Here is a 248,565-nt window from a genome sequence, read left to right on the forward strand (position 1 = left end):
ATGGCGTGTATTTCACACGTTCGTTGGGCAACCCCAAGAGGAAGGTATGATGCGCACGGCGACAAGTTTTCCCTCGAAAGAAACCAAGGTTTATCGAACCGGGAGGAGCCAAGAAGCACGTTGAAGGTTGATGGCGGCGGGATGTAGTGCGGCGCAACACCGGGGATTCGGCGCCAACGTGGAACACACAACACAACCAAAGTACTTTGCCCCAACGAAATGAGTGAGGTTGTCAATCTCACCGGCTTGCTGTAACAAAGGATTAAGCTGTATTGTGTGGAAGATGATTGTTTACGAGAAAACGATAGAACAAGTATTGCGATGGGTGTATTTCAGTAAAGAGAATTGGACCGGGGTCCACAGTTCACTAGAGGTGTCTCTCCCATAAGACGAACAGCATGTTGGGTGAACAAATTACAGTTGGGCAATTAACAAATAAAGAGAGCATGACAATGCACATACATATCATGATGAGTATAGTGAGATTTAATTGGGCATTACGACAAAGTACATAGACCGCCATCCAAGCGCATCTATGCCTAAAAAGTCCACCTTCGAGGTTATCATCCGAACCCCTTCCGAGTATTAAGTTGCAAAGCAACAGACAATTACATTAAGTATGGTGCGTAATGTAATCAACAACTACATCCTTAGACATAGCATCAATGTTTTATCCCTAGTGGCAACAGCACAACACAACCTTAGAACTTTACATCATCCTTGTCCCGGTGTCAATGCGGGCATGAACCCACTATCGAGCATAAGTACTCCCTCTTGGAGTTACAAGCATCTACTTGGCCAGAGCATCTACTAGTAACGGAGAGCATGCAAGATCATAAACAACACATAAGCATAACTTTGATAATCAACATAACAAGTATTCTCTATTCATCGGATCCCAACAAACGCAACATATATAATTACAGATAGATGATCTTGATCATGTTAGGCAGCTCACAAGATCCGACAATGATAGCACAATGGGGAGAAGACAACCATCTAGCTACTGCTATGGACCCATAGTCCAGGGGTAGACTACTCACACATCACACCGGAGGCGACCATGGCGGCGTAGAGTCCTCCGGGAGATGATTCCCCTCTCCGGCAGGGTGCCGGAGCGATCTCTGGATCCCCGAGATGGGATCGGTGTTGGCGGCGTCTCTGGAAGGTTTTCCGTATCGTGGTTCTCGGTACTGGGGGTTTCGTCACGGAGGCTATTTGTAGGCGGAAGGGCAGGTCAAGAGGCGGCACGGGGGGCCCACACCATAGGCCGGCGCGGCCAGGGGTGGGGCCGCGCCGCCCTAGGGTTTGGCCACCCCGTGGCCCCTCTTCGTCTCTCCTTCGGACTTCTGGAAGCTTCGTGGAAAAATTGGCCCCTGGGCTTTGATTTCGTCCAATTCTGAGAATATTTCCTTACTAGGATTTCTGAAACCAAAAACAGCGACGACAAGCGGCACTTAGGCATCTTGTTAATAGGTTAGTTCCGAGAAAATGCACGAATATGACATAACCTGTGCATAAAACATGGAGATAACATCAATATTGTGGCATGGAACATAAGAAATTATCGATACGTCGGAGACGTATCAGCATCCCCAAGCTTAGTTCTGCTCGTCCCGAGCGGGTAAAGCGATAACACGAGATAATTTACGGAGTGACATGCCATCATAATCTTGATCATACTATTTGTAAAGCATATGTAGTGAATGCAGCGATCAAAACAATGTATATGACATGAGTAAACAAGTGAATCATAAAGCAAAGACTTTTCATGAATAGCACTTCAAGACAAGCATCAATTAGTCTTGCATAAGAGTTAACTCATAAAGCAATAATTCAAAGTAAAGGCATTGAAGCAACACAAAAGAAGATTAAGTTTCAGCGATTGCTTTCAACTTGTAACATGTATATCTCATGGATATTGTCAACATAGAGTAATATAATAAGTGCAATAAGCAAGTATGTAGGAATCAATGCACAGTTCACACAAGTGTTTGCTTCTTGAGGTGGAGAGAAATAGGTGAACTGACTCAACATTGAAAGTAAAAGAATGGTCCTCCATAGAGGAAAAGCATCGATTGCTATATTTGTGCTAGAGCTTTGATTTTGAAAACATGAAACAATTTTGTCAACGGTAGTAATAAAGCATATGCATCATGTAAATTATATCTTATAAGTTGCAAGCCTCATGCATAGTGTACTAATAGTGCCCGCACCTTGTCCTAATTAGCTTGGACTAGATCATCACAATGCATTGTTTTTACCAAGTGTCACAAAGGGTACCTCTATGCCGCTTTGTACAAAGGTCTAAGGAGAAAGCTCGCATTGGATTTCTCGCTATTGATTATTCTTCAACTTAGACATCCATACCGGGACAACATAGACAACAGGATAATGGACTCCTCTTTTATGCATAAGCATATAACAACAATTAATAATTTTCTCATTTGAGATTGAGGATATATGTCCAAAACTGAAACTTCCACCATGGATCATGGCTTTAGTTAGCGGCCCAATGTTCTTCTCTAACATATGCATGCTTAACCATAAGGTGGTAGATCTCTCTTACTTGAGACAAGACGGACATGCATAGCAACTCACATGAAATTCAACAATGAATAGTTGATGGCGTCCCCGGTGAACATGGTTATCGCACAACAAGCAACTTAATAAGAGATAAAGTGCATAATTACATATTCAATACCACAATAGTTTTTAAACTATTTGTCCCATGAGCTATATATTGCAAAGGTGAATGATGGAATTTTAAAGGTAGCACTCAAGCAATTTACTTTGGAATGGCGGAAAATACCATGTAGTAGGTAGGTATGGTGGACACAAATGGCATAGTGGTTGGCTCAAGTATTTTGGATGCATGAGAAGTATTCCCTCTCGATACAAGGTTTAGGCTAGCAAGGCTTATTTGAAACAAACACAAGGATGAACCGGTGCAGCAAAACTCACATAAAAGACATATTGAAAACATTATAAGACTCTACACCGTCTTCCTTGTTGTTCAAACTCAATACTAGAAATTATCTAGACCTTAGAGAAACCAAATATGCAAACCAAACTTTAGCATGCTCTATGTATTTCTTCATTAATGGGTGCAAAGCATATGATGCAAGAGCTTAAACATGAGCACAACAATTGCCAAGTATCACATTACCCAAGACATTTATAGCAATTACTACATGTATCATTTTCCAATTCCAACCATATAACAATTTAACGAAGGAGAAACTTCGCCATGAATACTATGAGTAGAAACCAAGGACATACTTGTCCATATGCTACAGCGGAGCGTGTCTCTCTCCCATAAAGTGAATGCTAGGATCCATTTTATTCAAACAAAACAAAAAACAAAAACAAACCGACGCTCCAAGAAAAAGCACATAAGATGTGATGGAATAAAAATATAGTTTCGGGGAGGAACCTGATAATGTTGTCGATGAAGAAGGGGATGCCTTGGGCATCCCCAAGCTTAGACGCTTGAGTCTTCTTGATATATGCAGGGGTGAACCACCGGGGCATCCCCAAGCTTAAACTTTCACTCTCCTTGATCATGTTGCATCATACTCCTCTCTTGATCCTTGAAAACTTCCTCCACACCAAACTCGAAACAACTCATTAGAGGGTTAGTGCACAATATAAATTGACATATTCAGAGGTGACACAATCATTCTTAACACTTCTGGACATTGCATAATGCTACTGGACATTAGTGGATCAAAGAAATTCATCCAACATAGCAAAAGAGGCAATGCGAAATAAAAGGCAGAATCTGTCAAAACAGAACAGTTCGTATTGACGAATTTTAAAATGGCACCAGACTTGCTCAGATGAAAATGCTCAAATTGAATGAAAGTTGCGTACATATCTGAGGATCATGCACGTAAATTGGCTTAATTTTCTGAGCTACCTACAGGGAGGTGGACCCAGATTCGTGACAGCAAAGAAATCTGGAACTGTGCAGTAATCCAAATCTAGTACTTACTTTTCTATCAACGGCTTAACTTGGCACAACAAAACACAAAACTAAGATAAGGAGAGGTTGCTACAGTAGTAAACAACTTCCAAGACACAAAATAAAAACAAAGTACTGTAGGTAAAAACATGGGTTGTCTCCCATAAGCGCTTTTCTTTAACGCCTTTCAGCTAGGCGCAGAAAGTGTGTATCAAGTATTATCAAGAGACGAAGTGTCAACATCATAATTTGTTCTCATAATAGAATCAAAAGGTACCTTCATTCTCTTTCTAGGGAAGTGTTCCATACCTTTCTTGAGAGGAAATTGATATTTTATATTACCTTCCTTCATATCAATGATAGCACCAACGGTTCGAAGAAAAGGTCTTCCCAATATAATGGGACAAGATGCATTGCATTCAATATCCAAGACAACAAAATCAACGGGGACAAGGTTATTGTTAACGGTAATGCGAACATTATCAACCTTACCCAAAGGTTTCTTTGTAGAATGATCAGCAAGATTAACATCCAAATAACAATTTTTCAGCGGTGGCAAGTCAAGCATATTATAAATTTTCTTAGGCATAACGAAATACTTGCACCAAGATCACATAAAGCATTACAATCAAAATCTTTAACCTTCATCTTAATGATGGGCTCCCAACCATCCTCTAGCCTTTTAGGAATAGAGGCTTCACGCTCTAGTTTCTCTTCTCTAGCTTTTATGAGAGCATTTGTAATATGATGCGTGAAAGCCAAATTTATAGCACTAGCATTAGGACTTTTAGCAAGTTTTTGCAAGAACTTTATAACTTCAGAGATGTGGCAATCATCAAAATTCAAACCATTATAATCTAAAGCAATGGGATCATCATCCCCAATGTTGGAAAAAATTTCAGCGAGCTTTATCACAGGCAGTTTCAAGCGAGTTTTAGCGATTTCGAGCGGTTTTCGCGCTTTGCATTAGAAGTGGAAACATTGCTAACACCAATTCTTTTATTAGTATGAGTAGGAGGTGCAGCAACATGTGTAGCATTAGCATTACTAGTGGTGGTAATAGTCCAAACTTTAGCTACATTCTTCTCTTTAGCTAGTTTTTCATTTTCTTCTCTATCCCACCTAGCACCAGTTCAGCCATTAATCTTATATTCTCATTAATTCTAACTTGAATGGCATTTGCTGTAGTAACAATTTTATTATGATGATTCTCATTAGGCAAAACTTTTGATTTCAAAAGATCAACATCAATGACAAGACTATCGACTTTAGAAGCAAGTATATCAATTTTCCCAAGCTTTTCTTCAACAGATTTGTTAAAAGCAGTTTGTGTAGTAATAAATTCTTTAAGCATGGCTTCAAGTCCAGGGGTGAATTCCTATTATTGTTGTAAGAATTCCATAAGAATTACCATAGCCGTTGCCATTATTATAAGGATATGGCCTATAGTTGTTACTAGAATTGTTAGGTAAGCATTGTTGTTGAAATTATTATTTTTAATGAAGTTTACATCAACATGTTCTTCTTGTGCAACCAATGAAGCTAATGGAACATTATTAGGATCAATATTAGTCCTATCATTCACAAGCATAGACATAATAGCATCAATCTTATCACTCAAGGAAGAGGTTTCTTCGACAGAATTTACCTTCTTACCTTGTGGAGCTCTTTCCGTGTGCCATTCAGAGTAATTGATCATCATATTATCAAGAAGCTTTGTTGCTTCACCAAGAGTGATGGACATAAAGGTACCTCCAGCAGCTGAATCCAATAAATTCCGTGAAGAAAAATTTAGTCCTGCATAGAAGGTTTGGATAATCATCCAAGTAGTCAGTCCATGGGTTGGGCAATTTTTAACCAGAGATTTCATTCTTTCCCAAGCTTGAGCAACATGTTCAGTATCTAATTGTTTAAAATTCATTATGCTACTCCTCAAAGATATAATTTTAGCGAGGATAATATCTACCAATAAAAGCATCCTTGCATTTAGTCCATGAATCAATACTATTCTTAGGCGAGATAGCAACCAATCTTTAGCTCTTCCTCTTAATGAGAAAGGGAACAATTTTAATTTTATAATGTCACCATCTACATCCTTATACTTTTGCATTTCACATAATTCAACAAAATTATTAGGATGGGTGATACGTCTCCAACGTATCTATAATTTCTGATGTTCCATGCTTGTTTTATGACAATACCAACATGTTTTGTTCACACTTTATATCATTTTTATGCGTTTTCCGGAACTAACCTATTGACGAGATGCCGAGAGGCCAGTTCTTTGTTTTTCTGTTGTTTTTGGTTTCAGAAATCCTAGTAAGGAAATATTTTCGGAATCGGACGAAATCAATTCCGGGGATCTTATAATTTCGCGAAGCTTCAGAGCACGGAGAAAGGCCGAGGAGGGGGTGCCGGGGGGCCCCACACCCTAGGGCGGCGCGGCCCAAGGGGGCACGCCCCCTATGGTTTGGGCAGCCCAGGCCCCCTCGACTCCGATTCTTCGCCTATTTAAGCCATCGTGACCTAAAACTTCGACACCGATTGACGAAACTCCAGAAAGACTCCAGGGACGCCGCCACATCGCGAAACTCCAATTCGGGGGACAGAAGTCTCTGTTCCGGCACCCTGCCGGAGCGGGAAGTGCCCCGGAAGGCTTCTCCATCGACACCTGCCATCTCCACCGCCATCTTCATCACCGCTGCTGCTCCCATGAGGAGGGAGTAGTTCTCCATCGAGGCTCGGGGCTGTACCGGTAGCTATGTGGTTCATCTCTCTCCCATGTACCTCAATACAATGATCTCATGAGCTGCTTTACATGATTGAGATTCATATGAGTTTGTATCACAATTTATCTATGTGCTACTCTAGCAAAGTTATTAAAGTAGTTCTATTCCTCTTGCACGTGTGTAAAGGTGACAGTGTGTGCACCGTGGTAGTACTTGGTTTATGCTATGATCATGATCTCTTGTAGATTGCGAAGTTAACTCTTGCGATGATAATATTGATGTGATCTAGTCCTGCTACATATGCATGAAGGTGACGGTGTGCATGCTATGCTAGTACTTGGTTTAGTCTGTTGATCTATCTTACACTAAAGGTTACTAAAATATGAGCATTATTGTGGAGCTTGTTAACTCCGGCATTGAGGGTTCGTGTAATCCTACGCAATGTGTTCATCATCCAACAAAAGTGTAGAGTATGCATTTATCTATTACATTATGTGATCAATGTTGAGAGTGTCCACTAGTGAAAGTGTAATCCCTAGGCCTTGTTCCTAAATACTGCTATCGCTGCTTGTTTCTTTGTTTCTTGTGTTATTACTTGCAATACTACCACCATCAACTACACGCCCGACAAGCTATTTTTACGCACCGTTGCTCTTGCTCATACTTATTCATACCACACTGTATTTCACTATCTCTTCGCCGAACTAGTGCACCTATTTGGTGTGTTGGGGACACAAGAGACTTCTTGCTTTGTGGTTGCAGGGTTGCATGAGAGGGATATCTTTGACCTCTTCCTCCCTGAGTTCGATAAACCTTGGGTGATCCACTTAAGGGAAACTTGCTGCTGTTCAACAAACCTCTGCTCTTGGAGGCCCAACACTGTCTACAGGAAATGAGGGGGAACGTAGACATCAAGCACTTTTAAGCGCCGTTCTTGCAGTGAGGAAAGGTAAAAGGTACTCACACTCAGGACCTCGGCTACCAAGCTATTTTCCGCCATTGTAAGTACTCGAAGCTATTTCCTTTAGATCTGCAATTGCAACTTTTTGTTTCTTGTTTACACTAGCTAGGCATAATGGAAAACAACAAAAAAATTGGTGAGCTTTTTAATCTTTTTCCTGATTTAGAATTGTTTGATGCGAAAATTAAAAAACCTATGGAACCTTATTTGCATGTTAGTAGCGATGTTATTAGTATGAATGCAATTACTGCTAATGCTATGGAGAAGTCTAAGCTTGGGGAAGCTAGTTTTTGTGATCTTTTTAGCTTCCCATCTTTAGGGAGAAAATTTGTTACGATAATGCTTTATCTCCCATATGCGATAACTCTAATGATGCTTCTGATATTTTGAATCCACCTGCTGAAAGTATTCCGTATAAAATACCTATGAAAATTATTGAACGTGTTATGGACAATCACAATAAAGGGGATGGAACTGTCCATCCTAGAGCTCATTCTTGTTTTTGCACGAATTATGCGGGTTATTCAAGTGTGCAGGTATCTCTATGGATGAAGTGAAGAAGAAGCTATTCTCCGTTTATTTGTAGTAAAGCGGCGCATTGGTATAAATTGTTGGAGAATAGGCATTCTCTTGGTTGGGAGGAAATTGCATCTCTCTTTTATTCTAAATTTTATCCTCCTCATGAAGTGCATATTGATAGGAATTATATTTATAACTTTTATCCTCGTGATGGAGAGAGTATTTCTCAAGCGTGGGGAGATTGAAGTCACTAATGCTCAAATGTCCCATTCATGAGCTCCCGTAATGTTATTGTTAATAATTTTTATGCGAGGCTTTCAGGACAACACAAGGACTATCTGGATGCGTGTTCGGATGGATCTTTCACAAGCAAGGAGGTTGAAGCTAGGTGGGACCTTCTTGATCGGATTGAGGACAACGCTGAAGGATGGGAGAACGACAAAGGTAAAGAGTCAGGTATAAATTATGATTATGAATGCATTGAAGCTTTTATGGATACCGATAAATTTCGAAATATGAGTGCTACTTATGGTCTTGACTCTCAAGTTGCTGCAAATCTTTATAAAGCCTTTGCTTCTCATTTTGAATTGCCAAGGAAGAATTTTGATAAGTATCATGAACCTTTTAAAGAGGCTTGCATGAAGAATGAAATTGTTGTTAATTATTGCCATAAGCATGCTCAAACTCCTAAGAGTGCTATTTCCTATAAGCATGTTAATTTTTGTGGGATACATAGACCTTGTGGAATTAATCAAATCAAAGATGAATATTGTATCCATCATGCTAATAAAAAAACTAGAAAGTGGTTTAGGGCTCTAGATGATCTTGGTAAAAAAGTTTGCGCCCTCTATCCTTTTATTTGTGAAGTTTGCCATGAAGTGGGTCATTTTAATTTTCAATGCTCCTCCAATGATAATTTGAACCCAATGAGTGCTGCAAATTTGTATTGTGATGATGAAATTACTCCTAATCAGCATGATGAACTTACTCTATTCTTGGGGTGTGAAGAAGCGAGAAAAATCTCTTTGTTACATATGAGTGATCTTGATATTGATGATGTCTTGCATGGGTGTTTTTCTTATTGCATTGATAATAGCCATACAAATACTTACATACAAAATATTTTAGAAGATGACACCTTGCCAAAATATGATAGGACATTGTGTGTTTTCAACTAATTAATGAAAAGGAGGGGTCCTCCCAAGTTTCTTCTATTGTTTCTGAAAGTAAATCAGGTTATGCGGACAAGCCACCCTTCAAGCCTCTCACTCCTGAAGAAGGGAACGAGGAAAAGGAGAAGGAGAAGAAGAAGAAGGGAACGAAGAAGAAGAAGAAGAATAAGGGGAATAAAAAGAAAGAGTAGACATATCCCGCGTATATGAGATAATGATAGGTAAATAAGTATGTTGCTCCTGATGATTATTGTGATAATGAATCTGAATACGATGATCTTCCTATGCCCTTTACATACATTAGCAATCATGATTTGAATGAGCACACTACTTTTGATATTGCAAATCTAGGAAATTAATTCTGAAAATGATGATGATAATAATTGCCATAGTGTCATGCTATCCATGCTTCCTCCCATAATGATATAGAAAGCTCTAAGCTTGGGAAGAGGTGTTTGAAAATCCTTTAGCTACTGGTCATTATGTTCTTGATACATCTCCTTCCAATAACAATGATGGTATGGATACGGATAAACCAATTGTGAAAGATAACTATTTTATTTCCTATGATGATAATGTGCCTCCGATCTCGATTATTACAAAGGATGCTATGATATAGGTTCTAACTATCCTTATGAAACTTGTCATAGTCATGATTGGGTTACCAAAAACAATTCCCTTAATATGCAACTTGTTTACCATGTTCAAATTCTTGATAATAATCTTGCTCCAATTACTATTAATGAGAATAACTCTTCTTATGCTAAATTTAATGATACTTCTATGCATATGAACCATGATAAGAATGTTTTAAGTGATGGGTATATTGTGGATTTCATCAATGATGCTACTGAAAGTTATTATGAGAGAGGGAAATATGGTCGTATGCATCTTAATAATATTAAGTTTCCCCTCTTTATGTTGAGAATCTTGAAGTTACTCGTGTTTTATCCTCTTATGCTTGTCACTTTGTTCTTCATGAATTCATTTGTGTACAAGATTCCTCTTCATAGGAAGCATGTTAGACTTAAATGCGTTTTGAATTTGCCTTTTGATGCTCTCTTTTGCTTCAAATATTATTTCTTGCGAGTGCATCATTAAAAGCTGAGCCCATCTTAATGACTATAAAGAAAAGAACTTCTTGGGAGATAACCCATGTGTTATTTTGCTACAGTACTTTGTTTTTATTTTGTGTCTTGGAAGTTGTTTACTACTGTAGCAACCTCTACTTATCTTAGTTTTGTGTTTTGTTGTGCCAAGTAAAGCCTCTAATCAAAGGTTGATACTAGATTTGGATTTCTGCGCAGAAACAGATTTCTATCTGTCACGAATCTGGGCTGTTTTCTCTGTAGAAAAATCAGAAAAATATGCCAATTTACGTGCGTTCCTCAGATATGTACGCAACTTTTATTAGTTTTGAGTTTTCTGATCTGAGCAACGGAAGTATTTATTAGAAATTCGTCTTTTCGGACTGTTCTGTTTTGACAGATTCTGCCTTTTATTTCGCATTGCTTCTTTCGCTGTGTTGGGTGCATTTCTTTGTTCCATTACCTTCCAGTAGCTTTGAGCAATGTCCAGAAGTGTTAAGAATGATTGTGTCACCTCTGAACATGTGAGTTTTTGATTATGTACTAACCCCTCTAATGAAGTTTATGAGAAGTTTGGTGTGAAGGAAGTTTTCAAGGGTCAAGAGAGGAGGATGATATACTATGATCAAGAAGAGTGAGCAGCTCTAAGCTTGGGGATGCCCCGGTGGTTCACCCCTGCATATTCTAAGAAGACTCAAGCGTCTAAGCTTGGGGATGCCCAAGGCATCCCCTTCTTCATCGACAACATTATCAGGTTTCTCCCCTGAAACTATATTTTTATTCCGTCACATCTTATGCACTTTACTTGGAGCGTCTGTATGTTTCTTGTTTTTGTTTTTGTTTGAATAAATGCTTGTGTGGGAGAGAGACACGCTCCGCTGGTTCGTATGAACACATGTGTTCTTAGCTTTTAATTTTCATGGCGAAGGTTGAAAGCTGCTTCGTTAATTATTATATGGTTGGAAACGGAAAATGCTACATGTAGTAATTGGTATGATGTCTTGAATAACTTGATACTTGGCAATTGTTGTACTCTTGTTTAAGCTCTTGCATCATAAACCTTGCACCCATTAGTGAAGAAATACATAGAGCTTGTTAAAATTTGGTTTGCATGAGTGGTTTCTCTAGAGTCTAGATATTTTCTAGTAAGATGTTTGAACAACAAGGAAGACGATGTATAGTTTTATAATGCTTGTAATATGTCTTTTATCTGAGTTTTGCTGTACTAGTTCGTGCTTGTGTTTGCTTCAAACAACCTTGCTAGCCTAAACCTTGTATCGAGAGGGAATACTTCTCATACATCCAAATTCTTGAGCCAAACAACACTATGCCATTTGTGTCCACCATACCTACCTACTACATGGTATTTCCCGCCATTCCAAAGTAAATTGCTTGAGTGCTACCTTTAAAATTCCACCATTCACCTTTGCAATATATAGCTCATGGGACAAATAGCTTAAAAACTATTGTGGTATTGAATATGTACTTATGCACTTTATCTCTTATTAAGTTGCTTGTTGTGCGATAACCATGTTCACTGGGGGCGCCATCAACTACTCTTTGTTGAATTTCATGTGAGTTGCTATGCATGTTCGTCTTGTCTGAAGTAAGAAGCGATCTACCACCTTATGGTTAAGCATGCATATTGTTAGAGAAGAACATTGGGCCGCTAACTAAAGCCATGATCCATGGTGAAAGTTTCAGTTTTGGACATATATCCTCAATCTCAAATGAGAAAATTATTAATTGTTGTTACATGCTTATGCATAAAAGAGGAGTCCATTATCATTGTCTATGTTGTCCCGGTATGGATGTCTAAGTTGAGAATAATCAATAGCGAGAAATCAATGCGAGCTTTCTCCTTAGACCTTTGTACGAGGGCGGCATAGAGTACCCCTTTGTGACACTTGGTTAAAACATGTGCATTGTGATGATCCGGTAGTCCAAGCTAATTAGGACAAGGTGCGGGCACTATTAGTATACTATGCATGAGGCTTGCAACTTGTAAGATATAATTTACATGATACATATGCTTTATTACTACCGTTGACAAAATTGTTTCATGTTTTCAAAATAAAAGCTCTAGCACAAATATAGCAATCGATGCTTTCCTCTTTGAAGGACCATTCTTTTACTTTTATTGTTGAGTCAGTTCACCTATCTCTCTCCACCTCAAGAAGCAAACATTTGTGTGAACTGTGCATTGATTCTTATATACTTGCTTATTGCATTTGTTATATTGCTTTGCATTGACAACTATCCCTGAGATATACATGTTACAAGTTGAAAGCAACCGGAAACTTAATCTTCCATAGTGTTGCTTCAATACCTTTACTAAGAATTTATTGCTTTATGAGTAACTCTTATGCAAGACTAATTGATGCTTGTCTTGAAAGTACTATTCATGAAAAGTCTTTGCTATATGATTCAATTGTTTACTCATTGCATTTACATTGTTTCGAATCGCTGCATTCATCTCATAAGCTTTACAATGGTATGATTAAGATTATGATGGTAGCATGTCACCTCAGAAATTATCTTTTATCGTTTACCTACTCGAGGACGAGTAGGAACTAAGCTTGGGGATGCTGATACGTCTCCAACGTATCTCTAATTTCCGATGTTCCATGCTTGTTTTATGACAATACCAACATGTTTTGTTCACACTTTATATCATTTTTATGCGTTTTCGGAACTAACCTATTGACGAGATGCCGAGAGGCCAGTTCTGTTTTGTTATTTTTGGTTTCAGAAATCCTAGTAAGGAAATATTTTCGGAATCGGACGAAATCAATTCCGAGGATCTTATAATTTCGCGAAGCTTCGAGCACAGGAGAAAGGCCAGAGGGGTGCCAGGGGGGCCCCACACCCTAGGGCGGCGCGGCCCAAGGGGGGGGGGGCGCGCCCCCCTATGGTTTGGGCAGCCCAGGCCCCCTCCGACTCCGAATCTTCGCCTATTTAAGCCATCGTGACCTAAAACTTCGACAGATTGACGAAACTCCGGAAAGACTCCGGGGACGCCGCCACATCGCGAAACTCCAATTCGGGAGGGGACGAAGTCTCTGTTCCGGCACCTGCCGGACGGGGAAGTGCCCCCCGGAAGGCTTCTCCATCGACACCGCTGCCATCTCCACCGCCATCTTCATCACCGCTGCTGCTCCCATGAGGAGGGAGTAGTTCTCCATCGAGGCTCGGGGCTGTACCGGTAGCTATGTGGTTCATCTCTCTCCCATGTACCTCAATACAATGATCTCATGAGCTGCTTTACATGATTGAGATTCATATGAGTTTGTATCACAATTTATCTATGTGCTACTCTAGCAAAGTTATTAAAGTAGTTCTATTCCTCCTGCACGTGTGTAAAGGTGACAGTGTGTGCACCGTGTTAGTACTTAGTTTATGCTATGATCATGATCTCTTGTAGATTGCGAAGTTAACTATTGCTATAATAATATTGATGTGATCTATTCCTCCTACATATGCATGAAGGTGACAGTGTGCATGCTATGCTAGTACTTGGTTTAGTCTGTTGATCTATCTTACACTAAAGGTTACTAAAATATGAGCATTATTGTGGAGCTTGTTAACTCCGGCATTGAGGGTTCGTGTAATCCTACGCAATGTGTTCATCATCCAACAAAAGTGTAGAGTATGCATTTATCTATTCTGTTATGTGATCAATGTTGAGAGTGTCCACTAGTGAAAGTGTAATCCCTAGGCCTTGTTCCTAAATACTGCTATCGCTGCTTGTTTACTGTTTTACTGTGTTATTACTGCTGCAATACTACCACCATCAACTACACGCCAGCAAGCTATTTTCTAGCACCGTTGCTACTGCTCATACTTATTCATACCACCTGTATTTCACTATCTCTTCGCCGAACTAGTGCACCTATTTGGTGTGTTGGGGACACAAGAGACTTCTTGCTTTGTGGTTGCAGGGTTGCATGAGAGGGATATCTTTGACCTCTTCCTCCCTGAGTTCGATAAACCTTGGGTGATCCACTTAAGGGAAAACTTGCTGCTGTTCTACAAACCTCTGCTCTTGGAGGCCCAACACTGTCTACAGGAAAGGAGGGGGAACGTAGACATCAATGGGCAGCAGCATCATCAGAACTAACACCAGAAAATTGCTCTCGCATAACAAGATTCAGTAAAGCAGGTTTAATTTCAAAGAATTCTGCTGTAGTAGCAGGTGGAGCAATAGGTGTGCATAAGAAATCATTATTATTTGTGGTTGTGAAGTCACACAACTTAGTATTTTCAGCGTTGGCCATTTTAGCAACAGTAAATAAAGCAAACTAGATAAAGTAAATGCAAGTAAACTAATTTTTTTGTGTTTTTGATATAGCAAACAAGATAGCAAATAAAGTAAAACTAGCAACTAATTTTTTTGTATTTTGATTTAGTGCAGCAAACAAAGTAGTAAATAAAACTAAGCAAGACAAAAACAAAGTAAAGAGATTGAGAAGTGGAGACGCCCCTTGCAGCGTGTCTTGATCTCCCCGGCAACGGCGCCAGAAAATATGCTTGATGGCGTGTATTTCACACGTTCGTTGGGCAACCCCAAGAGGAAGGTATGATGCGCACAGCAGCAAGTTTTCCCTCAGAAAGAAACCAAGGTTTATCGAACCAGGAGGAGCCAAGAAGCACGTTGAAGGTTGATGGCGGCGGGATGTAGTGCGGCGCAACACCAGGGATTCCGGCGCCAACGTGGAACACTGCACAACACAACCAAAGTACTTTGCCCCAGCGAAAGCAGTGAGGTTGTCAATCTCACCGGCTTGCTGTAACAAAGGATTAACCGTATTGTGTGGAAGATGATTATTTGCGAGAAAACGATAGAACAAGTATTGCGTGGGTGTATTTGATAAAGAGAATTGGACCGGGGTCCACAGTTCACTAGAGGTGTCTCTCCCATAAGACGAACAGCATGTTGGGTGAACAAATTACAGTTAGGCAATTGACAAATAAAGAGAGCATGACAATGCACATACATATCATGATGAGTATAGTGAGATTTAATTGGGCATTACGACAAAGTACATAGACCGCCATCCAAGCTGCATCTATGCCTAAAAAGTCCACCTTCGGGTTATCATCCGAACCCCTTCCGGTATTAAGTTGCAAAGCAACAGAGACAATTGCATTAAGTATGGTGCGTAATGTAATCAACAACTACATCCTTAGACATAGCATCAATGTTTTATCCCTAGTGGCAACAGCACAACACAACCTTAGAACTTTTACATCCTTTGTCCCGGTGTCAATGCGGGCATGAACCCACTATCGAGCATAAGTACTCCCTCTTGGAGTTACAAGCATCTACTTGGCCAGAGCATCTACTAGTAACGGAGAGCATGCAAGATCATAAACAACACATAAGCATAACTTTGATAATCAACATAACAAGTATTCTCTATTCATGGATCCCAACAAACGCAACATATAGAATTACGGATAGATGATCTTGATCATGTTAGGCAGCTCACAAGATCCGACAATGATAGCACAATGGGGAGAAGACAACCATCTAGCTACTGCTATGGACCCATAGTCCGGGGGTAGACTACTCACACATCACACCGGAGGCGACCATGGCGGCGTAGAGTCCTCGGGAGATGATTCCCCTCTCCCGGAGTGCGGAGACGATCTCTGGATCCCCGAGATGGGATCGGCGTTGGCGGCGTCTCGGAAGGTTTTCCGTATCGTGGTTCTCGATGCTGAGGGTTTCGTCACGGAGGCTATTTGTAGGCGGAAGGGCAGGTCAAGAGGCGGCACGGGGGCCCACACCATAGTGGCGCGGCCGGGGGTGGGGCCGCGCCGCCTAGGGTTTGGCCACCCCGTGGCCCCTCTTCGTCTCTCCTTCGGACTTACTGGAAGCTTCGTGGAAAAATAGGCCCCACAGGCTTTGATTTCGTCCAATTCGAGAATATTTCCTTACTAGGATTTACGAAACCAAAAACAGCAAAAAACGAGCAAGCGGCACTTCGGCATCTTGTTAATAGGTTAGTTCCGAGAAAATGCACGAATATGACATAAAGTGTGCATAAAACATGTAGATAACATCAATAATGTGGCATGGAACATAAGAAATTATCGATACGTCGGAGACGTATCGGTGACCTCCGGGAAGTCCTCGTATGCATCCCTCCTTTTTTGCACACACGGCGACATTCATGGTGAAGTTAGGATCGATATTTTTTTGCGGGTACTCGTGTTTTCGGTTATTGGTGATGAGAAACTAGAAAGTGCGGATGAAAAAGAGGATGGACATGGTACAAAATAGAAGTGCATAAAGAGCGGGAGGAGTGCCATGCCAAGGGAAAATGAGTGCATAATATGTCGGATGCGATTAAGGCTGTACCAGCACCGGATCCCATCAGCACTCCGAAGTTAAGCGTGTTTTGAAGTAGAGTAGTACCAGGATGGGTGACTTCACTCAAGTCCTCGTGTTGCATCCCTCCTTTTTTGCGTTACGCGGCTATTATCTATGGTGAAGTTAGGACGATATCTTTTGCGCGTAATCGGTTTCGACTCACGGTGATGGGAAACGGGTGTGCTGAGCAAAAGAGGATGGACATGGTACAAAATAGAGCGGATAAAGATGGAGGAGCAAGCATAAGGGAAAATGATGGCATAATATGTCGGATGCGATCATACCAAAGCACTTAAAGCACCGGATCCTATTAGAACTCCGAAGTTAAGCGTGTTTGGGTGAGAGTAGTACTAGGATGGGTGACCTCCTGGGGAAGTCCTCGTGTTGCATCCCTCCTTTTTGCGCTACGCTTACATTCATGGTGTAGTTAGGACTTATATTTTTTTGCGGGCACTCATGCTCGGCTATTGGTGATGGGAAACGGGTGGTGTTGATGAAAAAGAGGATGGACATGAAGCAAAAATAGAGCGTATAAAGAGCGGGAGGAGTGCATAAGAGAAAATGAGTGCATAACATGTCGGATGCGATCATACTCAAAGCACGAGCACCGGATCCCATCTTAACTCTGAAGTTAATCGTGCTTGGAAGTAGAGTAGTACTAGGATGTGGTGACCTCCAGTCCCTCGTGTTGCATCCCTCCTTTTTTATAGCGTCACGCCGCTTACATTCATGGTGAAGTTAGGATTATATTTTTTGGCGGGCACTCATGCTTGGCACATTGGTGATGGGAAACGGTGGTATTTGATGAAAAAGAGGATGGACATGGAAGCAAAATAGAGCGTGACAAAGAGCGGGAGGAGTAAGTATAAGAGAAAATGAGTGCACAACATGTCGGATGCGATCATAACAAAGACTAAAGCACCGGATCCCATCGAACTCCGAAGTTAATCGTATGCTTTAAGTAGAGTAGTACTAGGATGGGTGACCTCCTGGGAAGTCCTCGTGCTGTATCCCTCCTTTTAGAGGCCACGCCACGATATTCATGGCGGTAAGTTAGGGATTCTATATTTTTTAAGGGCACTCGTGTCTTCGCTATTGGTGACAAACGCAAAGTAATGCGGATGAAAAGAGTGATGGACATGGCACAAAATAGAGCGTATAAAGAGCGTGAGGAGCAAGCATAAGGGGAAAATGAGTGCATAAATGCATGTTCGATGCGATCATACCAGCACTAAAGCACCGGATCCCATCAACTCCGAAGTTAAGCGTGCTTGGGCGTAGTAGTACTAGGATGGGTGACCTCCTGGAAGTTCTCCTCGTGGTTGATCCATCCTCTTTGTGCCACGCCGTGCTTACATTCATGGTGAAGTTAGGATGATATTTTTTTGCGGGCTCTCGCAGCTCCGGCTATTATGATGGGAAACGGTGGTATGATGAAAAGAGGATGGACATGGTACAAAATAGAGCGTATTAAAGAGCTGGAGGAGCAAGCATAAGGGAAAATGAGTGCATAACATGTCGGATGCGATCATACAGCACTAAAGCAATCGGATCCCATCGAACTCCGAAGCGCGTGCTTGGGCGAGAGTAGTACTAGTATGGGTGACCTCCTGGGAAGTCCTCGTGTTGCATCCCTCCTTTTTTACGCCACGCCGCTTACATTCATGGTGAAGTTAGGACGATATTTTTGGCGGGCAATCGTGCTCTCGCTGGCTATTGGCGATGGGAAACGGTGGTGCGGATGAAAAGAGTGGGATAGATATGGTACAAAATAGAAGCAAGACAAAGAGCCGGAGGAGCAAGCATAAGGGAAAATGAGTGCATAACATGTTTGATGCAAGTATCATACCAAGACTAAAAAGCAATCGGATCCCATCGAACTCGAAGTTAAGCGTGCTTGAAGTAGAGTAGTACTAGGATGGGTGACCTCACTGGGAAGTCCTCATGCTGTATCCCTCCTTTTATGTCGCCATACATTCATGGGTGTAGAAGTTAGGACTATATTTTTTGCATGCACTCGTGTTCGGCTGCTGGTGATGAGAAACGGTGCAGCGGAGGAAAAAGAGGATGGACATGGTACAAAATAGAGCGGATAAAGAGCGTGGGAGGAGCAAGCACAAGGGAAAATGAGTGTACAATATATCGGATGCGATCATACCAAGACTAAAGCGACCGGATCCCATCAGAACTCTGAAGTTAAGTTGCTTAAGTAGAGTAGTACTAGGATGGGTGACCCTCCTGGGAAGTCCCTCGTAAGGCATCCCTCCTTTTTTGCGCCACGCAAGCGATATTCATGGCAGAAGTTAGGACGATATTTTTTTGGCGGGCACTCGTGTTCGTCTATTGGTGATGGGAAACGCAGGTGCTGATGAAAAAGAGGATGGACATGGTACCAAATAGAAGCGGTAGACAGAGCGGGAGGAGCAAGCATAAGGGAAAATGAGTGCATAATACGTCGGATGCGATCATACCAAGACTAAAGCACCGGATCCCACCAATCTTCGAAGTTAAGCGTGCTTTAGAGTAGAGAATAGGATGGTGGACCTCCGTGGAAGTCCTCGTGTTGCATCCCTCCTTTTTTGCGCTAATGCCGCGGCGACATTCATGGTGAAGTTAGGACTTATATTTTTTTATGGCACTCGTGTTCTATCATTACGATGGGAAACGGTGCAGTTGATAGGAAAAAGAGTGATGGACATGGTACAAAATAGAGCAGATAAAGAGCTGGAGGAGCAAGCATAAGGGAAAATGAGTGGCATAATATGCCTGATGTGATCAGCGGCCAAAGCACTAAAGCACCGAATCCGCTTAGAACTCCGAAGTTAAGCGTGCTTGAAGCGAGAGTAGTACTAGGATGGGTGACCTCCTCGAAATCCTCGTGGTTGCATCCCTCCTTTTTTATGTCATCATACGATATATCTATGGTGAAGTTAGATCTATATTTTTTTGCGGGCACTCGTGCTCGGCTATTGGTGATAAAACGGTGAAAAGGATGGAAAAAGAGGATGGACATGGTACAAAGCATAGAGTGCATAAAGAGCGGGAGGAGCAAGCATAAGAGAAAATGAGTGCATAACATGTCGGATGCGATCATACCAAAGACTCAGCACCGGATCCCATCGTAACTCTGAAGTTAAGTCGGTTGGCTTAGAGTAGTACTAGGATGTAAGGTGACTTCACAGGAAGTCCCCTTGTTGCATCCCTCCTTTTGCGCCACGCGGCGACATATCATGGCGAAGTTAGGATCTATATTTTTTGCGGGCACTCGTGCTCGACTATTGGTGATGGGAAACGGTGGTGCGGATGAAAAAGAGGAAGGACATGGTACAAAATAGAAGCAGACAAAGAGCGGGAGGAGCAAGCATATGTGGAAAATGGAGTGCATAATATGTCGGATGCGATCATATCAAGACTAAAGCACCGGATCCCATCGAACTCCGAAGTTAAGCGTATTAAGTAGAGTAGTAATTAGGATGGGTGACCTGCTGGGAAGTCTCCTCGTGTTGTATCCCTCCTTTTTAGCGCTAATGCTGCCGCATATTCATGGTGAAGTTAGGACGATATTTTAAGGGCACTGCAATTTCATCAGCTGGTGATAAAACGGTAAAGGATGAAAAAGAGGATGGACATGGTACAAAATAGAGCGTATAAAAGAGCCGGAGGAGCAAGCATATGAAATATATTAAGAAATGGATGCGATCATACCTAGCACTAAAGCACCGATCCTATTAGAACTCCGGTTGTTGCCATGCAGAGGTACTTTAGGATGGGTGACCTCCTGGAAGTCCTCGTTGTATCCCTCTTATACACGCTTGCTATCTATGAAGTTAGGACGATATTTTATGCGGGCACTCGCACTCGGCTACGGTGATGGGAAACGGTGGTGCGGATGAAAAAGAGGATGGACATGGTACAAAATAGAAGCGAGATAAAGAGCGGGAGGAGCAAGCATAAGAGAAAATGAGTACATAATATGCCTGATGTGATTATACCAAAGCACTAAAGCAATCGGATCCCATAAGAACTCTGAAGTTAATCGTGTTTGGGCGAGAGTAGTACTAGGATGGGTGACCTCCTGGGAAGTCCTCGTGTTGCATCCCTCCTTTAAGCGCCACGCTTACATTCATGGTGAAGTTAGGACGATATTTTTTTATGACACTCGTGCCTGGCTATTGGTGATGGGAAACGGTGGTGCGGATGTGAAAAAGAGGAAGGACATGGTACAAAATAGAAGCGAGCTAAAGAGCCGGAGGAGCAAGCAGACAGGGAAAATGAGTGCATAACATGTTTCCGATGCGATCATACCAGCACTAAAGCACCGATCCCATCGAATTCCGAAGTTAAGCGTGCTTTGGCTGAAGTAGAGTAGTATCAGGATGGGTGACCTCTGGGAAGTCTCTCGTGTTAGATCCCTCCTTTTTGCGCAAGCCACGCGCGGTTATCTATGGTGTAGTTAGGACGATGGTTTTTTGCTGCACTCGTGGTTCGGGCTATTGGTGATGAGAAACTATGGTGCGCGATGAAAAAGAGGATGGACATGGTACAAAATAGAGCGGATAAAGAGCGTGGGAGGAGCAAGCATAAGGGAAAATGGGAGCGCATTAAATATATCGGATGTGATCATACCAAAGACTAAAGCACCTGATCCCATCGTAACTCCGAAGTTAAGCGTGCTTGGGAAGTAGAGAGTAGCACTAGGATGTAAGACCTCCTGGGAAGTCCTCGTGCTGTATCCCTCCTTTTTGCGCTGACGCGGCGACATATCTATGGTGAAGTTAGGACGATATTTTTTTGCGGGCACTCGTACTCGACTATTGGTGATGGGAAACGGTGGAAAGATGAAAAAGAGGATGGACATGGTACCAAATAGAGCGAGATAAAGAGCCGAGGGAGCAAGTATAATGGAAAATGAGTGTGCACAATATGTTCGGATGCGATCATACCAGCACTGTACAATCGGATCCCATCAGAACTCCGAAGTTAAGCGTGTTTGGGCGAGAGTAGTACTAGGATGGGTGACCTCCTGGGAAGTCCTCGTGTTGCATCCCTCCTTTTGATGCGTCAATGCCAAGCGACATTCATGGTAGAAGTTAGGACGAGTATTTTTTTGCTGCACTCGGGCTCGCCGGACTATTGGTGATGGGGAACGCAGTGGGTGCTGGGAGTGAAAAAGAGGATGGACATGGTACAAAAATAGATGCGGATAAAGAGCGGGAGGAGCAAGCATAATGGAAAATGAGTGCATAACATGTCTGGAGGCAGATCATACCAGTACCAAAGAAATCGGATCCTATTAGAACTCTGAAGTTAAGCTTGCCGAAGTAGAGTAGTAATTAGATGGGTGACCTCTTGGGAAGTCCCCGTGTTGCATCCCTCCTTTTGCGTCATCGCGGCATGACATTCATGGTGTAGTTAGGACGAGCATTTTTTATGGGCACTGCAGCTCGGCTATTGGTGATGGGAAACGGTGGTGCGGATGAAAAAGAGGATGGACATGGTACAAAATAGAGCAGTATAAAGAGCGGGAGGAGCAAGCATAAGAGAAAATGAGTGCATAAATATGTCGGATGTGATCATATCAAGCACTAAAGCACCGGATCCCATCGAACTCCGAAGTTAATCGTGCTTGGGCGAGAGTAGTACTAGGATGGGTGACCTCCTGGGAAGTCCTCGTGCTGCATCCCTCCTTTTTGTGTCACGCCGCGACATATCTTATGGTGATGTTAGGACGATATTTTTTATGGGTACTCGTGGTTCGGGCTATTGGTGATGGGAAACGGTGCAGCGGATGAAAAAGAGGATGGATATGGTACAAAAATAGAGCAGCGAGATAAAGAGCGGGAGGAGCAAGCATATGGGAAAATGAGTGTACAACATGACTTATGCGATCATGGTCAGCATCTAAAGCACCGGATCCCATCGAACTCTGAAGTTAAGCGCGTTTTTTACAGAGTAATACTAGGATGGGTGACCTCTGGGAAGTCCTCGTGTTGCATCCCTCCTTTTAGCGCCACGCGTATATTCATGTTGAAGTTAGGACGATATTTTTTTGCGGGCAATCGTGCTCGGCTATTGGTGATGGGAAACGGTGGTGCTGGCGGGGAAAAAGAGGATGGACATGGAAGCAAAAATAGAAGCAGACAAAGAGCGGGAGGAGCAAGCATAAGAGGAAATGAGTGCATAAATATGTCGGATGCGATCATACCAGCATCAGTTAACCGGATCCCATCAGAACTCCGAAGTTAAGTTGCCATGGTAGTAGTACTAGGGATGGGTGACCTCCTCAGAAGCCCTCGCGTTGCATCCCTCCTTTTTTGCGCCACGCGGCGTATATCTGGCGGTGGAAGTTAGGATCATATTTTTTTGCGGGCACTCGTGTCTTCGCTATTGGCGATGGGAAACGGTGGAAAGTGGATGAAAAAGAGGATGGACGTATACAAAATAGAGCGGGTATTAAAGAGCGTGGGAGGAGCAAGTATATGGAAAATGAGGGCGATAACATGCTCCGATGTGATCATACCAAAGATCTTTCAAAGCAATCGATCCCATCGTAATTCGAAGTTAAGCATGCTTGGGCGAGTAGTAGTATTAGGATGGGTGACCTCCTGGGAAGTCCTCGTGTTGCATCCCTCCTTTTTTACGCCACGCGGCGATATTCATGGTGTAGTTAGGATTTATATTTTTTACGGGCAATTTCGTGCTCTCGCTTATTGGTGATGGGAAACGGTGGTGCGTATGGATAAGAGGATGGATATGGTGTACAAAAGAGAGTGACATAAAGAGCGTGGAGGAGTGCTATATAAGTGGGAAAATGAGTGCATGACATGTCGGATGCTGATCATACCAGTGATTAAAGCACCGGATCCCATCGAACTGGGAACGTTAAGCTTGCATGGGCTAGAGTAGTACTAGGATGGGTGACCTCAAAGTCCTCGTGGTTGCATCCCTCCCTTTTTTGTGGCACGCGCGACATTCATGGTGAAGTTAGGACTTATATTTTTTTGCGGGCACTCGTGTTCACTATTGGTGATAGGAAACGGAAGTTGGAGGAAAAGAGGATGGATGATATACAAAAATAGAAGCGTGTATAAAGAGCTTGGAGGAGTAAGCATATGGGAAAATGAGGCATAATATGTCGGATGTGATCATACCAGCACATTAAAGCACCTGATCCCATCGAACTCCGAAGTTAAGTTTGCTTGGGTAGAGTAGTACTAGGATGGGTGACCTCCGAAGTCCTCGTGTTGCATCCCTCCTTTTTTGCGTCACGCCGCGACATTCATGGTGAAGTTAGGACGATATTTTTTGGCGGGCACTCGTGCTCGGCTATTGGTGATGAGAAACGGTAAAAGTGCGGATGTGAAAGAGGATGGACATGGTACAAAATAGAGCAGCATAAAGATGTGGAGGGAGCAAGCATATGGGAAAATGAGTGCATAATATATCGGATGTGATCATACCAAGACTTGAAGCAATCGATCCCATCAGAACTCCAAGTTAAGCGTGCTTAAGTAGAGTAGTACTAGGATGGGTGACCTCACAGGAAATCCTCGTGTTGTATCCCTCCTTTTGATAGCGTCACGCTTATTCATCTGGCGGTGTAGAAGTTAGGATCTATATTTTTTTGCTGCACTCGTGCTCAGCTATTGGTGATGGGAAACGGTGGTGCTGATGAAAAAGAGGATGGACATGGTACCAAATAGAGCGTATAAAGAGCGGGAGGAGCAAGCGTAAGGTGAAAATGAGTGCACAACATGTCGGATGTGATCATACCAAAGATTTTCGAAGCACCGGATTCCATCAATCTCCGAAGCTAAGCTTTGTTTGGGCGAGAGTAGTACTAGGATGGGTGACCTTCCTGGGAAGTCCTCGTGGTTGCATCCCTCCTTTTTTGCGTCACAATGGGCGATATCTGGTGGTGAAGTTAGGACGATATATTTTATGGGTACTGCGTGCTCGCTTATTGGTGATGGGGAAACGGTGGTGCTGATGAAAAAGAGGATGGACATGGTACAAAAATAGAAGCAGCATAAAGAGCGGAGGGAGCAAGTATATGGAAAAAATGAGTGCATGACATATGTCGGATGTGTGATCATACCAGCACTAAAGCACCGGATCCCATCGAATTCCGAAGTTAAGTTGCCGGGCGAAGTAGAGTAGTACTAGGATGGGTGACCTCCTGGGAAGTCCTCGTGTTGCATCCCTCTTTTTTGCGCCACGCATGCGATATCTATGGTGAAGTTAGGGACGAGACAGCGGGCACTCGTGCTCGGTTATTGGTGATGGGAAACGGTGGTGCTGGGATGAAGGAAAGAGGATGGACATGGAAGCAAAATAGAGAGAGACAAAGAGCGGGAGGAGCAAGCATATGGAAAATGAGTGCATGACATGTTTGATATGAATATACTAGCATTTTAAAGCAATCGGATCCTATCAGAACTCGAAGTTAAGTTGCATGGAATAGAGTAGCACTAGGATGGGTGACCTCTTGGGAAGCCCTCGTGAGCTGCATCCCTCCTTTTTTGCGCCACGCGTACATATCATGGCGGGGGCGGTTAGGACGAGTATTTTTTTAAGTGGGGCACTCGTGTTCGACTATTGGTGATGGGAAACGGTAAAATGGATGAAAAAGAGGAAGTGGCTATGGTACAAACAGAGCAGCGAGATAAAGATGAGTGAGCAAGCATCAGTGGAAAATGAGTGTATAACATGTTTGATGCGATCATACCAAGATTATAAGCACCGGATCCCATCGTAACTCCGAAGTTAAGTCGTAAGCTACGTAGAGTAGTGCTAGGATGGGTGATCTTCTCGGAAGTCCTCGTGTTGCATCCCTCCTTTTTTACGCCACGCGGTTATCTCATGGTGAAGTTAGGATTTGTATATTTTTTTATGGGCACTCGTGCTCGGGTTATTGCGGAGGAGAAACGTGTGGTGCGGATGGAAAGAGGATGGACATGGTACAAAATAGAAGCAGATAAAGAGCGCGGGAGGGAGCAAGCATAAGGGAAAATGAGTGCATAACATATCGGATGTGATCATATCAAAGACTAAAGCACCGGATCCCATCGAACCTGAAGTTAAGCGTGCTTTAGCGTAGAGAAGTATTAGGATGGGTGACCTCACAGGAAGTCCTCGTGTTGCATCCCTCCTTTATGCGTCACGCCACGACATTCATGGTGAAGTTAGGATGAGAGTTTTTTATGCACTAAGCTCGGGCTATTGGTGATGGGAAACGGTGGTGCGGATGAAAAAGAGGATGGACATGGTACCAAATAGGAGCGTATAAAGAGCGGGAGGAGCAAGTATAAGGAAAATGAGTATAACATGTCGGATGTGATCATACCAAAGCATTCAAAGCACCGGATCCCATCGAACTCCGAAGTTAAGTTGTGCTTAAGTAGAGTAGTACTAGGATGGGTGACCTCCCTGGGAAGTCCTTCGTGGTTGCATCCCTCCTTTTTTGCGCTACGCCGCTTACATTCATGGTGAAGTTAGGACTATATTTTTTTATGGCACTCGTGCTCTTAATTATTGCAGTGATGGGAAACGGCAGCGAGGATGAAAAAGAGGATGGACATGGAACAAAAGAGCAAAGATAAAGAGCGGGAGGAGCAAGCATATGGGAAAATGAGTGTATAATATGTCGGATGCGATCATACTCGGGGCACTAAAGCACCGGATCCTATTAGAACTCCTGAAGTTAAGCGTGTTTGAAGTAGAGTAGTACTAGGATGGGTAACCTTCCTGGGAAGTCCTCGTGTTGCATCCCTCCTTTTTTGCGTCACGCCATTACATTCATGGTGAAGCTAGGACGATATTTTTTTAAGTGCACTCGTGAGTTTCAAGACAGGATGGGAAACGGCATGCCGGATGAAAAAGAGGATGGAACATGGTACAAAATAGAAGCGGTATTAAAGAGCGGGAGGAGCAAGTATAAGAGAAAATGAGTGCATAACATGCTTCCGGATGCGATCATACCAGCACCTGAAGCACCAGATCCCATCGTGAACTCCTGGTTAATCAAGCTACGAGAGTAGTACTAGGATGGGTGACCTCCTGGGAAGTCCTCGTTTAGCATCCTCCTCCTTTTTTGTGTCACGCGGCAATATATCATGGCGGTGGGGTTAGGGACGACATTTTTTTGGCGGGCACTCGTGCTCGACCATTGGTGATGGGAAACGGGTGGTGTGGATGAAAAAGAGGGGATGGTTACATGGTACAAAAATGTAGTTATATTAAAAAGATGGCGAGCAAAGATAGCGTGAAATGAGTGCATAACATGCTCGGATGCGATCATACCAAAGATCTGGAAGCATCCTGATCCCATCGTAATTCCAAAGTTAAGTTGCTTAATGAGAGTAGTAATAGGATGGGTGACTCTCCTGGGAAGTCCTCGTGTTGCATCCCTCCTTTTTTCAAGCACACGCACGACATTCACAGTGAAGTTAGGATGATATTTTTTTCATAGTACTCGTGTTCACTATTATGATGGGAAACGATGCAGCGGATGAAAAAGAGGATGGACGGGTACAAAATAGAAGCAGTATAAAGAGCGGGAGGAGCAAGCATATGGGGAATGAGTGCATAACATGTTTGACAAGTATCACACTAAAGCACTAAAGCACCGGATCCCATCGTAACTCCGAAGTTAAGCGTAAGCTTGGGCGAGAGTAGTACTAGGATGGGTGACCTCCTGGGAAGTCCTCGTGTTGCATCCCCCTTTTTTGTTTTCAATGCTTAATATCTATGGTGTAGTTAGGACTATATTTTTTGGCGGCACTCGTGTTCTCAAGCACTATTGGTGATGGGAAACGGTAAAGCGGATGGAAAAAGAGGATGGACATGGTACAAAATAGAAGCGGACAAAGATGGAGGAGCAAGTATATGGAAAAATTGAGCGGTGCATGACATGTTCGATGTGATCATACCAAGATCAAAGCACCGGATCCCATCGGGAACTCTGAAGTTAAGCGTTGCTTTAGCGTAGAGTAGTAATTAGATGGGTGACTTCCAAAGTCCTCGTGTTGCATCCCTCCTTTTTATACAACACGTGGCTTACATCTATGGTGAAGTTAGGACGATATTTTTTTATGGCACTCGTGGCCTTGGCTATTGGTGATAGGAAACGGTAGCGGATGAAAAAGAGTGATGGATATGGTACAAAATAGAAGCGTATTAAAGAGCTGGAGGAGCAAGTATATGGGAAACATGAGTGCATGATATGTTTGATGGTGATCATACCAAAGCACTAAAGCAATCGATCCCATCGAACTCTGAAGTTAAGCGTGCATGAAGTAGAGTAGTAACAGGATGGCAGACCTCTGAAGTCCTCGTGGTTGCATCCCTCCTTTTACGCTTTCACGCGCTTACATTCATGGTGAAGTTAGGACGATATTTTTTTATGGCACTCGTGCTTGGCTCATCATTGGTATGCAAAACGGTGGCGCGGATGAAAAAGAGGATGGACATGGTACAAAATAGAGTTGCGAGATAAAGAGCTGGGAGGAGCAAGCATAAGGGAAAATGAGTGCACAACATGCTCTGATAAGCGATCGTTACTTCAAAGACTAAAGCACCGGATCCCATCGTGAACTCCGAAGTTAAGCTTGCTTAGCTAGGAGTAGTACTAGGATGGGTGACCTCCTGGGAAGTCCTCGTGTTGCATCCCTCCTTTTATGCGCGCCACGCCGCGACATTCATGGTGAAGTTAGGACGAGTTTTATGCGGAAATTTCGTGCTCGGCTATTGGTGATGGGGAAACGGTGGTGCGGATGAAAAAGAGGATGGATGAAGGGTACAAAATAGAAGCGATAAAGAGGCGGGAGTGAGCAAGCATAAGGGAAAATGAGTGCATAACATGTCGGATGCGATCATACCAAGCATTGTGTTAATCAGGATCCCCATCAACTCTGAAGTTAAGCGCAGCTTTGGGCGATTATAGTACCAGGGGATGGGTGACCTCACTGGAAGTCCTCGTGTTGCATCCCTCCTTTTGCGTCTGGCCGCTTACATTCATGGTGAAGTTAGGACCGAGAAGTTTTCAGCGCACGTGCTCTGGCTATTGGTGATAAACCGTGCAGCGGATGTGAAAAAAGAGGATGGACATGGTACAAAATAGAAGCGTATAAAGAGCCGGGAGGAGTAAGTATATGGGAAAATGAGTGTACAACATGTCGGATGCGATCATACCAGCACTAAAGCACTCGATCCCATCGTAATTCCGAAGTTAAGAGTGCTTGGCTTAGAGTAGTACTAGGATGGGTGACCTCTGAGAAGTCCTTGTGTTGCATCCCTCCTTTTTTGCATCACGGCGACATTCATGGTGAAGTTAGGACGATATTTTTTGCGGGCACTGCGTGCTCGACTATTGGTGATAGGAAACGGTGGTCGTGTTGCATCCCTCCTTTTTGGTGATGGTGAAACGGTGGTGCTCGGCTATATGGGAAAAGAGGATGGACATGGTACAAAATAGAAGCGAGACAAAAGAGCGCGGGAGGAGCAAGCATAAGGGAAAATGAGTGCATAACATGTCGGATGCGATCATACCGGCACTAAAGCACCGGATCCCATCGAACTCCGAAGTTAAGCGTGCTTGGGCGAGAGTAGTACTAGGATGGGTGACCTCACAGGAAGTCCTCGTGTTGCATCCCTCCTTTTTAGCGCCACGCTGCGACATTCATGGTGAAGTTAGGGACGACATTTTTTTACAAAACTCGTGCTCGGCTATTGGTGATGGGAAACGGGTGGTGCGCGACAGGAGGATGGACATGGTACAAAAATAGAGCAGATAAAAGAGTCGGAGTGGAGCAAGCATAAGGGAAAATGAGTGCACAATATGTCGTAGATGCGATCATACCAGCACTAAAGCAATCGGATCCCACGTAGTAACTCCGAAGTTAAGAGTGCTTGGGCCAGAGTAGTACTAGGATGGGTGACCTCCTGGGAAGTCCTCGTGTTGCATCCCTCCTTTTTTACGCCACGCGGCGACATATCTGGTGGTGAAGTTAGGACGATATTTTTTTGGCGGGCACTCGTGGCTTAATTATTGGTGATGGGAAACGGTGGATTACGGATGAAAAAGAGGATGGTGTGGTACAAAATAGAGCGGAGACAAAAGCGAGAGGAGCAAGCATAAGGGAAAATGAGTGCATACCATGTCGGATGCGATCATGGTGCTGATGAAAAAGAGGATGGACATGGTACAAAATAGATGCAGATAAAGAGCGGGAGGAGCAAGTATAAGGGAAAATGAGTGTAGCAATATGTCGGATGGTGATCATACAAAGACTAAAGCACCGGATCCCATCGAACTCTGAAGTTAAGCGTTATTAGCGAGAGTAGTACTAGGATGGGTGACCTCCGGGAAGTCCCTCGTGTTGCATCCCTCCTTTTTTGCGTCCCGCGGAGACTTTCTTGGTGATGTTTTGACGTTATTTTTTTGGTGGGATTCGTGCTCGGCTATTGGTGATGGGAAACGGTGGTGCGGATGAAAAAGAGGATGGACATGGTACAAAATAGAGCAGACAAAGAGCGGGGAGTGAGCAAGCTATAAGAGAAAATGAGTGCATACAACATGTCGGATGCGATCATACTAAAGCACTAAAGCACCGGATCCCATCAGAATCCTGGTTAATCGTGTTTGGGCGAGATTAGTACTAGGATGGGTGACCTCCTCGGGAAGTCCTCGTGGTTGCATCCCTCCTTTTTAAGGTCACGCGGCGACATTCATGGTGGAATTTAGGACGATATTTTTTTGCGGGCACTTCCTGCTCAAGCTATTGGTGATGGGAAACAGTAAGCGTTGATGAAAAAGCAGGATGGACATGGTACAAAATATAGGAGCAGACAAAGAGCGGAGAGTGGGAGCAAGCATAAGGTGAAAATGAGTGCATAACATGTCGGATGCGATTTTGTTACCAGCACTCAAAGCCAACCGGATCCCATCAGAACTCCGGTTAAGCGCGCTTGGGCGAGAGTAGCACCAGGATGTGGTGACCTCCTGGGAAGTCCTCGTGTTGCATCCTCCTTTTTTGCGCTACGCGGCGACTATTCAAGGCGGTGAAGTTAGGACGATATTTTTTTGCGGGCACTCGTGCTCGCTTCTATTGGTGATGGGGAAACGGTGGTGCGGATGAAAAGAGGATGGACATGGTGGCCAAAATAGAGCAGACAAAGAGCGGGAGGAGCAAGCATAAGGGAAAATGAGTGCATAACATGTCGGATGGTGATCATACCAGCACCTGTAAAGCACCGGATCCCATCAGAACTCGAAGTTAAGCGTGCTTTAAGCGTAGAGTAGTACTAGGATGGGTGTGAAGGAGATATGCTCCTAGAGGCAATAATAAAGTGGTTATTAGTTTATATCTTTATGTTTATGATAAATGTTTATATATCATGCTAGAATTGTATTAACCGAAACATTAGTACATGTGTGATATGTAGACAAACAAGAAGTCCCTAGTGATGCCTCTTAAACTAGCTTGTTGATTAATGGATGATTAGTTTCATAATCAATGAACATTGATGTTATTAATAACAAGGTTATGTCATTGTGTGAATGGATGTAATGGACACACCCAATTGTTGCAATAGCATAAGATCTCGCTATTAAGTTATTTGCTATAAGCTTTCGATACATAGTTACTCTTGAAGTCCTTGTGACCATGAGATCATGTAAATCACTTATACCGTGGAAGGTACTTTGATTACACCAAACACTGCCACTGCGTAAATGGGTGAAGCTATAAAGGTGGGGATTAAGCATCCCAAAGTATGAGTTGAGGCATATGGACTCAACAGTGGGATTTATCCATCCTGGCTGACGGATAGATATACTCTGGGCCCTCTCGGTGGAATGTCGGCTCAATGTCTTGCAAGCATACAAGTGAATGAGTTCATACAGAGACCATGATACCATCGGCATTACGAGGTAAAGAGTACTTGTCAGAGACGAGGTTGAACAAGGTATAGAGCATACCGAAGATCAAACCTCTGACAAGTAAAATATCGCGTGACAAAGGGAATTGGTATTGTATGTGAATGGTTCATTCGATCACCAGTTAACAAGTCATCGTTTAACATGTGGGAGCCATTATGGATCTCCAGAGATCCCGGCTATTGGTTATTGGTCGGAGTAAGTACTCAACCATGTCCGCATAGTTCACGAACCGAGGGTGACACACTTAAAGTTGGATGTTGAAATGGTAGAACTTGAATAGTGGAATGAGTTCTAATATTTGAGTTCGGAGTTCCTGATGAGATCCTGGACATCACGAGGAGTTCCTTAATGGTCCCAGAATCAAGATTCATATATAGGAAGTCATATTCCAAGTTTGGAAATGATCCAAGTAGACGTGCATTTATGGCAGGTTCTAGAAGGTTCGTAGAAAAGTCCCAAGAATGACAGCTTTGAAAGTGCGGAGTCCCTAAGAGACCTCCACTTGCATGACCAGCCAACCCTAAAGGGAGGAGTCCAAGGTGTGACTCCCTCAGGGTGGCCGGGCCAGCCTCCACTCTGTGGGAAAGGCAGGAGTCCCACCTTGGGTAGGAGACTCCCTCCTTGAGTAGGTTTCCTGCCAAGCATATGGGAGGTTTTAGTGTTGGAATCTTATTCAAGACTTGGACTAGGAACTCTTGGGGCTTCCTAATTTATGCATAATGAGGTGGCATAGAGAGGGGGCTGACCACTTCTGGGTTTTCCTCATGCCTTGGCCGCACTCCTTCAGAGGGCCGGCGCCTCAAACCCCTCTCTCCCCAAACCCTATGTCTCTCTCCTCCAGCCATATCCCGCATCGCTTAAGCTGTCGTCACTGGGATTTTCTTCCACCATTGCACCGACACCAGCATGACGCCCGCCGTGCTGTCGGATTCAAGAGGAGCTATTATCGCTTCACGGGTTCGGCTGGAACGGGGAGGTGGACGTGCATTGTCACTGCAACAACCGAACGGTGTGACCGAGTAGGCAATGGATAGGTGCTGCCTGTTCGGTATGCCGTGGAACCGGACGTGATCAAGATTCTTCTACGCGCTGTTGCAAGCGTGCAAGTGATCGCTCATAACTGCAGCAACAAGAGCCTCCTCTTGTAGGCTTTGGAATCTTCTTCAAGGGTGAGACTCATACTCCCTCACAAGCATACCGCCTTCTAGATTGCATCTTGGCTTGGATTGCGTGTTCATGCGGTAGAGAAAATTTTTGTTTTCTATGCAACGTTATCTCTACAAAGTGGTATCAGAAAGCTGCGTGTCTTTGCATAGATGGTTGTACCGAGTAGAAATTTATAATGGTTTTGTGGCGTTGATGCTTTCTTGTTATCTTTAGTTTGAGTACTTTGCATCTTTTTAAGCGGTATAGTGGGATGAAGCATGCTTTGACTAATCCCTTTTACATGACCGCGTTCATGAGACTTGTTCTCGCTCAACATTGTAACTTGTATTGCATACAGAGGCTTCCTTTATGGTGTTCCTGCCTCTCCTACTATAGTGAAGACTTCAATTTACTTCTTCTATTGACAACACTAGTATCACCTAAGTTGTGGTTCATGTCTGTGAGGTAGATTAGATCTTTACTCGTAAAACCCTCAAACCAATGCAAAAATATTGCAAACCAAATTAGAGACGTTCTAACTTGTTTTTGCAGTAGGTTCGGTGATGATATGGCCATAATGGATGATGAATATGTAAGGAGATGCATCATTATTGTATTGTGCGCAAATCACAGCCTTATGGTTGTCTTTAAATTTCATGTTGAGTAGTATTTCAAAGTAGTTGGTAATAGTTGCTACATGAGGTGAACAAACCATGAAGACGGGCGCTATGAACTCTTTGACGCTTACGCTCGACGATGATGGAGATCATGCGCCTCAAGATGATGGAGATCATGGTGTCCGTGCTTTGGAGATGAAAGACTCAAAGGCGCTAAAGACAAAAAAGTGGCCTATAATCATACTCACATATGAATCCGCATGTGATGTTAATCCTTCTTATGCATCTTATTTTGCTTAGATCGCATGACGTGTAAGCATTATAAGATGATCCCTCACATTAATATCAAGATAATAAAGTGTTCTCCCCTCGTATGCACCGCTGTAAACAAATGTCACGTTTAAGCAAAGCATCCGTCGTGATGATCGGATGTCGATAGATTCAACGTTCACCACTACAACGGTGTGGGGCTATGTTACGCATTACACGCGTGGAATACTTGGGTTTGACTTGATTTAGCCTAGCTCATATGTACGTGACATATGGCTCTCGGGACAACGGGAAACCGAAGGTTGAACACGAGTCATATGGATAGATATGACTTCATTATGTTGATGTTCACCATTAGCTACATCATCTCGGCCGGATGGATCGGTGTTTCTGGTGTAGTGGATTTGGATCGTGTACCACTTGTTAACAACTATGAGGGATGTTGTATTAAGTGGGAGTTCATTAGGTAATTAGATTAAAACATGAACTAATTATTTAATACATAAACATAGTCTGAGTAGTATTTTGAAAATTAATTTTTGTAGTATTAACTGCATCCGCTACATTACTATGCTTGGGTCTTGTAATTGAGATAGAAATACTTGTTAAAATCTGATAAGAAACTTTACTTGGATTGGTACCGTATTGTTAAAAAGAATCAAGAATTGATTAAGTCCTATTGCAAACTTTTTAGTAAAGAACCTCATTTTGTTGATTCAATCAAGCTATGGTTTCAAATAGTACCTTGCAAAGTTATCTTGTCTCCGCTTTAAACTTGAAGTTCAAATTTGTTCTGAAAGTAAGTAAGGAGCTGAAAATTTAGGTTTTCTTAGAAATACACTTCAAGGTATGAGATATATGAGATATCTAAGACCTTATTGCAAGATGATATAATATTATATGGTGAGACTACATAAACTCATAAGTTTTATGGGAATGTATGAAGTGCTAGTGACGGCACTTTTGCCAAAGCGCCACAATCCTCCAACTTATTGGAAGCAAGCACTAATGATATTCGGTGATATCCATGAAGTTATCATCCTTAGTATGTAATCACCGTTAAGCTAAGACTACGTCGTATCAAGCATCACGTGAATGATCGTGGGTGTGATAGATTCTCACGTGGTGACATACAAGGCCTGGTGCAAGCCGGATTTGCACATGCGATTCGCTCGAAGGTTAAAACTTTATGATGAGCCTAGGCATGTAAGCCGTATACATGGTCTCGTGTAAAGTCATCATGATACAATGGATAAAATTTATGAGTGAAATTGTTCATCATATTACAAGGTTACTAATAGTGAAACCGGAACGACTTATCATAGAATGATGATCAACTTTCAAAATAAGAACCTCAAGGTTATTGGTATTTGACCAACAAACCTAGCAAGTTAATGATGTTGAAGTATTTTCTGAACAATGAGGAAAGCTAAAAGAGAAACTGCGAAAAGATATTTTGGCAAAAGAAAAGAAAAAAGACTAGAAAGTCTAGCCTCGTGTGTATATAAATAATATACATGTTATGGTTGTATCTCCTAGTTAAGTCACACTACAGTGAAATTCTTCGGTATTAGTAACATATTAGTTGGTATGAAAGGTGTCATACAAAACAACGCAATACTAAGAATACAAATGGCCTAACTATGGATCGAGCAAGTGAATATGATAGAATGCATCGCCTAAACAAAATAAAGTGTTATTGTGTTCGTCGTTGGTATTCTATTCTAGCCCTTAGAATTTGGAGTAATAAAGAATCTTAATAATTGTTATTTTGCTCTGGTCACAAAGAAAATGTCAATGAGTTGTTCATGAATTATGACATTACTCCCATGTACTATGGATAAGTTATTATAAATCTTAATGCAAGTGGAACACATACACATACAACCTGATCGCTAAAATGCCATAAGGCAAATGGATTTGAATTCCACTTCAGTTTGTGGAACCCGCCATTTGGGTCATGTTAGAAAGAAACGCATTTAGATGAACTCATGCAAATGGATTTTTGGAGTCACTTGATTTTTTGAATCATTTGGACGCTTGCAAATCTTTTCTAAAGAGAAATGATTAAAATACCGCTCATAGGGCTGCGTAAAAGTTGAATCGGCAACTAACTTAGGTGGAAAAATACATGATGATGTATGTGGTTCAATTGGGCATAGTTGTGGTGGCGGGAGATTCTTCGTACTTCATGAAAACTTTCAACAATGAATTGAGTATATATATGTGGATATATTCAATAAGGAATAGTTTGAAACATTTGAATGGATTCAAACAAATTTCAGCATTGAAGTAGAAAATTCATCGTGAATAGAAAAGTCAAATATCTATGATTGGACTGGGCATGGCAGAAATATTTTGAATTACGAGTTTTAGCGAACATCTAAGAGAGTTATGAAATTGTTCTACAAACTCACATTTCTTGGAGTATCATAATGATGATATAGTATCCCAGATATGTATCTCCAAACCTTGTTGGATTGTAATGATGATAAAATATTATGACGCCACTTATATTTTTGTGGATTATGCTTTAGTGACTACCGCTTTTACACCTCGCATAGAGGATCATCATGATCCGTTGAAATTGACACCATACGAGTTATGGCATAGGTATAAAAACCTTAATGAGTCCTTTCTTTAAATTTATCTAAGAGTTTTCGAACCAAAAATCGGATAATGTCTTTGTTATTATCCTAGAGTTTTAATTGGGAATTCTTCCCATGAGACAAAGACAAAAGTGTTTGTCAATATTTTCTAATTTCCGAGAAATTGTTTCTAGTGAAGTTATTGAGTGGGAGGACAAGATATGTAATTAGATAAGGTTTATGAATCTCTGTAGTATAATGACTTAGTGAGGTTTAGCTATAACGTGAATTGGCTCTTCCCCGAAGCTGCCACAACGATCATAGCTCCCATGACTACAAAGTGTTTTGCGCCTAATGGAGATCGAAGTACATATTGAACCTTGTAGCGGTATGGTTTACTTTGTGACTCAAATAAGTGATTTATGAAACAAAGGATTGATTTTGAAACAAATGATAAACCAACTACAAATCAGAAAAGAAGTTATGATGTGGCCTCTGACTCTGCTTAAATGCGGCTATTCGCCATGAAATCCAAGATAGATGAATACCTTTTTTGAAAGTAAAAAGGATCTATAAAATTGATGGACTTGGATGAAATATCCTTGAAGAAGTTCAACTTGCTCTAAAAGTTGTTTACTTAACAAAGTTCAAAAGAGTTGACTACGTTTACAAGATTAGATCTTCCAGTAGCAAATGCTTTAAAGTCTATATGGATTATTCTAGTAATCACTACATATTTCCTTTATGCGAAATATAGTTAGTAGGATGGCAAAAATACATTACTTATCAGAAGTATGTATTAAAGGTGTATACAAGATACAACCAAGAGTTTTGCTGGTCTGTGGATAATACCAGATAGGTATACAAAACTTCAATTGATGAAGTAAGTATCACGGAGTTGGAATCTTCACCAGATGAAATAGTCAAAGAGTTATTGATTTCATCGTAAACGATAGAAGAGGCTTGCATTTGCAAATAGAAATTAAGTGGAGCGCTTACCAGACATATTTATAATACTTTATGTAGATGACATATAATTGGTTATAAATGATGTAATTATATACTTGATTAAAAGGTTTCATTGAGAAATTAACTTCAATGAAAGAGGATGTATGGATCGAAACAAATTTTGTGAAGTCAAGCATCTATGAAGATAGATTTGAAACACATAATAAGTTTAAGTCAAAGTACATAGAATGGATATTGAAGTAGTTCAATATAGAAATATTAAGAAACAATGTTTTATCATGTGAAGTTTTAACAAGATTTGAGTGTATCTCGACACTCAAGATGAGTAAAAACACATGAGTGATTTTAGATCATGAATAATATGTAACATAATCAGATATCTTGTGCTTTAAAATGTTATGAGTATATACCTGGAATGATTCATTACAGATGATCAGCGGGGACTGACAAAAGAAGAATATCCTTGAGTACTTTAGAAGAACTAAAAGGATATATATATATATATATTTTTGTATGAAGTGATGATAAACAAATCGCATTGTGAAGGTGTTACAAAATCGATATTGGTTTTGTCACATATGAAAATAAAATTTCAAATCGTCAAAATTAGACTAAGTATTGTTTTAAAAGGTAGCACAAATGAGTCAGGAAGTTGTCTATGCTAGATTTAGAAGAGTTCTAAATATTCGTGATCTTATTCTTTAACAAAAGAAGGCAAGTAGTATGTCATTGTTTTGACAATGACAAAGTGATGTTAAGTCAAGAGGTTCTTTTGAGAGCTTGGTAGTAGTTCCTACGTAGTCAGAACTTTGAAGCCATATTGTGTGACAATATTAGTGATGACACTATTGCATCAGACCATGAATTAAGGTTCCGGCCATTTAAGACCAAACATATTTAATGCCCACTCATTTGGAAATGAGTGATGCGTTAAGCACGCAAATGAATTAAAAATGGTACATAATGCTTTCAAGCATGTCAGATCCGTTGACTAAAACTCTCCTATGAGCAGCATACATGCGATAAAGCACCATATGTCAAGGTGTTATATCTTTTACAAAATGTAAACTAGATTATTGACTCTAGTGCAAGTGGGAGACTGAAGGAGATATGTTCTAGGAGGCAATAATAAAGTGGTTATTATTTATATCTTTATGTTTATGATAAATGTTTATATATCATGCTAGAATTAGTATTAACCTAAAACATTAGTACATGTGTGATATGTAGACAAACAAAGAAGTCCTAGTATGCTTCCTCTTAAACTAGCTTGTTGATTAATGGATGATTAGCTTTCATAATCATGAACATTGGATGTTATTAATAACAAGGTTAATGTCATTGTGTGAATGATGTAATGGACACACCCAATTAAGCGTAGCATAAGATCTTCGTCATTAAGTTATTTGCTATAAGCTTTTCGGATACATAGTTACCTTCAGTCCCTTACACCATGAGATCATGCTAAATCACTTTATACCCGGAAAGGTACTTTGATTTTACACCAAACACTCACCTGCCAGAATGTGGTGGCTATAAAGGTGGGATTAAGTATCCGCAGCAGTGAGTTGAGGCATATGGATCAACAGCAGGATTTGTCCATCCCGGCATGACGGATAGATATACTCAAATGGGGCCCTCCTCGGTGGAATGTCGTCTAATATCTTGCAAGCATATGAATGAGTTCATAAGAGACCATGCATACCACGGCATTTATAAAGAGTACTTTGTCAGCGAGACCGAGGTTGAACACAGGTATAGAGTGATACACGAAGCATCAAAACCCTATCGGACAAGTAAAATATCGCGTGGACAAAGTGGGAATTGGTATTGTATGTGAATGGTTCATTCGATCACTAAAGTCATCGTTGAATATGTGGGAGCCATTATGGATCTCCGGTATCCCGCTATTGGTTATTGGTCGGAGTAAGTACTCAACCATGTCCGGGGATAGTCTCACTTCGAACCGTAGGGGTGAGTTACACTTTAAAGTTGGATGTTGGAAATGGTAGAACTTGAATATGGAATGGAGTTCGAATATTTGTTCGAGTCCTGGATGAGATCCCTGACATCACGCAGGAGTTCCTAATGGTCCGGAGAATAAGATTCATATATAAGGAAGTGCATATTCCCAAGTTTGGAAATGATCCCAAGTGCATTTATGGCAAGGTGTTCTAGAAGGTCTCTAGAAAAGTCCTAAGAATGGCACTTTGGAAAGTGGAGTCCCGAAGAGACTCCACTTGCATGACCAGCCAACTCCTAAAAGGAGGAGTCCAAGGTGGACTCCCTAGGGTGGCTTTCAAGCACAGCCCAGACTAAGGAAAGGTGGGAGTCTTCTCACCTGGGTAGGACTCCTCCTTGAGTAGGTTTCCCACATAAGGGAGGTTTTAAGTGTTGGGGTCTTATTCAAGACTTGACTAGAACTCTTGGGCTTCCACTGCAGGATATAATGAGGGCAGCATAGAGAGGGGCTGACCACTTCAAGCCTCCGCGCTCGGCCGCACCCCCAGAGGGCCGGCGCCCAAACCCCCTCTCTCTCCCAAACCCTAGCGGTCCTTCTCTCCTCCACCATATCCCGCAGACGCTTGCCGAAGCTCCGCCCGGATTTCTCTCCACCACCACCGGCCACCACGCCCGTCGTGGCCGCCCTCGGATTCAAGAAGGAGCGACACACTGGGCCTGCCCGCCTGGAACGGGAGGTGGACGCTGCCTTCATCAACAACCCAATGCGGTGACCGAGCAAGTACCGGATGCTGCCCTGGTCAGGAAGCGCCGGAACCGGGATCACGTGATCAAGATCTTCTACGCCGCTTGCAAGCGGCAAGTGATCGCTCATATCGTAGCAACAATGCGAGCCTCCTCTTGTAGGCTCGTGGGAATCTCTTCAAGGGTGAGACTCCGGGACCCCCTCGCTGCTACACGTCTTCTAGATTGCATCTTGGCTCTTGGATTGCGTGGTTCGCCGTAGGAAAATCTCTGGTTTTCTATGCAAACGTTATCCTGCTGGTAGTGACCTCCTGGAAGTCCTCGTGTTGCATCCCTCCTTTTTTTTGCGCCACGCCACTACATTCATGGTGAAGTTAGGACGATATTTTTTTGCGGGCACTCGTGCTCGCTTATTGGTGATGGGAAACGGTGGTGCGGATGAAAAGAGAGATGGACATGGTACAAAATAGAAGCGAGATAAAGAGCGGGAGGAGCAAGCATAAGGGAAAATGAGTGCATAACATGTTCGGATGTGCGATCATACTCAAAGCACTAAAGCACCTGGGATCCCCACTCGCACTCACGAAGTAATGCGTGCTTGGCTTAGAGTAGTACTAGGATGGGTGACCTCCTCGGAAGTCCTCGTGTTGCATCCCTCCTTTTTTGCGTCACGCGGGCGACATTCATGGTGAAGTTAGGACGATATTTTTTGCGGGCACTCGTGCTCGGCTATTGGTGATGGGAAACGGTGGTGTTGATGTGAAAAAGAGGATGGACATGGTACAATAGAGAGCAGGACATACAAGAGCCGGGAGGAGTGCCATATAAGTGGAAAATGAGTATGAGGAAGCAAACATGTCGGATGCGATCATGCCGGTCAGCATTCTAAAGCACCGGATCCCACTTTAACTCCGGTTAAGCGTGCTTGGGCGAGAGAGCAGTACTAGGATGGGGCACTTCCTGAAGTCCTCGTGTTTGGGCATCTGCCTCCTTTTTTGCGCGCTCACGCTGCGTATTATCTACATGGTGGTTAGGATCGATATTTTTTTGCGGGCACTGTGGTTCTACTGTCATTGGTGGATGGGGAAACGGGTGGTGCAGTGGATGAAAAAGAGGGGATGGACATGGTACAAAATAGAGCAGATAAAGAGCGGGAGGAGCAAGTACATAAGGGAAATCGAACCAGTGCATAACATGTCGGATGCGATCATACTCAAAGATCTAAAGCACCGGATCTCCACTCTAACTGGTTGTTGCTTAAGTGCAGAGTAGTACTTAGGATGGGTGGACCGATGGCGTGTATTTCCACACGTTGCTGGTTGGGCAACCCTAAGAGGAAGGTAATGATGCGCACAGCAGCAAGTTTTCCTCGTGAAAGAAACCAAGGTTTATCGAACTGTGAGGAGCCAAGAAGCACGTTGAAGGTTGATGGCAAGTGGATGTAGTGCGGGCGCAACACCAGGATTCCAAGGCCAACGTGGAACCTCGTGCACAACACAAATCAAAGTACTTTGCCCCAACGCAAAACAAGGTTGAGTTGTTGTCACAATCTCACCTGTGCTTGCTGTAGAAACAAAGGATTAACTGTATTGTGTGGAAGATGATTGTTTGGTGCAGAAACGAAGAGGAACAAGTATTGCAAGAGATTGTATTTCGGTGAAGAGTGAAATTGGACCGGGGTCACACGGTTCACTAGAGGTGTCTCTCCCATAAGATTTAACAGCATGTTGGGTGAACAAATTACGATGCTTGGGCAATTAACAAATAAAGAGAGTATGACAATGGCACATACATATCATGATGAGTATAGTGAGATTTAATTGGGCATTACGACAAAGTACAGAGACCGCCATCCAACTGCATCTATGCTCAAAAAGTCCACCTTTCAAAGTTATCATCCTAACTCCCTTCCAGTATTAAGTTGCAAAGTAACAGACAATTGCATTAAGTGATGGTGCGTAATGTAATCAACAACTACATCCTTAGACATAGCATCAATAAGTTTTATCCCTAGTGGCTTGTGACAAAGCACAACACAACCTTAGAACTTTCACATCACTTGTCACCTGTGTCAATGCGGGCATGAACCCACCATCGAGTGCCTCAGTACTCCCTCTTGGAGTTCTGACAAGCATCTACTTTTAGCCAGTAGCATCTACTAGTAACGTGAGAGCATGCAAGATCATAAACAACACATACAAGCATAACTTTGATAATCAACATGTCAACAAGTATTCTCTATTCATCGGATCCCAACAAACGCAACATATATAATTAACGAGATAGAGTGATCTTGATCATGTTAGGCAGCTCATGCAAGATCCGACATAATGATAGCACAATGGGGAGAAGACAACCATCTAGCTCTGCTATGGACCCATAGTCCAGTGGGTAGACTACTCCCACACATCACAACCGGAGGCGCACAATGAAGCAGGCGTAGAGTCCTCCAGAGATGATCTCCTCCAAGCAGGTGTGCCGGAGGCGATCTCCTGGATCCCCCGAGATGGGATCGGTGTTGGCGAGCGTTCTCTGGAAGGTTTTCCGTATCGTGGTTCTCAGATGCACTGGGGTTTCGTCACGTGGAGGGCTATTTGTAGGCGGAAGAGGGCAGGTCAAGAAGCGGGCATCGGGGCTCACACCATAAAATGGCCGCGCGCGGCCGAGGTGGGTGCCGCGCCGCCTAGGGTTTGGCCACACCCGTGGCCAGCCTCTTTCGTCTCCTCCTTCGGACTTCCTGGAAGCTTCGTGGAAAAAATTTGGCCCCTGGGCTTTGATTCTCGTCCAATTCTCGAGAATAATTTCCTTACTAGGATTTCAGAAACCAAAAACAGCAGAAACTTGACAATCAGCACTTCTTATCTTGTTAATAGGTTAGTTCCGAGAAAATGCCAACGAATATGACATAAAGATGTGCATAAAACATGTAGATAACATCAATAATGTGGCATGGAACATAAGAAATTATCAAGTCACGCTTCGAGACGATCTTGAGCATCCCCAAGCTTAGTTCTACTGCTTTCGTCTCCAGTGTCGGTAAATAACGAGCAAACACGGATAATTTACGGAGTGACATGCCACTCATAATCTTGATCATACTATTTTGTAAAGCATATGTAGTGGAATGCTAAAACGATCAAAACAATGTATATGACATGAGTAAACAAGTGAATCCATAAAGCAAAGACTTTTCATGAATAGCACTTCAAGACAAGCATCAATTAGTCTTGCATAAGAGAGTTAACTCATAAAGCAATAATTCAAAGTAAAGGCATTGAAGCAACACAAAAAAGAAGATTAAGTTTCTAAGTATTTGCTTTCAACTTGTAACATGTATATCTCATGGATATTGTCAACATAGAGTAATATAATAAGTGCAATAAGCAAGTATGTAGGAATCAATGCACAAATACACAAGTGTTTAGCAGCTTCTGAGGTAGGAGAGAAATAGGTGAACTGACTCAACATTGAAAGTAAAAGAATGGTCCTCCCAGTAGAGGAAAAAGCATCGATTGCTATATTTGTGCTAGAGCTTTGATTTTGAAAAACACTGAAACAATTTTGTCAACGGTAGTATTATCAAAGCATATGCATCATGTAAACTATATCCTTTGATAAGTTGCAAGCCTCATGCATAGTGTACTCAATAGTGCCCGCAGACCTTGTATCCTAAATGATAAGCTTGGACTACCAGATCATCACAATGCATTGTTTTTACCAAGTGTCACAAGGGGTACCTCTACTACGCGTACTGCAGAAAGCGTCTAAGGAGAAAGCTCGCATTGGATTTCTCGCTATTGATTATTCTTCAACTTAGACATCCATACCTGTGGGACAACATAGACATACAGATAATGGACTCCTCTTTTATGCATAAGGCATATACTAACAACATGTTAATAATTTTCTCATTTGAGATTGAGGATATATGTCCAAAATCGCAAACTTCCACCATGGATCATGGCTTTAGTTAAGCGGTCTAATGTTCTTCTCTAACATATGCATGCTTAACCATAAGGTGCGTAGATCTCTCTTACTTCGTACAAGACGGACATGCATAAAGCAACTCACATGAAATTCAACAATGAATAGTTGATGGGCGTCCCCATGAACATGGTTATCGCCATATTTAACAAGCAAACTTAATAAGAGATAAAGTGCATAATTACATATTCAATACCATGCAATAGTTTTCAAACTATTTTGTCCCATGAGCTATATATTGCAAAAATGGTGGGAATGATGGAATTTTAAAGCGTGCACGCACTCAAGCAATTTACTTTGGAATGAAGCTAATAAATACTCATGTAGTAGGTAGGTATGGTGGACAACAAATGGCATTATTTAGTAAGGTTGGCTCAAGTATTTTGGATGCATTTAGAAGTATTACTCCTTCGATACAAGGTTTAGAAGCTAGCAAGGCTTATTTGAAACGAAACATTTAAGGATGAACCGGTGCAGCTTAAAACTCACATAACAAGACCATATTGAAAACATTCAGAAGTATTCTCATGTACAACTGTCTTCCTTGTTGTTCAAACCTTCAATACTAGAAATTATCTAGACCTTAGAGAAACCAAATAATGCAAACCAAAACTTTAGTGCATGCTCTCATGTATTTCTTCATTCAATAGGGTGCAAAGCATATGATGCAAGAGCTTAAACATGAGTATCAACAATTGCCAAGTATCAAGTCCATTACCCAAGACATTTATAGCAATTACTACATGTATCATTTTTCCAATTCCTAACCATATAACAATTCTAACGAAGGAGAAACTTCGCCATGAATACTTATGAGTAGGAAACCACAAGGACATACTTGTCCATATGCTACAGCGGAGCGTGTCTCTCTCCCATAAAGTGAATGCTAGGATCCATTTTAGATTCAAACAAAAACAAAAAACAAAAACAAACCGACGCTCCAAGAAAAGCACATACAGATGTGATGGAATAAAAATATAGTTTCAGGGGAGTGAAGACCTGATAATGTTGTTTGATGAAAGAAGGATGCCTTTGGGCATCTGACCCAAGTCTTAGACGCTTGAGTCTCTTTTTGATATATAGGTAAGAACCACCTGCAGGCATCCCCAAGCTTCTAGAGCTTTCTTACCTCCTTAGACTCATGCTGTGCATCCATACTCCTCTATCTTGATCCTTGAAAAACTTCCTCCACACCAAACTCGAAACAACCTCATTAGAGGGTTAGTGCATTTCAATATAAATTGGACATATTCAGAGGTGACACAATCATTCTTAACACTTCTGGACATTGCATAATGCTACATGGACATTAGTGGATCAAAGAAATTCATCCAAACATAGCAAAAGAGGCAATGCGAAATAAAAGGCAGAGATCTACGCTTTCAAAACAGAACAGTTCGTATTGACGAATTTTTAAAATGGCAACCTCAGACTCTGCTCAGATGAAAATGCTCAAATTGAATGAAAGTTGGCAAGTACATATCTGAGGATCATGCACGTAAGCATTGGCTTAATTTTCTGGAGGCTACCTACAGGGAGGGTGGACCCAGATTCGTGACAGCAAAGAAATCTGGAACTGTGCAGTAATCCAAATCTAGTACTTACTTTTCTATCAACGGCTTAATCTTGGCACAACAAAACACAAAACTTAAGATAAGGGAGAGCTGTTGCTACAGTAGTAAACAACTTCCAAGACACAAAAAATAAAAACAAAGTACTGTAGGTAAAAACATGGGTTGTCTCCCATAAGCGCTTTTCTTGCTAACGACTCAGCTAGGCGAGAAAGTGTGTATCAGAAGTATTATCAAGAGACGGCTATGTCAACACATCATAATTTGTTCTCAATAATAGAACTGCAAAAGGTACCCCTTCATTCTCTTTTCTAGGGAAGTGTTCCATACCTTTTCTTTGAGAGGAAATTGATATTTTATATTACCTTCCTTCATATCAATGATAGCACCAACAATTCGAAGAAAAGGTTCCTTCCTAATATAATGGGACAAGATGCATTGCATTCAATATCCAAGACAAACAAAATCAACGGGGGACAAGGTTATTGTTAACGGTAGAAAATGCGAACATTATCAACCTTACCCAAAGGTTTCTTTGTAGAATGACTCAAGCTAAGATTAACATCCAAATAACAATTCTTTTCAAATGCGGTGGCAAGTCAAGCATATTATAAATTTTCTTAGGCATATACAAAATACTTGGCAACCAAGACTCACATAAAAGCCCATTACAATCAAAATCTTTAACCTTCTATTCTTAATGATGGGCTCCCAACCATCCTCTAGCCTTTTAGGAAATAGAGGCTTCACGCTCTAGTTTCTCTTCTCTAGCTTTTTATGAGAGCATTTTGTAATATGATGCGTGCAAGCCAAATTTATAACACTAGCATTAGGACTTTTAGCAAGTTTTTGCAAGAACTTTATAACTTCAGAGATGTGGCAATCATCAAAATTCAAACCATTATAATCTAAAGCAATGGGACTACTATCCCCAATGTTGCTGAAAAATTTCAAGCAGCTTTATCACAGCAAGTGGCTTTCAGCGATTTTAGCAAAATTTGCAGCGTTTTTCGCTACTTGCATTAGAAGTGGAAACATTGCTAACACCAATTCTTTTATTAGTATGAGTAGGAGGTGCAGCAACATGTGTAGCATTAGCATTACTAGTGGTGGTAATAGTCCAAACTTAGTAGCTTACATTCTTCTCTTTAGCTGTTAGTTTTTCATTTTCTTCTCTTATCCCACCTAGCACGCAGCTTCAGCCATTAATCTTATATTCTCATTAATTCTAACTTGAATGGCATTTGCTGTAGTAACAATTTTATTATGATGATTCTCATTAGGCAAAACTTTTGATTTCAAAAGATCAAACATCAATGCTAAACAAGACTATCGACTTTAGAAGCAAGTATATCAATTTTCCCAAGCTTTTCTTCAATGTGACTTGTTAAAGAGCAGTTTTGTGTAGTAATAAATTCTTTAAGCATGGCTTCAAAGTCCAGGGGGTGAATTCCTATATTATTGTTGTAAGAATTCCTATAAGAATTACCAGTAGCCGTTGCCATTATTATAAGGATATGGCCTATAGTTGTTACTAGAATTGTTCCTAAGAAGCATTGTTGTTGAAATTATTATTTTTAATGAAGTTTACATCAACATGTTCTTCTTAGGTGCAACCAATGAAGCTAATGGAACATTATTAGGATCAATATTAGTCCTATCATCTCACCAAGCATAGACATAATAGCATCAATCTTATCACTCAAGGAAGAGGTTTCTTCTACGTGACAAATTTCACACTTCTTACCTTGTGGAGCTCTCTTTTCCGTGTGCTGCATCTCAGAGTAATTGATCATCAGTATTATCAAGAAGCTTTGTTGCTTCACCAAGAGTGATGTGACATAAAGGTACCTCAGCAGCCTGAATCCAATAAATCTCCGTGAAGAAAAATTTAGTCCACACTTGCATAGAAGGTTTTGATAATCATCCAAGTAGTCGGTACCCATGGGTTGGGCAATTTTTAACCGAGAGATTTCATTCTTTTCCCAAGCTTGAGCAACATGTTCAGTATCTAATTGTTTAAAATTCATTATGCTACTCCTCAAAGATATAATTTACTAGCAGGGATAATATCTACCAATAAAAGGCATCCTTGCATTTAGTCCATGAATCAATACTATTCTTTAGGCAATGAGATAGCAACCAATCTTTAGCCTTCTTCCTCTTAATGAGAAAGGGAACAATTTTAATTTTATAATGTCACCATCTACATCCTTATACTTTTGCATTTCTACATAATTCAACAAAATTATTAGGATGGGTGATACGTCTCCAACGTATCTATAATTTCGATGTTCCATGCTTGTTTTATGACAATACCAACATGTTTTGTTCACACTTTATATCATTTTTATGCGTTTCCCGGAACTAACCTATTGACGAGATGCCGAGAGGCCAGTTGCTGTTTTCTGTTGTTTTTGGTTTCAGAAATCCTAGTAAGGAAATATTTTCGGAATCGGACGTAAATCAATTCCTGGGATCTTATAATTTCGCGAAGCTTCCAAGAGCACTGAGAAAGGCCGCAGGGGGTGCCGGGGGGCCCCACACCCTAGGGCGGCGCTGCCCAAGGGGGCACGCCTATGGTTTGGGCAGCCCAGGCCCCCTCCGACTCCGATTCTTCGCCTATTTAAGCCATCGTGACCTAAAACTTCGACACCGATTGACGAAACTTGAGAAAGACTCAGGACGCCGCCACATCGCGAAACTCCAATTCGGGGACTGAAGTCTCTGCTCCGGCACTCTGCTCTGAGCGGGGAAGTGCCCCGGAAGGCTTCTCCATCGACACCGCTGCCATCTCCACCGCCATCTTCATCACCGCTGTCGGCTCCCATGAGGAGGAGTAGTTCTCCATCGAGGCTCGGGGCTGTACCGGTAGCTATGTGGTTCATCTCTCTCCCATGTACCTCAATACAATGATCTCATGAGCTGCTTTACATGATTGAGATTCATATGAGTTTGTATCACAATTTATCTATGTGCTACTCTAGCAAAGTTATTAAAGTAGTTCTATTCCTCCCTGACGTGTGTAAAGGTGACTGATGTGTGCACCGTGTTAGTACTTGGTTTATGCTATGATCATGATCTCTTGTAGATTGCGAAGTTAACTATTGCTATGATAATATTGATGTGATCTATTCCTCCTACATATGCATGAAGGTGACAGTGTGCATGCTATGCTAGTACTTGGTTTAGTCTCATGATCTATCTTACACTAAAAGGTTACTAAAATATGAGCATTATTGTGGAGCTTGTTAACTCCCAAGACATTGAGGGTTCGTGTAATCCTACGCAATGTGTTCATCATCCAACAAAAGTGTAGAGTATGCATTTATCTATTCTGTTATGTGATCAATGTTGAGAGTGTCCACTAGTGAAAGTGTAATCCCTAGGCCTTGTTCCTAAATATCGCTTATCGCTGCTTGTTTACTTGTTTCTTTGTGTTATTATCAACTGCAATACTACCACCATCAACTACACGCCAGCAAGCTATTTTAAGCGGCACCGTTGCTACTGCTCATACTTATTCATACCACCTGTATTTCACTATCTCTTCGCCGAACTAGTGCACCTATTTGGTGTGTTGGGGACACAAGAGACTTCTTGCTTTGTGGTTGGTTGCATGAGAGGGATATCTTTGACCTCTTCCTCCCTGAGTTCGATAAACCTTGGGTGATCCACTTAAGGGAAAACTGTCAGTCTGTTCTACAAACCTCTGCTCTTGGAGGCCCAACACTGTCTACAGGAAATGAGGGGAACGTAGACATCAAGCACTTTTTCTCGGCGCTCGTTGTCAGGAGGAAAGGTAAAAGGTACTCACACTCCGACCTCGGCTACCAAGCTATTTTCCGCCATTGTAAGTACTCGAAGCTATTTCCTTTAGATCCTGCAATTGCAACTTTTTGTTTCTTGTTTACACTAGCTAGGCATAATGGAAAACAACAAAAAAATTTGTTATCTTTTTTATCTTTTTCCAGATTTAGAATTGTTTGATGCTAAAATTAAAAACCTATGGAACCTTATTTGCATGTTAGTAGCGATGTTATTAGTATGAATGCAATTATTTGCTAATGCTATGGAGAAGTCTAAGCTTGGGGAAGCTAGTTTTGTGGATCTTTTTAGCTTCCCATCTTTAGGGGAGAAAATTTGTTCGATAATGCTTTATCTCCCATATGCGATAACTCTAATGATGCTTCGATATTTTGAATCCACCTGCTGAAAGTATTCCGTGATAAAATACCTATGAAAATTATTGAACGTGTTATGGACAATCACAATAAAGGGGATGAACTGTCCATCCTAGAGATCATTTACTGCTTTTGCAACGAATTATATGGTTATTCAAGTGTGCAGGTATCTCTATGGATGAAGTGAAGAAGAAGCTATTCTCCGCTTTATTGTCTGGTTAAAGCGGCGCATTGGTATAAATTGTTGGAGAATAGGCATTCTCTTGGTTGGGAGGAAATTGCATCTCTCTTTTATTCTAAATTTTATCCTCCTCATGAAGTGCATATTGATAGGAATTATATTTATAACTTTTATCCTCGTGATGGAGAGAGTATTTCTCAAGCGTGGGGGAGATTGAAGTCACTAATGCTCAAATGTCCCATTCATGAGCTCACCGTAATGTTATTGTTAATAATTTTTATGCGAGGCTTTCAGGACAACACAAGGACTATCTGGATGCGTGTTCGGATGGATCTTTCACAAGCAAGGAGGTTGAAGCTAGGTGGGACCTTCTTGATCGGATTGAGGACAACGCTGAAGGATGGGAGAACGACAAAGGTAAAGAGTCGTGTATAAATTATGATTATGAATGCATTGAAGCTTTTATGGATACCGATAAATTTCGAAATATGAGTGCTACTTATGGTCTTGACTCTCAAGTTGCTGCAAATCTTTATAAAGCCTTTGCTTCTCATTTTGAATTGCCAAGGAAGAATTTTGATAAGTATCATGAACCTTTTAAAGAGGCTTGCATGAAGAATGAAATTGTTGTTAATTATTGCCATAAGCATGCTCAAACTCCTAAGAGTGCTATTTCCTATAAGCATGTTAATTTTTGTGGGATACATAGACCTTGTGGAATTAATCAAATCAAAGATGAATATTGTATCCATCATGCTAATAAAAAAACTAGAAAGTGGTTTAGGGCTCTAGATGATCTTGGTAAAAAAGTTTGCGCCCTCTATCCTTTTATTTGTGAAGTTTGCCATGAAGTGGGTCATTTTAATTTTCAATGCTCCTCCAATGATAATTTGAACCCAATGAGTGCTGCAAATTTGTATTGTGATGATGAAATTACTCCTAATCAGCATGATGAACTTACTCTATTCTTGGGGTGTGAAGAACTGTCGAGAAAAATCTCTTTGTTACATATGAGTGATCTTGATATTGATGATGTCTTGCATGGGTGTTTTTCTTATTGCATTGATAATAGCCATACAAATACTTACATACAAAATATTTTAGAAGATGACACCTTGCCAAAATATGATAGGACCGCTGTGTGTTTTCAACTAATTAATGAAAAGGAGGGGTCCTCCCAAGTTTCTTCTATTGTTTCTGAAAGTAAATCAGGTTATGCGGACAAGCCACCCTTCAAGCCTCTCACTCCTGAAGAAGGGAACGAGGAAAAGGAGAAGGAGAAGAAGAAGAAGGGAACGAAGAAGAAGAAGAAGAATAAGGGGAATAAAAAGAAAGAGGTAACAGCATATCCCCGCGTATATGAGATAATGATAGGTAACCGTAAGTATGTTGCTCCTGATGATTATTGTGATAATGAATCTGAATACGATGATCTTCCTATGCCCTTTACATACATTAGCAATCATGATTTGAATGAGCACACTACTTTTGATATTGCAAATCTCTGGGAAATTAATTCTGAAAATGATGATGATAATAATTGCCATAGTGTCGATTAAGCTATCCATGCTTCCTCCCATAATGATATAGAAAGCTCTAAGCTTGGGGAAGAGGTGTTTGAAAATCCTTTAGCTACTGGTCATTATGTTCTTGATACATCTCCTTCCAATAACAATGATGGTATGGATAACGGATAAACCGAATCGTGAAAGATAACTATTTTATTTCCTATGATGATAATGTGCCTCCGATCTCTCGATGATTATTACTAAAGGATGCTATGATATAGGTTCTAACTATCCTTATGAAACTTGTCATAGTCATGATTGGGTTACCAAAAACAATTCCCTTAATATGCAACTTGTTTACCATGTTCAAATTCTTGATAATAATCTTGCTCCAATTACTATTAATGAGAATAACTCTTCTTATGCTAAATTTAATGATACTTCTATGCATATGAACCATGATAAGAATGTTTTAAGTGATGGGTATATTGTGGATTTCATCAATGATGCTACTGAAAGTTATTATGAGAGAGGGAAATATGGTCGTATGCATCTTAATAATATTAAGTTTCCCCTCTTTATGTTGAGAATCTTGAAGTTACTCGTGTTTTATCCTCTTATGCTTGTCACTTTGTTCTTCATGAATTCATTTGTGTACAAGATTCCTCTTCATAGGAAGCATGTTAGACTTAAATGCGCTTTTTGAATTTGCCTTTTGATGCTCTCTTTTGCTTCAAATATTATTTTCATGAAAGTGCATCATTAAAATCTGCTGAGCCCATCTTAATGACTATAAAGAAAAGAACTTCTTGGGAGATAACCCATGTGTTATTTTGCTACAGTACTTTGTTTTTATTTTGTGTCTTGGAAGTTGTTTACTACTGTAGCAACCTCTACTTATCTTAGTTTTGTGTTTTGTTGTGCCAAGTAAAGCCTCTAATCAAAGGTTGATACTAGATTTGGATTTCTGCGCAGGAACAGATTTCTATCTGTCACGAATCTGGGCTGTTTTCTCTGTAGAAAAATCAGAAAAAATATGCCAATTTACGTGCGCTGCTCCTCAGATATGTACGCAACTTTTATTAGTTTTGAGTTTTCTGATCTGAGCAACGGAAGTATTTATTAGAAATTCGTCTTTTCGGACTGTTCTGTTTTGACAGATTCTGCCTTTTATTTCGCATTGCTTCTTTCGCTGTGTTGGGTGCATTTCTTTGTTCCATTACCTTCCAGTAGCTTTGAGCAATGTCCAGAAGTGTTAAGAATGATTGTGTCACCTCTGAACATGTGAGTTTTTGATTATGTACTAACCCCTCTAATGAAGTTTATGAGAAGTTTGGTGTGAAGGAAGTTTTCAAGGGTCAAGAGAGGAGGATGATATACTATGATCAAGAAGAGTGAACGCTCTAAGCTTGGGGATGCCCCGGTGGTTCACCCCTGCATATTCTAAGAAGACTCAAGCTGTTTAAGCTTGGGGATGCCCAAGGCATCCCCTTCTTCATCGACAACATTATCAGGTTTCTCCCCTGAAACTATATTTTTATTCCGTCACATCTTATGCACTTTACTTGGAGCGTCTGTATGTTTCTTGTTTTTGTTTTTGTTTGAATAAATGCTTGTGTGGGAGAGAGACACGCTCCGCTGGTTCGTATGAACACATGTGTTCTTAGCTTTTAATTTTCATGGCGAAGGTTGAAACTGCTTCGTTAATTATTATATGGTTGGAAACGGAAAATGCTACATGTAGTAATTGGTATGATGTCTTGAATAACTTGATACTTGGCAATTGTTGTATCTTGTTTAAGCTCTTGCATCATAAACCTTGCACCCATTAGTGAAGAAATACATAGAGCTTGTTAAAATTTGGTTTGCATGAGTGGTTTCTCTAGAGTCTAGATATTTTCTAGTAAGATGTTTGAACAACAAGGAAGACGATGTATAGTTTTATAATGCTTGTAATATGTCTTTTATCTGAGTTTTGCTGTACTAGTTCGTGCTTGTGTTTGCTTCAAACAACCTTGCTAGCCTAAACCTTGTATCGAGAGGGAATACTTTCATACATCCAAATTCTTGAGCCAAACAACACTATGCCATTTGTGTCCACCATACCTACCTACTACATGGTATTTCCCGCCATTCCAAAGTAAATTGTTTGAGTGCTACCTTTAAAATTCCACCATTCACCTTTTGCAATATATAGCTCATGGGACAAATAGCTTAAAAACTATTGTGGTATTGAATATGTACTTATGCACTTTATCTCTTATTAAGTTGCTTGTTGTGCGATAACCATGTTCACTGGGGACGCCATCAACTACTCTTTGTTGAATTTCATGTGAGTTGCTATGCATGTTCGCCTTGTCTGAAGTAAGAGCGATCTACCACCCTATGGTTAAGCATGCATATTGTTAGAGAAGAACATTGGGCCGCTAACTAAAGCCATGATCCATGGTGAAAGTTTCAGTTTTGGACATATATCCTCAATCTCAAATGAGAAAATTATTAATTGTTGTTACATGCTTATGCATAAAAGAGGAGTCCATTATCTCTGTTGTCTATGTTGTCCCGGTATGGATGTCTAAGTTGAGAATAATCAATAGCGAGAAATCCAATGCGAGCTTTCTCCTTAGACCTTTGTACAAAGCGGCATAGAGGTACCCCTTTGTGACACTTGGTTAAAACATGTGCATTGTGATGATCCGGTAGTCCAAGCTAATTAGGACAAGGTGCGGGCACTATTAGTATACTATGCATGAGGCTTGCAACTTGTAAGATATAATTTACATGATACATATGCTTTATTACTACCGTTGACAAAATTGTTTCATGTTTTCAAAATAAAAGCTCTAGCACAAATATAGCAATCGATGCTTTCCTCTTTGAAGGACCATTCTTTTACTTTTATTGTTGAGTCAGTTCACCTATCTCTCTCCACCTCAAGAAGCAAACATTTGTGTGAACTGTGCATTGATTCTTATATACTTGCTTATTGCATTTGTTATATTGCTTTGCATTGACAACTATCCCTGAGATATACATGTTACAAGTTGAAAGCAAATCACTGAAACTTAATCTTCCATAGTGTTGCTTCAATACCTTTACTAAGAATTTATTGCTTTATGAGTAACTCTTATGCAAGACTAATTGATGCTTGTCTTGAAAGTACTATTCATGAAAAGTCTTTGCTATATGATTCAATTGTTTACTCATTGCATTTACATTGTTTCTAATCGCTGCATTCATCTCATAAGCTTTACAATGGTATGATTAAGATTATGATGGTAGCATGTCACCTCGTAAATTATCTTTTATCGTTTACCTACTCGAGGACGAGTAGGGAACTAAGCTTGGGGATGCCGATAACGTCTCCAACGTATCTATAATTTCCGATGTTCCATGCTTGTTTTATGACAATACCAACATGTTTTGTTCACACTTTATATCATTTTTATGCGTTTTTAGAACTAACCTATTGACGAGATGCCGAGAGGCCGCTTCTTTTTTTCGTTATTTTTGGTTTCAGAAATCCTAGTAAGGGAAATATTTTCGGAATCGGACGAAATCAATTCCGGGATCTTATAATTTCGCTAAGCTTCCGTGAGCAGGAGAAAGGCCGTAGGGTGCCCGGGGGCCCCACACCCTAGGCGCGGCGCGGTCTAAGGGGGGCGCGCCCCCTATGGTTTGGGCAGCCTGTGCCCCTCCGACTCCGATTCTTCGCCTATTTAAGCCATCGTGACCTAAAACTTCGACACCGATTGACGAAACTCCGTAAAGACTCCCGGGGACGCCGCCACATCGCGAAACTCCAATTCGGGGGACAGAGTCTCTGTTCCGGCACCCCGCCGGAGCGGGGAAGTGCCCGGAAGGCTTCTCCATCGACACCGCTGCCATCTCCACCGCCATCTTCATCACCGCTGCTGCTCCCATGAGGAGGGAGTAGTTCTCCATCGAGGCTCTGGGGCTGTACCGGTAGCTATGTGGTTCATCTCTCTCCCATGTACCCTCAATACAATGATCTCATGAGCTGCTTTACATGATTGAGATTCATATGAGTTTGTATCACAATTTATCTATGTGCTACTCTAGCAAAGTTATTAAAGTAGTTCTATTCCTCCCGCACGTGTGTAAAGGTGACAGTGTGTGCAACTGTGGTTAGTACTTAGTTTATGCTATGATCATGATCTCTTGTAGATTGCGAAGTTAACTATTGCTATAATAATATTGATGTGATCTATTCCCTCCTACATATGCATGAAGGTGACAAACAGGTGCAATGCTATGCTAGTACTTGGTTTAGTCTCGTTGATCTATCTTACACTAAAGGTTACTAAAATATGAGCATTATTGTGGAGCTTGTTAACCCTAAGCATTGAGGGTTCGTGTAATCCTACGCAATGTGTTCATCATCCAACAAAAGTGTAGAGTATGCATTTATCTATTCGTTATGTGATCAATGTTGAGAGTGTCCACTAGTGAAAGTGTAATCCCTAGGCCTTGTTCCTAAAGATCGCTATCGCTCGCTTGCTTGTTTATCGTTTTCTATCAGAAAGTTATTACCATGCAATACTACCACCATCAACTACACGCCAAAGAAGCTATTTTCTAGCACCGTTGCTACCGTCATACTTATTCATACCACCCGTATTTCACTATCTCTTCGTAGAACTAGTGCACCTATTTGGTGTGTTGGGGACACAAGAGACTTCTTGCTTTGTGGTTGCAGGGGTTGCATGAGAGGGATATCTTTGACCTCTTCCTCCCCGAGTTCGATAAACCTTGGGTGATCCACTTAAGGGAAAACTTGTCATTGCTGTTCTACAAACCTCTGCTCTTGGAGGCCCAACACTGTCTACGGGAAAGGAGGGGGAACGTAGACATCAATGGGCAGCAGACATCATCGTAACTAACACTGTAAATTGCTCTCGCATAACAAGATTCAAGAAAGCAGTGTTTAATTTCAAAGAATTCTGCTTTGTAGTAGCAGGTGGAGCAATAGGTGTGCATAAGAAATCATTATTATTTGTGGTTGTGAAGTCACACAACTTAGTATTTTCAGCGTTGGCCATTTTAGCAACAGTAAATAAAGCAAACTAGATAAAGTAGATGCAAGTAAACTAATTTTTTGTGTTTTTGATATAGCAAACAAGATAGCAAATAAAGTAAAACTAGCAACTAATTTTTTTGTATTTTGATTTAGTGCAGCAAACAAAGTAGTAAATAAAACTAAGCAAGACAAAAACAAAGTAAAGAGATTGAGAAGTGGAGACGCCCCTTGCAGCGTGTCTTGATCTCCCCGGCAACGGCGCCGTAAAATATGCTTGATGGCGTGTATTTCACACGTTCGTTGGGCAACCCCAAGAGGAAGGTATGATGCGCACAGCAGCAAGTTTTCCCTCGTAAAGAAACCAAGGTTTATCGAACCAGGAGGAGCCAAGAAGCACGCTTGAAGGTTGATGGCGGCGGGATGTGAGTGCGGCGCAACACCAGGGATTCCGGCGCCAACGTGGAACCTTGCACAACACAACCAGTACTTTGCCCCAACGAAATGCTGAGGTTGTCAATCTCACCGGCTTGCTGTAACAAAGGATTAACCGTATTGTGTGGAAGATGATTATTTGCAGAAAACAGAGAACAAGTATTGCAAGAGATTGTATTTCAAAGAAGAGAATTGGACCGTCCACAGCTCACTAGAGGTGTCTCTCCCATAAGACGAACAGCATGTTGGGTGAACAAATTATGCTTAGGCAATTGACAATAAAGAGAGCATGACAATGCACATACATATCATGATGAGTATAGTGAGATTTAATTGGGCATTACGACAAAGTACATAGACCGCCATCCAATCGCATCTATGCCTAAAAAGTCCACCTTCAAAGTTATCATCCGAACCCCTTCCGGTATTAAGTTGCAAAGCAACAGACAATTGCATTAAGTATGGTGCGTAATGTAATCAACAACTACATCCTTAGACATAGCATCAATGTTTTATCCCTAGTGGCAACAAAGACAACACAACCTTAGAACTTTCTGCCACGGTCCCTGTGTGTCAATGCAGCATGAACCCACTATCGAGCATAAGTACTCCCTCTTGGAGTTACAAGCATCTACTTGGCCAGAGCATCTACTAGTAACGGAGAGCATGCAAGATCATAAACAACACATAAGCATAACTTTGATAATCAACATAACAAGTATTCTCTATTCATCGGATCCCAACAAACGCAACATATAGAATTACGTATAGATGATCTTGATCATGTTAGGCAGCTCACAAGATCCGACAATGATAGCACAATGGGGAGAAGACAACCATCTAGCTACCGCTATGGACCCATAGTCCAGTGGGTAGACTACTCACACATCACACCGGAGGCGACCATGGCGGCGTAGGAGTCCTCCAGAGATGATTCCCCTCTCCGGCAGGTGCCGGAGGCGATCTCCTGGATCCCCCGAGATGGGATCGGCGTTGGCGGCGTCTGAAGGTTTTCCGTATCGTGGTTCTCGCATCGGGGTTTCGTCACGGAGGCTATTTGTAGGCGGAAGGGCAGGTCAAGAGGCGGCACGGGGGCCCACACCATGAGGCCGGCGCTGCCAGGGTGGGGCCGCGCCGCCTAGGGTTTGGCCACCCCGTGGCCCCTCTTCGTCCTCTCCTTCGGACTTCGGAAGCTTCGTGGAAAAATAGGCCCCCGGGCTTTGATTTCGTCCAATTCCGAGAATATTTCCTTACTAGGATTTCTCAAACCAAAAACAGCAAAAAACAGAATCGGCACTTCTAAGATCTTGTTAATAGGTTAGTTCCAGAAAATGCACGAATATGACATAAAGTGTGCATAAAACATGTAGATAACATCAATAATGTGGCATGGAACATAAGAAATTATCGATACGTCGGAGACGTATCAGTGACCTCCTGGGAAGTCCTCGTGTTGCATCCCTCCTTTTTGCGTCACGCGGCGACATTCATGGTGAATTTACGACGATATTTTTTTGCGGGCACTCGTGCTCGGCTATTGGTGATGGGAAACGGTGGTGCGGATGAAAAAGAGGATGGACATGGTACAAAATAGAGCAGACAAAGAGCGGGAGGAGCAAGCATAAGGGAAAATGAGTGCATAACATGTCGGATGCGATCATACCAAAGCACTAAAGCACCGGATCCCATCGGAACTCAAGTTAAGCATGCTTGGGCGAGAGTAGTACTAGGATGGGTGACCTCCTGGGAAGTCCTCGTGTTGCATCCCTCCTTTTTGCGCTACGCGGCGACATTCATGGTGAAGTTAGGACGATATTTTTTGCGGGTCACTCGTGTTCGACTATTGGTGATGGGAAACGGTGGTGCGGATGAAAAAGAGGATGGACATGGTACAAAATAGAAGCGTATAAAGAGCGGGAGGAGCAAGCATAAGGGAAAATGAGTGCATAACATGTTCGGATGCGATCATACCAAAGCACTAAAGCACCGGATCCCATCGTAACTCCGGGTTAAGCTTGCTTGGGCGAGAGTAGTACTAGGATGGGTGACCTCCTGGGAAGTCCTCGTGTTGCATCCCTCCTTTTTTGCGTCACGGCGACAATCATGGTGAAGTTAGGACGATATTTTTTTGCGGGCACTCGTGCTCTGGCTATTGGTGATGGGAAACGGTGGTGCGGATGAAAAAGAGGATGGACATGGTACAAAATAGAGCGAGATAAAGAGCGGGAGGAGCAAGCATAAGGGAAAATGAGTGCATAACATGTAGGATGCGATCATACAAGCACTAAAGCACCGGATCCCATCAACTCCGGTTAAGCGTGCTTGGGCGAGAGTAGTACTAGGATGGGTGACTCACAGGAAGTCCTCGTGTTGCATCCCTCCTTTTTTGCGTCACGCGGCGACATTCATGGTGAAGATAGGAAGATATTTTTTTGCGGGCACTCGTGCTTGGCTATTGGTGATGGGGAAACGGTGGTGCTGATGAAAAAGAGGATGGACATGGTACAAAATAGAGCGAGACAAAGAGCGGGAGGAGCAAGCATAAGGGAAAATGAGTGCATAACATGTCGGATGCGATCATACCACACTAAAGCACCGGATCCCAACGAACTCCGGGTTAAGCGTGCTTGGGCGAGAGTAGTACTAGGATGGGTGACCTCCTGGGAAGTCCTCGTGTTGCATCCCTCCTTTTTTGCGTCACGCGGCGACATTCATGGTGAAGTTAGGACGATATTTTTTTGCGACACTCGTGCTCGGCTATTGGTGATGGGAAACGGTGGTGCAGATGAAAAAGAGGATGGACATGGTACAAAATAGGGCAGACAAAGAGCGGGAGGAGCAAGCATAAGGGAAAATGAGTGCATAACATGTTGGATGCGATCATACCAGCACTAAAGCACCGGATCCCATTAGAACTCCGGGTTAAGCGTGCTTGGGCGAGAGTAGTACTAGGATGGGTGACCTCCTGGGAAGTCCTCGTGTTGATCCCTCCTTTTTTGCGTCACGCGGCGACATTCATGGTGAAGTTAGGACGATATTTTTTTGCGGGCACTCGTGCTCGGCTATTGGTGATGGTAAACGGTGGTGCGGATGAAAAAGAGGATGGACATGGTACAAAATAGAGCAGACAAAGAGCGGGAGGAGCAAGCATAAGGAAAATGAGTGCATAATATGTCGGATGCGATCATACCAAAGACTAAAGCACCGAATCCCATTAAACCCGGGTTAAGCGTGCTTGGGCGAGAGTAGTACTAGGATGGGTGACCTCTTGGGAAGTCCTCGTGTTGCATCCCTCCTTTTTTGCGTCACGCGGCGACATTCATGGTGAAGTTAGGATGATATTTTTTTGCGGGCACTCGTGCTCGGCCATTGGTGATGGGAAACGGTGGTGCGGATGAAAAAGAGGATGGACATGGTACAAAATAGAGCAGACAAAGAGCGGAGGAGCAAGCATAAGGGGAAATGAGTGCATAACATGTCGGATGCGATCATTCCAAAGCAATAAAGCAACCGGATCCCATCAGAACTGCCAAGTTAAGTGTGCTTGGGCGAGAGTAGTACTAGGATGGGTGACCTCCGGGAAGTCCTCATGTTGCATCCTCCTTTTTAGCGCCACGCGGCGACATTCATGGTGAAGTTAGGACGATATTTTTTTGCGGGCACTCGTGCTCGGCTATTGGTGATGGTAAACGGTGGTGCGGATGAAAAAGAGGATGGACATGGTACAAAATAGAGCAGACAAAGAGCGGGAGGAGCAAGCATAAGGGAAAATGAGTGCATAACATGTCGGATGCGATCATACCAAAGACTAAAGCACCGAATCCCATCGTAACTCCGGTTAAGCGTGCTTGGGCGAGAGTAGTACTAGGATGGGTGACCTCGTGGGAAGTCCTCGTGTTGCATCCCTCCTTTTGCGTCACGCGGCGACATTCATGGTGAAGTTAGGACGATATTTTTTTGCGGGCACTCGTGCTCGGCTATTGGTGATGGGAAACGGTGGTGCGGATGAAAAAAGAGGATGGACATGGTACAAAATAGAGCGTACAAAGAGCGGGAGGAGCAAGCATAAGGGAAAATGAGTGCATAACATGTCGGATGCGATCATTCCAGCAATAAAGCACCGGATCCCATCAGAACTCCGAAGTTAAGTGTGCTTGGGCGAGAGTAGTACTAGGATGGGTGACCTCCTGGGAAGTCCTCATGTTGCATCCCTCCTTTTTTGCGTCACGCGGCGACATTCATGGTGAAGTTAGGACGATATTTTTTTGCGGGCACTCGTGCTCGACTATTGGTGATGGGAAACGGTGGTGCGGATGAAAAAGAGGATGGACATGGTACAAAATAGAGCAGACAAAGAGCGGGAGGAGCAAGCATAAGGGAAAATGAGTGCATAACATGTCGGATGCGATCATACCAAAGCACTAAAGCACCGAATCCCATCGAACTCCGAAGTTAAGCGTGCTTGGGCGACAGTAGTACTAGGATGGGTGACCTCCTGGGAAGTCCTCGTGTTGCATCCCTCCTTTTTTGCATCACGCGACGACATTCATGGTGAAGTTAGGACGATATTTTTTTTGCAGGCACTCGTGCTCGGCTATTGGTGATGGGAAACGGTGGTGCGGATGAAAAAGAGGATGGACATGGTACAAAATAGAGCAGACAAAGAGCGGGAGGAGCAAGCATAAGGGAAAATGAGTGCATAACATGTCGGATGCGATCATTCCAGCAATAAAGCACCGGATCCCATCAGAACTCCGAAGTTAAGTGTGCTTGGGCGAGAGTAGTACTAGGATGGGTGACCTCCTGGGAAGTCCTCGTGTTGCATCCCTCCTTTTTTGCGTCACGCGGCGACATTCATGGTGAAGTTAGGACGATATTTTTTGCGGGCACTCGTGCTCGACTATTGGTGATGGGAAACGGTGGTGCGGATGAAAAAGAGGATGGACATGGTACAAAAATAGAGCAGATAAAGAGCGGGAGGAGCAAGCATAAGGGAAAATGAGTGCATAACATGTCGGATGCGATCATACCAGCACTAAAGCACCGGATCCCATCGTAACTCCGGGTTAAGCTTGCTTGGGCGAGAGTAGTACTAGGATGGGTGACCTCCTGGGAAGTCCTCGTGTTGCATCCCTCCTTTTTTGCGTCACGCGACGACATTCATGGTGAAGTTAGGACGATATTTTTTTGCGGGCACTCGTGCTCGGCTATTGGTGATAGGAAACGGTGGTGCGGATGAAAAAGAGGATGGACATGGTACAAAGTAGAGCAGACAAAGAGCGGGAGGAGCAAGCATAAGAGAAAATGCGTACATAACATGTCGGATGCGATCATACCAAAGCACAAAGCACCGGATCCCATCGTAACTCCGGTTGCGTGCTTGGGCGAGAGTAGTACTAGGATGGGTGACCTCCTGGAAGTCCTCGTGTTGCATCCTCCTTTTCGCGTCACGCGTCGACATTCATGGTGAAGTTAGGACGATATTTTTTTGCGGGCACTCGTGCTCGGCTATTGGTGATGGGAAACGGTGGTGCGGATGAAAAAGAGGATGGACATGGTACAAAATAGAGCAGACAAAGAGCGGGAGGAGCAAGCATAAGGGAAAATGAGTGCATAACATGTCGGATGCGATCATACCAAAGACTAAAGCACCGGATCCCATCGTAACTCAGGTTAAGCGTGCTTGGGCGAGAGTAGTACTAGGATGGGTGACCTCCTGGGAAGTCCTCGTGTTGCATCCCTCCTTTTTTGCGTCACGCGGCGACATTCATGGTGAAGTTAGGACGATATTTTTTTGCGGGCACTGCGTGCTCGACTATCGGTGATGGGAAACGGTGGTGCGGATGAAAAAGAGGATGGACATGGTACAAAATAGAGCAGCATAAAGAGCGGGAGGAGCAAGCGTAAGGGAAAATGAGTGCATAACATGTCGGATGCGATCATACCAAAGATTAAAGCACCGGATCCCATCGTAATCGTTAAGCGTGCTTGGGCGAGAGTAGTACTAGGATGGGTGACCTCCGGGAAGTCCTCGTGTTGCATCCCTCCTTTTGCGTCACGCGGCGACATTCATGGTGAAGTTAGGACGATATATTTTTGCGGCACTCGTGCTCGACTATTGGTGATGGGAAACGGTGGTGCGGATGAAAAAGAGGATGGACATGGTACAAAATAGAGCAGATAAAGAGCGGGAGGAGCAAGCATAAGGGAAAATGAGTGCATAACATGTCGGATGCGATCATACCAAAGACTAAAGCACCGGATCCCATCAACTCCGGTTAAGCGTGCTTGGGCGAGAGTAGTACTAGGATGCGTGACCTCCTGGGAAGTCCTCGGGGTGAATGCCTCCTTGTTAGCGTCACGCGGCGACATTCATGGTGAAGTTAGGACCGTATTTTTTTGCTGGCACTCGTGCTCGGCTATTGGTGATGGGAAACGGTGGTGCTGATGAAAAAGAGGATGGACATGGTACAAAATAGAGCAGATAAAGAGCGGGAGGAGCAAGCATAAGGGAAAATGAGTGCATAACATGTCGGATGCGATCATACCAGACTAAAGCACCGAATCCCATCGAACTCCGTGTTAAGCGTGCTTGGGCGAGAGTAGTACTAGGATGGGTGACCTCTTGGGAAGTCCTCGTGTTGCATCCCTCCTTTTTGCCACGCGGCGACATTCATGGTGAAGTTAGGACGATATTTTTTGCGGCACTCGTGCTCGGCTATTGGTGATGGGAAATGGTGGTGCGGATGAAAAAGAGGATGGACATGGTACAAAATAGAGCAGATAAAGAGCGGGAGGAGCAAGCATAAGGGAAAATGAGTGCATAACATGTCGGATGCGATCATTCCAGCAATAAAGCACCGGATCCCATCGTAACCTGGTTAAGCGTGCTTGGGCGAGAGTAGTACTAGGATGGGTGACCTCCTCGGGAAGTCCTCGTGTTGCATCCTCCTTTTGCGTCACGCCGCGACATTCTATGGTGAAGTTAGGACGATATTTTTGCGGGCACTCGTGGTTTCGACTATTGGTGATGGGAAACGGTGGTGCGGATGAAAAAGAGGATGGACATGGTACAAAATAGAGCGGACAAAGAGCGGGAGGAGCAAGCATAAGGGAAAATGAGTGCATAACATGTCGGATGCGATCATACCAAAGCACTAAAGCACCGGATCCCATCAGAACTCGGTTAAGCTTTGCTTGGGCGAGAGTAGTACTAGGATGGGTGACTCTCGGGAAGTCCTCGTGTTGCATCCCTCCTTTTTTGCGTCACGCGGCGACATTCATGGTGAAGTTAGGACGATATTTTTTTGCGGGCACTCGTGCTCGGCTATTGGTGATGGGAAACGGTGGTGCGGATGAAAAAGAGGATGGACATGGTACAAAGTAGAGCAGACAAAGAGCGGGAGGAGCAAGCATAAGAGAAAATGAGTGCGTAACATGTCGGATGCGATCATACCAAAGACTAAAGCACCGGATCCCATCGTAACCTGGTTAAGCGTGCTTGGGCGAGAGTAGTACTAGGATGGGTGACCTCCTGGAAGTCCTCGCGGTTGCATCCCTCCTTTTTGCGCCACGCGCGACATTCATGGTGAAGTTAGGACGATATTTTTTTGCGGGCACTCGTGCTCGGCTATTGGTGATGGGAAACGGTGGTGCGGATGAAAAAGAGGATGGACATGGTACAAAATAGAGCAGACAAAGAGCGGGAGGAGCAAGCATAAGGGAAAATGAGTGCATAACATGTCGGATGCGATCATACCAAAGACTAAAGCACCGGATCCCATCGAACTCCGGTTAAGCGTGCTTGGGCGAGAGTAGTACTAGGATGGGTGACCTCCTGGGAAGTCCTCGTGTTGCATCCCTCCTTTTGCGCCACGCGGCGACATTCATGGTGAAGTTAGGACGATATTTTTTGCGGGCACTCGTGTTCCTCGGCTATTGGTGATGGGAAACGGTGGTGTTGATGAAAAAGAGGATGAACATGGTACAAAATAGAGCAGATAAAGAGCGGGAGGAGCAACCATAAGGGAAAATGAGTGCATAACATGTCGGATGCGATCATACCAAAGACTAAAGCACCGGATCCCATCGTAACTCCGGTTAAGCTTGCTTGGGCGAGAGTAGTACTAGGATGGGTGACCTCCTCGGGAAGTCCCTCGTGTTGCATCCTCCTTTTTTGCGCCACGCGACGACATTCATGGTGAAGTTAGGACGATATTTTTTTGCGGGCACTCGTGCTCGGCTATTGGTGATAGGAAACGGTGGTGCGGATGAAAAAGAGGATGGACATGGTACAAAGTAGAGCAGACAAAGAGCGGGAGGAGCAAGCCTAAGAGAAAATGCGTACATAACATGTCGGATGCGATCATACCAAAGACACAAAGCACCGGATCCCATCGTAACTCCGGTTAAGCGTGCTTGGGCGAGAGTAGTACTAGGATGGGTGACCTCCTGGGAAGTCCTCGTGTTGCATCCCTCCTTTTTTGCGTCACGCGGCGACATTCATGGTGAAGTTAGACGATATTTTTTGCGGCACTCGTGCTTTCGGCTATTGGTGATGGGAAACGGTGGTGCGGATGAAAAAGAGGATGGACATGGTACAAAATAGAGCAGATAAAGAGCGGGAGGAGCAAGCATAAGGGGAAAATGAGTGCATAACATGTCGGATGCGATCATACCAAAGACTAAAGCAATCGATCCCATCGTAACCTGGTTGTTGCTTGGGCGAGAGTAGTACTAGGATGGGTGACCTCCTGGGAAGTCCTCGTGTTGCATCCCTCCTTTTTTGCGTCACGCGGCGACATTCATGGTGAAGTTAGGACGATATTTTTTTGCGGGCACTCGTGCTCGGCTATTGGTGATGGGAAACGGTGGTGCGGATGAAAAAGAGGATGGACATGGTACAAAATAGAGCAGATAAAGAGCTGGGAGGAGCAAGCGTAAGGGAAAATGAGTGCATAACATGTCTGATGCGATCATACCAAAGACTAAAGCAATCGGATCCCATCGAACTCCGTTAAGCGTGCTTGGGCGAGAGTAGTACTAGGATGGGTGACCTCCCGGGAAGTCCTCGTGTTGCATCCCTCCTTTTTTGCGTCACGCGGCGACATTCATGGTGAAGTTAGGACGATATATTTTTGCGGCACTCGTGCTCGACTATTGGTGATGGGAAACGGTGGTGCTGGATGAAAAAGAGGATGGACATGGTACAAAATAGAGCAGATAAAGAGCGGGAGGAGCAAGCATAAGGGAAAATGAGTGCATAACATGTTCGGATGCGATCATACCAGCACTAAAGCACCGGATCCCATCGTAACTCGAGAAGTTAAGCGTGCTTGGGCGAGTAGTACTAGGATGGGTGACCTCCTGGGAAGTCCTCGTGTTGCATCCCTCCTTTTTGCGTCACGCGCGACATTCATGGTGAAGTTAGGACGATTTTTTTGCGGCACTCGTGCTCTGGGCTATTGGTGATGGGAAACGGTGGTGCGGATGAAAAGAGGATGGACATGGTACAAAATAGAGCAGATAAAGAGCGGGAGGAGCAAGCATAAGGGAAAATGAGTGCATAACATGATCGGATGCGATCATACTGAAGACTAAAGCACCGAATCCCATCGTAACTCCGGTTAAGCGTGCTTAAGTAGAGTAGTACTAGGATGGGTGACCTCTTGGGAAGTCCTCGTGTTGCATCCTCCTTTTGCGTCACGCGGCGACATTCATGGTGAAGTTAGGACGATATTTTTTTGCGGCACTGTGCTCGGCTATTGGTGATGGGAAATGGTGGTGCGGATGAAAAAGAGGATGGACATGGTACAAAATAGAGCGCATAAAGAGCGGGAGGAGCAAGCATAAGGGAAAATGAGTGCATAACATGCTCGGATGCGATCATTCCAAAGAATAAAGCACCGGATCCCATCGTAACTCCGGTTAAGCGTGCTTGGCGAAGAGAGTAGTACTAGGATGGGTGACCTCCGGGAAGTCCTCGTGTTGCATCCTCCTTTTGCGTCACGCGGCGACATTCATGGTGAAGTTAGGACGATATTTTTTTGCGGGCACTCGTGCTCGACTATTGGTGATGGGAAACGGTGGTGCGGATGAAAAAGAGGATGGACATGGTACAAAATAGAGCGCATAAAGAGCGGGAGGAGCAAGCATAAGGGAAAATGAGTGCATAACATGTTTGGGATGCGATCATACCAAAGACTAAAGCACCGGATCCCATCGTAACTCAAGTTAAGCTTGCTTGGGCGAGAGTAGTACTAGGATGGGTGACCTCCGGGAAGTCCTCGTGTTGCATCCCTCCTTTTTGCGCCACGCGGCGACATTCATGGTGAAGTTAGGACGATATTTTTTTGCGGCACTCGTGGTTTCGGCTATTGGTGATGGGAAACGGTGGTGCGGATGAAAAGAGAGGATGGACATGGTACAAAGTAGAGCAGATAAAGAGCGGGAGGAGCAAGCATAAGAGAAAATGAGTGCGTAACATGTCGGATGCGATCATACCAAAGACTAAAGCACCGGATCCCATCGAACTCCGGTTAAGCGTGCTTGGGCGAGAGTAGTACTAGGATGGGTGACCTCCGGGAAGTCCTCGTGTTGCATCCCTCCTTTTTTGCGTCACGCTATACATTCATGGTGAAGTTAGGACGATATTTTTTTTAGCGGCACTCGTGCTCGGCTATTGGTGATGGGAAACGGTGGTGCGGATGAAAAAGAGGATGGACATGGTACAAAATAGAGCAAGATAAAGAGCGGGAGGAGCAAGCATAAGGGAAAATGAGTGCATAACATGTCGGATGCGATCATACCAAGACTAAAGCAATCGGATCCCATCGTAACTCCGAAGTTAAGCGTGCTTGGGCGAGAGTAGTACTAGGATGGGTGACCTCCTGGAAGTCCCTCGTGTTGCATCCCTCCTTTTTTGCGCCACGCGCGACATTCATGGTGAAGTTAGGACGATATTTTTTTGCGGCACTGTGCTCGGCTATTGGTGATGGGAAACGGTGGTGCGGATGAAAAAGAGGATGAACATGGTACAAAATAGAGCAGATAAAGAGCGGAGGAGCAAGCATAAGGGAAAATGAGTGCATAACATGTCGGATGCGATCATACCAAAGACTAAAGCACCGGATCCCATCGTAACTCAAGTTAAGCGTGTTTGAAGTAGAGTAGTACTAGGATGGGTGACCTCCTCGGGAAGTCCTTGTGTTGCATCCCTCCTTTTTGCATCACGCGGCGACATTCATGGTGAAGTTAGGACGATATTTTTTTGCGGGCACTCGTGCTCGACTATTGGTGATGGGAAACGGTGGTGCGGATGAAAAGAGGATGGACATGGTACAAAATAGAGAGATAAAGAGCGGAGGAGCAAGCATAAGGGAAAATGAGTGCATAACATGTCGGATGCGATCATACCAAAGACTAAAGCACCGATCCCATCGTAACTCCAAAGTTAAGCGTGCTTGGGCGAGAGTAGTACTAGGATGGGTGACCTCCTGAGAAGTCCTCGTGTTGCATCCCTCCTTTTTTGCGCCACGCGCGACATTCATGGTGAAGTTAGGACGATATTTTTTGCGGCACTGTGCTCGGCTATTGGTGATGGGAAACGATGGTGCGCGGATGAAAAAGAGGATGGACATGGTACAAAATAGAGCAGTACAAAGAGCGGGAGGAGCAAGCATAAGGGAAAATGAGTGCATAACATGTCTGGATGCGATCATACCAAAGACTAAAAGCACCGGATCCCATCAACTCCGGTTAAGCGTGCTTGGGCGAGAGTAGTACTAGGAAGGGTGACCTCCGGGGAAGTCCTCGTGTTGCATCCCTCCTTTTTGCGTCACGCGGCGACATTCATGGTGAAGTTAGGACGATATTTTTTTGCGGCACTCGTGCTCGACTATTGGTGATGGGAAATGGTGGTGCGGATGAAAAAGAGGATGGACATGGTACAAAATAGAGCAGACAAAGAGCGGGAGGAGCAAGCATAAGGGAAAATGAGTGCATAACATGTTTGATGCGATCATACCAAAGACTAAAAGCACCGATCCCATCGTAACTCCGAAGTTAAGCTTGCTTGGGCGAGAGTAGTACTAGGATGGGTGACCTCCCGGGAAGTCCCTCGTGTTGCATCCCTCCTTTTTTGCGTCACGCGGCGACATTCATGGTGAAGTTAGGACGATATTTTTTTGCGGGCACTCGTGCTCGGCTATTGGTGATGGGAAACGGTGGTGCGGATGAAAAAGAGGATGGACATGGTACAAAATAGAGCGGAGATAAAGAGCGTGGAGAGGACCAAGCATAAGGGAAAATGAGTGCATAACATGTGGGATGCGATCATACAAGCACTAAAGCACCGGATCCCATCGTAACTCCGGTTAAGCGTGCTTGGGCGAGTAGTACTAGGATGGGTGACCTCCGGGAAGTCCTCGTGTTGCATCCCTCCTTTTTGCGTCACGCGCGACATTCATGGTGAAGTTAGGACGATATTTTTTTGCGGGCACTGTGCTTGGCTATTGGTATGGGAAACGGTGGTGCGGATGAAAAAGAGGATGGACATGGTACAAAATAGAGCGCATAAAGAGCGGGAGGAGCAAGCATAAGGGAAAATGAGTGCATAACATGTCGGATGCGATCATACCAAAGCACTAAAGCACCTGATCCCATCGGAACTCCGGTTAAGCGTGCTTGGGCAGAGTAGTACTAGGATGGGTGACCTCCCAAGTCCTCGTGTTGCATCCCTCCTTTTTTGCGTCACGCGGCGACATTCATGGTGAAGTTAGGACGATATTTTTTTTTGCGGGCACTCGTGCTCGGCTATTGGTGATGGGAAACGGTGGTGCGGATGAAAAAGAGGATGGACATGGTACAAAATAGAGCAGACAAAGAGCGGGAGGAGCAAGCATAAGGGAAAATGAGTGCATAACATGTCGGATGCGATCATACCAAAGACTAAAGCACCGGATCCCATCGTAACTCCGGTTAAGCGTGCAGGCGAGTAGTACTAGGATGGGTGACCTCTGGGAAGTCCTTGTGTTGCATCCCTCCTTTGCATCACGCGGCGACATTCATGGTGAAGTTAGGACGATATTTTTTTGCGGGCACTCGTGCTCGATCATTGGTGATGGGAAACGGTGGTGCGGATGAAAAAGAGGATGGACATGGTACAAAATAGAGCAGATAAAGAGCGGGAGGAGCAAGCATAAGGGAAAATGAGTGCATAACATGTCGGATGCGATCATACCAGCACTAAAGCACCGGATCCCATCGTAACTCCGAAGTTAAGCGTGAATGGGCAGAGTAGTACTAGGATGGGTGACCTCCTGGGAAGTCCTCGTGTTGCATCCTCCTTTTGCGTCACGCGGCGACATTCATGGTGAAGTTAGGACGATATTTTTTTGCGGCACTCGTGCTCGGCTATTGGTGATGGGAAACGATGGTGCGGATGAAAAAGAGGATGGACATGGTACAATATAGAGCGTATAAAGAGCGGGAGGAGCAAGCATAAGGGAAAATGAGTGCATAACATGTCGGATGCGATCATACCAAAGACTAAAGCACCGGATCCCATCAACTCTCCGTTAAGCGTGCTTGGGCGAGAGTAGTACTAGGATGGGTGACCTCCTGGGAAGTCCTCGTGTTGCATCCCCCCTTTTTTGCGTCACGCGGCGACATTCATGGTGAAGTTAGGACGATATTTTTTTGCGGGCACTCGTGCTCGACTATTGGTGATGGGAAATGGTGGTGCGGATGAAAAAGAGGATGGACATGGTACAAAATAGAGCAGACAAAGAGCGGGAGGAGCAAGCATAAGGGAAAATGAGTGCATAACATGTCGGATGCCATCATACCAGCACTAAAGCACCGGATCCCATCAGAACTCCGAAGTTAAGCTTGCTTGGGCGAGAGTAGTACTAGGATGGGTGACCTCCTGGGAAGTCCTCGTGTTGCATCCCTCCTTTTTTGCGTCATGCGGCGACATTCATGGTGAAGTTAGGACGATATTTTTTTGCGGGCACTCGTGCTCGGTTATTGGTGATGGGAAACGGTGGTGCGGATGAAAAAGAGGATGGACATGGTACAAAATAGAGCAGACAAAGAGCGGGAGGAGCAAGCATAAGGGAAAATGAGTGCATAACATGTGGGATGCGATCATACAAGCACTAAAGCACCGGATCCCATCAGAACTCCGAAGTTAAGCGTGCTTGGGCGAGAGTAGTACTAGGATGGGTGACCTCCTGGGAAGTCCTCGTGTTGCATCCCTCCTTTTTTGCGTCACGCGGCGACATTCATGGTGAAGTTAGGACGATATTTTTTTGCGGGCACTCGTGCTTGGCTATTGGTGATGGGAAACGGTGGTGCGGATGAAAAAGAGGATGGACATGGTACAAAATAGAGCAGACAAAGAGCGGGAGGAGCAAGCATAAGGGAAAATGAGTGCATAACATGTCGGATGCGATCATACCAGCACTAAAGCACCGGATCCCATCGAACTCAAGTTAAGCGTGCTTGGGCGAGAGTAGTACTAGGATGGGTGACCTCTGGAAGTCCTCGTGTTGCACCCCTCCTTTTTTGCGCCACGCGGCGACATTCATGGTGAAGTTAGGACGATATTTTTTTTGCGCACTCGTGTCTCGGCTATTGGTGATGGGAAACGGTGGTGCGGATGAAAAAGAGGATGGACATGGTACAAAATAGAGCGCATAAAGAGCGGGAGGAGCAAGCATAAGGGAAAATGAGTGCATAACATGTCGGATGCGATCATACCAGCACTAAAGCACCGGATCCCATCGAACTCCGGTTAAGCGTGCTTGGGCGAGAGTAGTACTAGGATGGGTGACCTCTCTGGAAGTCCTCGTGTTGCATCCCTCCTTTTTTGCGCCACGCCGCGACATTCATGGTGAAGTTAGGACGAAATTTTTTGCGGGCACTCGTGCTCGCTATTGGTGATGGGAAACGGTGGTGCGGATGAAAAAGAGGATGGACATGGTACAAAATAGAGCAGATAAAGAGCGGGAGGAGCAAGCATAAGGGAAAATGAGTGCATAACTTGTCGATGCGATCATACCAGCACTAAAGCACCGGATCCCATCAACTCCGGTTAAGCGTGCTTGAAGGCGAGAGTAGTACTAGGATGGGTGACCTCTGGGAAGTCCTCGTGTTGCATCCTCCTTTTTTGCGCCACGCGCGCTATGCATATCTGGCGGTGAAGTTAGGGATTTATATTTTTTTATGCGGGCACTGGTGTTTCGCTATTGGTGATGGGAAACGGTGGTGCGGATGAAAAGAGGATGGACATGGTACAAAATAGAGCGAGATAAAGAGCGGGAGGAGCAAGCATAAGGGAAAATGAGTGCATAACATGTCGGATGCGATCATAACAGCAATAAAGCACCGGATCCCATCAGAACTCCGGTTAAGCGTGCTTGGGCGAGAGTAGTACTAGGATGGGTGACCTCCCTGGAAGTCCTCGTGTTGCATCCCTCCTTTTTGCGCCACGCGACATTCATGGTGAAGTTAGGACGATATTTTTTTAGGCACTCGTGTTCGAAGCTATTGGTGATGGGAAACGGTGGTGCGGATGAAAAAGAGGATGGACATGGTACAAAATAGAGCAGATAAAGAGCGGGAGGAGCAAGCATAAGGGAAAATGAGTGCATAACATGTCGGATGCGATCATACCGGCACTAAAGCACCGGATCCCATCGTAACTCCGGTTAAGCGTGCTTGGGCGAGAGTAGTACTAGGATGGGTGACCTCCTGGAAGTCCTCGTGTTGCATCCTCCTTTTTGCGTCACGCGGCGACATTCATGGTGAAGTTAGACGATATTTTTTTGCGGGCACTCGTGCTCGGCTATTGGTGATGGGAAACGGTGGTGGGGATGTAAAGTAGGAGCGACATGCGACCCAAAAGAGCAGACAAAGAGCGGGGGGAGCAAGCAGAAGGGAAAATGAGTGCATAACATGTCGGATGCGATCATACCAGCACTAAAGCACCGGATCCCATCGTAACCCGAAGTTAAGCGTGCTTGGGCGAGAGTAGTACTAGGATGGGTGACCTCCTGGAAGTCCTCGTGTTGCATCCCTCCTTTTTTGCGTCACGCGGCGACATTCATGGTGAAGTTAGGACGATATTTTTTTGCGGGCACTCATGCTCGGCTATTGGTGATGGGAAACGGTGGTGCGGATGAAAAAGAGGATGGACATGGTACAAAATAGAGCAGACAAAGAGCGGGAGGAGCAAGCATAAGGGAAAATGAGTGCATAACATGTCGGATGCGATCATACCAGCACTAAAGCACCGGATCCCATCGAACTCCGGTTAAGCGTGCTTGGGCGAGAGTAGTACTAGGATGGGTGACCTCCTGGGAAGTCCTCGTGTTGCATCCCTCCTTTTTTGCGTCACGCGGCGACATTCATGGTGAAGTTAGGACGATATTTTTTTGCGGGCACTCGTGCTCGACTGTTGGTGATGGGAAACGGTGGTGTGGATGAAAAAGAGGATGGACATGGTACAAAATAGAGCAGACAAAGAGCGGGAGGAGCAAGCATAAGGGAAAATGAGTGCATAACATGTCGGAAGCGATCATACCAGCACTAAAGCACCGATCCCATCGTAACTCTGAAGTTAAGCGTGCTTGGGCGAGAGTAGTACTAGGATGGGTGACCTCCTTGGAAGTCCTCGTGTTGCATCCCTCCTTTTTTGCGTCACGCGGCGACATTCATGGTGAAGTTAGGACGATATTTTTTTGCGGGCACTCGTGCTCGGCTATTGGTTATGGGAAACGGTGGTGCGGATGAAAAAGAGGATGGACATGGTACAAAATAGAGCAGACAAAGAGCGGGAGGAGCAAGCATAAGAGAAAATGAGTGCATAACATGTCGGATGCGATCATACCAGCACTAAAGCACCGGATCCCATCAGAACTCCGAAGTTAAGCGTGCTTGGGCGAGTTGTACTAGGATGGGTGACCTCCTGGGAAGTCCTCGTGTTGCATCCTCCTTTTTTGCGTCACGCGGCGACATTCATGGTGAAGTTAGGACGATATTTTTTTGCGGGCACTCGTGCTCGGCTATTGGTGATGGGAAACGGTGGTGCGGATGAAAAAGAGGATGGACATGGTACAAAATAGAGCAGACAAAGAGCGGGAGGAGCAAGCATAAGGGAAAATGAGTGCATAACATGTCGGAAGCTATAAAACAAGAAATAAATCAACTCAACCCATCATAACTCCGAAGTTAAGGGTGCTTGGGTAATAATAGTCCTAGGATGGGTGACCTCCTGGGAAGTCCTCGTGTTGCATCCTCCTTTTTGGCGTCACGCGGCGACATTCATGGTGAAGTTGGGACGATATTTTTTGCGGGCACTCGTGCTCGGCTATTGGTGATGGGAAACGGTGGTGCGAGATGAAAAAGAGGATGGACATGGTACAAAATAGAGCAGATAAAGAGCGGAGGAGCAAGCATAAGGGAAAATGAGTGCATAACATGTCGGATGCGATCATACCAAAGCACTAAAGCACCGGATCCCATCGTAACTCCGGTTAAGCGTGCTTGGGCGAGAGTAGTACTAGGATGGGTGACCTCCTGGAAGTCCTCGTGTTGCATCCCTCCTTTTTGCGCCACGCGGCGACATTCATGGTGAAGTTAGGTCGATACTTTTTTGCGGGGTCTGTGGCTCGGCTATTGGTGATGGGAAACGGTGGTGCGGATGAAAAAGAGGATGGACATGGTACAAAATAGAGCAGACAAAGAGCGGGAGGAGCAAGCATAAGGGAAAATGAGTGCATAACATGTCGGATGCGATCATACCAAAGACTAAAGCACCGGATCCCATCAACTCCGAAGTTAAGCGTGCTTGGCGAGAGTAGTACTAGGATGGGTGACCTCCGGGAAGTCCTCGTGTTGCATCCTCCTTTTTGCGTCACGCGGCGACATTCATGGTGAAGTTAGGACGATATTTTTTTGCGGGCACTCGTGCTCGGCTATTGGTGATGGGAAACGGTGGTGCGGATGAAAAAGAGGATGGACATGGTACAAAATAGAGCGCATAAAGAGCGGGAGGAGCAAGCATAAGGGAAAATGAGTGCATAACATGTCGGATGCGATCATACCAGCACTAAAGCACCGGATCCCATCGAACTCCGGTTAAGCGTGCTTGGGCGAGAGTAGTACTAGGATGGGTGACCTCCGGGAAGTCCTCGTGTTGCATCCCTCCTTTTTTGCGCCACGCGGCGACATTCATGGTGAAGTTAGGACGATATTTTTTTGCGGCACTCGTGCTCGGCTATTGGTGATGGGAAACGGTGGTGCGGATGAAAAAGAGGATGGCCATGGTCCAAAATAGAGCAGACAAAGAGCGGGAGGAGCAAGCCTATGGGAAAATGAGTGCATAACATGTCGGATGCGATCATACCAGCACTAAAGCTCCGGCTCCCATCTAACTCCGAAGTTAAGCGTGCTTGGGCGAGAGTAGTGATACGTCTCCGACGTATCGATAATTTCTTATGTTCCATGCCGCATTATTGATGTTATCTACATGTTTTATGCACACTTTATGTCATATTCGTGCATTTTCTGGAACTAACCTATTAACAAGATGCCTAAGTGCCGATTCTTTGTTTTCTGTTTTTGGTTTCTCAAATCCTAGTAAGGAAATATTCTCGGAATTGACGAAATCAAAGCCCGTGGGCCTATTTTCTCACGAAGCTTCCCGGAAGTCCGAAGGAGACGATTTAAGAGGGGCCACGGAGGCCACACCATAGGCGGCGCGGCCCCCTTGGCGCGCCGGCACGTGGTGTGGGGCCCCGTGCCGCCTCTTGACCTGCTCCTTCCGCCTATAAAAAGTCTCCGTGACGAAACCCCCGCACCGAGAGCCACGATACGGAAAACCTTCCGGGAGACGCCGCCGCCGCCGATCCCATCTCGGGATCCAGAGATCGCCTCGAGCACCTCACGAGAGGGGAATCATCTCCTGGAGGACTCTACGCCGCCATGGTCGCCTCCGGTGTGATGTGTGAGTAGTCTACCCCCTGGACTATGGGTCCATAGCAGTAGCTAGATGGTTGTCTTCTCCCATTGTGCTATCATTGTCGGATCTTGTGAGCTGCCTAACATGATCAAGATCATCTATCCGTAATTCTATATGTTGCGTTTGTTGGGATCCGATGAATAGAGAATACTTGTTATGTTGATTATCAAAGTTATGCTTATGTGTTGTTTATGATCTTGCATGCTCTCTCCGTTACTAGTAGATGCTCGCCAAGTAGATGCTTGTAACTCCAAGAGGGAGTACTTATGCTCGATAGTGGGTTCATGCCTCGCATTGACACCGGGACAAGTGATGCAAAGTTCTAAGGTTGTGTTGTGCCGTTGCCACTAGGGATAAAACATTAGTGCTATGTTCAAGGATGTAGTCACTAGTTACATTACGCACCATACTTAATGCAATTGTCTCGTTGTTAGCAACTTAATACCTGAGGGGGTTCGGATGATAACTCAAGGTGGACTTTTTAGGCATAGATGCAAATGAATGACGGTCATGTACTTTGTCGTAATGCCCAATTAAATCTCACTATACTCATCATGATATGTATGTGCATTGTCATGCTCTCTTTATTTGTCAATTGCCCAACTGTAATTTGTTCACCCAACATGCTGTTCGTCTTATGGGAGAGACACCTCTAGTGAACTGTGGACCCCGGTCCAATTCTCTTACCGAAATACAATCTAATACTTGTTCCCATCAAGTTTTCCGTAAACAATCATCTTCCACACAATACGGTTAATCCTTTGTTACAGCAAGCCGGTGAGATTGACAACCTCACTGTTTCGTTGGGGCAAAGTACTTTGGTTGTGTTGTGCAGGTTCCACGTTGGCGCCGGAATCACTGGTGTTGCGCCGCACTACATCCCGCCGCCATCAACCTTCAACGTGCTTCTTGGCTCCTCCTGGTTCGATAAACCTTGGTTTCTTTCTGAGGGAAAACTTGCTGCTGTGCGCATCATACCTTCCTCTTGGGGTTGCCCAACGAACGTGTGAAATACACGCCATCAAGTAGTACTAGGATGGGTGACCTCCTGGGAAGTCCTCGTGTTGCATCCCTCCTTTTTTGCGTCACGCGGCGACATTCATGGTGAAGTTAGGACGATATTTTTTTGCGGGCACTCGTGCTCGGCTATTGGTGATGGGAAACGGTGGTGCAGATGAAAAAGAGGATGGACATGGTACAAAATAGAGCAGACAAAGAGCGGGAGGAGCAAGCATAAGGGAAAATGAGTGCATAACATGTCGGATGCGATCATACCAGCACTAAAGCACCGGATCCCATCAGAACTCCGAAGTTAAGCGTGCTTGGGCGAGAGTAGTACTAGGATGGGTGACCTCCTGGGAAGTCCTCGTGTTGCATCCCTCCTTTTTTGCGTCACGCGGCGACATTCATGGTGAAGTTAGGACGATATTTTTTTGCGGGCACTCGTGCTCGGCTATTGGTGATGGGAAACGGTGGTGCGGATGAAAAAGAGGATGGACATGGTACAAAATAGAGCAGACAAAGAGCGGGAGGAGCAAGCATAAGGGAAAATGAGTGCATAACATGTCGGATGCGATCATACCAGCACTAAAGCACCGGATCCCATCAGAACTCCAGAGTTAAGCGTGCTTGGGCGAGAGTAGTACTAGGATGGGTGACCTCCTGGGAAGTCCTCGTGTTGCATCCCTCCTTTTTTGCGTCACGCGGCGACATTCATGGTGAAGTTAGGATGATATTTTTTGCGGCACTCGTGCTCGGCTATTTGTGATGGGAAACGGTTGTTCGTATGAAAAAGAGGATGGACATGGTACAAAATAGAGCGGACAAGAGCGGGAGGAGCAAGCATAAGGGAAAATGAGTGCATAACATGTCGGATGCGATCATACCTAAGACTAAAGCACCGGATCCCATCGAACTCCGGTTAAGCGTGCTTGGGCGAGAGTAGTACTAGGATGGGTGACCTCCTGAGGAAGTCCTCGTGTTGCTTCCCACATTTTTGCGTCACGCGGCGACATTCATGGTGAAGTTAGGACGATATTTTTTGCGGGCACTCGTGCTCGGCTATTGGTGATGGGAAACGGTGGTGCGGATGAAAAAGAGGATGGACATGGTACAAAATAGAGCAGACAAAGAGCGGGAGGAGCAAGCATAAGGTAAAATGAGTGCATAACATGTCGGATGCGATCATACCAGCATCAGAACTCCGAAGTTAAGCGTGCTTGGGCGAGAGTAGTACTAGGATGGGTGACCTCCTGGGAAGTCCTCGTGTTGCATCCCTCCTTTTTTGCGTCACGCGGCGACATTCATGGTGAAGTTAGGACGATATTTTTTTGCGGGCACTCGTGCTCGGCTATTGGTGATGGGAAACGGTGGTGCGGATGAAAAAGAGGATGGACATGGTACAAAATAGAGCAGACAAAGAGCGGGAAAAGCAAGCATAAGGGAAAATGAGTGCATAACATGTCGGATGCGATCATACCAGCACTAAAGCACCGGATCCCATCAGAACTCCGAAGTTAAGCGTGCTTGGGCGAGAGTAGTACTAGGATGGGTGACCTCCTGGGAAGTCCTCGTGTTGCATCCCTCCTTTTTTGCGTCACGCGGCGAATATCATTGTGAAGTTTGGTTGATATTTTTTTGCGGGCACTCGTGCTCGGCTATTGGTGATGGGAAACGGTGGTGCGGATGAAAAAGAGGATGGACATGGTACAAAATAGAGCAGACAAAGAGCGGGAAAAGCAAGCATAAGGGAAAATGAGTGCATAACATGTCGGATGCGATCATACCAGCACTAAAGCACTGGATCCCATCAGAACTCCGAAGTTAAGCGTGCTTGGGCGAGAGTAGTACTAGGATGGGTGACCTCCTTGGAAGTCCTCGTGTTGCATCCCTCCTTTTTTGCGTCACGCGGCGACATTCATGGTGAAGTTAGGACGATATTTTTTTGCGGGCACTCGTGCTCGGCTATTGGTGATGGGAAACGGTGGTGCAGATGAAAAAGAGGATGGACATGGTACAAAATAGAGCAGACAAAGAGCGGGAAAAGCAAGCATAAGGGAAAATGAGTGCATAACATGTCGGATGCGATCATACTCAAAGACTAAAGCACCGGATCCCATCGAACTCCGAAGTTAAGCGTGCTTGGGCGAGAGTAGTACTAGGATGGGTGACCTCACAGGAAGTCCTCGTGTTGCATCCCTCCTTTTTTGCGTCACGCGGCGACATTCATGGTGAAGTTAGGACGATATTTTTTGCGGGCACTCGTGCTCGCTATTGGTGATGGGAAACGGTGGTGCGGATGAAAAAGAGGATGGACATGGTACAAAATAGAAGCGTATAAAGAGCGGGAGGAGCAAGCATAAGGGAAAATGAGTGCATAACATGTTGGATGCGATCATACCAAAGACTAAAGCACCGGATCCCATCGAACTCCGGTTAAGCGTGCTTGGGCGAGAGTAGTACTAGGATGGGTGACCTCCTGGAAGTCCTCGTGTTGCATCCCTCCTTTTTTGCGCCACGCGGCGACATTCATGGTGAAGTTAGGACGATATTTTTTGCGGGCACTCGTGCTCGGCTATTGGTGATGGGAAACAGTGGTGCGGATGAAGAAGAGGATGGACATGGTACAAAATAGAGCGAGACAAAGAGCGGGAAAAGCAAGCATAAGGGAAAATGAGTGCATAACATGTCGGATGCGATCATACCAAAGCACTAAAGCACCGGATCCCATCGAACTCGAAGTTAAGCGTGCTTGGGCGAGAGTAGTACTAGGATGGGTGACCTCCTGGGAAGTCCTCGTGGTGCATCCCTCCTTTATTGCGTGCCGCGGCGAGTCCCATGGTGAAGTTAGGACGATATTTTTTTGCGGGCACTCGTGCTCGGCTATTGGTGATGGGAAACGGTGGTGCGGATGAAAAAGAGGATGGACATGGTACAAAATAGAGCAGACAAAGAGCGGGAGGAGCAAGCATAAGGGAAAATGAGTGCATAACATGTCGGATGCGATCATACCTGCACTAAAGCACCGGATCCCATCAGAACTCGGTTAAGCGTGCTTGGGCGAGAGTAGTACTAGGATGGGTGACCTCACTGGAAGTCCTCGTGTTGCATCCTCCTTTTTGCGTCACGCGGCGACATTCATGGTGAAGTTAGGACGATATTTTTGCGGGCACTCGTGCTCGCTATTGGTGATGGGAAACGGTGGTGCGGATGAAAAAGAGGATGGACATGGTACAAAATAGAGCAAGACAAAGAGCGGGAGGAGCAAGCATAAGGGAAAATGAGTGCATAACATGTCGGATGCGATCATACCGGCACTAAAGCACCGGATCCCATCGTAACTCCGAAGTTAAGCGTGCTTGGGCGAGAGTAGTACTAGGATGGGTGACCTCTGGGAAGTCCTCGTGTTGCATCCCTCCTTTTTTGCGTCACGCGACGACATTCATGGTGAAGTTAGGATGATATTTTTTGCGGGCACTCGTGCTCGGCTATTGGTGATGGGAAACGGTGGTGCGGATGAAAAAGAGGATGGACATGGTACAAAATAGAGCGGACAAAGAGCGGGAGGAGCAAGCATAAGGGAAAATGAGTGCATAACATGTCGGATGCGATCATACCAAAGATTAAAGCACCGGATCCCCATCGAACTCCGGTTAAGCGTGCTTGGGCGAGAGTAGTACTAGGATGGGTGACCTCCGGGAAGTCCTCGTGTTGCATCCCTCCTTTTTTGCGCCACGCGGCGACATTCATGGTGAAGTTAGGACGATATTTTTTGCGGGCACTCGTGCTCGGCTATTGGTGATGGGAAACGGTGGTGCGGATGAAAAAGAGGATGGACATGGTACAAAATAGAGCAGACAAAGAGCGGGAAAAGCAAGCATAAGGGAAAATGAGTGCATAACATGTCGGATGCGATCATACTCAAAGACTAAAGCAACCGGATCCCATCGAACTCCGGTTAAGCGTGCTTGGGCGAGTAGTACTAGGATGGGTGACCTCCTGGAAGTCCTCGTGTTGCATCCCTCCTTTTTTGCGTCACGCGGCGACATTCATGGTGAAGTTAGGACGATATTTTTTTGCGGGCACTCGTGCTCGGCTATTGGTGATGGGAAACGGTGGTGCGGATGAAAAAGAGGATGGACATGGTACAAAATAGAGCAGACAAAGAGCGGGAAAAGAAAGCATAAGGGAAAATGAGTGCATAACATGTCGGATGCGATCATACCGGCACTAAAGCACCGGATCCCATCGTAACTCCGAAGTTAAGCGTGCTTGGGCGAGAGTAGTACTAGGATGGGTGACCTCTGGGACGTCCTCGTGTTGCATCCCTCCTTTTTTGCGTCACGCGGCGACATTCATGGTGAAGTTAGGATGATATTTTTTGCGGGTACTCGTGCTCGGCTATTGGTGATGGAAACGGTGGTGCGGATGAAAAAGAGGATGGACATGGTACAAAATAGAGCAGACAAAGAGCGGGAAAAGCAAGCATAAGGGAAAATGAGTGCATAACATGTCGGATGCGATCATACCAAGCACTAAAGCACTGATCCCATCAACTCCGGTTAAGCGTGCTTGGGCGAGAGTAGTACTAGGATGGGTGACCTCCTGGGAAGTCCTCGTGTTGCATCCCTCCTTTTTTGCGTCACGCGGCGACATTCATGGTGAAGTTAGGACGATATTTTTTGCGGGCACTCGTGCTCGGCTATTGGTGATGGGAAACGGTGGTGCAGATGAAAAAGAGGATGGACATGGTACAAAATAGAGCAGACAAAGAGCGGGAAAAGCAAGCATAAGGGAAAATGAGTGCATAACATGTCGGATGCGATCATACCAGCACTAAAGCACCGGATCCCATCATAACTCCGAAGTTAAGCGTGCTTGGGCGAGAGTAGTACTAGGATGGGTGACCTCCTGGGAAGTCCTCGTGTTGCATCCTCCTTTTTGCGTCACGCGGCGACATTCATGGTGAAGTTAGGACGATATTTTTTTGCGGGCACTCGTGCTCGGCTATTGGTGATGGGAAACGGTGGTGCAGATGAAAAAGAGGATGGACATGGTACAAAATAGAGCAGACAAAGAGCGGGAGGAGCAAGCATAAGGGAAAATGAGTGCATAACATGTCGGATGCGATCATACCAAGACTAAAGCACCGGATCCCATCGAACTCCGAAGTTAAGCGTGCTTGGGCGAGTAGTACTTGTATGGGTTACCTCCTGGAAGTCCTCGTGTTGCATCCCTCCTTTTTTGCGTCACGCGGCGACATTCATGGTGAAGTTAGGACGATATTTTTTTGCGGGCACTCGTGCTCGGCTATTGGTGATGGGAAACGGTGGTGCGGATGAAAAAGAGGATGGACATGGTACAAAATAGAGCAGACAAAGAGCGGGAAAAGCAAGCATAAGGGAAAATGAGTGCATAACATGTCGGATGCGATCATACCAGCACTAAAGCACCGGATCCCATCAGAACTCCGAAGTTAAGCGTGCTTGGGCGAGAGTAGTACTAGGATGGGTGACCTCACAGGAAGTCCTCGTGTTGCTTCCCTTCTTTTTGCGTCACGCGGCGACATTCATGGTGAAGTTAGGACGATATTTTTTTGCGGGCACTCGTGCTCGGCTATTGGTGATGGGAAACGGTGGTGCGGATGAAAAAGAGGATGGACATGGTACAAAATAGAGCAGACAAAGAGCTGGAAAAGCAACCATAAGGGAAAATGAGTGCATAACATGTCGGATGCGATCATACCGGCACTAAAGCACCGGATCCCATCGAACTCCGAAGTTAAGCGTGCTTGGGCGAGTAGTACTAGGATGGGTGACCTCCTCGGGAAGTCCGCCTGTAGCATCCCTCCTTTTTTGCGTCACGCGGCGACATTCATGGTGAAGTTAGGAGTTTATTTTTTGCGGGAACTCGTGCTCGGCTATTGGTGATGGGAAACGGTGGTGCGGATGAAAAAGAGGATGGACATGGTACAAAATAGAGCAGACAAAGAGCGGGAGGAGCAAGCATAAGGGAAAATGAGTGCATAACATGTCGGATGCGATCATACCAGAACTAAAGCACCGGATCCCATCAGAACTCCGAAGTTAAGCGTGCTTGGGCGAGAGTAGTACTAGGATGGGTGACCTCTTGGGAAGTCCTCGTGTTGCATCCCTCCTTTTTTGCGTCACGCGGCGACATTCATGGTGAAGTTAGGATGATATTTTTTTGCGGGCACTCGTGCTCGGCTATTGGTGATGGGAAACGGTGGTGCGGATGAAAAAGAGGATGGACATGGTACAAAATAGAGCAGACAAAGAGCGGGAGGAGCAAGCATAAGGGAAAATGAGTGCATAACATGTCGGATGCGATCATACCGGCCACTAAAGCACCGGATCCCATCGGAACTCCGAAGTTAAGCGTGCTTGGGCGAGTAGTACTAGGATGGGTGACCTCCTGGAAGTCCTCGTGTTGCATCCCTCCTTTTTGCGTCACGCGGCGACATTCATGGTGAAGTTAGGACGATATTTTTTGCGGGCACTGCGTGCTCGGCTATTGGTGATGGGAAACGGTGGTGCGGATGAAAAAGAGGATGGACATGGTACAAAATAGAGCGGACAAAGAGCGGGAAAAGCAAGCATAAGGGAAAATGAGTGCATAACATGTCGGATGCGATCATACCGGCACTAAAGCACCGGATCCCATCGTAACTCCGAAGTTAAGCGTGGTTGGGAGAGAGTAGTACTAGGATGGGTGACCTCGTGGGAAGTCCTCGTGTTGCATCCCTCCTTTTTTGCGTCACGCGGCGACATTCATGGTGAAGTTAGGACGATATTTTTTTGCGGGCACTCGTGCTCGGCTATTGGTGATGGGAAACGGTGGTGCGGATGAAAAAGAGGATGGACATGGTACAAAATAGAGCAGACAAAGAGCGGGAAAAGCAAGCATAAGGGAAAATGAGTGCATAACATGTCGGATGCGATCATACCAGCACTAAAGCACCGGATCCCATCAGAACTCCGAAGTTAAGCGTGCTTGGGCGAGAGTAGTACTAGGATGGGTGACCTCCTGGGAAGTCCTCGTGTTGCATCCCTCCTTTTTGCGTCACGCGGCGACATTCATGGTGAAGTTAGGATGATATTTTTTTGCGGGCACTCGTGCTCGGCTATTGGTGATGGGAAACGGTGGTGCGGATGAAAAAGAGGATGGACATGGTACAAAATAGAGCAGACAAAGAGCGGGAAAAGCAAGCATAAGGGAAAATGAGTGCATAACATGTCGGATGCGATCATACCAGCACTAAAGCACCGCAACCCATCAGTACTCCGAAGTTAAGCGAGCTTTTGCGAGAGAAGTCCGAGGCAGGGTGTCCACCGTGGAAGTCCTCGTGTTGCATCCCTCCTTTTTTGCGTCACGCGGCGACATTCATGGTGAAGTTAGGACGATATTTTTTTGCGGGCACTCGTGCTCGGCTATTGGTGATGGGAAACGGTGGTGCGAGATGAAAAAGAGGATGGACATGGTACAAAATAGAGCGGACAAAGAGAGCGGGAAAAGCAAGCATAAGGGAAAATGAGTGCATAACATGTCGGATGCGATCATACCGCACTAAAGCACCGGATCCCATCGTAACTCCAAGTTAAGCGTGCTTGGGCGAGAGTAGTACTAGGATGGGTGACCTCCTGGGAAGTCCTCGTGTTGCATCCCTCCTTTTTTGCGTCACGCGGCGACATTCATGGTGAAGTTAGGACGATATTTTTTTGCGGGCACTCGTGCTCGGCTATTGGTGATGGGAAACGGTGGTGCAGATGAAAAAGAGGATGGACATGGTACAAAATAGAGCAAACAAAGAGCGGGAGGAGCAAGCATAAGGGAAAATGAGTGCATAACATGTCGGATGCGATCATACCAGCACTAAAGCACTGGATCCCATCTGAACTCCGAAGTTAAGCGTGCTTGGGCGAGAGTAGTACTAGGATGGGTGACCTCCTGGGAAGTCCTCGTGTTGCATCCCTCCTTTTTTGCGTCACGCGGCGACATTCATGGTGAAGTTAGGACGATATTTTTTTTTGCGGGCACTCGTGCTCGGCTATTGGTGATGGGAAACGGTGGTGCGGATGAAAAAGAGGATGGACATGGTACAAAATAGAGCAGACAAAGAGCGGGAGGAGCAAGCATAAGAGAAAATGAGTGCATAACATGTCGGATGCGATCATACCAGCACTAAAGCACCGGATCCCATCAACTCCGTAGTTAAGCGTGCTTGGGCGTGATTAGTACTAGGATGGGTTACCTCCCTGGTAGTCCTCGTGTTGCATCCCTCCTTTTTTGCGTCACGCGGCGACATTCATGGTGAAGTTAGGACGATATTTTTTTGCGGGCACTCGTGCTCGGCTATTGGTGATGGGAAACGGTGGTGCGGATGAAAAAGAGGATGGACATGGTACAAAATAGAGCGGACAAAGAGCGGGAGGAGCAAGCATAAGGGAAAATGAGTGCATAACATGTCGGATGCGATCATACCACGCACTAAAGCACCGGATCCCATCGAACTCGGGTTAAGCGTGCTTGGGCGAGAGTAGTACTAGGATGGGTGACCTCTTGGGAAGTCCTCGTGTTGCATCCCTCCTTTTTGCGTCACGCGGCGACATTCATGGTGAAGTTAGGACGATATTTTTTTGCGGGCACTCGTGCTCGGCTATTGGTGATGGGAAACGGTGGTGCAGATGAAAAAGAGGATGGACATGGTACAAAATAGAGCAGACAAAGAGCGGGATGAGCAAGCATAAGGGAAAATGAGTGCATAACATGTCGGATGCGATCATACCAGCACTAAAGCACCGGATCCCATCGAACTCCGGTTAAGCGTGCTTGGGCGAGAGTAGTACTAGGATGGGTGACCTCCTGGGAAGTCCTCGTGTTGCATCCCTCCTTTTTTGCGTCACGCGGCGACATTCATGGTGAACTTAGGATGATATTTTTTTGCGGGCACTCGTGCTCGGCTATTGGTGATGGGAAACGGTGGTGCGGATGAAAAAAAGGATGGACATGGTACAAAATAGAGCAGACAAAGAGCGGGAAAAGCAAGCATAAGGGAAAATGAGTGCATAACATGTCGGATGCGATCATACCAGCACTAAAGCACCGGATCCCATCAGAACTCCGAAGTTAAGCGTGCTTGGGCGAGAGTAGTACTAGGATGGGTGACCTCCTGGGAAGTCCTCGTGTTGCATCCCTCCTTTTTTGCGTCACGCGGCGACATTCATGGTGAAGGTAGGACGATATTTTTTTGCGGGCACTCGTGCTCGGCTATTGGTGATGGGAAACGGTGGTGCAGATGAAAAAGAGGATGGACATGGTACAAAATAGAGCAGACAAAGAGCGGGAAAAGCAAGCATAAGGGAAAATGAGTGCATAACATGTCGGATGCGATCATACCGAGACTAAAGCACCGGATCCCATAATAACTCCGAAGTTAAGCGTGCTTGGGCGAGAGTAGTACTAGGATGGGTGACCTCCTGGGAAGTCCTCGTGTTGCATCCCTCCTTTTTTGCGTCACGCGGCGACATTCATGGTGAAGTTAGGATGATATTTTTTTGCGGGCACTCGTGCTCGGCTATTGGTGATGGGAAACGGTGGTGCGGATGAAAAAGAGGATGGACATGGTACAAAATAGAGCAGACAAAGAGCGGGAAAAGCAAGCATAAGGGAAAATGAGTGCATAACAAGTCGGATGCGATCATACCAGCACTAAAGCACTGGATCCCATCAGAACTCCGAAGTTAAGCGTGCTTGGGCGAGTAGTACTAGGATGGGTGACCTCCTGGGAAGTCCTCGTTTTGCATCCCTCCTTATTTGCGTCACGCGGAGACATTCATGGTGAAGTTAGGACGATATTTTTTTGCGGGCACTCGTGCTCGGCTATTGGTGATGGGAAACGGTGGTGCGAGATGAAAAGAGGATGGACATGGTACAAAATAGAGCGGACAAGAGCGGGAAAAGCAAACATAAGGGAAAATGAGTGCATAACATGTCGGATGCGATCATACCAAAGACTAAAGCACCGGATCCCATCGAACTCCGAAGTTAAGCGTGCTTGGGCGAGTAGTACTAGGATGGGTGACCTCCTGGGAAGTCCTCGTGTTGCATCCCTCCTTTTTTGCGTCACGCGGCGACATTCTTGGTGAAGTTAGGACGATATTTTTTGCGGGCACTCGTGCTCGGCTATTGGTGATGGGAAACGGTGGTGCAGATGAAAAAGAGGATGGACATGGTACAAAATAGAGCAGACAAAGAGCGGGAAAAGCAAGCATAAGGGAAAATGAGTGCATAACATGTCGGATGCGATCATACCAGCACTAAAGCACCGGATCCCATCAGAACTCCGAAGTTAAGCGTGCTTGGGCGAGAGTAGTACTAGGATGGGTGACCTCACTGGAAGTCCTCGTGTTGCATCCCTCCTTTTGCGTCACGCCGACATTCATGGTGAAGTTAGGACGATATTTTTTGCGGGCACTCGGGCTCTGCTATTGGTGATGGGAAACGGTGGTGCGGATGAAAAAGAGGATGGACATGGTACAAAATAGAAGCGGACAAAGAGCGGGAGGAGCAAGCATAAGAGAAAATGAGTGCATAACATGTCGGATGCGATCATACCAAAGACTAAAGCACTGGATCCCATCGAACTCCGAAGTTAAGCGTGCTTGGGCGAGAGTAGTACTAGGATGGGTGACCTCTCGGGAAGTCCTCGTGTTGCATCCCTCCTTTTTGCGTCACGCCGCGACATTCATGGTGAAGTTAGGACGATATTTTTTTGCGGGCACTCGTGCTCGGCTATTGGTGATGGGAAACGGTGGTGCGGATGAAAAGAGGATGGACATGGTACAAAATAGAGCGGACAAAGAGCGGGAGGAGCAAGCATAAGGGAAAATGAGTGCATAACATGTCGGATGCGATCATACCAAAGCACTAAAGCACCGGATCCCATCAACTCCGAAGTTAAGCGTGCTTGGGCGAGAGTAGTACTAGGATGGGTGACCTCTTGGGAAGTCCTCGTGTTGCATCCCTCCTTTTTTGCGTCACGCGGCGACATTCATGGTGAAGTTAGGACGATATTTTTTTGCGGGCACTCGTGCTCGGCTATTGGTGATGGGAAACGGTGCGGATGAAAAAGAGGATGGACATGGTACAAAATAGAGCAGCACAAAGAGCGGGATGAGCAAGCATAAGGGAAAATGAGTGCATAACATGTCGGATGCGATCATACCAAGCACTAAAGCACCGGATCCCATCGTAACTCCGAGTTAAGCGTGCTTGGGCGAGAGTAGTACTAGGATGGGTGACCTCCTGGGAAGTCCTCGTGTTGCATCCTCCTTTTTGCGTCACGCGGCGACATTCATGGTGAAGTTAGGATGATATTTTTTTGCGGGCACTCGTGCTCGGCTATTGGTGATGGGAAACGGTGGTGCGGATGAAAAAGAGGATGGACATGGTACAAAATAGAGCAGACAAAGAGCGGGAAAAGCAAGCATAAGGGAAAATGAGTGCATAACATGTCGGATGCGATCATACCAGCACTAAAGCACCGGATCCCATCAGAACTCCGAAGTTAAGCGTGCTTGGGCGAGAGTAGTACTAGGATGGGTGACCTCCTGGGAAGTCCTCGTGTTGCATCCCTCCTTTTTTGCGTCACGCGGCGACATTCATGGTGAAGGTATGACGATAAAATTGTGCGGGCACTCGTGCTCGGCTATTGGTGATGGGAAACGGTGGTGCGGATGAAAAAGAGGATGGACATGGTACAAAATAGAGCAGACAAAGAGCGGGAAAAGCAAGCATAAGGGAAAATGAGTGCATAACATGTCGGATGCGATCATACCAGCACTAAAGCACTGGATCCCATCAGAACTCCGAAGTTAAGCGTGCTTGAAGGCGAGTAGTACTAGGATGGGTGACCTCACGGGAAGACCTCGTGTTGAATCCCGCATTTTTTGCGACACGCGGCGACATTCATGGTGAAGTTAGGATGATATTTTTTTGCGGGCACTCGTGCTCGGCTATTGGTGATGGGAAACGGTGGTGCGGATGAAAAAGAGGATGGACATGGTACAAAATAGAGCAGACAAAGAGCGGGAAAAGCAAGCATAAGGGAAAATGAGTGCATAACATGTCGGATGCGATCATACCAGCACTAAAGCACCGGATCCCATCAGTTCGGGGAAGTTAAGCGTGCTTGGGCGAGAGTAGTACTAGGATGGGTGACCTCCTGGGAAGTCCTCGTGTTGCATCCCTCCTTTTTGCGTCACGCGGCGACATTCATGGTGAAGTTAGGACGATATTTTTTGCGGGCACTCGTGCTCGGCTATTGGTGATGGGAAACGGTGGTGCGGATGAAAAAGAGGATGGACATGGTACAAAATAGAGCAGACAAAGAGCGGGAAAAACAAGCATAAGGGAAAATGAGTGCATAACATGTCGGATGCGATCATACCAGCACTAAAGCACCGGATCCCATCGAACTCCGGTTAAGCGTGCTTGGGCGAGAGTAGTACTAGGATGGGTGACCTCCTAGGAAGTCCTCGTGTTGCATCCCTCCTTTTTGCGTCACGCGGCGACATTCATGGTGAAGTTAGGACGATATTTTTTTGCGGGCACTCGTGCTCGGCTATTGGTGATGGGAAACGGTGGTGCGGATGAAAAAGAGGATGGACATGGTACAAAATAGAGCAGACAAAGAGCGGGAAAAGCAAGCATAAGGGAAAATGAGTGCATAACATGTCGGATGCGATCATAACAGCACAAAAGCACAGGATCCCATCAGAACTCCGAAGTTAAGCGTGCTTGGGCGAGAGTAGTACTAGGATGGGTGACCTCCTGGGAAGTCCTCGTGTTGCATCCCTCCTTTTTTGCGTCACGCGGCGACATTCATGGTGAAGTTAGGACGATATTTTTTTGCGGGCACTCGTGCTCGGCTATTGGTGATGGGAAACGGTGGTGCGGATGAAAAAGAGGATGGACATGGTACAAAATAGAGCAGACAAAGAGCGGGAGGAGCAAGCATAAGGGAAAATGAGTGCATAACATGTCGGATGCGATCATACCAAAGACTAAAGCACCGGATCCCATCGGAACTCCGAAGTTAAGCGTGCTTGGGCGAGAGTAGTACTAGGATGGGTGACCTCTGGGAAGTCCTCGTGTTGCATCCCTCCTTTTTTGCGTCACGCGGCGACATTCATGGTGAAGTTAGGACGATATTTTTTGCGGGCACTCGTGCTCGGCTATTGGTGATGGGAAACGGTGGTGCGGATGAAAAAGAGGATGGACATGGTACAAAATAGAGAGCAGACAAAGAGCGGGAGGAGCAAGCATAAGGGAAAATGAGTGCATAACATGTCGGATGCGATCATACCAGCACTAAAGCACCGGATCCCATCAGAACTCCGAAGTTAAGCGTGCTTGGGCGAGAGTAGTACTAGGATGGGTGACCTCCTGGGAAGTCCTCGTGTTGCATCCCTCCTTTTTTGCGTCACGCGGCGACATTCATGGTGAAGTTAGGACGATATTTTTTTGCGGGCACTCGTGCTCGGCTATTGGTGATGGGAAACGGTGGTGCGGATGAAAAAGAGGATGGACATGGTACAAAATAGAGCAGACAAAGAGCGGGATGAGCAAGCATAAGGGAAAATGAGTGCATAACATGTCGGATGCGATCATACCGGCACTAAAGCACCGGATCCCATCGAACTCCGGTTAAGCGTGCTTGGGCGAGTAGTACTAGGATGGTTGACCTCCTGGGAAGTCCTCGTGTTGCATCCCTCCTTTTTTGCGTCACGCGGCGACATTCATGGTGAAGTTAGGACGATATTTTTTGCGGGCACTCGTGCTCGGCTATTGGTGATGGGAAACGGTGGTGCGGATGAAAAAGAGGATGGACATGGTACAAAATAGAAGCGGACAAAGAGCGGGAAAGCAAGCATAAGGGAAAATGAGTGCATAACATGTCGGATGCGATCATACCAAAGCACTAAAGCACCGGATCCCATCGAACTCCGAAGTTAAGCGTGCTTGGGCGAGAGTAGTACTAGGATGGGTGACCTCCACAGGAAGTCCTCGTGTTGCATCCCTCCTTTTTTGCGTCACGCGGCGACATTCATGGTGAAGTTAGGACGATATTTTTTGCGGGCACTCGTGCTCGGCTATTGGTGATGGGAAACGGTGGTGCGGATGAAAAGAGGATGGACATGGTACAAAATAGAGCAGACAAAGAGCGGGAAAAGCAAGCATAAGGGAAAATGAGTGCATAACATGTCGGATGCGATCATACCAGCACTAAAGCACCGGATCCCATCAGAACTCCGAAGTTAAGCGTGCTTGGGCGAGAGTAGTACTAGGATGGGTGACCTCCTGGGAAGTCCTCGTGTTGCATCCCTCCTTTTTTGCGTCACGCGGCGACATTCATGGTGAAGTTAGGATGATATTTTTTGCGGGCACTCGTGCTCGGCTATTGGTGATGGGAAACGGTGGTGCGGATGAAAAAGAGGATGGACATGGTACAAAATAGAGCAGACAAAGAGCGGGAGGAGCAAGCATAAGGGAAAATGAGTGCATAACATGCTCGGATGCGATCATACCAAAGCACTAAAGCACCGGATCCCATCTGAACTCCGAAGTTAAGCGTGCTTGGGCGAGAGTAGTACTAGGATGGGTGACCTCTGGGAAGTCCTCGTGTTGCATCCCTCCTTTTTGCGTCACGCGGCGACATTAAGGGTGAAGTTAGGACGATATTTTTTGCGGGCACTCGTGCTCGGCTATTGGTGATGGGAAACGGTGGTGCGGATGAAAAAGAGGATGGACATGGTACAAAATAGAGCGGACAAAGAGCGGGAACAGCAAGCATAAGGGAAAATGAGTGCATAACATGTCGGATGCGATCATACCGGCCACTAAAGCACCGATCCCATCGTAACTCCGGTTAAGCGTGCTTGGCGAGAGTAGTACTAGGATGGGTGACCTCTGGGAAGTCCTCGTGTTGCATCCCTCCTTTTGCGTCACGCGGCGACATTCATGGTGAAGTTAGGACGATATTTTTTGCGGGCACTCGTGCTCGGCTATTGGTGATGGGAAACGGTGGTGCGAGATGAAAAAGAGGATGGACATGGTACAAAATAGAGCGGACAAAGAGCGGGAGGAGCAAGCATAAGGGAAAATGAGTGCATAACATGTCGGATGCGATCATACCAAAGCACTAAAGCACCGGATCCCATCGAACTCCGAAGTTAAGCGTGCTTGGGCGAGAGTAGTACTAGGATGGGTGACCTCTGGGAAGTCCTCGTGTTGCATCCCTCCTTTTGCGTCACGCGGCGACATTCATGGTGAAGTTAGGACGATATTTTTGCGGGCACTCGTGCTCGGCTATTGGTGATGGGAAACGGTGGTGCGGATGAAAAAGAGGATGGACATGGTACAAAATAGAAGCGAGACAAAGAGCGGGAGGAGCAAGCATAAGGGAAAATGAGTGCATAACATGTCGGATGCGATCATACCGGCACTAAAGCACCGGATCCCATCGAACTCACGAAGTTAAGCGTGCTTGGGCGAGAGTAGTACTAGGATGGGTGACCTCTGGGAAGTCCTCGTGTTGCATCCCTCCTTTTGCGTCACGCGGCGACATTCATGGTGAAGTTAGGGACGATATTTTTTTGCGGGCACTCGTGCTCGGCTATTGGTGATGGGAAATGGTGGTGCGGATGAAAAAGAGGATGGACATGGTACAAAATAGAGCAGACAAAGAGCGGGAGGAGCAAGCATAAGGGAAAATGAGTGCATAACATGTCGGATGCGATCATACCAGCACTAAAGCACCGGATCCCATCGTAACTCCGAAGTTAAGCGTGCTTGGGCGAGAGTAGTACTAGGATGGGTGACCTCTGAGGAAGTCCTCGTGTTGCATCCCTCCTTTTTGCGTCACGCGGCGACATTCATGGTGAAGTTAGGACGATATTTTTTGCGGGCAGTCGTGCTCGGCTATTGGTGATGGGAAACGGTGGTGCGGATGAAAAAGAGGATGGACATGGTACAAAATAGAAGCAGACAAAGAGCGGGAGGAGCAAGCATAAGGGAAAATGAGTGCATAACATGTCGGATGCGATCATACCAAAGCACTAAAGCACCGGATCCCATCGAACTCCGAAGTTAAGCGTGCTTGGGCGAGTAGTACTAGGATGGGTGACCTCTGAGAAGTCCTCGTGTTGCATCCCTCCTTTTTGCGTCACGCGGCGACATTCATGGTGAAGTTAGGACGATATTTTTTTGCGGGCACTCGTGCTCGGCTATTGGTGATGGGAAACGGTGGTGCGGATGACAAAGAGGATGGACATGGTACAAAATAGAGCAGACAAAGAGCGGGAGGAGCAAGCATAAGGGAAAATGAGTGCATTACGTGTCGGATGCGATCATACCAAAGACTAAAGCACCGGATCCCATCGTAACTCGAAGTTAAGCGTGCTTGGGCGAGAGTAGTACTAGGATGGGTGACCTCACAGGAAGTCCTCGTGTTGCATCCCTCCTTTTTTGCGTCACGCGGCGACATTCATGGTGAAGTTAGGACGATATTTTTTTGCGGGCACTCGTGCTCGGCTATTGGTGATGGGAAACGGTGGTGCAGATGAAAAAGAGGATGGACATGGTACAAAATAGAGCAGACAAAAAGCGGGAGGAGCAAGCATAAGGGAAAATGAGTGCATAACATGTCGGATGCGATCATACCAGCACTAAAGCACCGGATCCCATCAGAACTCCGAAGTTAAGCGTGCTTGGGCGAGAGTAGTACTAGGATGGGTGACCTCCTGGGAAGTCCTCGTGTTGCATCCCTCCATTTTTGCGTCACGCGGCGACATTCATGGTGAAGTTAGGACGATATTTTTTTGCGGGCACTCGTGCTCGGCTATTGGTGATGGGAAACGGTGGTGCAGATGAAAAAGAGGATGGACATGGTACAAAATAGAGCAGACAAAGAGCGGGAAAAGCAAGCATAAGGGAAAATGAGTGCATAACATGTTGGATGCGATCATACCAGCACTAAAGCACCGGATCCCATCAGAACTCCGAAGTTAAGCGTGCTTGGGCGAGTAGTACTAGGATGGGTGACCTCCTGGAAGTCCTCGTGTTGCATCCCTCCTTTTTTGCGTCACGCGAACGGCGACATTCATGGTGAAGTTAGGACGATATTTTTTGCGGGCACTCGTGCTCGGCTATTGGTGATGGGAAACGGTGGTGCGGATGAAAAAGAGGATGGACATGGTACAAAATAGAGCAGACAAAGAGCGGGAGGAGCAAGCATAAGGGAAAATGAGTGCATAACATGTCGGATGCGATCATACCAGCACTAAAGCACCGGATCCCATCAGAACTCCGAAGTTAAGCGTGCTTGGGCGAGAGTAGTACTAGGATGGGTGACCTCCTGGGAAGTCCTCGTGTTGCATCCCTCCTTTTTGCGTCACGCGGCGACATTCATGGTGAAGTTAGGACGATATTTTTTGCGGGCACTCGTGCTCGGCTATTGGTGATGGGAAACGGTGGTGCGAGATGAAAAAGAGGATGGACATGGTACAAAATAGAAGCAGATAAAGAGCGGGAAAAGCAAGCATAAGGGAAAATGAGTGCATAACATGTTGGATGCGATCATACCAGCACTAAAGCACCGATCCCATCGAACTCCGAAGTTAAGCGTGGTTGGGCGAGTAGTACTAGGATGGGTGACCTCCTGGGAAGTCCTCGTGTTGCATCCCTCCTTTTTTGCGTCACGCGGCGACATTCATGGTGAAGTTAGGACGATATTTTTTTGCGGGCACTCGTGCTCGGCTATTGGTGATGGGAAACGGTGGTGCGGATGAAAAAGAGGATGGACATGGTACAAAATAGAGCAGACAAAGAGCGGGAGGAGCAAGCATAAGGGAAAATGAGTGCATAACATGTCGGATGCGATCATACCAAAGACTAAAGCACCGGATCCCATCGTAACTCCGAAGTTAAGCGTGCTTGGGCGAGAGTAGTACTAGGATGGGTGACCTCCTGAGAAGTCCTCGTGTTGCATCCCTCCTTTTGCGTCACGCGGCGACATTCATGGTGAAGTTAGGACGATATTTTTTGCGGGCACTCGTGCTCGGCTATTGGTGATGGGAAACGGTGGTGCGGATGAAAAAGAGGATGGACATGGTACAAAATAGAGCACAAAAGAGCGGGAGGAGCAAGCATAAGAGAAAATGAGTTCATAACATGTCGGATGCGATCATACCGGCACTAAAGCACCGGATCCCATCGAACTCCGGTTAAGCGTGCTTGGGTGAGAGTAGTACTAGGATGGGTGACCTCCTGGGAAGTCCTCGTGTTGCATCCCTCCTCTTTTGCGTCACGCGGCGACATTCATGGTGAAGTTAGGACGATATTTTTTTGCGGGCACTCGTGCTCGGCTATTGGTGATGGGAAACGGTGGTGCGGATGAAAAAGAGGATGGACATGGTACAAAATAGAGCAGACAAAGAGCGGGAGGAGCAAGCATAAGGGAAAATGAGTGCATAACATGTCGGATGCGATCATACCAGCACTAAAGCACCGGATCCCATCAGAACTCTGAAGTTAAGCGTGCTTGGGCGAGAGTAGTACTAGGATGGGTGACCTCCTGGGAAGTCCTCGTGTTGCATCCCTCCTTTTTTGCGTCACGCGGCGACATTCATGGTGAAGTTAGGACGATATTTTTTGCGGGCACTCGTGCTCGGCTATTGGTGATGGGAAACGGTGGTGCGGATGAAAAGAGGATGGACATGGTACAAAATAGAGCAGAACAAAGAGCGGGAGGAGCAAGCATAAGGGAAAATGAGTGCATAACATGTCGGATGCGATCATACCAAAGACTAAAGCACCGGATCCCATCGTAACTCCGAAGTTAAGCGTGCTTGGGCGAGTGTAGTACTAGGATGGGTGACCTCCTGGGAAGTCCTCGTGTTGCATCCCTCCTTTTTGCGTCACGCGGCGACATTCATGGTGAAGTTAGGATGATATTTTTTTGCGGGCACTCGTGCTCGGCTATTGGTGATGGGAAACGGTGGTGCAGATGAAAAAGAGGATGGACATGGTACAAAATAGATCGGACAAGCAGCGGGAGGAGCAAGCATTAGGGACAATGAGTGCATAACATGTCGGATGCGATCATACCGGCACTAAAGCACCGATCCCATCGTAACTCCGAAGTTAAGCGTGCTTGGGCGAGAGTAGTACTAGGATGGGTGACCTCCTGGGAAGTCCTCGTGTTGCATCCCTCCTTTTTTGCGTCACGCGGCGACATTCATGGTGAAGTTAGGACGATATTAGTTAGGACGATATTTTTTTGCGGGCACTCGTGCTCGGCTATTGGTGATGGGAAACGGTGGTGCGGATGAAAAAGAGGATGGACATGGTACAAAATAGAGCAGACAAAGAGCGGGAGGCGCAAGCATAAGGGAAAATGAGTGCATAACATGTCGGATGCGATCATACCAGCACTAAAGCACCGGATCCCATCAGAACTCCGAAGTTAAGCGTGCTTGGGCGAGTAGAGTAGTACTAGGATGGGTGACCTCCTGGAAGTCCTCGTGTTGCATCCCTCCTTTTTTGCGTCACGCGGCGACATTCATGGTGAAGTTAGGACGATATTTTTTTGCGGGCACTCGTGCTCGGCTATTGGTGATGGGAAACGGTGGTGCGGATGAAAAAGAGGATGGACATGGTACAAAATAGAGCAGACAAAGAGCGGGAGGAGCAAGCATAAGGAAAATGAGTGCATAACATGTCGGATGCGATCATACCGGCCACTAAAGCAATCGGATCCCATCGAACTCGAAGTTAAGCGTGCTTGGGCGAGAGTAGTACTAGGATGGGTGACCTCCGGGGACGTCCTCGAGTTGCATCCCTCCTATGTTGCGTCACGCGGCGACATTCATGGTGAAGTTAGGACGATAATTTTTTGCGGGCACTCGTGCTCGGCTATTGGTGATGGGAAACGGTGGTGCGGATGAAAAGTGGATGGACATGGTACAACATAGAGCAGACAAAGAGCGGGAGGAGCAAGCATAAGAGAAAATGAGTGCATAACATGTCGGATGCGATCATACCAGCACTAAAGCACGGGATCCCATCAGAACTCCGAAGTTAAGCGTGCTTGGGCGAGAGTAGTACTAGGATGGGTGACCTCCTGGGAAGTCCTCGTGTTGCATCCCTCCTTTTTTGCGTCAAGCGGCAACATTCATGGTGAAGTTAGGACCATATTTTTTTCGGGCACTCGTGCTCGGCTATTGGTGATGGGAAACGGTGGTGCGGATGAAAAAGAGGATGGACATGGTACAAAATAGAGCAGACAAAGAGCGGGAGGAGCAAGCATAAGGGAAAATGAGTGCATAACATGTCGGATGCGATCATACCAAAGACTAAAGCACCGGATCCCATCGAACTCCCGAAGTTATGCGTGCTTGGGCGAGAGTAGTACTAGGATGGGTGACCTCCTGGGAAGTCCTCGTGTTGCATCCCTCCTTTTGTGAGTCACGCTGCTACATGCATGGTGTGTTGTTGACGAGATTTTTTTTCGGGCACTCGTGCTCGGCTATTGGTGATGGGAAACGGTGGTGCGGATGAAAAAGAGGATGGACATGGTACAAAATAGAGCGGACAAAAGAGCGGGAGGAGCAAGCATAAGGGAAAATGAGTGCATAACATGTCGGATGCGATCATACCGGCACTAAAGCACCGGATCCCATCGAACTCCGAAGTTAAGCGTGCTTGGGCGAGAGTAGTACTAGGATGGGTGACCTCCTGGGAAGTCCTCGTGTTGCATCCCTCCTTTTTTGCGTCACGCGGCGACATTCATGGTGAAGTTAGGACGATATTTTTTTGCGGGCACTCGTGCTCGGCTATTGGTGATGGGAAACGGTGGTGCGGATGAAAAAGAGGATGGACAAGGTAAAAAATAGAGCAGACAAAGATCGTGAATAGCAAGCATAAGGGAAAATGAGTGCTTAACATGTAGGATGAGATCATACCAGCACTAAAGCACCGGATCCCATCGAACTCCGGTTAAGCGTGCTTGGGCGAGAGTAGTACTAGGATGGGTGACCTCACGGGAAGTCCTCGTGTTGCATCCCTCCCTCCTTTTTGCGTCACGCGGCGACATTCATGGTGAAGTTAGGACGATATTTTTGCGGGCACTCGTGCTCGGCTATTGGTGATGGGAAACGGTGGTGCGAGATGAAAAAGAGGATGGACATGGTACAAAATAGAGCGGACAAAGAGCGGGAGGAGCAAGCATAAGGGAAAATGAGTGCATAACATGTCGGATGCGATCATACCAAAGCACTAAAGCAACCGGATCCCATCATAACTCCGAAGTTAAGCGTGCTTGGGCGAGAGTAGTACTAGGATGGGTGACCTCCTGGGAAGTCCTCGTGTTGCATCCCTCCTTTTTTGCGTCACGCGGCGACATTCATGGTGAAGTTAGGACGATATTTTTTTGCGGGCACTCGTGCTCGGCTATTGGTGATGGGAAACGGTGGTGCGGATGAAAAAAAAGGATGGACATGGTACAAAATAGAGCAGACAAAGAGCTGGAGGAGCAAGCATAAGGGAAAATGAGTGCATAACATGTCGGATGCGATCATACCAGCACTAAAGCACCGGATCCCATCAGAACTCCGAAGTTAAGCGTGCTTGGGCGAGAGTAGTACTAGGATGGGTGACCTCCTGGGAAGTTCTCGTGTTGCATCCCTCCTTTTAGCGTCACGCCGCGACATTCATGGTGAAGTTAGGACGATATTTTTTGCGGGCACTGCGTGCTCGGCTATTGGTGATGGGAAACGGTGGTGCGGATGAAAAAGAGGATGGACATGGTACAAAATAGAAGCAGACAAAGAGCGGGAGGAGCAAGCATAAGGGAAAATGAGTGCATAACATGTCGGATGCGATCATACCAAAGCACTAAAGCACCGGATCCCATCGGAACTCGAAGTTAAGCGTGCTTGGGCGAGAGTAGTACTAGGATGGGTGACCTCCAGGAAGTCCTCGTGTTGCATCCCTCTTTTTTGCGTCACGCGGCGACATTCATGGTGAAGTTAGATGATATTTTTTGCGGCACTCGTGCTCGGCTATTGGTGATGGGAAACGGTGGTGCGGATGAAAAAGAGGATGGACATGGTACAAAATAGAGCGGACAAAGAGCGGGAAAAGCAAGCATAAGGGAAAATGAGTGCATAACATGTCGGATGCGATCATACCAAAGCACTAAAGCACTCGATCCCATCGAACTCGGAAGTTAAGCGTGCTTGGGCGAGAGTAGTACTAGGATGGGTGACCTCCTGAGAAGTCCTCGTGTTGCATCCCTCCTTTTTTGCGTCACGCGGCGACATTCATGGTGAAGTTAGGACGATTTTTTTTTGCGGGCACTCGTGCTCGGCTATTGGTGATGGGAAACGGTGGTGCAAAGATGAAAAAGAGGATGGACATGGTACAAAATAGAAGCGAGACAAAGAGCGGGAGGAGCAAGCATAAGGGAAAATGAGTGCATAACATGTCGGATGCGATCATACGCTCAGACTAAAGCACCGGATCCCATCGAACTCCGGTTAAGCGTGCTTGGGCGTAGAGTAGTACTAGGATGGGTGACCTCTGGAAGTCCTCGTGTTGCATCCTCCTTTTTGCGTCACGCGGCGACATTCATGGTGAAGTTAGACGATATTTTTTTGCGCACTCGTGCTCGGCTATTGGTGATGGGAAACGGTGGTGCGGATGAAAAAGAGGATGGACATGGTACAAAATAGAGCAGACATAAAGAGCGGAGGAGCAAGCATAAGAGAAAATGAGTGCATAACATGTCGGATGCGATCATACCAAAGACTAAAGCACCGGATCCCATCGAACTCTGGTTAAGCGTGCTTGGGCGAGAGTAGTACTAGGATGGGTGACCTCCTGGGAAGTCCTCGTGGTTGCATCCCTCCTTTTTGCGCCACGCGCGACATTCATGGTGAAGTTAGGACGATATTTTTTTACGGGCACTCGTGCTCGGCTATTGGTGATGGGAAACGGTGGTGCGGATGAAAAAGTGGATGGACATGGTACAAAATAGAGCAGACAAAGAGCGGGAGGAGCAAGCATAAGGGAAAATGAGTGCATAACATGTCGGATGCGATCATACCAAAGCACTAAAGCACCGGATCCCATCGAACTCCGAAGTTAAGCGTGCTTGGGCGAGAGTAGTACTAGGATGGGTGACCTCGGGGAAGTCCTCGTGTTGCATCCCTCCTTTTTTGCGCCACGCGACATTCATGGTGAAGTTAGGACGATATTTTTTGCGGGCACTCGCGCTCGGCTATTGGTGATGGGAAACGGGGGTGCGGATGAAGAAGAGGATGGACATGGTACAAAATAGAGCAGACAAAAAGCGGGAGGAGCAAGCATAAGGGAAAATGAGTGCATCAGCACCGGATCCCATCAGAACTCAGAAGTTAAGCGTGCTTGGGCGAGAGTAGTACTAGGATGGGTGACCTCTTGGGAAGTCCTCGTGTTGCATCCCTCCTTTTTTTGCGTCACGCGGCGACATTCATGGTGAAGTTAGGACGATATTTTTTTGCGGGCACTCGTGCTCGGCTATTGGTGATGGGAAACGGTGGTGCGGATGAAAAAGAGGATGGACATGGTACAAAATAGAGCAGACAAAGAGCGGGAGGAGCAAGCATAAGAGAAAATGAGTGCATAACATGTCGGATGCGATCATACCAACACTAAAAGCAGGATCCCATCGTAACTCCGAAGTTAAGCGTGCTTGGGCGAGTAGTACTAGGATGGGTGACCTCCTGGGAAGTCCTCGTGTTGCATCCCTCCTTTTTTGCGTCACGCGGCGACATTCATGGTGAAGTTAGGACGATATTTTTTTGCGGGCACTCGTGCTCGGCTATTGGTGATGGGAAACGGTGGTGCGGATGAAAAAGAGGATGGACATGGTACAAAATAGAGCAGATAAAGAGCGGAGGAGCAAGCATAAGGGAAAATGAGTGCATAACATGTCGGATGCGATCATACCAGCACTAAAGCACCGGATCCCATCGTAACTCCGAAGTTAAGCGTGCTTGGGCGAGTAGTACTAGGATGGGTGACCTCTTGGGAAGTCCTGGTTTTGCATATCTCCTTTTGTGCGTCACGCGGCGACATTCATGGTGAAGTTATGACGATATTTTTTTGCGGGCACTCGTGCTCGGCTATTGGTGATGGGAAACGGTGGTGCAGATGAAAAAGAGGATGGACATGGTACAAAATAGAGCAGACAAAGAGCGGGATGAGCAAGCATAAGGGAAAATGAGTGCATAACATGTCGGATGCGATCATACCAGCACTAAAGCACCGGATCCCATCAGAACTCCGAAGTTAAGCGTGCTTGGGCGAGAGTAGTACTAGGATGGGTGACCTCCTGGGAAGTCCTCGTGTTGCATCCCTCCTTTTTTGCGTCACGCGGCGACATTCATGGTGAAGTTAGGACGATATTTTTTTGCGGGCACTCGTGCTCGGCTATTGGTGATGGGAAACGGTGGTGCGGATGAAAAATGTAACATCCCAAAATGTACCATTTTGGAATGTTAAATAAAATAAATATTTTATTGAATGAGTGCTTTGATGTGTGTTGAATGTTCGAAGAAATTAAAACTTTTTGAGGGCTAATTAAATGTTCTCTAAACCTTGTTCAAATCAGTGAACAAATGGTGAGGAATATTTTTGTTGCAATTGGATTTTATTTGACTGCATTTGATTTATTGGATGTTCTTAAAATTTCCAAATACTCGGGAGAGGGAATGACGTGACTTTCCCAAAGATTTGCAAATAAAATGACTTCATAAAATTTCAGCTGGGTTGGAAACAAGTTTTCCTAGCCCTATATATTTATTTTGATTTTATAAAAAAGTTCTGGATTCTTTTTGAAAAAAGATATAGTGTTAAAAGCCCTATTCATCTGTGCAATTGGATAATCTATACCTAATAATAAAAGCAAAAGGGTTTCTCCCTCGGTCGTTCGTCCAATTCAAAACTGCCCAAAAATTGGTACAAACTACCCACCACTGCCACCCGTAAGTTAAAATCCTTACATCTTCCCTCGGCACGTTCGCTAGGGATCTATTCGTGTTGGAGTCCAATCCATATCGTAGAGTACATCGTCTGAACGTATCCCCGTTTGCATAGGTGCTGTTTAGGGAAACGACTCCACGTCCTGAACCTATTATATATCGGCCACGATGCGATCGATCCCCACGAAAACTTCTCATTGCCCTCCAACAAAGAGACGTCTCCGCACCACGCACGTCGTCCTGATCCGTGTTTGAGGGCACTCGGCCGCGGTAGCGACACGCCGTTTGAGCATGCAGAGCAGCGGCGCACGGGAAAACGGCAATCATGATGTCATCGTCTGCTTCTCCTCTCCGTTCGCCCGTGGCCACCACAGCAAACTGTGATGCATCTTTCTTGCTATTGTCCGTTTCGTCCGTCCAGTTGTTCGTCGTCTAAAGCTTCGTATCGTACGTCAGCTACACTTTGTACGATTCAAGAGAGATGGTAGCTGAGTTTAGCTCGAACAAGATCGAGCGTACATATACGCTCCAAATCAGACGGTAGCAGAGTCCGGCTTCAATCCAATCTAGTTTGTTCACTTAGCTGCGCCCCACGCGTGACCAATCAAACAGCCGTCCGGCGGCTCACTACGACTACTTCCTTGAAGCTGGACGTAGGTCTGCTTGAGGAGCCACGCGGCCAGCGGCTCACCATGGCCTGCGACAAGCTACGAGGACGAGGTGAGTTTGGAGCAGGATGACGTCGGGCTGCTCACGGAGGCCGCCGCCGGCTCGCCATGTTCAGCGAAAGCCAATAACCAACGCGTGATTGATAATCCCCACGATCGCCCGTGGATCTTAACGCGGTCGAGAGAGTACACTCTGTCGTTCACTTTATTGGCGACAACGTAATCGGTGTTTGAATTGACTTGGTGGCCGCGTCTGCCATGCCGCTCGGCAGCTGATCTAGCGCAGCCTCGGCTAAGCACTACTTCATCATCCCTGTCGATCGGCCGTCGTGATTTTCCGCTGCTATTCTGTAACTCCCGTGGAGCCGCGTTCTGCGTTGGAGTTCGCCAGCCTCATGCCGGCGCGGGTGGCCCTCATGGAGCGTGACCTGGACGATTGAACCTGCCCCAAGTCCAGCCGTGAGAGTTCCACGGAGGCAGACATCCAGGTCACGTTCACAGACGTTAAAGTTGGAGCTCAGCTCTTTGCTGATCGCAGTGTAGGGCGCGGAGATAAGTGTGGTGCTTCACTAAATCTTTCTGAGGCATCAAGTTCTGTGCATATTCAAATTAATTTGGCTTGCCCCCTATTATTTTATGACTACCGTGGCTCCTCCGCTCCTGTAATATAATACTGCGTGGTGAAATAGATGGGGTTGCCCCCACTTTTCCTCTAAGACCAGATTTCGCTAGCTAGGCGATTCTTCAAAACTGAAAAAAGTTGCCTCACTGCTTGTGACTTCCTACAAATTCTGATTTCAAATGTTCATTGACGGAAAGCAGCCAAAAGGAAACTTCTAATTGTTTGAATTTTAATTTCAAATACACATATCATGTCTTTGAATTATTTGGAGGTACAAAAGCCAAAAAATGGAATTTTTCATATGGTTTTTGATCCAATGCCAGACCATTACACACAATAGTACCAATTTTTCAATATAACTTTCTCCAAAACTCAAACCAAGTAAAGGTTGAGCTGCGTCAGTTTTTTGATTGCCATGCTCGGACACCTTTCCTATCTATACCACAACATAGCCACATACTCCTCACCTCGTTGTCTGCATCGTTTTGTCTCGCCTACGGAGCGACACATTCGTACTGGCTTATTTCCCCTCAGCCAAACATCATTCATACAATTCGTGTGTGGAGCCCCTTCTCGTGACGATTAGCGATGTCTGAAGCAGGTTGATATCGGTCGGCGATAATTTTCCCCATGGGGCTTTCATATGACCATAATTGAGGCCATAATTACTGCAATGAGTGACCATGGACTCGCTCGACGGCTCCTAATCATATAAGGAGGACAAGGTTGCTGCCCGCCAAAGCCTCGCTATGTGTGGGAGTTTTGACTTGTATGGAGGGTTCTATGAGTTCGACTTTATTTTGACGGAGAAGCTATGACATGTTAGAAGCTTTTCTTATATTTTTCAAGTAAACATATTTTGTTCATCCGCAGCAACGTGCGGGCATTGTCCTAGTAAAAGAAAAAAGGAAAAACATGATGTGCCAGATTACGTGAAAGACCAAACGGCCAAACTGGCCAATCCTTTTAATCTGTGCCTACATATACACCAATCTGGCCTCATGCATGGCAAGTACGACCCAGCTGAGTTTACCTCGCACCGGCGCTCTGTCTATATTTCCTTTCCTTTTCTTTCTTCGCCTAAATAGTAGCTGGCCCACATGTCAGCAGGCAGCTCATGGGGTCAGTGCATCATGTTTCATCTTCAACCTCCTGCCCGTCGCCGCGTTTTCCCCGGCGAGAACGTGCGCGCCTCCCGCAGCTCCCCGCGCGTCCAGGTGAGGTGCATCTGGGGGAGGTGAACTTCCACCGCCTTATCCTCAGCGCCCGAGGCCTATCCCTCTCCCTCTGCATCGCTATCTCCCGAGAAACCACCGCGAGTACACCGGTCGCCGCCGCTCAATCCGCCTCGGTCGCTCGTCCCCTCGGCCTATAAAAGGGACCCCCGAGATTCCCCAGACTCCACCACAGTCCCGCCACTCGGCCCCCTCGATTTGAGCTCTAGGGAGTCCAAATTTCGTGACCGAAGTTCACCGCCGTCCGCAACTCCGGCGACGATTCTGACGCCGGTGAAGGTTACATGGGCATCCTTTTTGTTCTAACCGATCCCCCTCATCGTGTAGCACCTTCCTGACCATCTATTTTGTCCCCAGCAGCTCGGGAGCCCTCACACCAACGGGAGCACGCCGGCGCTGTGGATGTCGCTCTCGTCGTTGTCCAACCTCGCCGGAAGTAGCTGACCGTCGCAAGCACTTCGCCCTACAGAGCCGTCCCTCATTGGCACCTTACTCGTCGGACCTCCGCTGCCGCGAAATCGACCACGATCGAGCTCTAGCAGCGAAACACAGGCACCTACCGTGAGCACCCTGCCCTTCATTGGTTTTCATTTTATTTTCAGTTTCAGCCCTTAGATCCAAAGCCAATGGCCTAGATTAGATTACTAAAAACCCGTACGAACAAAATCTGTACCGCCATATCCTATACCATGATACCCAGTTCGTGCGAATCCAAATTTTTGACAGATTTTGGCTCAAACTTCAAATACACATATCTTAGTCAATTTTAATCAAAATGTGAACTCATTTTTTATAGTAGTTTTATAAATCGAAATACCTTCTGTTAACACTTACTAAATCACATTTCAAAGTAATTAACATTGTTTTAGTTTAAACTTAAGTTTGAGGCTATTTTGGCCATATCTACGTACACGTGAACCATTTTCCGGCCACTCCTTTTCCTAAACCCAAATTCACGTTGTACTCGAATTAGTAGCATAGAAACATGGTATCAATTCTATTCTATAAAACATATTTACATTTTGTAATATCTGAAATCTCTTTGGTTCTGGTATTTTGAATTTGGAATTTATTCGATTGTTTTCGCGTATAGACATTACGGAGATTTATCGTGAGAGTATTTCGGAGACAAGAAAGAGTTAATAGTTCATCAAGAAGAGGCAAGTTACATCTACATGTCTATCCCATTTATTTTTGCTATGCTATTTTGATTATAAAAGTAGGAATGCATGCGATAGTTTTATTTTGTTAGCCAAGTATTTTTAGAAATGGCGATGTTTTATAGAGTTATGTCCTATGGTAGAAATAAGCCGTAGGAATCATCACCCACTTTGTAACCTTAGGTAAATGTATGCTAGATTAAGTTCTAGTAAAGTTTTGAACTATATAGTTATGCTTAGTCATGCTAAAATAAAATCCGTTGGGGGGTTCAAATGAAATAGTGATTACAAAATAGAAATGGTTTGTGAAATGTGTTTACCAAATTAAAATGTAAAATTATTTCGTCCTGGGCGGAGTGGTATGATGGGTCATCGCGTGTGGAGCTGTGTGCTCAAATTGGTTGGGTCCGCCGCCCAGGGACCCCTAAAAGAACAAATTCATATTTAGAATTGCTCAGTTGTTTCGTGCAACCACATGTCATATGGGCTCTGGCTTGGTTGATTATCTTGTGGAAACCTACTTAAGGACCGTCATCGGTATGAGACTTTGTGTCTATTTTGGAGCGGGCGTGCCTGGAAATAAGTAGTTAGCCATTTGGGAAAGACCTCGGCATAACCTTCGGGTTGTGCCATGTGGTGAAAGTGTGCAACCCCTGCAGGGTGTCGAACTAATCGATTAGCCGTGCCCACGGTTACGGGCGAAGCTGAGTAACCTTTACCTGAAGATGTCTCTTCTCAACTTTGTCTTTCTAAACATAAATTGAATTTCAAACCCTATGTCCGTGTGTCGTTCATAGGTGGGATTTTGGGGAAAGCCCTGTGTTCGTGTGTCGCTCACGGGTACTTTCATCTAGGCTAGTTGGACTGTGTGACCTCTAGTCATATATTACTTGATAAAATTGTTTATTAAAGATAGGACGAGTTAGAACTTTGGAAATGTTAAAATGTGATTTATTGATGTAAAATATTGTTTTGCGCAAATGTTAAACCCTATAGCCATTTCCTTTGATATCCCTAAGCATGTAGAAATAGGTATATTATTGCATTGGTGTAACTTGCCACACATTCAAAGTGTTGACCACTCTCGTGGCTGCAACGTCTCATGTTGCAGGTTGTTCCGATGACGAGTGAGATACGATGTTAGGGTCACGATGCTCCAGTCGATTGCCTGTGGCACATTTGCTGGATTCGCCGCTTTATTTGTCTTCCGCTGTTCATTTTGGCCTACGGGCATTTATGTAATAAATAACTATGTATCGGATTTGATGCGTTGTAATAATGATATGACTGTGATATTTATCTCGTGAATGTGCGTACTAGCAAATCCTTGGGACTAGTACAGTGGATGCACATAGACTCCGGATCTCTCCAGGTTCGGGTCATCACAGATGGTATCAGAGCCATATCGACTCTAGGTCGTGGCCCTAGGTTTGGAGACCTTAGGAAATATATTTAATAAGTATCTTTAAAAAAAAATCTTTGATACTCTTGTCCATCAATTTCTAAAGTTTACTCATTCTCTTCCCTTTCAAACTTGTTGGCCAAAGTCCCTACCGAGATCTCGCATGGAGTAAATGTTGGTCGTTGGACTCGTTTGCTATGGGATATGATATCTCACCTTCGGATGAAGACTCGACCGGTGTATCAGGGATATCTCTTTACCGAGGCAGGTATGGAGCTGTGGAATGTGGAGGCGCATGTCTACTCGACCTTGGAAGATGTGAAACCATTACGTGTCTTCGAGGCACCTATCCCTCGTGACAACTTCAACGCTGGTGTCGAGGATGCCGCCCGTGAAGCTATTCGTGGGTTGATGGGGCTCTATGAGCCAATGTTTGAGGGGACTCGCTTCGAGTACTTCCCCACGAAATACTCGGATGACAACTTAGTTTACTACTCCCCAACAACAACTGAAGACAACCCGAAGCTTGTCCAACAAGTGGATCTGACTCGAGCCTTTAATGATTCCCTAGAGGACGATGTGTACGAGATACGCCGCACGAGGAAGCAACTTCGTGATGTGCAAGAAGAGTTGGATACTCTCAAGGTAGAGATGGCCCTTAAGAAGCGCAAATTTGGGGATGCTTAATAACACTTCACTAGTTTATGTGATCACGCATCTTCCGCTTAGATGTCCATTTTTTGGCACTCCTAGTCAATAGAAATAAATCTTTAGTATGCGCTTGAGTTGTATTCCATCATTGTCGACATCCATGTTTAATTTTTTTTGAATGTTTGATATATTTATGAATGTGTTATTTTTGAAGTTTTTATAAAAGTTCTTGGGGGTAGTTCTCTTCTTTTCTATCTCGAGTCTATCTCTCCTTAATCTCGTCAAATACCCATCAGATGTCTCGCCTTATATTATTCTCATACCTAACAGATGGTTCGCAACAATGAAGTGTCTCCGGCCATGGAGCAACTCCTCCAAGGTCAAGCTCAATTGATGCAAATTTTCTGACTCAAAGATTCCAACCGTAACAACAATAACAACAACAATCCCCCACCTCCACCACCTCCCATTGATCGCTTGACACGGTTCTTGCGACTCAAGCCTCCCACCTTCTCAAGCTCTGCCGAGCCCATTGATGCTGATGATTGGCTTCGCACTATCTCCAACAAGCTCGACACTGTGCAATGCTTGGAGCCAGAGAAGGTTCTCTATGCAACTCACCATTTGGAGGGGCCATTTGCGGCTTAGTGGGACAACTACAAACTCTCTATCGCCGACATCAACAATGTCACTTGGGATGAGTTCAAGAAAGCCTTCCGTGGCTATCACGTACAACTCGGGCTCATGGCATTGAAGAAGAAGGAGTTTCGTGCGGCTGCGCCAAGGATCGCGCACTGTGGCTGAGTACCTAGATATCTTCAACAAGCTTGCTCGCTACTCTCCTGATGATGTGGCAGATGATGAGGGTAGGCAGGAGAGGTTTCTCGATGGTCTGAATGACGATCTCTCTTTCCAGTTGACCTCCGGTGATTTCAAAACGTGCCAGGCACTTATCAACAAGGCAATCAAGCTGGAGGGAAAACAAAAGGAGATTGAAGGTCGCAAGAGGAAGGCCAATACCCCCGAACTCCGTACAAGGGACCGTTCAAAGGTTGCAAAATCTAGTTCATCACATGACCACAAGGAGGTCGTGGAGGGGCACAAAGGACAAAAGGATGAGCACCCTTTTGCCCCAGGAATCACTTGCTATAAGTGCAAGGAAGTTGGTCACTATGCGAAACAGTGCCCAGACAAAGATCAAGTCGACACCGAGAAATGAAGCCAACTTCTTCTCTACCTATTCTTCTTGAGAGATTCAAATAATAAGGAAAACAAGTGAGAGATGAGTGTTCTTTCTTTCTAGCCATTTCAAATCTCGGGGACGAGATTCTTTTAAGGGGGGTAGATGAAAAAGAGGATGGACATGGTACAAAATAGAGCAGACAAAGAGCGGGAGGAGCAAGCATAAGGGAAAATGAGTGCATAACATGTCGGATGCGATCATACCAGCACTAAAGCACCGGATCCCATCGTAACTCCGAAGTTAAGCGTGCTTGGGCGAGAGTAGTACTAGGATGGGTGACCTCCCTGGGAAGTCCTCGTGTTGCATCCCTCCTTTTTTGCGTCACGCGGCGACATTCATGGTGAAGTTAGGACGATATTTTTTTGCGGGCACTCGTGCTCGGCTATTGGTGATGGGAAACGGTGGTGCGGATGAAAAAGAGGATGGACATGGTACAAAATAGAGCAGACAAAGAGCGGGAGGAGCAAGCATAAGGGAAAATGAGTGCATAACATGTCGGGTGTGATCATACCAGCACTAAAGCACCGGATCCCATCAGAACTCCGAAGTTAAGCGTGCTTGGGCGAGAGTAGTACTAGGATGGGTGACCTCCTGGGAAGTCCTCGTGTTGCATCCCTCCTTTTTTGCGTCACGCGGCGACATTCATGGTGAAGTTAGGACGATATTTTTTTGCGGGCACTCGTGCTCGACTATTGGTGATGGGAAACGGTGGTGCGGATGAAAAAGAGGATGGACATGGTACAAAATAGAGCAGACAAAGAGCGGGAGGAGCAAGCATAAGGGAAAATGAGTGCATAACATGTCGGATGCGATCATACCAAGACTAAAGCACCGGAGCCCATCAGAACTCCGAAGTTAAGCGTGCTTGGGCGAGAGTAGTACTAGGATGGGTGACCTCCTGGGAAGTCCTCGTGTTGCATCCCTCCTTTTTTGCGTCACGCGGCGACATTCATGGTGAAGTTAGGATGATATTTTTTTGCGGGCACTCGTGCTCGGCTATTGGTGATGGGAAACGGTGGTGCGGATGAAAAAGAGGATGGACATGGTATAAAATAGAGCAGACAAAGAGCGGGAGGAGCAAGCATAAGGGAAAATGAGTGCATAACATGTCGGATGCGATCATACCAAAGCACTAAAGCACCTGGATCCCATCGAACTCCGAAGTTAAGCGTGCTTAGGCGAGAGTAGTACTAGGATGGGTGACCTCCTGAAGTCCTCGTGTTGCATCCCTCCTTTTTTTGCGTCACGCGGCGACATTCATGGTGAAGTTAGGGACGATATTTTTTTATGCACTCGTGCTCGGCTATTGGTGATGGGAAACGGTGGTGCGGATGAAAAGAGGATGGACATGGTACAAAATAGAGCGGACAAAGAGCGGGAGGAGCAAGCATAAGGGAAAATGAGTGCATAACATGTCGGATGCGATCATACCGGCCACTAAAGCACCGGATCCCATCGTAACTCGAAGTTAAGCGTGCTTGGGCGAGAGTAGTACTAGGATGGGTGACCTCCTGAGAAGTCCTCGTGTTGCATCCCTCCTTTTTTGCGTCACGCGGCGACATTCATGGTGAAGTTAGGACGATATTTTTTTGCGGGCACTCGTGCTCGGCTATTGGTGATGGGAAACGGTGGTGCGGATGAAAAAGAGGATGGACATGGTACAAAATAGAGCAGACAAAGAGCGGGAGGAGCAAGCATAAGGGAAAATGAGTGCATAACATGCCGGATGCGATCATACCAGCACTAAAGCACCGGATCCCATCAGAACTCCGAAGTTAAGCGTGTTTGGGCGAGAGTAGTACTAGGATGGGTGACCTCCTGGGAAGTCCTCGTGTTGCATCCCTCCTTTTTTGCGTCACGCGGCGACATTCATGGTGAAGTTAGGACGATATTTTTTTGCGGGCACTCGTGCTCGGCTATTGGTGATGGGAAAAGGTGGTGCGGATGAAAAAGAGGATGGACATGGTACAAAAAAAAAGCAGACAAAGAGCGGGAGGAGCAAGCATAAGGGAAAATGAGTGCATAACATGTCGGATGCGATCATACCAAAGACTAAAGCACCGGATCCCATCGAACTCCGGGTTAAGCGTGCTTGGGCGAGAGTAGTACTAGGATGGGTGACCTCCCGGGAAGTCCTCGTGTTGCATCCCTCCTTTTTGCGTCACGCGGCGACATTCATGGTGAAGTTAGGACGATATTTTTGCGGCACTCGTGCTCGGCTATTGGTGATGGGAAACGGTGGTGCGGATGAAAAGGAGGATGGACATGGTACAAAATAGAGCAGACAAAGAGCGGGAGGAGCAAGCATAAGGGAAAATGAGTGCATAACATGTCGGATGCGATCATACCAGCACTAAAGCACCGGATCCCATCGAACTCCGGAAGTTAAGCGTGCTTGGGCGAGAGTAGTACTAGGATGGGTGACCTCCTGGGAAGTCCTCGTGTTGCATCCCTCCTTTTGCGTCACGCGGCGACATTCATGGTGAAGTTAGGACGATATTTTTTGCGGGCACTCGTGCTCGGCTATTGGTGATGGGAAACGGTGGTGCGAGATGAAAAAGAGGATGGACATGGTACAAAATAGAGCGAGACAAAGAGCGGGAGGAGCAAGCATAAGGGAAAATGAGTGCATAACATGACGGATGCGATCATACCAGCACTAAAGCACCGGATCCCATCGAACTCCGAAGTTAGCGTGCTTGGGCGAGAGTAGTACTAGGATGGGTGACCTCTGGGAAGTCCTCGTGTTGCATCCCTCCTTTTTTGCGTCACGCGGCGACATTCATGGTGAAGTTAGGACGATATTTTTTGCGGGCACTCGTGCTCGGCTATTGGTGATGGGAAACGGTGGTGCGGATGAAAAAGAGGATGGACATGGTACAAAATAGAGCAGACAAAGAGCGGGAGGAGCAAGCATAAGGGAAAATGAGTGCATAACAGATCGGATGCGATCATACCAGCACTAAACACCGGATCCCATCGTAACTCCGAAGTTAAGCGTGCTTGGGCGAGAGTAGTACTAGGATGGGTGACCTCTGGGAAGTCCTCGTGTTGCATCCCTCCTTTTTGCGTCACGCGGCGACATTCATGGTGAAGTTAGGACGATATTTTTTTGCGGGCACTCGTGCTCGGCTATTGGTGATGGGAAACGGTGGTGCGGATGAAAAAGAGGATGGACATGGTACAAAATAGAGCGGATAAAGAGCGGGAGGAGCAAGCATAAGGGAAAATGAGTGCATAACATGTCGGATGCGATCATACCAAAGACTAAAGCACCGGATCCCATCGTAACTCCGAAGTTAAGCGTGCTTGGGCGAGAGTAGTACTAGGATGGGTGACCTCCTGGGGAAGTCCTCGTGTTGCATCCCTCCTTTTTTGCGAAAGGCGGCGACATTCATGGTGAAGTTAGGACGATATTTTTTGCGGGCACTCGTGCTCGGCTATTGGTGATGGGAAACGGTGGTGCGGATGAAAAAGAGGATGGACATGGTACAAAATAGAGCAGACAAAGAGCGGGAGGAGCAAGCATAAGGGAAAATGAGTGCATAACATGCCGGATGCGATCATACCAAAGACTAAAGCACCGGATCCCATCGTAACTCCGGGTTAAGCGTGCTTGGGCGAGAGTAGTACTAGGATGGGTGACCTCCTGGGAAGTCCTCGTGTTGCATCCCTCCTTTTGCGTCACGCGGCGACATTCATGGTGAAGTTAGGACGATATTTTTTTGCGGGCACTCGTGCTCGGCTATTGGTGATGGGAAACGGTGGTGCGGATGAAAAAGAGGATGGACATGGTACAAAATAGAGCAGACAAAGAGCGGGAGGAGCAAGCATAAGGGAAAATGAGTGCATAACATGTCGGATGCGATCATACCGACACTAAAGCACCGGATCCCATCAGAACTCCGGGTTAAGCGTGCTTGGGCGAGAGTAGTACTAGGATGGGTGACCTCCTGGGAAGTCCTCGTGTTGCATCCCTCCTTTTTTGCGTCACGCGGCGACATTCATGGTGAAGTTAGGACGATATTTTTTTGCGGCACTCGTGCTCGGCTATTGGTGATGGGAAACGGTGGTGCAGATGAAAAGGAGGATGGACATGGTACAAAATAGAGCAGACAAAGAGCGGGAGGAGCAAGCATAAGGGAAAATGAGTGCATAACATGTCGGATGCGATCATACCAAGACTAAAGCACCGGATCCCATCGTAACTCCGGGTTAAGCGTGCTGGGGCGAGAGTAGTACTAGGATGGGTGACCTCCCGGGAAGTCCTCGTGTTGCATCCCTCCTTTTTTGCGTCACGCGGCGACATTCATGGTGAAGTTAGGACGATATTTTTTTGCGGGCACTCGTGCTCGGCTATTGGTGATGGGAAACGGTGGTGCGGATGAAAAAGAGGATGGACATGGTACAAAATAGAGCGGACAAAAGAGCGGGAGGAGCAAGCATAAGGGAAAATGAGTGCATAACATGTCGGATGCGATCATACCGGCACTAAAGCACGGATCCCATCGTAACTCCGAAGTTAAGCGTGCTTGAGGCGAGAGTAGTACTAGGATGGGTGACCTCCTGGGAAGTCCTCGTGTTGCATCCCTCCTTTTTTGTGTCACGCGGCAACATTCATGGTGAAGTTAGGACGATATTTTTTTGCGGGCACTCGTGCTCGGCTATTGGTGATGGGAAACGGTGGTGCGGATGAAAAAGAGGATGGACATGGTACAAAATAGAGCAGACAAAGAGCGGGAGGAGCAAGCATAAGGGAAAATGAGTGCATAACATATCGGATGCGATCATACCAGCACTAAACACCGGATCCCATCAGAACTCCGAAGTTAAGCGTGCTTGGGCGAGAGTAGTACTAGGATGGGTGACCTCCTGGGAAGTCCTCGTGTTGCATCCCTCCTTTTTTGCGTCACGCGGCGACATTCATGGTGAAGTTAGGACGATATTTTTTTGCGGGCACTCGTGCTCGACTATTGGTGATGGGAAACGGTGGTGCGGATGAAAAAGAGGATGGACATGGTACAAAATAGAGCAGACAAAGAGCGGGAGGAGCAAGCATAAGGGAAAATGAGTGCATAACATGTCGGATGCGATCATACCGAAGACTAAAGCACCGGATCCCATCGTAACTCCGAAGTTAAGCGTGCTTGGGCGAGAGTAGTACTAGGATGGGTGACCTCCTCGAAGTCCTCGTGTTGCATCCCTCCTTTTTTGCGTCACGCGGCGACACACATGGTGACGTTACGACGATATTCCTTTCCGGGCACTCGTGCTCGGCTATTGGTGATGGGAAACGGTGGTGCGAAAGTAAAAGAGCATGGACCAGGTACAAAATAGAGAGCAAAAATAGCGGTAGGAGCAAGCATCAGGGAAAATGAGTGCATACCATGTCGGGTGCGATCAGACCAGCACTATTGCACCGGATCCCATCGAACTCCGAAGTTAAGCGTGCTTGGGCGAGAGTAGTACTAGGATGGGTGACCTCACGGGAAGTCCTCGTGTTGCATCCCTTCTTTTTGCCGTCACGCGGCGACATTCATGGTGAAGTTAGGACGATATTTTTTTGCGGGCACTCGTGTGCTCGGCTATTGGTGATGGGAAACGGTGGTGCGGATGAAAAAGAGGTTGGACATGGTACAAAATAGAGCAGACAAAGAGCGGGAGGAGCAAGCATAAGGGAAAATGAGTGCATAACATGTCGGATGCGATCATACCAAAGACTAAAGCACCGGATCCCATCGTAACTCCGAAGTTAAGCGTGCTTGGGCGAGAGTAGTACTAGGATGGGTGACCTCTGAGGAAGTCCTCGTGTTGCATCCCTCCTTTTTTGCGTCACGCGGCGACATTCATGGTGAAGTTAGGACGATATTTTTTTGCGGGCACTCGTGCTCGGCTATTGGTGATGGGAAACGGTGGTGCGGATGAAAAAGAGGTTGGACATGGTACAAAATAGAAGCGGACAAAGAGCGGGAGGAGCAAGCATAAGGGAAAATGAGTGCATAACATGTTGGATGCGATCATACCAAAGACTAAACACCGGATCCCATCGTAACTCCGGGTTAAGCGTGCTTGGGCGAGAGTAGTACTAGGATGGGTGACCTCCTGGGAAGTCCTCGTGTTGCATCCCTCCTTTTTTGCGTCACGCGGCGACATTCATGGTGAAGTTAGGACGATATTTTTTTGCGGGCACTCGTGCTCGGCTATTGGTGATGGGAAACGGTGGTGCGGATGAAAAAGAGGTTGGACATGGTACAAAATAGAGCAGACAAAGAGCGGGAGGAGCAAGCATAAGGGAAAATGAGTGCATAACATGTCGGATGCGAACATACCAGCACTAAAGCACCGGATCCCATCGTAACTCCGAGAAGTTAAGCGTGCTTGGGCGAGAGTAGTACTAGGATGGGTGACCTCCCGGAAGTCCTCGTGTTGCATCCCTCCTTTTTTGCGTCACGCCGGCGACATTCATGGTGAAGTTATGACGATATATTTTTGCGGGCACTCGTGCTCGCTATTGGTGATGGGAAACGGTGGTGCGAGATGAAAAAGAGGATGGACATGGTACAAAATAGAGCGGAGACAAAGAGCGGGAGGAGCAAGCATAAGGGAAAATGAGTGCATAACATGTCGGATGCGATCATACCGGCACTAAAGCACCGGATCCCATCAACTCCGGGTTAAGCGTGCTTGGGCGAGAGTAGTACTAGGATGGGTGACCTCCTGGGAAGTCCTCGTGTTGCATCCCTTCTTTTTTGCCGTCACGCGGCGACATTCATGGTGAAGTTAGGACGATATTTTTTTGCGGGCACTCGTGCTCGGCTATTGGTGATGGGAAACGGTGGTGCGGATGAAAAAGAGGTTGGACATGGTACAAAATAGAGCAGACAAAGAGCGGGAGGAGCAAGCATAAGGGAAAATGAGTGCATAACATGTCGGATGCGATCATACCAAAGACTAAAGCACCGGATCCCATCGAACTCCGAAGTTAAGCGTGCTTGGGCGAGTAGTACTAGGATGGGTGACCTCCTGGGAAGTCCTCGTGTTGCATCCCTCCTTTTTTGCGTCACGCGGCGACATTCATGGTGAAGTTAGGACGATATTTTTTTGCGGGCACTCGTGCTCGGCTATTGGTGATGGGAAACGGTGGTGCGGATGAAAAAGAGGATGGACATGGTACAAAATAGAGCAGACAAAGAGCGGGAGGAGCAAGCATAAGGGAAAATGAGTGCATAACATGTCGGATGCGATCATACCAGCACTAAAGCACCGATCCCATCAGAACTCCGAAGTTAAGCGTGCTTGGGCGAGAGTAGTACTAGGATGGGTGACCTCCTGGGAAGTCCTCGTGTTGCATCCCTCCTTTTTTGCGTCACGCGGCGACATTCATGGTGAAGTTAGGACGATATTTTTTTGCGGGCACTCGTGCTCGGCTATTGGTGATGGGAAACGGTGGTGCAGATGAAAAAGAGGATGGACATGGTACAAAATAGAGTAGACAAAGAGCGGGAGGAGCAAGCATAAGGGAAAATGAGTGCATAACATGTCGGTTGGATCATACCAGCACTAAAGCACCGGATCCCATCAGAACTCCGAAGTTAAGCGTGCTTGGGCGAGAGTAGTACTAGGATGGGTGACCTCCTGGGAAGTCCTCGTGTTGCATCCCTCCTTTTTTGCGTCGCGCGGCGACATTCATGGTGAAGTTAGGACGATATTTTTTTGCGGGCACTCGTGCTCGGCTATTGGTGATGGGAAACGGTGGTGCGGATGAAAAAGAGGATGGACATGGTACAAAATAGAGTAGACAAAGAGCGGGAGGAGCAAGCATAAGAGAAAATGAGTGCATAACATGTCGGATGCGATCATGCCAGCACTAAAGCACCGGATCCCATCAGAACTCCGAAGTTAAGCGTGCTTGGGCGAGAGTAGTACTAGGATGGGTGACCCCCTGGGAAGTCCTCGTGTTGCATCCCTCCTTTTTTGCGTCACGCGGCGACATTCATGGTGAAGTTAGGACGATATTTTTTTGCGGGCACTCGTGCTCGGCTATTGGTGATGGGAAACGGTGGTGCGGATAAAAAAGAGGATGGACATGGTACAAAATAGAGCAGACAAAGAGCGGGAGGAGCAAGCATAAGAGAAAATGAGTGCATAACATGTCGGATGCGATCATACCAGCACTAAAGCACCGGATCCCATCAGAACTCCGAAGTTAAGCGTGCTTGGGCAGAGTAGTACTAGGATGGGTGACCTCCTGGGAAGTCCTCGTGTTGCATCCCTCCTTTTTGCGCCACGCGGCGACATTCATGGTGAAGTTAGGACGATATTTTTTGCGGCACTGTGCTCGCTATTGGTGATGGGAAACGGTGGTGCGGATGAAAAAGAGGATGGACATGGTACAAAATAGAGCAGACAAAGAGCGGGAGGAGCAAGCATAATGGAAAATGAGTGCATAACATGTCGGATGCGATCATAAAAGCAATAAAGCACCGGATCCCATCGAACTCCGGTTAAGCGTGCTTGGGCGAGTAGTACTAGGATGGGTGACCTCCTGGGAAGTCCTCGTGTTGCATCCCTCCTTTTTTGCGTCACGCGGCGACATTCATGGTGAAGTTAGGACGATATTTTTTTGCGGGCACTCGTGTTCTCGGCTATTGGTGATGGGAAACGGTGGTGCGGATGAAAAAGAGGATGGACATGGTACAAAATAGAGCAGATAAAGAGCGGGAGGAGCAAGCACAAGGGAAAATGAGTGCATAACATGTCGGATGCGATCATACCAGCACTAAAGCAATCGGATCCCATCAGAACTCCGAAGTTAAGCGTGCTTGGGCGAGAGTAGTACTAGGATGGGTGACCTCCTGGGAAGTCCTCGTGTTGCATCCCTCCTTTTTTTGCGTCACGCGGCGACATTCATGGTGAAGTTAGGACGATATTTTTTTGCGGGCACTCGTGCTCGGCTATTGGTGATGGGAAACGGTGGTGCGGATGAAAAAGAGGATGGACATGGTACAAAATAGAGCATCGAATTCGCGGGAGGAGCAAGCATAAGGGAAAATGAGTGCATAACATGTCGGATGCGATCATACCAAAGCACTAAAGCACCGGATCCCATCGTAACTCCGAAGTTAAGCGTGCTTGGGCGAGAGTAGTACTAGGATGGGTGACCTCCACAGGAAGTCCTCGTGTTGCATCCCTCCTTTTTGCGTCACGCGCGACATTCATGGTGAAGTTAGGACGATATTTTTTTGCGTGCACTCGTGCTCGACTATTGGTGATGGGAAACGGTGGTGCGGATGAAAAAGAGGATGGACATGGTACAAAATAGAGCAGACAAAGAGCGGGAGGAGCAAGCATAAGGGAAAATGAGTGCATAACATTTCTCAAGCCATCAAACCAGAAACAAAGCACACGATCCCATCAGAACTCCGAAGTTAAGCGTGCTTGGGCGAGAGTAGTACTAGGATGGGTGACCTCCTGGGAAGTCCTCGTGTTGCATCCCTCCTTTTTTTGCGTCACGCGGCGACATTCATGGTGAAGTTAGGACGATATTTTTTTGCGGGCACTCGTGCTCGGCTATTGGTGATGGGAAACGGTGGTGCGGATGAAAAAGAGGATGGACATGGTACAAAATAGAGCTGACAAAGAGCGGGAGGAGCAAGCATAATGGAAAATGAGTGCATAACATGTCGGATGCGATCATACCAGCACTAAAGCACCGGATCCCATCGTAACTCCGAAGTTAAGCGTGCTTGGGCGAGAGTAGTACTAGGATGGGTGACCTGGAAGTCCTCGTGTTGCATCCCTCCTTTTTTGCGTCACGCGGCGACATTCATGGTGAAGTTAGGACGATATTTTTTTGCGGGCACTCGCGCTCGGCTATTGGTGATGGGAAACGGTGGTGCGGATGAAAAGAGAGGATGGACATGGTACAAAATAGAGCAGACAAAGAGCGGGAGGAGCAAGCACAAGGGAAAATGAGTGCATAACATGTCGGATGCGATCATACCAAAGCACTAAAGCACCGGATCCCATCGAACTCGAAGTTAAGCGTGCTTGGGCGAGAGTAGTACTAGGATGGGTGACCTCCCTGGGAAGTCCTCGTGTTGCATCCCTCCTTTTTTGCGTCACGCGGCGACATTCATGGTGAAGTTAGGACGATATTTTTTTGCGGGCACTCGTGCTCGGCTATTGGTGATGGGAAACGGTGGTGCGGATGAAAAAGAGGATGGACATGGTACAAAATAGAGCAGACAAAGAGCGGGAGGAGCAAGCATAAGGGAAAATGAGTGCATAACATGTCGGATGCGATCATACCAGCACTAAAGCACCGGATCCCATCGAACTCCGGGTTAAGCGTGCTTGGGCGAGAGTAGTACTAGGATGGGTGACCTCCGGGAAGTCCTCGTGTTGCATCCCTCCTTTTTTGCGTCACGCGGCGACATTCATGGTGAAGTTAGGACGATATTTTTTTGCGTGCACTCGTGCTCGACTATTGGTGATGGGAAACGGTGGTGCGGATGAAAAAGAGGATGGACATGGTACAAAATAGAAGCGAGACAAAGAGCGGGAGGAGCAAGCATAAGGGAAAATGAGTGCATAACATGTCGGATGCGATCATACCAGCACTATAGCACCGGATCCCATCGTAACTCCGAAGTTAAGCGTGCTTGAAGTAGAGTAGTACTAGGACGGGTGACCTCCTGGGAAGTCCTCGTGTTGCATCCCTCCTTTTTTGCGTCACGCGGCGACATTCATGGTGAATTTACGACGATATTTTTTGTGGCCCTCGTGCTCGGCTATTGGTGCTGGGAAACGGTGGTGCGGATGAAAAAGAGGATGGACATGGTACAAAATAGAGCGGACAAAGAGCGGGAGGAGCAAGCATAAGGGAAAATGAGTGCATAACATGTCGGATGCGATCATACCAAGCACTAAAGCACCGGATCCCATCGTAACTCCGGGTTAAGCGTGCTTGGGCGAGAGTAGTACTAGGATGGGTGACCTCCTGGGAAGTCCTCGTGTTGCATCCCTCCTTTTTTGCGTCACGCGGCGACATTCATGGTGAAGTTATGACGATATTTTTTTGCGGGCACTCGTGCTCGGCTATTGGTGATGGGAAACGGTGGTGCAGATGAAAAAGAGGATGGACATGGTACAAAATAGAGCAGACAAAGAGCGGGAGGAGCAAGCATAAGGGAAAATGAGTGCATAACATGTCGGATGCGATCATACCAGCACTAAAGCACCGGGATCCCATCGTAACTCCGAAGTTAAGCGTGCTTGGGCGAGAGTAGTACTAGTACTAGGATGGGTGACCTCCTGGTAAGTCCTCGTGTTGCATCCCTCCTTTTGCGTCACGCGGCGACATTCATGGTGAAGTTAGGACGATATTTTTTTGCGGGCACTCGTGCTCGGCTATTGGTGATGGGAAACGGTGGTGCGGATGAAAAAGAGGATGGACATGGTACAAAATAGAGCAGACAAAGAGCGGGAGGAGCAAGCATAATGGAAAATGAGTGCATAACATGTCGGATGCGATCATACCAGCACTAAAGCACCGGATCCCATCAGAACTCCGAAGTTAAGCGTGCTTGGGCGAGAGTAGTACTAGGATGGGTGACCTCCTGGGAAGTCCTCGTGTTGCATCCCTCCTTTTTGCGTCACGCGCGACATTCATAGTGAAGTTAGGACGATATTTTTTTGCGGGCACTCGTGCTCGGCTATTGGTGATGGGAAACGGTGGTGCCGATGAAAAAGAGGATGGACATGGTACAAAATAGAGCGGACAAAGAGCGGGAGGAGCAAGCACAAGGGAAAATGAGTGCATAACATGTCGGATGCGATCATACCAAAGCACTAAAGCACCGGATCCCATCGAACTCCGAAGTTAAGCGTGCTTGGGCGAGAGTAGTACTAGGATGGGTGACCTCTGGGAAGTCCTTGTGTTGCATCCCTCCTTTTTGCGTCACGCGGCGACATTCATGGTGAAGTTAGGACGATATTTTTTTTGCGGGCACTCGTGCTCGACTATTGGTGATGGGAAACGGTGGTGCGGATGAAAAAGAGGATGGACATGGTACAAAATAGAGCAGACAAAGAGCGGGAGGAGCAAGCATAAGGGAAAATGAGTGCATAACATGTCGGATGCGATCATACCAAAGACTAAAGCACCGGATCCCATCGTAACTCCGGGTTAAGCGTGCTTGGGCGAGAGTAGTACTAGGATGGGTGACCTCTGGGAAGTCCTCGTGTTGCATCCCTCCTTTTTTGCGTCACGCGGCGACATTCATGGTGAAGTTAGGACGATATTTTTTTGCGGGCACTCGTGCTCGGCTATTGGTGATGGGAAAACGGGGTGCGGATGAAAAAGAGGATGGACATGGTACAAAATAGAGCGGAGACAAAGAGCGGGAGGAGCAAGCATAAGGGAAAATGAGTGCATAACATGTCGGATGCGATCATACCAAAACTAAAGCACCGGATCCCATCAGAACTCCGAAGTTAAGCGTGCTTGGGCGAGAGTAGTACTAGGATGGGTGACCTCCTGGGAAGTCCTCGTGTTGCATCCCTCCTTTTTTGCGTCACGCGGCGACATTCATGGTGAAGTTATGACGATATTTTTTTGCGGGCACTCGTGCTCGGCTATTGGTGATGGGAAACGGTGGTGCGGATGAAAAAGAGGATGGACATGGTACAAAATAGAGCAGACAAAGAGCGGGAGGAGCAAGCAGAAGGGAAAATGAGTGCATAACATGTCGGATGCGATCATACCAGCACTAAAGAACCGGATCCCATCAGAACTCCGAAGGTAAGCGTGCTTGGGCGAGAGTAGTACTAGGATGGGTGACCTCCTGTCAAGTCGTCGTGTTGCATCCCTATTTTTGGCGTCACGCGGCGACATTCATGGTGAAGTTAGGACGATATTTTTTTGCGGGCACTCGTGCTCGGCTATTGGTGATGGGAAACGGTGGTGCGGATGAAAAAGAGGATGGACATGGTACAAAATAGAGCAGACAAAGAGCGGGAGGAGCAAGCATAATGGAAAATGAGTGCATAACATGTCGGATGCGATCATACCAGCACTAAAGCACCGGATCCCATCAGAACTCCGAAGTTAAGCGTGCTTGGGCGAGAGTAGTACTAGGATGGGTGACCTCCTGGGAAGTCCTCGTGTTGCATCCCTCCTTTTTTGCGTCACGCGGCGACATTCATGGTGAAGTTAGGACGATATTTTTTTGCGGGCACTCGTGCTCGGCTATTGGTGATGGGAAACGGTGGTGCGGATGAAAAAGAGGATGGACATGGTACAAAATAGAGCAGACAAAGAGCGGGAGGAGCAAGCACAAGGGAAAATGAGTGCATAACATGTCGGATGCGATCATACCAGCACTAAAGCACCGGATCCCATCAGAACTCCGAAGTTAAGCGTGCTTGGGCGAGAGTAGTACTAGGATGGGTGACCTCCTGGGAAGTCCTCGTGTTGCATCCCTCCTTTTTTGCGTCACGCGGCGTCCTTCGTCTTGAAGTCAGCCCGCTCATCTTGGGCGGGCACTCGTGCTCGGCTATTGGTGATGGGAAACGGTGGTGCGGATGAAAAAGAGGATGGACATGGTACAAAATAGAGCAGACAAAGAGCGGGAGGAGCAAGCATAAGGGAAAATGAGTGCATAACATGTCGGATGCGATCATACAAGCACTAAATCACCGATCCCATCGTAACTCCGGAAGTTAAGCGTGCTTGGGCGAGAGTAGTACTAGGATGGGTGACCTCTGGAAGTCCTGGTGTTGCTTCCCTCCTTTTTTGCGTCACGGGGGGACTTTCATGGTTAATTTAGGACGATATTTTTTGCGGGCACTCGTGCTCGGCTATTGGTGATGGGAAACGGTGGTGCGGATGAAAAAGAGGATGGACATGGTACAAAATAGAGCAGACAAAGAGCGGGAGGAGCAAGCATAAGGGAAAATGAGTGCATAACATGTCGGATGCGATCATACCAGCAATAAAGCACTGGTTCCCATCAAAACTCCGAAGTTAAGCGTGCTTGGGCGAGAGTAGTACTAGGATGGGTGACCTCCTGGGAAGTCCTCGTGTTGCATCCCTCCTTTTTTGCGTCACGCGGCGACATTCATGGTGAAGTTAGGACGATATTTTTTTGCGGGCACTCTTGCTGGACTTTTGGTGATGGGTAACGGTGGTGCGGATTGAAAAGAGGATGGACATGGTACAAAATAGAGCGGATAAATAGCGGAGGAGCAAGCATAAGGGAAAATGAGTGCATAACATGTCGGATGCGATCATACCAAGACTAAAGCACCGGATCCCATCGTAACTCCGAAGTTAAGCGTGCTTGGGCGAGAGTAGTACTAGGATGGGTGACCTCCTGGGAAGTCCTCGTGTTGCATCCCTCCTTTTTTGCGTCACGCGGCGACATTCATGGTGAAGTTAGGACGATATTTTTTTGCGTGCACTCGTGCTCGGCTATTGGTGATGGGAAACGGTGGTGCGGATGAAAAAGAGGATGGACATGGTACAAAATAGAGCAGACAAAGAGCGGGAGGAGCAAGCATAAGGGAAAATGAGTGCATAACATGTCGGATGCGATCATACCAAAGCACTAAAGCACCGGATCCCATCGTAACTCGAAGTTAAGCGTGCTTGGGCGAGAGTAGTACTAGGATGGGTGACCTACAGGGAAGTCCTCGTGTTGCATCCCTCCTTTTTTGCGTCACGCGGCGACATTCATTGTGAAGTTAGGACGATATTTTTTTGCGGGCACTCGTGCTCGGCTATTGGTGATGGGAAACGGTGGTGCGGATGAAAAAGAGGATGGACATGGTACAAAATAGAGCAGACAAAGAGCGGGAGGAGCAAGCATAAGGGAAAATGAGTGCATAACATGTCGGCTGCGATCATACCAGCACTAAAGCACCGGATCCCATCAGAACTCCGAAGTTAAGCGTGCTTGGGCGAGAGTTGTACTAGGATGGGTGACCTCCTGGGAAGTCCTCGTGTTGCATCCCTCCTTTTTTGCGTCACGCGGCGACATTCATGGTGAAGTTAGGACGATATTTTTTTGCGGGCACTCGTGCTCGGCTATTGGTGATGGGAAACGGTGGTGCGAGATGAAAAGGAGGATGGACATGGTACAAAATAGAGCAGACAAAGAGCGGGAGGAGCAAGCATAAGGGAAAATGAGTGCATAACATGTCGGATGCGATCATACCAGCACTAAAGCACCGGATCCCATCAGAACTCCGAAGTTAAGCGTGCTTGGGCGAGAGTAGTACTAGGATGGGTGACCTCCTGGGAAGTCCTCGTGTTGCATCCCTCCTTTTTTGCGTCACGCGGCGACATTCATGGTGAAGTTAGGACGATATTTTTTTACGGGCACTCGTGCTCGGCTATTGGTGATGGGAAACGGTGGTGCGGATGAAAAAGAGGATGGACATGGTACAAAATAGAGCAGACAAAGAGCGGGAGGAGCAAGCATAAGGGAAAATGAGTGCATAACATGTCGGCTGCGATCATACCCGCCCTAAGGCACCGGATCCCATCGTAACTCCGGGTTAAGCGTGCTTGGGCGAGAGTAGTACTAGGATGGGTGACCTCCGGAAGTCCTCGTGTTGCATCCCTCCTTTTGCGCCACGCGGCGACATTCATGGTGAAGTTATGACGATATTTTTTTGCGGGCACTCGTGCTCGGCTATTGGTGATGGGAAAGGGTGGTGCGAGATGAAAAAGAGGATGGACATGGTACAAAATAGAGCGGACATAAAAGAGCGGGAGGAGCAAGCATAAGGGAAAATGAGTGCATAACATGTCGGATGCGATCATACCAAAGACTAAAGCACCGGATCCCATCAGAACTCCGAAGTTAAGCGTACTTGGGCGAGAGTAGTACTAGGATGGGTGACCTCCTGGGAAGTCCTCGTGTTGCATCCCTCCTTTTTTGCGTCACGCGGCGACATTCATGGTGAAGTTAGGACGATATTTTTTTGCGGGCACTCGTGCTCGGCTATTGGTGATGGGAAACGGTGGTGCGGATGAAAAAGAGGATGGACATGGTACTAAATAGAGCAGACAAAGAGCGGGAGGAGCAAGCATAATGGAAAATGAGTGCATAACATGTCGGATGCGATCATACCAAGACTAAAGCACCGGATCCCATCGAACTCGAAGTTAAGATTGCTTGGGCGTGAGTATTACTAGGATGGGTGACCTCCTGGGAAGTCCTCGTGTTGCATCCCTCCTTTTTTGCGTCACGCGGCGACATTCATGGTGAAGTTAGGACGATATTTTTTTGCGGGCACTCGTGCTCGACTATTGGTGATGGGAAACGGTGGTGCGGATTGAAAAGAGGATGGACATGGTACAAAATAGAGCAGACAAATAGCGGGAGGAGCAAGCATAAGGGAAAATGAGTGCATAACATGTCGGATGCGATCATACCAGCACTAAAGCACCGGATCCCATCAGAACTCCGGTTAAGCGTGCTTGGGCGAGAGTAGTACTAGGATGGGTGACCTCCTGAGGGAAGTCCTCGTGTTGCATCCCTCCTTTTTGCGTCACGCCGACATTCATGGTGAAGTTAGGACGATATTTTTTTGCGGGCACTCGTGCTCGGCTATTGGTGATGGGAAACGGTGGTGCGGATGAAAAAGAGGATGGACATGGTACAAAATAGAGCAGACAAAGAGCGGGAGGAGCAAGCATAAGAGAAAATGAGTGCATAACATGTCGGATGCGATCATACCAGCACTAAAGCACCGGATCCCATCAGAACTCTGAAGTTAAGCGTGCTTGGGCGAGAGTAGTACTAGGATGGGTGACCTCCTGGGAAGTCCTCGTGTTGCATCCCTCCTTTTTTGCGTCACGCGGCGACATTCATTGTGAAGTTAGGACGATATTTTTTTGCGGGAACACGAGCTCTCCTATTGGTGATGGGAAACGGTGTTGCAGATGAAAAGGAGGATGGACATGGTACAAAATAGAGCAGACAAATAGCGGGAGGAGCAAGCATAAGGGAAAATGAGTGCATAACATGTCGGTTGCGATCATACCAAGACTAAAGCACCGGATCCCATCAACTCCGGTTAAGCGTGCTTGGGCGAGAGTTGTACTAGGAGGGGTGACCTCCTGGGAAGTCCTCGTGTTGCATCCCTCCTTATTGGCGTCACGCGTGTAGATTGAGGGTGAAGTTAGGACGATTTTTTTTTGCGGGCACTCGTGCTCGGCTATTGGTGATGGGAAACGGTGGTGCAGATGAAAAGGAGGATGGACATGGTACAAAATAGAGCAGACAAAGAGCGGGAGGAGCAAGCATAAGGGAAAATGAGTGCATAACATGTCGGATGCGATCATACCAGCACTAAAGCACCGGATCCCATCAGAACTCCGAAGTTAAGCGTGCTTGGGCGAGAGTAGTACTAGGATGGGTGACCTCCCGGGAAGTCCTCGTGTTGCATCCCTCCTTTTTTGCGTCACGCGGCGACATTCATGGTGAAGTGAAGTTAGGACGATATTTTTTGCGGGCACTCGTGCTCGGCTATTGGTGATGGGAAACGGTGGTGCGGATGAAAAAGAGGATGGACATGGTACAAAATAGAGCAGACAAAGAGCGGGAGGAGCAAGCATAAGGGAAAGTGAGTGCTTAACAGGTCGGATGCGATCATACCAGCACTAAAGCACCGGATCCCATCAGAACTCCGAAGTTAAGCGTGCTTGGGCGAGAGTAGTACTAGGATGGGTGACCTCCTGGGAAGTCCTCGTGTTGCATCCCTCCTTTTTTGCGTCATGCGGCGACATTCATGGTGAAGTTATGACGATATTTTTTTGCGGGCACTCGTGCTCGGCTATTGGTGATGGGAAACGGTGGTGCAGATGAAAAAGAGGATGGACATGGTACAAAATAGAGCAGACAAAGAGCGGGAGGAGCAAGCATAAGGGAAAATAAGTGCATACCACGTCGGATGCGATCATACCAAAGACTAAAGCACCGGATCCCATCAACTCCGAAGTTAAGCGTACTTGGGCGAGAGTAGTACTAGGATGGGTGACCTCCGGGAAGTCCTCGTGTTGCATCCCTCCTTTTTTGCGTCACGCGGCGACATTCATGGTGAAGTTAGGACGATATTTTTTTGCGGGCACTCGTGCTCGGCTATTGGTGATGGGAAACGGTGGTGCGGATGAAAAAGAGGATGGACATGGTACTAAATAGAGCAGACAAAGAGCGGGAGGAGCAAGCATAATGGAAAATGAGTGCATAACATGTCGGATGCGATCATACCAGCACTAAAGCACCGGATCCCATCAGAACTCCGAAGTTAAGCGTGCTTGGGCGAGAGTAGTACTAGGATGGGTGACCTCCTGGGAAGTCCTCGTGTTGCATCCCTCCTTTTTTGCGTCACGCGGCGACATTCATGGTGAAGTTAGGACGATATTTTTTTGCGGGGCACTCGTGCTCGACTATTGGTGATGGGAAACGGTGGTGCGGATGAAAAAGAGGATGGACATGGTACAAAATAGAGCAGACATAAAGAGCGGGAGGAGCAAGCATAAGGGAAAATGAGTGCATAACATGTCGGATGCGATCATACCAAAGCACTAAAGCACCGGATCCCATCTGTAATCCGAAGTTAAGCGTCCTTGGTCGTGAGTAGTACTAGGATGGGTGACCTCCTGGGAAGTCCTCGTGTTGCATCCCTCCTTTTTTGCGTCACGCGGCGACATTCATGGTGAAGTTAGGACGATATTTTTTTGCGGGCACTCGTGCTCGGCTATTGGTGATGGGAAACGGTGGTGCGGATGAAAAAGAGGATGGACATGGTACAAAATAGAGCAGACAAAGAGCGGGAGGAGCAAGCATAAGAGAAAATGAGTGCATAACATGTCGGATGCGATCATACCAAAGCACTAAAGCACCGGATCCCATCGTAACTCCGAGAAGTTAAGCGTGCTTGGGCGAGAGTAGTACTAGGATGGGTGACCTCCTGGGAAGTCCTCGTGTTGCATCCCTCCTTTTTGCGCCACGCGGCGACATTCATGGTGAAGTTAGGACGATATTTTTTTGCGGGCACTCGTGCTCGGCTATTGGTGATGGGAAACGGTGGTGCGGATGAAAAAGAGGATGGACATGGTACAAAATAGAGCAGACAAAGAGCGGGAGGAGCAAGCATAAGGGAAAATGAGTGCATAACATGTCGGATGCGATCATACCGGCACTAAAGCACCGGATCCCATCGAACTCCGAAGTTAAGCGTGCTTGGGCGAGAGTAGTAGTAGGATGGGTGACCTCTCGGGAAGTCCTCGTGTTGCATCCCTCCTTTTTTGCGTCACGCGGCGACATTCATGGTGAAGTTAGGACGATATTTTTTTGCGGGCACTCGTGCTCGGCTATTGGTGATGGGAAACGGTGGTGCAGATGAAGAAGAGGATGGACATGGTACAAAATAGAGCAGAAAAAGAGCGGGAGGAGCAAGCATAAGGGAAAATGAGTGCATAACATGTCGGATGCGATCATACCAAAGCACTAAAGCACCGGATCCCATCGTAACTCCGGGTTAAGCGTGCTTGGGCGAGAGTAGTACTAGGATGGGTGACCTCTGGGAAGTCCTCGTGTTGCATCCTCCTTTTTGCGTCACGCGGCGACATTCATGGTGAAGTTAGGACGATATTTTTGCGGACACTCGTGCTCGGCTATTGGTGATGGGAAACGGTGGTGCGGATGAAAAAGAGGATGGACATGGTACAAAATAGAGCAGACAAAGAGCGGGAGGAGCAAGCATAAGGGAAAATGAGTGCATAACATGTCGGATGCGATCATACCAGCACTAAAGCACCGGATCCCATCAGAACTCCGAAGTTAAGCGTGCTTGGGCGAGAGTAGTACTAGGATGGGTGACCTCCTGGGAAGTCCTCATGTTGCATCCCTCCTTTTTGCGTCACGCGGCGACATTCATGGTGAAGTTAGGACGATATTTTTTGCGGGCACTCGTGCTCGGCTATTGGTGATGGGAAACGGTGGTGCGGATGAAAAAGAGGATGGACATGGTACAAAATAGAACAGACAAAGAGCAGGAGCAGAAAGAAGAACTCAAATTGATTTCATAACATGTCGGATGCGATCATACCAGCACTAAGGCACCGGATCCCATCGAACTCCGGGTTAAGCGTGCTTGGGCGAGAGTAGTACTAGGATGGGTGACCTCACGGGAAGTCGTCGTGTTGCATCCCTCTTTTTTGCGTCACGCGGCGACATTCATGGTGAAGTTAGGACGATATTTTTTTGCGGGCACTCGTGCTCGGCTATTGGTGATGGGAAACGGTGGTGCGGATGAAAAGAGGATGGACATGGTACAAAATAGAAGCGGACAAAGAGCGGGAGGAGCAAGCATAAGGGAAAATGAGTGCATAACATGTCGGATGCGATCATACCAAAGACTAAAGCACCGGATCCCATCGTAACTCTGAAGTTAAGCGTGCGTGGGCGAGAGTAGCACGCGGATGGGTGACCTCCAGGGAAGTCCTCGTGTTGCATCCCTCCTTTTTTGCGTCACGCGGCGACATTCATGGTGAAGTTATGACGATATTTTTTTGCGGGCACTCGTGCTCGGCTATTGGTGATGGGAAACGGTGGTGCGGATGAAAAAGAGGATGGACATGGTACAAAATAGAGCAGACAAAGAGCGGGAGGAGCAAGCATAAGGGAAAATGAGTGCATAACATGTCGGATGCGATCATACCAGCACTAAAGCACCGGATCCCATCGTAACTCAGTTAAGCGTACTTGGGCGAGTAGTACTAGGATGGGTGACCTCACAGGAAGTCCTCGTGTTGCATCCCTCCTTTTGCGTCACGCGGCGACATTCATGGTGAAGTTAGGACGATATTTTTTTGCGGGCACTCGTGCTCGGCTATTGGTGATGGGAAACGGTGGTGCGGATGAAAAGAGGATGGACATGGTACTAAATAGAAGCGCATAAAGAGCGGGAGGAGCAAGCATAATGGAAAATGAGTGCATAACATGTCGGATGCGATCATACCAAAGACTAAAGCACGGATCCCATCCAGAACTCCGAAGTTAAGCGTGCGTGGGCGAGAGTAGTACGAGGATGGGTGACCTCCTGGGAAGTCCTCGTGTTGCATCCCTCCTTTTTTGCGTCACGCGGCGACATTCATGGTGAAGTTAGGACGATATTTTTTTGCGGGCACTCGTGCTCGACTATTGGTGATGGGAACCGGTGGTGCGGATGAAAAAGAGGATGGACATGGTACAAAATAGAGCAGACAAAGAGCGGGAGGAGCAAGCATAAGGGAAAATGAGTGCATAACATGTCGGATGCGATCATACCAGCACTCAAGCACCGGATCCCATCGAATTCGAAGTTAAGCGTGCTTGGGCGAGAGTAGTACTAGGATGGGTGACCTCCCGGGAAGTCCTCGTGTTGCATCCCTCCTTTTTTGCGTCACGCGGCGACATTCATGGTGAAGTTAGGACGATATTTTTTTGCGGGCACTCGTGCTCGGCTATTGGTGATGGGAAACGGTGGTGCGGATGAAAAAGAGGATGGACATGGTACAAAATAGAGCAGACAAAGAGCGGGAGGAGCAAGCATAAGAGAAAATGAGTGCATAACATGTCGGATGCGATCATACCGAGACTAAAGCACCGGATCCCATCAGAACTCCGAAGTTAAGCGTGCTTGGGCGAGAGTAGTACTAGGATGGGTGACCTCCTTGGAAGTCCTCGTGTTGCATCCCTCCTTTTTTGCGTCACGCGGCGACATTCATGGTGAAGTTAGGACGATATTTTTTTGCGGGCACTCGTGCTCGGCTATTGGTGATGGGAAACGGTGGTGCGGATGAAAAAGAGGATGGACATGGTACAAAATAGAGCAGACAAAGAGCGGGAGGAGCAAGCATAAGGGAAAATGAGTGCATAACATGTCGGATGCGATCATACCAAAGCACTAAAGCACCGGATCCCATCGGAACTCCGGTTACGCGTGCTTGGGCGAGAGTAGTACTAGGATGGGTGACCTCCGGGAAGTCCTCTTGTTGCATACCTCCTCCATTGAGTCACGCGGCGACATTCATGGTGAAGTTAGGACGATATTTTTTTGCGGGCACTCGTGCTCGGCTATTGGTGATGGGAAACGGTGGTGCGGATGAAAAAGAGGATGGACATGGTACAAAATAGAGCAGACAAAGAGCGGGAGGAGCAAGCATAAGGGAAAATGAGTGCATAACATGTCGGATGCGATCATACCAGCACTAAAGCACCGGATCCCATCAGAACTCGGAAGTTAAGCGTGCTTGGGCGAGAGTAGTACTAGGATGGGTGACCTCCTGGGAAGTCCTCGTGTTGCATCCCTCCTTTTTTGCGTCACGCGGCGACATTCATGGTGAAGTTAGGACGATATTTTTTTGCGGACACTCGTGCTCGGCTATTGGTGATGGGAAACGGTGGTGCGGATGAAAAGAGGATGGACATGGTACAAAATAGAGCAGATAAAGAGCGGGAGGAGCAAGCATAAGGGAAAATGAGTGCATAACATGTCGGATGCGATGATACCAAAGCACTAAAGCACCGGATCCCATCGAACTCCGAAGTTAAGCGTGCTTGGGCGAGAGTAGTACTAGGATGGGTGACCTCCACGGGAAGTCCCTCGTGTTGCATCCCTCCTTTTTTGCGTCACGCGGCGACATTCATGGCGAAGTTAGGACGATATTTTTTGCGGGCACTCGTGCTCGGCTATTGGTGATGGGAAACGGTGAGATGCGGATGAAAAAGAGGATGGACATGGTACAAAATAGAGCAGACAAAGAGCGGGAGGAGCAAGCATAAGGGAAAATGAGTGCATAACATGTCGGATGAGATCATACCAGCACTAAAGCACCGGATCCCATCAGAACTCCGAAGTTAAGCGTGCTTGGGCGAGAGTAGTACTAGGATGGGTGACCTCCTGGGAAGTCCTCGTGTTGCATCCCTCCTTTTTTGCGTCACGCGGCGACATTCATGGTGAAGTTAGGACGATATTTTTTTGCGGGCACTCGTGCTCGGCTATTGGTGATGGGAAACGGTGGTGCGGATGAAAAAGAGGATGGACATGGTACAAAATAGAGCAGCATAAAGAGCGGGAGGAGCAAGCATAAGGGAAAATGAGTGCATAACATGTCGGATGCGATCATACCAAAGACTAAAGCACCGGATCACATCTAACCTCAGAAGTTAAGCGTGCTTGAGCGAGAGTAGTACTAGGATGGGTGACCTCCTGGGAAGTTCTCGTGTTGCATCCCTCCTTTTTTGCGTCACGCGGCGACATTCATGGTGAAGTTAGGACGATATTTTTGCGGCCACTCGTGCTCTGCTATTGGTGATGGGAAATGGTGGTGCGGATGAAAAGAGGATGGACATGGTACAAAATAGAGCAGACATAAAGAGCGGGAGGAGCAAGCATAAGGGAAAATGAGTGCATAACATGTCGGATGCGATCATAAAAGCACTAAAGCACCGGATCCCATCAGAACTCGGTTAAGCGTGCTTGGGCGAGTAGTACTAGGATGGGTGACCTCACAGGAAGTCCTCGTGTTGCATCCTCCTTTTTTGCGCCACGCCGGCGACATTCATGGTGAAGTTAGGGACGATATTTTTTGCGGCACTCGTGCTCGGCTATTGGTGATGGGAAACGGTGGTGCAGATGAAAAAGAGGATGGACATGGTACAAAATAGAGCAGACAAAGAGCGGGAGGAGCAAGCATAAGGGAAAATGAGTGCATAACATGTCGGATGCGATCATACCAAAGCACTAAAGCACCGGATCCCATCGAACTCCGAAGTTAAGCGTGCTTGGGCGAGAGTAGTACTAGGATGGGTGACCTCCTCGGGAAGTCCTCGTGTTGCATCCCTCCTTTTTGCGTCACGCGACGACATTCATGGTGAAGTTAGGACGATATTTTTTTGTGGGCACTCGTGCCTTCGGCTATTGGTGATGGGAAACGGTGGTGCGGATGAAAAAGAGGATGGACAGGGTACAAAATAGAGCAGATAACGAGCGGGAGGAGCAAGCATACGGGAAACTGAGTGCATAACATGTCGGATGCGATCATACCAGCCCTAAAGCACCGGATCCCATCGTAACTCGGTTAAGCGTGCTTGGGCGAGAGAGTAGTACTAGGATGGGTGACCTCTCGGGAAGTCCTCGTGTTGCATCCCTCCTTTTGCGTCACGCGGCGACATTCATGGTGAAGTTAGGACGATATTTTTTGCGGGCACTCGTGCTCGCTATTGGTGATGGGAAACGGTGGTGCGGATGAAAAAGAGGATGGACATGGTACAAAATAGAGCAGAGATAAAGAGCGGGAGGAGCAAGCATAAGGGAAAATGAGTGCATAACATGTCGGATGCGATCATAAAAGCACTAAAGCACCGGATCCCATCAGAACTCCGAAGTTAAGCGTGCTTGGGCGAGAGTAGTACTAGGATTGGTGACCACCTTCGAAGTCCTCGTGTTGCATCCCTCCTTTTTTGCGTCACGCGGCGACATTCATGGTGAAGTTAGGACGATATTTTTTTGCGGGCACTCGTGCTCGGCTATTGGTGATGGGAAACGGTGGTGCGGATGAAAAAGAGGAAGGACCTGGAACAAAATAGAAGCAGACAAAGAGCGGGAGGAGCAAGCATAAGGGAAAATGAGTGCATAACATGTCGGATGCGATCATACCAAGCACTAAAGCACCGGATCCCATCGGAACCCGGTTAAGCGTGCTTGGGCGAGAGTAGTACTAGGATGGGTGACCTCCTGGGAAGTCCTCGTGTTGCATCCCTCCTTTTTGCGTCCACGCGGCGACATTCATGGTGAAGTTAGGACGATATTTTTGCGGGCACTCGTGCTCGGCTATTGGTGATGGGAAACGGTGGTGCGGATGAAAAGAGGATGGACATGGTACAAAATAGAGCAAGACAAAGAGCGGGAGGAGCAAGCATAAGGGAAAATGAGTGCATAACATGTCGGATGCGATCATACCAAGACTAAAGCACCGGATCCCATCGGAACTCCGGTTAAGCGTGCTTGGGCGAGAGTAGTACTAGGATGGGTGACCTCCGGAAGTCCTCGTGTTGCATCCCTCCTTTTTGCGCCACGCGGCGACATTCATGGTGAAGTTAGGACGATATTTTTTGCGGGGCACTCGTGCTCGGCTATTGGTGATGGGAAACGGTGGTGCGGATGAAAAAGAGGATGGACATGGTACAAAATAGAGCGGATAAAGAGCAGGAGGAGCAAGCATAAGGGAAAATGAGTGCAAAACATGTCGGATGCGATCATACCAGACTAAAGCACCGGATCCCATCAGAACTCCGGGTTAAGCGTGCTTGGGCGAGAGTAGTACTAGGATGGGTGACCTCACAGGAAGTCCTCGTGTTGCATCCCTCCTTTTTGCGTCACGCGCGACATTCATGGTGAAGTTAGGACGATATTTTTTTGCGGGCACTCGTGCTCGGCTATTGGTGATGGGAAAGGGTGGTGCGGATGAAAAAGAGGATGGACATGGTACAAAATAGAGCGAGACAAAGAGCGGGAGGAGCAAGCATAAGGGAAAATGAGTGCATAACATGTCGGATGCGATCATACCAAGCACTAAAGCACCGGATCCCATCGTAACTCCGAAGTTAAGCGTGCTTGGGCGAGAGTAGTACTAGGATGGGTGACCTCCCGGGAAGTCCTCGTGTTGCATCCCTCCTTTTGCGTCACGCGGCGACATTCATGGTGAACTTCGGACGATATTTTTTGCGGGCACTCGTGCTCGGCTATTGGTGATGGGAAACGGTGGTGCGGATGAAAAAGAGGATGGACATGGTACAAAATAGACCGGATAAAGAGCGGGAGGAGCAAGCATAAGGGAAAATGAGTGCATAACATGTCGGATGCGATCATACCAAAGCACTAAAGCACCGGATCCCATCGAACTCCGAAGTTAAGCGTGCTTGGGCGAGAGTAGTACTAGGATGGGTGACCTCCTGGAAGTCCTCGTGTTGCATCCCTCCTTTTGCGTCACGCGGCGACATTCATGGTGAAGTTAGGACGATATTTTTTTGCGGGCACTCGTGCTCGGCTATTGGTGATGGGAAATGGTGGTGCGGATGAAAAAGAGGATGGACATGGTACAAAATAGAGCAGATAAAGAGCGGGAGGAGCAAGCATAAGGGAAAATGAGTGCATAACATGTCGGATGCGATCATACCGGCACTAAAGCACCGGATCCCATCGAACTCCGGTTAAGCGTGCTTGGGCGAGAGTAGTACTAGGATGAGTGACCTCCTGGGAAGTCCTCGTGTTGCATCCCTCCTTTTTGCGTCACGCGGCGACATTCATGGTGAAGTTAGGACGATATTTTTTTGCGGGCACTCGTGCTCGGCTATTGGTGATGGGAAACGGTGGTGCGGATGAAAAAGAGGATGGACATGGTACAAAATAGAGCAGACAAAAGATCGGAAGAGCAAGCATAAGGAAAAATGAGTGCATAACATGTCGGATGCGATCATACTCAAAGACTAAAGCACCGGATCCCATCGAACTCCGAAGTTAAGCGTGCTTGGGCGAGAGTAGTACTAGGATGGGTGACCTCCTGGGAAGTCCTCGTGTTGCATCCCTCCTTTTTTGCGCCACGCGCGACATTCATGGTGAAGTTAGGACGATATTTTTGAGGTCACACGTGCTCGGCTATTGGTGATGGGAAACGGTGGTGCGGATGAAAAAGAGGATGGACATGGTACAAAATAGAGCAGATAAAGAGCGGGAGGAGCAAGCATAAGGGAAAATGAGTGCATAACATGTCGGATGCGATCATACCGGGAAGACTAAAGCACCGGATCCCATCGTAACTCCGGTTAAGCGTGCTTGGGCGAGAGTAGTACTAGGATGGGTGACCTCCTGGGAAGTCCTCGTGTTGCATCCCTCCTTTTTTGCGTCACGCGGCGACATTCATGGTGAAGTTAGGACGATATTTTTTTGCGGGCACTCGTGCTCGGCTATTGGTGATGGGAAACGGTGGTGCGGATGAAAAAGAGGATGGACATGGTACAAAATAGAGCGTATAAAGAGCGGGAGGAGCAAGCATAAGGGAAAATGAGTGCATAACATGTCGGATGCGATCATACCAAGACTAAAAGCACCGGATCCCATCGAACTCCGAGAGTTAAGCGTGCTTGGGCGAGAGTAGTACTAGGATGGGTGACCTCCGGGAAGTCCTCGTGTTGCATCCCTCCTTTTTGCGTCACGCGGCGACATTCATGGTGAAGTTAGGACGATATTTTTTTGCGGGCACTCGTGCTCGGCTATTGGTGATGGGAAACGGTGGTGCGGATGAAAAAGAGGATGGACATGGTACAAAATAGAGCAGACAAAGAGCGGGAGGAGCAAGCATAAGGGAAAATGAGTGCATAACATGTCGGATGCGATCATACCAGCACTAAAGCACCGGATCCCATCAGAACTCCGAAGTTAAGAGGAGCGGCGATTTGGCTCCCGGGAGCATTTGCTCCCGGTTTTTTTGAAAAATCAGAATAAATCGAAAACTTCTCAAAAAATTCCGAAAAAAAATCGTGCACGTACCTGACCATGACACGCACCACCGTGTAAAATGTCGTTGCAAAATGTCATCGTATGCGCCCTGAACAAAAATGACAAATTTCTGACATGAAATGAGATCCAAAAATTTGAATCTCAGATCTGAAAATTTGTCATTTTTTCCCAGGACGCATACGATGACATTTCGCAGCGAAATTTCACAAGGTGGTGCGTGCTATTGTCTGGTACGTGCATGATTTTTTTCGGAATTTTTTGAAAAGTTTTGAAAAACAAAATTTGCTCCCCAAAAATCCGGGAGCAAATGCTCCCGGGAGCCAAGACGAAATTTCCGGAAGTTAAGCGTGCTTGGGCGAGAGTAGTACTAGGATGGGTGACCTCCTGGGAAGTCCTCGTGTTGCATCCCTCCTTTTTTGCGTCACGCGGTGACATTCATGGTGAAGTTAGGACGATATTTTTTTGCGGGCACTCGTGCTCGGCTATTGGTGATGGGAAACGGTGGTGCGGATGAAAAAGAGGATGGACATGGTACAAAATAGAGCAGACAAAGAGCGGGAGGAGCAAGCATAAGGGAAAATGAGTGCATAACATGTCGGATGTGATCATACCAGCACTAAAGCACCGGATCCCATCAGAACTCCGAAGTTAAGCGTGCTTGGGCGAGAGTAGTACTAGGATAGGTGACCTCCTGGGAAGTCCTCGTGTTGCATCCCTCCTTTTTTGCGTCACGCGGCGACATTCATGGTGAAGTTAGGACGATATTTTTTTGCGGGCACTCGCGCTCGGCTATTGGTGATGGGAAACGGTGGTGCGGATGAAAAAGAGGATGGACATGGTACAAAATAGAGTGCATAAAGAGCGGGAGGAGCAAGCATAAGGGAAAATGAGTGCATAACATGTCGGATGCGATCATACCAGCACTAAAGCACCGGATCCCATCGTAACTCCGAAGTTAAGCGTGCTTGGGCGAGAGTAGTACTAGGATGGGTGACCTCACAGGGAAGTCCCTCGTGTTGCATCCCTCCTTTTTTGCGTCACGCGGCGACATTCATGGTGAAGTTAGGACGATATTTTTTGCGGGCACTCGTGCTCGGCTATTGGTGATGGGAAATAGTGGTGCGGATGAAAAAGAGGATGGACATGGTACAAAATAGAGCAGACAAAGAGCGGGAGGAGCAAGCATAAGGGAAAATGAGTGCATAACATGTCGGATGCGATCATAAAAGCACTAAAGCACCGGATCCCATCTGAACTCCGAAGTTAAGCGTGCTTGGGCGAGAGTAGTACTAGGATGGTGACCTCACTGGAAGTCCTCGTGTTGCATCCCTCCTTTTTGCGTCACGCGCGACATTCATGGTGAAGTTAGGACGATATTTTTTTATGCGGCACTCGTGCTCGGCTATTGGTGATGGGAAACGGTGGTGCAGATGAAAAAGAGGATGGACATGGTACAAAATAGAGTGCATAAAGAGCGGAGGAGCAAGCATAAGGGGAAAATGAGTGCATAACATGTCGGATGCGATCATACCGGCACTAAAGCACCGGATCCCATCGTAACTCCGGTTAAGCGTGCTTGGGCGAGAGTAGTACTAGGATGGGTGACCTGGAAGTCCTCGTGTTGCATCCCTCCTTTTTGCGTCACGCGGCGACATTCATGGTGAAGTTAGACGATATTTTTTGCACTCGTGCTCGGCTATTGGTGATGGGAAACGGTGGTGCGGATGAAAAAGAGGATGGACATGGTACAAAATAGAGCAGATAAAGAGCGGGAGGAGCAAGCATAAGGGAAAATGAGTGCATAACATGTCGGATGCGATCATACCAAAGACTAAAGCACCGGATCCCATCGTAACTCCAAGTTAAGCGTGCTTGGGCGAGAGTAGTACTAGGATGGGTGACCTCCTGGGAAGTCCTCGTGTTGCATCCCTCCTTTTTTGCGTCACGCGGCGACATTCATGGTGAAGTTAGGACGATATTTTTTTGCGGGCACTCGTGCTCGGCTATTGGTGATGGGAAACGGTGGTGCGGATGAAAAGAGGATGGACATGGTACAAAATAGAGCAGAGACAAAAGAGCGGGAGGAGCAAGCATAAGGGAAAATGAGTGCATAACATGTCGGATGCGATCATACCAAAGACTAAAGCACCGGATCCCATCGGAACTCCGAAGTTAAGCGTGCTTGGGCGAGAGTAGTACTAGGATGGGTGACCTCACTGGAAGTCCTCGTGTTGCATCCCTCCTTTTGCGTCACGCGGCGACATTCATGGTGAAGTTAGGACGATATTTTTTGCGGGCACTCGTGCTCGGCTATTGGTGATGGGAAATGGTGGTGCGGATGAAAAAGAGGATGGACATGGTACAAAATAGAGCGAGACAAAGAGCGGGAGGAGCAAGCATAAGGGAAAATGAGTGCATAACATGTCGGATGCGATCATAAAGCACTAAAGCACCGGATCCCATCGTAACTCCGAAGTTAAGCGTGCTTGGGCGAGAGTAGTACTAGGATGGGTGACCTCCGGGAAGTCCCTCGTGTTGCATCCCTCCTTTTTGCGTCACGCGGCGACATTCATGGTGAAGTTAGGACGATATTTTTTTGCGGCACTCGTGCTCGGCTATTGGTGATGGGAAACGGTGGTGCGAGATGAAAAAGAGGATGGACATGGTACAAAATAGAGCAGACAAAGAGCGGGAGGAGCAAGCATAAGGGAAAATGAGTGCATAACATGTCGGATGCGATCATACCAAGACTAAAGCACCGGATCCCATCGAACTCGAAGTTAAGCGTGCTTGGGCGAGAGTAGTACTAGGATGGGTGACCTCCTGGAAGTCCTCGTGTTGCATCCCTCCTTTTTGCGTCACGCAAATGACATTCATGGTGAAGTTAGGGACGATATTTTTTTATGCGGGCACTCGTGCTCAGCTATTGGTGATGGGAAACGGTGGTGCAGAGATGAAAAGAGGATGGCCATGGTACAAAATAGAGCAGACAAAGAGCGGGAGGAGCAAGCATAAGGGAAATGAGTGCATAACATGTCTGATGCGATCATACCAAGACTAAAGCACCGGATCCCATCAGAACTCCGGGTTAAGCGTGCTTGGGCGAGAGTAGTACTAGGATGGGTGACCTCTCGGGAAGTCCTCTCGTGTTGCATCCCTCCTTTTTTGCGTCACGCGGCGACATTCATGGTGAAGTTAGGACGATATTTTTTTGCGGGCACTCGTGCTCGGCTATTGGTGATGGGAAACGGTGGTGCGGATGAAAAAGAGGATGGACATGGTACAAAATAGAGCAGACAAAGAGCGGGAGGAGCAAGCATAAGGGAAAATGAGTGCATAACATGTCGGATGCGATCATACCAGCACTAAAGCACCGGATCCCATCGTAACTCGAAGTTAAGCGCGTGCTTGAGGCGGTAGAGTAGTACTAGGATGGGTGACCTCCTGGGAAGTCCTCGTGTTGCATCCCTCCTTTTTTGCGTCACGCGGCGACATTCATGGTGAAGTTAGGACGATATTTTTTTGCGGGCACTCGTGCTCGGCTATTGGTGATGGGAAATGGTGGTGCGGATGAAAAAGAGGATGGACATGGTACAAAATAGAGCAGACAAAGAGCGGGAGGAGCAAGCATAAGGGAAAATGAGTGCATAACATGTCGGATGCGATCATAAAAGCACTAAAGCACCGGATCCCATCAGAACTCCGCCGGTTAAGCGTGCTTGGGCGAGAGTAGTACTAGGATGGGTGACCTCCTGGGAAGTCTTCGTGTTGCATCCCTCCTTTTTTGCGTCACGCGGCGACATTCATGGTGAAGTTAGGACGATATTTTTTGCGGCACTCGTGCTCGGCTATTGGTGATGGGAAACGGTGGTGCAGATGAAAAAGAGGATGGACATGGTACAAAATAGAGCAGACAAAGAGCGGGAGGAGCAAGCATAAGGGAAAATGAGTGCATAACATGTCGGATGCGATCATACCAGCACTAAAGCACCGGATCCCATCAGAACTCCGAAGTTAAGCGTGCTTGGGCGAGAGTAGTACTAGGATGGGTGACCTCCTGGGAAGTCCTCGTGTTGCATCCCTCCTTTTTTGCGTCACGCGGCGACATTCATGGTGAAGTTAGGACGATATTTTTTTGCGGGCACTCGTGCTCGGCTATTGGTGATGGGAAACGGTGGTGCGGATGAAAAAGAGGATGGACATGGTACAAAATAGAAGCGGATAAAGAGCGGGAGGAGCAAGCATAAGGGAAAATGAGTGCATAACATGTCGGATGCGATCATACCAAAGACTAAAGCACCGGATCCCATCGTAACTCCGAAGTTAAGCGTGCTTGGGCGAGAGTAGTACTAGGATGGGTGACCTCACGGGAAGTCCCTCGTGTTGCATCCCTCCTTTTTGCGTCACGCGGCGACATTCATGGTGAAGTTAGGACGATATTTTTTTGCGGGCACTCGTGCTCGGCTATTGGTGATGGGAAACGGTGGTGCGGATGAAAAGAGGATGGACATGGTACAAAATAGAGCAAGATAAAGAGCGGGAGGAGCAAGCATAAGGGGAAAATGAGTGCATAACATGTCGGATGAGATCATACCAGCACTACAGCAGCGGATCGGATCTTATGTCCGAAGTTAAGCGTGCTTGGGCGAGAGTAGTACTAGGATGGGTGACCTCCTGGGAAGTCCTCGTGTTGCATCCCTCCTTTTTTGCGTCACGTGGCGACATTCATGGTGAAGTTAGGACGATATTTTTTTGCGGGCACTCGTGCTCGGCTATTGGTGATGGGAAATGGTGGTGCGGATGAAAAAGAGGATGGACATGGTACAAAATAGAGCAGACAAAGAGCGGGAGGAGCAAGCATAAGGGAAAATGAGTGCATAACATGTCGGATGCGATCATAAAAGCACTAAAGCACCGGATCCCATCAGTAAACCGAAGTTAAGCGTGCTTGGGCGAGAGTAGTACTAGGATGGGTGACCTCCTGGGAAGTCCTCGTGTTGCATCCCTCCTTTTTTGCGTCACGCGGCGACATTCATGGTGAAGTTAGGACGATATTTTTTTGCGGCACTCATGCTCGGCTATTGGTGATGGGAAACGGTGGTGCAGATGAAAAAGAGGATGGACATGGTACAAAATAGAGCAGACAAAGAGCGGGAGGAGCAAGCATAAGGGAAAATGAGTGCATAACATGTCGGATGCGATCATACCAGCACTAAAGCACCGGATCCCATCGAACTCCGGTTAAGCGTGCTTGGGCGAGTAGTACTAGGATGGGTGACCTCCTGGGAAGTCCTCGTGTTGCATCCCTCCTTTTTTGCGTCACGCGGCGACATTCATGGTGAAGTTAGGACGATATTTTTTTGCGGGCACTCGTGCTCGGCTATTGGTGATGGGAAACGGTGGTGCAGATGAAAAAGAGGATGGCCATGGTACAAAATAGAGCAGACAAAGAGCGGGAAGAGCAAGCATAAGGGAAAATGAGTGCATAACATGTCGGATGCGATCATACCAGCACTAAAGCACCGGATCCCATCAGAACTCCGAAGTTAAGCGTGCTTGGGCGAGAGTAGTACTAGGATGGGTGACCTCCTGGGAAGTCCTCGTGTTGCATCCTCCTTTTTTGCGTCCACGCGGCGACATTCATGGTGAAGTTAGGACGATATTTTTTTGCGGGCACTCGTGCTCGGCTATTGGTGATGGGAAACGGTGGTGCGGATGAAAAAGAGGATGGACATGGTACAAAATAGAGCAGACAAAGAGCGGGAGGAGCAAGCATACAGGAAATGAGTGCATAACATGTCGGATGCGATCATACCAGCACTAAAGCACCGGATCCCATCAGAACTCCGAAGTTAAGCGTGCTTGGGCGAGAGTAGTACTAGGATGGGTGACCTCCCGGGAAGTCCTCGTGTTGCATCCCTCCTTTTTTGCGTCACGCGGCGACATTCATGGTGAAGTTAGGACGATATTTTTTTGCGGGCACTCGTGCTCGGCTATTGGTGATGGGAAACGGTGGTGCGGATGAAAAAGAGGATGGACATGGTACAAAATAGAGCAGACAAAGAGCGGGAGGAGCAAGCATAAGGGAAAATGAGTGCATAACATGTCGGATGCGATCATACCAGCACTAAAGCACCGGATCCCATCGAACTCCGAAGTTAAGCGTGCTTGGGCGCAGAGTAGTACTAGGATGGGTGACCTCTGGGAAGTCCTCGTGTTGCATCCCTCCTTTTGCGTCACGCGGCGACATTCATGGTGAAGTTAGGACGATATTTTTGCGGCACTCGTGCTCGGCTATTGGTGATGGGAAACGGTGGTGCGAGATGAAAAAGAGGATGGACATGGTACAAAATAGAGCAGACAAAGAGCGGGAGGAGCAAGCATAAGGGAAAATGAGTGCATAACATGTCGGATGCGATCATACCAGCACTAAAGCACCGATCCCATCAACTCCGAAGTTAAGCGTGCTTGGGCGAGAGTAGTACTAGGATGGGTGACCTCCCGGGAAGTCCTCGTGTTGCATCCTCCTTTTGCGTCACGCGCGACATTCATGGTGAAGTTAGGACGATATTTTTTTGCGGGCACTCGTGCTCGCTATTGGTGATGGGAAACGGTGGTGCAGATGAAAAAGAGGATGGACATGGTACAAAATAGAGCAGATAAAGAGCGGGAGGAGCAAGCATAAGGGAAAATGAGTGCATAACATGTCGGATGCGATCATACCAGCACTAAAGCACCGGATCCCATCGAACTCCGAAGTTAAGCGTGCTTGGGCGAGAGTAGTACTAGGATGGGTGACCTCCTCGGGAAGTCCTCGTGTTGCATCCCTCCTTTTTTGCGCCACGCTGGCGACATTCATGGTGAAGTTAGGACGATATTTTTTTGCGGGCACTCGTGCTCGACTATTGGTGATGGGAAACGGTGGGTGCGGATGAAAAAGAGGATGGACATGGTACAAAATAGAGCGGATAAAGAGCGGGAGAGAGCAAGCATAAGGGAAAATGAGTGCATAACATGTCGGATGCGATCATACCAAGCACTAAAGCACCGGATCCCATCGAACTCCGAAGTTAAGCGTGCTTGGGCGAGAGTAGTACTAGGATGGGTGACCTCCCTGGGAAGTCCTCGTGTTGCATCCCTCCTTTTTTGCGCCACGCGCGACATTCATGGTGAAGTTAGGACGATATTTTTTGCGAGCACTCGTGCTCGCTATTGGTGATGGGAAACGGTGGTGCGGATGAAAAAGAGGATGGACATGGTACAAAATAGAGCAGACAAAGAGCGGGAGGAGCAAGCATAAGGAAAATGAGTGCATAACATGTTGGATGCGATCATACCAGCACTAAAGCACCGGATCCCATCGTAACTCCGGGTTAAGCGTGCTTGGGCGAGAGTAGTACTAGGATGGGTGACCTCCGGGAAGTCCTCGTGTTGCATCCCTCCTTTTTGCGTCACGCGGCGACATTCATGGTGAAGTTATGACGATATTTTTTTGCGGGCACTCGTGCTCGGCTATTGGTGATGGGAAACGGTGGTGCAGATGAAAAAGAGGATGGACATGGTACAAAATAGAGCAGACAAAGAGCGGGAGGAGCAAGCATAAGGGAAAATGAGTGCATAACATGTCGGATGCGATCATACCAGCACTAAAGCACCGGATCCCATCAGAACTCCGGTTAAGCGTGCTTGGGCGAGTAGTACTAGGATGGGGTGACCTCCGGGAAGTCCTCGTGTTGCATCCCTCCTTTTTGCGCTCACGCTGCGACATTCATGGTGAAGTTAGGACGATATTTTTTTGCGTACTCGTGCTCTCGCTATTGGTGAGGGGAAACGGTGGTGCGGATGAAAAAGAGGATGGACATGGTACAAAATAGAGCGGAGACAAAGAGCGGGAGGAGCAAGCATAATGGAAAATGAGTGCATAACATGTCGGATGCGATCATACCAAAGACTAAAGCACCGATCCCATCGTAACTCCAAGTTAAACGTGCTTGGGCGAGAGTAGTACTAGGATGGGTGACCTCCGGGAAGTCACTCATGTTGCATCCCTCCTTTTTTGCGTCACGCGGCGACATTCATGGTGAAGTTAGGACGATATTTTTTTGCGGGCACTCGTGCTCGACTATTGGTGATGGGAAACGGTGGTGCGGATGAAAAAAGGATGGACATGGTACAAAATAGAGCGCATAAAGAGCGGGAGGAGCAAGCATAATGGAAAATGAGTGCATAACATGTCGGATGCGATCATACCGGCCACTCAAAGCACCCGGATCCCATCGAACCTGAAGTTAAGCGTGCTTGGGCGAGAGTAGTACTAGGATGGGTGACCTCCTGGAAGTCCTCATGTTGCATCCTCTCCTTTTTTGCGCCACGCGGCGACATTCATGGTGAAGTTAGGACGATATTTTTTTGCGGGCACTCGTGCTCGGCTATTGGTGATGGGAAACGGTGGTGCGGATGAAAAAGAGGATGGACATGAGTACAAAATAGAGCAAGACAAAGAGCGGGAGGAGCAAGCATAAGGGAAAATGAGTGCATAACATGTCGGATGCGATCATACCAAAGCACTAAAGCACCGGATCCCATCGAACTCCGGGTTAAGCGTGCTTGGGCGAGAGTAGTACTAGGATGGGTGACCTCATGGGAAGTCCACGTGTTGCATCCCTCCTTTTTGCGTCACGCGGCGTACATTCATGGTGAAGTTAGGGACGATATTTTTTTGCGGGCACTCGTGCTCGACTATTGGTGATGGGAAACGGTGGTGCGGATGAAAAAGAGGATGGACATGGTACAAAATAGAGCGAGACAAAGAGCTGGGAGGAGCAAGCATAGGAAAATGAGGTGCATAACATGTCGGATGCGATCATACCAAAGACTAAAGCACCGGATCCCATCGAATTCGGTTAAGCGTGCTTTGGGCAGAGTAGTACTAGGATGGGTGACCTCCGGGAAGTCCTCGTGTTGCATCCCTCCTTTTTGCGCCACGCGGCGACATTCATGGTGAAGTTAGGGACGATATTTTTTTGCGGGCACTCGTGCTCGGCTATTGGTGATGGGAAACGGTGGTCTGGATGAAAAAGAGGATGGACATGGTACAAAATAGGAGCGGACAAAGAGCGGGAGGAGCAAGCATAAGGGAAAATGAGTGCATAACATGTCGGATGCGATCATACCAGCACTAAAGCACCGGATCCCATCGTAACTCCGGGTTAAGCGTGCTTGGGCGAGAGTAGTACTAGGATGGGTGACCTCCTGGGAAGTCCTCGTGTTGCATCCCTCCTTTTTTGCGTCACGCGGCGACATTCATGGTGAAGTTATGACGATATTTTTTTGCGGGCACTCGTGCTCGGCTATTGGTGATGGGAAACGGTGGTGCAGATGAAAAAGAGGATGGACATGGTACAAAATAGAGCAGACAAAGAGCGGGAGGAGCAAGCATAAGGGAAAATGAGTGCATAACATGTCGGATGCGATCATACCAGCACTAAAGCACCGGATCCCATCAGAACTCCGAAGTTAAGCGTGCTTGGGCGAGAGTAGTACTAGTACTAGGATGGGTGACCTCCTGGGAAGTCCTCGTGTTGCATCCCTCCTTTTTTGCGTCACGCGGCGACATTCATGGTGAAGTTAGGACGATATTTTTTTGCGGGCACTCGTGCTCGGCTATTGGTGATGGGAAACGGTGGTGCGGATGAAAAAGAGGATGGACATGGTACAAAATAGAAGCAGTATAAAGAGCGGGAGGAGCAAGCATAAGGGAAAATGAGTGCATAACATGTCGGATGCGATCATACCAGCACTAAAGCACCGGATCCCATCAGAACTCCGAAGTTAAGCGTGCTTGGGCGAGAGTAGTACTAGTACTAGGATGGGTGACCTCCTGGGAAGTCCTCGTGTTGCATCCCTCCTTTTTTGCGTCACGCGGCGACATTCATGGTGAAGTTAGGACGATTTTTTTTGCGGGCACTCGTGCTCGGCTATTGGTGATGGGAAACGGTGGTGCGGATGAAAAAGAGGATGGACATGGTACAAAATAGAGCAGACAAAGAGCGGGAGGAGCAAGCATAATGGAAAATGAGTGCATAACATGTCGGATGCGATCATACCAGCACTAAAGCACCGGATCCCATCAGAACTGCTATTTTAAGCGTGCTTGGGCGAGAGTAGTACTAGGATGGGTGACCTCCTGGGAAGTCCTCGTGTTGCATCCCTCCTTTTTTGCGTCACGCGGCGACATTCATGGTGAAGTTAGGACGATATTTTTTTGCGGGCACTCGTGCTCGGCTATTGGTGATGGGAAACGGTGGTGCGGATGAAAAAGAGGATGGACATGGTACAAAATAGAGCAGACAAAGAGCGGGAGGAGCAAGCATAAGAGAAAATGAGTGCATAACATGTCGGATGCGATCATACCAGCACTAAAGCACCGGATCCCATCAAAACTCCGAAGTTAAGCGTGCTTGGGCGAGAGTAGTACTAGGATGGGTGACCTCCTGGGAAGTCCTCGTGTTGCATCCCTCCTTTTTTGCGTCACGCGGCGACATTCATGGTGAAGTTAGGACGATATTTTTTTGCGGGCACTCGTGCTCGGCTATTGGTGATGGGAAACGGTGGTGCGGATGAAAAAGAGGATGGACATGGTACAAAATAGAGCAGATAAAGAGCGGGAGGAGCAAGCATAATGGAAAATGAGTGCATAACATGTTTCGGATGCGATCATACCAAAGCATTAAAGCACCGGATCCCATCGAACTCCGGGTTAAGCGTGCTTCGGCGAGAGTAGTACTAGGATGGGTGACCTCCTGGGAAGTCCTCGTGTTGCATCCTCCTTTTTTGCGTCACGCGGCGACATTCATGGTGAAGTTAGGACGATATTTTTTTGCGGGCACTCGTGCTCGGCTATTGGTGATGGGAAACGGTGGTGCGGATGAAAAAGAGGATGGACATGGTACAAAATAGAAGCGGATAAAGAGCGGGAGGAGCAAGCATAATGGAAAATGAGTGCATAACATGTCGAGATGCGATCATACCAAAGCACTAAAGCACCGGATCCCATCGTAACTCCGGGTTAAGCGTGCTTGGGCGAGAGTAGTACTAGGATGGGTGACCTCTCCGGGAAGTCCTCGTGTTGCATCCCTCCTTTTTTGCGCCACGCGGCGACATTCATGGTGAAGTTAGGACGATATTTTTTTGCGGGCACTCGTGCTCGGCTATTGGTGATGGGAAACGGTGGTGCGGATGAAAAGAGGATGGACATGGTACAAAATAGAGCAGACAAAGAGCGGGAGGAGCAAGCATAATGGAAAATGAGTGCATAACATGTCGGATGCGATCATATCAAGACTAAAGCACCGGATCCCATCGTAACTCCGAAGTTAAGCGTGCTTGGGCGAGAGTAGTACTAGGATGGGTGACCTCCTGGTAAGTCCTCGTGTTGCATCCCTCCTTTTTTGCGTCACGCGGCGACATTCATGGTGAAGTTAGGACGATATTTTTTTGCGGGCACTCGTGCTCGGCTATTGGTGATGGGAAACGGTGGTGCGGATGAAAAAGAGGATGGACATGGTACAAAATAGAGCAGAATAAGAGCGGGAGGAGCAAGCATAAGGGAAAATGAGTGCATAACATGTTGGATGCGATCATACCAGCACTAAAGCACCGGATCCCATCAGAACTCCGGGTTAAGCGTGCTTGGGCGAGAGTAGTACTAGGATGGGTGACCTCCGGGAAGTCCTCGTGTTGCATCCCTCCTTTTTGCGCCACGCGGCGACATTCATGGTGAAGTTAGGACGATATTTTTTTGCGGGCACTCGTGTTTCGACTATTGGTGATGGGAAACGGTGGTGATGATGAAAAGAGGATGGACATGGTACAAAATAGAGCAGACAAAGAGCGGGAGGAGCAAGCATAAGGGAAAATGAGTGCATAAAAAGTCGGATCCCAACAAACAACAACTAAAACACCCGATACCATCAGAACTCCGAAGTTAAGCGTGCTTGGGCGAGAGTAGTACTAGGATGGGTGACCTCCTGGGAAGTCCTCGTGTTGCATCCCTCCTTTTGCGTCACGCGGCGACATTCATGGTGAAGTTAGGACGATATTTTTTTGCGGGCACTCGTGCTCGGCTATTGGTGATGGGAAACGGTGGTGGATGACAAAGAGGATGGACATGGTACAAAATAGAGCAGACAAAGAGCGGGAGGAGCAAGCATAAGGGAAAATGAGTGCATAACATGTCGGATGCGATCATACCACACTAAAGCACCGGATCCCATCGTAACTCCGAAGTTAAGCGTGCTTGGGCGAGTAGTACTAGTACTAGGATGGGTGACCTCCTGGGAAGTCCTCGTGTTGCATCCCTCCTTTTTTGCGTGCACGGCGACATTCATGGTGAAGTTAGGACGATATTTTTTTGCGGGCACTCGTGCTCGGCTATTGGTGATGGAAACGGTGGTGCGGATGAAAAAGAGGATGGACATGGTACAAAATAGAAGCGAGACAAAGAGCGGGAGGAGCAAGCATAATGGAAAATGAGTGCATAACATGTCGGATGCGATCATACCAGCACTAAAGCACCGGATCCCATCGCATCGAACTCCGAAGTTAAGCGTGCTTGGGCGAGAGTAGTACTAGGATGGGTGACCTCCTGAGAAGTCGTCGTGTTGCATCCCTCCTTTTTTGCGTCACGCAGCGACATTCATGGTGAAGTTAGGACGATATTTTTTTGCGGGCACTCGTGCTCGACTATTGGTGATGGGAAACGGTGGTGCGGATGAAAAGAGGATGGACATGGTACAAAATAGAGCAGACAAAGAGCGGGAGGAGCAAGCATAAGGGAAAATGAGTGCATAACATGTTCGGATGCGATCATACCAAGCACTAAAGCACCGGATCCCATTAGAACTCCGAAGTTAAGCGTGCTTGGGCGAGTAGTACTAGGATGGGTGACCTCCGGGAAGTCCTCGTGTTGCATCCCTCCTTTTGCGTCACGCGGCGACATTCATGGTAGAAGTTAGACGATATTTTTTTGCGGGCACTCGTGCTCGGCTATTGGTGATGGGAAACGGTGGTGCGGATGAAAAAGAGGATGGACATGGTACAAAATAGAGCGCATAAAGAGCGGGAGGAGCAAGCATAAGAGAAAATGAGTGCATAACATGTCGGATGCGATCATACCAACACTAAAGCACCGGATCCCATCGAACTCCGGTTAAGCGTGCTTGGGCGAGAGTAGTACTAGGATGGGTGACCTCCTGGGAAGTCCTCGTGTTGCATCCCTCCTTTTGCGTCACGCGGCGACATTCATGGTGAAGTTAGGACGATATTTTTTTGCGGGCACTCGTGCTCGGCTATTGGTGATGGCTATTGGTGATGGGAAACGGTGGTGCGGATGAAAAAGAGGATGGACATGGTACAAAATAGAAGCAGATAAAGAGCGGGAGGAGCAAGCATAAGGGAAAATGAGTGCATAACATGTCGGATGCGATCATACCAAAGCACTAAAGCACCGGATCCCATCGAACTCCGGTTAAGCGTGCTTGGGCGAGAGTAGTACTAGGATGGGTGACCTCCTGGAAGTCCTCGTGTTGCATCCTCTCCTTTTTTTGCGTCACGCGGCGACATTCATGGTGAAGTTAGGACGATATTTTTTTGCGGGCACTCGTGCTCGCTATTGGTGATGGGAAACGGTGGTGGATGAAAAAGAGGATGGACATGGTACAAAATAGAGCGGACAAAGAGCGGGAGGAGCAAGCATAAGGAAACTGAGTGCATAACATGTCGGATGCGATCATACCGGCAAAGACTAAAGCACCCGGATCCCATCGTAACTCCGAAGTTAAGCGTGCTTGGGCGAGAGTAGTACTAGGATGGGTGACCTCCTGGGAAGTCCCTCGTGTGGCATCACTCCTTTTGTGGGTCACGCGGCGACATTCATGGTGAAGTTAGGACGATATTTTTTTGCGGGCACTCGTGCTCGGCTATTGGTGATGGGAAACGGTGGTGCGGATGAAAAAGAGGATGGACATGGTACAAAATAAAGCAGACAAAGAGCGGGAGGAGCAAGCATAAGGGAAAATGAGTGCATAGCATGTCGGATGCGATCATACCAAAGACTAAAGCACCGGATCCCATCAACTCCGAAGTTAAGCGTGCTTGGGCGAGAGTAGTACTAGGATGGGTGACCTCTGGGAAGTCCTTGTGTTGCATCCCTCCTTTTGCGCTCATGGCGACATTCATGGTGAAGTTAGGACGATATTTTTTTGCGGCACTCGTGCTCGGCTATTGGTGATGGGAAACGGTGGTGCGGATGAAAAAGAGGATGGACATGGTACAAAATAGAGCAGATAAAGAGCGGGAGGAGCAAGCATAAGGGAAAATTAGTGCATAACATGTCGGATGCGATCATACCAAAGCACTAAAGCACCGGATCCCATCAGAACTCCGAAGTTAAGCGTGCTTGGGCGAGAGTAGTACTAGGATGGGGGACCTCCGGGAACTCGTGTTGCATCCCTCCTTTTTGCGCCACGCGGCGACATTCATGGTGAAGTTAGGACGATATTTTTTTGCGGGCACTCGTGCTCGGCTATTGGTGATGGGAAACGGTGGTGCGGAGGAAAAAGAGGATGGACATGGTACAAAATAGAAGCGAGACAAAGAGCGGGAGGAGCAAGCATAAGGGAAAATGAGTGCATAACATGTTGGATGCGATCGTACCGGCACTAAAGCCACCGGATCCCATCGTAATCCGAAGGTTAAGCGTGCTTGGGCGAGAGTAGTACTAGGATGGGTGACCTCCTAGAAGTCCTCGTGTTGCATCCCTCCTTTTTTGCGCCACGCAGCGACATTCATGGTGAAGTTAGGACGATATTTTTTTGCGGGCACTAGTGCTCGGCTATTGGTGATGGGAAAACGGTGGTGCGGATGAAAAAGAGGATGGACATGGTACACAATAGAAGCAGACAAAGAGCGGGAGGAGCAAGCATAAGGGAAAATGAGTGCATAACATGTCGGATGCGATCATACCAAAGACTAAAGCAACCGGATCCCATCGAACTCCGAAGTTAAGCGTGCTTGGGCGAGAGTAGTACTAGGATGGGTGACCTCTGAGGAAGTCCTCGTGTTGCATCCCTCCTTTTTTGCGTCACGCGGCGACATTCATGGTGAAGTTAGGACGATATTTTTTGCGGGCACTCGTGCTCGGCTATTGGTGATGGGAAACGGTGGTGCGGCTGAAAAAGAGGATGGACATGGTACAAAATAGAAGCGATACAAGAGCGGGAGGAGCAAGCATAAGGGAAAATGAGTGCATAACATGTCGGATGCGATCATACCAAAGCACTAAAGCACCGGATCCCATCGAACTCCGAAGTTAAGCGTGCTTGGGCGAGTAGTACTAGGATGGGTGACCTCCTGAGGAAGTCCTCGTGTTGCATCCCCTCCTTTTTTGCGTCACGCGGCGACATTCATGGTGAAGTTAGGACGATATTTTTTTGCGGGCACTCGTGCTCGGCTATTGGTGATGGGAAACGGTGGTGCGGATGAAAAAGAGGATGGACATGGTACAAAATAGAGCGCCAGATAAAGAGCGGGAGGAGCAAGCATAAGGGAAAATGAGTGCATAACATGTCTGGATGCGATCATACCAAAGCACTAAAGCACCGGATCCCATCGAGAACTCCGAAGTTAAGCGTGCTTGGGCGAGAGTAGTACTAGGATGGGTGACCTCCTGGGAAGTCCTCGTGTTGCATCCTCCTTTTTTGCGCCACGCCGGCGACATTCATGGTGAAGTTAGGACGATATTTTTTTGCGGGCACTCGTGCTCGGCTATTAGTGATGGGAAACGGTGTTGCGGATGAAAAAGAGGATGGACATGGTACAAAATAGAAGCAGATAAAGAGCGGGAGGAGCAAGCATAAGGGAAAATGAGTGCATAACATGTCGGATGCGATCATACCAAGACTAAAGCACCGGATCCCATCGTAACTCCGAAGTTAAGCGTGCTTGGGCGAGAGTAGTACTAGGATGGGTGACCTCTGGGAAGTCCTCGTGTTGCATCCCTCCTTTTTTGCGCCACGCGGCGACATTCATGGTGAAGTTAGGACGATATTTTTTTGCGGGCACTCGTGTCTCGGCTTATTGGTGATGGGAAACGGTGGAAGTGCGGATGAAAAAGAGGGATGGACATGGTACAAAATAGAGCGGACAAAGAGCGGGAGGAGCAAGCATAAGGGAAAATGAGTGCATAACATGTCGGATGCGATCATACCAGCACTAAAGCACCGGATCCCATCGTAACTCCGGGTTAAGCGTGCTTGGGCGAGAGTAGTACTAGGATGGGTGACTCCCTGGAAGTCCTCGTGTTGCATCCCTCCTTTTTGCGTCACGGCGACATTCATGGTGAAGTTAGGACGATATTTTTTTGCGGGCACTCGTGCTCGGCTATTGGTGATGGGAAACGGTGGGTGCGGATGAAAAGAGGATGGACATGGTACAAAATAGAGCAGACAAAGAGCGGGAGGAGCAAGCATAAGGGAAAATGAGTGCATAACATGTCGGATGCGATCATACCAAAGACTAAAGCACCGGATCCCATCGAACTCCGAAGTTAAGCGTGCTTGGGCGAGAGTAGTACTAGGATGGGTGACCTCCTCGGGAAGTCCTCGTGTTGCATCCCTCCTTTTTGCGTCACGCGGCGACATTCATGGTGAAGTTAGGACGATATTTTTTGCGGGCACTCGTGCTCGGCTATTGGTGATGGGAAACGGTGGTGCGGATGAAAAAGAGGATGGACATGGTACAAAATAGAGCAGATAAAGAGCGGAGGAGCAAGCATAAGGGAAAATGAGTGCATAACATGTTTGATGCGATCATACTCAAAGATTAAAGCATCGGATCCCATCCGATCTCCGAAGTTAAGCGTGCTTGGGCGAGAGTAGTACTAGGATGGGTGACCTCCGGGAAGTCCTCGTGTTGCATCCCTCCTTTTTGCGTCACGCGGCGACATTCATGGTGAAGTTAGGACGATATTTTTTGCGGGCACTCGTGCTCAAGCTGTTGGTGATGGGAAACGGTGGTGCGGATGAAAAAGAGGATGGACATGGTACAAAATAGAGCAGGAGACAAAGAGCGGGAGGAGCAAGCATAAGGGAAAATGAGTGCATAACATGTCGGATGCGATCATACCGGCACTAAAGCACCGGATCCCATCGAACTCCGGGTTAAGCGTGCTTGGGCGAGAGTAGTACTAGGATGGGTGCCCTCCTGGGAAGTCCCCGAGTCGCATCCCTCCACATTTGCGTCACGCGTCGACAATCATTGTGAAGTTACGACGATATATTTTTGCGGTGCCTCTTTCTCGTCTATTGGTGAGCTGAAACGGTGGTGCGGATGAAAAAGAGGAATGACATGGTACAAAATAGAGCGCATAAAGAGCGGAGGAGCAAGCATAAGGGAAAATGAGTGCATAACATGTCGGATGCGATCATACCAAAGCACTAAAGCACCGGATCCCATCGTAACTCCGAAGTTAAGCGTGCTTGAAGTAGAGTAGTACTAGGATGGGTGACCTCCAGGAAGTCCTCGTGTTGCATCCCTCCTTTTTTGCGTCACGCGACATTCATGGTGAAGTTAGGACGAGTATTTTTTTGCGGCACTCGTGCTCGGATTTTGGTGATGGTAAACGGTGGTGCGCATGAAAAAGAGGATGGACATGGTACAAAATAGAGCAGACAAAGAGCGGGAGGAGCAAGCATAAGGGAAAATGAGTGCATAACATGTCGGATGCGATCATACCAGCACTAAAGCACCGGATCCCATCAGAACTCCGCAGTTAAGCGTGCTTGGGCGAGAGTAGTACTAGGATGGGTGACCTCCTGGGAAGTCCTCGTGTTGCATCCCTCCTTTTTTGCGTCACGCGGCGACTTTCTTGGTGAAGTTAGGACGATATTTTTGCGGGCACTCGTGCTCGGCCATTGGTGATGGGAAACGATGGTGCAGATGAAAAAGAGGATGGACATGGTACAAAATAGAAGCGGACAAAGAGCGGGAGGAGCAAGCATAAGGGAAAATGAGTGCATAACATGTCGGATGCGATCATACCAAAGACTAAAGCACCCGGATCCCATCGTAACTCCGAAGTTAAGCGTGCTTGGCGAGAGTAGTACTAGGATGGGTGACCTCACGGGAAGTCCTCGTGTTGCATCCCTCCTTTTTGCGTCACGCGGCGACATTCATGGTGAAGTTAGGGACGATATTTTTTTGCGTAGCACTCGTGCTCGGCTATTGGTGATGGGAAACGGTGGTGCGGATGAAAAAAGAGGATGGACATGGTACAAAATAGAGCAGACAAAGAGCGGGAGGAGCAAGCATAAGGGAAAATGAGTGCATAACATGTCGGATGCGATCATACCAGCACTAAAGCACCGGATCCCATCGTAACTCCAAGTTAAGCGTGCTTGGGCGAGTAGTACTAGGATGGGTGACCTCACGGGAAGTCCTCGTGTTGCATCCCTCCTTTTGCGTCACGCGGCGACATTCATGGTGAAGTTAGGACGATATTTTTTTGCGGGCACTCGTGCTCTGATATTGGTGATGGCAAACGGTGGTGCGGATGAAAAGAGGATGGACATGGTACAAAATAGAGCAGCATAAAGAGCGGGAGGAGCAAGCATAAGGGAAAATGAGTGCATAACATGTCGGATGCGATCAAACACGAACTAAAGCAACTCAACCCATCCTAACTCCGAAGTTAAGCGTGCTTGGGCAAGAGTAGTACTCGGTTGGGTGACCTCCTGGGCAGTCCTCGTGTTGCATCCCTCCTTTTTGCGTCACGCGGCGACATTCATGGTGAAGTTAGGACGATATTTTTTTATGGCACTCGTGCTCGGCTATTGGTGATGGGAAACGGTGGTGCGGATGAAAAAGAGGATGGACATGGTACAAAATAGAGCAAGATAAAGAGCGGGAGGAGCAAGCATAAGGGAAAATGAGTGCATAACATGTCGGATGCGATCATACTCAAAGACTAAAGCACCGGATCCCATCGTAACTCCGGTTAAGCGTGCTTGGGCGAGTAGTACTAGGATGGGTGACCTCCGGGAAGTCCTCGTGTTGCATCTCTCCTTTTTTGCGTCACGCGGCGACATTCATGGTGAAGTTAGGACGATATTTTTTGCGGGCACTCGTGCTCGGCTATTGGTGATGGGACACGGTGGTGCGGATGATAATGAGGAGGGCCATGGTTCTTTCTTGAGCTGAGTTAGTGCGGGTGGAGCAAGCATAAGGGAAAATGAGTGCATAACATGTCGGATGCGATCATACCGGCACTAAAGCACCGGATCCCATCGAACTCCGGAAGTTAAGCGTGCTTGGGCGAGTAGTACTAGGATGGGTGACCTGGGAAGTCCTCGTGTTGCATCTCTCCTTTTTGCGCCACGCTGGCGACATTCATGGTAGAAGTTAGGGACGATATTTTTTTGCGGGCACTCGTGCTCGGCTATTGGTGATGGGAAACGGTGGTGCGGATGAAAAAGAGGATGGATATGGTACAAAATAGAGCAGATAAAGAGCGGGAGGAGCAAGCATAAGGGAAAATGAGTGCATAACATGTCGGATGCGATCATACCAACACTAAAGCACCGGATCCCATCGTGAACTCCGAAGTTAAGCGTGCTTGGGCGAGTAGTACTAGGATGGGTGACCTCCTGGGAAGTCCCTCGTGGTTGCATCCCTCCTTTTGCGTCACGCGAGCGACATTCATGGTGAAGTTAGGACGATATATTTTTTTGCGGGCACTGCGTGCTCGGCTATTGGTGATGGGAAACGGTGGTGCGGATGAAAAGAGGATGGACATGGTACAAAATAGAGCAGACAAAGAGCGGGAGGAGCAAGCATAAGGGAAAATGAGTGCATAACATGTCGGATGCGATCATACCAAAGCACTAAAGCACCGATCCCATCGAACTCAAGTTAAGCGTGCTTGGGCGAGTAGTACTAGGATGGGTGACCTCACAGGGAAGTCCTCGTGTTGCATCCCTCCTTTTTTGCGTCACGCGGCGACATTCATGGTGAAGTTAGGACGATATTTTTTTGCGACACTCGTGCTCGGCTATTGGTGATGGGAAACGGTGGTGCGGATGAAAAAGAGGATGGACATGGTACAAAATAGAGCAGACAAAGAGCGGGAGGAGCAAGCATAAGGGAAAATGAGTGCATAACATGTCGGATGCGATCATACCGAGCACTAAAGCACCGGATCCCATCGGGAACTCCCAGAAGTGAAGCGTGCTAGGCCGATAGTAGTACTAGGATGGGTGACCTCCTGGGAAGTCCTCGTGTTGCATCCCTCCTTTTTTGCGCCACGCGGCGACATTCATGGTGAAGTTAGGACGATATTTTTTTGCGGGCACTCGTGCTCAGCTATTGGTGATGGGAAACGGGTGGTGCGGATGAAAAAGAGGATGGACATGGTACAAAATAGAGCAGACAAAGAGCGGAGGAGCAAGCATAAGGGAAAATGAGTGCATAACATGTCGGATGCGATCATACCAAAGACTCAAAGCACCTGGATCCCATCGAACTCCGAAGTTAAGCGTGCTTGGGCGAGAGTAGTACTAGGATGGGTGACCTCCTGGGAAGTCCTCGTGTTGCATCCCTCCTTTTTGCGTCACGCGGCGACATTCATGGTGAAGTTAGGACGATATTTTTTTACGCGGGCACGTGCTCGGCTATTGGTGATGGGAAACGGTGGTGCGGATGAAAAGAGGATGGACATGGTACAAAATAGAGCGCATAAAGAGCGGGAGGAGCAAGCATAAGGGAAAATGAGTGCATAACATGTCGGATGCGATCATACCAGACTAAAGCACCGGATCCCATCGTAACTCCGAGTTAAGCGTGCTTGGGCGAGTAGTACTAGGATGGGTGACCTCCTGGAAGTCTCGTGTTGCATCCCTCCTTTTGCGCCACGGAGACATTCATGGTGAAGTTAGGACGATATTTTTTGCCATGGGCACTCGTGCTCGGCTATTGGTGATGGGGAAACGGTGGTGCGGATGAAAAAGAGGATGGACATGGTACAAAATAGAAGCGGACAAAGAGCGGGAGGAGCAAGCATAAGGGAAAATAGAGTGCATGCGCACATGTTCGGATGGCGATCATCACAGGCAAAGCACTTAAAGCAACCAGGATCCCATCGAACTCAGAAGTTAAGCGTGCTTGGGCGCGAGAGTAGTAATTTAGGATGGGTGACCTCCTGGGAAGTCCTCGTGTTGCATCCCTCCTTTTTTGCGTCACGCGGCGACATTCATGGTGAAAGTTAGGACTGATATTTTTTGGCGGGCACTCGTGCTCGAATGGCTATTGGTGATGGGAAACGGTGGTGCGGATGAAAAGAAGAAGGGATGGACATGAGTACAAAATAGAGCGGAGACAAAAGAGCGGGAGGAGCAAGCATAAGGGAAAATGAGTGCATAAACATGTCGGATGCGATCATACCAAAGCACTAAAGCACGGATCCCATCGGAACTCAAGAAGTTAGCGTGCTTGGCGAGAGTAGTACTAGGATGGGTGACCTCCACTTGAACTCGAAGTTAAGCGTACGGCTTGGGCGAGAGTAGTACTAGGATGGGTGACTCTCCTGAGGAAGTCCTCGTGTTGCATCCTCCTCACTTTTTTGCGTCAGCGCGACATTCATGGTGAAGTTAGGACGATATTTTTGCGGGCACTCGTGTCTTCGCTATTGGTGATGGGGAAACGGTGGTGCGGATGAAAAAGAGGATGGACATGTGGTACAAACTAGAAGCGGATTGGAAGAAGCGGGAGGAGCAAGCATAAGGAAAATGAGTGCATAACATGCTCGGATGTCTGCGATCATACCGGCACTAAAGCAACCGGATCCTATCGAACTCCGAAGTTAAAGCGTGCTTGGGCGAGTAGTACTACAGGATGGGTGACCTCTGAGAATCTCGTGTTGCATCCCTCCTTTTTGCGTCACGCGGCGATATTCATGGTGAACTTAGGGCGATATTTTTGCGGGCACTGCGTGCTCGGCTACAAAATAAATGGAGACAAAAGAGCGGGAGGAGCAAGCATGAAGGAAAATGAGTGCATAACATGTCGGATGCGATCTGACACTAAAGCAGGATCCCATCGAAACTCCGAAGTTAAGCGTGCTTGGGCTGCAGAGTAGTACACTAGGATGGGTGACCTCACTGAGAGAGTCCTCGTGTTGCATCCTCCTTTTTTGCCGTCCACGCGGCGACATTCATGGTGAAGTTAGGACGCATATTTTTTTGGCGGGCACTCGTGCTCGAAGCTATTGGTGATGGGAAAACGGTGGTGCGGATGAAAAAGAGGATGGACATGGTACAAAATAGAAGCGGACAAAAGAGCGGGAGGAGCAAGCATAAGGGAAAATGAGTGCATAACATGATCGGATGCGATCATACCAAGCACTAAAGCACCGGATCCCATCGTAACTCCGAAGTTAAAGCGTGCTTGGGCGAGAGTAGTACTAGGATGGGTGACCTCACCTGAGGAAGTCCTCGTGTTGCATCCCTCGGCTTTTTCGCGTCACGCCAAGCGATATTCATGAGTGAAGTTAGGACGATATTTTTCTTGGCCGGGCACTCGTGCTCGGCTGTGATGAGTAGAGGGAAACGGTGGTGCGGATGAAAAAAGAGGATGGACATGGTACAAAATACGAGCGAGACAAAGAGCGGGAGTGAGCAAGCATAAGGGAAAATGAGTGCATAACATGTCGAGACATGCGATCATACCGACACTAAAGCAATCGGATCCCATCGTAACTCCGAAGTTAAAAGGCGTGCTTGGGCGAGTAGTACTAGGATGGGTGACCTCCCATCAGAACTCCGAAGTTAAGGCGTGCTTGGCGAGTAGTACTAGGATGGGTGACCTCACAGGAGAAGTCCTCGTGTTGCATCCCTCACTTTTTTGCATGTCACGCGGCGACATTCATAGTGAAGTTAGGACGATATTTTTTTGCAGGCACTCGTGCTCGCCGGCTATTGGTGATGGGGAAAGCGGTGGGTGCGGATATAGAAAAAGAGGATGGACATGGTACAAAATAGATGCAGACAAAGAGCGGGGAGGGAGCAAGCATAAGGGAAAATGAGTGCATAAACATGTCGGATGCGATCATACCGGCACTAAAAGCACCGGATCCCATCGAGAACTCCGGGTTAAGCGTTGCTTGGGCGAGTAGAGTAGTACTAGGATGGGTGTGACCTCCTGAGGAAGTCCTCGTGTTTGCATCCCTCCTTTTTTGCGTCCACGCGGCGACATTCATGGTGAAGTTAGGACGATATTTTTTTTAAGCGGAGCACTTCGTGCTCGGCTATTGGTGATGAGGAAACGGTGGTGCGGATGAAAAAGAGGATGGACACCATGGTACAAAATAGACAGCAGAACAAAAGAGCGGGAGGAGCAAGCATAAGGGAAAATGAGTGCATAACATGTCGGATGCGATCATGCAGCCACTAAAGCACCGGATCCCATCAGAACTCCAGAAGTTAAGCGCATGCTTGGGGCGAGAGTAGTACTGGGATGGGTGACCTCCCATCGGAACTCCGAAGTTAAGCGTGCTTGGGCGAGGTATAGTACTAGGATGGGTGACCTCTGGGAAGTCCTCGTGTTGCATCCCTATCCTTTTTTTTTGGCGCTCAAGCGCGTACATTCATGGTGAAGTTAGGGCCCGATTTATATTTTTTGCGGGCACTCGTGCTCGGCTATTGGTGATGGGAAACGGTGGTGCGGATGAAAAGAGGATGGACATGGTACAAAATAGAGCAGGGCACAAAGAGCGGGAGGAGCAAAGCAGCTTAAGGGAAAATGGAAGTGCATAACATGTCGGATGCGTATCATTCCACCAGCACTAAAGCACCGGATCCCATCGAACTTCGAAGTTGTAAAGCGTGCCTTGAAGGCGAGAGTGAGTACTAGGATGGGTGACCTCCTGGGAAGTCCTGCGTGTTGCATCCCTCCTTTTTTTTAGCGTCACGCGGCGACATTCATGGGTGAAGTTAGGACTGATATTTTTTGCGGGCACTGCGTGCTGCGGCCCTATTAGTGATGGGAAACGTGTGGTGCGGATAAAAAGAGGATGGACATGGTACAAAATAGACGCAGACTTAAAGAGCGGGAGGAGCAAGCATAAGGGAAAATGAAAGTGCCATAACATGTCGGATGCGATCATACTCAAAGTACTAAAGCCAATCGGATCCCATCGAACTCCAAAGTTAAGCGTGCTTTAGGCAGAGTAGTACTAGGGATGGGTGACCTCTGGGAGAATCCTCGTGTTGCATCCCTCCTTTTTTGCCGTCACGCGGCGACATTCATGCGGTGTGAAGTTAGGACGATATTTTTTGCGGGCACTCGTGCTCGGCGCTATTGGTGATAGGGAAAACGGTTGTGCAGAGATGTGAAAAAGAGGATGGACATGGTACAAAATAGAAACGCAGACAAGAGAGCCGTGGAGGAGCAAGCATAAGGGAAATATGAGTGCATAACATGTCGGATGCAAAGTATCATACCCGCACTAAAGCAACTTGCCGGATCCCATCAGAACTCCGGCTGGGATTAAGCGTGAAGGGCGAGAGTAGTACTAGGGATGGGTGAGCCTCACAGGAAGTCCTCGTGTATGCATCCCTCTGCTACACGTCTTCTGCGTCACGTTTTACATTCATGGTGAAGTTAGGACGATATTTTTTTGGCGGGCACTCGTGCTCCGGCTATTGGTGATGGGGAAACGGTGGTGCCCAGGATGAAAAGGGGATGGACATGGTACAAAATAGAAGCAGATAAAGAGCCGGGAGGAGCAGAAGCATAAGATAAAATGAGTGCATAACATGTTTCGGATGCGATCATACCGACACTAAAGCACCGGGATCCCATCGTAACTCCGAAGTTAAGCGCGTGCTTGGGCAGAGATGTAGTACTAGGATGGGTGACCCTCACGGGAAGTCCCTAGAGTGTTGCATCCCTCCTCTTTTTGCGTCACGCGGCCATTGAGCATATCATGCGGTGAAGTTGAGGACGATATTTTTTGCCGGGCACTCGTGCTCGAAGCTGGTGATGGGAAACGGTGGTGCGGATGAAAAAGAGGATGGACATGGTACAAAATAGAGCAGACAAAGAGCGGGAGGAGCAAGCATAAGGGAAAATGAGTGCATAACATGTCGGATGCGATCATCTGGCGGCTAAGCGCGGATCGTGAGCTCGAAGTTAGCGTGCTTGGCGGCAGTAGTACTAGGATGGGTGACCTCTGGGAGAATCTTGTTGCATGCCTCGGCACCGTCCTTTGGCCCGACATTCATGGTGAAGTTATGACGATTTTTTTGCGGGCACTCGTGCTCGGCTATTGGTGATGGGAAACGGGTGGTGCGGATGAAAAAGAGTAGATGGACATGAAGGTACAAAAATAGAAGCAGACAAAAGAGCGGGGAGGAGCAAGCATACAGGGAAGCAATGAGTGCACTAACATGTCGGATGCGATCATACCGGCACTAAAGCACTCCGGATCCCATCGGAACTCCGAGAAGTTAAGCGTGCTTGGGCGAGAGTAGTAACTAGGATGGGTGACCTCACAGGATGTCCTGCGTGTTGCATCCCTCCTTTTTTGCGTCACGCGCGCGACATTCATGGTGAAGTTGAGGACGATATTTTTTGCGGCGCACTTTGCGTGCTCGGCTATTGGTGATGGGAAACGGTGGTGCGCGATGAAAAAGAAGGATGGACATGGTACAAAATAGAGCGAGACAAAGAGAGCGGGAGGAGCAAGCATAAGGGAAAATGAGTGCATAACACTTGTCGGATGCTGATCATACGGCAAAGACTAAAGCACCGGATCCCAATGAACTCCGAAGTTAAGCCGTGCTTGGGCGAGTAATGTAGTACTAGGATGGGTGGCCTCACAGGAGAAGTCCTCGTGTTGCATCCCTCCTTTTTTGCGTCACGCGGCGACATTCATGGTGAAGTTGGAGCGGACGATATTTTTTGCGGGCACTTCGTGCTACAAGCTATTGGCCAGTCGATGGGAAACGGTGCAGTGCGGATGAAAAAGAGGATGGACATGGTACAAAAATAGAAGCGGAGACATAAAGAGCGGGAGGAGCAAGCATAAGGGAAAATGAGTACTGCATAACATGTTTGGCGGATGCGATCATGCCAAAGCACTAAAAAAGCCACCCAGGATCCCATCGAACTCCGAAGTTAAAGCGTGCTTGAGGCGAGAGTAGTACTAGGATGGGTGAGCCTCTTTCGGGAAGTCCCTCGTGTTTGCATCCCTCTGGCCTTTTTGCCGTCACGCGGCGACAATTCATGGTGAAGTTATGACGTCATATTTTTTTGTTTGCGGAGCACTGCGTGCTCCAAAAGCTATTGGTGATGGGAAACGGTGTAGTGCGGGGATGAAAAAAGAGGATGGACATGGTACAAAATAGAGCGTATAAAGAGCGGGAGGAGCAAAGCATAAGGGAAAATGAGTGCATAACATATCGGATGCGATGCATACTCAAAGACTAAAGCAATCGATCCCATCGTAACTAGAAGTTAAGCGTGCTTGGGCGAGAGTAGTACTAGGATGGGTGACCTCCTGAGAAGTCCTCGTGTTGCATCCCCTCCTTTTGCCGTCAGCGGCCGCTTACATTCATGGTGAAGTTAGGACGATATTTTTTTGCGGGGCACTCTCGTGCTCGAAGCTGGCCTTGGTGATGGGAAACGGTGGTGCAGGAGATGAAAAAGAGGATGGGACATGAGTACAAAATAGAGCAGCGGAACCAAAGAGCCAGGAGGAGCAAGCATAAGGGTAAAACTGAGTGCCTCATAACATTACGTCGGATGCGATCATACCAAGACTAAAGCGCGATCGGATCCCATCGTAACTCTCGAAGTTAAGCGTTGCTTGGGCGAAGAGTAGTACTAGGATGGGTGACCTCACGGGAAGTCCCTCGTGGTTTGCATCCCTCCTTTTTTGCGTCACGCGGCGACATTCATGAGTGAAGTTAGGACGATATTTTTTGCGGGCACTCGTGTTCCCGAAGCTATTGGTGATAGAGGAAACGGTGGTGCGGATGAAAAAGAGGATGGACATGGTGTATAAAATAGAGCAACGGATAAAGAGCGGGAGGAGTGTCAAGCATAAAGGGAAAAATGAGTGCATAACATGTCGGATGCGATCATACTCAAAGCACTTCAAAGCACCGGATCCACACTGAAACCTCCGAGTTAAGCGTAGCTTGGGGCGAGTAGTACTAGGATGGGTGACTCTCCACAGGAAGTCCCTCGTGTTGCATCCCTCCTTTTTGCGTCACGCGGCATGACATTCATGGTGAAATTAGGACTTATATATTTTTTTGCGAAGGCACTCGTGCTCGGCTGTGGTGATGGGAAGACGGTGGTGCGGATGAAAAAGAGGATGGACATGGTACAAAATAAGAAGCGAGATAAAGAGCGGGAGGAGCAAGCACTAAGGGAAAATGAGTACATAACATGTCGGATGCGATCATACCAAGACTGAAAGCACCGGATCCCATCGAGAACTCCGAAGTTAAGCGTGCTTTAGTGAAATGTAGTACTAGTGATGGGTGACCTCCTGGGAAGTCCTCGTGTTGCATCCCTCGCTTTTTTGCGTCCCAACGCGGCGACATTCATATGGTGAAGTTAGCAGACGATATTATTTTTCCGGGCACTGCGTGCTCGGCTATTGGTGATGGGGAAACGGTGGTGCGGGATGAAAAAGAGGATGGACATGGTACAAAAATAGAGCAGACAAAGAGCGGAGAGGAGCAAGGCATAAGGAAAATGAGTGCGATAACATCTCGGATGCACGATCATACCAGCACACAGCACCGGATCCCATCCAGAATCTCCGAAGTTAAAGCGTGCTTTGGGCGAGAGTAGTACTAGGATGGGTGACCTCCGAGGAAGCCTCCTCGTGTTGCATCCACTCCTTTTTTGCGTCACGCGGCGACATTCATGGGTGAAGTTACGGGATGATATTTTTTTGCGGGCACTGCGTGTCTTCCGGCTATTAGTGATAGGGGAAACGGTGGTGCGGATGAAAAAAGAGTGATGGACATGGTACAAAATAGAAGCGATGGAGACAAAGAAGCGTGGAGGAGCAAGCATAAGGGAAAATTAGTGCATAACATGTCGGATGCGATCATGTTACCGCGACATTGTAAAGCACCGGATCCCATCGTGAACTCAAGTTAAGCGTAAGCTTGGGCGAGAGTAGGCATACTAGGATGGGTGACCTCACAGGAAGTCTCGTGTTGCATCCCTCCTTTTTGCGTCACTTGCTTGGCGACATTCATGGTGAAGTTAGGACGATATTTTTTTGCGGGCACTCGTGCTCGGCTATTGGTGATAGGGAAACGGTGGTGCAAGGGATGAAAAGAGAGGATGGACATGGTACAAAATAAGGCAGCAAAAGATGAAGAGCGGGAGGAGCAAGCATAAGGGAAAATGAGTGCATAACACAATCGGATGTGAGTCATACCAAAGACTACAAGCACCGGATCCCATCGTGAACTCAGAAGTTAAGCGTGCTTGAAGTAGAGTAGTACTAGGATGGGTGACCTCCTCGGGAGAGTCCTCGTGTTGCATCCCTCCTTTTTGCGTCAACGCGGCGACATTCATGGTGAAGTTAGGGACGATATTTTTTTGGCGGGCACTCGTGCTCGGCTATTGGTGATGGGGAAACGGTGTGGTGCGGATGAAAAAGAGGATGGACATGGCAGTACAAAAAGTTAGAGTGCATAAAGAGCGGGAGGAGAGCGAGCGCCAAGGAAAATGAGTGCATAACATGTGGATGCGATCATGCCAGCGCTCGCTTTGGATCCCAGTAGATCAATTGCGTGCTTGGGGCGAGAGTGGCTCGAGATCGATGAGCCTCACAGGAAGTCCTCGTGTTGCCTCCCTCTTTTTGCGTCAGCGGCATTCATAGTGAAGTGGGACGATATTTTTTACAGGGCACTGTTGTTCAGCTGTTGGTGATGGGAAGCGGTGGGTGCGCGGATGAAAAGGGAAGGGATGGACATGAGCTAAAATAGACGACAGCGGGGAAACAAGCATAAGGGGAAAATGAAGTGCATAACATGCTCGGATGCGATCATACCAAGCACTAAAGCACCGTGGATCCCCATCGAGAACTCCGAAGTTAAGCGTGCTTGAAGTAGAGTAGTACTAGGATGGGTGACCTCACAGGAAGTCCTCGTGTTGCATCCTCCTTTTTGCGCCACGCGGCGACATTATCCATGGTGAAATTAGGACGATATTTTTTTTTAGGGCACTCGTGCTCGGCTATTAATGTTGATAGGGAAACGGTGGTGCGGATGAAAAAGAGAGAGGATGGACATGGTACAAAATAGAGCGGATAAAGAGCGAGGAGGAGCAAGCATAAGGGAAAATGAGTGCATAACATGTCGGATGCGATCATACCAAACACTAAAGCACGGATCCGCGAACTACCGAAGTTAAGTGTGCTTGGCGAGAGTAGTAATAGGATGGGTGACCTCACAGGAAGTCCTCGTGTTGCATCCCTCCTTTTTGCGTCACGCAGTGACATTCATGGTGAAATTAGGACGATATTTTTGCGGGCACTTGCGTGCTCGGCTATTGGTGATGGGGAAACGGTGGTGCGGATGAAAAGAGGATGGACATGGTACAAAATAGAAGCGAGACAAGAGAAAGCCGGAGGAGCAAGCATAAGGGAAAATGAGTGCATAACATGTCGGATGCGATCATACCGGCACTCAAAGCACCGGATCCCATCGTAACTCGAAGTTAAGCGTGCTTGGGCGGGCAGAGTAGTACTAGGGATGGGTGACCTCCTCGGGAAGTCCTCGTGTTGCATCCCTCCTTTTTTGCGTCCACGGCGGCGACATATCATGGCGGTGAAGTTAGGGACGATATTTTTTTTGCGGGCTTGCTCGTGTGCCTCGGCTATTGGTGATGGGAAACGGTGGGTGCAGGATGAAAAAGAGGATGGACATGGTACAAAATAGAAAGCGAGAACAAAGAAGCGGGAGGAGCAAGCATAAGGGAAAATGAGTGCATAACATGTCGGATGTGATCATACCCGCACTAAAGCACCGGATCCCATCGTAACTCCGGGTTAAGCGTGCTTGAGAGCGAGAGTAGTACTAGGATGGGTGACCTCCTGGGGAAGTCCTCGTGTTGCATCCCTCCTTTTTTACGCGTCCACTTGTGCCATGCGACATTCATGGGTAGAAGTTAGGACGATATTTTTTTTACGGCGCACTCGTGCTCGGCTATGTGGTGATGGGAAACGGTGGGTGCGGATGAAAAAGAGGATGGACATGGTACAAAATAGCAGAGCGGACAAAGAGCGTGGGAGGAGCCAAGCATAAGGGAAAATGAAAGTGCATAACATGCTCGGATGCGATCATACACGACACTAAAGCACACCGGATCCCATCGTAACTCCGAAGTTAAGCGTGCTTAAGCGTAGAGTAGTACTAGGATGGGTGACCTCCACAGAAGTCCTCGTGGTTGCATCCCTCCTTTTTCGTGCGCCACGCGTGCGTACATTCATGGTGAAGTTAGGACGATATTTTTTTAAGTGCACTCGTGCTCGGCTATTGAGTGATGGGAAACGGTGGTGCGGATGAAAAAGAGGATGGACATGGTACAAAATAGAAGCCGGAGGACAAAGAGGCGGGAGGAGCAAGCATAAAGGAAACGGTAGAGTGCCATAACATACGCCGGATGCGATCATACCAAAGCACTAAAGCACCGGATCCCATCGGGAACTCAGAGCTGGCGTAAAGCGTGCTTGGGCGAGAGTAGTACTAGAGATGGGTGACCTCCTGGGAAGTCCCTCGTGTTTGCATCCCTCCTTTTTTGGCGCTGTCACGCGGCGACATTCATGGTGAAATTAGGGACGATATTTTTTTAAGGGCACTCGTGCTCGGCTATTGGTGATGGGAAACGGTGGTGCGGATGAAAAAGAGGATGGACATGAGTACAAAATAAGAAGCAGACATAAAGACGGGAGGAGCAAGCATAAGGGGAAAATGAGTGCCATAACATGTCGGATGCGATCATACCAAAGACTCAAAGCACCGGATCCCATCGAACTCCGAAGTTAAGCGTGCTTGGGCGAGAGTAGTACTAGGATGGGTGACCTCCCGGAGGAAGTCCTCGTGTTGCATCCCTCCTTTTTGCGTCGCCACGCGGCGACATCTCATGGTGGTAAGTTAGGACGATGGCCTTTATTTGCCGGGCACTGCGTGCTCGGCTATTGGTGATGGGAAACGGTAGTGCGCGGATGAAAAAGAGGATGGACATGGTACAAAATAGAGCGGAGACAAAGAGAGCGGGAGGAGCAAGCATAAGGGAAAATGAGTGCATAACATGTCGGATGCGATCATACCCAAGCACTAAAGCACCGGATCCCATCGTAACTCTGAAGTTAAGCGTGCTTGAAGCGAGAGTAGTACTAGGGATGGGTGACCTCTGGGAAGTCCTCGTGTTGCATCCCTCCTTTTTTTGCGTCACGCGGCGACATTCATGGTGAAATTAGGACGAGTATTTTTTTATGCGGGCACTGGAGTCACTCGGCTGTGAGTGATAGAGGAAACGGTTGGTGCGGAGTGAAAAAAGAGGATGGACATGGTACAAGTAGAAATAGAGCGGACAAAAGAGCGGGAGGAGCAAGCATAAGGAAAATGAGTGCATAACATGGTCGGATGCGATCATACCGGCAGCACTAAAGCATAGGATCCCATCGAACTCCGAAGTTAAGCGTGCTTGAGGCGAGAGAGTAGTACTAGGATAGGTGACCTCACTGGGAAGTCCTCGTGTTGCATCCTCTTCTTTTTTTGCGTCACGCGGCGACATTCATGCGTGAAGTTAGGGGACGATATTTTTTTGCGGGCACTCGTGCTCGGCTATTGAGTGATGGGGAAACGCGGTGGTGCGGATGTAGAAAAGAGGGATGGACATGGTACAAAATAGAAACGTTGCATAAAGAGCGTGGAGGAGCAAGCATAAGGGAAAATATGAGTGCATAACATGTCGGATGCGTGATCATACTAAAGCACTAAAGCACCGGATCCCATCGAACTCAGTGTTAAGCGTGCTTTTGGGCGTAGAGTAGTACTAGGATGGGTGACCTCACGGGAAGTCCTCGTGTTGCATCCCTCCTTTTTTTGCGTCACGCGCGCGACATTCATGGTGAAGTTAGGGACTGATATTTTTTTATGCGGGCACTCGTGGCTCGGCCATTGGTGATGGGAAACGGTGGGTGCGGATGAAAAAAGAGTGATGGACATGGTACAAAATAGAGCGGAGACAAAGAGCGGGAGGAGCAAGCATAAGGGGAAAATGAGTGCATAACATGCTCGGATGCGATCATACCAAGCCACTAAGCAGCCACCTGATCCCATCGAGAACTCCGAAGTTAAGCGTGTTTAGGCGAGAGTAGTACTAGGATGGGTGACCTCACAGGGAAGTCCTCGCGTGTTGCATCCCTCCTTTTTTGCGTCCACGGCGCTTACATTCATGGTGAAGTTTGAGACGATATTTTTTTGCCGGGCACTGCGTGGCTCGGCTATTGGTGATGGGAAACGGTGGTGCGGATGAAAAAGAGAGGATGGACACTTGAGTACAAAATAGAAAAGCGTGACATAAAGAAGCGGGAGGAGCAAGCATAAGGGAAAATGAGTGCATAACATGTCGGATGCGATCATACCGGCCACTAAAGCACCGGATCCCATGAACTCCGAAGTTAAGCGTGCTTGGGCGAGAGTAGTACTAGGATGGGTGACCTCCTGGGAAGTCCTCGTGTTGCATCCCTCCTTTTTGCGTCAACGCATGACGACATTCATGGTGTAAGTTAGGACTGCATATTTTTTTGCGGGGCACTCGTGCAGTCGGCATTGGTGATGGGAAACGGTGGTGCTGGATGAAAAGAAGGGGATGGACATGGTACAAAATAGATGCAGGACAAAGAGCGTGGAGGAAGCAAGCATAAGGAAAATGAGTGCATAACATAGTCGGATGCGATCATATACCAAGCACTAAAGCACCGGATCCCCATCGGAACTCCGAGGTTAAGCGTGTTGGCTTGGGCGAGAGTAGTACTAGGATGCGGTGACCTCACAGGGAAGTCCTACCGTGGTTGCATCCCTCACTTTTTGGCGTCACGCCGCGACATTCATGAGTGAGAGGATTAGGACGATATTTTTTTGCGGGCACTTTCGTGCTCGGCTATTGGTGATGGGGAAAAGCAGTGATGCATGGTGGGCATTAGAAAAGAGAGGATGGACATGGTACAAAAAGATAGAAACGCGGTGATAAAGAAGCGGGAGGAGCAAGCATAAGGGAAAATGAGTGCATAACATGTCGGATGCGATCATACCGGCACTTAAAGCAATTGGGATCCCGGCATCAGGCAACTCCGAAGTTAAAACGTGCTTGGGTAGAGTAGTACTACAGGATGGGTGACCTCCTGGGAAGTCCTCGTGTTGCATCCTCCTTTTTTGCGCGCCACGCCAAGTATATCATGGCGGTGAAGTTAGGATTCGATATTTTTTTGGCGCACTGCGTGTTTCTCGGCTATTGAGTGATGGGAAATTCGGTGGTAAGCGGATGAAAAAGAGGATGGACATGGTACAAAATGAGAGCGAGACATAAAGAGCGGGAGGAGCAAGCTATAAGGGAAAATGAGTGCATAACATGTCGGATGCGATCATACTCAAGCACTAAAGCAATTTGATCCCATCGTAACTGCGAAGTTAAGCGTGTTTGGCGCTTAGAGTAGTACTAGGATGGGTAGACCTCACAGGAAGTCCTCGTAGTTGCATCCCTCCTTTTTTGCGTCACGCGGCGACATTCATGAGTGAAGTTAGGACGATATTTTTTTGCGGGCACTACGTGCTCGGCTAGTTATTGCGGGATGATGGGAAACGGTGGGTGCGGATGAAAAAGAGGATGGACATGGTACAAAATAGAAGCTGGAGTACAAAGAGCAGGAGGAGCAAGCATAAGGGAAAATGAAGTGCATAACATGTCGGGATACGATCATACTCGACACTAAAGCCACCGGATCCCATCGAGGTAACTCCGAAGTTAAGCGTGGCTTGGGCGAGAGTAGTACTAGGATGGGTGACCTCCTGGGAGAAGTCCCTCGGTGTTGCATCCCTCCTTTTTGCGCCACGCGGCGACATTCATGGTGAAGTTAGGACGATATTTTTTTGCGGGCACTGCGTGGCTCGGCTAGTAGTGATGGGAAAACGGGTGGTGCGGATGAAAAGAGGATGGACATGGTACAAAATAGAAGCGGAGCATAAAGAGCGGGAGGAGCAAGCATAAGGGAAAATGAGTGCATAACATGTCGGATGCGATCATACTCAAAGCACTAAAGCACCGGATCCCATCGGAGACTCGAAGGACAAGCGTGCTTGAAGGCGAGTAGTACTAGGATGGGTGACCTCACGAGAGAGATCCTCGTGTTGCATCCCTCCTTTTTTACAGCCACGCGGCGACATTCATGGTGAAATTAGGATCGATATTTTTTTGCGGGCACTCGTGCTCGGCTGGCCATTGGTGATAGAGGGAAAACGGTGGTGCGGATGAAAAAGAGGTGATGGACAAGTGGTACAAAATAGAGCGAGCACAAAGAAGCGGGAGGAGAGCAAGCATAAGGGAAAATGAGTGCATAACATGTCGGATGCGTATCAGTGCCACCAAAGCACTAAAGCAACTTAGGATCCCATCGTAACTCCGAAGTTAAGCGTGCTTGGGCGAGTAGTACTAGGATGGGTGACCCTCCTGGGAAGTCCTCGTGTTTGCATCCCTCCTTTTTTTGATAGTCACGCCGCGCATATTCATGGTGAGAGTGGGACGATCATTTTTTTGCGGGCACTCGTGCTCTGGCTATTGAGTGATGAGGAAACGGTGGTGCGGATGAAAAAGAGGGATGGACATGGTACAAAATGAGAAGCGAGACAAAGAGCGGGAGGAGCAAGCATAAGGGGAAAATGAGTGCATAACATGTCGGATGCGATCATACCGAAGCACTAAAAGCACCGGGGATCCCATCGTAACTCCGAAGTTCAAGCGTGCTTGAGGCGAGAGTAGTACTAGGATGGGTGACCTCCCTGGGAAGTCCTCGTGTTGCATCCCTCCTTTTTATGCGGGGCCACGCGGGTGCGACATTCATGGTGTGAAGTTAGAGACTGATATTTTTTTGCGGGCACTCGTGGCTCGACTATTAGTGATGGGAAACGGTGAAAGTGCAGATGAAAAAGAGGATGGACATGGTACAAAATAGAAACGCAGACAAAGAGCGGGGAGGAGCAAGCATAAGGGAAAATGAGTGCATAACATGTCGGATGCGATCATAGGGCCTGGAAGCACTAAAGCACCTAGGATCCCATCGTAACTCCGGGTTAAGCGTGCTTGGGCGAGTAGTACTAGGATGGGTAGACCTCCTGAGGAAGTCCTCGTGTTGCATCCCTCTCACTTTTTTTTACGTCACGCCGGCGACATTCATGGTGAAGTTAGGGCCCGATACATTTTTGCGGGCACTCAGTGCTCGCCTATTGGTGATGGGAAACCGGTGGTGCGGATGAAAAAGAGGGATGGACATGGTACAAAATAGAGAAGACGGACAAGAGCGGGAGGAGCAAGACATAAGGAAAATGAGTGCATAACATGTCGGATGCGATGTCATGTGACCTAAGACACCCGGATCCCATCAGGCCTCTGAAAGTTAAGCGTGCTTGTAAAGCACCGGATCACCACTTCGAACTCAAGTTAAGTGCAGAGCTTAAGTAGAGTAGTAATAGGATGGGTGACCTCTGCACAGGAAGTCCTCGTGTTGCATCCCTCCTTTTAATGCGCCACGCTTAAGACATTCATGGTGAAATTAGGACGAGCATTTTATTTTTTTGCCGGGCACTCGTGCTAGAAGCTAGTGATAGAGAAACGGTGGTGCGGATGAAAAAGAGGATGGACATGGTACAAAATGAAACGCAGCATAAAGAAGCCGGGAGGAGCAAGCATAACGAGGAAAATGAGTGCATAACATGTCGGATGCGATTGCATACCAGCACTAAAGCACCGGATCCCCATGATCCGACTTAACTCCGAAGTTAAGCGTGCTTGGGCGAGAGTAGTACTAGGATGGGTGACCTCCTGGGAAGTCCTGCGTGTTGCATCCCTCCCTTTGCGTCACGCGGCGACCATTCATGGTGAGGTAGGACGATATGGCTTTTTGCGGGCACTCGTGTTTCACCATTGGTGATAGATGGGAAACGGTGAAGTGCCAGAGATGAAAAAGAAGGGATGGACATGGTACAAACATAGAAGCAGATAAAGAAGCGTGGGAGGAGCAAGCATAAGGGAAAATGAGTGCATAACATGTCGGATGCGATCATACCAAAGCCACTAAACCACCGGATCCCATCGAACTCCGGTTGCAGTTAAAGCGTGCTTGAAGGCGAGAGTAGTACTAGGATGGGTGAGACCTCCTCGGGGAAGTCCTCGTGAAACTTTGCATCCCTCCTTTTTTTGCGTCACGCAGCGACATTCATCGGTGAAGTACATTCATGAAGCGGCTATTGATCGATATTTTGCGGCACTACTCGTGCTCGGCTATTGGTGATGGGAGAACGGTGGGTGCGAGATGTAGAAAAAGAGGATGGACATGGTACAAAATAGAGGGCGAGACAAAGAGCGGGAGTGAGCAAGCATAAGGGAAAATGAGTGCATAACATGTTCGGATGCGATTACTATACCAAAGCACTAAAGCACCGGATCCCATCGAGAACTCCGAAGTTAAGCGTGCTTTGGCGAGAGAGTAGTACTAGAGGAGTAACAGGATTGTGCAGACCTCCCGGGAGAGTCCTCGTGTTGCATCCTCCTCCTTTTTTGGCGTCTACGCGACATGCGGCGACATTCATGGTGAAGTTAGGACGATACTATATTTCGGCGGCACTCGTGGCTCGGCTATTGGTGATGGGGAAACGGTGGGTGCTGGATGAAAAAGAGGATGGACATGGTACAAAATAGGCAGCAGCATAAAGAGCGGGAGGAGCAAGCATAAGGGAAAATGAGTGCATAACATGTCGGATGCGTGATCATACCAAAGACTAAAGCACTTCGGATCCCATCCCGAACTCGGTTAAGCGTATACGAAGTTAAAGCGTGCTTGGGTGAGAGTAGTACTAGGATGGGTGACATGCACCAGGAAAGTCCTCGTGTTGCATCCCTCCTTTTTTGCGCCACGCGGCGACATTCATGGTGAAGTTAGGACGATATTTTTTTCGGGCACTCGTGCTTTCGATCATTGGCTAGTGATGGAAACGGTGAGTGTTAAGCAGGATGAAAAAAGAGGATGGACATGGTACAAAATAGAAACGAGACAAAAGAGCGGAGGAGCAAGCATAAGGAGAAAATGAGTGCATAACATGTGCGGATGCGATCATATTGAGCCAAGCACTAAACCACCGGATCCCATCGTAATTCAAGTTGTTGCGAGAAGTTAGCGTGGCTTGGGCGAGAGTAGTACTAGGATGGGTGACACTCACAGGGAAGTCCTCGTGGCGCTGCATCCTCTCGCGCTGCCTCCCCTTTTGCGTCACGCGGCGACATTCATGCGTGAAATTAGGATTTGATATTTTTTTGCACACTCGGGCACTCGTGCTCGGCTATTGGTGATGGGAAACGGTAGTGTGCGGAGTGAAAAAGAGGATGGACATGGTACAAAATAGAGCGGATACAAGAAGCTTGGAGGAGCAAGCATAAGGGAAAATGAGTGCATAACATGTTAGGATGGCGATCATACCAAAGCATTTTAAAGCACCGGATCCCATCGGGAACTCAAGTTGTCGCAGCGTGCTTGGGCGAGAGTAGTACTAGGATGGGTGACCTCACTATGAGGAAGTCCTCGTGGTTTGCATCCCCTCCTCTTTTTTACGTCAACGGCGACATTCATGAGTGAAGTTTGAGGACGATATTTTTGCGAGGAGCACTCGTGTACTGGCGATTGGTGATAAATAGGAAACGGTGTGGTGCGGATGAAAAGAGGATGGACATGTGGTACAAAATAGAAGCGAGTACAAAGATGCGGAGAGGAGGCAAGCATGAGGAAAATGAGTGCATAACATGTCGGATGCGATCATACCAAAGCATTAAAGCCATAGGATCCCCATCGAACTCCCGAAGTTTTTTCGTGGCAGGCGTTTTGGTGAGAAGTAGTACTAGGATGGGTGACCTCCGGGAAGTTTCCTCGTGTTCAAGCATCCTCCTCCTTTTTCGCAGTCACGCGGCGACATTCATGAGTAGAAGTTAGGACGATATTTTTTGCGGGGCACACAAATGTGCTGCACGCTATTGGTGATGACAGGAAACGGTGGGCGCTGCGGATGAAAAAAGAGTGATGGACATGGTACAAAATAGAGCGGAGACAAAAGAGCGGGAGGAGCAAGCATAAGGGAAAATGAGTGCATAACATGTCGGATGCGACCACGAAGACTAGCCAATCGGCACCGGCACTAAAGCACGGATGTTGCGTAGAACTCTGAAGTTAAGCGAGATGCTTGGGCGAGAGTAGTAATAGGATGGGTGACCTCACAGGAAGTCCTCGTGTTGCATCCTCTCCTTTTTTGCGTCACGCGGCGACATTCATGGTGGAATTAGGACGATATTTTTTTTTTTAACGAGGGCACTCGTGCTCGGTACTCTGTTAGTGCTATTGGCAGGATGGGGAAAGCGGTGGGAAGCGGATGAAAAGAGGATGGACATGGTACAAAATAGAAGCGAGACAAAGAGCTGGAGGAGCAAGCATAAGGGAAAATGAGTGCATAACAACCATGTTTGATGCGATCATACCAAAGCACTAAAGCACCGGATCTGTCATCGAACTCAGTTAAGTTCGTTGCTTGAAGGCGAAGTAGTACTAGGATGGGTGACTCTCACAGGAAGTCCTCGTGTTGCATCCCTCCTTTTTGCGTCACTGCAGCGGACATTCTACATGGTGAAGTGTAGGACGATATTTTTTGCGGGCACTCGTGCTCGACTTCGATTAGTGGTGGAATACGGTGAAACGGTGCGGAGTGAAAAAGTAGGATGGACATGGTACAAAATAGAAGCAGAACAAAGAGCGGGGAGGAGCAAGCATAAGCGGAAAATGAAAGTGCATAACATGCTTCGGATGCGATCATACCAAACACTAAACCCGGATCCCATCAATCCGGTTAAGCATCGAACTCGAGAAGTTGAAGCGTGCTTGGGCGAGAGTAGTACTAGGATGGGTGACCTCCTGGGAAGTCCTCGTGGTTGCATCCCTCCTTTTTTGCGTCACGCGCGCGACATTCATGGTGTAATTAGGACGATATTTTTTGCTGGCGACTCATTAACAGTGCTCAGCTATTGGTGATAGATGGGAAACGGTGAATTGCGGATGAAAAAGAGTGATGGACATGAGTACAAAAAATAGAGCGGCACAAAGAGCGGGAGGAGCAAGCATAAGGGAAAATGAGTGCATAACATGTCGGATGCGATCATACCGGCACTAAAAGCACGGATTATCGATCCCTTGAGAACTCGAAGTTAAGCGTGCTTGGGCGAGAGTAGTACTAGGATGGGTGACCTCACGGGAAGTCCCCTCGTGTTGCATCCCTCCACTTTGCGCCGCCACGTCACGCGGCGGCATTCATGGTGAAATTAGGACGCATATTTTTTTGGCGGCACTTCGTGCTCGGCTATTGGTGATGGTGATGAAACGGTGGAGTGCGGATGAAAAAGAGGATGGACATAAGGTACAAAATAGAAGCGAGATAAAGAGCGGAGAGGAGCAAGCATAAGGAAAAATGAGTGCATAACATGTCGGATGCGATCATACCGAAGCACTAAAGCACCGGATCCCATCGTAATCATCGAACTCAGGGATTAAGGCGTGCTTAAGTGGGTGAGAGTAGTACTAGGATGGGTGACCTCCGGGAAGTCCTCGTGTTGCTGTATGCATCCCCTCCTTTTTTTGCGTCACGCTACGACATTCATGGTGAAGTTAGGGACGATATTTTTGCGGGCACTCGTGCTCGGCCCTGTTTCGATCGTATTGGTGATGAGAGGAACGGTGGTGCGGATGAAAAAGAGGATGGACATGGTACAAAATAGAAATGCAGGACAAAAGAGCTAGGGAGGAGCAAGCATAAGGGAAAATGAGTGCATAACATGTCGGATGCGATCATACCAAAGCACTAAAACACCACTGATCCCACATCCAGAACTCCCCGAGAAGTTCGCGTGCTTGGGCGAGAGTAGTACTAGGATGGGTGCAACCTCTGCAGGGAAGTCCTCCGTGTTGCATCCCTCCTTTTATGCCACGTCACGCGGCGACATTCATGGGTGAAGTTAGGACGATATTTTTTGCGGGCACTGACACGTGTGTCTTCGGCTATTGGTGATGGGAAACGGTGGTGCAGGATGTGAAAAAGAGGATGGACATGAGTACAAAATAGAAGCGGACAAAGAGCGGGGAAGGAGCAACAGCATAAAGAAAATGAGTGCATAACATGTCGGATGCGATCATACCAAGACTTCTAATGCACCGGATCCCATCGAGAACTCGAAGTTAAGCGTGCATGGAGGCGAGTAGTACTAGGATGGGTGACTCTCACTGGGAAGTCCCTCGTGTTGCATCTCTCCTTTTTTTTGGCGTCACGCGCCACGCACACGACATTCATGGTGAAGTTAGAGACGATGATTTTTTGCAGGGCACTCGTGTTGCCTGTGCTCATTATTGGTGATGGGAAATGGTGGTGCGGATGAAAAGGCTGGAAAAGAGATGGACATGGTACAAAATAGAAGCGTAGACAAAAGAGGCGGGAGGAGCATAAGCATAAGGGAAAATGAAGTGCATAACATGTCGGATGCGATCATACGCGATCACTACACGCCGACTAGCCAATCCGAGATCCCCTCGAAGTTAAGCGTAATCAAGCATTGGGCTAAGGTGAGAGCTAGTAATTAGGATGGGTGACCTCCGGGAAGTCCTCGTGTTGCATCCTCTTTTTTACTTTTTGCGTCACGCGACGACATTCATGTTGAAGTTAGGACGATATTTTTTGCGGGCACTCGCACTGAAGCCATTGGTGATGGGAAACGGTGGGTGCGGATGAAAAAGAGGATGGACATGGTACAAAATGAAGACGGAGATAAAGAAGCGGAAGGAGCAAGCATAAGGGAAAATGAGTGCATAACATGTCGGAGTGCGATCATATCAAAGACTATAAGCAATCGGATCCCATCGAACTCTGAAGCTAAGCGTGCTTGGGCGAGAGTAGCACTAGGATGGGTGACTTCACAGGAAGTCCTGCGTGGTTGCAGTCCTCTTTTGCGGCCACGACGGCGACATTCATGGTGAAATTAGGACGATATTTTTTATGCACTCGCGCCTCGGCTATTGAGAGTGATGGGAAACCGGTGGTGTGGATGAAAAAGAGGATGGACATGGTACAAAATAGAGCGAGACTAAAGAGCGTGGAAGGAGCAAGTATAAGTGAAAAATGAGTGCATAACATGTCGATGGGTGATCTTTGACACAAAGATTTCAAACCACCGGATCCCATCGAGAACTCCGCGATTAAGGCGTGTGCTTGGCGGCGAGAGTAGTACTAGGATGGGTGACCTCTGGGAAGTCCCCGTGTTTGCATCCCCTCACTTTTTTGCGTCACGCGGCGACATTCTCGTTATCACCTCGAGAATTTGACCAAGAGTCCGAGAGGTGGGCCCACGATCAAGATGGAGTTTTCGAAGATTATATACGAATGGTTATAAATCTACGTAGATCTGCCTTGCTATACGCAAAGTTGGGCTAGATTGCCCATGTATCCGTAATATAACAGATCGCATTTTAGATGAGAGTTTTACTGATCCGTGCACGGTTAGGTGCACGCCTAGGACTAGAAAGTCCGCCGGACTATAAATATGTATCTAGGGTTTATGGAATACAAACAACAACCAACGTTCAACCAAACAAATCCAATCTACATGCCGCATCGCCAACTCCCATTCGTCCTCGAGGGTTTCTACCAGAGCAGCGACATATCTGCCTAGATCGCATCTTGCGATCTAGGCAAAGACTAAGCTCCACGTTGTTCATGTGTTGCTTGTCATCAAGCCTTGTTGATGGCGAGCAACGAAGTTATCATAGAAGTGTTAGGGTTAGCATAGTTCTTCGCGTAACATGCTGTGTTTATCGTAGTGCAACAACTCCTGGTACACATGTCTAGCCCCCACTTCCCTCACACCTATCTTAGGTGTGCGTGGAAGGCGGCGCTTTTGCTGATCATTATTTAGTAGATCTGATCCGTTACGATTTACTGCTCCTTGTTACCTACAAGGATTAGTTTAATATCTGCAATAGTTAGGCCTTACAAAGGTGGGAGGATCCAGCTTCGGCATTTAGGGTGTCGTTCGCTAGTCCTAAACGCGGGATGTTCGGAGGATCAACTTCGTGTTGGTTTTGAGGCCTTGTTTAGGATCGAAACTACAGATCGTGCAGGCGTACACGAGGCCCAACCTTTGGAGTAGGATGATCCGATTATCGCAGTGTCAAAACCCTAAATAAATGCGTCGTAGATCTAATTAGCCTTTATCTTGATCTGGGTTGTGACCACCATATGATACGTCGTTTTCACCGTCGACGTAATCATGGGTGGATCGACTCCTTGCAGCCGATTCACGAGGAATAACACGAGATTTATCGAGGCTCGTATTTAATGTTTACGTGTATGCCATGCGAGGAAACTAAAGCGTTTAGGCATCTCCATCCCCACCTTCTGACCACTGTGTAGGTCCAGGTGGCACGCCTCTTGCAATCGTAAAGCATCGGGCCATCGGTGTGACAGGGAGGCTTTGGGCACAGATGGCTGTCGCTCGGAGGGACCTCAGCCGCAGCCGCAACAGGATTGTTCCTTGGGCTCTGCGGTGTGCTGTCTAGTCGTTGCCGGGCCGTGGGTTTCTCGACGACAACACGATTCTCGCACGCCACGGGACAGAAGCCTTCTATATCAACTACATCGGCCATCTACATCCGAGATGGGCGACGGCACGCCAGCCACGCATTCGTACGTATGATCCGACGGACGCAGCTCAAGAAGAAGTATGACGAGGTCAGAGTACATCCCTAAGCGGGCTTCTACCTCATCGGCTCATGCCATCACTTCAACCTCGTTCACATGGCGTCGAGGTGGAAGGGGGTTCTCACCGGAGAAGGCGCACTTTCGATGGAGTGGACTCATTCTGGCCCTGGCCGGAGGAACGCATCAGAGCCGTACGGCGCCAGAGATTAGGTGGTATGGTGACTCACTCGTTGCATCGCCATTACGAGAGCCCAGTGAGATACTCCGGAGCATGCTCGCTGCTCGGATGATCAAGGAGGTCATGAAAGAATCAGCACTCTCTATCGTAACCAGCTCTACATGGGACCTCATCGGGAGGAAAGTGCCACTTCCGCCAATCCCCGTCCACCGTCGTCATTCACATCGGCGGCGCTTAAGCCTCGATTCACCATCGTGGAGCCGTTGACAGGGTTAACGACACTTTACCACTGGAGGTGCCAACTGTGGATACTCGTTCAACATCAACATGACAGATAGAACCGCACTTCTGATGAAGATAGAGAGCGTAGGAGCAAGTTCGCCTTCATAAGCGAAGATAAGGAAGAAAGGCATGCTCCACGCGATCGGCTCCACAACGCCGGAAGATCCACTGGTGATGATCAAGATGGAGAAGCCGATTCTAGCGATCGCCTTTCTATCCATCCGTATTCACCACTCGCTCTCCTTGTATATGGCGTGGTGACCTCACGGTGGGACGGAAAGCTAGGGTATGGGCTTACATCGGTCAAGGTAGTCGAGGAAGTCGACATTGGTGCACTGGGGATAAGTCATGACTCCAGAGCTTTTATCAAAGAAGAAGCTAGATCCACCGGCTCGAGGTGACGAATGATAGCCACAATTAAAAGAATAACGCGATTGCTTTTGCATGGGATTACACTGGAGATGCACACTGGGTTGGATGGTGAGCATCATTGAACATCGGCTCCCCCCTTAAGAAAGGATTTCGGTCGTTTCCAACAACGAGCACGTCCGATGAGGGCAGAAATTCTCGAAGAGAGTCAAAGAAAGAGATCAAGAGAAAATGTTGGCCGCCGGATTCATCAAAACATGCGGGTATCTGCCGAGTGGATCTCCAGGATCGTTCCTGCGGGAAAGAAGGACCCGCTTTCAGCGCTGTGGCCATCGATTTCGAGATCTTACCGCAGCCACTCTCAGCGACTTAATATCCAATGCCCGTCAAGCGTAAACGCTGATAAATACACCACGCTGGCAGCACAAGGTGTTGAGCTTCATGGATAGCAACGCTCGGTTATAACCAGATTTTAAGTGGTCTCCGGGAAGATATACACAAGACACGCATCTTAGTACCAGGCAGTATGAAGCTTGTTCGAGTACGTGGTCATGACCTTTGGGTTGAAGAGCGTCACCTTTCAGTAACGTACCAACGAAAGCCATGAATTATATATTTCATGATCTCTCGACGTGTTGGTGGAGATCTATATCGGTTTACGAACGTGGTAGTCAAATGTCAGTCTCCATGGAGGGACACTTGGACGCATCTACTTACAAGGCGTCCTAGACTGTGAATCCCGAAAGTGGACTGAGAATGAATCCGAAGAAGTGTGCCTTTGGCGTGGACGGGTGGTCAATTTCCTAGGTGGTCTACGGTTCACGAACGGGGGAATCGAGATCGGTCTGAAAAGTCGGGGAGGCGAAAGCAGACTATGCAAACAACAATTACAGCTAAAGAGCTCCAACGCCTCATCGGCAAGATCAATTTTGTCCGCGCGGTTCATCTCTAATCTGCCAGGAGCTTAATCCCGAAAGCTGCTCATGTGGCGCCGTGAAGACTAAATCTCGATGACGAGTTTCACCGGGGCGACAACAGCAACGGCGTTTGATGAGATTAAGCGATATCTCATTTATCTACCGCTGTGCTAGTTCCGCCCTAAAGAAGACAGGCCGTTCTACATCTACTCCGTTGATGGGCGACACGTCCATCGCTTCGGTGGTGGTGCAACTTCTACGATGATGCGTGGAGAAAGTCGCTTTCTACCTCAGCGTAGCGATACTTTGGGCCGGACGCGAAACAAGATATCTCAGAGTCGAGCTGAAACTCTGTCACCAAGCTCTTTACCACGCACCAAACTTCATCACATCCTTTTGACGGCAGAGATCATCGTCCTACATGCAAGTCGGATGTTGTCAAGCACATGTTGTCGGCCCACTGTTTTTGAAAGGCCGACTTGGTAGAATGGATGTTCGCTGGTTGTCAGGAATTTGATTCTCCGGTATCTCATTAAAGCAACGATGATCAAGGGACAAGCGTTGGCGATCTTATCAGCCCCGAACGGATCGGTAACCAATATAGCAGCACTATCTATACGTGCATGGGCTATGTTCTTACCGATGGATCGGTTTGTGACGGTGTGGTTGTGGCATCGGCATTCCTGGCTGTGTGTAAATACTGGTGGCGTAATACTCGCTTCTCCATCGTGGATTATCTACCCCTTGCACCAACATCGTAACGAGGAAGCCGCACATGAGGCAATGCGTAGGGGGATGGAGTTGCTATTAGAAAGGCTGGAGCCGGGTTAAAGCGGTAGAGCTTTTGGGCAGACTCGTGTTGGTGATTAACCTCACCACGGATGAATATAAGTCGCGAAAGTGAATCGCTTTTCCCATATTGGGTGGAATGCAGTGAGTTGATGACATATACGGTTCGATACATCAACTTTAATTGGGTCCCCAAGATCCCAAAATGCAGACGCCAACAATCTCGCACAAATGGCGTCCGGGCTATATAGATATACTTCTGACTTAACGATGGTTGGTACAATTCTGGAGCAGGATGATTGGAGAGCCGAAATCTTCAATTATTTAAAAGATTCAGCCTGGGGGGGCACCTAAACTGATGCAAGGTACAAAGCCACCATGGAAAGTATGTCCTCATAGGAGACGATATGTTCTATAGGAGCGTTGGAAGGGGTTATCGCTTAAGTGTCAAATAACCGAGTTCTGTCGGCTCTTACGTGAGGTGCATGAAGGCTACAGCTGTGGAACTCATCAATCGGCTCAAAATAAGATGAAGTGGTTAATCAAAGTATCGTAGTTTTATTGGCCCACCATGCTTGAAGATTGCTTCAATTATTACAAAAAGGGTGCCAAGCATGTCGGATGTTCGGGAAGATTCCAGATTGGTACCAGCATCAATGCGATGAACCCCATCATCAAGCCAGTTGGCCAAGCTGGGTGGGGCATGGATATGATCGGCAAAATCCATCAGGCTATTATTTAGTAAAAAACATGAATGGATTTTGGTCATCACAACAGTTACTTCACCAAGTGGGTGGAAGCCGTCCCCTATGAAAAAAGTGAAATCGTAAGGATGTGATCAAGTTTGTGAAAGAACCACGTCATTCATAGGTTCGGGATTCTCCCGAACTATCACTAATTGTGGAAGGAGAGTTCGGTCTTTATTTCTAAAGAATTCGTAGAAGTTCTGCATGATGACATGGGGATTAAAACTGATCCGATCATCCCGTCTCACTAAGCTCAAGCTAACCGGCAAAGCCGAGGCATCCAATCGTAGTCTGAAGTCAAGCTAATCAAGAGGAAAATTGGCACGAGAACCCTAGGGATTGGCATGAGAAGTTATCGAAGCTATTATGGAAACTATAATGTATGTCGTGCCATGGAGCTATAAAGACTTCGCCATACCAATATTATTTATAAGATTGGTAGCCGTATTGCCTTGGGAAATTACTTGCCGGATCAGAACGTGGCTTTCACGCCAGAATGATTGTGGTACAAATTCGGAAGAATATGCAGCTCTTGATGAGCGACACTATTGAGGACAGCAATGGTAGCTTAGGCTTTGGTCGTTGGAGAAGAATTAAGGAAAACAAAGCCCAGTGAATTGAGCTCGTGGCTTGTTGGCACAATAAAAAGGTTAGACCAAAAGAGGAGTTCCAAGTTGGTGATCTAGTATGCTGTCAGCTGTGTTGCCATTAGGAACTAGGGACAAGGCATATGGCAAATGGTCTCCTAATTGCTTGCACGGTCCTACAAAGTTGTCCAGGCCTTGAGAAGGGTAATGCACTTTCACATGCTTTGGAAGAGTTGAGCTACGAAAAAGTTCAGTGAGGTGGTCACAATGGTCAACACCTCCAAGAAATATTTCCCGGGCATGTGGGACGATGGGCGATAAGATGTGGGGTCGCATTTAAAAATAGGCCAGTAAAAAAAAATCACACTAGATGCACAGATATCAACTTGAGAAAACGCATGGAGATAATAACAAGTATGTAATTGCAGCCGATGCGTAACGGGCATCGACTCGTAGAAAAACAGAGCCGATAATAATCGATATTTCGACTCCTAGGGAATAAGATCTTATTAACAAGTTAAGTGAATCCTGCTCAAGCCTTTAAGCCAATCAGTGATATGAGACGACTAACTCCTAATGGTGGAATGAGGATGATTCAATCTGGATGGTTTGGACGTAGAATTGGAAGGCCTCGCTGAGGTGTTTGGCAATGTAGCGAGCTTGGCCTCGGATAGCAATATGAGCCGATGTTACCGCTTATCGGCTCCTCAGACGTGCAAACAGCTTATTCGACAAATCGGCAAGGTTAACAAGGGAAAGCGAAATTAATTAAGGGATTTTTTCTTCATTATCAGGGGAATTCCTTACAAAAGAAAAGAGCCGATTGCTCAAGGGAGAAAGAGGGCAAAAAGCCAACTACTACTACTGATCCCTAATCCCTAGGGAGCCGTTCTTTTGCCCTCGTCCATTGCTGCGTCGGCCTTGCACTCGGCCTTGACTTCTGAGAGGCTCCTCGACTTCGGAGCTTCAGTAGCCTTCTATGGGGAGCTTTCCATCTTCCTCATCGTCGTCGTCCTCGCTGTCGGCTGCCGTCCCACCGGTCAGGTGCGGAGCGCGCTTTGTCGGTGGAGGTAACCTTCAAGGGAGTCGTCGTCGTCGTCCTCCTCCTCCTCCTCTTCGCCTCGGAAGAGGTGAAATCGTCCCTGTGGAGAGAGCGGTCGTCTTCGGCTCTCTCGCCTCTCTTCTTCCCCTTCGACGAGGAATTGGAGGTCGCCCTCTCCCCGTCGGTCAGGGATTTGTCATCCTCGGACTGCATGGAGGGAATCGTGTTCCTCCTTGTCCCAGCCAATAAGTGCGTCCGGGCAAGAATCTCGTCGTGGTGCCGTCAACGAGCCCCCCACTCTCGCGTCGGCTCGCGGGAGGGGAGGAGTCATAGAAGACACGACGAGGGAAGAGGAGGAAGAGGGAAGACATGGCTATGTGGAAGGATTAGGGTTTTTTGGGTGTCAAGGCTGCACAGAGCAGGGATGATGAAGTAGAGCGGGAACTGCTTCGGAGCGGTTTAAATAAAAAGGGGCTGGTGGTAAAATTCAATGCCACAAAGTAGCTCCGGAAGAGTGCGGTACCCAAAGACAACGGTCAAATCACGCGGAATAGTTGAGAAGAACAGGTATCATGATGAAGAATACTTCGCTGACGGATTACTGGCTCTGCCATGACATGACCCGAATTTAAGAAAAAATGGAGTGATTTTCAAATTGACAATTCCAAAACCAGGGGGGAGCATGTGTTATCACCAGAGAATTTGACCAAGTCGGAGGTGGGCCACGATCAAGATGGGCTGGAAGATTATATACCAAGAAAATACGTGAGATCGGCCTTATACGCAAAGTTGGGCTAGATTGCCCATGTATACGTAATATAACAGATCGTATCTAGATAGAGGTTTTACCGTGCACGGCACTAGGTGCATCACTAAATTAGAAAGTCCGACTGGATGTAAATATGTATCTAGGGTTTATGGAATAAACAACAACCAACGATTCAACCAAACAAATCAATCTCGGCGCATCGCCAACTCCTTCGTCTCGAAGTGGTTTCTACTTAGGTAGTGACATGTCGCTTGCCTAGATCGTGATCTTGCGATCTAGGCAAAGCCTAGCTCCACGTTGTTCATGCGTTGCTCGTCATCAAGCCTTGTTGATGAGCGCAGCAACGTAGTTATCATTGCAGATGTGTTAGGGTTAGCACTCAGTTCTTCAGTAATATGCCTATCGTGAGTGCAACCCCTTTGCATGTCTAAATGGCCTCACCACCTATCTTAGAGTGTGGGGAGGCGCTTGCACCTCGCTTGATCAGTTATTTAGTAGATCTGATCCGTTATTTACGATTGCTCCTTGTTCTACAAGGATTAGCTTAATATCTGCATAATAGTTAGGCCTTACACAAGGGGGAGGATCCACCCGCAAGTTTAGGGTGTCGCTCGCTAGTCCTAGAACGGGATGTTCCCAGGGATCAACTTCGTGTTGGTTTTTAGGCCTTGTTTAGGATCGCTTACGATCACCGCGGCGTGATGCCGCTGTAGGCCCAACCTCAGTAGTAGGATGATCCAGATTATGCGGTGAAAAACCCTAAATCGTTAAATCGTAGATCTAATTATCTTTATCTTGATCAAGCGGGACCACTATATAGCCCGTGCACCCCCGCATTTAATCATGGGGTGACTCGGCTCCTTGAGCCGCATTCCACGAGGGATAACCTGACCGAGAGCCGATCGGAAAATTGCATTTAATGTTTACATGCGTATGCTACGCAGGATCTTGACTAAAGCGAGAGCATCTCCATCACCTTCCTCACCAGGTATAGGTCGCCGTGGCACGCCCCTTGCAATCAAAGCATCGGACGATGTGACCGGAGAGCGCTTTGCGGGCACGTCGCTCGCCGAGGGGACCTCTAACAGCCGGTAGAAGCTCTTAGGTTGTTCTGAAGCTCGCCACGTGTGTTGCCCGTCGCTGCGCCGCTTCATTGCGGGTTTACAGCGACAACACATTCGCATAGGAAGTGAAGTTAGGGACGATATTTTTTTGTGCGAGAGCACTCGTGCTCAAGTTATTGGTGATAGAGAAATGTGGTGCAAATGAAAAGAAGAGGATGGACATGGTACAAAATAAACGAGCAGATAAAGAGCGGGAAGGAGCAAGCATAAGGGAAAATGAGTGCATAACATGTCGGATGTGATCATACCAGCGACTAAAGCACAGGATCACATCGTAACTCCGAAGTTAAGCGTGCTTGGGCGAGAGTAGTAATCTTAGGATGCCTGGGTGTGCTCCGCTCCTGGGAAGTCCTCGTGTTGCATCCCTCCTTTTTTAGCGCCACCGCGGCAAGCATATCTGGTTGGTGAGATTAGGACGAGTATTTTTATGCGGTACTTCGTGCGCTCGGCCATTGGTGATAGGGAAAGCGGTGCTCGTGATGAAAAGAGGTGATGGACATGGTACAAACAGAGTTGCATAAAGAGGCGGGAGGAGCAAGCATAAGGGGAAAATGAGTGTACAATATGTTGGATGCGATCATACCAAGACTAAAGCAATCGGATCCCATCAACTCCGAAGTTAAGCCGCCATTTGCTGCGAGTAGTAGTACTAGGATGGGTGACCTCCCTCGGGAAGTCCTCGTGGTTGCATCACCTCCTTTTTGCGCCACGCGGCGACATTCATGGTGAAATTAGGACGAGGTTTTATGCGGGCTAATCGTGCTCCGGCTATTGGTGATGGGGAAACGGTGTAGTGCTGGATGAAAAAGAGGATGGACATGAGAAGCAAAATAAATGGCGTATAAAGAGCGGGGAGGAGCAAGCATAAGTGAAAATGAGTGCATAACATGTCGGATGCGATCACATTCTGCAAAGACTAAAGCTTAATCGATCCCATCGTAACTCTGAAGTTAAAGCGTGTTTGGGTGAGGAAGTAGTACTAGGATGGGTGACTTCGCTGGAAGTCACTCGTGTTGCATCCCTCACTTTTTTGCGCTATCGGCGGCGACATATCTATGGTGAAAGATTAGGACGATATTTTTTTGGCGGGCACTTCGTCGCTCGGCTATTGGTGATGGGAAACGGTGGAAAAGTGATGGGAAAAGAGGATGGATATGGTATAAATAGACAGCGTATAAAGTAGCGAGGAGCAAGCATAAGGGAAAATGAGTGCATAACATGTCGGATGCGATCAAGGCTTCGAAGACTAAAGCAATCGGATTCCATCGAACTCTGAAGTTAAGCTGCTTGGGCGAGTAGTACTAGGATGGGTGGCACTCTCCGAAGTCCTGCGTACTGCATCCCTCCTTTTTTAGCACGTCCTTGCCACGCGACATTCCATGGTAGAAGTTAGGACGATATTTTTTGGCGGCACTCGCGGTTTTCGGCTATTGGTGATGGGAAACCGTGATTAGTGCGGATGAAAAAGAGGATGGACACGGTACAAAATAGAAGCGTATTAAAGAAGCCCGGGGAGGAGCAAGCATAAGGGAAAATGAGTGCATAACATGTCGGATGTGCCATCATACTCAAGCACTAAAGCACCGTGATCCCATCGTAACTTCGAAGTTAAGCGTGTTTTTGAAGTAGAGTAGAGCCAGGATGGGTGACCTCCGGGAAGTCCTCGTGTTTGCATCCCTCGCTTTTTGGCGCCACGCTTAAGCATTCATGGTGAAGTTAGGACGACATTTTTTTGCGGGCACTAGTGCTCGGCTATTGGTGATGGAAAACGGTATGCGATGATGAAAAAGAGGATGGACATGGTACAAAATAGAGCGAGGACAAGAGAAGCGGGGAGGAGCAAGTATAAGGGAAAATGAGTGCATAACATGTTGGATGCGATCATACTCAAAGCACTAAAGCTACATAGGATCCCATCAGAACTCTGAGAAGTTAAGCGTGCATTTAAGTAGAGTAGTACTAGGATGGGTGACCTCCGGGAAGTCCTCGTGTTGCATCCCTCCTTTTTATGCGGCCACGCCGGCGACATTCATGGTGAAGTTTAGGACGATATTTTTTTTTATGCACTCGTGGCTTACCATTGGTGATGGGGAAACGCGGTGGTGTTGATGAAAAAAGAGGATGGACATGGTACAAAATAGGAGCGAGACAAAGAGCCGGAGGAGCAAGCAGTAAGGGAAAATGAGTGCATAACATGTCGGATGCGATCATACCAAAGCACTAAAGCACCGGATCCCACTCAGAACTCCCGGTTAAGCGTGCATGGGCGAGAGTAGTACTAGAAATAGATGGGTGACTTCACGGGAAGTCCTCGTGGGCCGTGCATCCCCTCCTTTTTTTGCGCCACGCCGCGACATTCATGGTAGAAGTTAGGGACGGTGATATTTTTTTGCGGTACCTGCAGCTCTGGCTATTGGGTGATGGGAAACGGTGGTGCGGATGAAAAGAGAGGATGGACATGGTACAAAAATAGAGCAGCATAAAGAGCGTGGAGGAGCAATGACATATGGGAAAATGAGTGCATAACATGTCGGATGCGATCATACCAGCACTAAAGCAATCCCGGATCCCACTCAGAACCTCGAAGTTAAGCGTGCTTGGGCTACGCAGAGTAGTACTAGGATGGGTGACCTCTGAGGAAGTCCTCGTGTTGCAGATCCCTCCTTTTTATACGCCACGCGGGCAGACGATTCATGGTGAAGTTAGACGATATTTTTTTATGGCGCACTACGTGCTTTCGGCTAATTGGTGATGGGAAACAGGTAAAGTGGATGAAAAAGAGGATGGACATGGTACAAAATAAGAGCAGATAAAGAGTCGGAGTGAGCAAGTATAAGGTGAAAATAGAGTGCATAACATGTCGGATGCGATCATACCAAAGACTAAAGCACCGGATCCCATTAGAACTCTGAAGTTAAGTCGTGCTTGGGCTATGAGAGTAGTACTAGGATGGGTGACACTCCTGGGAAGTCCTCGTGTTGCATCCCTCCTTTTGGCGTCACGCTACTGCGCATATATCAGCATGAGTGGAAGTTAGGACGAGCTATTTTAAGTGCACTCGTGCTCGGCTATTGGTGATGGGAAAGCGGTGGTGTTGATGAAAAAGAGTGATGGACATGGTACAAAATAGAATGGCAGTATTAAAGAGCTGGAGGAGCAAGCATAAGGGAAAATGAGTGGCATAACATGTCGGATGTGATCATACCAAAGACGAAGCACCGCATCCCATCGAACTCCTGTTAAGCCGCATGCTTAAGTAGAGTAGTACTAGGATGGGTGACCTCGGGAAGTCCTCGCGTTGCATCCCTCCTTTTTTGCGCCACGCCGCGACATTCATGGTGAAGTTAGGACGATATTTTTTTATGCTGCACTCGTGCTCGGCTATTGGTGATGGGAAACGGTAAAAGCCGATGAAAAAGAGTGATGGACATGGTACAAAATAGGAGCGTATAAAGAGCAGAGGAGCAAGCATAAGGGAAAATGAGTGCATAACATGTCGGATGCGATCATACCAAGACTAAAGCACCTGATCCCATCGTAATCCGGTTAAGCGTATGCTTAAGTAGAGTAGTACTAGGATGTGGTGACCTCCGGGAAGTCCCTCGCGTTGCATCCCTCCTTTTTTTATGCGCTTTCACGCGCATATCTGGTGAAGTTAGGACGATATTTTTTTAAGTGCACCTCGTTCGCTATTGGTGGATGGGAAACCAGGCGTTGCGGATGAAAAAGAGGATGGACATGGTACAAAATAGAGCTAGACAAAGAGCGGGAGGAGCAAGCATAAGGGAAAATGAGTGCATAACATGTTCGGATGTGATCATAAGCTCAAAGCACTAAAGCAACCGGATCCCATCGAACTCCGGTTAAGCGTGTCATTGAAGTAGAGTAGTACTAGGATGGGTGACCTCGGGAAGTCCTCGTGTTGCATCCTCCTTTTGATGCGCACACGCCGCCATGACATTCATGCGTGAAGTTAGTGACGATATTTTTTTTATGCGGGCACTCAAGTGCTTCGGCTATTGGTGATGGGAAACGTGGTGCGGATGAAAACAGGATGGACATGGTACAAATGTATAGAGCGAGATAAAGAGTTGGAGGAGGAGGCGATAAGGGAAAATGAGTGCATAACATGTCGGATGTGATCATACCAAAGATTTCAGCTAACCGGATCCCCGCATCAACTCCGGTTAAGTCGCGCTTAAGTAGAGAGTACCAGTGTGATGGGTGACCTCCTGGGAAGTCCTCGTGTTGCATCCCTCCTTTTTTGCGTCACGCGCGACATTCATGGTGAAGTTAGGGACGATATTTTTTTATGCACTCGTACTTCCGGCTATTGGTGATGAGGAAACGGGTGAAAGTGCTGATGAAAAGAGGATGGACATGGTACAAAATAGAGCAATATTAAAAGAGCTGGAGGAGCAAGCATATGGGAAAATGAGTGCATAAACATGTTTGATGCGATCATACCAAAGCACTAAAGCAACCGGATCCCATCAACTCCAAGTTGCGTGCTTGGGCGCAGAGAGTAGTACTTAGGATGGGTGACCTCCTGAAGTCCTCGTATGCATCCCTCCTTTTGCGCTAATGCCGCGCTTTACATCTATGGTGAAGTTAGGACGATATTTTTTTATGCACTCGTGTCTTATCGGCTATTGGTGATGGGAAACGTGGCAGGTGCGGATGAAAAAGAGGATGGACATGGTACAAAAAATAGAGCAGATAAAGAGCCGTGGGAGGAGCAAGCGATAAGGGGAAAATGAGTGCATAACATGTTTTCGATGGTGATCATACCAAAGACTAAAGCACCGGATCCCATCGGGTAATCTGGTTAAGCGTGCTTTAGCGAGAGTAGTACTAGGATGGGTGACCTCTGGGAAGTCCTCGTGTTGCATCCCTCCTTTTGCGCCACGCCACGCGTTTACATATCATGGCGGTGAAGTTAGGGACGATATTTTTTTGCGGCACTTCGCCAAGTTCTTCGGCTACTTGGTGATGGGAAACTATGGGTGCTGGATGAAAAAAGAGGATGGACATGGTACAAAAGTTAGAGCAGCATAAAGAGCGGGAGGAGTGCTATAAGGGAAAATGAGTGCATAAATATGTCTGGATGCGATCATACTTCAAAGACTAAAGCACCGGATCCCACTCAGAACTCTGGTTAAGCGTGCTTGGGCAGAGTAGTACTAGGATGGGTGACCTCCGGGAAGTCCTCGTGTTGCATCCCTCCTTTTTTACGCCACGCTTACATATTCATGGTAGAAGTTAGGACGATATTTTTTTACATGGGGCACTCTCATGTGTTCTCGAAGCTATTGGTGATGGGAAACGGTGCTGCGGATGAAAAAGAGGATGGAATATGAAGTACAAAATAGAGGCATAAAGAGCGGGAGGAGTAAGCATAAGGGAAATATGATGCATAACATGTCGGATGTGATCATACTCAAAGCACTAAAGCTGATACCGGATCCCATCGAATCATGCTGGTTAAGCGCAGCTTGAAGTAGAGTAGTACTAGGATGGGTGACTCTCGGAAGTCCTCGTGTTGCATCCCTCCTTTTGCGCCACGCCATGAGCATATCTATGGTGAAGTTAGGACGATAGTTTTATGCGGCACTCGTGCTCGGGTTGGTCAGGATGGGAAACGGTAGTGCGGATGGAAAAGAGGATGGACATGGTACAAAATAGAGCGCATAAAGAGCGGGAGGAGCAAGCATAAGGGAAAATGAGTGAGCAATACGCTTCGGACGCGCATCATACCAAAGACTAAAGCATCCTGATCCCATCGTAATCTGGTTAAGCGTGCTTAAGTAGAGTAGTGACCAGGATGGGTGACCCTCCTGGGAAGTCCTCGTGCTGCATCCTCCTTTTAGCGCCACGCCGCGACATTCATGGTGAAGTTAGGACGACATTTTTTTCGCGTGGCAATCGTGTCTGCCATTGGTGATGGGAAACGTGCTTGCGCTGGAGTAGTAAAAAGAGGATGGACATGGAAGCAAATAGAGCGGCATAAAGAGCCGGAGGAGCAAGCATATGGGAAAATGAGTGCACAACATGTCGGATATGATCATACCGAAGACTAAAGCACCGCGAATCCCATCGTGAACTCCGCTGTTAAGCGACTTGGGCGTAGAGTAGTACTAGGATGGGGTGACCCTCCTGGGAAGTCCTCGTGTTGCATGGGAAGTCCTCGTGTTGCATCCCTCCTTTTTGGCGCTTTCACGCCGCGACATTCATGGTGAAGTTAGGGACGATATTTTTTGCGGCACTCGTGCTCGGCTATTGGTGATGGGAAACGGGGAAACGGTGGTGCGGATGAAAAAGAGTGATGGACATGGTACAAAATAGAAAAGATAAAGAGCCGTGGAGGAGCAAGCATATGGGAAAATGAGGCATAACATGTTTGACAAGACGATACCGGAAGACTAAAGCACCGGATCCCATCGTGAACCTGAAGCTGGCGCTGCTTGGGCGAGAGTACCAGGGATGCTGGGCACTTCAGCGCCCCGTGTTGCATCCCTCCTTTTTGCGCTACGCCGCGACATTCATCATTCATGGTGAAGTTAGGACGATATGATATTTTTTTGCGGGCAATCGTGTTCTTCGCTATTGGTGATGGAAACGTGGAAGTGATATGCAGGATGGACATGGTACAAAATAGAGCAGCATAAAGAGCGAGGAGGCGATAAGGGAAAATGAGTGCATAATACGTCGGATGTGATCATGTCAAAGACTAAAGCAATCGGATCCCATCGAACTCCGAAGTTAAGCCTGGTTGGGCGAGAGTCGCCATACGCGAAAAAGAGTACATAAGTGGGATGTGACCCTCCCCGAATCCGTGTTGCACCGTCCCTCCTTTTAGCGCCACGCGGCGACATTCATGATGGTGAAGTTAGAGGACGATATTTTATGCACTCGTGCTCGGCTATTGGTGATGGACGATCATTCCAGCAATAAAGCACCGGATCCCATCGAACTCCGAAGTTACGTGGTGCTGGAGGAAAGAGGATGGACATGGTACAAAATAGAGCAGTATAAAGAGCCGGAGGGAGCAAGCATATGGGAAAATGAGTGCATAACATGTCGGATGTGATCATATCAAAGACGAATAACTTGATCCCATCGTGAATTCAAGTTAAGCGTGTTTGGGCGAGTAGTAATTAGGATGGGTGACCTCCGGGAAGTCCTCGTGGTTGCATCCTCCTTTTGCGCCACGCTACATTCATGGTAGAAGTTAGGACGACATTTTTTTATGCGGCACTCGTGCCGGGCTATTGGCGATGGGAAACGGTAAGTGCCGATGAAAAAGAGGATGGACATGGTACAAAATAGAGCGTACAAAGAGCGGGAGGAGCAAGCATAAGGGAAAATGAGTGCATAACATGTCGGATGTGATCATACCGGAAGACTAAAGCACCGGATCCCATCGTAACTTCGGTTAAGCGTGGCTTGGGCGAGTAGCACTAGGATGGGTGACCTCCTGGGAAGTCCTCGTGGTTGCATCCCTCCTTTTTGCGCCACGCGGCATTGACATTCATGGTGAAGTTAGGACGACATTTTTTTGGCGGGCACTCGTGCTCGGCCATTGGTGATGGGAACGTGGTGCGGATGAAAAGAGGACATTGGACATGGTACAAAATAGAGCAGATAAAGAGCTGGAGGAGCAAGCATAAGGGAAAATGAGTACAATATGTCGACAGTGATCACATCGTAAAGATTAAAGCACCGGATCCCACCGGATCCCATCAGAACTCTGGTTAAGTCGCGTTTGGGCGTAGGAGTAGTACTAGGATGGGTGACCCTCCGGGAAGTCCTCGTGTTGCATCCCTCCTTGCGCGCTAACGCTGGCGATATCTCATGGTGAAGTTAGGACGATATTTTGCGGCACGCGTCGACTATCGTGGATGGGAAAAACGGTGGTGCTGATGAAAAAGAGGATGGACATGGTACAAAATAGAGCAGATAAAGAGCGGGAGGAGCGAAGTAGATAAGGGAAAATGAGTATAACATGTTGCGGGCACTCGTGCTCGGCTATTGGTGATAGGAAACGGTGATGCCCGATCATACCAAAGCATTCAAAGCAATCGGATCCCATCTTAACCTGGTTGCTTGAGCTTAAGTAGAGTAGTACTAGGATGGGTGACTCTCGGGAAGTCCTCGTGTTGCATCCCTCCTTTTTTGCGCCACGCGCGACATTCATGGTGAAGTTAGGACGAGCATTTTTTTAAGGGGCACTCGTATCGGCTATTGGTGAGATCATACCAGCACTAAAGCACTGGATCCCATCGAACTGGGAAATTCGGGTGCGATGAAAAAGAGGATGGACATGGTACAAAATAGAGCGTATTAAAAGAGCGGAGGAGCAAGTATATAAGGGAAAATGAGTATAACATGTCGGATGCGATCATACCAAAGATTAAAAGCAATCGCGATCCCATCAACCTGGTTGGGCGCGGTTGAAGTGAGAGTAGTACTAGGCCGGTGACCTCTCAAAGTCCTCGTGTTGTATCCTTTTTTACGCCACGCCACATACATTCATGGTGAAGTTAGGAATCGAGTATTTTTATGGCACTCGCCTCGCTACTGTAGTATGGGAAACGGTGGTGCGGATGAAAAAGAGGATGGACAAGGTACAAAATAGAGCGTATAAAGAGCGGGAGGAGCAAGTATTAAGGAAAATGAGTGCATAACATGTCGGATATATATTTTGCGGGCACTCGTGCTCGACTATTGGCAAAATAGAGCAGACAAAGAGCGGGAGGAGCAAGCATAAGGGAAAAGTGTTGCATCAATATGTCGGATGCGATCATACTCAAGCATTCAAAGCACCGGATCCCATCAGAACTCCTGGTTAAGCGTGCTTAAGTAGAGTAGTACCAGGGATGGGTGACTGGGAAGTCCTCGTGGTTGCATCCCTCCTTTTTTACGCTACGCAAGTATATCTGGTGGTGGTTAGGGACTTATATTTTTTATGGTGCTCGTGTTTCGCTATTGGTGATGGAAACGCAGCGGATGAAAAAGAGGATGGACATGGTACAAAATAGAGTGCATAAAGAGCGGGAGGAGCAAGCATAAGAGAAAATGAGTGCATAACATGTCGGATGTGATCATACCAAGATTCAAAGCACCGGATCCCATCGTAATTCGGTTCGAAGCGTATGAAGTTAAGAGTAGCACTATACGGGCGACTTCCTATGTTCTCCTCAAACATTATCTTCCTTTGATGTTTTTCACAAGGCGACATTCACGGTGAAGTTAGGAGTTTATATTTTATGGGCACTTTGCTCGGCTATTGGTGATGGGAAACGGCAGCGGATAAAAGAGGATGACACAGTACAAAATAGAGCAGATAAAGAGCTGGAGGAGCAAGCATAAGGGGAAAATGAGTGCATAACATGTCGGATGCGATCATACTGGACAGCGCAAAGCACCGGATCCCACCGTAACTCCGGTTGCCGCACGCCAACAGAGAGTAGTACTAGGATGGGTGACCTCCTCGGGAAGTCCTCGTGGTTAAAATCTCCTTTTGCGCCTGCCACGCCACACATTCATGGTGAAGTTAGGACGATATTTTTTACAACTCGTGCTCGGCTATTGGTGATGGGAAACCGTGGTGCGGATGAAAAAAGAGGATGGACATGGTACAAAATAGAGCGCATAAAGAGCGGGAGGAGCAAGCATAAGGGAAAATGAGGGCATAACATGTCGATGTGATCATACCACGATTCGTTATCTGATCCCATCAACCTGGCGTTTTGCTTAAGAGAGTAGTACTAGGATGGGTGACCTCGGGAAGTCCTCGTGGTTGCATCCCTCCTTTATACGGCCGCCACGACATTCATGGTGAAGTTAGGACGGATCCCATCGATATTTTTAAGCTTGCACTCGTTCGCTAGTTGGTGATGGGAAACGGCAGTGGATGAAAAAGAGGATGGACATGGTACAAAATAGAGCAGATAAAGAGCTGGAGGAGTAAGCATAAGGGAAAATGAGTGCATAACATGTCTGGATGCGATCATACCAAAGACTAAAGCAATCGGATCTATCACCCGAAGTTAAGCGTCAAGGAAGTAGAGTAGTACCAGGATGGGTGACCTCCGGGAAGTCCGTGGTTGCATCCTCCTTGCGCCACGCGCATATCTGCGGAAGTTAGGACGATATTTTTTTATGCACTGTGTTCTCGGTTATTGGTGATGGGATCCCAACGGTATGGAGGAAAGAGGATGTACATGGTACAAAATAGAGCAGTATAAAGAGCGGGAGGAGCAAGCATAAGGGAAAATGAGTGCATAACATGTTTTGGATGCGATCATACCAAAGACTAAAGCTAATCGGATCCCATCAAAACTCCGGTTAAGCGCGGCTTGGGCGAGAGAAAATGGTGGGATGGGTGACCTTCCGGGAAGTCCTCGCGGTTGGCATTCCCTCCTTTTTGCGTCACGCCACATGCGACATTCATGGTGAAGTTAGACGAAGATGGCGGTGCTCGTGTTCTCGGCTATCGGTGATGGGAAACGTAAAAGCGTGTGATGAAAAAGAGGATGGACATGGTACAAAATAGAGCAGACAAAGAGCGGGAGGAGCAAGCATAAGAGAAAATGAGTGCATAACATGCTCTGAGTGTGATCATAGGCTCAAGATTTTAAAGCAATTCCGGATCCCATCGTAACCGATCATACCAAAGACTAAAGCACTGGATCCCATCAGAACTTCGAAGTTAAGCTTGGCTTAAGCGAGAGTAGCACTAGGATGGGTGACCTCCGGGAAGTCCCTCGTGGTTGCATCCCTCCTTTTTTGCGCGCCACGCCACGACATTCATGGTGAAGTTAGGACGATATTTTTTTATGGCACTCTTGCTCGGCTATTGGTGATGGGAAACGGAAAGCGGATGAAAAAGAGGATGGACATGGTACAAAATAGACGTACTAAAGAGCGTGGAGGAGTAAGCATATGGGAAAACAGTGCATAACATGTCGGATGCGATCACATCAAAAGACTAAAGCAATCGGATCCCACTAACTCCTGGTTAAGCGTGACGCGAAGTAGAGTAGTACTTAGGATGGGTGACTTCCGGGAAGTCCTCGTGCTGCATCCCTCCTTTTTTATGGCCACGCGCGACATATCTAAGTGTGAAGTTAGGACGATATTTTTTTGCGGTACTGTCAAGTACCAGATAAACGGGGTGCGGATGGAAAAAGAGGATGGATATGGTGTACAAAATAGAGCGCATAAAGAGCGGGAGGAGCAAGCATAAGGGAAAATGAGTGCATAACATGTCGGATGTGATCATACCAAAGATTAAAGCACCGATCCCATCAATCAAGTTGCTTTGCGTTAAGTAGAGTAGTACTAGGATGGTGACCTCCTCGAAGTCCTCGTGGTTGCATCCCTTCCTTTTTAGCGCCACGCGCGGACATTCATGGTGAAGTTAGGACGAGTATTTTACCAAAGACAAAGCACCGGATCCCATCGAACTCCGGTTATGGGCACTCGTGCTCGGGCTATTGGTGATGGGAAACGGCAGTTGATGAAAAAGAGGATGGACATGGTACAAAATAGAGCGTATAAAGAGCCGGAGGAGCAAGCATAAGGGGAAAATGAGTGCACAATATGCTTGATGCGATCATACTTCAAGATTAGTATAACTTGGATCCCATCGTAATTCGGTTAAGCGTATTTAAGTAGAGTAGTACTAGGATGGGTGACTTCCGGGAAGTCCTCGTGTTGCATCCTCCTTTTTATAGCGCCACGCGCGGCAATTATGTGTAGTTAGCGACGAGAGCTTTAAGTGCACTTCGTGTTTCGCTATTCCGGTGATGGAAACGGTGGTATGGATGGAAAAGAGGATGGACATGGTACAAAATAGAGCAGATAAAGAGCGGGAGGAGCAAGCATAAGGGAAAATGAGGTGCATAACATGTCGGATGTGATCATGCTTCAAAGACGAAGCACCGGATCCCATCGTGAACTCGCCAAGTTAAGCGTGGCTTAAGCGAGAGTAGTACTAGGATGGGTGACCTTCCGGGAAGTCCTCGTGGCGTATCCCTCCTTTATGCGCCACGCGGCGATATTCATGGTGAAGTTAGGACGACATTTTGGCGCATCAGGTTCGCTATTGCGGATGTGGAAACGTGGTGCGGATGAAAAAGATGGACATGGTACAAAAGCAGAGCGCGCATAAAGAGCGTGGAGGAGCAAGCATATGAAAATGAGTGCATAACATGTCGGATGCCGCGATCATGGCCTGCCAAAGACTAAAGCACCGGATCCGGATCCCATCAAAACTGGTTGTTGCAGCCGGCGTAGAGTAGTACTAGATGTGGTGACTTTCGGGAAGTCCTCGTGTTGCATCCCTCCTTTTTTGATAGCCACGCCGCATATATCTGGTGGTGAAGTTAGGACGACATTTTTTATGCGGTGCTCGTAAGCTCGACTATTGGTGATGGGAAACGGTGGCGTTGATGAAAAGTTAGGACGAGATCCCATCGAACTCCGGTTAAGCGTGCTTGGGCGAGAGTAGTACCCTCCTTTTTTGCGTCACGCGGCGACATTCAGGATGGACATGGTACAAAGGAGCGTATAAAGAGTGGGGTGGGAGGAGCAAGCATAAGAGAAAATGAGAGTGCATAACATGTTTGATGCGATCATACCAAAGCACTAAAGCACCGATCCCACCGTAACCTGGTTAAGCGCAGCTTGGGCTAGAGTAGCACTAGGATGGGTGACCTCCTGGAAGTCCTCGTGTTGCATCCCTCCTTTATGCGCCACGCCGCTAAGCATTCATGGTGAAGTTAGGACGACATTTTTGGCGCACTCTTGCCTGCCATTATTGCGGGATGAGCAAGGAACGTGTGGAAGTGATGAAAAAGAGGATGGACATGGTACAAAATAGAGCAGATAAAGAGCGTGAGGAGCAAGCATAATGGAAAATGAGTGCATAACATGCTTGATGTGATCATACCAAGACTAAAGCAATCGGATCCCATCAACCTGGTTGCTTGCTTAAGTAGAGTATAATTAGGATGTGGTGACCTCCGGGAAGTCCCTCGTAAGGTATCCTCCTTTTTTACGCCACGCGGCAAGCATATCATGGCGGTGAAGTTAGGGACGATATTTTTTGCGGGCACTCGTAAGCTCTGCTATTGGTGATGGGAGATGGGAAACGGTGGTGCTGATGAAAAAGAGTGATGGACATGGTACAAAATAGAGCAGATAAAGAGCGGGAGGAGCAAGCATAAGGGAAAATGAGTGCATAACATGTCGGATGCGATCATACCAAAGCATTCAAAGCACCGGATCCCATCGTAATCAAGCGTGGTTTAAGCAGAGTAGAAAATTAGGATGGGTGACCTCCTGGGAAGTCCTCGTGTTGCATCCTCCTTTTAGCGCCACGCGCGACAGTAGTCATGGGGCGGTTAGGACGACATTTTTTTGCGGCAATTTTGCTCGGCCATTGGTGATCCTCCTTTTGGGTCAAACGGCAAGGTGCGGATGAAAAAGAGGATGGACATGGTACAAAATAGAGCGTATTAAAGAGCGGAGGAGCAAGCATATGGGAAAATGAGTGCATAACATGTCGGATGTGATCATACCAAAGACTAAAGCACCTAGATCCCACTAACCTGGTTGCTTAAGCTTACTTAGAGTAGTAATTAGATGGGTGACCTCCGGGAAGTCCTCTTGTTGCATCCCTCCTTTTGCGCCACGCCGCGACATTCATGGTGAAGTTAGGGACGATATTTTTTGGCGGCACCGTGGCTCGCTATTGGTGATGGGAAACGGTCGTAGCGGATGAAAAAGAGGATGGGTTATGGTACAAAATAGAGCAGATAAAGAGCCGGAGGAGCAAGCATAAGGGAAAATGAGTGCATAACATGTCGGATGTGATCATACTCAAAGACTAAAGCAATCGATCCCATCAAAATTCAAGTTAAGCGTGCACAGAAGTAGAGTAGTACTAACTAGGAGTGGTGACCTCCGGGAAGTCCCTCGTGCGCATCCCTCCTTTTTACGCCACGCGGCTACATTCATGGTGAAGTTAGGACTATATTTTTTGCGGTGCTCGTGGCTCGAACTATTGGTGATGGGAAACGGTGGTGTTGATGAAAAAAGAGGATGGACATGGTACAAAATATTTTTGCGAGCAAGAGCTCGGCTATTGGAGCAAGGCAAGGAGAAAATGAGTGCATAACATGTCGGATGTATCATACCAAAGACTAAAGCACCGGATCCCATCGCACTCCGGTTGCTTGCTTTTGGGCGAGTAGCACTAGGATGGGGTGACTCTCCTGGGAAGTCCTCGTGGTTGCATCCGCGATCATACCAGCACTAAAGCAATCGGATCCCATCGAACTCCGAAGTTTTGCGCCACGGCTTGGGCGATATTCATGGTGAAGTTAGGACGATATTTTTTGGTGGCACTCTGTTTCGCTATTGGTGATGGGAAACGGTGGAAGTGGATGAAAAAGAGGATGGACATGGTACAAAATAGAAGGCAAGATAAAGATGTGGAGGAGCAAGCATAAGGGAAAATGAGTGCATAACATGTCGGATGTGATCATACTCAAAGATTAAAGCACCGGATCCATCAATTTGCGGCACTTGTTGCTTGAAGTAGAGTAGTACTAGGAGTGGTGACCTCCCTGGAAGTCTCTCGTGTTGCATCCTCCTTTTTTGCGCTACCGCCGCCGCATATTCATGGATGAAGTTAGGATGATATTTTTTTATGTAATTCGTGTCGCTATTGAGCATGGGAAACGTAGCGATGAAAAAGAGATGGACATGGTACAAAATAGAGCAGATAAAGAGCTTGGAGGAGCAAGCATAAGGGAAAATGAGTGCATAATATGTCGGATGTGATCATACCAAAGACTAAAGCAATCGGATCCCATCGAACTGCTACGCTACGCAGAGTAGTACTAGGGATGGGTGACCTCCTGGGAAGTCCTCAAAAGTTGCATCCCTCCTTTTTTGCGCCACGCCGCTACATTCATGGTGTAGTTAGGAGCGATCATTTTTCATGCACCGGATCCCATCGAACTTCAAAGTTGGTGACCTCCTGGGAAACGGGTAGCGGATGAAAAAGTGATGCGGCGACATTCATTGGTACAAAATAGAGCGTATAAAGAGCCGGAGGAGCAAGCATAAGGGAAAATGAGTGCCGATAACATGTCGGATACATCAAGCTCGGCTATCAAAGATTAAAGCACCGGATCCCATCGACCTGGTTGTCGTGTGGTTGGGCGAGAGTAGTACTAGGATGGGTGACCTCCCGGGAAGTCCTCGTGTTGCTGCGATCATACCAGCACTAAAGCACCGGATCCCATCGAACTCCGAAGTTAAGCGTGCTTGGCGAGAGTAGTATCATAGGATGGGTGACCTCCCTGGAAGTCCTCGCGTTGCATCCTCCTTACGCGCGCCACGCCGCCACATTCAAGGTGGTGAAGTTAGGACGATACATAAGATGGCGCACTGTGGTTAAGCTCGCTTGGGCGAGATTGGTGATGGGAAACGGTGGTGTTGATGTGAAAAAGAGGATGGACATGGTACAAAATAGAGCGGGGCATAAAGAGCGGAGGAGCAAGTATAATGGAAAATGAGTGGCATAACATGTCGGATGCGATCATACCAAAGACTAAAGCAATCGGATCCCATCAAAAAACCTGGTTAATCCCTCCTTTTTTGCGTCATGGCGAGAAAATAGGATGGGTGACCTCCTGGGAAGTCCCTCGTGGTTGCATCCTCCTTTTTGCGCCACGCGCATATCTGGTGGTGGAAGTTAGGACTTATATTTTTTTATGGGCACTCGTGTCGCTATTGGTGATGGGAAACGGTGCAGCGGATGGAAAAAGAGGAGTGATCGAACTCCGAAGTTAAGCGTGCTTGGGCGAGAGTAGTAAGGATGGACACGGTACAAAATAGAGCGGTGATAAAGAGCGGGAGGAGCAAGCATAAGGGAAAATGAGTGCATAACATGTCGGATGCGATCATACTCAAAGACTAAAGCACCGGATCCCATCAACCTGGTTAAGCGTGCTTGAGCCGGAAAGAGATTAGGATGGCACTTCCTGGGAAGTCCTCGTGGTTGCATCCCTCCTTTTTGCGCCACGCTGCCACATTCCAGGTGAAGTTAGGGATCGATATTTTTTTGCCAAAATAGAGCGCATAAAGAGCGGGGCGATCATACCGGCACTAAAGCACCGGATCCCATTATTGGTGATGGGAAACGGTGCTGAGGAAAAAGTAGGATGGACATGGTACAAAATAGAGCAAATAAAGAGCTGGGAGGAGCAAGCATGTGGGAAACAGTGCATAACATGTCGGATGCGACCATACCAAAGATTCAAAGCACCGGATCCACCTAACTCCGGTTGCCGACGTTTTTGGGCGAGTAGTACTTCAGGATGGGTGACTTCCTCGCGGGAAGTCCTCGCGTTGCATCGGCTCCTGGTTATGGAGGGGCCACGCTGGTACGGATTCATGGTGAAGTTAGGACGACATTTTTTGCGGCACTCGTACTCGGCTATTGGTGAATCATACCAAAGACTAAAGCACCGGATCCCATCGAACTCCGAAGTTAAGCGTGCTTGGGAAACGGGGGAAGCGGATGAAAAAGAGGATGGACATTGTACAAAATAGAGCAGCATAAAGAATGGAGGAGCAAGCATAAGGGAAAATGAGTGAGCAATATGTCGGATGTGATCATACCAGCACTAAAGCACCGCGATATTTTTTTATGCGGGCACTCGTGCTCGACTATTGGTGATGGGAAACGGTGGTGCGAGTACTAGGATGGGTGACCTCCTGGGAAGTCCTCGTGTTGCATAGCACTAGAGCACCGGATCGATCCCACCGAACCTGGTTGTTAAGCGTGCTTGAAGTAGAGAGTAGTAAGTTAGGATGGGTGACCTCCTCGGGAAGTCCTCGTGTTGCATCCCTCCTTTTGACGCGTCACGCCGGCATATCTATGGTGAAGTTAGGACGAGTATTTTTTATGGGCACTGTGTTCGCTATTGGTGACTGGGAAACGGTGGTTGATGAAAAAAGAGGATGGACATGGCACAAAATAGAGCAGACAAAGATGGAGGAGCAAGTATAAGGGAAAATGAGTGCATAATATGCTCTGGATAAGCGATCATACTCAAAGACTAAAGCACTTGATCCCATCAAACTCCGGTTAAGCGTGTTTGGATGAGTAGTATCAGGGATGGGTGACCTCCTGGGAAGTCCTCGCGGTTGCATCCTCCTTTTTTGAGTGCCACGCGCGACATTCATGGTGTGGCTAGGACGATATTTTTTGGCGGGCACTGCGAAGTTTCGCGTATTGGTGGTGAGGGAAGTACGGGCAAAGATGGAAAGAGCATTTGACACAAGATGTGCATTGTAGCGTGATAAAGAGCCGGAGGAGCAAGCAGAATAAGGGAAAATGAGTGCATAATATGTCGGATGCGATCATACCAGCACTAAAGCACCGGATCCCATCAGAATTCCGGGTTAAGCGTATTGGGCGAAAAATAGTACTAGGATGGGTGACTCTCGGGAAGTCCTCGTGGTTAAAAATCCCTCCTTTTTTGCGCCACGCGCGGCATTCATGGTGAAGTTAGACGATAGTTTTATGCACTTGCGTTCGGCTATTAGTGATAGAATTGGTAGCATGAAAAAGAGGATGGACATGGTGCTGTTAGAATAGAGCGTATAAAGAGCGGGAGGAGCAAGCATAATGGAAAATGAGGGTATAACATGTCGGATGTGATCATACTGAACATCAGCCAACGGATCCCCATCGTAACTCCGGTTAAGCTAAGCGAAGTAGAGTAGTAATTAGATGGGTGACCTCCTCGGGAAGTCCTCGTTAAATTTCTCCTTTTAGCGCCACGCCGCTAATATTCGGATGAAAAAGTGAAGTTAGGACGATATTTTTTTATGTATCAGCTCGGGCTATTGGTGCATGTGGGGAAACGGTGCAGCGGATGAAAAAGAGGATGGACATGGTACAAAATAGAGCAGATAAAGAGCGGGAGGAGCAAGCATAAGGGAAAATGAGTGCAGGTCATGTTGATGCGCCATCATACTCAAAGAGACTAAAGCACCGGATCCCATCGTAATCCGAAGTTAAGCTTGTTTAAGTAGAGTAGTACCAGGATGGGTGACCTCCGGGAAGTCCTCGTGTTGGAAGTCCTCGTGTTGCATCCCTCCTTGCCACGCTGCCACATTCATGGTGAAGTTAGGACGACATTTTTTGCGGGCACTCGTTTTCGGCTATTGGTGATGGGAATCGGTGGTGCGGATGAAAAGAGGATGGATGGGAAACGGTGAAGTGGATGAAAAAGAGGATGGACATGGTACAAAATAGAGCAAGACAAAGAGCGGGAGGAGCAAGCATAATGGAAAATGAGTGCATAATATGCTCCGAGGTGATCATACCAAAGACTAAAGCACCGGATCCCCATCAAAACTCCGGTTAAGCGTATTGGGCAGAGAAATAGGATGGTGACCTCCTGGGAAGTCTCGTGGTTGCATCCCTCCTTTTTGCGCCACGCGAAGTATACATTCATGTAGAAGTTAGGACGGATCCCATCGAACTTTTTTATGCACTGTACTTGGGCGAGAGTACTATTGGTGATGGGAAATGACAAAGGAGGAAAAAGAGGATGGACATGGTACAAAATAGAGCAGACAAAGAGCTGGAGGAGCAAGCATAAGGGAAAATGAGTGCATAACATGTCGGAGGACGATCATACTCAAAGATTAAAGCACCGGATCCTTTTGCGTAATCTGGCGCTTTGCTTAAGTAGAGTAGTACTAGGATGGGTGACCTCCGGGAAGTCCTTGTGTTGCATCCGATATTTCTTTGAGGCCACTCGTGCCGCCACATTCATACCAGAAGTTAGGGACGAGTGTTTTTTTGGCGTACTCGCAGGTTTCGCTATTGGTGATGGGAAACTATAGCAGATGAAAAAGAGGATGGACATGGTACAAAAATAGAGCAGATAAAGAGCGGGAGGAGCAAGTATAAGGGGAAAATGAGTGCATAACATGTCGGATGGTGATCATACCAAAGACTAAAGCAATCGGATCCCCATCGTGAATCTGCGTTAAGCGGTGACATTCATGGGCGAGTTAGTACGATAGGATGGTGACCGGGAAGTCGTCCTTTGTTGCATCCCTCCTTTTTTGGCGGCCACGCTGCTTACATTCATGGTGAAGTTAGGACGATAACTTTTTTTATGGGCATCATACCAAAGCACTAAAGCACCGGATCCCATCGTAACTCCGGTTAAGCGTGCTATTGGTGATGGGAAACGATGGTTTGGTGCGGATGAAAAAGAGATGGACATGGCACAAAAATAGAGCAGACAAAGAGCTATGAGGAGCAAAGTATAATGGAAAATGAGCGTGACAATACGTTTGGACAGCGCGATCATACCAAAGACTAAAGCACCGGATCTCATCGCACTGCCAACAAGGCTGCATGGTGCAGTAGCACTAGGATGGGTGACCTCCGGGAAGTCCTCTGGTTGTATCCTCCTTTTTGCGCCACGCCGCGACATTCATGGTGAAATTAGACGATGATTTTAAGTGCACGTGTTGCATCGCTGAAGGTGATGGGAAACGTGGTGCGATGAAAAAGAGGATGGACATGGTACAAAATAGAGCAGCATGCTAAAGAGCGGGAGGAGCAAGCATATGGGAAAATGGGAGTGCATAACATGTCGGGATGTGAATACACCAAAGATTTTGTAAAAAAGCACCGGATCCCATCGTAACCTGGTTAAGCGTGCTTGGGCGTAGAGTAGTACTAGGATGGGTGACCTCCTCGAAGTCCTCGTGTTGCATCCCTCCTTTTTGAGGCCACGCCGCTGCATATTCATGGTGAAGTTAGGACGAAGGCTATTTTTGGCGGGCACTCGCGGTTTCGGGCTTATTGGAGATGATCCCATCGAAACGTAAAAGCGTGATTGGGCGAAAAGAGGGGATGGACATGGTACAAAATAGGAGCAAGCATAAAGAGCGGGAGGAGCAAGCATAAGGGAAAATGAGTGCATAATACGTCGGATGCGATCATACTCAAAGATTCAAAGCACCTGGATCCCATCGAATTCGGTTAAGCGTAAGCCACAGAAAGATTCATGTGACGCCAGCACCTCCCCGAAGTCCTCGTGGTTGCATCCCTCCTTTTTTGAGGCCACGCGCGACATATCTGGTGGTGAAGTTAGGATCATATTTTTTTGCGGGCACTCGTGCTCGGCTAATGCGCGATGGGAAACGCACGATGGATGAAAAAGAGGAAGGACATGGTACAAAATAGAGCGGCATAAAGAGCGTGGAGGAGCAAGCATATGGGAAAATGAGTGCATAACATGCTCTGGATGTTTTATCATACTCAAGATTAGAGCACCTGATCCCCCCATCGAACTCCGGGTTAAGCGCAGCTAAGTAGAGTAGTACTAGGATGGTGACCTCCGGGAAGTCCCTGCTGCATCCTCCTTTTTGAGGCTAATGCCGCTTACATTCATGGTGAAGTTAGGATTATATTTTTTTGGCGCACTCATGTTCGGCTATTGGTGATGGGAAACCCAAAGCGGATGAAAAAGAGATGGACATGGTACAAAATAGAGCGTAGCATAAAGAGCGGGAGGAGCAAATATAAGGAAAATGAGTGCATAACATGTCGATGCGATCATAACAAGCACTAAAGCACCGGATCCCATCGTAACTCCTGGTTAAGCGTGCTTGAAGTAGAGTAGTACTAGATGGGTGACTCCTGGAAGTCTCGGTTGCATCCCTCCTTTTATGCGCCACGCGCTTACATTCATGGTGAAGCTTAGTGACGATATTTTTTTTTGGCGTAAGATCGCGCTTTCGCTATTGGGAAGTATAAACGGTGGTGTGGATGAAAAAGAGGATGGAGGCGGTACAAAAATAGATAGTATTAAAGAGCGGGAGGAGTGCATAAGGGAAAATGAGTGCATAACATGTCGGATGCGATCATACCAAAGACTAAAGGACCGGATATTTTTTGCCCACTCGTAACCTCGGTTAAGCGTGTTTAATGAGAGTAGTACTAGGATGGATGGTACCAGACTAAAGCTCCTGGAAGTCCCATCAGAACTCAAGTTAAGCGTGAAGTTAGCATCCTCCTTTAGCGCCACGCATATCTGGCGACATGTGAAGTTAGGGATCTATATTTTTTGGCGGGCACTCGTGCTCGGCTATTGGAGTGCATGGGAACATGTCGGATGCGCCGGACTCCGAAAAAGAGTGCTTGGGCGAGAGTAGTACTAGGATAGGATGGGTGACCTCCGGGAAGTCCTCGTTGCATGTTGCATCCCTCCTTTTTGCGTCACGCGGCGACATTCGATGTACATGGTACAAAATAGAGCAGATAAAGAGCTGGGAGGAGCAAGCATATGGGAAAATGAGTGCATAACATGTCGGATGCGATCATACCAAAGACTAAAGCATATTTTTATCCCATCAAACTCCTGGTTAAGCGGTTGGCTAGAGAAACCAGGACGGGTGACCTCCTGGGAAGTCCTCGTGTTGCATCCTCCTTTTACCCGCCACGCGATCATTCATGGTGAAGTTAGGGACGATATTTTTTTGCGGCAAGCCAGGTCGCTATTGGTGATGGGAAACGTGCGCTGGATGAAAAAGAGGATGGACATGGTACAAAATAGAGCAGACAAAGAGCTTGGAGGAGTGCTCATAAGAGAAAATGAGTGTACAACATGTCGGATGCGATCATACCAAAGATTTTGAAGCAATCGATCCCACTTAACCTGGTTAAGCGTGCTTGGGCGAGTAGTACTAGGATGGGTGACCTCCTGGAAGTCCTCGTTGCATCCCTTTGCGCCACACGGCTATTACATTCATGGTGAAGTTAGGGATTATTATTTTTTTGCGGCACCGTGGCTCGTCATTGGTGATGGGAAACGGTGGTGCGGATGAAAAAGAGGATGGACATGGTACAAAATAGAGCGATAAAGAGCGTGGAGGGCTATTCAAGCATAATGGAAAATGAGTGCACAACATGTCGGATGCGATCATAGACAAGACTAAAGCACCGGATCCCATCGAACTCCGAAGTTAAGCGTGGATGAAGTGACCTCCGAGTAGTACTAGTGTTGCATGGGTGACCTCCTGGGAAGTCCTCGTGTTGCATCCTCCTTTTGCGCCACGCCACATTCAGGTGGTTAGGACGATATTTTATTGCGGGCACTCGTCATCGGCTATTGGTGATGGGAAACGGGCGCTGATGAAAAAGAGGATGGACATGGTACAAAAGCAGAGCAAGATAAAGAGCGGGAGGAGCAAGCATATGGGAAATAGAGTGCATAACATGTCGGATGCGATCGAATACCAAAGATTAAAGCACCGGATCCCATCAACTCCGCCCTTGTTGTTTGCGTCAAGTAGAGTAGTACTAGGATGGGTGACCTCCTGGAAGTCCTCGTGTTGCATCCTCCTTTTTGAGGGCCACGCGGACATTCATGGTGAAGTTAGGACGATATTTTTTTGCGGGTACTCGTGCTCGGCTATTATGATGGGAAACGGTGATCATACCAGCACTAAAGCACCGGATCCCATCGAGAACTCCGAAGTTAAGCGTGCTTGGCGAGAGTAGTGATACGTCTCCGGCGTATCGATGATTTCTTAAGTTAGGATGGTTATTGTACACGTGCATTTTCTCGGAACTAACCTATTAACAAGATGCCGAAGTGCCGATTCTTCGTTTTCTCATTTTTGGTTTCAGAAATCCTAGTAAGGAAATATTCTCGAATTGACGAAATCAAAGCCCGGGGGCCTATTTTCTCACGAAGCTTCCAGAAGTCCGAAATAGAGCATAAAGAGTGGAGGAGCCACACCATAGGCGGCGCGGCCCCCTTGGCCGCGCCGGCCTGGTGTGGGGCCCCCGTGCCGCCTCTTGACCTGCCCTTCCGCCTATAAAAAGTCTCCGTGACGAAACCCCCGCACGAGAGCCACGATACGGAAAACCTTCCGAGACGCGCCGCCGCCGATCCCATCTCGGGGATCCAGAGATCGCCTCCGCACCTCGCCGGAGAGGGGAATCATCTCCCGGAGGACTCTACGCCGCCATGGTCGCCTCCGGTGTGATGTGTGAGTAGTCACCCTGGACTATGGGTCCATAGCGGTAGCTAGATGGTTGTCTTCTCCCATTGTGCTATCATTGTCGGATCTTGTGAGCTGCCTAACATGATAAGCATATGGGAAAATGAGTGTACAACATGCTCGGATATGATCATACCAAAGACTAAAGCACCGGATCCCATCAAATTCGGTTACTAGTAGCGTTTGCCAAGTAGATGCTATTCGAAAATAGGGATGGTGACCTCGCATTGACACTGGGACAAGTCCCTAAGGTTGCATCCTCCTTTTTTGAGGCCACGCTAGCGACATTCATGGTGAAGTTAGGACGATACTTAATACCGGAGGGGGTTCGGATGATAACTGAAGGTGGACTTTTTTCTTTTGCGGGTGCTGACGCTCTATGCTACTTTGTCGTGATGGGGAAACGGTAAGTGCGATGAAAAAGAGGATGGACATGGTACAAACCCAATATTAGAGCTGTAGTCTAAAGAGCGAGGAGCAAGATAAGAGAAAATGAGTATAACATGTCGGATGGGTGATCATACTTCAAAGATTAAAGCACCCCTCTAGTGAACTGTGGACCCGGTCCAATTCTCTTTCTCAAATACAATCTTGCAATACTTGATCCCATCGTAACCTGGTTGCTGCGGGCGAGAGTAGCACTAGGATGGGTGGACTTCCGGGAAGTCCTCGTGTTGCATCCACACAATACGGTTAATCCTTTGTTGCGCTAGCCGGCGACATTGACAACCTCACTTTGTTTCGTTGGGGCAAAGTACTTTGGGTGGGGTTAGGACGATATTTTTTTGCGCAGGTTCCACGTTGGCGCCGGAATCATCGGTGTTGCGCCGCACTACATCCCGCCGCCATCAATGTTGGTTTCTTGCTCAAGTTAAACTTGGTGATGGGCGCATCAAACCTTCCTCTTGGGGTATGCTGATGAAAAGAGTGAAATGGACATGGAAGCAAATAGAGCAGCATAAAGAGCGGGAGGAGCAAGCATAAGGGAAAATGAGTGCATAACATGTCGGGATGTGATCATACTGGGAAGACTAAAGCACCGGATCTCCATCAAATTGCAAGTTAAGCGTAGCTTGAAGGAGAGTCAGTACTAGGATGGGTGACTCTCCTGGAAGTCCTCTTGTTGTATCCTCTTTTTGCGCCACGCTACACATTCATGGTGAAGTTAGGACCGATATTTTTTGGCGGGCACTCGTACTCGGCTTATTGGTGATAAACTGCGGCGCGGATGAAAAAGAGGATGGACATGGTACAAAGCAGAGCGTGATAAAGAAGCGCTGTGGAGGAGCAAGCATATGGGAAAATGAGTGCATAACATGTCGGATGTGATCATACCAAAGCACTAATAACCGGATCCCATCGCACTCCGAAGCTAAGCGTGTTTAAGGCGAGAGTAGTACTAGGACCGCCTCCTTTTGCGTCACGCGGCGACATTCATGGTGACTAGGATGGGTGACCTCCCTGGAAGTCCTCGTGTTGCATCCCTCCTTTTGCGCCACGCTACGACATCTGCGGTAAGAAGTTAGGACATGGTACTGATATTTTTTGGCGGGCACCTCCGCATATTCGGCTATTGGTGATGGGAAACGCAAATGCGGATGAAAAAGAGTGGATGGAGCATAAGGTACAAAATAGAAAGCGTATAAAGAGCGGGAGTGAGCAAGCATGCGAAACGAGCAGACAAAGAGCGGGATGTCGATGCGATCATACCAAAGACTAAAGCACCTGGGATCCCATCTTAACTCTGGTTAAGTTGCATGGGCGCAGAGTAGTACTAGACTAGGATGGGTGACCTCCCGGGAAGTCCTCGTGTTGCATCCCTCCTTTTTTACGCCACGCGCGACATTCATGGTGAAGTTAGGGGATCGATATTTTTTTGCGGCACTGCTCGCTATTGCGTGATGCGGAAACGGTGGTGCGATGAAAAAGAGGATGGACATGGTACAAAATAGAGCGTATAAAGAGCGGGAGGAAAAGCATAAGGGAAAATGAAAGTGCATAACATGTCGGATGGTATCATAGCTCAAGACTAGAGCACTCGTGATCGGCCATCAGACTCCGAAGTTAAGCTGTTTGAAGTAGATGTAGTACTAGGATGGGTGACCTCCGGGAAGTCCTCGTGCTGCATCCCTCCTTTTTTGCGCCACGCGGCGACATTCATGGTAGAAGTTAGGATCGATATTTTTTGGGCGATCATACCAGCACTAAAGCACCGTTCGCTATTGGTGATGGGAAACGGTGGCGCGGATGAAAGTAGGATGGACATGGTACCCCAAAATAGGAGCAGATAAAGAGCGGACATTCATGGAGCAAGCATAAGGGGAAAATGAGTGTATTAACATGTCGGATGCGATCATACTCAAAGACTGTAAAGCAATCGGATCCCATCAAAACTCCTGCTAAGCGTGTTTGGGCGAGAGTAGTACTAGGATGGGGTGACCTCCTCGGGAAGTCCTCGTGTTGCATCCCTCCTTTTTTATGCGGCCACGCGTATTCGGCTATTGGTGATGGGAAACGGTGGTGCGGATGAAAAAGAGGATGGGTGAAGTTAGGACTATTTTTATAGCGGGTGCATCGCTCGGGTTATTGGTGATGGGAAACGGTGGTGCTGATGAAAAAGAGGATGGACATGGTACAAAATAGAGCAGATAAAGAGCGGGAGGAGCAAGCATAAGAGAAAATGAGTGCATAATATGTCGGATGCGATTGCTACCTCAAAGACTAAAGCACCGGGATCCCATCGTATCCGAGTTGTTAAGCGAAGTAGGAGTAGCACTAGGATGGGTGACCTCCTGGGAAGTCCTCGTGTTGCGGGTGACCTCCGGGAAGTCCTCGTGGTTGCATCCCTCCTTTTTTGCGCCACGCGGCGACATTCATGGTGAAGTTGAAGTTAGGACGATATTTTTTTGCGGGCACTCTTGCTCGCTATTGGTGATGGGAAACGGCGGGAAAGCGGATGAAAAAGAGGATGGACATGGTACAAAATAGAGCAGATAAAGAGCCGGAGGAGCAAGCACAGTGAAAATGAGTGCATAACATGTTCGATGTGATCATACCAAAGCATTAGAAGCACCGGATCCCATCGTAATTCGGTTAAAGAGCGTGTTTAAAGTAGAGTAGTACCAGGATGGGTGACCTCCGGGAAGTCCTCGTGTTGCATCCCTCCTTTTAGCGCCACGCCGCACATTCATGGTGAAGTTAGGACGGGATCCCATCGAACTTTTTTGGCGGGCACCTTGCTCGCTACTTGGGTGATGGGAAACGGTATGGGATGAAAAAGAGTGATGGACATGGTACAAAATAGAGCAACAGACAAAGAGCCGGAGGAGCAAGCATAATGGAAAATGAGTGCATAACATGCTCTGGATGTGATCATACTCAAAGATTGTAAAGCACCGGATCCCATCGAACTCCGAAGTTAAGTTACATGTAGAGTAGTACTAGGATGGGTGACCTCCGGGAAGTCCTCGTGTTGCATCCCTCCTTTTTGCGCTACGCCGCGACATTCATGGTGAAGTTAGGACTATTTTTTTGCGGCACTGCTCGCCATTGGTGATGGGAAACGGGTATGGATGAAAAAGAGGATGGACATGGTACAAAATAGAGCAGACAAAGAGCCGGAGGAGTGCATACAGGAAAATGAGTGCATAACATGTCGGATGCGATCATACTCAAAGATTCGTATGACCGGATCCCATCAGACCAAGCGTTAAGCGAGCACGCATGCAGAGTAGTACTGATGGATGGGTGACCTCCTGGGAAGTCCTCGTGTTGCATCCCTCCTTTTTGCGCCACGCGAAGTACATTCATGGTGAAGTTAGATCGATATTTTTTGCGGCACTTCGCTCGGCTATTGGTGATGGGAAACGTGTTGCGTCCATGAAAAAGAGGATGTACATGGTACAAAATAGAGCAAGATAAAGAGCGGGAGGAGCAAGCATAAGGGAAAATGAGGTGCACAACATGTCGGATGCGATATTTTTTTGCGGGCACTCGTGCTCGGCTATTGGTGATGGGACTAGGATCGATCATACCAAAGCACTAAAGCCAATCGGATCCCATCAAAATTCGAAGTTAAGCGCAGCTTGGGCGAGTAGTACTAGGATGGGTGACTCGGGAAGTCCTCTGTTGCATCCTCCTTTTTGCGTCTACTGCCATGACATTCATGGGTGAAGTTAGGAGGACATTTTTTATGGGTGCCTTGCTCGCTATTGGTGATGGGAAACGGTGAAAGCGGATGAAAAAGAGGATGGACATGGTACAAAATAGAGCAAGACAAAGAGCCGGAGGAGCAAGCATAAGAGAAAATATGAGTGCATAAATATACCGGCACTCGCGATCGATACCAAAGACTCAGCACCGGATCCCATCGTAACTCCGTTGTTGAGCTTAAGTAGTAGCACTAGATGGGTGGGACCTCCGGGAAGTCCTCGTTTGCATGATCCCATCCTAACTTTGCGCTACGCGTGCATTGGGCGAGAGTGGTACGAAGTTAGGACGAGTATTTTTTTATGGCACTTAAAGCTCGGGTTATTGGTGCAAGCATAAGGGAAAATGAGAAACGTGGGTGCCGGATGTGAAAAAGAGTGATGGACATGGTACAAGGATCCCATAGAACTCCGCAGACAAGCGTGCTTGAGCGAGAGGAGGCGATAAGGGAAAATGAGTGCATAATATGCTCGGATGCGATCATACCAAAGACTAGTGCCAATCGATCCCACGTGTAACCTGCGTTAAGCGTGCTTGAAGTAGAGTAGTACTAGGATGGGTGACCTCCTGGAAGTCCTCCTGTATGCATCCTCCTTTTGAGCGCCACGCCATGGACATTCATGGTGAAGTTAGGATCATATTTTTTTATGGGCACTCGTGCTCGGCTATTGGTGATGGGAAACGGTGGTGCTGATGAAAAAGAGGATGGACATGGTACAAAAAGAACTCGAGTTAAGCGTGCTTGGGCGAGAGTAGTACAGGATGGACATAACATGTCGGATGCGATCATACCAAAGACTAAAGCAGCGGAGGAGCAAGTATTATGGAAAATGAGTGGCTAACATGTCGGATGCGATCATACTCAAAGATTAAAGCAATCTTGATCCCATCAACCTGGTTAAGCGCAGCTTAAGCGTAGAGTAGTACTAGGATGGGTGACCTCCTCAAGTCCTCGTGTTGCATCCTCTTTGTGCGTCACGCGGCGACATTCATGGTGCAAGTTAGGACCGATATTTTTTTGCGGGCACTGCGTGCTCGGCTATTGGTGATGGAAACGGGGAAAAGTGATGAAAAGAGGATGGACATGGAAGGTGTTAGAGCAGATAAAGAGTGGAGGAGCAAGTATAAGGGGAAAATGTGAGTGCATAACATGTCGGATGTGATCATACCAAAGACTAAAGCACCGATCATACCAGACTAAAGCACCGGATCCCATCGTGAACTCCGGTTAAGTTGCAGCGAAGTAGAGTAGTACTAGGGATGGGTGACCTCCGGGAAGTCCTCGTGTTGCATCCCTCCTTTTTTGCGCCACGCGTTTAACATTCATGGTGAAGTTAGACGACGATTTTTTTATGCACTCTCGTGTGGCTCGGCTATTGCGTGATGGGAAACGGGTGGTGCGGATGAAAAAAGAGGATGGACATGGTACAAAATAGAGCAAAAGATAAAGAGCGGGAGTGAGCAAGCATAAGGGAAAATGAGTGCATAACATGTCGGATGCTTATCAAGGCTCTCAAAGACTAAAGCAATCGGATCCCATCAAAACTCCTGGTTAAGCGGCGGCTTAGAGAAAATTAGTGATGGGTGACCTTCCTGCGGATGAAAAGAGGATGTCCTCGTGTTGTATCCTCCGATCTTACCAGCACTTGCGCCGGATCGCATCGAATTCATGGTGAAGTTAGACGATATTTTTTTGGCGCACTTGCGGTTTCGCTATTTGGTGATGGGAAACGTGGTATGGATGAAAAGAGGATGGACATGGTACAAAATAGGAGCAGATAAAGAGCGGGAGGAGCAAGCATAATGGAAAATGAGTACACACAATGTCGGATGCGATCATATTCACATCATGCACCGCATCCCATCGTAACCTGAAGTTAAGTTGTTTGAGCGAGAGTAGTACTAGGATGGGTGACCTCCTGGAAGTCCTCATACGGTGGTGCGGATGAAAAAGAGGATGGGTGAAGTTAGGACGATCATACCAAGACTAAAGCACCGCATCCTCTTGCGCCACGCCGAAGTTAAGCATTCATGGGCGAGAGTTAGGGATCGATATTTTTTTATGGGTACTGCTCGTAAGACAGATGGGAAACGGGTAGTTGGGATGAAAAGAGGATGACATGGTACAAAATAGAGCAGATAAAGAGCGGGAGGAGTAAGCATAAGGGAAAATGAGTGTATAACATGTTGATGCGATCATACCAAAGATTTTGAAGCACCGGGATCCCATCGTAATCGTTATGGCTTAAGCGTAGAGTAGTAATAGATGGGCGACTTCTTGGGAAGCTTCCTCGCCAGATCCTTCCTGCGCCACGCGGCGATATTCAGGCGAAGTTAGGACACGATATTTTTTGGCGGGCACTCGTGTTTCGCTATTGGTGATGGGAAACGGTGTTGCGGATGAAAGAGGATGGACATTGTACAAAAGAGAGCAGATAAAGAGCTGGGAGGAGCAAGCATAAGGGAAAATGAGTGTATAACATGTTTGATGGTGATCATACCAAAGCATTTTCAGAGCAATCGATCCCATCGAACTCCGGTTAAGCGTACAAGTAGAGTAGTACTAGGATGGGTGACCTCCTCGGGAAGTCCTCGTGTTGCATCCGATCATACCAAAGACTAAAGCAATCGGATCCTTTTGAACGCCGAAGTTACGCGTACACATTCATGGTGAAGTTAGGGACGGATATTTTTAAGTGCACTCGTGCTCGGCTATTGCGATGGGAAACGGTGGTGCCGATGAAAAAGAGGATGGACATGGTACAAAATAGAGCAGATAAAGAGCGGGAGGAGCAAGCATAAGGGAAAATGAGTGCATAATATGTCGGATTGCGATCATACCAAAGACTAAAGCAATCGGATCCCATCAAAACTCCGGTTAAGCGCAGCTTGGAAGTAGAGTAGTACTAGGATGTGGCACTTCCGGGAAGTCTCTCGTGATGTAAAACGGTGGTGCGGATGAAATGAAGTTAGGACGCCTCCTCTTATGCGCCACGCGCTAATATTCATGGTGAAGTTAGGACGATATTTTTTTATGGCACTCGTGCTCGGCTATTGGTGATGGGAAACGTGGTTGATGAAAAAGAGGATGGACATGGCACAAAATAGAGCAGACAAAGAGCGGGAGGAGCAAGCATAAGGGAAAATGAGTGCATAACATGCTCGGATGCGATCATACCAGACTAAAGCACCGCGATCATTCCAAGACTAAAGCAATCGGATCCCATCGAACTCCGAAGCTAAGCGTGCTTGGGCGAGAGTAGTACTAAGGATGGGTGACCTCCGGGAAGTCCCCGTGTTGCATCCTCCTTTTAGCGCCACGCTGGGCGACATTCATGGTGAAGTTAGGACGAGAAGCTCCTCTTGCGGGCACTGCTCGGTTCATTGGTGATGGGAAACGGTGGTGCAGTATAGAAAAGAGGATGGACATGGTACAAAATAGAGCAGATAAAGAGCGGGAGGAGCAAGTATATAAACAGAGTGCATAACATACCTGATGTGATCATACTCTAAAGACTAAAGCACCTAGATCCCATCGTCGTAACTGCTGTTGCCGAAGGTGGCGTAGTACTAGGATGTAGTGACTTCTCGGGAAGTCCTCGTGTTGCGATCCCTTCGTAGCGCCACGCGTATACATTCATGGTGAAGTTAGGACTTATCCCTCCTTTTTTGCGGCACTTGGTTTCGCTATTGGTGATGGGAAACGGTGGTGCTGGATGAAAAAGAGGATGGACATGGCGGCAAAATAGAGCATAAAGAGCGGGAGGAGCAAGCATAAGGGGAAAATGAGTGCATAACATGTCGGATGCGATCATACCAAAGATTAAAGCACCGGATCCCATCGTAACTCCTGAAGTTAAGCGTGTTTTGGCGAGTAGTACTAGGATGGGTGACCTCCTGGGAAGTTCCTCGTTGCATCCCTTTTAGCGCTGACGCGTATGTATATTCATGGTGCTAGGGACGATATTTTTTTGCGGCACTCGTGTCGGGTTATTGGTGATGGGAAACGGTGGTATGGATGGAAAAGAGGATGGACATGGTACAAAATAGAGCGTACTCGTGCTCGGCTATTGGTGATGGAAACGGTGGTGCGGATGCGGAGCAAGTATATGGGAAAATGAGTGCATAACATGTCGGATGTGATCATACCAAAGCATTAAAGCACCAAAATGGTCCCATCAAAGACCTGGTTAAGCGTGGCTTTTGGGCGTAGAGTAGTACTAGGATGGGTGACTTCCTGGGAAGTCTCTCGTGTTGCATCCTCATACCAGCACTTTTTTGAGGCCATCGAACTCCGAAGTTAAGCGTGCTTGGGCGACATTCATAGGTGAAGTTAGGACGATATTTTTTTGCGGCACTCGTGTTTCGCTATTGGTGATGGGAAACGGTGGTGCGGATGAAAAAGAGGATGGACATGGTACAAAATAGAGCGCATAAAGAGCGTGAGGAGCAAGTATAAGGGAAAATGAGTGCATAACATGTCGGATGCGATCATACTAAAGACGCCGTTAATCGGATCCCACCGTAACCTGGTTGCTGCAGACTAATAGCGGGAGTAGTACTAGGATGGGTGACCTCCGGGAAGTCCCTCGTCATAACATGTCGGATGCGATCCTACCTTGCGCTAAAGCACCGGATCCCATCGAACTCCGAAGTTAAGCATTCATGGTGTAGAAGTTAGGACGAGAAGTTTTTTGCGGGCACTCGTGCTCGGGCTATTGGTGGAGGGAAATGTGGTGCAGATGAAAAAAGAGGATGGACATGGTACAAAATAGAGCAGATAAAGAGCGGGAGGAGCAAGCATAAGGGAAAATGAGTGCATAATATGTTTCCGATGCGATCATACTAAAGATTTTAAAGCACCGGATCCTTTTTGCATCACCTGGTTGTTGCAGCTTGAAGTAGAGTAGTACTAGGATGGGTGACCTCCTGGGAAGTCCTCGGGTTGCATCCCTCCTTTTGCGCCACGCGGCGACATTCATGGTGAAGTTAGGACTTATATTTTTTTAAGTGCACTCGCGGCTCTGGCCATTGGTGATGGGAAACGGTGAAAGTGGATGAAAAAGAGGATGGACATGGTACAAAACAGAGCAGTATAAAGAGCGGGAGGAGCAAGCATAAGGGAAAATGAGTGCATGTAACAGGTCGGATGTGATCATACCGAAGCACTAAAGCACCCTGATTTTGCCCACTCGATCTCGGTTAAGCGTGGTTAAGTAGAGTAGTACTAGGATGGGTGACCTCCTGGAAGTCCTCGTGTTGCATCCGATCATACCGACTAAAGCACCGGATCCCATCGAACTCCGAAGTTAAGCGTGCTTGGGCGAGAGTAGTACTATCCCTCCTTTTTACGCGTTACGCGGCGAAATTCAAGATGGTACGATATTTTTTTGCGGCACTCGTGCTCGGCTATTGGTGATGGGAACTAGCAGGAAAAGAGGATGGACATGGTACAAAACAGAGCAGGCTGGTAGTTGGAGGAGTAAGCATAATGGAAAATGAGTGCATAACATGTCGGATGCTGATCATACCAAAGACTAAAGCACCCGATCATACCAAAGATTAAAGCACCTGGATCCCATCGTACTCCTGGTTAAGCGTGGTTTGAAGTAGAGTAGTAATTAGGATGGGTGACTCTCCGGGAAGTCCTCGCTGCATCCTCCTGCGGCCACGCGCGACATCTATGGTGTAGTTAGGACGATATTTTTTATGGCACTGGATGCCATCGAACTCCTGGCTATTGGAGATGGGAAACGGTGGTGCGGATGAAAAGAGAGGATTGACATGGTACAAAATAGAGCAGTATAAAGAGCGGGAGGGAGCAAGTGATAAGGGAAAATGACCCTCCTTTTTGCGTCAAGCGATAATCACGCTTGGATGGCTGACCTCCGGGAAGTCCTCGTGTTGCATCGATATTTTTTTGCGGGCACTCGTGCTCGGCGGTGAAGTTAGGACGATCATACTCACATTAAAGCCACCGGATCCCATCGTAACTCCGGCTAAGCGCAGCTAACAGAGAAAATTAGGATGGTGACCTTCCGGGGAAGTCCTCGTTGCATCCCTCTTTTTGCGCCACGCGGCGACATTCATGGTGAAGTTAGGATTTATTTTTTTATGGCACCGTGTCGCTATTGGTGATGGGAAACAAAGGATGAAAAAGAGGTGATGGACAGGTATAAAATAGAGCAGATAAAGAGCGAGGAGCAAGCATAAGGGGAAAATGAGTGCATAACACATTATGCGATCATATCAAGATTAGAGCACCGGATCCCATTTTTTTGCGGGCAATCGTGCTCGGTTAAGCGTGACTTTTGGGCGAGTAGTATTTGTACGGGTGACCTCCGGGAAGTTCCTCGTGCTGTACTCTCCTTTTTGCGATCAATGCCAAGCACTAAAGCACCGGATCCCATCGTAACTCCGAAGTTAAGCGTGCTTGGGCGAGAGTAGAAGTTAGGAAGGACTATATTTTTTATGGGCACTGCCTTCGCTTATTGGTGATGGGAAAACGGGTGGTGTGGATGAAAGAGGATGGATATGGTACAAAATAGAGCAGATAAAGAGCGGGAGGAGCGTTACGCATAAGGGAAAATGAGTGCAGAACATGTTGATGCGATCATACCAGACTAAAGCACCGGATCCCTGGGAAACGGTGGTGCAGATGAAAAGAGGATGGACCTAGGATGGGTGACCTCCGGGAAGTCCTCGTGTTGCATCCTCGCGATCATACCAAAGACTAAAGCACCTGATCCCATCAAAACTCCGAAGTTAAGCGTAGCGAAGTAGAGTAGTACTAGGGATGCGACCTCCTGGAAGCTCCTTGTCAACTCTTGATAAAGGCCACGCGAAGTACATTCATGGTGAAGTTAGGACGATATTTTTTTAAGTGCACTCGTGTTCGCTATTCAAAACGGTGATGCGGAAACTGTGGAAAGTGGATGAAAGAGGATGGACATGGTACAAAATAGAGCGCATAAAGAGCGGGAGGAGCAAGCATAAGGGAAAATGAGTGCATAACATGTCGGATGTGATCATACTGCTAAAAGACACTCAAAGCACCGGATCCCATCAGAACGGTTACGTATGGCTTAGAGTAGTACTAGGATGGGTGACCTCCCGGGAAGTCCTCGTGGTTGCATCCCTCCTTTTTGCGCTACTGCGCGACATTCATGGTTGGTGAAGTTAGGACGATCATACCAAAGACTAAAGCACCGGATCCCATCGAACTCCGGTTAAGCGTGCTTGGGCGAGAGTAGGCTCCTTTTGCGTCACGCGGCGTATATCTTATGGTGAAGTTAGACGAGAAGTTTTTTGCGGCACTCGTGCTCTCGCTATTGGTGATGGGAAACGGTGGTGCAGATGGAAAGAGAGGATGGACATGGTACAAAATAGAGCAGTATAAAGAGCGGGAGGAGCAAGCATAAGGGAAAATGAGTGCATAACATGTCGGATGTGATCATACAAGATCAAAGACCGGATCCCACCAGAACTCCAAGTTAAGCGCCACGCTTGGGCGAGATAGTACTTCAGATGGGTGACCTCCGGGAAGTCCTCGTGTTGCATCGTTGCATCCCTCCTTTTTATGCCACGCCGCTTAACATTCATGGTGAAGTTAGGGGACTATTTTTTTGGCGTAACTCGTGGCTCGGCTATTGGTGATGGGAAACGGTGGTGCGGATGAAAAAGGATGGGAAACGGTGGTGGATGAAAAAGAGGATGGATATATACAAAACAGAGCGTATAAAGAGCGGGAGGAGCAAGCATGACAGGAAAATGAGTGGTTAACATGTCGGATGTGATCATGCTCAAAGACTAAAGCACCCGATCATACCAAAGACTAAAGCACTGGATCCCATCAATCTTCGTTGTTACATAGAGTAGCTATTTGCGGATGGGTGACCTCCTGGAAGTCTCCGTGGTTGCATCCCTCCTTTTTTATGTCATCATACATTCATGGGTGAAATTAGGACGACATTGGCGCACCTTGCCGCTATTGGTGATGGGAAACGCAAAGTGGATGAAAAGAGGATGGACATGGCGTTGTACAAAATAGAGCAAAGATAAAGAGCGGAGGAGCAAGCATATGGTGTCGAGTGCATAAATAGAGCAGATAAAGAGCGGGAGGAGCATGTCTAGGATGCGATCATACCAAAGCACTAAAGCAATCGATCCCATCGAACTCCTGGTTAAGCGTGTTTGGAAGTAGAGTAGTACTAGGATGGGTGACCTTCCGTGAAGTCTCGTTGCACCTCCTTTTTTGCGCCACGCCGCTTACATTCATGGTGGGAAACGTATGGATGAAAAAGACGATGGACATGGTACTATTTTTTTATGGCACTCGTGTTCGGCTATTGGAGATGGGAAACGGTATACAGATGAAAAAGAGGATGGACATGGTACAAAATAGACAAGATAAAGAGCGAGGAGCAAGCATATGGGAAAATGAGTGCATAATATGTCGGATGCGATCATATCAGAATATTTAAAAGCACCGGATCCCATCAAAACTCCGGCTAAGCGTGTTTAATGGCTATAGTAGTACTAGGTACTAGGATGGGTGACCTCCTGGGAAGTCCTCGTGGTTGCATCCTCCTTTTGATACTTATTATCACATGGTGACATAGTTAGGACGACATAACATGTCGGATGCGATCATACCAAAGACTAAAGCACCGGATCCCATCGAACTCCGGTTAAGCGTTTTTTGGCGAGAGCACTTCGTCATATTGGTGACCTCCGGGAAGTCCTCGTTGGGAAACGGTGGTATGCGATGAAAAAGAGGATGGACATGGTACAAAATAGAGCAAAGAGCGGAGGAGCAAGTATATGGGAAAATGAGTGCCAACATGTCGGATGTGATCATATCAAAGCATCAAAGCAATCGGATCCCAATGTAATTCAAGTTAAGCGTGCTTGGTTTAGAGTAGTACTGTGGATGTGGTGACCTCCGGGAAGTCCTCTGGTTGCATCCTCCTTTTTTGCGCCACGCCAAGTACATTCATGGTGAAGTTAGGACGATATTTTTTGCGGGCACTCGCGGTTTCAAGTTATTGGTGATGGGAAACGTGTGGTGTTGATGAAAAAATTGGTGATGGGAAACGGTGGTGCGGATGAAAAAGAGGATGGACATGGTACAGTACAAAATAGAGCAGCATAAAGAGCCGGAGGAGCAAGCATAGCATAAGGGAAAATGAGTGCATAACATGTCGGATGTGATCATACCAAAGACTAAAGCACCGGATCCCATCGTAACTCTGGTTAAGTTGCTTAAGCAGAGTAGTACTAGGATGGGTGACCCTCCGGGAAGTCCTCGTGGTTGCATCAGACTAAAGCACCGGATCCCATCGAACTCCTTTTTTGCGTGCCACGCCGCCGCATAGTCTATGGTGAAGTTAGGACGACATTTATGCGGGCACTGTGAGCCGCTATTGGCATGATAAACGGTGGTATGGATGAAAAAGAGGATGGACATGGTACAAAATAGAGCAGCATAAAGAGCGGGAGGAGTGCTACAAGGGAAAATGAGTGTACAACATGTCGGATGTGATCATACCAAAGACTAGAGCAATCGGATCCCATCGTGAATCTGGTTAAGCGTGCTTGGGCTTATATAGTACTAGGATGGGTGACCTCCTCGGGAAGTCCTCTTGTTGCAAACTTCCTTTTTTACGCCACGCGTATCCCATACATTCATGTGTTAGGACGATGGCGCTACGCATCGCGGTTTCCAAGCATGCGTGATGCGGAAACGTGCGTTGATGAAAAAGAGGATGGACATGAAGCAAAAGAGAGCAGATAAAGAGCGGAGGAGCAAGTATAAGGGAAAATGAGTGCATAACATGTTTGATGCGATCATACCAAAGACTAAAGCAACTGGACCCCATCAAAACTCCGACGATATTTTAAGCGCGGTTAAGTAGAGTAGTATTGGACTAGGATGGGTGACCTCCGGGAAGTCCTCGTGGTTGGGATCCTTTTTACGCCACGCCGCCAGCATTCATGGTGGAAGTTAGACGAGATTTTTGGCGGGCACTCGTATTTCGCTATTGGTGATGGGAAACGGTAGTGGATGAAAAAGAGGATGGACATGCGTACAAAATAGAGCAGTTAAAGATGTGGAGGTGAGCAAGCATAAGGGAAAATGAGTGTATAACATGTTTGATGCGATCATACACAAAGACTAGAGCAATCGGATCCCCACTGCACTGGTTGTTGTAATAGAGAAAATTAGGATGCAGACTCTGAAGTCTCGTTGCATCCCATCCTTTTTACGCTAGCCAAGCGTATATCTGGCGGTGAGAGTTAGTGATGGGAGACGGCGGCAAGTCCTCGTTCTGCCATTGGTGATTTTTTTGCGGGAAACGGTGCTTGATGAAAAAGAGGATGGACATGGTACAAAATAGAGCAGATAAAGAGCGTGGAGGAGCAAGCATAAGGGAAAATGAGTGCATAGCATGCTCGACAAGTATCATACCAAAGAGCTTAAAGCACCGGATTCCATCAAAACTCCGAAGTTAAGCGTGCTTGGGCGTAGAGTAGTACTAGGATGGGTGACCTCTTGGGAAGTCCTCGTGTTGCACTAGGATGGGTGACCTCCTGGGAAGTCCTCCTGTTGCATCCCTCCTTTTAGCGTCACGCCGCGACATTCATGGTGAAGTTAGGACGAGTATTTTTTTGCGCGCACTCGTGCTCGGGCTATTGGGTGAAGTTGGGAAACGAAGCATGGAGGACTAAAGCACCGGATCCCATCGAACTCCGGTTAAGCGTGCTTGGGCGAGAGTAGTAATTGGTGCCCTCCTTTTTTGCGTCACGCGGCGACATTCAATGGTACAAAATAGAGCAGCATAAAGAGCGGGAAAAGCAAGCATAGGAGCAAGCGATAAGCGAAAATGAGCGCACAATATGTCGGATGCGATCATATCAAGATTAAAGCACCGCGATCATACCAGCACTAAAGCAATCGATCCCATCGAACTCCGGTTAAGCGTGGTTGGGCTTAGAGTAGTACTGTGATGTAGACTCTCGAAGTCCTGTTGCATCCTCCTTTTTGCGCCACGCGTACATTCATGGTGAAGTTAGGACGAGGTTTTTTGCGGTGCACTCGTGTTCTCGGCTATTGTGATGGAAATTTTTTTGCGGGGAAAGGTATCGGAAAAAGAGGATGGACATGGTACAAAATAGAGTGCATAAAGAGCTGGATAAGCAAGCATAAGGGAAAATGAGTGCATAACATGTCGATGCACTGCTATCAAAGAGCTAAAGCAATCGATCCCATCGTAATCTACATGCGTTTGAAGGAGTAGTACTAGGATGGGTGACCTGGGAAGTCCTCGCGTTGCAGGATCCCATCTTTGCGCCACGCGTTAAGCATTCATATGGTTAGATTTATATTTTTTTATGTAAGCACTAAAGCACCGGATCCCATCGAACTCCGAAGTTAAGCGTGATGGGAAACGGTGCATGGATGAAAAAGAGGATGGACATGGTACGTGGCCAGAGCATAAAGAGCTGGGAGGAGCAAGCATAAGGGAAAATGAGTACATACATGTCGGAGGTGACTCATACCAAAGACTAAAGCACCGCGGATCCCATCGCACTGCTAAGCGCGGTTGGGCGAGTAGTACTAGGATGGGTGAATTTCTCCGGGAAGTCCTCGTGTTGCATCCGATCCTTTTACGCCACGCCATTACATTCATGCTGTGAAGTTAGGACGGATATTTTTTAAGTGCACTGCTCGAAGTTATTGCTTGATGGGAAACAAAGGTGCGGATGAAAAAGAGGATGGACATGGTACAAAACAGATGACAAAGAGCGGGAGGAGCAAGCATAAGGGAAAATGAGTGCATAACATGTTCGATGCGATCAAGGTACCAAAGATAAAGCACCGATATTTTTTTCCCACCAAAACCTCGGGTTAAGCCTGGTGATTACGGTGGTGCAGATGTAGTACTAGGATGGGTGACTTCCTCGAAGTCCTCGTGTTGCATCCCTCCTTTTTGCGCCACGCGAAAGCATTCATGCTATGAAGTTAGGACGGATCCCATCGAACTCTGAAGTTTGGCGGGCACTGCGGCGCTCGCTATTGGTACGATGGGAAACCGTGAAAGCGGATGAAAAAGAGGTGATGGACATGGTACAAAATATGCATAAAGTGTCGGAGTATGCTTATTGGTGAAAACGAGTGCATAACATGTCGGATGTGATCATACCAAAGACTAAAGCACCGGATCAATTTAATCTACATGTTTGAAGTAGAAAGTAGTACTAGGATGGGTGACTCAAGTCCTCGTTGCATCCTCCTTTTTTGATAGCTACGGTGGTGCGATGACATTCATGGTGAAGTTAGGACGACATAGTTTTTTATGGGCACTGCGTTCTCGTAAGGCTATTGGTGATGGGATCCCATCAGAACTCGGTTAAGCGATGGAAAAGAGGAGTGGACATGGTACAAAATAGAGCGCAGTTAAAGAGCTTGGGCGAGAGGAGTACAGCATATGAAAATGGAGGTGCACAACATGTCGGATGTGATCATACCAAGACTAAAGCAATCGCATCCCATCAACTGGGTTAAGCTGCTTGAAGTAGAGGTAGTACTAGGATGGGTGACTCTCCGGGAAACCGTTGCATCCTCCTTTTGCATGCGGCCACTCGTGCGCGCATATCTATGAGTGAAGTTAGGACGAATATTTTTTCGGATGCGATCATACCAAGACTAAAGCACTCAGGTTCGAACTATTAAGCGTGATGGGAAACGGTAGTGGATCCCTCCTTTTTGCGTCCACGCGCGAAAAAGATGGATGGATATGGTATGCAATAGGAGCAGATAAAGAGCGGGAGGATAAGTATAAGGGAAAATGAGTGCATAACATGTCGGATGCGATCACATCAAAGACTAAAGCAATCGGATCCCACCGTGATATCTGGCTGTTGCTTAAGAGAGAAAATAGGATGGGTGACTCGTCCTCGGGAATTGGTCCTCGTAAGTTGCATCCTCCTTTTTGGCACACAAAGCGCTTACATTCATGGTGAAATTAGGACCGAGCATTTTTTGCGGCACCTTGCTCGCTTGGTTGTGATGGAACTGCAAAGTTAAGCGTGATTGGGAAAAAGTAGTGGATGGACATGGTACAAAATAGAGCATAAAGAGCGTGGAGGAGCATAAGCATAAGGGAAAATGAGTGCATAACATGTCGGATGTGATCATACCAAAGACTAAAGCAATCGGATCCCATCGTAACTCCAAGTTAAGTTGCTTATGCATGCAGAGAGTAGTGGCTTCAGGATGATATTTTTTTGCGGGCACTCGTGACTCGGCTATTGGTCTGGAAAACGGTGGTGTGCATCCCTCCTTTTTTATAGCCACGCTGCCACATTCATGGTGAAGTTAGGGACGCATATTTTTTTATGGCACTGCTCGCTATTGGAGATGGGAAACGTATGGATGAAAAGCAGAGATGGACATGGTACAAAATAGGAGCAGATAAAAGGAGTTTAGTGAGCAAGCACATGGAAATGAGTGCATAACATATTTTGCGGATGCTAACATATCAAGACATAAAGCAATCGGAGTCCCATCAATCAAGCGTGTTTGCGTCAAGTAGAGAACAGATGGGTGACCTCCTGGAAGTCCTCGTGGTTGCATCCCTCCTTTTATGCGCTTAATGCCGCGACATTCATGGTGAAGTTAGGATTTATATTTTTTTGCGGGCAATTTTGCTCAAAGGCTATTGGTGATGATATTTTTTTGCGGGCAAACGTAGAAAGATGAAAGAGATGGGACATGGTACAAAATAGAGCAAAGATAAAGAGCGGAGGAGCAAGCACAAGGGAAAATGAGTGCATAACATGTTTGATGGTGATCATATCAAAGATTAGACAATCGGATCCCATCGGGAACTCAAGTTAAGCGTTATTATGCGATAGTACTAGGATGGGTGACCTCCTCGGGAAGTCCTCAGCCATCCCCTCCTTTTTGCGTGACGCGGCGACATTCACGGTGAAGTTAGACGATATTTTTTGCGCGTACTCGTGCTCTTCATTATTGGTGATGTAAACTATGGGCTGATGAAAAGAGGATGGACATGGTACAAAATAGAGCAGATAAAGAGCGGGAGGAGCAAGCATAAGGGAAAATGAGCGTATAATACGTTTGATGCGATCATACCAAAGACTAAAGCAATCGATCCCATCAAACTCCGGTTAAGCAGCAGCCCATTGGGCTTAGAGGTATCAGGATGGTGATCAAGCCCTCGTGTTGTAACCTCTTGCGCCACGCCGCGGCATTCATGGGCGGGTTAGGGACTTATATTTTTTATGGCACTCGTGGCTCGGTTGCTGGTAGAGCGGGAAACGTATGCCGGATGAAAAAGAGGATGGACATGGTGCCAAAAATAGAGCAGATAAAGAGCGAGAGGAGTAAGCATATGGGAAAACAGCGTGCATAACATATCGCTTCGATGCGATCATATCGAAGACTAAAGCACCTGATCCCATCAATCCTGGTTGTCGCGTTTTTAACAGAGTAGTACTAGGATGGGTGACCTCCTGGGAAGTCCTCGTGTTGCATCCCTCCTTTTTGCACACGCGCGGAGCATTCATTGGTGAAGTTAGGACGATAGTTTTTTATGGCACTCGTGGCTCAAGTATTGGTGAGGAAACGGTGGTGCAGAGTGAAAAAGAGGATGGACATGGAAGGTGTTAGAGCAGATAAAGAGCGGGAGGAGCAAGCATTAAGGGAAAATGAGTGCATAACATGCTTGATACCATATCAAAGACTAAAGCACCGGATCCCATCGGGAACTCTGCTGAGCCGTGCTTAAGTAGAGTAGTATCAGGATCCTCCTTTTTTGCGTCACGCGGCGACATTCATATGGGTGACCTCCTGGGAAGTCCTCGTGGTTGCATCCCTTTTTGCGGGCACTACGCCAAGCTATTGGTGATCTGAAACGGCGGTTAGGGATCGATATTTTCATGCAAGTTAGACCGCGCGCTTCGCTATTTGGATGGGAAACGGGAAAGTGCGATGAAAAAGAGGATGGATATGGTACAGAAATAGAGCAAGATGTACGGGATTGGAGCAAGCATAGCGGGAAAAATGAGTGCATAACATGTCGGATGCGATCATACCAAAGACTAAAGCAATCGATCCCACTTAACTCCGAAGTTAAGCGTGCTTAAGCAGGAGTAGTACTAGTAGGACGTGCGACCTCCTGGGAAGTCCTCGTGTTGCATCCCTCCTTTTTTGCGCCACGCCGCGACATATCATGGTGAAATTAGGGACGATATTTTTTGCGGCACTGCTCGCTATTCATGGTGATGGGAAACGGGTGGGGCGCTGGGAGAAAAGAGGATGGACATGGTACAAAATATTTTTTTGCGGGCACTCGTGCTCGGCTATTGGTGATGAGCAACGGTGACAGAGCGGAGGAGCAAGGCATAAGTGGAAAACAGTGCATAACATGTCGGATGTGATCATACCTGCACTGTGCCACCGGATCCCATCAGAACTGGTTGCTTGCTTGAAGTAGAGTAGTACTAGGATGGGTGACCTCCTGGGAAGTCCTCGTGTTGCATGATCATACCTCCTTTTTTGCGCGCCACGCCGCCGTATATCTATGGTGAAGTTAGGATTTATATTGCGGTACTGTGGCCGCTATTGAGTAATGGGAAACGGTGGTTGGATGAAAAAGAGGATGGACATGGTACAAAATAGAGCAGACAAAGAGCGGGAGAGAGCAAGCATAAGGGGAAAATGAGTGCATAACATGTCGGGATGCGATCGCTACCAAAGACTAAAGCACCGGATCCTTTTGCATCAAACTCCGGTTAAGCGCGCTTGAAGTACGGAGTACTAGATGACAGACTGGTGAAGTTAGGACGATATGCATAACCTCGTGGTTGCGATCCTACCTTTTATGACTAACGCTATATTCATGGAACTCCGAAGTTAGACGAGATTGGGCGGGCACTGCTCACATGTGGTGATGGCAAACGTGCTCGGATGGAAAGAGGATGGACATGGTACAAAATAGAGCGTATAAAGAGCGGGAGGAGCAAGCATAAGGGGAAATGAGTGCATAACATGTCGGATGTGATCATAGGGCTCAAAGACTAAAGCACCGGATCCTACCTAACTGGTTGTTGCTTGAGCGAGTAGTACTAGGACGGTGACCTCCTGGAAGTCCTCGTGATCCCATTGTAACTCCGGTTAAGCTCGCCACGAGAGTACATTCATGGTGAAGTTAGACTATTTTTTGCGGCACTTCGTGGCTCGCTATTGCGAACTGGGAAATTGTGGCGCTGGATGAAAAGAGGATGGATATAAAGCAAAATAGAGCAGTATAAAGAGCGTGGAGGAGTAAGCATAAGGGAAAATGAGTGCATAACATGTCGGATGTGATCATACCAAAGCACTAAAGCACCGGATATTTCCCATGCAGAACCTGGTTGCTTTGCTTGAAGTAGAGTAGTAATTAGGATGGGTGACCTCCTGGGAAGTCCTCGTGTTGCATCCCTCCTTTTACGCGCCACGCGGCCATCTGGCGAAGTTAGGACGAGATGGCGGCACCGTAAAGTTCGCTCATTGGTGATGGGAAATTCGTGGTGCGGATGAAAAAGAGGATGGACATGGTACAAAATAGAGCAGCATAAGAGCCGGAGGAGCAAGCATAAGGGAAAATGAGTGTGATAATATGTTTGATGCGATCATACCAAAGATTAGACAATCGGATCCCACTCGGGAACTTCGAAGTTAAGCGTGTTGCATAAGGCGAGAGTGAGTACATAGGATGTCGATGTGATCATCGGGAAGTCCTGTTGCATCCCCTCCTTTTTTGCGCCACGCTACGACATTCATGGTGAGTAGTACTAGGATTTATATTTTTTTGCGGGCACTCGTGCTCTCGCTATTGGTGATGGGAAACGGTGGTGCGGATGAAAAAGAGGATGGATACATGGTACAAAATAGAGCAGATAAAGAGCTGGAGGAGCAAGCATAAGGGAAAATGAGTGCATAACATGTCGGATGTTTTATCATATCAAAGATTCAAAGCACCGGATCCCATCAAAACTCCTGGTTAAGCGCAGCTTAAGTAGAGTAGTACTTTAGGATGGGTGACCTCCTGGGAAGTCCTCGTGTTGCATCCCTCCTTTTGCGCCACGCCGCCGCACATTCATGGTGAAGTTAGGATCATATTTTTTTGGCGGGCACTCGTGTTCGGCTATTGGTGATGGGAAACGTGGTGCGGATGAAAAAGAGGGACGACATGGTACAAAATAGAGCGCATAAAGAGCGTGGAGGAGCAAGTATAAGGGAAAATGAGTGGCTAACATGTCGGATGTGATCATACTCAAAGACTAAAGCACCGTGATCCCATCAACTGCTACGGCGAAGTAGAGTAGTACTAGTGATGTGGTGCACCGGGAAGTCCTACCAAAGACTGGCGCTGTATCCCATCCTTTTTGCGCCACGCTAAGCGACATTCATGGCAAGAATGATAGTTTTTTGCGGGCACTCGCGGTCGGGTTATTGGTGATGGGAAACGGTATGGGATGAAAAAGAGGATGGACATGGTACGCGAAAATAGAGCGTATAAAGCACGGATCCCAGCGAACTCCGGAGCAAGCGGCATAAGGGAAAATGAGTGCATAACATGTCTGGAGGTGATCATGGCCAAGACTAAAGCACCCCATCCCATCGAATCTCGGTTAAGCGTATGAAGTAGAGTAGTACTAGGATGGGTGACTTCCTGGAAGTCCCTTTGTTGCATCCCTCCTTTACGATATTTTTGAGCGCTACGCAAGCTATACTATTCATGGTGTAGTTAGGACGGATCCCATTTTTTGCGGCACTGCTCGGTTATTGGTGATGGGAATGCAAGAGTAGTGATGAAAAGAGATGGACATGGTACAAAATAGAAGGGTGCATAAAGAGCTGGAGGAGCAAGTATATAAAATGAGTGCATAACATGTCGGATGTGATCATACGGGAAGATTAAAGCACCTGATCCCATCGTAATTCAAGTTAAGCGTGTTTAAGTAGAGTAGTGACTAGGATGTGGTGACCTCCTCGAAGTCTCTCGTGGTTGCCGATCCCTCCTTTGCGCTGACGCCACGCACATTCATGGAACTCCGAAATTAGACGATATTTTTTTTGGCGGGCACTCGCTCGCTATTGGAGATGGGACATCCCTCCGGTGGTGCGTGATGCGGCAACATTCAAGAGGATGGACATGGTACAAAATAGAGCAAGACAAAGAGCGGGAGGAGTGCTACAAGGGAAAATGAGTGCATAACATGTTCGATGTGATCATACCAAAGATTAGAAGCAATCGGATCCCATCAAAACCGGGCACTTAAGCTTACGAAGTAGAGTAGAAATTAGGATGGGTGACCTCCCGGGAAGTCCCTCGTTGCATCCCTCCTTTTTGCGCATACCGCGCGGGATGAGCAAGCATTCATGGTGAAGTTAGGACGAGTATTTTTTGATGCGGGCACTGTACCAGCATTTCGCTATTGGATCCCATCGAAACTCCGAAGTTAAGCGTGCTTGGGCGAGAGTAGTACTAGGATGGGAAACGGTGGTGCTGGATGAAAAAGAGGATGGACATGGTACAAAAATAGAGCATAAAGATGAGGAGGGCATAAGGGAAAATGAGTGCATAATATGTCGGATGTGATCATACCAAAGCACTAAAGCAATTGATCCCATCAATCGTGCTCGGTTAAGCGATGGGAAACTTGAGCGGATGAAAAGTAGGATACTAGGATGGGTGACCTCCTGGGAAGTCCTCGTGTTGCATCCCTCCTTTTAGCGCCACACGCCGCGAGCATTCATGGTGAAGTTAGGACTATATCATTTTTTGCACGGATCCCATCGAACTCAAGTTAATCGGGCTATTGGTGAATGGGAAACGAAGTGTTGATGAAAAAGAGGATGGACATGGTACAAAATAGAGCGTGATAAAGAGCGGGAGTGAGCAAGCATATGGGAAAATGAGTGCATAACATGCTCGATGCGAACATACCAAAGACTAAAGCACCGGATCCCATCGTGAATTCGGTTAAGCGGTTGAAGTAGAGTAGTACCAGGATGGGTGACTTCCGGGAAGTCCTCGTGGCTGTGTCCTCCTTTTGCGCCACGCGACATATCATGGCGAAGTTAGGACTGAAGTTAGGACGATATTTTTTTGCGGCACCGTGTTTCGCTTACTGGTGATGGGAAACGGGGCGCGGATGAAAAAGAGGATGATACAGCAATGTACAGAGCAGATAAAGAGCGGGAGGAGCAAGCATAAGGGAAAATGAGGCATAAGGGAAAATGAGTGCATAACATGTCGGATGCGATCATACTCGCACTAGAGCACCGCGATCATACCACTAAGCACCGGATCCCATCGTAACTCCGGGTTAAGCGTGCTTGGGCGAGAGTAGTACAGATGGTGACTGGAAGTCCTCGTAAGGTATCCTCCTTTTGCGCCACGCCGCGACATTCATGGTGAAGTACTAGGACGTTATTTTTTTATGGGCACTTCGTGCTCGGCCATTGGTGATGGGAAACGGTGGTGCGGATGAAATAGAGATGGACATGGTACAAAATAGAGCAAGATAAAGAGCGGAGTGAGCAAGCATAAGGAAAATGAGTGTATAACATGTTTGATATGATTGCTACTCAAAGACTAAAGCAAATCACCGGATCTCATCAAAATTCGGTTAAGCGTGCTTGGGCGAGAGTAGTAGGAAACGGTGGTGCGGATGAAGTAGAGAATGGACATGGTAGATGGGTGACCTCCTGGGAAGTCCTCGTGGTTGCATCCCTCCTTTTGCGCCACGCGCTTAAGCATTCATGGTGAAGTTAGGACGATATTTTTTTGCGTACACTGGTGGCCTCGGCAATTGGTGATGGGAAACGGTGGTGCGGATGGTGAAGAGTGATGGACATGGTACAAAAGTTAGAGCAAAGATAAAGATGGAGGAGCAAGCACAAGGGAAAATGAGTGCATACTACGTTTGATGCGATCATATCAAAGACTAAAGCAATCGGATCCCATCGCACTCCGGTTAAGCGTGCTTGGGCGAGAGTAGTACTAGGATGGGTGACCTCCTGGAAGTCCTCGTGTTGCATCCTCCTTTTGCGCCACGCTTATTATTCATGGTGGGAAACGGTGTTAGGACGAAAAATAGTTTTGGCGCACTCGTGTCGCTGGCTGTGATCATACCAGGGAAAGCACCGGTGCAGATCGAAAAAGTTAAGGATGGACATGGTACAAAATAGAGCGTGATAAAGAGCGTGAGGAGCAAGCATATGGGAAAATGAGTGCATAACATGTTCGAGTGCGATCATACTGGAAGATTCGTAAAGCACCGGATCCCATCCCGGGAAGTCCTCAAGTTGCAAGCGTGCTTTTTGCGCCAAGCAGAGGTACATTCAGGATGGGTGACCTCCTCGGGAAGTCCTCGTGTTGCATCCTCCTTTTGCGCTACGCGCGACATTCATGGTGAAGTTAGGTGAAGTTAGGACGAGTATTTTTTTGCGGGCACTGCGTTCTTCGCTATTGGAGATGGGAACGGTATGGATGAAAAGCAGGATGACATGGTACAAAATAGAGCGCATAAAGAGCGGAGGAGCAAGGTTATGGGAAAATGAGTGCATAACATGCTCGGATGCGATTACAGCCCAAGACTAAAGCACTTGGATCCCATCAAAATTCAAGCAGCGGATGCCATTGGGCGAAGTTAAGCGTACTAGGATGGGTGACCTCCTCGGGTAAGTCCTCGCTGTATGGCATCCTCCCTCCTTTTGCGCCACGCGAAGCGGTTATCCATGGTGAAGTTAGGACGATATTTTTTTATGGCACTTTGCTCGGCTATTGGTGATGGGAAACGGTGGTGCGGATGAAAATGAGGATGGACAGGTACGAAAATAGAAAGGTGTATAAAGAGCGGAGGAGCAAGCATAAGGGAAATGAGTACGCATAACATGTCGGATGCGATCATACTCGGAAGATTAAAGCAATCGGATCCCATCGTAACTCCGGTTAAGCGTGCTTGAGCGAGAGTAGTACTAGGATGGGTGACTCTCCTGGGAAGTCCTCGCATAAGGGAAAATGAGTGCATAACATGTTGCATCCCTCTTTTTTATGCCACGCCGCGAGCATTCATGGTGAAGTTAGACGATATTTTTGCGGGCACTCGTGGCTCGGCTAGTGGTGAATGGGTGACCTCCTGGGAAGTCCTCGTGTTGCATCCTCCTTTTTGCGCCACGCACATTCATGGTGAAGTTAGGACGAAAAATAGAGCAGACAAAGAGCGGGAAAAGCATGCATGGGAAACGGTGGTGCTGATGAAAAAGAGGATGGACATGGTACAAAATAGAGCAGCATAAAGAGTGGAGGAGCAAGCATATAAGGGAAAATGAGTGCATAACACGCTGGATGCGTGATCATATGCTCAAAGATTCAAAGCACCGGATCTCCATCAGAACTTCGGTTAAGCGTATGCAGCTAGAGTAGTACTAGGGATGGGTGACCTCCGGAAAGTCCTCGTGTTGCATTTGCATCCCTCCTTTTTGCGTCCACGCGGCGACATTCATGCGGTTAGACTTAGGATATTTTTATGCGCACTGCATGCGGCTATTGGTGATGGGAAACGGTGGTGCAGATGAAAAAAGAGGATGGATGGGAAACGGTGGTGCGGATGAAAAAGAGGATGGACATGGTACAAAATAGAGCAGATAAAGAGCGTGGAGGAGCAAGCATAAGGGAAAATGAGTGCACAATATGTCGATGCTATCATACCAAAGCACTAGAGCAATCGATCCCATCGCAACTCCGGGTTAAGCGCAGCTTGGGCGAGTACTAGATGGGTGACCTCTGGAAGTCCTCGTTGCATCCTCCTTTTTGCGCACACGCCACGACATTCATGGTGAAGTTAGACGACATTTTTTTGGCGTACTCGTGGTTCGGTTACTGGTGATGGGAAACGGTGGTGCGGATGAAAAAGATCCTCCTTTTTGCGCCACGCGGCGACATTCATGGAAAATAGAGCAGATAAAGAGCGGGAGGCGCAAGCATAGAGGATGGACATGGTACAAAATAGAGCGTATAAAGAGCGGGAGGAGCAAGCATAATGGAAAATGAGTGCATAAGATGTTTGATGCGATCATACCAAGATTAAAGCAATCGGATCCCATCAAAACTCCGGTTAAGCGTGCTTGAGCGAAGCGAGTATCAGGATGGGTGACCTCCTGGGAAGTCCTCGATGGGTGACCTCCGGTAAGTCCTCGTGTTGCATCCTCCTTTTAGCGCCACGCGACATTCATGGTGAATCCCTCCTTTGCGTCACGCGCTGACATTCATGGTGAAGTTAGGACGATATTTTTTTATGCAATCGTGGCTCGGCTATTGGTGATGGGAAACGGTATGCCGGATGAAAAGCGGAAAAGAGGATGGACATGGTACAAAACAGAGCGGCTAAAGAGCTGGAGGAGCAAGTATAAGGGAAAATGAGTGCATAACATGTCGGATGCGATCATACCAAGACTAAAGCACCGGATCCCATCGTAACCCGGTGATCATACCAGCACTAAAGCAATCGGATCCCCATCGGAACTCCGGTTAAGCGTGCATGAAGTAGAGTAGTACTAGATGGGTGACCTTCCGGGAAGTCCTTGTGTTGCATCCTCCTTTTAGCGCCACGCGCGACATTCATAGAAGTTAGGACGACCTAGTTTTTTGCGGCACCGTGTTCGCTATTGGTGATGGGAAACGTGGTGCAGATGTGAAAAGAGGATGTATGCGGTACAAAATAGAGCGTATAAAGATGGGAGGAGCAAGTACAAGGGAAAATGAGTGATAACATGCCTGATACATCATATTCAAAGACTAAAGCACTCGATCCCATCAACTCCTGGTTAAGCGGTGTTGCGGATGAAAAAGTAGGATGTAGTACTAGATGGGTGACCTCCGGGAAGTCCTCGTGGTTGCAGATCCCCTCCTTTTTTTTGGCGCTACGCGTGCATTGGGCGATGGTAGTAGAAGTTAGGGGACGATATTTTTTATGCACTCTTGCCTGGCTATTGGTGATGGAAACGGTGGTATGGATGGGAAAAGAGGATGACATGGTACAAAATAGAGCAGTATAAAGAGCGGGAGGAGCAAGCATAAGGGAAAATGAGTGCATAACATGTCGGATGCGAAGTTATGACGATATTTTTTTGCGGGCACTCGTGCTCGGCTATTGGTGATAGGATGGGTGACCTCCCGGGAAGTCCTCGTGTTGCATCGATCATACCGAAGACTAAAGCAATCCTGGATCCCATCAATCTCCGAAGCTAAGCGCGGTTTGGGCGAGAGTAGTACTAGTGAAGTTAGGATGGGTGACCTCCGGGAAGTCCTCGTGTTGCATCCCTCCTTTTTTGCGTCACGCTACTGCCATATCATGGATGGACATGGTACAAATTAGGAGCATAAAGAGCGGAGGAGCAAGCATAAGGGAAAATGAGTGCATAACATGTCGATGCGATCATACCAGCACTAAAGCACCGATATTTTTTGCGGGCACTCGTGCTCGGCTATTGGTGATGGGAAACGGTGGCGTTGATGAAAAAGAGGATGGACATGGTACAAAATAGAGCAGATAAAGAGCCGGAGGAGCAAGCATAAGGGGAAAATGAGTGCATAACATGTTTGATGTGATCATACCAAGACTAAAGCACCGGATCCCATCACAACCTGGTTAAGCGTGGCTTGGGCGAGGTAGAGTAGTACTAGGATGGACATGGTACAAAATAGAGCATAAAGAGCGGGAGGAGCAAGCATAAGGAAAATGAGTGCATAACATGTCGGATGCGATCATACCAAAGACTAAAGCACCGATGGGTGACCTCCGGGAAGTCCTCGTGTTGCATCCCTCCTTTTTTGCGCCACGCCGCTACATTCATGGTGGCTTGGGCGAGAGAGTAGTACTAGGATGGGTGACCTCCGGGAAGTCCTAGGATTTATATTTTTTGGCGGCAATCGTGCTCGGGCTATTATTGGATGATGGGAAACGGTGGTATGGATGAAAAGAGAGGTGATGGACATGGTACAAAAATAGAGCAGACAAAGAGCGGGAGGAGTAAGTATAAGGAAAATGAGTGCATAACATGTCGGATGCGATCATACCTAAAGATTAAAGCACCGGATCCCATCGAACTCTGAAGTTAAGCTGTGCTTGGGCTTAGTAGTACTAGGATGGGTGACCTCCTGGAAGTCCTCGGATAGTTGACATCCGGGAAGTCCTCGTTTTGCGCCACGCGCGATATCTGCGGTGAAGTTAGGACGATATTTTTTATGGGCACTCGTGCTCGGCTATTTAGGACGACCGGATCCCATCGGAACTCAAGTTAAGCGTGCTTGGGCGAGAGTAGTACTAGGTCCAAATACTCGGTGATGGAAACGTGGTGCGGATTTGAAAAAGAAGGATGGACATGGTACAAAATAGAGCGCATAAAGAGCCGGAGGAGCAAGCATAAGGGGAATGAGTGCATAAGCAAAAGGTTTCTGTCGGTCGATCATACCAAAGACTCAGATAACGGACTTACCTTAACCTGGCTAAGCGTGTTTAAGTAGAGTAGTACTAGGATGGGTGCCACTCGGTCTCCTTTGTTGCATCCTCCTTTTTTATGCGCCACGCGCGCATATCTGGCGGTGAAGTTAGGACTATTTTTTATGTACCAGCGGCTCGGTTATTGGTGACTTGGTGAACGCGTGGTGCGATGAAAAAAGAGGATGGACATGGTACAAAATAGAGCGCCCTATAAAGAGCGTGGGAGGAGCAAGCATAAGGGAAAATGAGTGCATAACATGTCGGATGTGATCATACCAAAGACTAAAGCACCGGATGTTGAGCCCATCAAAACCTGGTTGATCGCCGCGTTGCGAGAACTTTCCTATCTAGTGATGGGTGACTCCTCCGAAGTCCTCGTGGTCTGCATCCTCCTTTTTTGCGCCTACGGAGCCACGACATTCGTACTGGCTTATTTCCCCTCAGCCAAATGGTGAAGTTAGGACGACGATACAATTCTTTTATGGAGCACCTTCGTCGTGGCTATTGGTGATGGGAAATCTGTAGCGGATGAAAAAGAGGATGGATATGCAGGTACAAAATAGAGCAGATAAAGAGCGAGAGGTGCTGCATAAGGGAAAATGAGGTATAACATCGGTCGGATGTGATCATACCAAAGACGAAGTACCTAGGATCCCATCGAATCTGGTTAAGCTTTGCTTAAGTAGAGTACTAGATGTAGACTCGGTGTCCTCGCATCCTCCTTGCGCTACGCGCACATTCATAGTGAAGTTAGGACGTATAGTTTTTTGCGGCACCTCGTGTCAAGCATTGTGATGGGAAACGTGGTGCAAAGATGGGGAAAAGAGGATGGACATGGTACAAAATAGAGCGTATTAAAGAGCGGAGGAGCAAGCATAAGGGAAAATGAGTGCATAACATGTCGGATGTGATCATACGTGCGGAAGACTAAAGCAATCGATCCCATCGTAATCCGCTACGTGTTTAAGCATGATGGAGTAGTACTTCAGGATGGGTGACCTCCGGGAAGTCCTCGTAAGTTGCATCCTCCTTTTGCGCCACGCGACATTCATGGTGAAGTTAGGACGATATTTGGCGGGCACCGTGTTTTCGCTATTGGTGATGGGAAACGTGCGCGCCTTGATCCCCGCGAAAAGAGGATGGACATGGTACAAAATAGAGCAGATAAAGAGCGGGAGGAGTAAGCATAAGGGAAAATGAGTGCATAACATGCTCAAGGTGATCATACCAAAGACTAAAGCACCGGATCCCATCGTAACCTGGTTAAGCCGCGTTGGGCGAGAGTAGTACTAGGATGGGTGACCTCCTGGAAGTCCTCGTATTGCATCCCTCCTTTTTGCGCCACGCTGCGATATCTGGTGGTGAAATTAGGACGTGATATTTTTTTGCGTAATCCTTTGCTCTCGAGGCCTATTGGTGATGGGAAACGTAAAAGGTTGCATGAAAAAGAGGATGGACATGGTACAAAATAGAGCAGATAAAGAGCGGGAGGAGCAAGCATAAGGGAAAATGAGTGCATAACATGTCGGATGTGATCATACCAAAGACTAAAGCACCCGCGAGTACACCGGTCGCCGCCGCTCAATCCGCCTCGGTCGCTCGTCCCTCGGCCTATAAAAGGGACCCCGAGATTCCCAGACTCCACAGTACTAGGATGGGTGACCTCCGTCCCGCCACTCGGCCCCTCGATTTGAGCTTTAGGACGGTTCACCGCCGTCCGCAACTCCGGCGACGCATGGTACAAAATAGAGCATAAAGAGGGAGGAGCAAGCATAAGGGAAAATGAGTGATTGGCACCTTACTCGTCGGACCCTCCGCTGCCGCGAAATCTAGGATGGGTGACCCTCCGGGAAGTCCTCGTGTTGCACGTGAGCACCCTGCCCTTCATTGGTTTGGTGAAGTTAGGACGGCCATATCTACGTACCACGTGAACCATTTTGGTGATGGGAAACGGTGGTGCGGATGAAAAAGAGGATGGACATGGTACAAAATAGAGCAGACAAAGAGCGGGAGGAGCAAGCATAAGGGAAAATGAGTGCATAACATGTCGGATGCGATCATACCAAAGACTAAAGCACATTGTTTTCGCGTATAGACATTACGGAGATTTATCGTGAGAGTATTTCGAGACAAGAAACTAGGATGAGAAATAAGCCGTAGGAATCATCACTGGTGAAGTTAGGACAAATTATTTCGTCCCGGCGGAGTGGTATGATGGGTCATCGCGTGTGGAGCTGTGTGCTCAAATTGGTTGGGTCCGCCGCCTGTGGACCCCTAAAAGAACATGCTTGTTTCGTGCAACCACATGTCATATGGGCTCGGCTTGGTTGATTATGAGGATGGACATGGTACAAAATAGAGCAGATAAAGAGCGGGAGGAGCAAGCATAAGGGAAAATGAGTGCATAACATGTCGGAGGAGCGGGCGTGCTTCGAAATAAGTAGTCGTGCAACCCCCGCAGGTGTCGAACTAATCGATTAGCCGTGCCCACGGTTACGGGCGAAGCTGAGTAACCTTTACACGAAGATGTCTCAGAGTAGTACTAGGATGGGTGACCTCCGGGAAGTCCTCGTGTTGCTATGTCCGTGTCGTTCATAGGTGGGATTTTGGGGAAAGCCTGTGTTCGTGTGTCGCTCACGGGTACTTTCATCTAGGCTAGTTGGACTGTGTGACCTCTGTGAAGTTAGGGTTGACCACTCTCGTGGCTGCAACGTCTCATGTTGCAGGTTGTTCCGATGACGAGTGAGATACGATGTTAGGGTCACGATGTCCAGCCGATTGCTGTGGCACATTTGTGGATTCGCCGCTTTATTTGTCTTCCGCTGTTCATTTTGGCCTACGGGCATTTATGTGAGGATGGACATGGTACAAAATAGAGCAGATAAAGAGCGGGAGGAGCAAGCATAAGGGAAAATGAGTGCATAACATGTCGGATGCGATCATACCAAAGACTAAAGCACCGGATCAATGATATGACTGTGATATTTATCTCGTGAATGTGCGTCTAGGATGGGTGACCTCCGGGAAGTCCTCGTTTGGGACTAGTACGGTGGATGCACATAGACTCCGGATCTCTCCGGAGTTCGGGTCATCACGATGGTATCGAGCCATATCGACTCTAGGTCGTGGCCCTAGGTTTGAGACCTTAGGAAATATGTGAAGTTAGGACGTTTACTCATTCTCTTCCCTTTCAAACTTGTTGGCCAAAGTCCCTACCGAGATCTCGCGTGGTTGGACTCGTTTGCTATGGGATATGATATCTCACCTTCTGGATGAAGACTCGACCGGTGTATCGTGATATCTCTTTACCGAGGCAGGTATGGAGCTGTGGAATGTGAGGATGGACATGGTACAAAATAGAGCAGACAAAGAGCGGGAGGAGCAAGCATAAGGGAAAATGAGTGCATAACATGTCGGATGCGATCATACCAAGACTAAAGCACCGTGACAACTTCAACGCCGTGTCGAGGATGCCGCCCGTGAAGCTATTCTAGGATGGGTGACCTCCGGGAAGTCCTCGTGTTGTGTTTGAGGGGACTCGCTTCGAGTACTTCCCCACGAAATACTCGGATGACAACTTAGTTTACTACTCCCCAACAACAACTCGAAGACAACCCGAAGCTTGTCCAATGAAGTTAGACGATATTTTAAGTGGATCCGACTCGAGCCTTTAATGATTCTGGACATGGTACAAAATAGAGCATAAAGAGCGGGAGGAGCAAGCATAAGGGAAAATGAGTGCATAACATGTCGGATGCGATCATACCAAGCACTAAAGCACCCTAGAGGACGATGTGTACGAGATACGCCGCACGAGGAAGCAACCGTGATGTGCCTAGCTAGTTTATGTGATCACGCATCTTCCGCTAGATGTCCATTTTTTGGCACTCCGGTGAAGTTAGGACGAGTATGCGCTTGAGTTGTATTCCATCATTGTCCATATCCATGTTTATGGGAAACGGTGGTGGATGAAAAAGAGGATGGACATGGTACAAAATAGAGCAGCATAAAGAGCGGGGAGGAGCAAGCATAAGGGAAAATGAGTGCTTAACATGTCGGATGCGATCATACCAAAGACTAAAGCACCAGTCTATCTCTCCTTAATCTCGTCAAATACCCATCAGATGTCTCGCCTTATATTACTAGGCTCATACCTAACAGATGGTTCGCAACAATGAAGTGTCTCCGGCCATGGAGCAACGTGTTGCAGTCAAGCTCAATTGATGCAAATTTTCTGACTCAAAGATCCGAACCGTAACAACAATAACAACAACAAAGTTAGGACTGATCGCTTGACACGGTTCTTGCGACTCAAGCCTCCCACCTTCTCAAGCTCGCCGAGCCCATTGATGTCGATGATTGGCTTCGCACTATCTCCAACGAGGATGGACATGGTACAAAATAGAGCAGACAAAGAGCGGAGGAGCAAGCATAAGGGAAAATGAGTGCATAACATGTCGGATGCGATCATACCAACACTAAAGCATGGAGGGGCCACCAGCTTGGTGGGACAACTACAAACTCTCTATCGCCGACATCAACAACGTGCTATCACGTGCCAATCGGGCTCATGGCATTGAAGAAGAAGGAGTTTCGTGCGCCGCGCCAAGGATCGCGCACCGTGGCCGAGTACCTAGATATCTTCAACAAGCTTGCTCGCTACTCTCGATGATGTTGAAGTTAGGACGATGAGGGTAGGCGGTGGAGAGGTTTCTCGATGGTCCGAATGACGATCTCTCTTTCCAGCTTGACCTCCGGTGATTTCAAACGTGCCGTGCACTTATCAACAAGGCAATCAAGTGGAGGGAAAACAAAAGGATGGACATGGTACAAAATAGAGCAGATAAAGAGCGGTAGGAGCAAGCATAAGGGAAAATGAGTGCATAACATGTCGGATGCGATCATACCAAAGACTAAAGCACCGGAAAGGAGGTCGTGGAGGGGCACAAAGGACAAAAGGATGAGCTGGGCGAGAGTAGTACTAGGATGGGTGACCTCCGGGAAGTCCTCGTGTTGCATCCCCCTTTTGCCTCAGTGAATCACTTGCTATAAGTGCAAGGAAGTTGGTCACTATGCAAACAAAGGCTGCTGCACAAAGATCAAGTCGACACCGAGAAATGAAGCCAACTGGTGAAGTTAGGACTGAGAGATGAGTGTTCTTTCTTTCTAGCCATTTCAAATCTCGGGAGACGAGATTCTTTTAAGGGGGGTAGATGAAGATGGGAAACGGTGTGGATGAAAAAGAGGATGGACATGGTACAAGGATGCGATCATACCAGCACTAAAGCACCGGATCCCATCGAACTCCGAAGTTAAGCGTGCTTGGGCGAGAGTAGTACTAGGATGGGTGACCTCCCGGGAAGTCCTCGTGTTGCATCCCTCCTTTTTGCGGCCACGCGGCGACATTCATGGGCATAAGGGAAAATGAGTGCATAACATGTCTGATGCGATCATACCAAAGACTAAAGCACATATTTTTTTGCGGCACTCGTGCTCGGCTATTGGTGATGGGAAACGGTGGTGCGGATGAAAAAGAACTAGGATGGGTGACCTCCGGGAAGTCCTCCAAAATAGAGCAGACAAAGAGCGGAGGAGCAATTAGGACGATAACATGTCGGGTGCGATCATACCAAAGACTAAAGCACCGGATCCCATCGAACTCCGGTTAAGCGTGCTTGGGCGAGAGTAGTACTGGGAAACGGTGGATGAAAAAGAGGATGGACATGGTACAAAATAGAGCAGACAAAGAGCGGGAGGAGCAAGCATAAGGGAAAATGAGTGCATAACATGTCGGATGCGATCATACCAAAGACTAAAGCACCGGGTGACCTCCTGGGAAGTCCTCGTGTTGGATCCCTCCTTTTTGCGTCACGCGGCGACATTCATGGTGAAGTTAGGACGATATTTTTGCGGGCACTCGTGCTCGACTATTGGTGATGGGAAACGGTGGTGCGGATGAAAAAGCTCGTGTTGCATCCCTCCTTTTGCGCCACGCGCGACATTCATGGTGAAGTTAGGACGATATTTTTAAAATAGAGCAGATAAAGAGCGGGAGGAGCAAGCATAAGGGAAAATGATGGGAAACGGTGGTGCGGATGAAAAAGAGGATGGACATGGTACAAAATAGAGCATAAAGAGCGGAGGAGCAAGCATAAGGGAAAATGAGTGCATAACATGTCGGATGCGATCATACCAAAGACTAAAGCACCGGATCCCATCGAACTCCGATGCGATCATGCACCAAGACTAAAGCACCGGATCCCATCGTAACTCCGAAGTTAAGCGTGCTTGGGCGAGAGTAGTACTCTAGGATGGGTGACCTCCGGGAAGTCCTCGTGTTGCATCCTCCTTTTGCGCCACGCGGCGACATTCATGGTTCCGGGAAGTCCTCAGCGTGTCAGATCCCTCCTCTTTTAAGGCGTCACGCAGCCGATCTTCATGGTGAAGTTAGGACGATATTTTTTTGCGGGCACTCGTGTTCTCGGCTATTGGTGATGGGAAACGGTGGTGCGGATGAAAAAGAAATAGGGGATGGACATGGTACAAAATAGAGCAGACAAAGAGCGGGAGGAGCAAGCATAAGGGAAAATGAGTGCATAACATGTCGGATGCGATCATACCAGCACTAAAGCACCGGATCCCATCAGAACTCCAAAGTTAAGATTGCTTGGGCGAGAGTAGTACTAGGATGGGTGACCTCCTGGGAAGTCCTCGTGTTGCATCCCTCCTTTTGCGCTGACAAAGAGCGGTACATTCATGGTGAAGTTAGGACGATAATATTTGCGGGAACCTGCTCGGCTATTGGTGATGGGAAACGGGGTGGTGCGTGATGAAAAAGAGGATGGACATGGTACAAAATAGAGCATACAAAGAGCGGGGAGGAGCAAGCATAAGGGAAAATGAGTGCATAACATGTCTGACATGTATCATACCAAAGCACTAAAGCACCGGATCCCCCATCGAACTCCTCGTTAAGCGTGCTTAGGCCAGAATAGTACTAGGATGGGTGTCCTACTGGGAAGTCCAGGTGTTGGATGCCCCCTTTTTGCGTCACGCGGCGACATTCATGGTGAAGTTAGGACGATATTTTAAGGCACTCGTGCTCGCTATTGGTGATGGGAAGGATGGGTGACCTCCGGGAAGTCCTCGTGTTGCATCCTCCTTTTCAAAATAGAGCAGCATAAAGAGCGGGAGGAGCCGGCACTCGTGCTCGCATTTCGTGATGGGAAACGGTGGTGCTGATGAAAAAGAGGATGGACATGGTACAAAACAGAGCAGACAAAGAGCGGGAGGAGCAAGCATAAGGGAAAATGAGTGCACACATGTTCAGATGCGATCATACCAAAGACTAAAGCACCGCGATCATACCAGCACTAAAGCACGGGATCCCATCGAACCCGGGTTAAGCGTGCTTGGGCGAGAGTAGTACTCAGGGACGTGGTGACCTCCTCTCAAGTCCCCGCACTTGCATGGGTGACCTCCGGGCTCAAGCGCCACGCGGCGACATTCATGGTGTGAAGTTAGGACGATATTTTTTGTGGGCACTCGTGCTCGGCTATTGGTGATGGGAAACGGTGGTGCGGATGAAAAAGAGGATGGTGAAGTTAGGAAAAATAGAGCGACAAAGAGCGGGAGGAAGGATGGACATGGTACAAAATAGAGAATACACAGAGCGGGAGGAGCAAGCATAAGGGAAAATGAGTACATAACATGTCGGATGCGATCATACCAAGACTAAAGCACCGGATCCCATCGCACTCCGGGTTGCTGCGTGCTTTGGGCGAGAGTAGTACTTTAGGATGGGTGACCTCCCCGGGAAGTCCCTCGTGTTGCATCCCTCCTTTTTTGCGTCACGCGGCGACATTCATCTAGGATGGGTGACCTCTCGGAAGAGCATCCCGATATTTTTTTGCGGGCACTCGTGTCTCGGCTATTGGTGATGGGAAACGGTGGTATGATGAAAAAGAAGATGGACATGGTACAAAATAGAGCAGACAAAGAGCGTGGGAGGAGCAAGCATAAGGGAAAATGAGTGCATAACATGTCGGGTGTGATCATACCAAAGACTAAAGCACCGCATAACATGTCGGATGCGATCATACCAAAGCACTAAAGCACCGGATCCCATCGTACTCCGGGTTAAGCGTGCTTGGGCGAGAGTAGCTTCAGGATAGGTGACCTCCGGGAAGTCCTCGTGTTGCATCCCTCCTTTTTGCGTCACGAGCGACATTCATGGTGAAGTTAGGGACGATATTTTGCGGCACTCGTGCTCATTATTGGTGATGGGAAACGGTGGGGCGTGGATGAAAAATAGGATGGACATGGTACAAAACAGAGCAGACAAAGAGCAGTGGAGGAGCAAGCATAAGGGAAAATGAGTGTGATAACATGTCGGATGCGATCATACCAAAGACTAAAGCACCGGATCCCATCGTAACTCCAAAGTTAAGATTGCTTGGCTATTGGTGATGTAGTACCAGGATGTAGGCAGGACCTCCCTGGAAGTCCTCGTGTTGCATCCCTCTCCTTTTGCGCCACGCGGCGACATTCATGGTGAAGTTAGGGATAATATTTTTTTGCGGGGAACTCGTGCCTCTGCTATTGGTGATGGGAAACGGTGGTGCGGATGAAAAAGAGGATGGATACATGGTACAAAATAGAGCAGATAAAGAGCGGGAGGAGTAAGCATATGAAAATGAGTGCATAACATGTCGGATGCGATCATACCAAAGCACTAAAGACACCCATCCCATCTAACTCCGGGCTAAGCGTGCTTGAGCGAGAGTAGTACTAGGATGGGTGACCTCCTGGGAAGTTCTCGTGTTGCATCCCTCCTTTTTTGCGTCACGCGGCGACATTCATGGTGACCTCCTGGGAAGTCCTCGTGTTGCATCCCTCCTTTTTTGCGTCACGCGGCGACATTCATATGGACGATATTTTTTTATGCGGGCACTCTCGTGCTCGGCTATCGGTGATGGGAAACGGTGGCGCGGATGAAAAAGAGGATGGACATGGTACAAATCCCATAGAGGACAAAAGTTAAATGGGCGAGTAGCAAGCATAAGGGAAAATGAGTGCATAACATGTCGGATGCGATCATACTGCAAAGACTAAAGCACGGGATCCCACCGAACTCCGGTTGCGTGCTTGGGTGAGAGTAGTACTAGGGATGGGTGACCTCCCCGGGAAGTCCTCGTGTTGCATCCCTCCTTTTTTGCGTCACGACTAGGATGGCCGACATCCACAAGTCCTCGTGTGAAGTTAGACGATATTTTTTTGCGGCACTCAGGTCGGCTATTATGAAGTTAGGACGAACGGTGGTGCTGATGAAGAGCGGGAGGAGCAAAGAGGATGGACAATGGTACAAAATAGAAAGCGTGATAAAGAGCTCGAGGAGCAAGCATAAGGGAAAATGAGAGTGCATAACATGTCGGATGCGCATCATACCAGTAAGCACTAAAGCACCGGGATCACATCAGAACTCGGTGTTAAGCTGCTTGGCGAGAGTAGTACTAGGATGGGTGACTCTCCCCGGGAAGTCCCTCGTGGTTGCATCCCTCCTTTTTTGGCGACGCCACGCTATGCGACATCTCATGGTGAAGTTAGGGATCTATTTTTTGGCGGGCACTGCTCGTAAGCAGTGGTGATGGAGGGACGGAAGTGCGACATTGATGAAAAAGAGGATGGACATGGTACAAAATAGAGCAGCATAAAGAGATGGAGGAGCAAGTGAGATAAGGGAAAAAAATGAGTGCATAACATGTCGGATAAGGGATCATACCAAGACGACTAAAGCACCGTGGATCCCATCGTAATAATCAAGTTAAGCGTAAATTCAAGCGAAGTTGCTTAAGGAGACCAGGACGATAGGGTGACCTCCGGGAAGTCCTCATGTTGCGGCATCCTCCTTTTTATGCGTCACGCGGCGACATGGCGATTCATGGTGAAGTTAGGACGATATTTTTTTGCGTACCGTGCACTCCGTTGGCGTCGCTATTGGTGATGGGAAACGGTGGTGCGGATGAAAAAGAGGATGGACATGGTACAAAGATAGAAA

The 248,565-nt window shown here is 47.3% G+C and overlaps 196 non-coding genes and 137 pseudogenes across 196 annotated transcripts; all 333 read left to right on the forward strand.

Annotated features, from left to right (window-relative positions):
* The first annotated feature begins 17,085 nt into the window (after positions 1-17,085).
* Positions 17,086-17,208, forward strand: LOC139834761 (5S ribosomal RNA). Its single transcript, XR_011750497.1, has one exon. It is a non-coding gene; the product is annotated as a 5S ribosomal RNA (ribosomal RNA).
* A 500-nt stretch (positions 17,209-17,708) lies between these two features.
* On the forward strand, positions 17,709-17,829 carry LOC139834842 (5S ribosomal RNA; annotated as a pseudogene).
* Positions 17,830-18,028: 199 nt separating this feature from the next.
* LOC139834829 (5S ribosomal RNA) lies at positions 18,029-18,144 on the forward strand (annotated as a pseudogene).
* A 191-nt stretch (positions 18,145-18,335) lies between these two features.
* Positions 18,336-18,450, forward strand: LOC139834797 (5S ribosomal RNA; annotated as a pseudogene).
* A 2,343-nt stretch (positions 18,451-20,793) lies between these two features.
* LOC139834765 (5S ribosomal RNA) lies at positions 20,794-20,915 on the forward strand. The gene has a single exon (XR_011750505.1). It is a non-coding gene; the product is annotated as a 5S ribosomal RNA (ribosomal RNA).
* An 829-nt stretch (positions 20,916-21,744) lies between these two features.
* On the forward strand, positions 21,745-21,863 carry LOC139834731 (5S ribosomal RNA). Its single transcript, XR_011750429.1, has one exon. It is a non-coding gene; the product is annotated as a 5S ribosomal RNA (ribosomal RNA).
* A 517-nt stretch (positions 21,864-22,380) lies between these two features.
* LOC139834736 (5S ribosomal RNA) lies at positions 22,381-22,499 on the forward strand. The gene has a single exon (XR_011750451.1). It is a non-coding gene; the product is annotated as a 5S ribosomal RNA (ribosomal RNA).
* Positions 22,500-23,952: 1,453 nt separating this feature from the next.
* LOC139834833 (5S ribosomal RNA) lies at positions 23,953-24,068 on the forward strand (annotated as a pseudogene).
* Positions 24,069-24,574: 506 nt separating this feature from the next.
* On the forward strand, positions 24,575-24,699 carry LOC139834792 (5S ribosomal RNA; annotated as a pseudogene).
* Positions 24,700-24,899: 200 nt separating this feature from the next.
* LOC139834827 (5S ribosomal RNA) lies at positions 24,900-25,019 on the forward strand (annotated as a pseudogene).
* Positions 25,020-26,463: 1,444 nt separating this feature from the next.
* On the forward strand, positions 26,464-26,587 carry LOC139834831 (5S ribosomal RNA; annotated as a pseudogene).
* An 827-nt stretch (positions 26,588-27,414) lies between these two features.
* LOC139834838 (5S ribosomal RNA) lies at positions 27,415-27,536 on the forward strand (annotated as a pseudogene).
* An 826-nt stretch (positions 27,537-28,362) lies between these two features.
* LOC139834830 (5S ribosomal RNA) lies at positions 28,363-28,486 on the forward strand (annotated as a pseudogene).
* A 507-nt stretch (positions 28,487-28,993) lies between these two features.
* On the forward strand, positions 28,994-29,111 carry LOC139834785 (5S ribosomal RNA; annotated as a pseudogene).
* Positions 29,112-29,350: 239 nt separating this feature from the next.
* On the forward strand, positions 29,351-29,468 carry LOC139834727 (5S ribosomal RNA). The gene has a single exon (XR_011750422.1). It is a non-coding gene; the product is annotated as a 5S ribosomal RNA (ribosomal RNA).
* Positions 29,469-29,660: 192 nt separating this feature from the next.
* On the forward strand, positions 29,661-29,782 carry LOC139834766 (5S ribosomal RNA). The gene has a single exon (XR_011750506.1). It is a non-coding gene; the product is annotated as a 5S ribosomal RNA (ribosomal RNA).
* A 304-nt stretch (positions 29,783-30,086) lies between these two features.
* LOC139834823 (5S ribosomal RNA) lies at positions 30,087-30,203 on the forward strand (annotated as a pseudogene).
* A 193-nt stretch (positions 30,204-30,396) lies between these two features.
* Positions 30,397-30,517, forward strand: LOC139834812 (5S ribosomal RNA; annotated as a pseudogene).
* A 28,085-nt stretch (positions 30,518-58,602) lies between these two features.
* LOC139834752 (5S ribosomal RNA) lies at positions 58,603-58,721 on the forward strand. The gene has a single exon (XR_011750480.1). It is a non-coding gene; the product is annotated as a 5S ribosomal RNA (ribosomal RNA).
* A 189-nt stretch (positions 58,722-58,910) lies between these two features.
* On the forward strand, positions 58,911-59,030 carry LOC139834767 (5S ribosomal RNA; annotated as a pseudogene).
* Positions 59,031-59,218: 188 nt separating this feature from the next.
* LOC139834798 (5S ribosomal RNA) lies at positions 59,219-59,332 on the forward strand (annotated as a pseudogene).
* Positions 59,333-59,522: 190 nt separating this feature from the next.
* Positions 59,523-59,638, forward strand: LOC139834769 (5S ribosomal RNA; annotated as a pseudogene).
* A 187-nt stretch (positions 59,639-59,825) lies between these two features.
* On the forward strand, positions 59,826-59,942 carry LOC139834742 (5S ribosomal RNA). Its single transcript, XR_011750463.1, has one exon. It is a non-coding gene; the product is annotated as a 5S ribosomal RNA (ribosomal RNA).
* Positions 59,943-60,129: 187 nt separating this feature from the next.
* On the forward strand, positions 60,130-60,246 carry LOC139834809 (5S ribosomal RNA; annotated as a pseudogene).
* Positions 60,247-60,433: 187 nt separating this feature from the next.
* On the forward strand, positions 60,434-60,554 carry LOC139834808 (5S ribosomal RNA; annotated as a pseudogene).
* A 187-nt stretch (positions 60,555-60,741) lies between these two features.
* LOC139834789 (5S ribosomal RNA) lies at positions 60,742-60,859 on the forward strand (annotated as a pseudogene).
* Positions 60,860-61,046: 187 nt separating this feature from the next.
* Positions 61,047-61,165, forward strand: LOC139834729 (5S ribosomal RNA). Its single transcript, XR_011750426.1, has one exon. It is a non-coding gene; the product is annotated as a 5S ribosomal RNA (ribosomal RNA).
* Positions 61,166-61,353: 188 nt separating this feature from the next.
* On the forward strand, positions 61,354-61,473 carry LOC139834744 (5S ribosomal RNA). The gene has a single exon (XR_011750468.1). It is a non-coding gene; the product is annotated as a 5S ribosomal RNA (ribosomal RNA).
* Positions 61,474-61,662: 189 nt separating this feature from the next.
* On the forward strand, positions 61,663-61,781 carry LOC139834861 (5S ribosomal RNA). The gene has a single exon (XR_011750531.1). It is a non-coding gene; the product is annotated as a 5S ribosomal RNA (ribosomal RNA).
* Positions 61,782-61,969: 188 nt separating this feature from the next.
* On the forward strand, positions 61,970-62,087 carry LOC139834747 (5S ribosomal RNA). Its single transcript, XR_011750473.1, has one exon. It is a non-coding gene; the product is annotated as a 5S ribosomal RNA (ribosomal RNA).
* A 188-nt stretch (positions 62,088-62,275) lies between these two features.
* LOC139834843 (5S ribosomal RNA) lies at positions 62,276-62,390 on the forward strand (annotated as a pseudogene).
* Positions 62,391-62,576: 186 nt separating this feature from the next.
* Positions 62,577-62,694, forward strand: LOC139834786 (5S ribosomal RNA; annotated as a pseudogene).
* Positions 62,695-63,487: 793 nt separating this feature from the next.
* LOC139834781 (5S ribosomal RNA) lies at positions 63,488-63,603 on the forward strand (annotated as a pseudogene).
* A 183-nt stretch (positions 63,604-63,786) lies between these two features.
* Positions 63,787-63,903, forward strand: LOC139834815 (5S ribosomal RNA; annotated as a pseudogene).
* Positions 63,904-64,089: 186 nt separating this feature from the next.
* On the forward strand, positions 64,090-64,207 carry LOC139834825 (5S ribosomal RNA; annotated as a pseudogene).
* Positions 64,208-64,395: 188 nt separating this feature from the next.
* LOC139834848 (5S ribosomal RNA) lies at positions 64,396-64,512 on the forward strand (annotated as a pseudogene).
* A 186-nt stretch (positions 64,513-64,698) lies between these two features.
* LOC139834764 (5S ribosomal RNA) lies at positions 64,699-64,815 on the forward strand. Its single transcript, XR_011750504.1, has one exon. It is a non-coding gene; the product is annotated as a 5S ribosomal RNA (ribosomal RNA).
* Positions 64,816-65,003: 188 nt separating this feature from the next.
* Positions 65,004-65,123, forward strand: LOC139834832 (5S ribosomal RNA; annotated as a pseudogene).
* Positions 65,124-65,310: 187 nt separating this feature from the next.
* On the forward strand, positions 65,311-65,429 carry LOC139834788 (5S ribosomal RNA; annotated as a pseudogene).
* A 491-nt stretch (positions 65,430-65,920) lies between these two features.
* On the forward strand, positions 65,921-66,037 carry LOC139834804 (5S ribosomal RNA; annotated as a pseudogene).
* Positions 66,038-66,226: 189 nt separating this feature from the next.
* On the forward strand, positions 66,227-66,344 carry LOC139834762 (5S ribosomal RNA). The gene has a single exon (XR_011750498.1). It is a non-coding gene; the product is annotated as a 5S ribosomal RNA (ribosomal RNA).
* A 792-nt stretch (positions 66,345-67,136) lies between these two features.
* Positions 67,137-67,253, forward strand: LOC139834822 (5S ribosomal RNA; annotated as a pseudogene).
* A 189-nt stretch (positions 67,254-67,442) lies between these two features.
* On the forward strand, positions 67,443-67,558 carry LOC139834784 (5S ribosomal RNA; annotated as a pseudogene).
* Positions 67,559-67,747: 189 nt separating this feature from the next.
* On the forward strand, positions 67,748-67,867 carry LOC139834768 (5S ribosomal RNA; annotated as a pseudogene).
* A 487-nt stretch (positions 67,868-68,354) lies between these two features.
* Positions 68,355-68,473, forward strand: LOC139834783 (5S ribosomal RNA; annotated as a pseudogene).
* Positions 68,474-68,661: 188 nt separating this feature from the next.
* Positions 68,662-68,778, forward strand: LOC139834819 (5S ribosomal RNA; annotated as a pseudogene).
* Positions 68,779-68,964: 186 nt separating this feature from the next.
* On the forward strand, positions 68,965-69,085 carry LOC139834813 (5S ribosomal RNA; annotated as a pseudogene).
* Positions 69,086-69,278: 193 nt separating this feature from the next.
* Positions 69,279-69,392, forward strand: LOC139834793 (5S ribosomal RNA; annotated as a pseudogene).
* A 184-nt stretch (positions 69,393-69,576) lies between these two features.
* On the forward strand, positions 69,577-69,691 carry LOC139834841 (5S ribosomal RNA; annotated as a pseudogene).
* Positions 69,692-70,179: 488 nt separating this feature from the next.
* On the forward strand, positions 70,180-70,297 carry LOC139834754 (5S ribosomal RNA). The gene has a single exon (XR_011750484.1). It is a non-coding gene; the product is annotated as a 5S ribosomal RNA (ribosomal RNA).
* A 184-nt stretch (positions 70,298-70,481) lies between these two features.
* LOC139834791 (5S ribosomal RNA) lies at positions 70,482-70,598 on the forward strand (annotated as a pseudogene).
* Positions 70,599-70,786: 188 nt separating this feature from the next.
* Positions 70,787-70,905, forward strand: LOC139834726 (5S ribosomal RNA). Its single transcript, XR_011750420.1, has one exon. It is a non-coding gene; the product is annotated as a 5S ribosomal RNA (ribosomal RNA).
* A 188-nt stretch (positions 70,906-71,093) lies between these two features.
* Positions 71,094-71,212, forward strand: LOC139834853 (5S ribosomal RNA). Its single transcript, XR_011750522.1, has one exon. It is a non-coding gene; the product is annotated as a 5S ribosomal RNA (ribosomal RNA).
* Positions 71,213-71,400: 188 nt separating this feature from the next.
* Positions 71,401-71,514, forward strand: LOC139834779 (5S ribosomal RNA; annotated as a pseudogene).
* Positions 71,515-71,702: 188 nt separating this feature from the next.
* Positions 71,703-71,818, forward strand: LOC139834739 (5S ribosomal RNA). Its single transcript, XR_011750456.1, has one exon. It is a non-coding gene; the product is annotated as a 5S ribosomal RNA (ribosomal RNA).
* Positions 71,819-72,003: 185 nt separating this feature from the next.
* Positions 72,004-72,119, forward strand: LOC139834806 (5S ribosomal RNA; annotated as a pseudogene).
* A 197-nt stretch (positions 72,120-72,316) lies between these two features.
* On the forward strand, positions 72,317-72,433 carry LOC139834749 (5S ribosomal RNA). The gene has a single exon (XR_011750476.1). It is a non-coding gene; the product is annotated as a 5S ribosomal RNA (ribosomal RNA).
* Positions 72,434-72,617: 184 nt separating this feature from the next.
* On the forward strand, positions 72,618-72,733 carry LOC139834758 (5S ribosomal RNA). Its single transcript, XR_011750490.1, has one exon. It is a non-coding gene; the product is annotated as a 5S ribosomal RNA (ribosomal RNA).
* Positions 72,734-72,918: 185 nt separating this feature from the next.
* On the forward strand, positions 72,919-73,035 carry LOC139834745 (5S ribosomal RNA). Its single transcript, XR_011750469.1, has one exon. It is a non-coding gene; the product is annotated as a 5S ribosomal RNA (ribosomal RNA).
* Positions 73,036-73,223: 188 nt separating this feature from the next.
* Positions 73,224-73,339, forward strand: LOC139834733 (5S ribosomal RNA). Its single transcript, XR_011750436.1, has one exon. It is a non-coding gene; the product is annotated as a 5S ribosomal RNA (ribosomal RNA).
* A 188-nt stretch (positions 73,340-73,527) lies between these two features.
* LOC139834748 (5S ribosomal RNA) lies at positions 73,528-73,645 on the forward strand. Its single transcript, XR_011750475.1, has one exon. It is a non-coding gene; the product is annotated as a 5S ribosomal RNA (ribosomal RNA).
* Positions 73,646-73,833: 188 nt separating this feature from the next.
* Positions 73,834-73,950, forward strand: LOC139834860 (5S ribosomal RNA). The gene has a single exon (XR_011750529.1). It is a non-coding gene; the product is annotated as a 5S ribosomal RNA (ribosomal RNA).
* A 492-nt stretch (positions 73,951-74,442) lies between these two features.
* Positions 74,443-74,560, forward strand: LOC139834771 (5S ribosomal RNA; annotated as a pseudogene).
* Positions 74,561-74,747: 187 nt separating this feature from the next.
* Positions 74,748-74,863, forward strand: LOC139834799 (5S ribosomal RNA; annotated as a pseudogene).
* A 186-nt stretch (positions 74,864-75,049) lies between these two features.
* Positions 75,050-75,164, forward strand: LOC139834743 (5S ribosomal RNA). Its single transcript, XR_011750467.1, has one exon. It is a non-coding gene; the product is annotated as a 5S ribosomal RNA (ribosomal RNA).
* Positions 75,165-77,241: 2,077 nt separating this feature from the next.
* Positions 77,242-77,360, forward strand: LOC127320148 (5S ribosomal RNA). The gene has a single exon (XR_007863023.2). It is a non-coding gene; the product is annotated as a 5S ribosomal RNA (ribosomal RNA).
* A 188-nt stretch (positions 77,361-77,548) lies between these two features.
* On the forward strand, positions 77,549-77,667 carry LOC127319969 (5S ribosomal RNA). Its single transcript, XR_007862847.2, has one exon. It is a non-coding gene; the product is annotated as a 5S ribosomal RNA (ribosomal RNA).
* A 185-nt stretch (positions 77,668-77,852) lies between these two features.
* LOC127320042 (5S ribosomal RNA) lies at positions 77,853-77,970 on the forward strand (annotated as a pseudogene).
* Positions 77,971-78,156: 186 nt separating this feature from the next.
* LOC127320050 (5S ribosomal RNA) lies at positions 78,157-78,257 on the forward strand (annotated as a pseudogene).
* A 188-nt stretch (positions 78,258-78,445) lies between these two features.
* Positions 78,446-78,564, forward strand: LOC127320026 (5S ribosomal RNA). Its single transcript, XR_007862902.2, has one exon. It is a non-coding gene; the product is annotated as a 5S ribosomal RNA (ribosomal RNA).
* Positions 78,565-78,752: 188 nt separating this feature from the next.
* Positions 78,753-78,871, forward strand: LOC139834851 (5S ribosomal RNA). Its single transcript, XR_011750518.1, has one exon. It is a non-coding gene; the product is annotated as a 5S ribosomal RNA (ribosomal RNA).
* Positions 78,872-79,059: 188 nt separating this feature from the next.
* LOC139834759 (5S ribosomal RNA) lies at positions 79,060-79,179 on the forward strand. Its single transcript, XR_011750494.1, has one exon. It is a non-coding gene; the product is annotated as a 5S ribosomal RNA (ribosomal RNA).
* A 187-nt stretch (positions 79,180-79,366) lies between these two features.
* Positions 79,367-79,482, forward strand: LOC127319463 (5S ribosomal RNA; annotated as a pseudogene).
* Positions 79,483-79,670: 188 nt separating this feature from the next.
* On the forward strand, positions 79,671-79,789 carry LOC139834751 (5S ribosomal RNA). Its single transcript, XR_011750478.1, has one exon. It is a non-coding gene; the product is annotated as a 5S ribosomal RNA (ribosomal RNA).
* Positions 79,790-79,977: 188 nt separating this feature from the next.
* Positions 79,978-80,093, forward strand: LOC139834750 (5S ribosomal RNA). Its single transcript, XR_011750477.1, has one exon. It is a non-coding gene; the product is annotated as a 5S ribosomal RNA (ribosomal RNA).
* A 184-nt stretch (positions 80,094-80,277) lies between these two features.
* On the forward strand, positions 80,278-80,395 carry LOC139834732 (5S ribosomal RNA). The gene has a single exon (XR_011750431.1). It is a non-coding gene; the product is annotated as a 5S ribosomal RNA (ribosomal RNA).
* A 187-nt stretch (positions 80,396-80,582) lies between these two features.
* LOC139834794 (5S ribosomal RNA) lies at positions 80,583-80,699 on the forward strand (annotated as a pseudogene).
* Positions 80,700-80,886: 187 nt separating this feature from the next.
* On the forward strand, positions 80,887-81,002 carry LOC139834845 (5S ribosomal RNA; annotated as a pseudogene).
* A 188-nt stretch (positions 81,003-81,190) lies between these two features.
* Positions 81,191-81,308, forward strand: LOC139834735 (5S ribosomal RNA). Its single transcript, XR_011750448.1, has one exon. It is a non-coding gene; the product is annotated as a 5S ribosomal RNA (ribosomal RNA).
* Positions 81,309-81,494: 186 nt separating this feature from the next.
* On the forward strand, positions 81,495-81,609 carry LOC139834782 (5S ribosomal RNA; annotated as a pseudogene).
* Positions 81,610-81,796: 187 nt separating this feature from the next.
* LOC139834859 (5S ribosomal RNA) lies at positions 81,797-81,915 on the forward strand. The gene has a single exon (XR_011750528.1). It is a non-coding gene; the product is annotated as a 5S ribosomal RNA (ribosomal RNA).
* Positions 81,916-82,101: 186 nt separating this feature from the next.
* On the forward strand, positions 82,102-82,216 carry LOC139834775 (5S ribosomal RNA; annotated as a pseudogene).
* A 188-nt stretch (positions 82,217-82,404) lies between these two features.
* LOC139834856 (5S ribosomal RNA) lies at positions 82,405-82,523 on the forward strand. The gene has a single exon (XR_011750525.1). It is a non-coding gene; the product is annotated as a 5S ribosomal RNA (ribosomal RNA).
* Positions 82,524-82,710: 187 nt separating this feature from the next.
* LOC139834770 (5S ribosomal RNA) lies at positions 82,711-82,827 on the forward strand (annotated as a pseudogene).
* A 187-nt stretch (positions 82,828-83,014) lies between these two features.
* LOC139834816 (5S ribosomal RNA) lies at positions 83,015-83,133 on the forward strand. The gene has a single exon (XR_011750514.1). It is a non-coding gene; the product is annotated as a 5S ribosomal RNA (ribosomal RNA).
* A 188-nt stretch (positions 83,134-83,321) lies between these two features.
* Positions 83,322-83,438, forward strand: LOC139834740 (5S ribosomal RNA). The gene has a single exon (XR_011750457.1). It is a non-coding gene; the product is annotated as a 5S ribosomal RNA (ribosomal RNA).
* A 187-nt stretch (positions 83,439-83,625) lies between these two features.
* Positions 83,626-83,744, forward strand: LOC139834737 (5S ribosomal RNA). The gene has a single exon (XR_011750453.1). It is a non-coding gene; the product is annotated as a 5S ribosomal RNA (ribosomal RNA).
* A 188-nt stretch (positions 83,745-83,932) lies between these two features.
* LOC139834852 (5S ribosomal RNA) lies at positions 83,933-84,051 on the forward strand. The gene has a single exon (XR_011750520.1). It is a non-coding gene; the product is annotated as a 5S ribosomal RNA (ribosomal RNA).
* A 187-nt stretch (positions 84,052-84,238) lies between these two features.
* On the forward strand, positions 84,239-84,357 carry LOC139834817 (5S ribosomal RNA; annotated as a pseudogene).
* Positions 84,358-84,548: 191 nt separating this feature from the next.
* Positions 84,549-84,665, forward strand: LOC139834753 (5S ribosomal RNA). The gene has a single exon (XR_011750482.1). It is a non-coding gene; the product is annotated as a 5S ribosomal RNA (ribosomal RNA).
* Positions 84,666-84,853: 188 nt separating this feature from the next.
* LOC139834776 (5S ribosomal RNA) lies at positions 84,854-84,972 on the forward strand. Its single transcript, XR_011750510.1, has one exon. It is a non-coding gene; the product is annotated as a 5S ribosomal RNA (ribosomal RNA).
* Positions 84,973-85,162: 190 nt separating this feature from the next.
* Positions 85,163-85,279, forward strand: LOC139834757 (5S ribosomal RNA). The gene has a single exon (XR_011750489.1). It is a non-coding gene; the product is annotated as a 5S ribosomal RNA (ribosomal RNA).
* A 188-nt stretch (positions 85,280-85,467) lies between these two features.
* Positions 85,468-85,584, forward strand: LOC139834763 (5S ribosomal RNA). Its single transcript, XR_011750503.1, has one exon. It is a non-coding gene; the product is annotated as a 5S ribosomal RNA (ribosomal RNA).
* Positions 85,585-85,771: 187 nt separating this feature from the next.
* Positions 85,772-85,887, forward strand: LOC127319388 (5S ribosomal RNA). Its single transcript, XR_011750437.1, has one exon. It is a non-coding gene; the product is annotated as a 5S ribosomal RNA (ribosomal RNA).
* Positions 85,888-86,075: 188 nt separating this feature from the next.
* On the forward strand, positions 86,076-86,194 carry LOC139834858 (5S ribosomal RNA). The gene has a single exon (XR_011750527.1). It is a non-coding gene; the product is annotated as a 5S ribosomal RNA (ribosomal RNA).
* A 188-nt stretch (positions 86,195-86,382) lies between these two features.
* Positions 86,383-86,501, forward strand: LOC127319435 (5S ribosomal RNA). The gene has a single exon (XR_011750438.1). It is a non-coding gene; the product is annotated as a 5S ribosomal RNA (ribosomal RNA).
* Positions 86,502-86,689: 188 nt separating this feature from the next.
* On the forward strand, positions 86,690-86,806 carry LOC139834728 (5S ribosomal RNA). Its single transcript, XR_011750424.1, has one exon. It is a non-coding gene; the product is annotated as a 5S ribosomal RNA (ribosomal RNA).
* A 187-nt stretch (positions 86,807-86,993) lies between these two features.
* LOC139834755 (5S ribosomal RNA) lies at positions 86,994-87,110 on the forward strand. The gene has a single exon (XR_011750486.1). It is a non-coding gene; the product is annotated as a 5S ribosomal RNA (ribosomal RNA).
* A 187-nt stretch (positions 87,111-87,297) lies between these two features.
* On the forward strand, positions 87,298-87,416 carry LOC127319283 (5S ribosomal RNA). Its single transcript, XR_011750517.1, has one exon. It is a non-coding gene; the product is annotated as a 5S ribosomal RNA (ribosomal RNA).
* A 184-nt stretch (positions 87,417-87,600) lies between these two features.
* LOC139834741 (5S ribosomal RNA) lies at positions 87,601-87,719 on the forward strand. Its single transcript, XR_011750462.1, has one exon. It is a non-coding gene; the product is annotated as a 5S ribosomal RNA (ribosomal RNA).
* Positions 87,720-87,905: 186 nt separating this feature from the next.
* Positions 87,906-88,024, forward strand: LOC139834734 (5S ribosomal RNA). The gene has a single exon (XR_011750444.1). It is a non-coding gene; the product is annotated as a 5S ribosomal RNA (ribosomal RNA).
* Positions 88,025-88,210: 186 nt separating this feature from the next.
* LOC127319417 (5S ribosomal RNA) lies at positions 88,211-88,329 on the forward strand. Its single transcript, XR_007862503.2, has one exon. It is a non-coding gene; the product is annotated as a 5S ribosomal RNA (ribosomal RNA).
* Positions 88,330-88,515: 186 nt separating this feature from the next.
* On the forward strand, positions 88,516-88,634 carry LOC127319481 (5S ribosomal RNA). The gene has a single exon (XR_007862516.2). It is a non-coding gene; the product is annotated as a 5S ribosomal RNA (ribosomal RNA).
* Positions 88,635-88,822: 188 nt separating this feature from the next.
* Positions 88,823-88,941, forward strand: LOC127319391 (5S ribosomal RNA). Its single transcript, XR_011750472.1, has one exon. It is a non-coding gene; the product is annotated as a 5S ribosomal RNA (ribosomal RNA).
* Positions 88,942-89,129: 188 nt separating this feature from the next.
* On the forward strand, positions 89,130-89,248 carry LOC127319431 (5S ribosomal RNA). Its single transcript, XR_011750458.1, has one exon. It is a non-coding gene; the product is annotated as a 5S ribosomal RNA (ribosomal RNA).
* Positions 89,249-89,434: 186 nt separating this feature from the next.
* On the forward strand, positions 89,435-89,550 carry LOC127319298 (5S ribosomal RNA). Its single transcript, XR_007862489.2, has one exon. It is a non-coding gene; the product is annotated as a 5S ribosomal RNA (ribosomal RNA).
* Positions 89,551-89,737: 187 nt separating this feature from the next.
* On the forward strand, positions 89,738-89,856 carry LOC127319345 (5S ribosomal RNA). The gene has a single exon (XR_007862496.2). It is a non-coding gene; the product is annotated as a 5S ribosomal RNA (ribosomal RNA).
* A 188-nt stretch (positions 89,857-90,044) lies between these two features.
* LOC127319252 (5S ribosomal RNA) lies at positions 90,045-90,163 on the forward strand. Its single transcript, XR_007862479.2, has one exon. It is a non-coding gene; the product is annotated as a 5S ribosomal RNA (ribosomal RNA).
* A 189-nt stretch (positions 90,164-90,352) lies between these two features.
* Positions 90,353-90,471, forward strand: LOC127319393 (5S ribosomal RNA). The gene has a single exon (XR_007862501.2). It is a non-coding gene; the product is annotated as a 5S ribosomal RNA (ribosomal RNA).
* A 188-nt stretch (positions 90,472-90,659) lies between these two features.
* LOC127319291 (5S ribosomal RNA) lies at positions 90,660-90,773 on the forward strand. Its single transcript, XR_011750495.1, has one exon. It is a non-coding gene; the product is annotated as a 5S ribosomal RNA (ribosomal RNA).
* A 187-nt stretch (positions 90,774-90,960) lies between these two features.
* On the forward strand, positions 90,961-91,081 carry LOC127319239 (5S ribosomal RNA). Its single transcript, XR_007862466.2, has one exon. It is a non-coding gene; the product is annotated as a 5S ribosomal RNA (ribosomal RNA).
* A 186-nt stretch (positions 91,082-91,267) lies between these two features.
* On the forward strand, positions 91,268-91,386 carry LOC127319322 (5S ribosomal RNA). Its single transcript, XR_007862492.2, has one exon. It is a non-coding gene; the product is annotated as a 5S ribosomal RNA (ribosomal RNA).
* Positions 91,387-91,574: 188 nt separating this feature from the next.
* Positions 91,575-91,694, forward strand: LOC127319259 (5S ribosomal RNA). The gene has a single exon (XR_011750425.1). It is a non-coding gene; the product is annotated as a 5S ribosomal RNA (ribosomal RNA).
* A 186-nt stretch (positions 91,695-91,880) lies between these two features.
* Positions 91,881-91,995, forward strand: LOC127319236 (5S ribosomal RNA; annotated as a pseudogene).
* A 186-nt stretch (positions 91,996-92,181) lies between these two features.
* LOC127319263 (5S ribosomal RNA) lies at positions 92,182-92,300 on the forward strand. The gene has a single exon (XR_007862486.2). It is a non-coding gene; the product is annotated as a 5S ribosomal RNA (ribosomal RNA).
* A 186-nt stretch (positions 92,301-92,486) lies between these two features.
* LOC127319254 (5S ribosomal RNA) lies at positions 92,487-92,604 on the forward strand. The gene has a single exon (XR_007862481.2). It is a non-coding gene; the product is annotated as a 5S ribosomal RNA (ribosomal RNA).
* A 187-nt stretch (positions 92,605-92,791) lies between these two features.
* Positions 92,792-92,910, forward strand: LOC127319237 (5S ribosomal RNA). Its single transcript, XR_007862464.2, has one exon. It is a non-coding gene; the product is annotated as a 5S ribosomal RNA (ribosomal RNA).
* A 187-nt stretch (positions 92,911-93,097) lies between these two features.
* On the forward strand, positions 93,098-93,214 carry LOC127319255 (5S ribosomal RNA). The gene has a single exon (XR_007862482.2). It is a non-coding gene; the product is annotated as a 5S ribosomal RNA (ribosomal RNA).
* Positions 93,215-93,401: 187 nt separating this feature from the next.
* Positions 93,402-93,520, forward strand: LOC127319272 (5S ribosomal RNA; annotated as a pseudogene).
* A 188-nt stretch (positions 93,521-93,708) lies between these two features.
* LOC127319370 (5S ribosomal RNA) lies at positions 93,709-93,827 on the forward strand. The gene has a single exon (XR_007862499.2). It is a non-coding gene; the product is annotated as a 5S ribosomal RNA (ribosomal RNA).
* A 188-nt stretch (positions 93,828-94,015) lies between these two features.
* Positions 94,016-94,131, forward strand: LOC127319258 (5S ribosomal RNA). The gene has a single exon (XR_007862485.2). It is a non-coding gene; the product is annotated as a 5S ribosomal RNA (ribosomal RNA).
* A 191-nt stretch (positions 94,132-94,322) lies between these two features.
* LOC127319328 (5S ribosomal RNA) lies at positions 94,323-94,441 on the forward strand. Its single transcript, XR_011750442.1, has one exon. It is a non-coding gene; the product is annotated as a 5S ribosomal RNA (ribosomal RNA).
* Positions 94,442-94,629: 188 nt separating this feature from the next.
* LOC127319498 (5S ribosomal RNA) lies at positions 94,630-94,744 on the forward strand. The gene has a single exon (XR_007862532.2). It is a non-coding gene; the product is annotated as a 5S ribosomal RNA (ribosomal RNA).
* Positions 94,745-94,932: 188 nt separating this feature from the next.
* LOC127319472 (5S ribosomal RNA) lies at positions 94,933-95,052 on the forward strand. Its single transcript, XR_007862510.2, has one exon. It is a non-coding gene; the product is annotated as a 5S ribosomal RNA (ribosomal RNA).
* A 184-nt stretch (positions 95,053-95,236) lies between these two features.
* Positions 95,237-95,352, forward strand: LOC127319429 (5S ribosomal RNA). Its single transcript, XR_007862504.2, has one exon. It is a non-coding gene; the product is annotated as a 5S ribosomal RNA (ribosomal RNA).
* Positions 95,353-95,540: 188 nt separating this feature from the next.
* On the forward strand, positions 95,541-95,659 carry LOC127319334 (5S ribosomal RNA). Its single transcript, XR_007862493.2, has one exon. It is a non-coding gene; the product is annotated as a 5S ribosomal RNA (ribosomal RNA).
* A 187-nt stretch (positions 95,660-95,846) lies between these two features.
* On the forward strand, positions 95,847-95,966 carry LOC127319389 (5S ribosomal RNA). The gene has a single exon (XR_011750464.1). It is a non-coding gene; the product is annotated as a 5S ribosomal RNA (ribosomal RNA).
* Positions 95,967-96,153: 187 nt separating this feature from the next.
* Positions 96,154-96,271, forward strand: LOC127319420 (5S ribosomal RNA). Its single transcript, XR_011750441.1, has one exon. It is a non-coding gene; the product is annotated as a 5S ribosomal RNA (ribosomal RNA).
* Positions 96,272-96,474: 203 nt separating this feature from the next.
* On the forward strand, positions 96,475-96,595 carry LOC127319426 (5S ribosomal RNA). The gene has a single exon (XR_011750430.1). It is a non-coding gene; the product is annotated as a 5S ribosomal RNA (ribosomal RNA).
* A 187-nt stretch (positions 96,596-96,782) lies between these two features.
* LOC139834800 (5S ribosomal RNA) lies at positions 96,783-96,901 on the forward strand (annotated as a pseudogene).
* A 187-nt stretch (positions 96,902-97,088) lies between these two features.
* Positions 97,089-97,207, forward strand: LOC139834807 (5S ribosomal RNA). Its single transcript, XR_011750513.1, has one exon. It is a non-coding gene; the product is annotated as a 5S ribosomal RNA (ribosomal RNA).
* Positions 97,208-97,394: 187 nt separating this feature from the next.
* On the forward strand, positions 97,395-97,514 carry LOC127319446 (5S ribosomal RNA). The gene has a single exon (XR_011750508.1). It is a non-coding gene; the product is annotated as a 5S ribosomal RNA (ribosomal RNA).
* Positions 97,515-97,703: 189 nt separating this feature from the next.
* On the forward strand, positions 97,704-97,821 carry LOC139834854 (5S ribosomal RNA). The gene has a single exon (XR_011750523.1). It is a non-coding gene; the product is annotated as a 5S ribosomal RNA (ribosomal RNA).
* A 188-nt stretch (positions 97,822-98,009) lies between these two features.
* Positions 98,010-98,125, forward strand: LOC139834746 (5S ribosomal RNA). Its single transcript, XR_011750470.1, has one exon. It is a non-coding gene; the product is annotated as a 5S ribosomal RNA (ribosomal RNA).
* A 190-nt stretch (positions 98,126-98,315) lies between these two features.
* On the forward strand, positions 98,316-98,437 carry LOC127319440 (5S ribosomal RNA). Its single transcript, XR_011750440.1, has one exon. It is a non-coding gene; the product is annotated as a 5S ribosomal RNA (ribosomal RNA).
* A 189-nt stretch (positions 98,438-98,626) lies between these two features.
* On the forward strand, positions 98,627-98,745 carry LOC127319444 (5S ribosomal RNA). The gene has a single exon (XR_011750419.1). It is a non-coding gene; the product is annotated as a 5S ribosomal RNA (ribosomal RNA).
* A 188-nt stretch (positions 98,746-98,933) lies between these two features.
* Positions 98,934-99,052, forward strand: LOC139834756 (5S ribosomal RNA). The gene has a single exon (XR_011750487.1). It is a non-coding gene; the product is annotated as a 5S ribosomal RNA (ribosomal RNA).
* A 184-nt stretch (positions 99,053-99,236) lies between these two features.
* On the forward strand, positions 99,237-99,356 carry LOC127319458 (5S ribosomal RNA). Its single transcript, XR_011750434.1, has one exon. It is a non-coding gene; the product is annotated as a 5S ribosomal RNA (ribosomal RNA).
* Positions 99,357-99,849: 493 nt separating this feature from the next.
* On the forward strand, positions 99,850-99,967 carry LOC139834777 (5S ribosomal RNA; annotated as a pseudogene).
* A 186-nt stretch (positions 99,968-100,153) lies between these two features.
* Positions 100,154-100,272, forward strand: LOC127319374 (5S ribosomal RNA). The gene has a single exon (XR_011750447.1). It is a non-coding gene; the product is annotated as a 5S ribosomal RNA (ribosomal RNA).
* Positions 100,273-100,428: 156 nt separating this feature from the next.
* LOC127319385 (5S ribosomal RNA) lies at positions 100,429-100,545 on the forward strand (annotated as a pseudogene).
* A 189-nt stretch (positions 100,546-100,734) lies between these two features.
* Positions 100,735-100,850, forward strand: LOC127319479 (5S ribosomal RNA; annotated as a pseudogene).
* Positions 100,851-101,037: 187 nt separating this feature from the next.
* LOC127319487 (5S ribosomal RNA) lies at positions 101,038-101,154 on the forward strand. Its single transcript, XR_007862521.2, has one exon. It is a non-coding gene; the product is annotated as a 5S ribosomal RNA (ribosomal RNA).
* Positions 101,155-101,342: 188 nt separating this feature from the next.
* Positions 101,343-101,461, forward strand: LOC127319233 (5S ribosomal RNA). Its single transcript, XR_007862459.1, has one exon. It is a non-coding gene; the product is annotated as a 5S ribosomal RNA (ribosomal RNA).
* A 7,794-nt stretch (positions 101,462-109,255) lies between these two features.
* LOC127319923 (5S ribosomal RNA) lies at positions 109,256-109,375 on the forward strand. The gene has a single exon (XR_007862805.2). It is a non-coding gene; the product is annotated as a 5S ribosomal RNA (ribosomal RNA).
* A 188-nt stretch (positions 109,376-109,563) lies between these two features.
* LOC127320174 (5S ribosomal RNA) lies at positions 109,564-109,682 on the forward strand. Its single transcript, XR_007863049.2, has one exon. It is a non-coding gene; the product is annotated as a 5S ribosomal RNA (ribosomal RNA).
* Positions 109,683-109,870: 188 nt separating this feature from the next.
* Positions 109,871-109,989, forward strand: LOC127319956 (5S ribosomal RNA). The gene has a single exon (XR_007862835.2). It is a non-coding gene; the product is annotated as a 5S ribosomal RNA (ribosomal RNA).
* Positions 109,990-110,177: 188 nt separating this feature from the next.
* LOC127320154 (5S ribosomal RNA) lies at positions 110,178-110,296 on the forward strand (annotated as a pseudogene).
* A 187-nt stretch (positions 110,297-110,483) lies between these two features.
* LOC127320159 (5S ribosomal RNA) lies at positions 110,484-110,602 on the forward strand. The gene has a single exon (XR_007863034.2). It is a non-coding gene; the product is annotated as a 5S ribosomal RNA (ribosomal RNA).
* A 188-nt stretch (positions 110,603-110,790) lies between these two features.
* Positions 110,791-110,909, forward strand: LOC127319859 (5S ribosomal RNA). Its single transcript, XR_007862741.2, has one exon. It is a non-coding gene; the product is annotated as a 5S ribosomal RNA (ribosomal RNA).
* Positions 110,910-111,098: 189 nt separating this feature from the next.
* LOC127320137 (5S ribosomal RNA) lies at positions 111,099-111,216 on the forward strand (annotated as a pseudogene).
* Positions 111,217-111,400: 184 nt separating this feature from the next.
* On the forward strand, positions 111,401-111,519 carry LOC127319336 (5S ribosomal RNA). The gene has a single exon (XR_011750423.1). It is a non-coding gene; the product is annotated as a 5S ribosomal RNA (ribosomal RNA).
* A 187-nt stretch (positions 111,520-111,706) lies between these two features.
* LOC127319433 (5S ribosomal RNA) lies at positions 111,707-111,822 on the forward strand. Its single transcript, XR_011750452.1, has one exon. It is a non-coding gene; the product is annotated as a 5S ribosomal RNA (ribosomal RNA).
* Positions 111,823-112,009: 187 nt separating this feature from the next.
* Positions 112,010-112,126, forward strand: LOC127319430 (5S ribosomal RNA). Its single transcript, XR_011750450.1, has one exon. It is a non-coding gene; the product is annotated as a 5S ribosomal RNA (ribosomal RNA).
* Positions 112,127-112,313: 187 nt separating this feature from the next.
* Positions 112,314-112,434, forward strand: LOC127319361 (5S ribosomal RNA). Its single transcript, XR_011750496.1, has one exon. It is a non-coding gene; the product is annotated as a 5S ribosomal RNA (ribosomal RNA).
* Positions 112,435-112,621: 187 nt separating this feature from the next.
* Positions 112,622-112,740, forward strand: LOC127319422 (5S ribosomal RNA; annotated as a pseudogene).
* A 186-nt stretch (positions 112,741-112,926) lies between these two features.
* LOC127319379 (5S ribosomal RNA) lies at positions 112,927-113,044 on the forward strand. Its single transcript, XR_011750435.1, has one exon. It is a non-coding gene; the product is annotated as a 5S ribosomal RNA (ribosomal RNA).
* A 187-nt stretch (positions 113,045-113,231) lies between these two features.
* Positions 113,232-113,349, forward strand: LOC127319419 (5S ribosomal RNA; annotated as a pseudogene).
* A 189-nt stretch (positions 113,350-113,538) lies between these two features.
* Positions 113,539-113,657, forward strand: LOC127319383 (5S ribosomal RNA). The gene has a single exon (XR_011750465.1). It is a non-coding gene; the product is annotated as a 5S ribosomal RNA (ribosomal RNA).
* Positions 113,658-113,845: 188 nt separating this feature from the next.
* Positions 113,846-113,963, forward strand: LOC127319235 (5S ribosomal RNA). The gene has a single exon (XR_007862462.2). It is a non-coding gene; the product is annotated as a 5S ribosomal RNA (ribosomal RNA).
* A 188-nt stretch (positions 113,964-114,151) lies between these two features.
* Positions 114,152-114,270, forward strand: LOC127319403 (5S ribosomal RNA; annotated as a pseudogene).
* Positions 114,271-114,458: 188 nt separating this feature from the next.
* On the forward strand, positions 114,459-114,576 carry LOC127319468 (5S ribosomal RNA). Its single transcript, XR_011750433.1, has one exon. It is a non-coding gene; the product is annotated as a 5S ribosomal RNA (ribosomal RNA).
* A 190-nt stretch (positions 114,577-114,766) lies between these two features.
* Positions 114,767-114,886, forward strand: LOC127319359 (5S ribosomal RNA). The gene has a single exon (XR_011750499.1). It is a non-coding gene; the product is annotated as a 5S ribosomal RNA (ribosomal RNA).
* Positions 114,887-115,075: 189 nt separating this feature from the next.
* Positions 115,076-115,193, forward strand: LOC127319362 (5S ribosomal RNA; annotated as a pseudogene).
* Positions 115,194-115,381: 188 nt separating this feature from the next.
* LOC127319448 (5S ribosomal RNA) lies at positions 115,382-115,501 on the forward strand. Its single transcript, XR_011750483.1, has one exon. It is a non-coding gene; the product is annotated as a 5S ribosomal RNA (ribosomal RNA).
* A 191-nt stretch (positions 115,502-115,692) lies between these two features.
* On the forward strand, positions 115,693-115,808 carry LOC127319341 (5S ribosomal RNA). The gene has a single exon (XR_011750471.1). It is a non-coding gene; the product is annotated as a 5S ribosomal RNA (ribosomal RNA).
* Positions 115,809-115,997: 189 nt separating this feature from the next.
* LOC127319485 (5S ribosomal RNA) lies at positions 115,998-116,114 on the forward strand. The gene has a single exon (XR_007862519.2). It is a non-coding gene; the product is annotated as a 5S ribosomal RNA (ribosomal RNA).
* A 188-nt stretch (positions 116,115-116,302) lies between these two features.
* On the forward strand, positions 116,303-116,420 carry LOC127319492 (5S ribosomal RNA). Its single transcript, XR_007862526.2, has one exon. It is a non-coding gene; the product is annotated as a 5S ribosomal RNA (ribosomal RNA).
* A 188-nt stretch (positions 116,421-116,608) lies between these two features.
* Positions 116,609-116,726, forward strand: LOC127319238 (5S ribosomal RNA). The gene has a single exon (XR_007862465.2). It is a non-coding gene; the product is annotated as a 5S ribosomal RNA (ribosomal RNA).
* Positions 116,727-116,914: 188 nt separating this feature from the next.
* Positions 116,915-117,033, forward strand: LOC127319410 (5S ribosomal RNA). The gene has a single exon (XR_011750512.1). It is a non-coding gene; the product is annotated as a 5S ribosomal RNA (ribosomal RNA).
* A 188-nt stretch (positions 117,034-117,221) lies between these two features.
* On the forward strand, positions 117,222-117,339 carry LOC127319337 (5S ribosomal RNA). The gene has a single exon (XR_011750421.1). It is a non-coding gene; the product is annotated as a 5S ribosomal RNA (ribosomal RNA).
* Positions 117,340-117,522: 183 nt separating this feature from the next.
* On the forward strand, positions 117,523-117,636 carry LOC127319476 (5S ribosomal RNA; annotated as a pseudogene).
* A 190-nt stretch (positions 117,637-117,826) lies between these two features.
* Positions 117,827-117,946, forward strand: LOC127319275 (5S ribosomal RNA). Its single transcript, XR_011750530.1, has one exon. It is a non-coding gene; the product is annotated as a 5S ribosomal RNA (ribosomal RNA).
* A 189-nt stretch (positions 117,947-118,135) lies between these two features.
* LOC127319493 (5S ribosomal RNA) lies at positions 118,136-118,257 on the forward strand. The gene has a single exon (XR_007862527.2). It is a non-coding gene; the product is annotated as a 5S ribosomal RNA (ribosomal RNA).
* A 186-nt stretch (positions 118,258-118,443) lies between these two features.
* Positions 118,444-118,562, forward strand: LOC127319375 (5S ribosomal RNA; annotated as a pseudogene).
* A 189-nt stretch (positions 118,563-118,751) lies between these two features.
* On the forward strand, positions 118,752-118,866 carry LOC127319299 (5S ribosomal RNA). The gene has a single exon (XR_011750449.1). It is a non-coding gene; the product is annotated as a 5S ribosomal RNA (ribosomal RNA).
* Positions 118,867-119,055: 189 nt separating this feature from the next.
* Positions 119,056-119,175, forward strand: LOC127319457 (5S ribosomal RNA). The gene has a single exon (XR_011750501.1). It is a non-coding gene; the product is annotated as a 5S ribosomal RNA (ribosomal RNA).
* Positions 119,176-119,363: 188 nt separating this feature from the next.
* LOC127319482 (5S ribosomal RNA) lies at positions 119,364-119,479 on the forward strand. Its single transcript, XR_007862517.2, has one exon. It is a non-coding gene; the product is annotated as a 5S ribosomal RNA (ribosomal RNA).
* Positions 119,480-119,669: 190 nt separating this feature from the next.
* Positions 119,670-119,788, forward strand: LOC127319234 (5S ribosomal RNA; annotated as a pseudogene).
* A 186-nt stretch (positions 119,789-119,974) lies between these two features.
* Positions 119,975-120,093, forward strand: LOC127319490 (5S ribosomal RNA). Its single transcript, XR_007862524.2, has one exon. It is a non-coding gene; the product is annotated as a 5S ribosomal RNA (ribosomal RNA).
* A 188-nt stretch (positions 120,094-120,281) lies between these two features.
* Positions 120,282-120,407, forward strand: LOC127319432 (5S ribosomal RNA; annotated as a pseudogene).
* Positions 120,408-120,593: 186 nt separating this feature from the next.
* LOC127319276 (5S ribosomal RNA) lies at positions 120,594-120,712 on the forward strand. The gene has a single exon (XR_011750454.1). It is a non-coding gene; the product is annotated as a 5S ribosomal RNA (ribosomal RNA).
* A 186-nt stretch (positions 120,713-120,898) lies between these two features.
* Positions 120,899-121,017, forward strand: LOC127319303 (5S ribosomal RNA). The gene has a single exon (XR_011750446.1). It is a non-coding gene; the product is annotated as a 5S ribosomal RNA (ribosomal RNA).
* A 188-nt stretch (positions 121,018-121,205) lies between these two features.
* LOC127319342 (5S ribosomal RNA) lies at positions 121,206-121,323 on the forward strand (annotated as a pseudogene).
* Positions 121,324-121,513: 190 nt separating this feature from the next.
* LOC127319478 (5S ribosomal RNA) lies at positions 121,514-121,632 on the forward strand. Its single transcript, XR_007862513.2, has one exon. It is a non-coding gene; the product is annotated as a 5S ribosomal RNA (ribosomal RNA).
* A 188-nt stretch (positions 121,633-121,820) lies between these two features.
* Positions 121,821-121,939, forward strand: LOC127319321 (5S ribosomal RNA). The gene has a single exon (XR_011750445.1). It is a non-coding gene; the product is annotated as a 5S ribosomal RNA (ribosomal RNA).
* Positions 121,940-122,126: 187 nt separating this feature from the next.
* LOC127319343 (5S ribosomal RNA) lies at positions 122,127-122,245 on the forward strand. Its single transcript, XR_011750460.1, has one exon. It is a non-coding gene; the product is annotated as a 5S ribosomal RNA (ribosomal RNA).
* Positions 122,246-122,433: 188 nt separating this feature from the next.
* Positions 122,434-122,552, forward strand: LOC127319363 (5S ribosomal RNA). The gene has a single exon (XR_011750466.1). It is a non-coding gene; the product is annotated as a 5S ribosomal RNA (ribosomal RNA).
* A 188-nt stretch (positions 122,553-122,740) lies between these two features.
* On the forward strand, positions 122,741-122,857 carry LOC127319277 (5S ribosomal RNA; annotated as a pseudogene).
* A 187-nt stretch (positions 122,858-123,044) lies between these two features.
* LOC127319486 (5S ribosomal RNA) lies at positions 123,045-123,163 on the forward strand. Its single transcript, XR_007862520.2, has one exon. It is a non-coding gene; the product is annotated as a 5S ribosomal RNA (ribosomal RNA).
* Positions 123,164-123,350: 187 nt separating this feature from the next.
* Positions 123,351-123,469, forward strand: LOC127319966 (5S ribosomal RNA). The gene has a single exon (XR_007862844.2). It is a non-coding gene; the product is annotated as a 5S ribosomal RNA (ribosomal RNA).
* A 188-nt stretch (positions 123,470-123,657) lies between these two features.
* On the forward strand, positions 123,658-123,777 carry LOC127319378 (5S ribosomal RNA). The gene has a single exon (XR_011750507.1). It is a non-coding gene; the product is annotated as a 5S ribosomal RNA (ribosomal RNA).
* A 188-nt stretch (positions 123,778-123,965) lies between these two features.
* On the forward strand, positions 123,966-124,084 carry LOC127319395 (5S ribosomal RNA). The gene has a single exon (XR_011750521.1). It is a non-coding gene; the product is annotated as a 5S ribosomal RNA (ribosomal RNA).
* A 189-nt stretch (positions 124,085-124,273) lies between these two features.
* LOC127319273 (5S ribosomal RNA) lies at positions 124,274-124,392 on the forward strand. The gene has a single exon (XR_011750474.1). It is a non-coding gene; the product is annotated as a 5S ribosomal RNA (ribosomal RNA).
* A 188-nt stretch (positions 124,393-124,580) lies between these two features.
* LOC127319293 (5S ribosomal RNA) lies at positions 124,581-124,696 on the forward strand (annotated as a pseudogene).
* A 190-nt stretch (positions 124,697-124,886) lies between these two features.
* On the forward strand, positions 124,887-125,006 carry LOC127319260 (5S ribosomal RNA). Its single transcript, XR_011750427.1, has one exon. It is a non-coding gene; the product is annotated as a 5S ribosomal RNA (ribosomal RNA).
* Positions 125,007-125,194: 188 nt separating this feature from the next.
* On the forward strand, positions 125,195-125,311 carry LOC127319404 (5S ribosomal RNA; annotated as a pseudogene).
* A 188-nt stretch (positions 125,312-125,499) lies between these two features.
* On the forward strand, positions 125,500-125,618 carry LOC127319339 (5S ribosomal RNA). The gene has a single exon (XR_011750439.1). It is a non-coding gene; the product is annotated as a 5S ribosomal RNA (ribosomal RNA).
* A 185-nt stretch (positions 125,619-125,803) lies between these two features.
* Positions 125,804-125,922, forward strand: LOC127319287 (5S ribosomal RNA). The gene has a single exon (XR_011750511.1). It is a non-coding gene; the product is annotated as a 5S ribosomal RNA (ribosomal RNA).
* A 188-nt stretch (positions 125,923-126,110) lies between these two features.
* On the forward strand, positions 126,111-126,225 carry LOC127319312 (5S ribosomal RNA; annotated as a pseudogene).
* A 188-nt stretch (positions 126,226-126,413) lies between these two features.
* LOC127319494 (5S ribosomal RNA) lies at positions 126,414-126,532 on the forward strand. Its single transcript, XR_007862528.2, has one exon. It is a non-coding gene; the product is annotated as a 5S ribosomal RNA (ribosomal RNA).
* A 192-nt stretch (positions 126,533-126,724) lies between these two features.
* LOC127319323 (5S ribosomal RNA) lies at positions 126,725-126,843 on the forward strand. Its single transcript, XR_011750479.1, has one exon. It is a non-coding gene; the product is annotated as a 5S ribosomal RNA (ribosomal RNA).
* Positions 126,844-127,031: 188 nt separating this feature from the next.
* On the forward strand, positions 127,032-127,148 carry LOC127319358 (5S ribosomal RNA; annotated as a pseudogene).
* A 188-nt stretch (positions 127,149-127,336) lies between these two features.
* On the forward strand, positions 127,337-127,455 carry LOC127319288 (5S ribosomal RNA). The gene has a single exon (XR_011750488.1). It is a non-coding gene; the product is annotated as a 5S ribosomal RNA (ribosomal RNA).
* A 191-nt stretch (positions 127,456-127,646) lies between these two features.
* Positions 127,647-127,767, forward strand: LOC127319280 (5S ribosomal RNA). Its single transcript, XR_011750461.1, has one exon. It is a non-coding gene; the product is annotated as a 5S ribosomal RNA (ribosomal RNA).
* A 188-nt stretch (positions 127,768-127,955) lies between these two features.
* LOC127319397 (5S ribosomal RNA) lies at positions 127,956-128,078 on the forward strand. The gene has a single exon (XR_011750455.1). It is a non-coding gene; the product is annotated as a 5S ribosomal RNA (ribosomal RNA).
* A 187-nt stretch (positions 128,079-128,265) lies between these two features.
* Positions 128,266-128,383, forward strand: LOC127319480 (5S ribosomal RNA). Its single transcript, XR_007862515.2, has one exon. It is a non-coding gene; the product is annotated as a 5S ribosomal RNA (ribosomal RNA).
* Positions 128,384-128,571: 188 nt separating this feature from the next.
* On the forward strand, positions 128,572-128,690 carry LOC127320044 (5S ribosomal RNA; annotated as a pseudogene).
* A 184-nt stretch (positions 128,691-128,874) lies between these two features.
* On the forward strand, positions 128,875-128,993 carry LOC127319398 (5S ribosomal RNA). The gene has a single exon (XR_011750516.1). It is a non-coding gene; the product is annotated as a 5S ribosomal RNA (ribosomal RNA).
* Positions 128,994-129,179: 186 nt separating this feature from the next.
* On the forward strand, positions 129,180-129,296 carry LOC127319313 (5S ribosomal RNA). The gene has a single exon (XR_011750481.1). It is a non-coding gene; the product is annotated as a 5S ribosomal RNA (ribosomal RNA).
* Positions 129,297-129,483: 187 nt separating this feature from the next.
* On the forward strand, positions 129,484-129,603 carry LOC127319309 (5S ribosomal RNA; annotated as a pseudogene).
* Positions 129,604-129,791: 188 nt separating this feature from the next.
* Positions 129,792-129,905, forward strand: LOC127319488 (5S ribosomal RNA; annotated as a pseudogene).
* Positions 129,906-130,091: 186 nt separating this feature from the next.
* Positions 130,092-130,211, forward strand: LOC127319330 (5S ribosomal RNA). Its single transcript, XR_011750493.1, has one exon. It is a non-coding gene; the product is annotated as a 5S ribosomal RNA (ribosomal RNA).
* Positions 130,212-130,399: 188 nt separating this feature from the next.
* Positions 130,400-130,516, forward strand: LOC127319495 (5S ribosomal RNA). The gene has a single exon (XR_007862529.2). It is a non-coding gene; the product is annotated as a 5S ribosomal RNA (ribosomal RNA).
* Positions 130,517-130,704: 188 nt separating this feature from the next.
* On the forward strand, positions 130,705-130,823 carry LOC127319382 (5S ribosomal RNA). Its single transcript, XR_007862500.2, has one exon. It is a non-coding gene; the product is annotated as a 5S ribosomal RNA (ribosomal RNA).
* Positions 130,824-131,011: 188 nt separating this feature from the next.
* On the forward strand, positions 131,012-131,129 carry LOC127319289 (5S ribosomal RNA; annotated as a pseudogene).
* A 188-nt stretch (positions 131,130-131,317) lies between these two features.
* On the forward strand, positions 131,318-131,436 carry LOC127319295 (5S ribosomal RNA). The gene has a single exon (XR_011750519.1). It is a non-coding gene; the product is annotated as a 5S ribosomal RNA (ribosomal RNA).
* Positions 131,437-131,623: 187 nt separating this feature from the next.
* On the forward strand, positions 131,624-131,745 carry LOC127319314 (5S ribosomal RNA). The gene has a single exon (XR_011750492.1). It is a non-coding gene; the product is annotated as a 5S ribosomal RNA (ribosomal RNA).
* A 189-nt stretch (positions 131,746-131,934) lies between these two features.
* Positions 131,935-132,053, forward strand: LOC127319453 (5S ribosomal RNA). Its single transcript, XR_007862508.2, has one exon. It is a non-coding gene; the product is annotated as a 5S ribosomal RNA (ribosomal RNA).
* Positions 132,054-132,242: 189 nt separating this feature from the next.
* LOC127319281 (5S ribosomal RNA) lies at positions 132,243-132,362 on the forward strand (annotated as a pseudogene).
* A 187-nt stretch (positions 132,363-132,549) lies between these two features.
* On the forward strand, positions 132,550-132,663 carry LOC127320141 (5S ribosomal RNA; annotated as a pseudogene).
* A 187-nt stretch (positions 132,664-132,850) lies between these two features.
* LOC127319261 (5S ribosomal RNA) lies at positions 132,851-132,971 on the forward strand. The gene has a single exon (XR_011750443.1). It is a non-coding gene; the product is annotated as a 5S ribosomal RNA (ribosomal RNA).
* Positions 132,972-133,160: 189 nt separating this feature from the next.
* On the forward strand, positions 133,161-133,278 carry LOC127319407 (5S ribosomal RNA; annotated as a pseudogene).
* Positions 133,279-133,464: 186 nt separating this feature from the next.
* LOC127319497 (5S ribosomal RNA) lies at positions 133,465-133,583 on the forward strand. Its single transcript, XR_007862531.2, has one exon. It is a non-coding gene; the product is annotated as a 5S ribosomal RNA (ribosomal RNA).
* Positions 133,584-133,772: 189 nt separating this feature from the next.
* LOC127319331 (5S ribosomal RNA) lies at positions 133,773-133,889 on the forward strand. The gene has a single exon (XR_011750500.1). It is a non-coding gene; the product is annotated as a 5S ribosomal RNA (ribosomal RNA).
* A 186-nt stretch (positions 133,890-134,075) lies between these two features.
* On the forward strand, positions 134,076-134,190 carry LOC127319390 (5S ribosomal RNA). Its single transcript, XR_011750509.1, has one exon. It is a non-coding gene; the product is annotated as a 5S ribosomal RNA (ribosomal RNA).
* Positions 134,191-134,377: 187 nt separating this feature from the next.
* On the forward strand, positions 134,378-134,494 carry LOC127319324 (5S ribosomal RNA). Its single transcript, XR_011750491.1, has one exon. It is a non-coding gene; the product is annotated as a 5S ribosomal RNA (ribosomal RNA).
* Positions 134,495-134,681: 187 nt separating this feature from the next.
* On the forward strand, positions 134,682-134,801 carry LOC127319360 (5S ribosomal RNA). Its single transcript, XR_011750432.1, has one exon. It is a non-coding gene; the product is annotated as a 5S ribosomal RNA (ribosomal RNA).
* A 185-nt stretch (positions 134,802-134,986) lies between these two features.
* Positions 134,987-135,105, forward strand: LOC127319496 (5S ribosomal RNA). Its single transcript, XR_007862530.2, has one exon. It is a non-coding gene; the product is annotated as a 5S ribosomal RNA (ribosomal RNA).
* A 186-nt stretch (positions 135,106-135,291) lies between these two features.
* Positions 135,292-135,407, forward strand: LOC127320019 (5S ribosomal RNA). The gene has a single exon (XR_007862895.2). It is a non-coding gene; the product is annotated as a 5S ribosomal RNA (ribosomal RNA).
* Positions 135,408-135,594: 187 nt separating this feature from the next.
* On the forward strand, positions 135,595-135,714 carry LOC127320011 (5S ribosomal RNA). The gene has a single exon (XR_007862887.2). It is a non-coding gene; the product is annotated as a 5S ribosomal RNA (ribosomal RNA).
* Positions 135,715-135,899: 185 nt separating this feature from the next.
* LOC127320112 (5S ribosomal RNA) lies at positions 135,900-136,019 on the forward strand (annotated as a pseudogene).
* A 188-nt stretch (positions 136,020-136,207) lies between these two features.
* Positions 136,208-136,326, forward strand: LOC127319941 (5S ribosomal RNA; annotated as a pseudogene).
* Positions 136,327-137,242: 916 nt separating this feature from the next.
* Positions 137,243-137,361, forward strand: LOC127319833 (5S ribosomal RNA). Its single transcript, XR_007862717.1, has one exon. It is a non-coding gene; the product is annotated as a 5S ribosomal RNA (ribosomal RNA).
* Positions 137,362-137,549: 188 nt separating this feature from the next.
* On the forward strand, positions 137,550-137,670 carry LOC127320143 (5S ribosomal RNA). The gene has a single exon (XR_007863017.2). It is a non-coding gene; the product is annotated as a 5S ribosomal RNA (ribosomal RNA).
* Positions 137,671-137,857: 187 nt separating this feature from the next.
* On the forward strand, positions 137,858-137,975 carry LOC127320083 (5S ribosomal RNA). Its single transcript, XR_007862957.2, has one exon. It is a non-coding gene; the product is annotated as a 5S ribosomal RNA (ribosomal RNA).
* Positions 137,976-138,162: 187 nt separating this feature from the next.
* On the forward strand, positions 138,163-138,275 carry LOC127319816 (5S ribosomal RNA; annotated as a pseudogene).
* A 181-nt stretch (positions 138,276-138,456) lies between these two features.
* On the forward strand, positions 138,457-138,575 carry LOC127319866 (5S ribosomal RNA; annotated as a pseudogene).
* Positions 138,576-138,765: 190 nt separating this feature from the next.
* LOC127319929 (5S ribosomal RNA) lies at positions 138,766-138,885 on the forward strand. The gene has a single exon (XR_007862811.2). It is a non-coding gene; the product is annotated as a 5S ribosomal RNA (ribosomal RNA).
* A 186-nt stretch (positions 138,886-139,071) lies between these two features.
* LOC127319940 (5S ribosomal RNA) lies at positions 139,072-139,189 on the forward strand (annotated as a pseudogene).
* A 187-nt stretch (positions 139,190-139,376) lies between these two features.
* LOC127319953 (5S ribosomal RNA) lies at positions 139,377-139,492 on the forward strand (annotated as a pseudogene).
* Positions 139,493-139,683: 191 nt separating this feature from the next.
* Positions 139,684-139,803, forward strand: LOC127319943 (5S ribosomal RNA). The gene has a single exon (XR_007862824.2). It is a non-coding gene; the product is annotated as a 5S ribosomal RNA (ribosomal RNA).
* Positions 139,804-139,991: 188 nt separating this feature from the next.
* LOC127319921 (5S ribosomal RNA) lies at positions 139,992-140,114 on the forward strand (annotated as a pseudogene).
* Positions 140,115-140,302: 188 nt separating this feature from the next.
* On the forward strand, positions 140,303-140,422 carry LOC127320155 (5S ribosomal RNA). The gene has a single exon (XR_007863030.2). It is a non-coding gene; the product is annotated as a 5S ribosomal RNA (ribosomal RNA).
* Positions 140,423-140,608: 186 nt separating this feature from the next.
* LOC127320024 (5S ribosomal RNA) lies at positions 140,609-140,727 on the forward strand. Its single transcript, XR_007862900.2, has one exon. It is a non-coding gene; the product is annotated as a 5S ribosomal RNA (ribosomal RNA).
* Positions 140,728-140,916: 189 nt separating this feature from the next.
* LOC127319881 (5S ribosomal RNA) lies at positions 140,917-141,037 on the forward strand. The gene has a single exon (XR_007862763.2). It is a non-coding gene; the product is annotated as a 5S ribosomal RNA (ribosomal RNA).
* Positions 141,038-141,225: 188 nt separating this feature from the next.
* LOC127319854 (5S ribosomal RNA) lies at positions 141,226-141,344 on the forward strand (annotated as a pseudogene).
* A 188-nt stretch (positions 141,345-141,532) lies between these two features.
* Positions 141,533-141,651, forward strand: LOC127320133 (5S ribosomal RNA). Its single transcript, XR_007863007.2, has one exon. It is a non-coding gene; the product is annotated as a 5S ribosomal RNA (ribosomal RNA).
* Positions 141,652-141,838: 187 nt separating this feature from the next.
* On the forward strand, positions 141,839-141,952 carry LOC127319939 (5S ribosomal RNA). Its single transcript, XR_007862820.2, has one exon. It is a non-coding gene; the product is annotated as a 5S ribosomal RNA (ribosomal RNA).
* A 188-nt stretch (positions 141,953-142,140) lies between these two features.
* LOC127319304 (5S ribosomal RNA) lies at positions 142,141-142,259 on the forward strand. Its single transcript, XR_011750502.1, has one exon. It is a non-coding gene; the product is annotated as a 5S ribosomal RNA (ribosomal RNA).
* Positions 142,260-142,446: 187 nt separating this feature from the next.
* LOC127320087 (5S ribosomal RNA) lies at positions 142,447-142,565 on the forward strand. The gene has a single exon (XR_007862961.2). It is a non-coding gene; the product is annotated as a 5S ribosomal RNA (ribosomal RNA).
* Positions 142,566-142,753: 188 nt separating this feature from the next.
* LOC127319853 (5S ribosomal RNA) lies at positions 142,754-142,871 on the forward strand. Its single transcript, XR_007862736.2, has one exon. It is a non-coding gene; the product is annotated as a 5S ribosomal RNA (ribosomal RNA).
* A 184-nt stretch (positions 142,872-143,055) lies between these two features.
* On the forward strand, positions 143,056-143,171 carry LOC127319989 (5S ribosomal RNA). The gene has a single exon (XR_007862866.2). It is a non-coding gene; the product is annotated as a 5S ribosomal RNA (ribosomal RNA).
* A 183-nt stretch (positions 143,172-143,354) lies between these two features.
* Positions 143,355-143,473, forward strand: LOC127319988 (5S ribosomal RNA). Its single transcript, XR_007862865.2, has one exon. It is a non-coding gene; the product is annotated as a 5S ribosomal RNA (ribosomal RNA).
* Positions 143,474-143,664: 191 nt separating this feature from the next.
* On the forward strand, positions 143,665-143,784 carry LOC127320028 (5S ribosomal RNA). Its single transcript, XR_007862904.2, has one exon. It is a non-coding gene; the product is annotated as a 5S ribosomal RNA (ribosomal RNA).
* Positions 143,785-143,968: 184 nt separating this feature from the next.
* On the forward strand, positions 143,969-144,085 carry LOC127320131 (5S ribosomal RNA). Its single transcript, XR_007863005.2, has one exon. It is a non-coding gene; the product is annotated as a 5S ribosomal RNA (ribosomal RNA).
* A 187-nt stretch (positions 144,086-144,272) lies between these two features.
* Positions 144,273-144,387, forward strand: LOC127319842 (5S ribosomal RNA; annotated as a pseudogene).
* A 494-nt stretch (positions 144,388-144,881) lies between these two features.
* Positions 144,882-145,000, forward strand: LOC127320142 (5S ribosomal RNA; annotated as a pseudogene).
* A 191-nt stretch (positions 145,001-145,191) lies between these two features.
* On the forward strand, positions 145,192-145,310 carry LOC127319965 (5S ribosomal RNA). Its single transcript, XR_007862843.2, has one exon. It is a non-coding gene; the product is annotated as a 5S ribosomal RNA (ribosomal RNA).
* Positions 145,311-145,804: 494 nt separating this feature from the next.
* Positions 145,805-145,922, forward strand: LOC127319851 (5S ribosomal RNA). Its single transcript, XR_007862735.2, has one exon. It is a non-coding gene; the product is annotated as a 5S ribosomal RNA (ribosomal RNA).
* A 188-nt stretch (positions 145,923-146,110) lies between these two features.
* On the forward strand, positions 146,111-146,235 carry LOC127319950 (5S ribosomal RNA; annotated as a pseudogene).
* A 190-nt stretch (positions 146,236-146,425) lies between these two features.
* On the forward strand, positions 146,426-146,550 carry LOC127320167 (5S ribosomal RNA; annotated as a pseudogene).
* Positions 146,551-146,737: 187 nt separating this feature from the next.
* LOC127319829 (5S ribosomal RNA) lies at positions 146,738-146,856 on the forward strand. The gene has a single exon (XR_007862713.2). It is a non-coding gene; the product is annotated as a 5S ribosomal RNA (ribosomal RNA).
* Positions 146,857-147,044: 188 nt separating this feature from the next.
* Positions 147,045-147,163, forward strand: LOC127319818 (5S ribosomal RNA). Its single transcript, XR_007862703.2, has one exon. It is a non-coding gene; the product is annotated as a 5S ribosomal RNA (ribosomal RNA).
* A 190-nt stretch (positions 147,164-147,353) lies between these two features.
* LOC127320063 (5S ribosomal RNA) lies at positions 147,354-147,472 on the forward strand (annotated as a pseudogene).
* Positions 147,473-147,661: 189 nt separating this feature from the next.
* LOC127319327 (5S ribosomal RNA) lies at positions 147,662-147,782 on the forward strand (annotated as a pseudogene).
* A 187-nt stretch (positions 147,783-147,969) lies between these two features.
* LOC127319896 (5S ribosomal RNA) lies at positions 147,970-148,088 on the forward strand. The gene has a single exon (XR_007862778.2). It is a non-coding gene; the product is annotated as a 5S ribosomal RNA (ribosomal RNA).
* A 188-nt stretch (positions 148,089-148,276) lies between these two features.
* Positions 148,277-148,393, forward strand: LOC127319922 (5S ribosomal RNA). Its single transcript, XR_007862804.2, has one exon. It is a non-coding gene; the product is annotated as a 5S ribosomal RNA (ribosomal RNA).
* A 187-nt stretch (positions 148,394-148,580) lies between these two features.
* On the forward strand, positions 148,581-148,699 carry LOC127319919 (5S ribosomal RNA; annotated as a pseudogene).
* Positions 148,700-148,883: 184 nt separating this feature from the next.
* On the forward strand, positions 148,884-149,005 carry LOC127320101 (5S ribosomal RNA; annotated as a pseudogene).
* Positions 149,006-149,193: 188 nt separating this feature from the next.
* LOC127319873 (5S ribosomal RNA) lies at positions 149,194-149,316 on the forward strand. The gene has a single exon (XR_007862755.2). It is a non-coding gene; the product is annotated as a 5S ribosomal RNA (ribosomal RNA).
* A 188-nt stretch (positions 149,317-149,504) lies between these two features.
* On the forward strand, positions 149,505-149,621 carry LOC127319834 (5S ribosomal RNA). The gene has a single exon (XR_007862718.2). It is a non-coding gene; the product is annotated as a 5S ribosomal RNA (ribosomal RNA).
* Positions 149,622-149,807: 186 nt separating this feature from the next.
* On the forward strand, positions 149,808-149,923 carry LOC127319803 (5S ribosomal RNA). The gene has a single exon (XR_007862689.2). It is a non-coding gene; the product is annotated as a 5S ribosomal RNA (ribosomal RNA).
* A 200-nt stretch (positions 149,924-150,123) lies between these two features.
* Positions 150,124-150,240, forward strand: LOC127319806 (5S ribosomal RNA). The gene has a single exon (XR_007862692.2). It is a non-coding gene; the product is annotated as a 5S ribosomal RNA (ribosomal RNA).
* Positions 150,241-150,426: 186 nt separating this feature from the next.
* LOC127320173 (5S ribosomal RNA) lies at positions 150,427-150,551 on the forward strand (annotated as a pseudogene).
* A 188-nt stretch (positions 150,552-150,739) lies between these two features.
* On the forward strand, positions 150,740-150,856 carry LOC127320166 (5S ribosomal RNA; annotated as a pseudogene).
* A 184-nt stretch (positions 150,857-151,040) lies between these two features.
* Positions 151,041-151,157, forward strand: LOC127319949 (5S ribosomal RNA). The gene has a single exon (XR_007862829.2). It is a non-coding gene; the product is annotated as a 5S ribosomal RNA (ribosomal RNA).
* A 189-nt stretch (positions 151,158-151,346) lies between these two features.
* LOC127319832 (5S ribosomal RNA) lies at positions 151,347-151,465 on the forward strand (annotated as a pseudogene).
* A 190-nt stretch (positions 151,466-151,655) lies between these two features.
* LOC127320082 (5S ribosomal RNA) lies at positions 151,656-151,775 on the forward strand. Its single transcript, XR_007862956.2, has one exon. It is a non-coding gene; the product is annotated as a 5S ribosomal RNA (ribosomal RNA).
* A 188-nt stretch (positions 151,776-151,963) lies between these two features.
* Positions 151,964-152,082, forward strand: LOC127319319 (5S ribosomal RNA). The gene has a single exon (XR_011750485.1). It is a non-coding gene; the product is annotated as a 5S ribosomal RNA (ribosomal RNA).
* Positions 152,083-152,275: 193 nt separating this feature from the next.
* LOC127320149 (5S ribosomal RNA) lies at positions 152,276-152,397 on the forward strand. Its single transcript, XR_007863024.2, has one exon. It is a non-coding gene; the product is annotated as a 5S ribosomal RNA (ribosomal RNA).
* Positions 152,398-152,586: 189 nt separating this feature from the next.
* Positions 152,587-152,704, forward strand: LOC127319850 (5S ribosomal RNA). Its single transcript, XR_007862733.2, has one exon. It is a non-coding gene; the product is annotated as a 5S ribosomal RNA (ribosomal RNA).
* A 194-nt stretch (positions 152,705-152,898) lies between these two features.
* LOC127319872 (5S ribosomal RNA) lies at positions 152,899-153,015 on the forward strand. The gene has a single exon (XR_007862754.2). It is a non-coding gene; the product is annotated as a 5S ribosomal RNA (ribosomal RNA).
* A 185-nt stretch (positions 153,016-153,200) lies between these two features.
* LOC127319892 (5S ribosomal RNA) lies at positions 153,201-153,320 on the forward strand. Its single transcript, XR_007862774.2, has one exon. It is a non-coding gene; the product is annotated as a 5S ribosomal RNA (ribosomal RNA).
* Positions 153,321-153,505: 185 nt separating this feature from the next.
* LOC127319880 (5S ribosomal RNA) lies at positions 153,506-153,625 on the forward strand (annotated as a pseudogene).
* A 190-nt stretch (positions 153,626-153,815) lies between these two features.
* LOC127320077 (5S ribosomal RNA) lies at positions 153,816-153,932 on the forward strand. The gene has a single exon (XR_007862951.2). It is a non-coding gene; the product is annotated as a 5S ribosomal RNA (ribosomal RNA).
* A 187-nt stretch (positions 153,933-154,119) lies between these two features.
* Positions 154,120-154,239, forward strand: LOC127319913 (5S ribosomal RNA; annotated as a pseudogene).
* A 185-nt stretch (positions 154,240-154,424) lies between these two features.
* On the forward strand, positions 154,425-154,543 carry LOC127319975 (5S ribosomal RNA). The gene has a single exon (XR_007862853.2). It is a non-coding gene; the product is annotated as a 5S ribosomal RNA (ribosomal RNA).
* Positions 154,544-154,730: 187 nt separating this feature from the next.
* On the forward strand, positions 154,731-154,850 carry LOC127319871 (5S ribosomal RNA; annotated as a pseudogene).
* Positions 154,851-155,040: 190 nt separating this feature from the next.
* On the forward strand, positions 155,041-155,156 carry LOC127319897 (5S ribosomal RNA). The gene has a single exon (XR_007862779.2). It is a non-coding gene; the product is annotated as a 5S ribosomal RNA (ribosomal RNA).
* Positions 155,157-155,342: 186 nt separating this feature from the next.
* LOC127319991 (5S ribosomal RNA) lies at positions 155,343-155,461 on the forward strand (annotated as a pseudogene).
* A 187-nt stretch (positions 155,462-155,648) lies between these two features.
* Positions 155,649-155,764, forward strand: LOC127319812 (5S ribosomal RNA; annotated as a pseudogene).
* A 187-nt stretch (positions 155,765-155,951) lies between these two features.
* Positions 155,952-156,065, forward strand: LOC127320022 (5S ribosomal RNA; annotated as a pseudogene).
* A 190-nt stretch (positions 156,066-156,255) lies between these two features.
* On the forward strand, positions 156,256-156,375 carry LOC127319928 (5S ribosomal RNA). The gene has a single exon (XR_007862810.2). It is a non-coding gene; the product is annotated as a 5S ribosomal RNA (ribosomal RNA).
* A 189-nt stretch (positions 156,376-156,564) lies between these two features.
* LOC127319925 (5S ribosomal RNA) lies at positions 156,565-156,680 on the forward strand (annotated as a pseudogene).
* A 187-nt stretch (positions 156,681-156,867) lies between these two features.
* LOC127320066 (5S ribosomal RNA) lies at positions 156,868-156,990 on the forward strand. Its single transcript, XR_007862940.2, has one exon. It is a non-coding gene; the product is annotated as a 5S ribosomal RNA (ribosomal RNA).
* Positions 156,991-157,178: 188 nt separating this feature from the next.
* Positions 157,179-157,299, forward strand: LOC127319802 (5S ribosomal RNA). Its single transcript, XR_007862688.2, has one exon. It is a non-coding gene; the product is annotated as a 5S ribosomal RNA (ribosomal RNA).
* A 186-nt stretch (positions 157,300-157,485) lies between these two features.
* On the forward strand, positions 157,486-157,598 carry LOC127319903 (5S ribosomal RNA; annotated as a pseudogene).
* Positions 157,599-158,507: 909 nt separating this feature from the next.
* Positions 158,508-158,624, forward strand: LOC139834849 (5S ribosomal RNA; annotated as a pseudogene).
* Positions 158,625-159,079: 455 nt separating this feature from the next.
* On the forward strand, positions 159,080-159,203 carry LOC139834778 (5S ribosomal RNA; annotated as a pseudogene).
* Positions 159,204-159,794: 591 nt separating this feature from the next.
* Positions 159,795-159,922, forward strand: LOC139834850 (5S ribosomal RNA; annotated as a pseudogene).
* A 2,227-nt stretch (positions 159,923-162,149) lies between these two features.
* LOC139834780 (5S ribosomal RNA) lies at positions 162,150-162,274 on the forward strand (annotated as a pseudogene).
* An 886-nt stretch (positions 162,275-163,160) lies between these two features.
* Positions 163,161-163,281, forward strand: LOC139834846 (5S ribosomal RNA; annotated as a pseudogene).
* Positions 163,282-164,157: 876 nt separating this feature from the next.
* LOC139834802 (5S ribosomal RNA) lies at positions 164,158-164,280 on the forward strand (annotated as a pseudogene).
* Positions 164,281-164,483: 203 nt separating this feature from the next.
* LOC139834824 (5S ribosomal RNA) lies at positions 164,484-164,609 on the forward strand (annotated as a pseudogene).
* A 1,159-nt stretch (positions 164,610-165,768) lies between these two features.
* On the forward strand, positions 165,769-165,892 carry LOC139834803 (5S ribosomal RNA; annotated as a pseudogene).
* Positions 165,893-166,399: 507 nt separating this feature from the next.
* On the forward strand, positions 166,400-166,523 carry LOC139834828 (5S ribosomal RNA; annotated as a pseudogene).
* Positions 166,524-166,731: 208 nt separating this feature from the next.
* On the forward strand, positions 166,732-166,852 carry LOC139834795 (5S ribosomal RNA; annotated as a pseudogene).
* A 212-nt stretch (positions 166,853-167,064) lies between these two features.
* Positions 167,065-167,188, forward strand: LOC139834818 (5S ribosomal RNA; annotated as a pseudogene).
* A 205-nt stretch (positions 167,189-167,393) lies between these two features.
* LOC139834826 (5S ribosomal RNA) lies at positions 167,394-167,523 on the forward strand (annotated as a pseudogene).
* A 199-nt stretch (positions 167,524-167,722) lies between these two features.
* LOC139834774 (5S ribosomal RNA) lies at positions 167,723-167,844 on the forward strand (annotated as a pseudogene).
* A 204-nt stretch (positions 167,845-168,048) lies between these two features.
* LOC139834796 (5S ribosomal RNA) lies at positions 168,049-168,170 on the forward strand (annotated as a pseudogene).
* A 206-nt stretch (positions 168,171-168,376) lies between these two features.
* Positions 168,377-168,501, forward strand: LOC139834810 (5S ribosomal RNA; annotated as a pseudogene).
* Positions 168,502-168,708: 207 nt separating this feature from the next.
* Positions 168,709-168,832, forward strand: LOC139834840 (5S ribosomal RNA; annotated as a pseudogene).
* A 202-nt stretch (positions 168,833-169,034) lies between these two features.
* Positions 169,035-169,162, forward strand: LOC139834820 (5S ribosomal RNA; annotated as a pseudogene).
* A 206-nt stretch (positions 169,163-169,368) lies between these two features.
* LOC139834730 (5S ribosomal RNA) lies at positions 169,369-169,486 on the forward strand. The gene has a single exon (XR_011750428.1). It is a non-coding gene; the product is annotated as a 5S ribosomal RNA (ribosomal RNA).
* Positions 169,487-170,705: 1,219 nt separating this feature from the next.
* LOC139834837 (5S ribosomal RNA) lies at positions 170,706-170,834 on the forward strand (annotated as a pseudogene).
* An 856-nt stretch (positions 170,835-171,690) lies between these two features.
* On the forward strand, positions 171,691-171,817 carry LOC139834821 (5S ribosomal RNA; annotated as a pseudogene).
* A 910-nt stretch (positions 171,818-172,727) lies between these two features.
* Positions 172,728-172,857, forward strand: LOC139834773 (5S ribosomal RNA; annotated as a pseudogene).
* A 2,991-nt stretch (positions 172,858-175,848) lies between these two features.
* LOC139834836 (5S ribosomal RNA) lies at positions 175,849-175,984 on the forward strand (annotated as a pseudogene).
* Positions 175,985-176,191: 207 nt separating this feature from the next.
* On the forward strand, positions 176,192-176,318 carry LOC139834787 (5S ribosomal RNA; annotated as a pseudogene).
* Positions 176,319-189,119: 12,801 nt separating this feature from the next.
* Positions 189,120-189,246, forward strand: LOC139834834 (5S ribosomal RNA; annotated as a pseudogene).
* A 203-nt stretch (positions 189,247-189,449) lies between these two features.
* LOC139834801 (5S ribosomal RNA) lies at positions 189,450-189,574 on the forward strand (annotated as a pseudogene).
* A 7,675-nt stretch (positions 189,575-197,249) lies between these two features.
* LOC139834847 (5S ribosomal RNA) lies at positions 197,250-197,371 on the forward strand (annotated as a pseudogene).
* A 4,501-nt stretch (positions 197,372-201,872) lies between these two features.
* Positions 201,873-201,991, forward strand: LOC139834790 (5S ribosomal RNA; annotated as a pseudogene).
* Positions 201,992-217,729: 15,738 nt separating this feature from the next.
* Positions 217,730-217,847, forward strand: LOC139834811 (5S ribosomal RNA; annotated as a pseudogene).
* A 6,536-nt stretch (positions 217,848-224,383) lies between these two features.
* On the forward strand, positions 224,384-224,503 carry LOC139834835 (5S ribosomal RNA; annotated as a pseudogene).
* Positions 224,504-233,931: 9,428 nt separating this feature from the next.
* Positions 233,932-234,048, forward strand: LOC139834839 (5S ribosomal RNA; annotated as a pseudogene).
* A 9,722-nt stretch (positions 234,049-243,770) lies between these two features.
* LOC139834857 (5S ribosomal RNA) lies at positions 243,771-243,888 on the forward strand. Its single transcript, XR_011750526.1, has one exon. It is a non-coding gene; the product is annotated as a 5S ribosomal RNA (ribosomal RNA).
* Positions 243,889-244,733: 845 nt separating this feature from the next.
* Positions 244,734-244,855, forward strand: LOC139834814 (5S ribosomal RNA; annotated as a pseudogene).
* Positions 244,856-245,114: 259 nt separating this feature from the next.
* LOC139834855 (5S ribosomal RNA) lies at positions 245,115-245,233 on the forward strand. The gene has a single exon (XR_011750524.1). It is a non-coding gene; the product is annotated as a 5S ribosomal RNA (ribosomal RNA).
* A 1,363-nt stretch (positions 245,234-246,596) lies between these two features.
* Positions 246,597-246,714, forward strand: LOC139834805 (5S ribosomal RNA; annotated as a pseudogene).
* Positions 246,715-247,221: 507 nt separating this feature from the next.
* On the forward strand, positions 247,222-247,340 carry LOC139834844 (5S ribosomal RNA; annotated as a pseudogene).
* Positions 247,341-248,565: the final 1,225 nt, after the last annotated feature.

Source organism: Lolium perenne, unplaced genomic scaffold, assembly GCF_019359855.2.
Source record: "Lolium perenne isolate Kyuss_39 unplaced genomic scaffold, Kyuss_2.0 unplaced63, whole genome shotgun sequence".
NCBI classification, from domain to species: Eukaryota; Viridiplantae; Streptophyta; class Magnoliopsida; order Poales; family Poaceae; genus Lolium; species Lolium perenne.